The following is a 251,046-nucleotide window of genomic DNA, read 5'->3' as shown; positions in this document are numbered from 1 at the left end:
ACAGTTAAAAGGGCCAGCATCAGCACCTGGCATCACTTGCCCAATTGCTGGCGTTGGCCCGCACAGCCAAGCAATAGATCTGGAAATCTGGACAGTTTCTGAATGCGCATCCGGAGCTCTATAAGGCATCCAAATCTATTTTTCGTCATGGACACCTTTCAGAAACAATCCTGAAGGGTGTCAGTGCCCAACAGAACCCTAAGGGTCAGGAAATATATCCGGATTCTCTGATAAGAAATGCAGATAGATTTTCTAGAGGTGTGAATGGGGTCTAACCCTTTGGGGGTGTTAATGTTTTTTTTAGGGTAATCTTGGTGGGTCCCCTTTAATAAAGGAGGTCTGCTGTAAACAAATTCTGCATTTGCATTTCTACATATAATATATTAGTTTTCTATATTTGGGATGTGATGTTGCTTTACACACTAACCGCCTGAAGGGATCTGATTAATTACTTCTCCTCAATATATTTTGGCATGTGTGTGTAGGAGGGAGCGTAGGAGAACATATTGTAGCGTTCACTAGAAATGTCAAGTAATCACGTCTCATTTGGAAAGACGCTTCATCATTTAAGCAACTTTGGGTATTTTTCTAATATTGTCCAAAAATTTACAGAAATGCTTAAGGACTTTGAACGTGACCTAACAAGGAGGAGGGAGAAAAAATAGATCCCTGCTACACAAAGGGGGAAAAAAAAGAAAAGAAAGCTTCCTTACAGTAACTACAAGAATATAGCTACTATAATACTGCCCCTATAAACAGGAACATAACTACCATAATACTGCTCTTATATACAAGAATATAAATACTATAATACTGCTCCTATATACAAGAATATAACTACCATAATACTGCTCCTACATACAAGAATATAACTACTATAATACTGCTCCTATATACAAGAATATAACTACTATAATACTGCTCCTATATACAGGAATATAAATACTATAATCAGTCCAGTAAAAGTGAGAGCGAGCACCAATGTTCATATATGGCTTCTGAGACTATACGGGCTAGGACTGTAGATAGAGGACGTGTAGGCAAAAAATACAGCTAGGTGGTGCATATAGCTAACAGCAAGATATAGCAATTGCAAAAAGAAAAAAGAGAGAGAAAAAAGAGCTAGCACTTACCATCTGCTGAAAACATAGTCCATTTTATTCAGGGTTCACTTCAGCATGTGTACCTGGGAGGGAGGTGAAGGCAGGTGCGTCTAGGCGACAGGCTGTTTCACGTGCACACAGGCACGCTTCGTCAGGCCCACGGACTATGTTTTCAGCAGATGGTGAGTGCTAGCTCTTTTTTCAATTGGATTGGAATAAATAATATAATACTGCCCCCTATATACAAGAATATAACTACTATAATACTGCCCCCTATATACAAGAATATAACTACTATAATACTGCTCCTATATACAGCAATATAACTGCTATAATACTGCCCCCTATATACAAGAATAAAACTACTATAATACTGCTCCCTATATACAGGAATATAACTACTATAATACTGCTCAGATATACAAGAATATAAGTACTATAATACTGCTCCTATATACAAGAATATAACTACTATAATACTGCCCCTATATACAGGAATATAACTACTATAATACTTCACCTATATACAAGAATATACTATAATACTGCTCCTATATACAGGAATATAACTACTATAATACTGCCCCTATATACAAGAATATAACTACTATAATACTGCTCCCTATATACAAGACTATAACTGCTATAATACTGCTCCTATATACAAGAATATAACTACTATAATACTGCTCCTATATACTGGAATATAACTACTATAATACTGCTCCTATATACAAGAATATAACTACTATAATACTTCTCCTATATACAAGAATATAACTACTATAATGTATAAAATAGAAAATAAGTCCAAACACTCACCAGATGAAGTGATCTCTTTGTGCGTTTATTCAGACATCACAGGGAAGGAGCGGTGGTAGAGGGTGCGGGAGCGTGCTACATGTGCAGCTCTTCTGATACACATGAGTCCCTAACCAAAAAACATCACTGTGCCGGTCAGCGACCACAATCCCCGCAAAATGTGTGCAAGCAGAGAAGGGGGGCCACGGAATGGCCCTGCAACCCCATTGTCACAGGACCAGACCCTAAAGGGCCCCCTGGACCCCGCAGGCACCACCGGCGGAAAAAGTGGACGCCAAGCAACACAATTGTGAACAAGCTCTTACCTCTCTCTCCATTCCTCTGCAGGTAGAATGGGAGAATACTAGGAGATCCTCCCCTTATGTACACAGGTGCTTCCTGCTAATTTGGATCACATTGGTCTTACAAAGCACGAGTGCTAGCCACAATGAAAAAAGGGACAGAATACAAAAAATATGCACAAGCCAAAAAGACATAAATGGCTGCACATCGCACCCATGGCTGACACAAAAGCTTATTCAGCTACATTTAAAACCAACATCAGAAGTTAGTATATAATTTGGCCAAACCATATTGCCTCATGTACCACGTGCAGGTCTTCTGATACACATGAGTCCCTAACCAAAAAACATCACTGTGCCGGTCAGCGACCACAATCCCCGCAAAACGTGTGCAAGCAGAGAAGGGCCCCCCCGGACCCCGCAGGTGCCAAATTAGCAGGAAGCACCTGTGTACATAAGGGGAGGATCTCCTAGTATTCTCCCATTCTATCTGCAGAGGAATGGAGAGAGGTAAAAGCTTGTTCACACTTGCGTTGCTTGGCGTCCACTTTTTCCGCCGGTGGCGCCTGCGGGGTCTGGGGGGGCCCTTCAGGGTCTGGTCCTGTGACAATGGGGTTGCAGGGCCATTCCGTAGCCCCCCTTCGCTGCTTGCGCACGCTTTGCGGGGATTGTGGTCGCTGACAGGCACAGTGATGTTTTTTGGTTAGGGACTCATGTGTATCAGAAGACCTGCACGTGGTACATGAGGCAATATGGTTTGGCCAAATTATATACTAACTTCTGATGTTGGTTTTAAATGTAGCTGGATAAGCTTTCGTGTCAGCCATGGGTGCGATGTGCAGCCATTTCTGTCTTTTTGGCTTGTGCATATTTTATGTATTCTGTCCCTTTTTTCATTGTGGCTAGCACTCGTGCTTTGTAAGACCCATGTGATCCAAATTAGCAGGAAGCACCTGTGTACATAAGGGGAGGATCTCCTAGTATTCTCCCATTCTACCTGCCGAGGAATGGAGAGAGGTAAGAGCTTGTTCACACTTGTGTTGCTTGGCGTCCACTTTTTCCGCCAGTGGCGCCTGCGGGGGCCCTTCAGGGTCTGGTCCTGTGACAATGGGGTTGCAGGGCCATTCCGTGGCCCCCCTTCTCTGCTTGCGCACGCTTTGCGGGGATTGTGGTCGCTGACCGGCACAGTGATGTTTTTTGGTTAGGGACTCATGTGTATCAGAAGACCTGCACGTGGTACATGAGGCAATATGGTTTGGCCAAATTACACTCACCAGCCACTTTATTAGGTACACCTGTCCAACTGCACGTTACCACTTAATTTCTAATCAGCCAATCACATGGCGGCAACTCAGTGCATTTAGGCATGTAGACATGGTCAAGACAATCTCCTGCAGTTCAAACCGAGCATCAGTATGGGGAAGAAAGGTGATGTGAGTGCCTTTGAACGTGGCATGGTTGTTGGTGCCAGAAGGGCTGGTCTGAGTATTTCAGAAACTGCTGATCTACTGGGATTTTCACGCAGAACCATCTCTAGGGTTTACAGTGAATGGTCCGAAAAAGAAAAAACATCCAGTGAGCGGCAGTTCTGTGGGCGGAAATGCCTTGTTGATGCCAGAGGTCAGAGGAGAATGGGCAGACTGGTTCCAGCTGATAGAAAGGCAACAGTGACTCAAATAGCCAACCGTTACAACCAAGGTAGGCAGAAGAGCATCTCTGAACGCACAGTACCTCCAACTTTGAGGCAGATGGGCTACAGCAGCAGAAGACCACCCGTTACTAGCATAGTGTACCTAATAAAGTGGCCGGTGAGTGTATATACTAACTTCTGATGTTGGTTTTAAATGTAGCTGAATAAGCTTTCGTGTCAGCCATAGGTGCGACGTTCAGCCATTTCTGTCTTTTTGGCTTGTGTATAACTACTATAATACTGTTCCTATGTACAAGAATATAACTACTGTAATGATAATCTTTGTTAGGCTACAAACCCACTTGCCGTGAGTCCCTCAGGTAAAGTATCAGCTCCGGCGGCCGGGGGGTTAACGGGGCGGGCTGCAGACAAACTCGCAGCAGGGATGTACATCCCTGCTGCGTATTTGTCTGTCATTGAAGGTATAGGACCGGAATCCGCAGCGAGTCTCGCTGCAAATACGCAGAGAGGGACTCACTGTGGATCCGGCAAGTGGGTTTGTAGCCTTAACGGAGAAAACATAATAATCTTTCTGTGTTTATTTTTAATCTGATTCCCTATGTATGGACCGGCTGTAGGTTTTATAGGGATATCCTCTGTAATAGGGATTGTTGTTGTACATGCATCACCATTAGGGAAGGCTAGAGGGCGCCATTGATGTGGGAGAGGTTCGGAGCTCCTCCCGTCTTCCTGACATGTCTCGCCGTTTGGTTAATTAAATGTGAATGATAATAAGAGACAGAAAAAAAACAGAGATTTCTGAGGGCGTACGGTGGGGCGGCTTTCATGTTACAGAGCGTGGTTTGTTTTTGATGGGTAAATCAATCAATTTACTGTAAATGTGCCTGTCTGTGGAGATAGCTGTGCAGTGGCGTGGGATTCATGAAAGCAAATACAACGCACTATACATGAGGTTCGTTGTACAAAAATAAAAAAAAAATGAACAACAAAGCAGGAGTAACTCAAGGCTACGGCATCAAACTGAATGCAACTGAATATAAGTCAGTAAACCACTTTCTAACTCATACCTCTGCATATGTTACAGAGCATGCCCACTATACGCTCCCATGTAAGTCAGTAAACCACTTTCTAACTCATACCTCTGCATATGTTACAGAGCATGCCCACTATACGCTCCCATGTAAGTCAGTAAACCACTTTCTAACTCATACCTCTGCATATGTTAAAGAGCATGCCCACTATAAGCTCCCATGTAAGTCAGTAAACCACTTTCTTACTTTTACCTCTGCATAAGTTACAGAGCATGAACACTATAAACACCCATGTAAGTCAGGTAATCATTTTGTACATCTACTTATGGTACAGGACATGCCCACTATATGCTGCCATGTAAGGGTCGGTTCACACTACAGAATTAGCATGAAATTTCAAGTGGAGTCAACGCTGCGGACTCTGCTTGAAGTTCTGCCTGTCCTATTGATTCCATAGGATATCTTACGTGCACTCTGCCACTGGATGGCGGAGCACGTGTGAGACATCCCAGTGAATCAATGGGACTGGGGTAACTTCAAGTGGAGTCCATGGTGTGGACTCCACTTGAAATTCTGTGCAAATTCCGGAGTGTGAACGGACCCTTAGTCAGTGAACCATTTTCATACCTCTGCATATGTCACAGAGCATGCCCACTATGTGCTCCCATGTAAATCAGTGAAACATTATCAAACCTCTGCACATGTTGCAGAGCATGCTCACTATAATCCTCTATGTAAGTCAGTGAAACATTTTCACCTCGTGCCTCTGCGTATGTCACAAAGCATGCCTACTACTGGCTCCTATGTAAGTCAGTGAATTATTATCATGCCTCTGCATATGTCACAGAGCATACCCACTATAAACCTTCAGCCTTCGTGAAAGTCAATGAACCATTTTCTTACTCACACTTTTGCAACTGTCACAGAGCATGCCCACTCTAAGATCTCATTCTAATTATTGAATAACCAAAAACATACAATTTTTATAGTCCCGTGTCCCAGATCTTACCCCCCTATAGTAGTCAGGCCGTTCCGATCTTGTAGTTATAAAATATAAATTGTCTTTACCGTAACCATAGTCCGAATCCTTTGATGTGTGTGTGTGTTATTGTCTATGAGATAATTTGTATCCAGCCGCCGTCGGCCGGGGAACGGTTTTACGTACATACCAGGCAAGGTTTATGGTATCATTACTTTTCTTTATTTCAGACTCTTTCTGCTTTTTTTTCTCACACAGCCGTCCGGATCAGGAGATGAGTAAGAGCGTAATGATTTGTACTGGATTTCATGTTTAGAACAAAGTAAGTCGGTGCCTCCATGGTAACATCAATATAGTCTATAGGTAAGAACCTGATCTCATGGCTAAAAAACTCTAGCAGGTATCTCATTTATCATGTGTGATACTGGTTTATACAGAAATTTATGTATACGACTCTCTACTGGCTTCTAAAAGTGTCTGCACTCGCCCTAAATTCACCATATTTGCATCCGGCTAACAGATTATTACTATCCATCACCGTATAAGTTACATTTAAAAAGTTTAACAGACTAAAATGTAGAAAAAAGTACCCTGTTAATTTACATTGTGACTTAAAGGGGAACACTACCCTAAATTATGCCATCCTCGGATCTCGGAATCTGCTTATCTTGACATCTAGCCCATCTTTTAAAATCCCTGGCTTGTGCAACTGAGTGCGGATTATAGAGCAAACTGAGATTTTGAGCTTAGTATTCCTTGTATTTCTGTAGTACCTTGTCCTCGTCATGTTCCTACTTCTTCACTTTGTTCTGAATTCTTCTGTTATCCTGGTATTAGTATTTTGTTTATCTTCCAAGTTTCTCTATTTTGGTTTACTCATCTACCTTCCTTGTCCCTGGGTCCTAGAGCCTTCCTGTTGTTTCTGTTCGGGACTGTTAGACCAGGGTTTTCATAGGGTAACTGCAGGGACAGTTTACGTTTTGCCACTGTAGGTTAGAGTTCAGGAGAAGGTCTAGGAAACAAATTAGGGTCAGTTTTTGTATTTGTTCCTTTTTGCTTCATTCCTGACTACCATCATCATCATTCATGTATATCACAATTCATTCCATCATCAGTTGCTGTAATTGATTGATGAGTTTCTACTCTTGTTCTGGTTATCTGCTTGTTTTTACTAAATTTTGTTCATTATTACATCATTATTACATCTGTCTGATTGTTATACTACTTAGGACTACTGGGGGTATCGGAGTTCTGAAGCACAATTTAGTCCCACAAGAGGTAACTGCTATAGATAACGTCCAGTTCTGCCATCTACTGTCCATCCAGTGTCTTTACAGGTGCTGAGTCCTCTGAAATTGTAGATGCTGTTTGCATCAGTTCTCTCTTCTGGTAAACCCTCTAATTCATAACAATAGGAGGGAGGATATCACAGGTCCAAAGCTTTGGCACAAATCAGTAGGTGAAGCCTTCCTGATTTTACATTCAAAGATTCCCTATACCCATAGTTCTATCTACTTTTTAATAATCTGAATAAGAACCTATAGATTAATGCATAGATGCAATTATAGATCCTACAGGTATCAACCAACACAGATTCCATCAAATCCTATACACCTACCTCCTTCCTGTAACAGACAGTGATTGTGGACCCACTGTGCTTCTCAACCAATTTGGCTTTGGGTCACACCAGGAAGCGGAGCCTAAGTGCCCTCTGGGTCTTCACCCTTTATCCCACTCCAGGATGTGGAAGCTATACTTATAGAGGACCCCAGGTTGCTTTAGAAGTGTGGTCCCGGTGTGAGCAGTGGCTGGTTCCCAAGAACCAGACAAAGTCGGCGACAAGTCAGACAGGCAGTGAGTGTAATCTGAAGAACAGGTATGGGTCAGGACGCACAGGAATACAGAAGAAATATACCTTTGCTCTGAATGCAAGAATCAAACAACGCTCAGGCAGGGAGGGTCTGCTGAACCTGGTTTAAATAGGTGCAGATGGCTCCGGATTGGTAGACAGCGGTAGAAGGTGGAGACAAGCTGCCTCTATAAATCCAGAACAGTTGGCCACCTGCGCACCCTAGTGGCCACAGGTGTCCTTGCAGAAGGAGGAAGATGATGCCGGAAGATATGAGCAGTCCCAGGACAAGGAGTTTTATGCAGCAGAGCTACACGTCCCATTTTTACAGATTTACCAGTGAGTGACTACCCCTGTGGAAGCTGCAAGGTCAGCCACCTTCTTATAAACAGATATAACTAAAAATCAAATGGGCAGATTAAAAACTTGAAACTAGTGATGGCTATTGCCAAGGGGCAAGGGCGGGCACTATTTATGATTAATTTGACGCTTACCTTTTAAGATTAAAGTTGCAGCTGCATCACCTCCTCCCCCCTCACCTCTCCTCTCCTCAATTTCTTCAAATGACTGTGTTACAGTGAGGAAGACAGCACTTTGCTCTAGTAAGATACGTTACAAGTTTATTATATTTTAATGTACTGCTTTTGCAAAAATAATCAAGGCACACTTTAAGAAAACTCCAACTTAGCAGGGAATCCACCGGGCTCGTGTTAGATACCATTACAAAGATTTGAGTGTTATTTGCCAGGTTACATTTGATAAAAGCTCAAAGCCATATCATGTAATGAGACAAGAGCAAAACAAAACCATAAAGATGAATTATCCGACATAAATAAAAAAAGATGACTGTCGCGTGTAAACACTTCCCTCCGGGCTGTCAGGTGGCGGTGTGCTCGCCCTTTTACCGGGATATCGTCACTGCCAGTAACAGCTCCATCTGTCAGTTACTGTCTTCGAAACTGCTGCTCCTGCAGCAAGAATGAAATCGCATTGTGCTCATGGGATCAGACACATAACCTGTTAAATGAACAGAAATAAAGTAAATGCGGTGTCTTTCAGATGGGTCACGTTCCAGACACGTGTTCTCTGTTAGATACCATCGATCCCTCGTGACATCGTGCATTAGGCCCATAGCTGTCACCTACATTAAATATTTACTAACGGGGGAAATGTAATTGTATGTAATCTAACAAATGGGAATGGAAATAGCACTGATTGATCTCCCTCGCCTTCTCTGTCCATTATTGCTTGAATGAAGGGGTGGGACTTAAAAGGATTTTTCTACAAAGCAAAGTTGGTAAGGTTGGATGTCTATCACATACATATACAGTATGTAAAGGGGTACAAATGGACTGTTTTTAAGTAAATAACTCCCATCCCTGTACTGTTCTTCTCCCCCATGAATCTGATCACTTCCTGGTTTCATCGCTAAACGGTGACCACATCCTTGTTACTTACCATCCTTCTTGCTTGCATGTGCAGTGGAGACCAACTGACAATACTAATGGGATAGATCAGGTGACTGCAGTTTCAGGCTTGGTTCACACTACTTTTTTTTCTCATCCGTTTTTGCAAAAAAAAAAAAAAAAACGCATGGAAAAACAGATGCATTTGTGTCCATCCATTTTGATCCGTTTTTCTATTGACTTTCATTTAAAAAAAAAAGCATCTGTTTCTTTAACGTACACAAAAACGTAGTTGACCAACTTTTGTGTACGTTAAAAAAGCTGATTCGTTATGACATATTCTTTTCTTTTTTTTTTTTATAATGTAAGTGCTATGGCGGCTGACTGGCTGAGCGGAGCACACACATCACGACCCAGGTCTGGCTCAGACCAGGAAGTGGAGACCAGGTGGCGGTACAAGGCCACCAGCTCTTAAGTGGGGGAAGTAAAACTGTTACCTCCCCCTCCCGAGTTAAAAAAAAAACTGACTTGCCCAGACTTCTCCTTTAAAAGCTATTTATCATTGTGCCCCCCCCTCCCCCCATTTAAGTTTCTGTTGTCTTTGGGTGGAGAAAGAGGCTAGGCCACTTCTCCGCAGCTAAAGTAGAGCTAGAATGAACCCCACCTTCCCTTTATAGACAGTCAAGTAATCAGTTTGGTGTGGGCACATTGGTTGTTTTCTCTGTGTTTTTTAAGGTTATTTAAAAGGTTTACATGGATTTTTGCCCATCGTATAATACCCTAGTGGGTCATTCTGAGTTCATTTAAAGAACAGAGAGCGTCTCCAAAAGATTTCTTTCTCTGGAGAACTGAGTGTATAGAACTAAATGTGTATTATGTAATGCCTTACTTATCCTGCGGGGGCAGTGCAGGGAAAGTGAACACTTGATGCCAGGTCCCTCCACAAACCCCTTTAAACGTACAGTAACCCCCCCCCCATTACTCACTTTCTATTAATAGTTTTTCATAAAGTCTTAAAAACAAAACTTCCAGATGACTGCTTAAATCTGTTTATTTCAGAGTCCAGGCTTCAGCTAGAAATAACATATTGTACTTGTCTTAAAATAAATGTTCAGCTTTTCAGTCCTTCGCGATGCAGAATAACATGGTAATTATGTTATTACTGTTTCGGGGACATCTGTACTTACCATTCTTGTCTATTGGTGGGTACTGGAAATTTTTCCTCATTTCTTCTAAGGTCAGACCACGTCCGGGGGCGGCGTCTGAGCTAAAAAATACCAAGTAGGAAAAACAGAAAACTAAACTGATATCTTAGAAGCACCAAGACATTTCAGTGACTTCTTAAGAGAGTGTTCACCTTTAAAATCCATAATCTGCCTAAAAAGTTCCCATTTTGTACTGACCAGCAACTACTCCAGAGCTTCACAGGATAAAGGACAAGTGTATGATCACTGGGGGGTCCGACACTGAGACCTCCAGCAGTCTCAAGAATCGGGGGCTTGATCGGAGTAGTGATCAAGCATGTGCACAGCAACTCCATTCACTGTCTATGTCCATCAGTCCCATAGAGAATGAAAGGAGCAGCAGTGCACCTGGTGACCAATACTCCATTCCAATGGGCCCCAAGTTTTTGAAAATTTGTGGACCCTCAGAGATCATGTGCCAGTCCACTATCTTGTGGAGAGGTGATAAATGTTGTTGGTAACCCATCCAAGCCATCCACCATAGCTACAATTTTTTGGTGTGCTAGTGGTACAGTGTCCACCTGGGCCTGCTATCTGTGAACACGGTTTAAAGGGGTTAACAGGATTACTAAAAGATTTTTTTTTTCTGGATCAGTGCCCCCTCCTGTTCATAGGTTGTGTCTGGTATTGCAGCTCAATGTCTGCAAACAATAAGCCAGCACTGGGACTCATTGGTTCCTCTGCAAAGACAATTCTTTGGTGGGACAGCGAAATCCGCCCAAGCATATAATAGAGCCTATGGAGCCAGCGGAGAGGGAAGCGGGAGCACCCGGGGACAAGCGGCAGATTCTGTATTGAGTTTTTAGCGACAATTACTCAGTGTGCATATACCCTATGGGGAAGATTTATCAAACATGGTGTAAAGTGAAACTGGCTCAGTCGCCCCTAGCAACCAGATTCCACCTCTCATTTTCCAAAGAGTCTGTGAGGAATGAAAAGTGGAATCTGATTGGTTGCTAGGGGCGACTGAGCCAGTTTCACTTCACAGCATGTTTGATAAATCTCCCCCTATATGTAAAGTAGAATTGGCCCAGTTGCCCCTAGCAACCAATCAGATTCCACTTTTCTTTTCCCACAGGTTCTTTGGTAAATGAAAAGTGGAATCTGATTGGTTGCTAGGGGCAACTGGGCCAGTTTCACTTTACACCAGTTTGATAAATCTCCCCCTATGTGTTCCCCTTCTTATTATTAGTAGTCCATTTAAAGTATCCATTTTATAAAACAAACTGATGCAAAACGGATAGTGATACATTTTTGTAGCCGTCTTTGGACTCCTATTTTATCTATAGCTTTTTTTAGGTGAGGTCTCCAGAACTGGACACAGTATTCCAGATGTGATGTCACTAGAGCTCTATACAGCGGCATCACCTACTCACTGGTTATACTATACAGCATATGATTAGGTTTCCCCCCCGTCTGGCTGTGCTGGTGACTCATTGTGAGGTGTCAGAAATCACTACCCGGCGGAAAGGCAAAAGATTATGTCATGTATAGTAACTGGCACACCAAGTTAATAGCAGATAATGAATGCTTTATATATGTCTGCCTCCTATTTAAAGTAAGTACCCAGACAAAGCTGTAAATGTATATATATTGTCACCTGCATAAATGCCTATAAAGTTCTAGTGCTGAAATATGTGCAATACCAACTACAGTACAGAGGTGGAACTGCTCAATGGAAAATATGCAAACCAAGCAAACATGGGGGTAAATGGGGGAGAAAATATTGACCGATAAGTAGGAGCTGCGGCAGAAAAATCAGGGTCCACTGAACCCCACTGCGTTCTGTCCCTCTAGGGGGACTTCCTCAAGGGTCTTTTGTCTATCCTTTGTGTGCAATATAGTTTGTATGTCATTTATTGAACACCCTATTTGTAATTACAGTATCTTTTTGCTGTGCAAGGTCCATTTTTTCTGTGTTTAAGAAATCACTACCCCTTAACCATTCTCTTCTGAAGTCTTTGCTAACACAGAACTGCCAATATGATACTTAGATAGAGACTTCCTTCTCCCTAAGTGCATTATTTTACATTTGCAAATATTGAACTGCTGTTTCTAATGCTTTTACCACTTATCTAGTAAAGCTAAATCCTTTTCCATATTGCTGACACCTGATGACTTTAGTGTCATCAGAAAAGAGACAAACCTTACCTACCAAACCTTCTAAGTCACTATCCTTACCTACCAAACCTTCTCCTATGTCACTTACACACATATTAAAAGAACAGAACCCCAAACAGACCCTTGTGGTACATCATATGTAACCAGTCTCTGCTCAGAATATACATAATTAACAACAACTCTCTGATATCTATCCTTCAGCCAACCACCAAACCACTGAACAGGGCTGTCTAAGCAGTATGGGACCCTGGACAGAGCTGTGAATTGGGAACCCCCGGCCTTTCCCCCCAACCCCTCCCCGCTGTCCAAACCCCTCTGAAACTTGCGACCCCCCCCCCCCCCACACACACACACCTTCACAGCCACATCCGAAGCCACGCTACTCCTTCCCCTGGACTGCCCATAGCCAATACAATCACTTAAAATAAAAAAGATGCACATATAGCCCCCTGGTTAGTGCTCTCTTTAGTAGATAGCCCCTAGTATAGTCCACCTATTGTAGATGGCCCCCTCCAGTGTAGTTCTGTAGTCCCCCTTTTGTAGATGGCCCCCTCCTGTGTAGTTCTGTAGCCACCCTATAGTAGCTGGCACCCTCCTGTGTAGTTCTGTAGTCCCCCTATTGTAGCTGGCCCCCTCCTGTGTAGTTCTGTAGTCCCCCTATTGTAGATGGCCCCCTCCTGTGTAGTTCTGTAGTCCCCCTATAGTAGCTGCCCCCCTCCTGTGTAGTTCTGTAGCCACCCTATAGTAGCTGGCACCCTCCTGTGTAGTTCTGTAGTCCCCCTATTGTAGCTGGCCCCCTCCTGTGTACTCCCCATTGTGCATCTGTGCTGTGTCTCCACCAGAAAAACAAAACAAAAAAACATCTCCCCGTCCCCCACTCTCCAGCAGCTCCTCTCCCAGCAGCACACGTTCACCTGTCAGAGTAACGGCTCTGGCACTGAACTATCTAGGGATGTTGGTATTGTAGCTCAGTATTGCAGTACTAACTTGGCCCATGTACTAGAGTGGCAGTGTTTCGGTAAAAAAACAACATACATTTTTCCAATCCTCATCAACCCTATAAAGTAACACTACTTTACTTTTTTTGTACTTTTTCTTCTTTTTTAAAAAAATGAAAATGTCTAATTGGTGCCGCCATCAAAAGGCAGCCGTAATTAGCGTAACCTGCGAGGATCTGTCAGCAGAAGTAGAAATGTTTTTATTATTTGCAAATCAAAGGGAGAGTATATTAACACGAGTGTCTTAAAATATCTTTAGTGATTAATTAATCAGACTCAGGAACCTAAGTCACTTGTAATAATGAGCCTGGGAGCTAATAATACGGGAGACATCATAGACGAGACGCAAGGAGATGTAATTGGTTGCAATCAGGTTACAAACATTAAAAAACACTCACAAATACGAACCTGCGCTTTACGTTTTTACTTTGATCCGACATTCGCTCGAGTTATGTAATGATAAATTCCCCGTCTGTGATACGACTGGTAGTTAATTTATTCAATTTAGCAATGACGGCTAAACCTAGATTTACTGCGGCTCCATTTCAGGTCTATAAAGATGGATTTACAGACAGATAAACTATAATGGAAAGAGTTGCACCTTTTTCTGTGTCATGGACTCACTACTGGTTTAGTATAACTACTGGCCAAAATAGGGATGAAATACAGTGTGTGAACATGGCCCTACTGTCTACCTATATGTGCATGGCACTGATCATTTACATACGGTATATTGTATATGTATGGCTGTTGTCGCTGTTCCACAAAAGTTCTAGGGGAGATTTATCAAACATGGTATAAAGTGAAACGGGCTCAGTTGCCCCTAGCAACCAATCAGATTCCACCTTTCATTTTCCAAAGAGTCTGTGAGGAATGAAAGGTGGAATCTGATTGGTTGCTAGGGGCAACTGAGCCAGTTTCACTTTACACCATGTTTGATAAATCTCCCCCTCTGTTCGTAAATCATGTGTCCAAGGTTACTAATATTGTCCAGGTGGTGAAAAGGCTTTAAAGGGGCACTCTGGAGAATAAAATAGTTTTCAAATCAACTGGTGTCCAAAAGTTACAGATTCGTAAATTACTTCTATTTAAAAAAAAAAAAAATCTCCAGTCTTCCAGTACTTATCAGCTGATATATGTCCTGCAGAAAGTGGTGTATTCTTTGCAGTCTAAGGCTATGTTCACATGTAGTAAGAGACCGGCCGTTCTGTGACCCTGCAGTACCAGCCAGATGATCTTTGCAGCCGCAGTTTTGATGCAGGCGCATCCATGCGCACCCGCATCAGAACTCCCCACTGCACACTATGGAGCATGCGGCCGGAGCCGCTTGCTCCATAGTGTGCACTGACAGGGTTTTCTGCGGCCGCTATTCACTGAATAGCGGCCGCGGAAAACTGACATGTCAGTTTTCTACGGTGCCGCGAGTGATCCTGTCCGGAGCGTATACTATGTGTATATGCTCCATCCGGGATTCCATAGAAGGCAAGGCAACGCATCTTTTCAAAAAACATACGGCCATTGTTGCCGATTGCAACAGCGATCGTACTTTTACGAAAAGATACGTAGTGTGAACATAGCCTAACACAGTGCTCTCTGCTGCCACCGAGTCAGGAATTGTCCAGAGCAGCAGCAAATCCCCACTGAAAATCTCTCCTGCTCTGGACAGTTCATGACATGGACAGAGGTGGCAGTAGAGAGCACTGTGTCAGACTGAAAAGAATACACCACTTCCTGTATGTAGGGCAAACAGCAGCTGATAAGTACCAGAAGACTGTTTTTTTTTTTTTTTATTTGAAGTAATGTACAGATCTGTATAAGATTCTGAAACCAGTTGATTTAAAAAAATAAAATAAAATCTCTGAAGCTCCCCTTCAAATGGTCAACTAGTAGGGGGGAAAGTAAGACTTTTTCTTCTTTTGGGCACTCCACTATCCCCCCAGTCCCATCTCAGAAATGCAACTTCTCAATCATGGTATGCAGTTGAAACCACACCTGTATTTAGTGGCCAATACTCCACATGATGTTGCCATTGGTCACTGCATGTAGGCATGGTAAAGCTATTCTTCCAAGACATGACTGGGGCAGAAGTGGAGAGAAAGTATTATTTTTTTCCCTTTTAATAAAGTATATCAACGGAGGTCTACAGATTAAAAAGTAATTTTCATTATTTGTTACGATTTATTAAACACACAGAAGAGGAGATCCTGCTCCTCTATATCTCTATGTCACACCATCAGAAGCTACAGCAGTATGGAGAACAATATAGAGCAGTACTGAGTAGTGTAAGCTGTGAATCCAGCACTGGGGTAAGATACAACACTTACTACAAGCCGTCTCTCTGCCTCTGTCTCTATCTCCTTCTCCTCTTCATAGACTTTTATGGGCAGCTGTATTTTTTAGACCCCAATGGTAGCTACTATGTGGCAGAGCACTCAGCGGCCAATGGGACACTGCATACTATTGATTCTATATGTTGAATTTCCACATAGGTCCTGATGAAATATGTAGGAGTCGTAGGACACATGTAACCTTTGTCCTTCACGTGTGAATATTTTATGGGCTGCTCTGCTCTCGGGTTTCAGGTAGACTCCTGCGCGGCTGGTGAGCCGGAGACTTCACAGTGCACAAGTGTCTCTCTCGTCTCCTTGAATGTTTATCAGCTTTTTCCAGGTAAGACAAACCTCAATCTTGATCCTTTTTTCCACTCTCAAATAGCAGAACTTCACCCCAGTAATATAAAGAGTAACGGTAGGAGAGCAGCTGCACATTGCATCCTGCAGAGTCCTCCCTCGGCTTCCTCCATACGTATATGCAGATACTCCTTTGGGAGAATAGGAGGTAATTCTCTAGCACATGGCAGGTGAGTTACTCTGCTCACATATTAGAGGTGACCATATTTAAGGGGTGCGGCTATTTCTGTTACTTAGATTTCAATATTTTACAATGTGAATGGGAACAGTCTTTTAAATCTGATATCCAGAAGCTGGAAACCTATAGAGACCTAATACAGTGGTGCCTTGGATTACGAGCATAATCCGTTTCGGGGCCGTGCTTGTAATCAAAAAGCTCTTAAAGCAAAACAAATTTTCCCATAAGAAATTATTGATATGCAGACAATTGGTTCCCCCCCCAAAAAAAATAATGATTTTTTTGTTATTCTGAATAACATGTAAAACAAATGAAACAAATATTTAGAAACAGCAGAATATGTGAATTTATAAGTTACCGGTAATGGAGAGGATGGGAAACACAAGGGCGGACAGAGACTGCAGAGCGCATGAAGAATGAGCATGGCAGATGGTGTTGCAGGAAAAAAAGACTGAATATGTTGGATCTTATCTGCCTGATCCTATGGACAGAACACAGCACCCAAGGTAACTGCTATTAGACGGCACACATCTTTGACTTGCGTGCTGTTACCCTATTAGGGTATATGCACACAGAGTTATTCTCGTGGAAAACTCTGTGTGGAATCCGCCGCTTGTACCTGTGCGCTCCCGCTTTCCACTCCGTCGGCTCCATAGACTCCATTATATCCTCAGCGGATTTCGCTGAGCATATAATGGAGTCTATGTGAGGGGTGGAACTTCAACTGGGAGCGCAGGGAAGCGGGCAGAGTTTTCACCAAGAATTACTCCCAGTGCATATACCCTTTGGGGGACATTTATCAATGCAAAAAGGTGTATTTTGTGGAGTAAAATGGCCGTTTTGCGAATAAATATATTTGCATCTGGCCATTTTACACCAGCTTTGCCAGGAATGCGGGGAGGGGGTGTGGAGGGGGGTGAGGAATGATGATAAGGAAACCTACGCCAGCTCTGAGCTGGCGTAGGTTTCCTGGCGCACAGACTGGTGCGCCGGATTTATGTAGAAGCAGTGCGGCTCTGCGTAAATTTCCGTACTGTCGGCGCTGCGGGGACACCAATATGGTCCAGATGCACTGGCTGCCTGTAGTGCATGTTCTGCATCAGGGATGGGGAACCTGCGGCCCTCCAGCTATTGCAAAACTACAATTCCCATCATGCCTGGACAGCCAAAGCTTTAGCTGTGGCTGTCCAGGCATGATGGGAATTGTAGTTTTGCGACAGCTTCAGGGCCGCGAGTTTCACACTCATATTCTCCATCGTATCCCTCCCCGTCGCCTCCGATTACCGAAGAGCGATGCCATTGTTTGTGTTCAGCTAGGAATTAGCATTTTCCCATTTACAGTTCCGATATGTTAATGTGGATTGCTCATCTGGGGACACTTTGCTTCCGAGCCTCTTGATAATTTTGCAAACACAATGTCAAAAAAAGATTTTAAAAAAAAAGGAAAAAAGGGCAATAAATGAAAAAGTTGATTTGATTAAAGGGGGTGAGTATAAGAAATCTATTCTCTGGCTCCATCCGTCAGACCCTATCCGGCTCTCTTTGTTAGGATAGATACCGAGGGCTATTGACTTTAAATGCTCCATAAAGCTGATGTGAATATTGTGCTCATGAAGCTCCTTCTCACGTCTGCCTTTACCGATAATGCTTACATTAACCTTGCCGAGCTTTAGAATAGAACGGCATTAGTCATGGTTTTACTGTCCTAACACTCATTGCAGATTTTAATAATAAAAAAAAAAGCCGGGATAATCAACATAAGTTTTCAGAAGCGCACAATAGCGAGTCAGCAGCAACGAATACTCCGCCATATTGCAGGGTGGACCGGAGAGTGCTGCAAGACACCATTACCGAGACATTACAGGCTCTCACCCGCAGAGCGTTACCTCCTGAGACAGCAAGATAACGCTACAGTCACAACCCTGTCTGTACAGGGGGAGGGGGGGGGGGGGCACATATTTAATTTATTTATTCTTTCCCTGTTTTTACTAAAATTTTCCATAGGTTTGGTAGAGATTTGGTAGAGTTTTTTGGATCACTATGGGTCCCCTTCTTTTCTATTCTTCACAGCAAAGGCCCAGACATTGCATTGTAGTACAAGGGATTTCAAAAAAATGCATTCATATAGGGAAAGTTATGTAGATTTGCCATTTTCTTCTGTTTAAAAAATCTTGAGTCTTCTAGTACTTATCAGCTACTGCATGTCCTGCACTAAGCTCTCTGCATGTCCGCACTGGACAGTTCCTGACATGGACAGAGGTGGCAGCAGAGAGTATTGTGTCACACTGTCAAAGGTCAGCAGTGGTAAGACAACAGGGATCACAAGACTATGCAGCACTCAGTATACACCTTATAGCTATGTTCACACTACGTAAGAGACTGGTCATTCCGTGACCCAGCTGGGTCACGGAACGGCCGGTCTCTGAAAAGATCATCCCGGCCAGTACTGCAGTACTGGCTGGAGGGTCTTTAGGGCTGCAGAGTTCTGATGCGGGCGCAGAACTCCCTACTGCACACTACGGAGCGTGCAGCCGGAGCCGCTCGCTTCATAGTGTGCACTGACAGGGTTTTCTGCGGCCGCTATTCAATGAATAGCGACCGCAGAAAACTGACATGTCAGTTTTCTACGGCGCCACGAGAGATCCCCGCTGAAGCATATACTATGTGTATACACTCCAGCCGGGATTCCATAGAGGCCAGGTAACGTATATTTTTATATTAATCACGGCTGTTGCAATCGGCAACAACGGCCGTACTTTTACGAAAATATATGTTGTGTGAACATGGCCTATAACCAGGAGAGTAATGAATGAGGCTCAGGCAACACTGCGATTTAGGCCGTGACAGGGGCCTCACTACAAGTGCCAAAGATTTGTAATTTATTTCTATTAAAAAAGTATTTCAGTACTCATCAGCTGCTGTTTGTCCTGCATAAGTTGTGTATTCTTACCAGTCTGACCCAGTACTCTCTGCTGACATCTCTGTCCGAGACAGGAACTGCCCAGAGCAGGAGCAAATCCCCATAGAAAACCTCTCCTGCTCTCCAGACTGGAAAGAATACAGCACTTCCTGTAGGACATACAGCAGCTGATAAGTCCTGGAAGATTTGAGATTGTTAAATAGAAGTAAATCCCAAATTTCTGGCACTTTCTTTGAGGATTTTCTTTGGGGATTTGCTACTTCTCTGGACAGTTCCTGGCATGGACAAAGGTGGCAGCAGAGAGCACTGTGTCATACTGGAAAGAATACACCACTTCCTGCCGGACATGCAGCAGCTGATAAGTCCTGGAAGACTTGAGATTTTTTTAATAGAAGTAAATTACAAATCTCTGGCACTTGTAGTTCATTGAAAGCAAGCGGAGATGCTGTATATAAGGAACTGAAACCCAAAGTATTAGAAGATTGTAGAACTTTTCAGTATACACGCTTTCCCTGGCAGACACGATGACAAGTGGTGCCAACAAGCCACAGGGTCAGGCCAGATTCTCTGGGTGAAGAAGAGCCTGGCTACGACTCTGCTCTAAAAATAACACGACGCATTAATTGTGGCGCTGAACTGTGAATATTGGAGAAGGATTCTGTCGGTCGTCCTGGCACCTTCCAGAAGCAGAGACCATAGTGATAAACAATCATTTGTTTCAATAATCAGTCGGTAAATGTTGATTTATTCAAGTGTCTGCATTAGAAACGTCTCCATCTCTCTTCTGGGCAAGTCTGCCTGGCTGGGGATCATGGAGACGTTATAACAATCTAGAGCGCAATCTGGCTCCGAAATGCGACAGTGCCAGAATCCAAAATGACACATCTGCCAGTTGGGAAATTGCTTGATGTTATAATAAAATTATACAAAGCAACGCGGCGCTCAGCTAGCGAGACGAGACATTAATATTTACAGCAGGATGCAAAGAAATGATCTCCGTGAATAGATGTAATGATGGCGAGATGATAAAACAGGAAGGAAGCAGGGACAAGAGGCTACTAAGAGAGTCTCCCTCCGGAGGACCCAGCGTGTGCATGCATTGCATGGATAGTCTATTGATTTTAATGGACACCATGTAATGCTACATATGCCCTCTGGGGGTGCTGTTGTGAACCTGAACACCCGCTGCCAAGCTCTTCGCTGTCTGGTAGCCGATTAGCTGTGACTGTGGCTCATTTGCATATGGCGCCAGCTCCACTATAATATTAGTTTCTGCAAAATTAGGCCATAAATTGAAATGCAGAAAATCACAAGCATATATAATACATGCAGGGCTGTTATCGGAGACCTTACTGAGGAAAAATAATAATTTCAGATCAACTGGTACCAGAAAGTTATACAGATCCATAAAGTATTCCAGTACGCATCAGCTGCTGTATGTCCTGAAGGAAGTGGTGTATTCTTTCCAGTGTGACACAGTGCTCTCGGCTGCCACCTCTGTTCGTGACAGGAACTGTCCCTACAGAAAACCTCTCCTGCTCTGGACAGTTCCTGACATGGACAGAGGTGGCAGCAGAGAGCACTGTGTCAGACTGGAAAGAATACACCACTTCCTGTAGCACGTACAGCAGCTGATAAGTACTGGAAGACTTGAGAATTTTAAATAGAAATAAATTACGAATCTAAATAACTTTCTGACACCAGTTAATTCTAAACTCATTTTTTTCTGTCTGGTGTGCCCAATTAGTAGCTTTTAGTTGAACAATTGGTTGATCGTTTTTCCTCCCAATTCCCTCGTACAAATGCATGCTCAGCTAAGTAAGCATTTAATCAGAATGGGGAGAAAGCTGATGCCAGATATCTCTGGTGATGGCTTGTCTCACCAACGACAAAGGGAATAAGCGCATTTAAATTAAACATTAGAGATGAGCGAACCTGGAGCATGCTCAAGTCGATCCGAACCTGAACTTTCGGCATTTGATTAGCGGTGGCTGCTGAACTTGGATAAAGCCCTAAGGCTATGTGGAAATCATGGATATAGTCATTGGCCGTATCCATGTTTTCCAGACAACCTTAGAGCTTTATCCAAGTTCAGCAGCCCCTGCTAATCGAATACCGAACGATCGGGTTCGGAACGACTCGAACCCAAACCCGGTTCGCTCATCTCTATTAAACATGCCTTCTCTTTCTGTTCTTCCCCCACCCCTAACATTAGGTGGTCCAGTACACACTAGATGGTTGGTCGATCTCACCTTAATCATAAGATGGAACAACTTTATCCCTGTTTGTTTTGTTATGTGACCTCTTTTCGCTCTGCTGAATGGCTGGAGTTTATATAAGGGATATGTGCCTGACTAGTTCCAGACCCTCTTCAGGATGTTCAGGGGTTGCTCCTTCAACTTGGTCATTATTAGGACATCTTACAGATGTAATAAATGTGAAGTGAGTCTCTTGGTGACACCATTAAATGATGTCACTCAATCCTATAATAATTCACATTTTTGGTACCAAAATTAAAGGGGTAGTTTACCAAAATATTGTTTCTTTCAAATCAACTGGTGCCAGAGATTTTTAATTTACTTCTATAAAAAAATCTTAAGTACTTATCAGCTGCTGTATGTACTACAGGAAGTGGTGTATTCTCTGCAGTCTGACATAGTGCTCTCTGCTGCCACCTCTGTCCATGTCAGGAACTGTCCAGAGCCGGAGGGGATTTCTATGGGGATTTGCGGCTGCTCTGGACAGTACCTGACATGGACAGAGGTGGCAGCAGAGAGCGCTGTATCCGACTGGAAAGAATACAGCACTTCCTGCAGGACATACAGCAGCTGATAAGTACTGGAAAAGTTGAGATTTTTTAGCACCAGTTGATTAAAAAAAAAAAAAAATTGTGGGGGGTGAACAACCCCTTTTACAATACCCACCATCTTGATGTCTTCATACCAACACTTCTCTTGGTAATTCTTAATGTTTTCTTGCCCTAAATACACATCACACCGTCATTGTTTTTGTCTGCTAGAGTAATGGTCTTTGCTGCTTCCGCCCCATAAAATAGAAGAAGCCTAATAGTCTCTGTTTACTAAGTAATCACCCCGGTGGTGTATATTATTAGGCAGCGGAGGTAGACGGGGAAGTTATCTCTCCTTCTCAGGCTGCCACGTAAGTTGGTGTGAAGCCGCTTTCCTCCTGCTCCACAAGATTAAAGATTCATTAATTCCCACTGACTAAATGTAAATCATTCTGACCTGTTGTAGAAGAGCAAAGCGAAGCAGCGCTAAGCAGAGGAGAAATATCCTGTGCTCAGAAACCGGCGGAAGTGTTGTCTCTTTGTGTTCATTACTAATTCTTAAAGGGATTTTCCCATGTGCCATAAATGTGTAATCGGTGGTGGTCCGATCTATAGGGCACACAGGGATTCCTTTAATCCTATTCCAGAGCAGGTAAGATATCCAGATCACTATAACCAGATGGCAAATTAATAAGAATCCCCCCCCATGTGCGTAGTTCTCTCCAACAGAGTCTATTACAGTTACTGTATGGACCCAGTCCAATTGGAATTAGAGAAGCTGCAATACAAAGTGTACGGATCAGTGTCTGGTTGGTGGCGAGCAGGCCTGATCACTCACACAAGCCTCATGGCCTCTTCATTTAATTGATCAGCAGGACCTCTAAAAAACTGATCAAAAAATAGGCCATCAATATTAAAGAGGAAGTTCCGTAAAACTAAAAAATCACCGGCAGGTGGGGGTTGCAAGAATATAATAAAGAATGTATACTTACCCATCCCAGTGACCCTGCAGCACTGCCTTAATGATATCCTCTAGCTGCCGGCCATACCTTGTTGATGGATTGCCCGCTCAGCCAATCAGTGACTGGGGCAGGACACTGATGTAGTCACTGAGCAGCTGAGCAGGCGGTTCATCGGCCGTGCCGTGCCATTGCAGCTGGAGCCGGGTATGTGACCTAACCTGATAACCAGACGAACATTACGGCAAGCCCCCACAGCGCACTATGGGGCCCAGAGACAGGTAAGTATAACATCCCCCGTCTGCCGGGGACTCCTACAAAACTCCTTTAAATTACACCAATATTTTTCACCTAAAAGGGTCTGTCCAGTTAGAAAACCTATCTGGTGAGAAGTTACAAAGAGTGTCTCCTTCTTTGGAGGACCTGTGAATGACCACTGTGTAGTTCTTTATTTCTCCTTACGCCAGCATGCATATTGAAACTGGGCAGAAAGCAGACAGCTCCATACATTGAGTAGTGGCCAAGCTGGGTTACTACACCTTTTGTACCATTGTATTGAACGGACAATGAGCGGCTATAAGCCATAATGGCCACTACACACTCTGTTTCACGGGTTATGGCTGTGTTGAGGCAAAGGATGCTATGGTCCGGATTACACATTACTGTGGGGTTGGGCATGTTAGTAGTAAATATACATACATTTAAATTTTTAGCCATATAAAACTTATATTTCCCATGGAAACTCCCTTTAATAGTTAATTTTTGCTACTGTAATTTTTTTTTTACAAAAAGTGTAATCACACTCGAAACAAAAAGTGAGATCTCGCCGGAAACGGTAATACATTATATGAAATAATATGAGACAAATTTATAGAAATTGTTTATGCCTAATGGGGAGAAGCCCAATTATTCTGCCTAATTTTCTGCCTAATTTTCTGTGTAATGAAAGTTTCATCTCCTTACAAACAGCGGCGATATATCTGTTATTAGGAACCGGAGGAGATTTCATGGAAAGAAAAGAAGAAGGTCGAGAGATTTCTAGTGTTATCTCTCCCATCCTCCCCATACGCTTCTCTACTTACTTTTCCATGCTCCCCCCAATGTTCTTCTTTTCCAGTCCCCCGCAGCCACCTCCAGCCCGCTCAGCCAATCACTGACTGAAACAGGACAGTCTCAGGAGTGACAGCTGTCTAAGTCACTTAGTCAATCCCAAAATGAGAGTGGCAGCCTGCTCAGCTAGTCACTGACCATAGCGCTGTCCCATCTCAGTCAGTGATTGGTTGAGTGGGCTGGAGGCGATTGGACACACCGGTGATTGGAGAAGAAGCAGGGAAGTGGGGGCAGGTGAGTACACCCTTTTTTTAATCTCTAAATGTGAAGACTGAGCCTGCATCCTGGACTCTTCATAAAGTTTCCTTATTCACACTTGTCTGCCAACCAAAAATTGAAGGGTTCCGTGTCCTCTGTAAGATTTTTAAAGACCGACAAACACTATCAATGGACTGTTTACCTTCTTTGTTCATTCTTAGGTTTTATGGACCTTTAAATCCCATAAGCATAAATATCTTTTGCCACCTTCTTATTATACTCTTGAAAGTTTACAAGGTCTCTATGAAGGAGCCTGATGCCAGCTGCATCTACATTGTAGTAGAATTGGCTCAAGATGGTCCTGAATTATTGGCATCACCAGTGGGGGTATTGTGGGTAGGGTGTTGGGTGCAAGACCACCTGGTCCATCTAGACTGGCCTTTTAGTAATTAGTTTACTAATATCTTAGGATAGATATATGTGTATACCAGGCAGGTTTACATTCTGTTATTGTAGATTTACCTACCACATCTTCTTCTCATGTTGCCTCTAACCCCCCCCCCCATTTAGTCCTTTAACATATTCAAAAGTTTCTATCATGTCTCCCCTTCCCCTTTTTTTCCTCCAGATTCCTTGAGTCTTTCCTGATATTTTTAATGTCTAAAACCCTCCACAATTTTTGCAGCCCATCTTTGGACCCGTTCTATTTATTTTGTAGGTGAGGTCTCCAGACACAGTATTTCACCACTATATGCACAGCCCAGCATACCATCATATATACAGCCCAGGATACCATTATATGTACAGCCCAACATACCATTACATATAAAGCCCAGCATACCATTATATACACAGCCCAGCATACCATTATATATACAGCTTAGCATACACACATATATATATATATATATATACACACACAGCCCAGCATACCTTTATATTTATACAGCCCGGCATACCATTATATATACAGCTTAGCATATATATATATAAATATATATATATATATAGCCCAGCATACCATTTTGTGTATATATATATATATATATATATATATATATATATATATACACACACACAGTCCAGCATACCATTATATACAGCCCAGCATACCATTATATATATATATATATATATATATATACATATATACACAGTCCAGCATACCATTATATACACAACCCAGCATACCATTATATACAGCCCAGCATACAATTATATATATATATATAGCCCAGCATACCATTACATATATACAGCCCTGCATACCATTATATATACCATTATATATAGCCCAGTTATATACCATTATATATAGCCCAGAATGCCATTATCTATACAGCTCAGCATACGATTTGCTTTTCCTACCACCTGGTTCCACTGGTGACTCATTGTGAGGTGTCAGAAATCACTGCCCCTAAATCCTTCTCATCTGAAGTCTTTGCCAACACAGAACTGCGGATATGATACTCGGATAGAGGATTCTTCCTCTCTAAGTGCATTATTTTACATTTGGAAACACTGAACTGCAGTTTCCATTGTTTGGACAACATATATAGTAAAGCTAAATAATTTCCGATATGACTTCCAGGAATATCAACCCGATTGCACCTTACCTACCAAACCTTTTCCTATATCCCTTGCAAACATATTAAAAAGAATAGGACTTAGAACAGATCCTGTTGGCAACAGCTGGAGGGCCAAAGGTTCCCCCTCCCTGGTTTAAACCATCCCCTGCCACTCAGAAACTTTTAATTTTGCCCGCAAAACCCCTTTAAGTTTCTGCAGAGTGCTCAGAATTCAGTGATGGTTTCCTCTATCCTCTGTCTTCACTTAACATTTGTTCCCCAACCAATAACATTAAGCAAGGCCCCTGAATAGGCAGCACAATACTTCACATCTACTCCTATTAAATATTTTTTCTTTCACGGTAAAAATACCAAGTATTTCAATAAATTACAGACGGTATTTATAATATGAAAGTCTAAAAGGCGTTGATGAAAGGCACTCTACCATTCCTCCAGGCTATCTCTTCTTCTCTTCTTGACTGCTATTACTATGCAAATGTCTCTTTTCTCAGTCTTTATAAGCCCAGGTAACGTATTGTCGAGTGTGTGCATCATATAATAATACAATTAGGTCTATAGCGCCTCTTATTCTTCTTTATTTTCTATAATGGTCAACCCGTTCCCATTATCTACAAACTGCCGGGCCGATTCTCCAGCCGTAGAAATAAAAGAAATAAAATAAGAAGAAAGAGAGAGTTTGGGGTAATTTAGAAACTTTGTTTAAATTTTAAATTCAGAAAAAAAAAGTTTTGGCTGAATTTTACAAAGTTGTGTTTGTATTTTTAACCTTTGTAGACTATGTAGGATTTGTCTTGGCAATAATGTATAGGAGTGTAATTTCCGCACATGTTCAGACCTCAGTGCGGTCTTCTGCCTGTAAAGCATGGCAAGACTGGACTTTTGGCCATGTTTCAGTGTGCATGTTTTCTACCAGTCTGAACTCTGATTTCAGCACTTGCTGTGTGGTGATTGACAGGTTCCACCACACCCGTCTGGTTTCTTCTGCTGGCCTTAGCCGGGCTGCAGATGGTTCAGATGGCTACTTCTCATTTCCAGTCCTCGGGCCTCACCAACAGGTCATGTTTTTTTGAGGATTTCCTTAGCATTTTACAGGGGATATAATTGCATCAGGTATTATCACAGGTGTTCTTTGTATGGGATATCCTCAAAACTTGACCAGTTGATGGGCCATGAGGACTGGAATTGAGAAGTTTGATGCATAGTTGCTTTCCCCGCTCAATTCAATTCCCTTTCAGTATGTGTTCTGTGTGGTCTGGATGGCAGAGGGCTGGTCCAATCATGCCTTGGACCAGGACACTGACATCTCATGGGTCATCCACTTAAGCTCTAGAACCTTTCTTGCCATAGTCTCTTGTACTTGAACTAGTGTTTTGGATTGCATTGCTTGGTCAAGTTTTTGGGATATCCTCAAAACTTGACCAGTGGGTGGGCCATGAGGACTGGAATTGAGAAGCGTGATGCATAGTTGCTTTTGCTGCTCAATTCAATTCCCTTTCAGTAGGTGTTCTGTGTGGTCTGGAAGGCAGAGGGCTGGTCCAATCACGCCTTGGATAAGGACAATGACATCTCATGGGTCGTCCACTTAAAGCGTAACTGTCATTTCAGGGTCATTTTTCTGAAAACATTAAATATCAACAATACAAGTGATTTTAAGAAACTCTGTAATAGGTTTTATGTACTAAAAGAGTTTCCTTCTGTACTGAAAAAGCAATCTCCCAGCCTCCCCCCTCACATCAAATGAAGCAGAATTTCTGTCTCCATTATGTGGCTATGGAGAGGGGAGGGGGTGTTAGGAGTGAATGAGCACGGAGGATTTCTGCACAGCACAACACCCTGCAATCTTCTCTCAGTAAGTTCATAGATAAGCACTGACCTTTCTGACACCTGAATTTAGCGTTTTAGCTGCCCAGAGAGTCTACAAACAGCTGACCTTCATGTCACCTCTTCCTGCTCCCTCATCTCCCTCAGCCCCTCCCCCCTTCATAGGCTTACAATGGAGAGAGCAGAACCCGTCTTCACTGGCTTCTCTGTAATGAAGACGTGTTTGCCTGATAATGCACAGATAAGAAGTCAGGGGGGGAGGCTGGGAGATTGCTTCTTGAGTACAGAAGGAGGCTTTTTTGGCTGATGAAACCTATTACAGAGTTTCTTAAAATCGCTTATACTACTGATTTCTGCAATAAAAAAAAACATGACAGTTACGCTTTAAGCTCTAGAACCTTGCTTGCCATAGTCTCTTGTACTTGAGCTAGCGTTTTGTTTTGGATTGGACTGCTTGGTATTCTGACCTCTTTGCCTGTCCTTCTTTCCTCTGTTTTGCCTGCTTTCCATGTACCGTTCTGCTACCTCTGGTTTGACCTGTATCTGCCTTACTATTCTTTATTGTGTTTGTCCATCTTGTCTCATTCTGTGTTACATTTACTGAGCATAAAGACCATTGCACCGATGTTGCTTGTAGGATAGAGTCATGCTGGCAAGTAGGCAGGGACAGTCTTGGGGGACCTAGCACAGGGGTTTACACTATCTGTCCCTATCTTACATCCAGGTCCCAGGTTCCCTTATAATGAGAGTTAGGAAAGGCTGAAAAACAGGGGCAGAATAAAGAAAGAGGGGAAACCTGTATGAAGATATATTTTAGTGATATACACACATGCCAAAGGCAATACATTAGGGCAATAGAGGTGTTACTCTAAAAAGAGGGGCCAAAACTCCCTTGGTACATAACACCTAACAACTAGAACATTTTTTTTATAGGACACCGATGTTGAATCTGTAAGACATCGGCCTTGGCTGTTTCCACCAGTGGCATAAATGGGTATTGGTCAATCGCCACCACTCAATCTCCTCTTAGCAATAGTCTTGTGGTTGAGAGAACTGGGGTCTCTTGTTCTGGCAAACAGTCGGGGTCCCCACCTATCTAATAAATAGGTGAAAATACCTGAGACCAGAATACCCCTTTATGGGGTATGTTTGCTCATGAAGTACTTATGGTACCAATGCAATGCTCCTGGCAGGAAATGTGTACAGTGATCCCTCAGCTTACAATGGCCTCAAGATAAAATATTTTCAACAAACAATGGTCGTTTCTGGACCATCGTAACTTGAGACCAGACTCAACATACAATGCTATGGACAGTCAGGATCTGTAGAACATGTAAATAACTAGATGATCAACCAATGAAACTGGCCATTTTACTGGTAAAACCCCCAGTATTAGTGAATTGCCTGCACTGGTTGGCTGTCTAGTAGTGATTCTCTACAGTATAGTGTGATACTACATGTCATGTGCTGCTCATTACCTGGGCCAGTTTTCCATAGAATTTTGGTCTCAACATATAATGGTTTCAACACACAATGGTCGTCCTGGAACCAAATAATATCGTATGTTGAGGGACCACTGTATATTATGGATAGGATACATTATGATGCTTTCTTTTTATAGACTCTACAATAAAAATAAAAATTCTTCTGCACAAAATTGGAAGTACGACCCATAGATTTCAATGGACATTGGCCTTAAAGTTAAGGTATCATTAGGATTATTGAATTTTTTTCCCACCTTGTCGGCGCTGGGGCGATTATCGATGTCTTTTTTTCAAAACTATGCTACTTGGTGCCATTTTTGTCTTGTGCTCCACCTTGTTCTATGCACTGGAGGAGGGCTCAGTGCTCCTTGTAACAATATTCCCTCCTCTCGGTGACACGCCTCCATTAGGATTAAGCACACCACCAAGGGGAGGGGATAGCGTTACATTGGGGGTGCTGGGCCCTCCTCCAGTGCATAGAGTGGCCGGTGCGCAAGAAGGAAATGGTGCCAAGCACGGGAACCCGGCAGAGTTTTGAAAAAAGGACTGTGCAACCAGTATCTCCCTGCTGACAAGGTAGTAATAAAAAGAATTCAATAATCATAATGGTACATTTGCTTTAATACGGTCATGTATATCAATAACTAGTGCTTACAACCTCCCTGCTGTGTGTCTGAGTCACCCAGGCTAAAACAAAAAGCTTCGATATACAGAGAAAATCACAATATCAGAGAACAGGAGCTAAAAGAGACAAAAAAAATTTCAAAAACAAACAAACAAACAACAAAAACCATACGGTAATAAGTATGCAGGAGCACAAAACAAACACAAATGACATACTGATAAACCGTCTAGACATAGAGAAATATAGAGACCGGGTTGGCGAGCACTGGAAATCATTGTTGTGCTGTCATACAAGGGACTGATAAATTAGTACAGCAATAATTTCGGTGTCAGTCGGCTGTGTTCACATATAAAAGATTTTTTTTTTTTTTTTTTGAGAGATCAAAACAGGAAGCGTCTGGGGAATTTCATTTTTAATTATGTGGTGAGAATAAACAGAAGCAACTGAGAGTACAACGTGAATAATTGATATTATATGTATACCAAAACACTGCAGGTAGGAATTATTAACAGGATTATTCATAGAAAACTGAGTGACCCATGAGACATTACCTCTGAATAACCCTGCGCCTTCTCTACACACACCGCATGCTTTCATTTTACTCGGCTTTTTTTGATCTTTCCTCTGGCTGACTGTTGCAAAATGAGCATTAATTAAAAAAATAATGAGATAATGTATTAAATGCACCATACCTATATACATGTGGTACTCAGCCAGCTGCTAGATGTTCTGTAATCTGTCTCTTTACATTGTTTATGTATCCTGATTACCCTATTAGCAATATTTGTTTTGAAAGTATTGATATTTTTTACTTGCAGTACCCCTCCTGACCACAGAGAGTGCTGTTATGTATCATGATTACATTTTTAGTAATGTTTGCTTTGGTACTATTGATATTTTTCTTGCAGTACCTCACCTGACCACAGAAAGTGCTGTTATGTATTGTAATTACCCTTTTAGCAATAGTTCTTTTGGAACTGTTGATATTTTTTTTACTTGCAGTACTACATCTGGTCACATAGTGTGTTGATATGCATTTTTTATTCTCCATCAGCAGTTTTTACTTTGTAACTATTTATATTTTTTTACTTGCAGTACCACACCTGATCACAGAGAGTGCTGTTAAATATCCTGATTACTTTTTAGCAATATGTCTTTTGAAACTGTTGATATTTTTTACTTGCACACCAGACCACATATAGTGCTGTTATATCTTTAATACCCCTTCAGTAACGTTTCCTTTGGTACTATTAATATTTTCCCTTGCAGTACCACACCTAACTATATGGAGTCCTGTATTATCCCTGTATGATTTCTTTTGAAAATGTTAATATTTTTTACATGCAGGACCACATCTGACCACATATAGTGCTGTTATGTGTCCTGTTGTCCCTCTCACTAATGTTTTTTATTTAAATTATCGATAATTTTACTTTAAGTACCACCCCTGACCATATGGAGTGCACTATTGTATCTTATCACCTTTCCAGGAATGTTTCCTTTGGAACTGTTCATATTTTTCACTTGCAGTACCACATGTGACCAAATGGTGTGCTGTAATGTATCTTATCACCTTTCCAGCAATGTTTCCTTTGAAACTGTTGATATTTTTCACTTGCAGTACCGCATGTGACCAAATAGAGTGCTGTAATGTATCTTAATTATCCTATCTCATGCCTAGGATACTCATATCTATCCTAATATAATAAGAAAAGAAACACTAAAAGGGCGGACTAGACAGACCAGGTGGACATTTCTGCTGACAATCTTCAATAAAAAATATTCATAAGCACCACCCAATGGTAGAAATATGTAGAGCCTCAGTCTGCATTTTCAGAATTATTGCCTCTACACTATAGTGAACTCACCTCTGAGGCCAGCCTGAGTAAGCTCTTGAATTTAAGGCATATTCCAGTTCAAAGCGTGTACGAAGAGCCGCAACATGGCTACGACCGGGGCTACCACGAGCGACCAGACAATCTGATGAGGCAGATGGTGAAAGTGAACCACTGCTGTTACTGGATCCTGGAGACATCAACTGCAATAAGAACACAAGTAAATAAATTATTTAAAAAACTCTTAACACTTTGATAGTGAAGGGTTCTACCCAAAGTCATAAAGGGGTATTGTAGTGAGGGAAAAATGTAATAAGGTGGTGTGGCTGTTTAAAAATAAAAAGAAAGCATACTCACCTTCCCTGATCACTACAGCTCCTGGCCCCTGCTGTGTGTCGCTGCTTCTTACTTCCTCGGACGCAGGAAATGCCCACTCAGCTAGTTGACTACCTCAGACTGAGTGGGCACTTCCTATTTGTAGAGATAGAAAACAGGAAGTTCTGAGCAGTGAAACTGGAAGCACTGGAATAGTACCAGCAGGGGATCAGAGGCAGGTGAGTATCTTTTTCTGAGAATTTCTAATGTAACAAAATTTCTCTGGATAACCTCTTTAAAGGAACTTCCTACTTAGCCAATCAGTGGCTTCAGCAGTGTCCTGCCTCAACCACTGATTGGTTGAGCAGGCAGTTTCTGTCAGGTCATGACATCACAAGAGTTGGTAGATAGAGGAGACCAGTGGGAGATGGGGTGCAGTGGCGCAGCAGCTGTGCTGGATCGAGATGAGTGTCACTTGTTTATTATTTTTATAGCACCTGCTGCTGCCCACCTTTTTTTGCTTGGGTAACCCCCTTTAACCCTTTCATGACTGTAAATTTTTCATTTTCTTTTTTTTTTTCTCCTGGGTTTCTAAAAGCTGTTTTATATTTTTCATCAATGGAGCCATATGAGGACTTGTTTTTTGTGGGACCAAATGTACCAAATTATGTTTTGCTTGGCTAACCCCCTTTAACCCTTTCATGACTGTAAATTTTTGATTTTCTTTTTTTCTCCTGAGTTTCTAAAAGTCATTTTATAGATTTCATCAATGGGGCCATATGAGGACTTGTTTTTTTGCGAGACCAAATGTACCAAATTATGTTAGTCAGGAATAAAATGTATAGCGGCACACAGCTCTTCCATAAGGCCAGGGATGTAGCTATTGGGAGTGTGGGCCCCCATGTAGATAAGAAGATTCTACTAATATCATACGGATGGCGGAGAATGTGTTGCCTATTTTGCATTGAGGAAGTTACGTATCGGTATGACGCCTTATGGTGGGATTTCTGATGTCTCTTGCTCCAGCTTTTAATGACAAGTGTGTAAAAATCTTATGAATTCTAAAGCTTTTCCTGTAACAAAAAAAGTTTTGAATAAAAACGAGAAATAGCCGGTGCCTTTAAGGGTATTTATGTGCGTGCCGAGCCCAGATGAGTGTTCCCGGCCTCAGGTAGTACAGCTGATGCTGTCTCAGATAAAATAATGATTATAGCGGCCATAGAGAATCATTATCAACGATCCGCCGCCTGAATAAATAAACTGATGATTCGTCCAAAAAGAAGGGAACTAAAATCTATTCGGGAAGAAGAGGCGGCCGTGAAAAACGAGAAGGGAAATTAAAGAGATTTTTCAGCTCTCCTAATTTGACGCGGAGCCAGTCCTGTGTCCCGTAATTTAACGTCGGCGCTCTCGGTGATGCCACTCTTCATGTGAGAGAGGGCCATTCATTTTTATGGCTGAGCTCCATTCACCTGTTCACGCTAGGGACATTGCACAATGAATGTTATAAATTACAGCCGGCTGCAATAATGTATCTTGATGTTTCTGTCTATCACTTGAATCTTCCTGCCAGGTTCTTTTATGGTTTCCTTCGTAGTTTCTGTAGCTTGTGCTGCCGCTGCAACGGGGGATGAATAATGTATTTTATATAACATTTAGATAGGAGTCTTATAAATGTGTCATTTTAATGGCCGTATATACACTAGACAGGTAAGGGCCCCTGTGCAAGAACTTATATGGGCCCCAGTATAGTACAGAAAGTATCACTGAAGATACAGTATATAAGATACAGAAGATACAGTATATAAAGAACACCCCCAGCACATCTCACTGATCAGTATATACAAAAGGTACAGTATATACAGATCACCCCCAGCACATCTCACTGCTCAGTATATACAGAACTCCCCCAGCATGTCTCACTGATCAGTATATACAGAGGATACAGTATATACAGAACACCCTCAGAATGTCTCACTGATCAGTATATACAGAGGGTACAGTATATACAGATCACCCCCAGCACATCTCACTGCTCAGTATATACAGAACACCCCCCAGCACATCTCGCTGATCAGTATATACAGAGGGTACAGTATATACAGATCACCCCCAGCACATCTCACTGCTCAGTATATACAGAACACCCCCAGCACATCTCACCTCACTGATCAGTATATACAGAAGGTACAGTATATACAGATCACCCCCAGCACATCTCACTGCTCAGTATATACAGAACACCCCCAGCACATCTCACCTCACTGATCAGTATATACAGAAGGTACAGTATATACAGAACACCCCCAGCACATCTCACTGCTCAGTATATACAGAACACCCTAAGCACATCTTACTGATCAGTCTATACAGAAGGCACAGTATATACAGAACACCCCCCAGCACATCTAACTGATCAGTATATACAGAGGGTACAGTATATACAGATCACCCCCAGCACATCTCACTGCTCAGTATATACAGAACACCCCCAGCACATCTCACCTCACTGATCAGTATATACAGAAGGTACAGTATATACAGAACACCCCCAGCACATCTCACTGCTCAGTATATACAGAACACCCCCAGCTCGTCTCACTGATCAGTATATACAGAACACCCCCAGCACATCACACTGATCAGTATAGTCTGAAAAGTAACAAATACTATACTGTATACACAATGCAGTATATATATACCTGTATACACACTGATCCCTCCATAACATCACAACCAATGACAGGTAAAATGAGAAACTCACCTTTCAGAGATAGGAAATATTAGGCAAATGATTAGTCGGTTCAAAGTAAGGCTATGTTCACACTACATAAAATTTTCAATGCGATCCCGGCCGGAGCGTATACACATCGTATTTGCTCCGGCCGGGATCCGTGCGGTGCCGCAAATAACTGACATGTCGTAGGCCGTAGGAAACCCTGTCAGTTCACAGAGTGAAGCGAGCGGCTTTGGCCGCTTGCTTCACTGTGTGCTATGGGAAGCCCTGATGCGGAAGCGCGCCTATGCACCCGCATCAGAGCTCTGCGGCCGGAAAGATCATCCGGCTGGTACTTAAGTACCAGCCGGGATGATCCGGACAGAGACTGGCCGTTCACGTTGTGTGAACATAGCCTAAGGATGTAAGTCATGGTATCGGCTGGTCTCTTACGTTGTGTGAACATAGCCTAAGGATGTAAGTCATGGTATTGGTGTGAATTCTAGGAAACTAGATCAGAGCATCTCCGGAATGGCCGGACTTGTAGGATGTTCCCATTATATATTGTTTGGTACCTACCAAAAATCTTCACAGGAAGGATCTTGGGAGCCAAGGATCATTGATGTGTTGGGGTATGAAGGCTAGTCCTTTGGGTCTGATCGCACAGAAGAGTTACAATTGTACAAATTACTAAAAAGTTTCTGAATAAGTGATAGAAAGGAGTCAGATGACACAGGACATTGCAGCTTGCTGTGTATGAGGCTCTCTAGACTAAGCCGAGAGGCCATGTTAGCCCCGTCCTCCACTGACACAGTCTAAAATGTGCTTGTAAGCATCAGAACAGAAGAAGAAGAAGAAGAAGAAGGCACCTGGTAAATGGGTCTCATTCTCCATCATGGGGACGACTGGGTGCGTATGCATCACTTACCTGGGTATGAGATGGCACCAGGATGCACCAAGGGAAGAAGACAAGATGGCAGGGTTGTGTGAAGGGCAATGTTCTGCTAGAGACCTTGTGTCTTGGCATCATATGGATGTTACTGTGACACCTAGCACCTACCTAACCATTGTATACACCATGGGGGAGATTTATCAAACATGGTGTAAAGTGAAACTGGCTCAGTTGCCCCTAGCAACCAATCACCAATTCCACTTTTTATTCCTCACAGACTCTTTGAAAAATGAAAGGTGTAATCTGATTGGTTGCTAGGGGCAACTGAGCCAGTTTCACTTTACACCATGTTTGATAAATGCCCCCCCCCCAAGTCCCCACTTTATAATGCCCCGGCCACACTGTAGACATTGTGCATGACTAAAAGGTGGTGACTCGGCCAAATCAGTAGATGAAAACCATTTGATTCTTTGGCAATGGAAAAAAATGTTCCCCTGAATATTATGGATGTCAAAAAGCTTGCAGATATGATTCCACCTTCCACCCCACCTACATTTAAATCAGTGATAGGATTGGGGACTACAGGTAGCCATGAGGCCGGGAGGGAGGAGGAATGGCACTGTCTTTCTGATCGAACCAGGGATGGGAAACCTTCGGCCCTCCAGCTGTTGCAAAACTACAGTTCCCATCATGCCTGGACAGCCAAGGTCAAAGCTTTGTCTGTCCAGACACGATGGGAACTGAGAGGCTGAAGGCTCCCCAATCCCACCCCTCTTCCCTCCCTCCCTTGTGACCTCATGGCTACTTGTAGTCCACAAAAGGGTCGTCCTAAACTAGTCCAAATAACTATACGGATATAGGAGAGTTGAGCGGAGAAGCTGACCTCTTTGGTAGAGATGATCGAACAGCGGAAAATCTTAGGTTCTATAGAACTCGAACCTTGTCGAACCTTCCGCATTTGATTCCCGATGCCTTTCCGGTCCGTGGGGAAGGAGGAGACAGCCCGAGTACCGCCTGGAATTCCAGGTGGTACCCGGGAAGTCTCCTCCTTCCCCACGGACAGGGAAGGCATCGGGAATCAAATGTGGAAGGTTCGACAAGGTTCGAGTTCTATAGAACCTAAGATTTTCCGCTGTTCGATCATCTCTACTTTTTGGTCAACAACATTCCCCGAACCTGAACGCTCTGCATTTGACTCCCCGCGGCTGCAGAAGTTGGATGCAGTTCTAGGGAGTCCTGGAAAACATAGATACAGCCATAGGCCATAGGCTGCTTACATGTTTCCTGGGACTCCTTAGGGCTGAATCCAATCTCCACAGAAGCAGGGAGTCAAATGCCGAGCATTCGGGTTCAGAGCACATTGCAGAACCCGAACAGTTCAGCCTCTCCGCTCACAACTATGTGGACACCAACAAATCTTATAGCCACTGAGATGACGTTACCTGATTTGCACAGCCATGTAAGCGTTCTCATACAACTCCTTGTGTAGTGTCAGCAGGTGGCACTGCCAAGAGGACAGCGGCTCCTCCAGTCACTATGTATAATCAATATGTCTAGTATAATGGGAATGGCGGCTTAGTAATAGTCATAGCATTGGTTAATATGCCCTGCATTGCTCCGTCATCCGGATTTGATGTATGCAGCTTGTACAGGGACCTCAGACTATATTCATCACGCCGCGCAGACACTAACAAAATACACAATTTGTTGTAAACAGCGAATATCCATCGGAGATTATTTATCTGCCGTGACACCGTGCCAGCGACTGGATTTTCTTAAGCCTCCTCCGCTGTCGATTTCGCTATGTTTCATACAAACTACCTTCCATAATGCCGGTAATACGAGGAAGAGGGGGTAAGACTTAAGAATATTGTTTATAATGAAACATCTAAAAAAAAAATCTGCTACCGGTAAGAAGCAGGAATTTATTTTGATAAGACGTGGCTGTGTGCTCGGAGGTGACACGGTGAGCTATGATGGGTGGTCGGGGCCCCAAACAAAGCTTATTCTCAGACATAGGAGTCAAACTCAGGCCCTTCAGCTGTTTCACAACTACAATTCCCATCATGCCTGGACAGCCAAAGCTAAAGCTTTGGCTGTCCAGGCATGATGGGAATTGTAGTTCAGCAATAGCTGGAGGGCCGCCAGACACCCCTAATCTAGGACAGTTACCTCAATGTTGCAGAGACAGTCTTCTAACTTGCACACAACTTCTGAGAACTCCGGCCTTCCCTGTGGGGAGACACATTATTAATGTTAATAATAATAGAAATTATAATAGTATAATAATGTTAATAATAAAAAATATTCCACAGTTATACATTAAAGGGAAACTATCAGCAGGCCCATCCATATGAACCTGTTGATATCTCCACGTAGGTGCTTACCTCCCCTTTCGGACACAGATTTTTTTATTTGCATATCTTGGTGCTTTCCCGAAATTCCGTCCTAAAGAAATGTGTTAATTAGCTTCTTTGGTGCACTTGGGGTGTTCCTCCCCGCCCCGGTGCACTGTTCTGCTGCCTGTTATGTTTCTGGCGACTTATGAATATTTAGGTATTTACAGGCAGGCTGGAGATGGGCGCCTGCACAGTAAAGGGACCAACCTGTTTATGTATACCTAAATAGGCCAATATGAACCTGTTGATAGTTTCCCTTTAACACTCCACCAGTGAAAGGCTATGTTCACACGTCGTATGAGACCGGCCGTTCCGTGACCCGGACGGTCTCTGCCCAGATCATCCCGACCTGTACTTAAGTACCGGCTGGGTGATCTTTCCAGGCCGCAGTGTTCTGATGCGGGTGCATCAGTGCGCACCCGCATCAGAACCTCCCGCAGCACACAATGAAGCAAGCGTCCGGAGCCGATTGCTTCATTGTATGAACTGACAGGACATGTCAGTTATTTGCGGCCCCATACAAGATCCCGTCCGGATCCCACAGAAGATAAGGCTATATCCACACCTCACAAAGTACGGCCGTTGTTGCCGATGGCAACAACGGCCGTACTTTTATGTAGTGTGAACATAGCCAAATACTGTATTTAAAGGTTTTTTTTTTAGATATTTATAATGATAGCAGTGATATGCAGCTGTCGCTCGGCACAATATCTATCTGCTATGGGCTGCTCGGACGATCTAGCGATCACCCGGGCAGCCCCCCCCCCCCCCCGGCTCTTCCCCGCTTACAGCCGACACGTGTAATAGGAGCGGCAGCGAGCGGGGAACTAGAAGCAATCCCATGGCCCCCTAGAAGCCGTCCCATGGCCCCCGTTCCCTGACTGTGCACGCCTGCGGGGTTGGTGGCCACTGACTGGCACGGTGTGGACTTAGTGTAGGGACCCATGTGTATCAGATACCGGCACGAGGTACATGGGGCAGTATGGCTTGATCAATTCATACACAAAATTCTGATGTGTTTTTTATTTAGCCTAGCGGCACTAGTATCAGCCATAGGTGTGAGGTGCAGCACTCTGTTTCTTCCCTGAACCGAACTAGAAGCAATATTGCGCTGACCTGACAGGTCTTGTATACCAAACCCTCAGGCCGAAGCCCGGGTTACAAAAACCCCCTTAATGGTGCATTGACACCTACAGGATCTACAGCTGATTTTCTGCAGCAGATTTCATTTAAATAACTGAACACAGCATCAAATCTGCTGCAGATCCTGTAGGTGTGAACGCACCCTAACTGAATAAACCCCCCTACTAAAATATAACTTTTAATGAATTATTCAAATAATAGCGAACTATAAAAACACATCACACCCAGTACTATCGTCACTAGTCACTATCAGGGAGTAATCTGGGATACAGTTATCCTCCTATCTATCTGTAAGCCAAACTGACAGATCAGCGCTCGCTTGCTCTCTCTCGTCGCTCTGTGTAATAGGGGCTTAACATATAGAAGTTGGATGCAGCCCTAAGGAGCCCTAATGGATACAGCCACAGGCCATAGGCTATATCCATGGTTTCCCCTAGGGCCACTGGAAGTCAAATACTGAGCGATTGGACTCGAGCATCCTCTATAGTCTATTTCAGCAGAATTTCGAATACAGAATATATGAAAAGCAACCGTCCCTCATTCGTAGCCAACAATAATTCTATGACGCAGAAACCATCTTGTCCTTCTACTTCTAGTATGGGGACCAGACTACATGATGTACTGTAGTCTCGTCTCCAAAGCCCGGAGATGAGTAATGAGTCCTCGTAGATTCATTTCTAAAGGAGAGAGACGTGACACCGTCCTCCGAGTGTTAATCCATCATTAGCCCTTTCTCTGCTAATAGCTGAAGTGACAAAGGTATTTCTGTCCTAATGTGTGTTCCAGGTGTCATCGTCCTCCTGCTCGGCACATCCTTTTATTTAGTGGGGAGCTGTCCTTCTTCCTGTGTGGTGTGTTCGGCAGAGGCGACCGTCTGTCAAGGACTCCCGTATATAATAGGTAAGAGTCCTGTCAGCCACCCGCATAGATATAGCTGATAGAACAGGAGATGTGTGGGCTCCGGGCCTTTCACGTACAGAAGCCACCGGCGATGAATCTTACTGCAGGAATCATCAAGTGTCACACTTCAGGAGAAAAACGCAAAGCTAGAATAAATACTTCTTCCCCCCCAAGGCCGTGGAGTCAGGAATGGGTTTTCAGCGTACTGTATATTTTGTTTGAATACACAGGATTTTTTTTAAACATTGCCAGATACATTAATGGAATCATTTCCAGTTCACTATAAACCGAATGACCGGCATAAAGTTCTTAAAAAAGATTTTGTTTGAAAATTCCTTTAAATTGGCCTCTAACAATGTAGAAAAAAACAAACAAAAAAACCTGCTTTTATTTCTAGCACGGAACTGCAAAATAAGGAATAATTGTCACCAGTATGGGTCAATTGTATGAACAGGATTGCACATTATATATATATATATATATATATATATATATATATATATAAATTATAGTATATATATATATATGTATATATATATATATATACATATATATATATATATATATATATATATATACTTATGCCGATTCAGCAGAGTCCACCCAGAAGTGAATGTTTTTGGGGGTGTTCTAAGCTATTTTGGGGGCATTTATGGATGGGGCCATGGCTCAAATTGTGGTTTCCTATATGAATTATACTTCCGCTAAAGTCTCTGAATTAAAGGGGAACTCCAATGTTTTCAAATCAACTGGTATGAGAAAGTTATACAAATTTGTGAATCACTTTTATTAAAAATTCTTCAGTCTTCAAATACTTATCAGCTGCTGTATGTCTAGCAGGAAGTGGTGTATCCTTTCCAGTCTGACACAGTGCTCACTGCTGCCACCTCTGTCCGTGAGCGGTAGCAAATCCCCATAGGAAAGCTCTCCTGCTCTGGACAGTTCCTGTCACAGACAGAGGTGGAAGCAAAGAGAGCACTGTGTCATACTAGAAATAATACACCACTTCCTGCAGGACATACAGCAGCTGATAAGTACCTGAAAGATTTAGATTTTTTTAATAGAAGAAATTTACAAATCTATATAACTTTCTGAAACCAATTGATCTGAAAATATTTTTTTTCCATCAGAATACCCCTTAAACTGAATTTAGCAGAAAGAAAGTTGAGCCCAGTAATATTTACTGTAGTTCATTATATTAAAGGGGTATTCCCATATCAGCATGTTATCACCTATACTTAGAATAGGGGGTGAGCTCACTGATCGCTGGGGGTCCAACTACTGCTTAAACCACTGATCATAAGAACAGGGATGCAATCACCCCCGCAATGAATAGAGCACTCACTATGCATTCTGTGCGCTGTTCATGACCTGTGGGGCAACATGGCTGTCCCATGATAACGTCTATAAAATTCAATTGAAAAAAAATTACAATCAGAAAATAGAAACAGCTAAGAAGAAAAGAACATGGTTAAGTATCTGGCTCCAATCAGTTGAAAAAAACCCTAGGTGACACATTCTCTTTAAGCAGTGTGGTGTCCTACCACGGGTGTTGCTAATGGTTACACATTTCAGAAAAGTCTGTACTTTCTTGAATAGAAGTGGTGATGAAAGTAGTGATAAAGTTTCACCACTAGATGTCGCTATTTTAGGTATATGTACTTAGATGCTGCACAGCTGAAGTGTGTAAAGGGTTATTGTTTATTTGTATGCCACAATGATCTGCAAACCTATAGGAATCTGTTCTTCTTCTCTCCTATCACCTCTCTCTTTACCTCTTCTATTGCACTCTTCACCCACTCAGTGTTAAACCCTTTTCAAGAGAGGACAAGTCAGAGACAACCTCAACCCATGCCATGGACTTGGGAGAGTCACAGAGTAGGACAGTATCCACAAATAGCAGTAAACTAGGAACTGATCCGGATAGAGCAAAGTTGTGATAAGCCTAGGAACTCTATCTCGCAGCGCAGTTGTCAGCAGGGAACCCTCAGCATTCCTCTCATCCCAGGTAACAAGGTCTGGGCCTTGTGTCACCCTCTAGGATGGGTCCCCCAAATCTAGTGTGCATAAGGTGGTGTGAAGACCCAAAGGTCAATACATGGGCACAAGTATTTTTCTTCTGTCAATAAACAGCTGTACGTCTTGCTGCACACAAGTACCTGCCAAGTAAAACCAAGCTTATTTATGATAAAGAGCCTCCGTGGTTCTTCATCCCACACCGACACAGTATACACTACAGTCTTGGGACATTTCCCCTTTCTCTGGGTGGCAGTCTGGGAGGGTCACTACACCTTGGCCATCCGTGACTACACTTTCCCAAGGGACCCCGTAGCAGCCTAGCAGGACACAGGGGAAAAGGGTACAATCGGCCTTCTAAAATAATAGCAGGCGTGCCATCACACCTGTGTGCCCCACTGGCACTGGCGCCATCACGAAGGTCCGACTGTATCTCGGCCAACCACCACTGGAGTGGCGTCACACACTTCCATCTAGCAGGTGACCAGCTGATCCTCCGACACAACACCCCGGGGGTACACCACAGTAGCATCTGGGATCTATGTATAGTAGTACTGGTTGCGACTGCTAGTCTTGCATGCTCCAAACCTCCTATCCAAGCTGGGGGCAGTATTGGTCAAATGGTTACACTGAAATATTGAATTGATCCACCAAAGAAGTTAGGCTGCTGCTGTCTCCCGTCTTCCCTGGCCCCCCTCAGCATTGCGTCCTTTATAAAGTTTATGCTACACATTTACGGATCATATTTTGCCGACTGCCTCACATTATTGCCTATTGGTCTGCATGTTGGCTGCAAGCAACACATTCCACCGAGCGATGCCTTGTAACAATTACATATGGACATTTAGTGTTTTCGGGAGAGCGCGGCTTCCGCTTAATGACTTATTTCTATGTCTTTAAAAAACAATCTGTAGCGCCATTAGTACAGTTGGTGCAGCAGCTTCTATGACTGGTGTCTGAGCGCATTATCGCCGAAGCTGTATTTTTAATGCCGGTCTATTTTTTGCCGTTCCCTAAATGAACATACTGAGAAGATGTGATTTCTATCTTATTACAAGTCATTTTCTTCAGTACAAGCCGAAAACCATTAACTGCTTTCATTTGTCCAAAATAAAATACATATGCCAAGAACGAAGGTTGTTTCCTAGTGCTAAAAAACATTTTAGAAGGAAGAGCATTTGCATTAGGGTCTTAAAGGGAAGCGATATGATTAGAGAAACATAAGCTGATTTTCTTCTAGAAACGGCACCACCCTTGTCTTTGGTCTATGTCTGGTATTGCAGCTCAGAGTCACTTGAACTTTAGACCCAACTCATGACTGTATCTTTGTTTTCTAATCCTATTATACTTCTCTTTTTTTTACCCCTCCTTTTTTTGTCTCCTTCTTTCGGTCTCTCAGTGCTCTACACACATTCAAGGTCAGACAAATTTATGGAAAATGGGACCCGGTTCCCGTGTACGGCGCCGTTCTATCCATGGGTACCGGGCCGGGGCTGAAGCACAGCAGGTGGGCCGGCCACCCCCAGTGGGAGGGAATTCACGCCCCTCTATAATACGGCTCCATTAGAATCAATGGAGCCACGTCATACAGGGGCGGAGGATTCCGCCCACTAGGGGCGTGCCGGCCCGCCTCCTGTGCTTCACCCTCGGGCCGGTACCCATGGATAGAACGGCACTGTACACTGGAACCGGGCCGCGGTTTGAAAAACCGTTGCATTTACATGTGATGTATAAATAATTAGGAGTTGGTAGTTGGCAGGATTATGCATTAAAGATATATATATGCTATATATTTAATATACATATAGCCACCACGATCTGGAGTACTGGAGTGTTGTTTCCTTTTTTATGTATTTTAATAATGTTTTCTTCAATAAAATATACGATTTTTGGCTATGATCTGGTAGTTCATTTGGTGTAAATGTTATAGATAGATCACCCTATATGATGTATTTGGTGGACTAAACATATACAATAAGCATTGTCTTATATACTTTGGTAACATTGTTTGAGGTGTCCACCAGAGCTGTGGTATATAATGCTGTATAGTTGCATATCTCTAGAAGTTGGAAAGGAAACCATCATAACAGCCCAGATGTGTTGTCCATAGGCAGGATTGTAGTTAGATGGGCATGCAGGGTATGATTTGACTTAAGAAGGTACTCATCAAGTCCCCTATTACTTTACAGCTCTTCCGAGCAGCACCAAGGTTCTGGTTATCACAGAAGGAGATATATCATTTATCGCAACCAACAACTTTTCTCATCTCTTCAACCTCGACCTACTTAGATTAAGTGGAAACAAAATCAAGAAGATCCAAAATGGAGCCTTCACCAACCTCACCAAACTGCGGACCTTAGTCTTGGACTATAACCAGATATCATCCACCTCCATCACTAATGGAACTTTCTTCCCCCTCCCGAGTCTCGAAACTCTGCAGCTGAACAGAAATGGCTTTGGTAGCATTGACAGAACTTGGTTTGGTAACACAGAACGACTTACCAGATTGGAGATAAACAGGAATCAGATCACAAGCTTGACACATAACAGTTTGGGGTCCAATGCTCTTTATCACTTAGAACACCTGGATCTGTCCAACAATTTTATCAGTTTTATTCAAGAAAGGACTTTTGAAGGTCTTCAACAACTCAAGGAACTGGACCTGTCCAAGAACAGACTGACCAAACTTCCCAACGTCTTCTCTTTCTTGCCCCATCTCACTCTCCTAAACTTAGGTCATAACCATTGGAACTGTAGCTGTGGACTTCATGAATTGGCAGATTTTTTAAGGAATTACACATACTCTACAAGACGCATCCTAAAAAATAGAAGAGGTCTTCTGTGTAGTCATTCCAGTAACCCAACAGTAACATCTCTGCTGCAGCTAACAGACAGGAACTGTGGATCCAGATCTTACAACATCACAGTCGTAACAAGGGAGAAGAACAGAGAGTCTACCAGAGAAGGTCTTCTTATATCAATCTTGGTCATCACAGGTAGGACAGTATCACAGAGATCATTGTAGATGCAATGTTGGCCTTTACTGGACTGAAGAATAGCAACGTTAGCAATTGCCTTAGAAGCTGCTTCCATATTACTACCAGAAGAGAGGCAACTGTCGGGAATTTCATTGTTCTGTCTACTGCTCGTGAGGCTGTCAGACAGCATCATCCCATCTCAGAAAAACTTTCTGGGTGCACTAGAGATGACTAATATCCTCCCTTTTTTATATCTACTAATTTACTGATGATTGGTAAAGCAAGGTTACCAAGTAAATTTTTTATAAAGTGGATTTTACCAAAAAATTCAGATTCGCTAGAATCTTAACCTTTTGTGATTCATTTTTGATGTTTGTTCCTGCTCATGTAGACTGTAGCCATGCTAAATACATTACAGCTTCCATTCACTACCATGTACTGTACAGGAGCAGGGACATCTACTTTTGACAGAAGACCCTGCTCCTGTACATAATTTCAATGAGCAATCGGGGCACTTTAAAATTTGAATCTGAAACAAATTCATACACACTTGATGCACATCTGAAGTCAAGAGTCCACAGAGCCTCAATTAAAAGTCTCAAAATACAAGAAAAGTCAGACATCCCACCAGAGAAGGAAAACCTAGTAAATGGGTGGCTGCAGGAGACCACCAAAACCACCATATTAAGTGGCCATTTAAGTTAATATCCAACTCATTAACGAGTCTAAAGATACGACCAGGGAAAAACCAAAGCCAGGTATCCATCCAGAGACAGCTGTTTAGGGGTGCTACCCCTCATCAGTGTGAAGTAGGATTCTGGCTAGGTGGGAGCAATGCCTAGTAGATAATTTAGGCAAAACGATCACTGATCTCGGGGAGACCAACTAAAGAAAACACTCGTTCACTCATCAAAGCGCTCAAAATAGTGAAAACCTAGGTGTATTGCCGCCAGGGAAATATAACGATGTAAAAGAGTCTGCGAAGCCTCAATTAACTGTCTCAAAACAATGGAATAGCTAGGTATCCTTCCAGGGAAGGACGTAGCAGAGGGGTGGCTTCAGTAAGGTGACCACCAAAATCACCATATTAAGTGGCCCTTTCCATCAATATCCAACTCAATTACGAATCTAAAGATATGACAAGGGATTGCCAAAGCCAGGTATCCATGCTACTTGGTAAGGAGTCAATTGGAAGAAGACTCTCTAGGTTACTGTTTCTCAACTCCAGTCCACAAGACCCACTAACAGGTCATGTATTGAGGATATCCCATACAAAGAACATTGACTATAGTTATATCACCTGTGAAATACTAAGGAGATCCTCAAAACATGACCTGTTGGTGGGTCTTGAGGACTGGAGTTGAGAAACACTGCTCTAGGTGAACTGGTGCAAGAACAAGCAATCGCAAAAGCTTGGTGGAAGAGGTGGTCATAAAATTTTCCACCCATCAGTGCCCTTGGGTTTATTGGAGAGTCTGTCATTGTTCTTCTGTTTTAGTACAGGTTTTTGACATATATTTCTTTGCAGGACTCATTGCCCTCTCTTTCCTCGTCATCCTCATCGCAAAATGTACATCAAAGCCAAACAAGTCAAATGAAGCAGGTCCGACGAGGTGCTCATGCGGAGAAGCCCAAGAGTTTCCAAGACTACGAGGCCCCATCCATAAAATCGATTTGACCCAAGAAGACCACAGTGATGTCATGTCCCCTGTGCATTTACCCAGGACTGGTAAACCTCGCCTTAAGAAACACACCGGCTCACTAACGCTGGGATGTAATGTGCAGGAATCAGGCAAGTCTCTGAGAGGCGGCAGTACAGAAAGCCTGCCAGGAAGGTACTATATCTGTTTCAGCTGTCGGCTGGTGCAGTGGCGCCCCTCCTCCCCTACAGCGATGTTTGACACTAATGAAGTAGGCTGCATTTCAAACAGCATTCAAAGGATTCCCGATAATCCGAAAGACTTTGTGCATGCTGCTCCGTGGGAAGGTGCGAACACAACTGTCTTACAGGAATTGTCAAGATTTAATAAAGGTAAGCTTTCAGAGAGATAACCTGTTAAGATTTTTATATGACTCCCTTTGTACTTAAATCCTATTGTCAAATAAGCCACGATCGAGACGGCTGTTGTACTTCTCCTTAACTGCAAGATGGGGTTAAGAAAACAGAACTTTTGTTGAATTAGTATCAATGGACTAAGGAGAACTGACAAGTTAGTATTTGCAAGGAGTTATGTGAAATTTAAAGGAAAACAACGATTTCTCTGGGATATGACTTGTAGAAATAACATTTTGTCTTCGGCTTTAGTTGGACAGTGAAAGTTGTTAACAATCACTTTTAGACGCGAGGCTCAAGGGAATATTGTGGCCTTTACAAGATCCCGGTTTCATGGCTGACGTGTACCTGAGACAGCACAGTCTTTACCTTGCACTGGTCAAATACAGTAAGAATATCAATACTTTACTATAGCTCCCACATAGTAGCACTAGAATGACACTAGATAGCACCCCTTAAAGGGAAACTATCTAACCTGCTTATATTTCAGTAAAGGGCACGGGGCACCGGGGATGAAGGTATGTTTCTTTCCTTCATTCTCAACACCGTTTCCAATATATTAGTTGAATCCTTATGCAAATAGGTTATTTGGTGCACCGGGGGCGGAGCTATCACCCCAGTGCCCTGATCTGCTTCAGCTGTCCCACCCCCAGCCGGCCTGCTCTGCTGATATTCAATAGCAGGGGCGTGCCAGCTGGGGGCGGATCAGTGCACTGGAAGTAGTTGGCCCTGCCCCCAGTGCACCAAGACAACCTATCCACATAAGGATTAAACTCTGAATATCTCGAAAACACTTTCCGTCATCCTAAGCGCCCTGTGCCCTATAGGGGACCATTAGTAGGTTAGATGCTTCTAACCTACTGATAGTTTCCCTTTAATTTTAGAGAAACAGTTTATTTAATGTTTATTTAACATTAAAAAAAAAAAAAATATATATATATATATATATATATATATATATACATGAATAATAAATTAGATCAGTACAGAGGAATAAAAGGCCTCCGTATCTGAAAAAAGCAAAATGAACAGTTAAATGGTACCTGTCACAAAGTCCGCTGCACCTGGTCGGCATGCCATCCAACAAAGTCATAACAAGTATATTGTGCTTTGATTGGCTGGAGAAATACATGAAGGAAGGACCTGGGTGCATACTACTGGCAAACAGCCCAGCCCCCGCCTCACTGAAGAGAATAAGAAAGAGCTGTGCACCATGGAGGGGGCTCCCAGGGGTTCAGTAACTAAAATCACCTTGTTACTACATGCAGGTTTTCAAAAACCTTTGAAAACAACGGGTAAGCTTCACCGCCACCAAACCCCCAGTACCTTTCAGTGCTTCTTCTCAGTCCATGCATGGGCCTGGGCTTTCCTTCCTTTCTAGTATTATAGTAATAGTATAGTGCTGTGTCAAAGGGGCAGGGCCTAGCGTATCAATTACCTAGGCCTGGAGGGTCTTCTGTCCCCATCCTTGTTCTTTGTCGGCATGCCCCTGGGCTGGATATTTGTTTTCAGAAGACCTTAGGCACAGATGCTCTAGGCCTCGCCCCTTTGACACTGCAACGCTGGAATAAAATATCTTTTTTTACCTAAAGGTTTGGACCAGGTTTGGATTTAGAAGTACTACTAAACGGTACTGGGGGGGTTGGGGGTGGTGTCTCGCGATACAGATTAAATTCAAGGAAAGCCATGGCTAGGTCAAAGTGTTACATCTGGAATACAGTTAAAGGGGAACTATGAGCAGGTTAGACGATGTTGATACACCCCTATAGTGCGGGGGGACACCCCTATAGTGCGGGGGGGGGGATGCCAAGGAGGAAGGTATGTCTCTTACCTTCCTCCTCAGCGCCATTACCATGCTATTGCTTAAATTATGCTGCCACGTAATGCATGAAACATGGTGCCATACAAGGTATAAATAGTAGTCCCTAATAGTAGCTTGGTATTAAAATGTTTCTTATCAGTCCATCCCCTGTGAGGTGTACAATCCCCTTTCTCTAGCCGCCTCTTCTGTGGATTGTGGAAGGGATGGGCATCCTGGCAGAGCAATCATAATACAGTCTATAGTCTGGGTCACGTGTTTTTGTTCAGAAAATGAGCAGCGTTCCTTTCCATATCATGATATTACCAGGCCGGGCACATGAATTAATAAGAAATGAGTGAGAATACTCTTTAATGTACTCGTGCCGTCTCCCAGGTGTTAGGTTAAACTTTGCTAAATGGCTTGTAAAGTGTAACAGCTTTCCTAATGAGGGCAGCGCAGAAGGGCAGGGCTTTACGCCAGAACAATGAATTCATAGCAGGTCACTCCGAAGCCGCTGATTTAGAGCCGCACGACTGGAAATAAATTAAAAATGGTTATTACTATTCACCAGTGGAAGCTGTATCGGAAAGAGCGCCTGTAACCATATGAGTAAAATATGCTGCTGTGACGTCATGGCTTCAGGAGCTACACGCCGCTCTGTTATGTGGCTCCTCTCACTTAGCTCACCCACAGCAAATAAGCGTTCAAAGGTCACGAATCCTAAAACTGCTCTCATATATAATACATCTGTGATTCCTTTCCCCTGCTTTGCTTCCATGCAGATACTTAAAGTAAATTCAGGATATTTTTTATTTTCAAATAAAATGGTGTCAGAAAGCTACTTAGATTTGTAATTTGCTTTGATTTAAAAATCTCAATCTTAGTCGCCAGCAGAGAGCAGAGAACAAAGAATTACAGAGAGCAGAGAACAAAGGTCAGTGCTGACTTCAGAGGAGATAGCCCAGTAATGTAGCTGTAAATTAACTCTTTGTTTTCCTGTTTTGGTGCCTCATCTCCCTCCACCCCTCTCCTCTCCATAGAAAACCATGAAGACAGGGGGGGGGGAGATCCTCAAACTGCTTTTTCATGATCAAAATGCATTTTTCAGCTAATAAACCCAATTACAAAGTTTCTTAAAATCCACTGTACTATTGATTTCTGCAAAAAAATTCAACGTCAGTGACACTTTAAGAGCTTTTCCCCCGAGATCAGTACTCGACTACAGATGGCATCAGGCCATCTAATATGACCATAAGGTACGGTATCTTCCACTCTAAACTCTTAAAAAAAGAGGTGTGAACTTTACCAGTAGGATACACAAGTCATAGTCCCTAGTTTGTAGTAGCTGGTAGTCCTTAGCTATACAGCTGGTATTTGCCTGGATTAAAGACAAAGTCACAAAAAAATAGGTAGGTAGCATTGTCCAGAAATTGAGGCAGAAGGTGAATACATGGATATACAAAAGCCACAGAGTGCCAGGTTAATAGCCAAGAAATGGGATACTGGATTACCCCTTTAAGGTCCAAAAAGGTTTATATGTCGTCCTGTTGTGAGTCTTGATTTTGCTGGAGTCCAATGATTATGAAGTGTTGACATATGACTTTCCAATGTCTAATGTCTATGTTTTAATCCCATAGGCGAGACTGGTATACGACGATCCATTCTCCCTAAAGATGACATGACGAGAATCAAATCTGACAACGTTCCCAAACCGGATCTGTGCTACAACCTGCCAGCGAAATCACAAAGAATTATGGGTCCATACAAGCAAAATGCTGATGTCATGAGTCGTTTAACAACAAAGGGATCGGTGGAAATGAAGATGCATGCCGCTAGACCGCCACTGTGCGCCCATCGATCACAAAGAGGTGGCCCCAACGTTCTCCTGAGTGAGAGAAAAGATATTTCTTCACAGACAGACAATGACCTTATCTGTAAATACATGGAAAGTGATAAATTAGAGGAACCCAGAAGACAAATAACTGAACCGGAGACACAAAATGTAAAATTTGAGGAACAGAAAATTCAAACTCGTGTCACAGAAGAAAATTGTTTTTTGAATAATGACAGCATGCTGCTGTCAGCCAGGATAAGAAAAGTGAATATTCCAAAGAGTGTTGGTTTTTATATACCACACATTCAGCACAAGTCAGACATGGCGGTAAACACACCTCAATCACCGCAAGAACAGCTCTGCCGCCCGTACCTTGGGAGCAAGTATCTACTGACTATAAATAAAAAAGACTATGCAGTTAGACAGACAAGCTACTCTGGCACCCTGGTGGATAACGTGACGGATGTTTACATCAACGGCAACATGATGTACACAAGGAAACTACAAGACTACTTAAGGGTGAAAGTTAACCTGCAGCCCTTTCGGAAAGTCAGGGTCCATCCACAGCAAAATATGGAGGCCACCAAGAGAGGCCAAAGCCCTAAACAACTCCCAGTGCAGTCACCAAGAAAGAAATTAAGATCAAACATTTCCCCCTTGTCTTCTGGTGAGACAAAGGCAAAGAGCCAAAAGGAAACAGTGGAAGATAAACCATCTCATGTTGACCATCCATCGATACTAGACTTTGCCTCAAAAGACTGTCCAAGTTCAAAAGCTAAAGATGCTCAAGATAAAAAATCTATGGGAAAAAGTGATAATGGAAATGATACATCTGGTAAAGAAGCAATGACACCATTTAAAGAAGGGGATGATAAGCTCGAAGGTCTTCCCAGTGGGACAGTAGAAGACTCCTCACCAAATGTTCTTGAAGATCAGGGTTCAAAAACAGACTTCAATTCTGATGAGTCTTTGAAAGCTGAAAGAAACCTTTCGATAGAGCAAAGTCAAACTCATACCGAGCTTAAAGAGTCGGAGATCCAAGCAGAGAGCGAGGAGTTAACAGAGAGTAAGCTGCAGACACAGTTGGAAAGCCGAGATAACGCCAGCACTCTCTGCGGAAATGTGCTTGATCCAACACCATCAAATGTCACCGGTATTTCTGGAGGAACAGACTCTCCGGCATGTGGAAATAACATTAACTGTGAAATAGATATTGCTGGTTCATCATTGCCAGGTAATAAGGTCAATGGCCATTTAGAGGGCTATAGAAAAGATGATATTGCTGATGCGGGTCATTTGCCCGGACCCGATAATTCAATTAAAAACACCACAATCAATGAAGCCACGGATAGAGAGATGAAGGGGGCCCGTGACAGCTCTCTTGCTGACTCCAAGACAGACAAAACAAGGCGTCTTGAAGGAGGTGAAAAGGAACATGTACATTCAGACGGAAACGAGAAGGTTACGGATCATGCGGACCATGGAAAAATATTTTCTGCTTCTAGTTTACAAAGCACCCCCGGAAGGGATGATCCACCAATGAATGCAGTCATTGACCTTCAATGTAGCATTAATCAGCAGGTGGAGAAGACAAGAACCCCGGATCATAAACTTGATGAAATGAATGTCAGTCAACAAGGTGTTGAGATAGAACCAGACCTGCCCCTCATGTCACATCAGTCACGAGAAACTGGGTCTACGATAAAAAATGAGGTTCCTTTAATGCCAAGGCAAAATAATGAGGCTCCTGAGGGGCCGTCGGCTCATACATCAGTATTACCCTCCCAACAAAACAGCCAAAATAATGCAAACAACAATCACTCTAAAGCATCTGCCGAGAGCGGGAGGAAACGTCTCAGCCTGTCAGACACCTCCAAAGTCATCATCGTTGTAGAAAGGCTAAATGAAACAATCAACCTCCAAAAATACCTGAGCGAACGCAGCGCGCGGCGTCACACCTGGCAGACGACAAATCATCCCAGTGCCGAAAATGACAGCGCATCCGGAGACGGCAGCCAGAGGAAGAAAATCTGCCTCATCCTCCCCGAGAAATCTGGAGTCCGAGACCCAAAGTCATCCAGCAAGAAAATCAAATGAAGTCTATGTTATAAATTGTTAAAGAGCGATTCTGTCCAAATTCCAAAAACATCCAATATATGTCGTCCTTCCTTGTCCTGTTGTTAAAAATTATGATTTTTCGATACACGTTAGGGAAATTAATATGGCATCAGTGAAGATTTTAAGAGGGTTTTCAAGATTAGAAAACACACAGCTACTTTCTTGCCAAAACAGCGCCACCCCTGTCCTTAGGCTGTATGCAGTATTACAATTCTGCTCCAATCACTCAAATGGAATCGAGTTGCAAAACCAAACCCAAACTGAGGACAAGAACGGTGCTGTTTCTGTTAGAAAGTGGCCATGGTTTCCAATCCTGAATAACTTTTTTAATGGTTGCCCAGCTTTTAGTTAGTCATGTTGTCAGATATGTAAAAAAAGGTTAAAGTTGGCATCAAGACCCTCTGCAATCCCAAGCTATAGCTGGGTGAAGCATGCTTCTCTCCCCGGCTAGCCAAGAGATCCAAATCTATAGACAATAATGGAGCAAGTAAGTTGGATTTAATTGAAGTGCAGGCCTGAGACCCGATGTGTCCTTTAACATTTGACGACATGTCAAAAGTAATTTTTTTTACACTAGCGCTTTAAATTATCACTGTCAATTCTACAATTGCATAAATGAATGGTGAAAGCATAAACTTTTTAATATATCTTATCAGAAAAAAATGCCTCTTTCACATATGTCTGCCCTTCCAAAACTCATCATTCACTCTGTAAGTGAATGATACTGTAGCTCTCTGAGGGGTTGGTTGCCTGTAAAAGTCTATGAAGACTATGTATCTGTATGTATTTTACACCAGAGCGGAATTCACAGCTTACACTGCTCAGTACTGCCCTGTAATGTCCTCCATGCAGCTGATGGTTTGAGGGTATCTTAGAGACATAAATTAGCAGGATTCCCTCTTCTGTCTGTACAGTGTATGGGGGGGGGGGGCATCATAGCAGCTAGTCTACACCCCCCAGCTCAGGGACAACTTATCATTAAAATTAGGGAAAATTGGTGTAAAATATCATATAGAAGTTATATAGTGGTTAGCTATAGCTCTACTCTTCACAAACACACACAAGGCAGCTTATCCTGAAACAATAGGTACGCCTTACATACATTTGCTATTTTTCTCTGTTATCAGCCACGTAAGGAGCTTAGGGTGCTAACATCCCCATTCCATGATCCCTACTTTTTATCTCATATCTCATTCTATAGACTGCATTCTTAGGTTGAATAGCTCCTTTAAGGATTCTTCCATGAGAACAGTTCATTGATATTAGCAGTGAATTAAATAAGAATGGAATATTAATAAAAGAACACGATCTTATAATGTTTTTAACTATTTTTCTTGCTTCTTATTGTCAAAAATTGTTCATGATCAAAAGTCAATGAAAAAATACAAGTCCCGTTCACTAGGTGGAGACATTTCATCTCTTATTATTATTAATCGTAGAGGGTTATGTTCTTTCCGAAAATCAATTGCTTACTCACATTACACAGAGACAAGAAGGCCGCATATATAGGATTGTATATTGGCGGCGGTGCCTTGCTATTAATAGAAGACATAGGTCCATTGTGATGCATGAATTACAGCACAGGAGACTCTATGCTGACCTGATCTTGTGGCTGAGATCCATAGGGACATCCATGGACTATATATGCTGTAGGTTTATGCTGTATAAATCGATATACATAGACAAAGAGCAAAGCTGAAATATAAGTATACAGTACATGTGAATATATACTATACTCAGCTCCTATCATACGTGTGGTGGTCTGCTATGGGCAGCAGATGCGACCGGTCACTTGCTAGATGGTACCGTGTGACGCCACTACTGTGGTGGTTGGTCGGTGGAGTATAACTCAGCCAGGTGGTAGGTTGTCGTGATGCCAGTGCTAACTCAGCACACAGGTATAAAGGTATACCTGCTTTTAGTTTTTTGTGGCTGGCTATACTTTTCCCCAATGATGAGTGACCTGCCGGGTTGTGATGGGTTCCTTGGGCACTTATCACCGGGGTCCGGAGTTGAGATGTGACCCACCCAGGCTGTCGGTACCGCCACCCACAGAAAGGGGAGATGACCCAAGGACGGTGTAATGTGTGTAGGTGCTGGTACAATGATCACTGAGTCCCAATAGAATAAATAAACTCTTGCTTTACTGTGTAATCTTCGGCAGTACAGATGAACAATATAAGATGTGACTGATACAGACTTGACTTCACTAGATCTGTACTGAAAGCTGTTGAGGTAGAGCGTAGAGTACCAGTGCTGACTTTGTTGCGTGCTGAGAAGAGTACAGTGGATTCAGAGAAGTGGAGAGGAGTGGGTAATGAGAGTCCCAACCCAGTTGAGTAATGTGCTCTGCCAGAACTTTAGAAGAAGTAGAATACTTCAGAAGAATACTTCAGAAGAAGAATACTTGCGCCCATGTTTCCACCTTTGTTGCTATACCACCTTTTACCCTGCAGTGTTGAGGTACTTGTCCCATCAGGTTGACACAAGCCCCAGTCCTAGTTACCTGAGTTGAGCAAGGTAACCTGCGCTGTGAGAGAATACGTAGGCTCTTGGCCGCTTTGCTCTATTCGGATCAGTTTCTCTGCTTTAGGATACCGTCCTGCACTTTTAGAGATGTTTACGGCGTGGGATGCGGTGATCCCTGACTTGTCCTCTCTTTAAGTGTTTAGCACTACATCTTGATAAGTGTTGCTAGAAAGAAGAAAGTCTCTGTGTCTGTACGTGTCTGTCTACTACCGTCTACTACCACATTCCAGACTAGACTACAACTGACTGAATTCTAGGGGTTGTGCTGTGTGTGTACAGAGTGCACAGAAGAAAGTAGAGCAGAGATAGGCAGGGATAGAACAGCAGCTCTCATAGGCTAGTACAGACCAGGTGGTACAAAAACAGTAACCCTTAGATAACTACAGTTGTGCAACATATAACAACACTGGCACCTTGTGGTTAAACTAGGGAATGACACTTCATTACCACTGAAGGGATAACTTTCTGACCAGTGCCTAAACGTGGGACACCACATACGCAGCAGCTATATCATAGTCTGACTCACTGACTGCCATAGAACTATAAGACTGCGCATGCCGAACATTTATGACTCATTGACTGCTATAAGACTGAGCATGTATAAGGCTCGGTGCACATGATGTTGTGTTTTTGTGGGCCCTTGGGCGACAGATCTTCATCAGGTCCATCATCCATCCACTATGCACCAATCATCCACACACTATGCACAGTCACTTGAGACACCACTAGCATACACAAACACACATTACTGACTGACTAAATGACAGTAACTGACTGAGCCTGACACTGACTGGCTGACACTGACACACACAGACACGCAGCACTTCTCCCTCTTCCTCTCTGTCAGGCTGCTCTCCACACTGTAAGGTTGAGGACCTGCAGGTAATGTGATCAGGTCCTTCACCCTTTTCTTTCGCTCTCTCTGTGCAGGTCCTGCTCCTTTCTCCTGTGTCTTCTGATGTTCAGCCCCTCACCCTGCACTACAATGAGCAGGCTGAACATCAGAACACCCGCCCTCTCCTTCTCTGGGCCCCGGCACCTGCCCAAGTAAGCCCTATGCTGATGCCGGCCCTATGTGACAGCAGCCTAAAGGCACTCTGCAGAATTAGCCACGACTAACACAGTCCTGAACTGCAGACAGCAGGGGGACTTATATTACTGGATAGGTACCACAACATTCCTTGCCTTCCGAGATCCAAATATCCTGATGATTGCACGGATGTGATATTATGTGATATTCAATGGCTGCACAATGTGCGGGGGCATATGGCTTCAGCCATCTTCTGCTCTCTGGACAACCCCTTTTAAATGGCAAATCCAGGTGCTGACTGCAAGTAGGGGACACATACGGTTGCCACTAACAGAGTGTCCTAAGGCCATGTTCAGCCCAAAAGTGCAGGTAAACCAGTGATTTCATTGCTTTATCCAGCAACATTGTGCGAATATTGGTGACCGCATAGTACGTGGTTTCAGCCACATGTGGTGACTGCAAATGTGGGAACGTGTCTGAACTGCTTTAGGTTAGAAAGACTACTCTAGTCACTGATTCAGTGCACAGGTCTGTTTATAGTTTGAGGCTGTGTTCACACATCTGCAGTTTTGTCTCCGGCTGCTCGTTGATATAGGTTCTGACCTATTTTCGTCGGGCGCCGACCGCGCACCGCTACGATGTCCTTGCAGCCCTTGTTAAACGATTATCGGGCCGTGTAATAGGCCCAGTGAATGAGTGACGATCTAGCAGATTGCTGCTCGTTTACTGGTATTATCGGACCCCCATCGGCCCGTGTAATACCACCCTTACTCTCTGGCAGTGCAGGAGTTATTCCTTCTAAAGACCTGTCTAGTTGAGCTGGGTGCTGGGATCAGGGCTGATCCAATCAGTTGCTGGACCCAGTCCCTGATTCCAGATAAAAAGCCCTTCATTTCCCTTCTGGCTATTGAGTGTTACTCAGCTAAGCGCTTCATCTCTCCTGGTTCTGTTACTTCTGTTGCCTGACCTTTTGCTTGATCTCCCAATCTGCTTTGTCTGCTGCCTGCCCTTACGTTTTTGTACCTCGCTGACCGCCGTTGCCGACCCGGACCATAGACTCTTCATTATTGTGTTTGTTTCGTCTGTCTTGTTTTGTGTATCACCTGGTGTAGGACAGGGACTGACACCGTGGTTGTCCGCGGCCATTTAGGGCAGTTGAGGCAAGTAGGTAGGGACAGAAGGTGGGTTCTAGTGGTTAGGGCTCACTGTCTTTTCCTGTTCCCTACCTACGTCCGGCGCTTTTGTGACATTGACTGTCTGGGCTTCATCATGGGAACAGCATTACCAGGCTTCATCATGGGATCAGTGTCACCCAGTCTCATCCTTTGATCAGCATTACCAGGTTTCATAATATGATTAGCATTACCAGGCTTCATCATGTGATCAGTATTATGGGGCTTCATTATGTGATCAGTATAACTGGGCTTCATTGTGTGATCAGCATTACCAGGCCTCATCATGTGATCAGCATTACCAGACCTCATCATGTGATCAGTATTCCCAGACCTCATCATGTGCTCAGCATTACCAGGCCTCATCATGTGATCAGTATTCCCAGACCTCATCATGTGATCAGCATTACCAGACCTCATCATGTGATCAGTATTCCCAGACCTCATCATGTGCTCAGCATTACCAGGCCTCATCATGTGATCAGTATTCCCAGACCTCATCATGTGATCAGCATTACCAGACCTCATCATGTGATCAGTATTCCCAGACCTCATCATGTGCTCAGCATTACTAGGCTTCATCATGTGATCAGCATTACCAGGCCTCATCATGTGATCAGCATTACCAGGCTTCATCATGTGATCAGCATTACTAGGCCTCATCATGTGATCAGCATTACCAGGCTTCATCATGTGCTCAGCATTACCAGGCCTCATCATTTGATCAACATTACTGGGCCTCATCATCTGATTAGCATTACCAAGCATCATTATCTGATCAGCATCACTAGGCCTCATCCTGTAATTAGCATTAACAGGCTTCATCATGTGATCAGCATTACCAAGCTTCATTTTAAGTTCATTTAAGTTTATGTCAGCAAAGGAGAGAAAAGTAAATGCCTATTTATTGCTTCTTTCTTACCGAACATGTGTTGCTCGTGAGTGCCCAGTATGAATAATTCATTATGCCCACACCATTCGCCCTAAATGCCTAACTGTACCATGTATTTCGTCCAAAATACACCCAAGCAACAGTAACTGCGTCTTCCATCCCCTCCACTACTAGTCTTAGCAGATGCACGACCATTAAGAATTCTTCAAAGCACCCATGCTACTGTTCAGGTGCAGCTTCATCCCACTTCTCCGGCTGGTATATCCATAGATACTACATATCAGGATAGATAGGGACGCAGGTGCTTTGAAGAGTCCACATTGGGCATCCCTTGACAAAGCGAACCACGCGAAACGTGCGTAGGGTGAGTAGGTGTGTGGGACTTGTTGCAATGTACGGATCCTCCTAGTTTGTATCTGTATTTGTATATATTTGTCGGTGATTTCACCTGAGTGTGTTGCTCATTTAGCAACTGCAGCTTCAAATAGGTTTTTTACCTTGTGTACTTTTATCTTTTGCTGCTAATCACTTGTTTACATTATTTATTACCCAGTGGAGGGTGCCTGCATTGCCACAGTTATTTAAGTCTTTTTCAATCTTCATGCATGTGCAATATATGACTTCATAAAATATTTTTCCATGTCCCCTCACCGATTTATGTATTTGGTTCTGTTTCATTCCCCCAACCCCCTTTTCTTCATTTTTCTTCATTCATTTTTGTATGTATTTTAAATTAAATTTACCAAATAAAGAAATACAATTATTATATATATTTGTGATTGTCCTGCACTTTTTTTGATCCCTTGTGGATTTTTGCTTTGGTGTAATGTGTCTATTAAGACTAGCCGAGCATGACCATTATGCAAATTATTGTTTTCTTCATTTACATTTTATGGCAGCTGCTTTTCATAGTTGGACAACCCCTTTAAGCAATAAAAAAAATCCATAAAAAAAAAACGTGTCTCATCTGCAGTGTAAAAACAGTCACCAACACATACAGGTCGCTTCCCCTTTAATAGAAAAGATGCAAAATTTAACAATGAAAAAAAAAAAAAAGAATTCTCTATTGTAGGTTTAGGTAAGTGTAAAAGTGTAATGCACCGCTCCCATCTATTAATTAAATATAATTCCAGAGTAAAGTTTAAGATTTTGTTACATTATCTTTGGATGTAACTAACCTCAGGGCAGGCGTTCCATCCTCTCATCAACAGCGAGGATATGGGCTTGGGTATGGAGTATCCGATGGGGGGTCTGATATGATGATACGCCATGTCCGCAGCTGCAGCAGCTACAAAAACATTGGACAAAGATTGGTATTAAAGGGGTTATCCAGCGGAAATATTTTTCTAAAGAACTGGTTTCAGAAAGTTAAACAGATTTGTAATTTACTTCTATTAAAAAATGTCAAGTCTTCCCATGCTTATCAGCTGCTGTATGTCCTACAGGAAGTGGTGTTTTCTTTTCAGTGTGACACAGCGCTCTCTGCTGCCACCTCTGTCCATGTCAGGAACTGTCCAGAGCAGGAGAGGTTTTCTATGGGGATTTGCTGCTGCTCTGGACAGTTCCTGACATGGACAGAGGTGGCAGCAGAGAGCACTGTGTCAGACTGGAAAGAATACACCACTTCCTGCAGGACATACAGCGGCTGATAAGTACTGGAAAACTTGAAATAGAACTAGAGATCCTATATCCTATCCTTTCTCCTATCCTCTATCGCTTCTATCATATTATCTCCTATGCTATAGCCTATATCCCTGTAGACAAAGCTCCAGCTCTCTAGTTCTTTGTCTCTGTCCTGTCCCCAGCTGACACATAGGAGCCGACCGTCCAGCGCATCACATTCACATAACAACATGTAAAGGTTGCCGGGCAACTAAGACTTATGAAATCAGAGATATTTTCTAGGTCATTGCAGTCGGTTTGTTTCCTCGGTGTGAACTTGTTGCCGGCGCTGAGGCTTTTTGTTATATTAGTGGATAAATGTAATGTTTTTTCTCTATCCTGTTATTGGGGATCGGGTCGCACCCCATCAGCCATGAGGAGCAGTACAATCCTGCATTAAATTTTATTCCTGCTGTGACGTCAATGGTTCATATTGGAAAGCAAAGATGCAAATGACATCTTCATCTAATTTCCCCAGCAGATAGACACATAAAACTGCTGGGGCTGGATACATAGGAAACAATAGCTCTATGTAAAGAACACACACACGGTATTTTAATATTTTAACCATGTGTATGTGTGTCTGTGGGTTATGGAGACAGGAGTGCTGCACTGCGGTGCTGGTTTCCAGGATGTTTAAATGCAATGTGGTGTTGGTTATACAGGTGGAGCAGTATTTATTGGTGCAGTGTGATTTTGGGTTATACAGGTGGAGCAGTATTTATTGGTGCAGTGTGATTTTGGGTTATATAGGTCGAGAAGTATTTATTCGTACAACAGGGTTTTGCGTTATATTGGCGAAGCAATATGTATTTGTGCAGTGCAGTGTTGGGTTATACGGGTGGAACAGTGTGTATTGGTGCAGTGTTTTGTTGAATTATATAGGTGGAGCATAATGTATTTGTGCAGTATGGTGTTGGGTTATACAAGTGGAGCAGTATATATTTCTGCACTATGGGGCTGTTTTGGGGCTGCTCTGGGATATTATGTGCACTAAATGGTGGTATCTGGTGGATTGCCTGGTGAGGCCTGAGAACCAGTAGCGGATTATAATAGGTCCGTTTCGGGCGGTAGCCCGGGGCCCTGAGCTCCTGGGGGGCCCAACCGAAAATTATACTTTCAGTGGTGTATTATCTCCTGGCTACAGTTCTGCCATGATTTGCATAAAAATCACTGCTTTTTACCGCAATTTTGAACAAATCAGGGCAAAGCTGCAGCCAGAAGACAATGCAGTAATATTAGAGAACATACTGAAGGACCTTATCATGTGACAATGATGTCACCACAGGTCCTTTACAGGCTGCGTTATGGAGGAAAAAGACTATAGCAAGTGCATCCAATGTTTACTGTGGGTTTGGGGGCCCAAGCTTGGTGAACAGCCCGGGGGCCATGGTAAACTTAATCCGCCCCTGCTGAGAACAAAAACTTTGAAGTGCTCTGGTCTATTACACCCTTTGCCTACCTATCCCCCAAGCATGCCATGGTATATATATGAATATCTTACTGACAGAATCCTTACATATGGTGTGAACATCTACCTATTTCTTAGACAGTCCACAGACATTGTGCTATCTACAAATGAATCCAAAACTAAACCAGTCCTGTACTCAGAAATAGGGAGGATTTTCCTTTAAGATGGTGTCATTCTGTTTTAATTAACTTAATCACAACTAAGTTATCCGTCCTCTTCTTTGCACTAAAATTAACTATGCAGAGAAAATTGCTTACGACTCTTCATTTGCATCTATTAGGAGGCGATAAACATGCACTACGTCTGTAACAAGAACAGAGAGCACTTAGTTACAAGGCCCTAGAACCAGCATAGCGGTGGTGTGAACGGTAAAGAAGTCTGAGAAAGCTCGTATCCTGGGATCTGTATGACCATCAGCCAATAAATCCATGTACTGTAGTATCGCATAAAAAAACATATGAGGGGAGATTTATCAAACATGGTGTAAAGTGAAACTGGCTCAGTTGCCCCTAGCAACCAATCAGATTCCACCTTCATTCCTCACAGACTCTTTGAAAAATGAAAAGTGGAATCTGATTGGTTGCTAGGGGCAACTGAGCCAGTTTCACTTTACACCATGTTTGATAAATCTCCCCATTGTGTGTAACATAGTATATGCATATATTTCCCTATAGGGTCATCACAGGGTATTTGTCATTTTAAAAGTATTTTATAAACCTGCTATTTTTGAGCCCCTGAAAGCCCCCTCCATGGTGTAGTCTCATTGCAGTGCCCTGGTACCTGTTTCTTAGCTACTTTATGAATAATAAGAGAAACAGATTGCTGATCTCAGGGAGACCAGCCAAACGATAACACTGCCGGCTGCCAGTTAAAGCGCTCAGTGCAGTGAAATCCTAGGTGCATTGTCCCCTGGGAAACATGAATATGCAAAAGAAGAGCCTGAGGAGCCTCAATGAAGAGTCTCGAAACATGGGACTAGTCAGATATCACTCCGGGAAGGACTCAGCCAAGGGGTGGCTCCTGTAAGGAAACCACCAAAACCACCATATTAAGTGGCCCTATAAGTCAATGTAAGGACAAGAAAACACAACAATCACTGAACTCAGGGAGAACAGCGAAAAATTCCAATGGAGTACTCATTTACGAGTCTCCATTGATTGTCCCATACAAAATTTAAATATGCAAAAAAGGGGTCCGTGGAGCCTCAGTTACGAGTCTCAAAACACGGGAATAGCCAGATATCCCTCTCTCCAGAGAAGGAAGCCCATTGCCAAGGGGTGCCTCCTAGTGGGGAGAGCACCAAACCACCCTGATACGTAGTCCCTCAGGTCCCCACTCTGTTGCGAGCTTTGGGACCTAAATAGGGAAACACCAGGGTGGCCCCTGTAAGTCAAAGTCTAACTCTGTGGCGAGTATAACGACATAAGACAAGGGTTACCAAGGCTAGGCATCCATCCACAGACTGCAGTTTCGGGGTATTTGCCCCTCATCAGTGTGGAGCAGGATTCTGGCTACTGGGGCAATGATAAATAGACCAACAAAACACAACAATCACTGAACTCAGGGAGAACAGCGAAAAATTCCAATGGAGTACTCATTTACGAGTCTCCATTGATTGTCGCATACAAAATTTAAATATGCAAAAAAGGGGTCCGTGGAGCCTCAGTTACGAGTCTCAAAACACGGGAATAGCCAGATATCCCTCTCTCCAGAGAAGGAAGCCCATTGCCAAGGGGTGCCTCCTAGTGGGGAGAGCACCAAACCACCCTGTTCGCTGTTCTCCCTGAGTTCAGTGATTGTTGTGTTTTGTTGGTCTATTTATCATTGCCCCAGTAGCCAGAATCCTGCTCCACACTGACGAGGGGCAAATACCCCGAAACTGCAGTCTGTGGATGGATGCCTAGCCTTGGTAACCCTTGTCTTATGTCGTTATACTCGCCACAGAGTTAGACTTTGACTTACAGGGGCCACCCTGGTGTTTCCCTATTTAGGTCCCAAAGCTCGCAACAGAGTGGGGACCTGAGGGACTACGTATCAGGGTGGTTTGGTGCTCTCCCCACTAGGAGGCACCCCTTGGCAATGGGCTTCCTTCTCTGGAGAGAGGGATATCTGGCTATTCCCGTGTTTTGAGACTCGTAACTGAGGCTCCACGGACCCCTTTTTTGCAAATGTAAGGACAAGGGAAAAACCAAGGCCAGGTATCCATCCACATACAGCTGTTTCGGGGTGTTGCCCCTCATCAGTGTGGAGCAGGATTCTGGCTAAGTGGGAGCAATGCCTAGTAGAGCCATAAGAGAGACCAGCCAAATGATAACACGAGAACGCTCAATGCAGTGAAATCCTAGGTGCATTGCCCCCTGGGAAACATAAACATGCAAAAGAAGAGCCCATGGAGCCTTACTTTATGAGTAAGGTTGTCATGTGGCTGAGGAATACCTTGCTTAGCACTTTTAAAGGAGAAGTCCGGCCAAAATTAATTTTTGATATGTTGTTACTTATGAAAAGTTATACAAATTTCTAATGTACATTAATTATGGGAAATGCACATATAGAGCTATTTCCCTTAATTTAGTAGATCAGGAAGTGTTAGAAATATCTCTGAAGAAGTGACGTCACGACCCAGGGTGTAATTCCTATGGAGTGTCCAGCAGGGGGCGCTCTCTATATAGAAGTCTATGGGACTTTATTGTTTCTATGGGTTTCTATGTAATGTAATGTAATGTAGTGTACAGTGCTTTATTGAATGAATACATCTATGGAATACTTTGGGGAGCAAGTGTCCTTGCTCCCCAAAGTATTGCATAAATGTATTCATTCAATACACAGTAAGCCCGCCGATCCGCCGCATTTCCGCCGATCCGCCACACGCTGATCCGCCGCATTCCCGCCGATCCGGACCATATACATTGAACTACAGCTCCCATCATCTGCTTCTAGTATGAACAGGTGATGGGAGCTGTAGTTGGGTAATGGATATGACATGCCGCCGGGCGCAGGGGGGAGCCGCTCAGTACACAGGAGCGCTCCCCCCTCCTCCTCCTCCTTCCGGGATAACTTCCGCCTATAGCAATGCTGACTCCCTGCCTGGCCGCCGCTCTCCGCTCACATATACCGGCTCCCGGCATCAGCGCGGACACCAGGATGCATCGGGAGCCGGTATGTATGGGGGGGAGAGCGGAGAGCGGCGGCCAGGCAGGGACTCAGCATTGGTATAGGCGGAAGTTATCCCGGAAGGAGGAGGAGGAGGGGGGAGAGCTGCTGTGTACTGAGCGGCTCCCCCCTGCGCCCGGCGGCATGTCATATCCATTACCCAGCTACAGCTCCCATCACCTGTTCATACTAGAAGCAGATGATGGGAGCTGTAGTTCAATGTATATGGTGCGGATCGGCGGGAATGCGGCGGATCAGCGTGTGGCGGATCGGCGGGAATGCGGCGGAAATGCGGCGGATCGGCGGGCTTACTGTGTATTGAATGTATTGAATGAATACATTTATGCAATACTTTGGGGAGCAAGGACACTTGCTCCCCAAAGTATTCCATAGATGTATTCATTCAATAAAGCACTGTACACTACATTACATTACATTACATAGAAACCCATAGAAACAATAAAGTCCCATAGACTTCTATATAGAGAGCGCCCCCTGCTGGACACTCCATAGGAATTACACCCTGGGTCGTGACGTCACTTCTTCAGAGATATTTCTAACACTTCCTGATCTACTAAATTAAGGGAAATAGCTCTATATGTGCATTTCCCATAATTAATGTACATTAGAAATTTGTATAACTTTTCATAAGTAACAACATATCAAAAATTAATTTTGGCCGGACTTCTCCTTTAACCGTGTAGAAATCCCCTGGAGGAGACAGACAAGTTCCCAGATTGCAGTAATATAGCCCAGGGACTCTTTTTCTTGCACATAACACTTGGTAAGTGTGGTGGTTAGTACACACCTATGTCTATGTTACTCTTCAAAGTCCTCCAAGGAAAGACAACCAGTGGACAATCAACATAGTTATGGGCGCTCAAGGTTCACTGATGCATGTGTGGAGAGAAGACTTGCCCCACAGAAGGGGTACTATACAGCAAACTGCTTAAAAAGTTACCACTAGCTTTGATAGGAAGGTGCCTATTGGTAGGCACAAGAGAAGTTATCATCCATTTGACTCCACTACCATCTAAGATGGCGGCTATGTTCATGGATGCAGGCCTGACTTTTACAGAGTACTTGTGTGCTAATGAGGTCATAAAATTATTTTTTCTCTTTCTAGAATAGTTTAAAGAGGATCTGTCGCTGCTCCTGACCTGTCTGTTTTAGTAGCTACATGCAATGCCCATGCAATATCATTTCTGGATCACCTATTCTTATAGCTGTGAGTGGTGCCGTTCCTCTGTTATTCTTACTAGAAATCTATGACTACAAAAACAATTGGGTGTCACTAACTGGAGGCGTGTCCCTACACTATTTGACACTATCCAATCAGAGCGGACAGTGCCAGAGAGTATAGGGACACACCCCCAACTGGTAACACCCAGTTGGTCATTTAGTCATATACTTCTATATACTTCTACAGAGAAATGGTAATTCACAGAGCTGTAGGGGAAGATGTTACTTCATGGGGAATACAAGGATTTACTAAAAGAGAAAAGTTAGTGACAAGTTAATTTTAAAGGGGTTATCCAGCGCTACAAAAACATGGCCACTTTCCCCCTACTTTTGTCTCCAGTTTGGGTGGGGTTTTGAAGCTCAGTTCCATTGAAGTAAATGGAGCTTAATTGCAAACCACACTTGAACTGGAGACAACAGAAGGGGGAAAAGTGGCCATGTTTTTGAAGCAATGGATAACCCCTTTGAAGCGAATGTACCAATTTGCATAGTGACATTTATTTTTTACAGTACTCGGTCAGTGCTGGCACGGAGATTATGGTGGTGCAGTTCATTTTTGGAAGTGCTGCCTAGATCCCACGATTGGCACTGTTTTCTTCATGTGCACTTTGGCCCGCTCTATGCAATGGAGGTGGGCCTGGGTCCCACCGTGTAATTACTGTATATCCCGTCCCCTTGGCGGCACTGTGCCCATAGAGCGGGGCCAAGTGCTTATGAAGAGAACAGACACAATTGCAGGAACCAGGTGGCATTTTGAAAAAAAGTACCGCGCCACCAAAATTTCCCTGCCGTTGCCAACTGGATAATGTAAAAAAAAAAGTTCACTAAGCGGATTGGTACATTCCCTTTAAGGAACATTACATCTTGTATAAGGCAGGTGTTTTACATGTTAAGGCTGAGAGATAGATACAGTAGATAGATAGATAGATAGATAGATAGATAGATAGATGATAGATAGGAGATAGATAGATAGATAGATAGATAGATAATAGATAGATAGGAGATAGATAGATAGATAGATAGATAGATAGATAGATAGATAGATAGATAATTCCAACAAGAATCATGAGATTGTCAGGAAACCATGGAATATCTGAACAAAAGATTCAGGAACAATACACACTGAAGGTTATGCTTAGAAAAGAGAAGAGAAAGGCTTTAAATTAGGGAAAAGACCTTTGATCTTCTTTTGGCTTTTTTTTTGGTACATTTTTATAAATTCCCGTACAAACGGAAAATGTATTAATAATGTTCCATTAAACCACCAAATCCATCGATGCAAAATAAACCTCGCTAAAAGCTTTCAATTACTTCAACTAAATTAGTATCATATAAATATAGCGGCTCCATCGATAGCTGTCATGAGATAGTGATGTTAATTAGAGAGATATAAGATACACCACACATTCCCTCTTAATTGCCCCTCCGCTATTTGTCCATGAGTGATTCCCAGCAAGGGCCCATTACAAGTTCACTGTGACCTCGCCGTGCTGTGTCTGATGGATTGTAAAATGAAACATTTATTAGGGACATAAAATTCACATCAAACGGGAAGTAACATGGTGGATAATGTATATTGCATATGGTATGGATTATACCAATCAGGCCAGGGGAAGACGGGCGTTAGAAACCCAATGTTTATGGACTAAAAAAAACCCCTATGATATAGAGGAACCAAAATGTTATAATACGTGTGCTGATAAAGTCCTTGTGATCTTCAGGGAATAATAATTGTAAATATATTTTCACAAAATGTTTGTTTCCTTAAAGGGGTACTCCGGGCGGAGGTCATTTTGAGTGTACGGCCGGGGAGGGGGTGAATATAGAAGCCATCGGTCACTTCCCAGTTTTAGCGCCAGGTCCTGGATCGCGCTGCCCCTTTCCCCCGTCCGGCTGACGCTTCCTGGTCTGAGCTTCGGCTTGAGACGTGATGTTTCAAGGCAGCTCAGCCATTTAGTGGTTGTAGTGGAGTCCCGCCTCACCCGCTAAATGGCTGACCTGCCTTGAAACGTCACGTCTCAAGCCGCAGCTCAGATCAGGAAGCGGCAGTCGGATGGGAGAACGGGGCGGCGCAATCCAGGACCCAGTGCTGGAACCAGGGATGTAAGTGGCCGGTGGCTTCTATATCCACCCCCTCCCTGTCCCGTACAATAAAAATGACCCCAGCCCAGAGTGCCTCTTTAATGAAAAAGTCATCAAGAAAAAAAAAATTATGACTGTGTATCTACTGGTTAGAGGAATGTAAGAAAAATCGATTCAAAGGTTTTTTTTCACTTTTTCAGTCCAATGGGCCTATTGGAGAGCACGGTATTGGTTTGGCCAATAATTATTATGGGGAATAGAGACTTTAAAGAGAGCAGGAGGGGGAGAAGATTGAGGGAAAAAAAAGGAGATACAAAGAAGTCTCCTGGTTAGTATGGTTATGTCTAAGTGTAAGAAGAAAATGGAGCACCATAGCAAACTGTAGTGGCTGCAGAAGAAAAAAAGCTAAGCAAAAGTGTTAATAAAGATCTATGGGGAAAAAAAACATTGTCATTGCTTTTCAAAAAGGTGTCCATAGTCTATAAAGAGGTATTCTGAGTTAAAATAATATATGCCCAGTACAGGATAGGGAATAAGTGTCACTATGCAGGGGTCTGATTGCTTTAGAGCAGGGATGGGTGAGGTTTACTCAGCCAGTCAGCAGCCACAGCAGAACCCCGATATGGCCACAGGGTTCCAACTCCGATCAGAAAGCAGTTGGTATGAAAAAAAAAAGGTCTGCCCAGACTTCTCCTTTAAGGTGCAGCCATCACTGAACCAACATTTCACAGGCAAGATAGTGAACCATAAATTATGGTAGGAGGATGTAGCCTAGAGATGAATGAACCTTGAGTATGCTTGGGTTGGTCCGAACTCAAATGTGCGGCATTCGATTACCAGTTGGATGTCTATGGCTGAATCCATATTATCCAGGCAGCCTCAGAGCTGCATCAAACTTCTTCAGCCACCGGTAATCAAATGCTGCATGCTTGGGTTCAGATGGTGTTTCGCTCATCGGGTTGATTTTGGCACAAACCTGCACTACCCAACGTTCCACAATTAGTGGTTGAAAAGATTGGAGACGACAAAATATAAAAAGAAACAAAACTCTTTATTATTATAGACTTCGCTTTTCAAGAAGTTTCAAGCCTTTCTTCACGGGGACCTGATCCGGAGAGGGTTGGACCCAGTCAAAAAGCATAGTCCAATATAATAAGAGTTTAGATATTGTTGGTATATTCTCTTCAACATCTAATTATGGGACTTGAGCCAGGGTAGGGTTGTGCCGAAACCAACACTGTTCACTTCCACTTCTCTACTATATATTCCGCAGGGTCAGATATAGCCATTTGCAGTCGTGGTGGTTGAGGGTCCTGTTACATGAAACGTGTGCGTCTTAATATATGAACAGCATACCGCTGTAGTTCTTTAATCACTTTGTAACCACCCCATTATTTATTCTCTTTCTTCCTCTCAGATCGATAGATTTGTAAACCGAGCAACGCCGTCCTGTGATCAGATAATATTGCTCTAGAGCTTACTCTCATATAAGTTCACTTTCTAATTGGTGCCGTCCTTTTATCTGGGAGAAAGTGCTCTGCGTGTCACCGAACACTTTGATCATTAAACCATTTTCCTTCTTTCACGTCCTGAGTTTTTTTTCTTCTGCCACCACCCGCTCCTCCTCCTCACCTCCCAAATCTAGAATTTTTATTTTCCTTCTACAAAAATTAAAAACAACCTCGGCTCCTGTGTCGCCGAACTTCTCATCCTCAGCAATTAAACGGCTGGTTGGATAAAATCAATTGATACGTGCTTTGTGAAGATTTTTTTGTATTTTTCTTGTTTTTGGGTCCTTTTTTTTTATATGCAAATTTGTCCTCAAATTCATTTTGAGATGAAAGTTTGCAAAATCTCCGGTCGTCTCATCCAGCGTCTCTATTTAGCCTTCACTTTGAAGCTTTGACCTTCTTTTTCACATAATAATCGGAGTTCAACAAATATTCTTTAGACACTGTTGAACTCAAATATTTAAAATTGGAGATAGAGAGCAGGCGGGCTGAGGGGGAGCGTGCATGCGTCAGGCATACAAAAATATTCGTTTGTCTCGACCCACGCTGGAAATTTCAAAGGGAATAAAAAAAAAAACCTGATGGAGAAAGCGTCTCTATATTACATAAGGAATCTAATTTATTAGCTGCCGGGGCCGGCCTATATTGAATCAAATATCAATCATCCATTGAATTATGGAAACATTACCTCCTAAATCAAAGTCACCAAATAGGAATAAGATACAAAATTTATTCATGTGACTGCATCATGAAATCTCATCAAAAGGAAATCAAACCTGTGGATTCTGAAGGTTTATCGCTTGTGAGATTGTCAGCAAAGGTCAGAAATGAGAGGAGAGGCATTACCGGCAAATGTGTGAAGGAGAATGTCCGTAAGACTAGTCAACAAGTTCAATGATAAAACCGAATAAGTGATCTGACCATCAAGCTCTGTTGGATCTGGTCTCAGGTTTACGGCCTATAGGCGCAGTGTTTAGCACTAAAGAAGAGCGAATGTCTTAAAATTTGTCTCGAGAGGATGAGCTATGATAAGGCCATCAATTTCATTTTTATTCGGTGGCTGATTTGTAGGGTTAAGGGAGCACTAAAACACTTGAGTGCACGTTACTGGAGTTAAGCATTTTTTAATGCTCAAGTGCTTGAACCCTGTAACGTATCCCATTGAAATCAGTGGGAGACTTGATCATTTATTGAGGGGTGCTCAGTTGAGCTTGATGCTTGATGGAGCACCTCGTGGTGCTCGGGTAAAAGTGGCCATACACCTTCAATAACTGACAGCCGAACGACCAGTTATATCTCCTATAATAACCTATTGCATTTTTTTCATTCAAATTTTTGTATATTTCGTCCTTTAACCCTCTCCCGCCGCTGGGCAGTAAATTAACGTTGCTGCAGCCTATGCCTGATGCTGCAGCAACGTTAACTTACGCCGCAGGATGAGACAGGCGCAGGAGCTGTGCCTGTGTCATCAGCAGCAGGTCCCGCCTATCAGTGATAGCCAGGGACCCGCCGCAACTCTCAGCACCGAAGCCGCGATCCGGTGCTGAGAGTCAACCCTATAGATACTGCGGTCAGCATGACCGCAGCATCTATAGGGCTTATGACAGAGAATTATCCCTCTACAGAGGGAGAATTATCTGTCTGCTGTCCATCGGGGCTCTGCGAAATGATCGCAGACCCACGATAGTAGCCATGGAAACCGGAAGCCTCAGGCCAGCGGGGGGAGGGAAGGCTCGGCGCGCGGGGTGCATGCCCCTGAGCTCTGCCCCCTACCCTCTCTCCCCTGCCGCTGTCACAAGATTGTAACAGGGGACAGAGGAGAGGGGGTAGACACAGGGACATTAGCTTATCATTATGATCCCATAAGCTGATGTCCTAAAACGACCTGTGCATTGATGTATCAATGATCCCAGGTCATAAAAGGGTAAAGGGATGTTTAAACGAAATATACAAAAACTAGAATGAAAAAAATGTAATAGGTTTTTACAAGACACATTAGAACTCCGGTGGTACATCGTCAAATGCCAACATACCGCTGGAGTTCTAATGTGTCTTGCAGAAACCTATTGCATTTTTTAAATTCAATTTTTTTTTATATTTCATTTAAACATCCCTTCAAAGGGAATAAATATACAAAAATTAGAACAAAAAAGAAAATGCAATAGGTCAGTAAGGGAGATATAACTAGTTGTCCGGCTGTCAGTTATTGAAGGTGTATGGCCACCTTTACCCGAGCACCACAAGGTGCTCGGTCAAGCATCAAGCTCAACTGAGCACCATGATGCTTGATTGAGAACTATGCTCCACCGAACATGTTCGCTCAATTCTACCTTAAACCAATTAATGGGCGGGAGACCTAACCCCGTCCTTCTGATGACTCACCCTGTGACATCATGTTTCCTGAAAGCAAAAGAAAGTCAGAGCAAACATGACATCACTGGAAATAAAAAAATAAAAAAATCCCATCCAGAGCAGTCATGTGACCCAGCCTGAGAACATAAGCAGCGCTGGAAATAAAAAATGAAGGTGTACTGTATATAGAACATACAACACCCACAAAAGTCAATTCATCGCTAGTTTATTGAAAAGTCCCCCCCCCCAGCTCCTTTAACTTCCAAACCTCCAATGTTTGTAAAGCGTAAGTGATTTACATTAACAGCGCTTATAGCTGTTCAGCTCTTCCACTTATTAAACTTTAAGAAAGTGCCTTAACATCGTAGGTGATCCATCTTAAAAATAAAGCGCCATATGTAAATAACAGCGTGGGTGTATGTAATTAAGCGCAGAAATTGTAGGTTAAAATGCGATAAGCGTATAATTATGAAGGAGCGCCAATCAGTCCTCCATTGCTTTAAATTCACTGAGAAACAGATATTTTTTTTTCCTTTAGTATAAATATATATGCAAATTTCTATCATACAAAATATTGATACTGTGCTTGTCTGTGAAGCAAGCGGTCGCTCATTTACATCATCTCAAATTATAACTCAGCGCTTATAAGATTGTAGAGTAGAAGCAAAGCTAAAAACAACCAGACCTTGACATATTATTCAGATGATGTGATGACATCATCAGTTGTTTTGGAACTTTGTCTTAAGCCTTTATATTATGGAATGATCAAATAAATCTTCTGACATTTGGGTCCTTGTAAAATAATTCCTGTACTCAGTTGTTCTTGGTTTGTATAGTATATATATTGAAAAGCTGATATCTTAGGTGAACTTTCAACTTGGGACACAAATGGAAAATGGGTTCATTATAAAGAAGACTTTGAAATAGAATAGTTATCAGGGGAGGGAGAAGAGGAATAAAAAATCATGGGGAATAAAAAAAGGAACCAAGGAAAAGTGGAAGAACTTATAAAGAAAAGGAACCAAGTTAAAGAGAAAGATCAAAGAATTATGAAGAAGAGGAACCAAGGTTAACAAAAAGAACCAAGAATTATGAAGTGGAACCAAGGTGAAGACGAAGATCCAAGAATTATGAAGAAGAGGAACCAAGGTGAAGAAAAAGAACCAAGAATTATGAAGAAGAGGAACCAAGGTGAAGAAGAAGAACCAAGAATTACGAAGAAGAGGAACCAAGGCAAAGAAGAAGAACTAAGAATTATGAAGAAGAGGAACCAAGGTGATGAGAAAGATCCAAGAATTATGAAGAAGAGAAACCAAGGTGAAGAAAAAGAACCAAGAATTATGAAGAAGAGGAACCAAGAATTACAAAGAAGAGGAACCAAGACAAAGAAGAAGAACTAAGAATTATGAAGAAGAGGAACCAAGGTGATGAGAAAGATCCAAGAATTATGAAGAAGAGAAACCAAGGTGAAGACGAAGATATAAGACTTATGAAGAAGAGGAACCGAGGTGAAGATGAAACTCCAAGAATTATGAAGAAGAGGAACCAAGGTGAAGAAGAAGAACTAAGAATTATAAAGAAGAGGAACCAAGGTGATGAGAAAGATCCAAGAATTATGAAGAAGAGGAACCAATGTGAGGATGAAGAACCAATAATTATGAAGTAAAGGAATCACGGTTAATGGAAGATCCAAGAAATATGGAAAAAGTCGGAGGAACCAAGGAGAAGTAGAAGAACCCAGAATTGCAGAAGTTAATGTAGATCCAAACAAGAGAGAATATTCTTTAGCATGTCATTAGCCTCCTGTCAAACTGCAGACACATTGGAAATCAAATGATCATTATGGATCTGGCTTAGGCATCTCCAGAAAATCAGCTGTGATAATATCTCTGGGGGGATTCTGTAGACATAAATACAATAAAAAGTGGAACTTCCCAAGTGCCTAAACCATGTATTTAAAGGGAGTTTCCCATCTCGACAAGTTATGTCCTGTCTACAATATTCAGGGAATAGGGCATTACTAAAAGAAAGCAGAGTGTCCAACCACTGGGGCCCCTTCAATCTCAAGAAAAGAGACCCTGAAATCTGAGTGGGGAGCTGCTGCCGCTCCATTCATTCTCTATAAAGCTGAAAGCTGCATTCATCCATCTCTGGCAGTTTCATAAAGGATGAATGGACCTCAGCCAGTGACGGACTGGGGTACCTTGGGCCCACCAGGGAATATTTTACTCTAGGGGCCCACCCTACATACACCAGATATACCCAGCGCCAAACCTTTCACATTACTATAGCGACTTTGCACAGTGCTGTGTATGTGACCGGCAATGCTCACTCACTGTTAGTAACTGGTCAGACACTCTATGCCAGGGATGGGGAACCTTCGGCCTTTCAGCTGTTGGAAAACTACAATGCCCATCATGCCTGGAGTTGTAGTTTTGCAACAGCTGAAAGGCTTAAGGTTCCCCATCCCTGTTCTAGTGTATAGGAGCTGTCCAGGCATGATGGGAGTTGTAGTTTTGCAACTGCTGGAGGGTCGAAGGTTCCCTATCCCTGCTCTATGCAAACAGCACAGCCGTCCACTTAAGTTTCTTGAAAGGTGAAATCCCATGAAACTAACTGGGGGATTATATGTCATCCTGAAGCTGCTAAATAGGGATGCAGACCTCCTGCTCAGGGGCCCACCAATGGGTAGGGCCCATCGGGGGATTCCCCTGCTCCCCTGTAGGCCAGTCCAAGCCTGACCTCAACTTATTGCTTTGTCTTGTGTCTGTAGAGAATGAACAGAGCAGAAGCACATGCGATGCCCTGGCCCCTGGGGGCCACTTCCGCAGTGCTGGTGTTATGAGCGGGCCATGACCGGGGCAGCTGCAGGGTGTATACTTGTCACGGTATAGGCCTGAGGGCAGCACAGCTGCAGGGCCGGTCTGAGGAATCTGCGGGTGATGATGGGCATGCGATTCTTCGCTGCACTTAGTCGGGGCACCAGTTAGTGGACACCAATGCCAGGGTTCAGTAACAGCGGTTTTATTATAGATAAGGTAACTAGTAGCAACAGTTCTGTCCGGATGCAACCGGGTATATAGCAGGCTTTGACAAATAAAGCAGGAGTGGTGCTGCATAGGCTGTGAGAATACGTGCCGGATGATGGGAGTAGGAGTATGAGAGGAATAGCGTTGCTGGGTGGATTAGCTTGAGAATAATACTTGCTGTGAATCCTTGCAGCGATGAGGAGAGATATCGGAATGACACCCAGATGAGAGAGAAGACTCCGGTCACTTGAGCAGGCAGATACAGCCGAAGACTTGAATATAGCAGAGCACCTGATCCACACTTCTAGTGGTGAAGTGGGAGCTGCAGAGAAGAAGCCCAACTCCTCTGAGGCAGGAGAGGGACGACACACATCCTCCTTGCTTGGAAGCAGGGGGAAGACTAACTTGTCAGGAGGAAGTGGGAGGTCACATGGTTGCTCCTGGCCAGAGCTAGTCGGCCATTGGAGGAACCATGGTTACAGGGCACTGGCACGGTCACGTGATCAACAGCCTTGCATACCACTGTACACTGTAATACACAGGAACACATGAGAATACACATGAAAATGCACAATACCAGAGAATACTAGGGGAAAACCAGCAGCAGTTGCAGTGCAAACACTTACCAGAACAGGCATTGACACAGAAATAGAAATGGCCATAATAGGAGTAGTAGTCTGCATGTTCTGGGACACTGCATACCTCCCTAGCAAATTTGAGCCGACCTCGGCGAATCTAGAAGGCAGCAAACATGAATAGACTGGACAATCAAACAACAGGAATGAATGATGAGAGTGAGTGTGATGAGGTGTGTGTTTCCCACGCCCAAGGCACAGGTGAGAAGAGAGAGAATGAGAAACCCTAGTGGCAGGACTTCACCTAGGGGTGCCTAACGTACTCTGGCGACCAGGTAGCTAGTGCGTGAACCATCTGACGTGTAAGCCAGGACAACTTAACTGCTGGCGGGTGACCCTCAATATTCCAGCCAGTTAGACAGTAGGTTTTCTGTTAAATGTGTTACCCTACTGGAAAAGAGAACTGTGAAGACCTGTGTACTACCTTGGCGTGTCTGAGTAGTGTCTTGGATACCTGGAAGAGAAAAGAACAAAATAATAAAAGCAAACATACATGGGGAGCTCCCTTTCATACCACTCAATCACACACACAAGCACTCCACAGGCCAAACACCCGAAAAGGTATCCAAGGTGCGATATGTATGGACAAGTGTGAAGGTTAGGTATGACTATGTGTGATTACTACTGTGTTGGGACAAGACAGAGGTGAACAAATACTGGAAACAAAAGGAAGGGAAACACAAAAGACAACAAATATTGCGAGGTCTTGAGGAGAACTGGCTCATATGAATCTGAATGAAACCTGAGAGAAATCTGAATGAAAATCTGAGAAAAATCTGCATACGAACTGGCTCAACTAAATCTTTCCAGCTATAGATATGATAATAATACACAATAATGAGACTGGATGAGAAAATACACTCCTACATAAACTGGACTTTCTCTGAGGTATATATAAACTGACTTCTCTTACTCAGAGGAGGAGCTATCTGACTGGAAAATATACTGTTTTACAAAAGAGGCGCTCTACTCTGAGGCAATCTATGTAACCTTTTGCTTACTCAGAGGAGGAAATACAAAGACTTCGATAACACTGGAATACAATAGTACAATAAGTGCAATAATGAAATAAGTGCAATAATACCCTGTGTGGAACACACAATCACAGGAAAGTGCATTAGGAAGGAATGGGTTAAGTGTCTCTGTTAGGTAGAGTCTCTTTTAGGCAATTAGACATCGTCCATGTAAAAGGCTCTGGGACAGGCACTAGAGAACTTTTTGTTATGGTAAGTGTCCATCAGCTCATGGCTGGTTAGTACAGGGAACTTGGTCAGGAGGACCAGGCACAAACCTTAAACGTTGCAGGAACTGGAACCTGAAACAAAACAGTTAGACAACAAAACAGTTTAAGGGCTCTGGTCTCTGTAGCGAAGTGGAGGAATTCCTCTGGTAGAGCGCTCAGACCGTCTCAGCGGAGGATCCTCTTCAACAGTGATTGGTGCGGGTACCGGTGGAAGATCACCCCCAGTGTCTGGTTGTAAAGATGGAGTCGTTGGAGGCACAATTGGAAGTGGAGAAACCGCTGAAACGGGTACAGGGAACGCTGGATAGCCTACGGCCATGAGGAACGGTTCAACTTGGAACATTTCTTCCAGAGAGAGAGGTTTAGCTGGAGCTGCTGGGGGAGCCGGAGGCGTGGATGCAGGTACCGGACACGGTGCTGTAAGGCCCTGTAGGTCCTCCTTAGTGCAACGTTTTATCCTATTCCGATGCACCGTCTGTGGGGCTAGCCCAGGCTTTTTGACTTCATACACATCAGTCTCTGGGTAAGGGATAGAGGAGATGACATAGGGCTCAGGCTCCCAAAGGCTTTCAAGTTTGTGAGAGCGATGATATTTCTTTAGCCAAACTTTATCCCCCACTTGTAGTGGTGTGGCATTCGCCCTTAGGTTGTAGGCATCCTCTTGGCGCTGCTGAGCCTCCCCCATCCTCCGGTCAACAATTTCCCGGGCATCCTGGATTCTCCTCTGATGTTCCCGAACCCAGTCAGTTTCAGGTAGGGGGTTGAAGGTGTCAGGAGCTTGGACTCCAAGAGCACGGTCCTGAGGAAGTTGGCCTTGGCGGCCGAACATCAGGTAGAACGGGGAGTAGCCAGTGGAACAATGAGTGGTATTGTTATAGATCTCCACTAGTTCATCCAACAAGTGGGGCCACTCTACTCTCTTGGTCACTGAAGCCGTTCGGAGCATGTTGATAAAGACCTGGTTAACTTTTTCACACAGACCATTCCCTTGAGGGTGATAGGCCGTGGTGCGGAGCTTCTTACATTCATGGTAGGCACACAGCTCCTGGAAAAGTTGCGACTCGAAGGCCGGACCCCGGTCCGTCAGCAGAGACTCTGGGCACCCATAGTGCTTTACATACTCCTTGTAAAAAGTAAGAGCAGTGGTCTTGGCGGTCAAGTCCCTGACAGGTACCACGACTACCCACTTGGAGTAGTGGTCAACCATGGTGAGGGCGTAGGTATACCCGCATCTTGTAGGGGCTAGCTTCACATGGTCCAGGGCGACTAGCTGATTCGGCCGGTGGGAGGTGATTGGATGCAAAGGGGCCCTGACTTCTCTTCCCCCAGCTTTGGAGATATTACAGGCAGGGCACTCAGCACACCAGTTCTCGATGTCAGCCCTCATCCCGATCCAGTAGAACCGCTGTCGGATAGTGGCCTCCGTCTTGTGTACCCCGAAATGACCGGACCGGTCATGGTAGGCATCTAGCACCATCTTAGCGTCTCGTCGGGGAATGAGGATCTGGTGGCACCTCTCCCCAGAGACCGGATCAAGAGAGTTCCGCAGGATCAGTCCCTTCTGTAAGAAGAGCCTCTTTCTTTGCCTCCAGAGTCGCCTTAGCTCGACATCAGGATAGGGCCTCTTTATCCGCATGGGGACCCGACCAGTAGAGAGGTAGTCATAGATCTCCCCCAGGACACGGGACTCTTCCTGGATGGTCTGCCACCTGGCCAAGTCTTGCGGGGCCCTAGGTGGAGGCGAAGGCGTTTCAGGCCCGGCTACATCAATAGCACTCTGGGTAGCGAACCTTTGATAGAAGGGAGGCATTTCTACGTCTTCCCAATCGCTGTCCTCTGGGGCCTCTTCGCCCTTGGATAGTCGGGACAGAAGGTCTGCATTGACGTTAGCCTTGCCACTGCGGTACTTAATTTCAAACTGGAAATTGGCCAGTCGAGAAGCCCACCGCTGCTCCAGGGCGCCCAGCCGAGCAGTGTTGAGATGCGCCAACGGGTTGTTATCCGTATAGATGGTAACAGGGGTGGCAGCCAGGTAGTCCTTGAACTTTTCAGTGACGGCCCACACTAGGGCTAGTAACTCCAACTTGAAGGAACTATAATTGTTATCGTTCTTTTCAGCACCCCGAAGACTCCGGCTGGCATAAGCTACGACTCTCTCTTGGCCATCTTGAACCTGGGACAGCACAGCTCCCAGGCCTTGGAAGCTGGCGTCTGTGTAAAGCCGGAAAGGAAGGTTATAGTCCGGGTAGGCCAGGATAGGAGGCGTGGTCAACAGGCATTTCAGGGTTTGAAAAGCAACCTCCTGCCGTTCGGACCACTCGACGGGGAGTCGTCGGTTGTAGCTTTCTCGAGGGCAACCCCGGAGTAACTCATTGAGGGGCTCGGCCACTTGGGCAAAGTGGGGAATGAAGCGGCGGTAATAGCCGGCAAATCCCAGAAAGCTTCTCACCTCCTTAACGGTCTTAGGGGTATCCCAGTGTTCCACAGCCGAGATCTTCTCTGGATCGGGTCGTATCCCCTCAGCACTCACAACGTGCCCCAGATAGTTCACTTGGGGTTTGAGAAGGTGGCACTTGGAAGGCTTGATTTTCAGGCCGTGATCGATTAGGACCTGGAACACTTCAGCCAGATGATGGACGTGATCTTCGTAGGTACGTGAATAGACAATCACATCATCTAGGTAGAGCAGGACACTCTGAAAGTTGAGATGGCCGAGACACCTTTCCATCAACCGCTGGAAGGTAGCGGGGGCGTTGCACAGACCGAAGGGCATGCTGGTGAATTCGAATAGTCCCATGGGGGTGGTGAAGGCCGTCTTCTCACGGTCTTCGGGTGCCATGGGCACCTGCCAGTACCCACTGGTGAGGTCCAAGGTGGAGAAGTAGGCGGCTGACCCCAAAGCAGCAATAGACTCTTCGATCCGGGGCAAAGGATAGGCATCCTTGTGGGTGATTGTGTTTATCTTCCTATAATCCACGCAGAACCGGATGTTACCGTCTTTCTTCCTCACGAGGACAATAGGGGCAGCCCACGGACTCTGACTTTCTTGGATAACGTTAGAGTCTTTCATCTCCTTGAGCAGTTTCTTGACCTGCTGATAGCTGGCAGGAGGGATTGGCCGATGTTTCTCTTTGATAGGCAAATGGTCCCCAGTGTTGATCCGATGCTGGACCAGGTTGGTCTTCCCGAAATCGAGGGAGTGTTTGCTGAAGGCCTCGTGATACCTTTTGGCCACCTTGAGGATGCCGTGGAGGTATTCAAGTGGGGTATTGGCATCGCCAATATGGAGTTCATCCCACCAAGGGGCGAGAGCCCTGTTTGAGTCCCTTTTAGTGCCACGGATGGAACTCTGATAGGCGATGGTCTCCTCACAGATGATGTCCTCAGGATCGAGTTGGTATAACATGGCCACGGTGGTGAACTTGGGTAGGTCAGCTGAGGAGTCTCCAAGGTTCACCAGACGGACAGGGACCTGACCATTGGAGACGGTCACCAGGCTTCTAGCGGCCCTGACAAGAGGTTGCCCCTCAATTTCAATAGCATCCAGAAGGGCCACATAATCAGCATTGTTGAGGCCTGGACGGACCCTGCACCAGATGAGGAACTCACTGTTAGCTGGGATGGTGATCGGACGAGCATCTCTAGTGCGGACACGGCAGATTTCTCCTCGAGGATTGGCAAATTTCCGCTGAGCGGCGAGCACCTTTATGGTCTTCTGAACGGCTTGCCTGTACTGAGGAGACATAGCACAAGACATAGAGGCATTCAAGGCATCCAACACTTCAGTGAATACATGACGGATAATATTCATGCCTAATACCACGGTCCCACTATCTCCCTGAGCCTCAGTAACAATGATACCCTGACGCGCTAGCTCCCGCTTCCCTATGCAGACAGTGGGTTCCCAGTAACCTAGTTGCACAATAGGACGACCATTACTAGCAATAAGTTTCAGACGGTATTTCTCAACTGGACCTAGGGTTCTCAGATCCCAATGTTCTTCAAACACATGCCTCGGGATAGTGGTAACCTGGGAACCTGTATCTACCAGAGCCTCCAGGGGGACTCCGTCCACCCAGAGAGTCACATGCGGGCATTGTGAGAGGAACCTTGAGAACCACTGTGCTTCCTGCGGGCCTGGATCTCGACCTCCTGGGTGTTGGCCCTCGGACCCAGGGGTAGCCCGTTTAACTGATAGCACTGAGAGCGGTAGTGTCCATGTCGCCTACAGTGGCGGCAATAGGGGCGCTCAGGGGATCTAAGTCTCGGTGGAGGAGGCCGATCGGGAACTGAATACTCAGGGCAGGGGTCCTGTGGTGGTGGAGGTGTTGGATAGGCCCCTTGTAGCCCCCTTAGGGCTTGGCAGAGAGAGTCAACCACTTGCGTAAGGAGAGCAGGGATCGCTGGTGAATTAGCCGGGATAGACTGTTGGGCAGCTTGTATAGCGGAAACTGGTGGAACCATAGTGGGCACTGGAGGTGGGGGTATAGGTCCCACCGGATCCGGGCAATCCGAACCTGGAGTACAGCCGGCACAGGGATTGTCAATGCCAACCACCCTCAGAGCCAGAGTCTTGAAGTCCAGGAAAGGCATTGTAGGGTTTTGGGCAGCTAGCATACGCAGTTGGCTCTGGATGAGTCTAGAGTCCACCCCCTCTATGAAGCGGTCAGTGATCATACTCTCCACAGCCGAGGGGTCTATGGTATCAACCTGTCTCAGGGCCCGGTAGGCAGATTGGAGTGCTAGTGCATAGTCTCTGAGGGTCTCACCTGGCCTTTGTCGTCGGTCATAAAACTTAAGGCGGACCTCCGTGGGTGACTGTACCTCAAATTCTTTACTCAGCCGGGTCAGGATCTGTTGTACATTAGCTTTCTCCGTAGCTGGCCATGACCGCACCTCCTCGGCAGCGGGACCCTCAAGTTGTCCTAGCAGCAACTGCACCTGCTGAGTGGGAGAGAGTGAGACAAGTTCAAGGGTGCGGGAAATTTTTTCCTTGAAATCAGCCAACGTGTGGGGTTCTCCTTTATAACTGGGGAGATTGTTGGGCCCAATGAAGAATGGGACCGCTGCGGTAGCCATAGCAACGGGAGCCGCGGGAAGCCTTCTTCGGGCCGTCGGCGAACTGCCGGACCCGTCAGAGTCACTGTGATGGCCGGTGGACATGACGAGGGGTTCTGGTGTAAGGCGCCTGGAAGAAAGTAGGGGCGAGGAGAGCTTGCGGGAACAGCAGGCACCGATAGGCAGGGTGTCCGGGACCGGAGAGGAATAGGGCGAAAGTCAGCATCAACACTTCCGGCGGTCCGGGCACAATCTCCTTCCCTCCTGCAACAGAGGCTTGGATACTGCAGGGCCGGGGCGGAGCGCGCGCGCGCGCGAAGACAGTGCGTCACCGGCTGACTTGACCCCTTAGCAGGCCGCAGCGCGGCAATAGCAAAGCCTCTGGGGGGATTAGCAGTACAGTTCTGGGGACACTGACAGTTGGCACAACACAGTCTGTATCCTGTTCGTGACGCCAAAAATGCGATGCCCTGGCCCCTGGGGGCCACTTCCGCAGTGCTGGTGTTATGAGCGGGCCATGACCGGGGCAGCTGCAGGGTGTATACTTGTCACGGTATAGGCCTGAGGGCAGCACAGCTGCAGGGCCGGTCTGAGGAATCTGCGGGTGATGATGGGCATGCGATTCTTCGCTGCACTTAGTCGGGGCACCAGTTAGTGGACACCAATGCCAGGGTTCAGTAACAGCGGTTTTATTATAGATAAGGTAACTAGTAGCAACAGTTCTGTCCGGATGCAACCGGGTATATAGCAGGCTTTGACAAATAAAGCAGGAGTGGTGCTGCATAGGCTGTGAGAATACGTGCCGGATGATGGGAGTAGGAGTATGAGAGGAATAGCGTTGCTGGGTGGATTAGCTTGAGAATAATACTTGCTGTGAATCCTTGCAGCGATGAGGAGAGATATCGGAATGACACCCAGATGAGAGAGAAGACTCCGGTCACTTGAGCAGGCAGATACAGCCGAAGACTTGAATATAGCAGAGCACCTGATCCACACTTCTAGTGGTGAAGTGGGAGCTGCAGAGAAGAAGCCCAACTCCTCTGAGGCAGGAGAGGGACGACACACATCCTCCTTGCTTGGAAGCAGGGGGAAGACTAACTTGTCAGGAGGAAGTGGGAGGTCACATGGTTGCTCCTGGCCAGAGCTAGTCGGCCATTGGAGGAACCATGGTTACAGGGCACTGGCACGGTCACGTGATCAACAGCCTTGCATACCACTGTACACTGTAATACACAGGAACACATGAGAATACACATGAAAATGCACAATACCAGAGAATACTAGGGGAAAACCAGCAGCAGTTGCAGTGCAAACACTTACCAGAACAGGCATTGACACAGAAATAGAAATGGCCATAATAGGAGTAGTAGTCTGCATGTTCTGGGACACTGCACACATGTAAAGTCCGCTGCTCAGATCTCCAGGTCCAAGCTGATAAAGTATAATGTAGCACGTTTTAAAAACGGACACTCATAATGGAATCAAGATCAATAAAGTCGAAGCTGTACGGTAGAATTTATGGAAGAGTTAGCCAATACAATTTTTTAACAAAAATTGCAAATTTGACTTCTAAGTTGGTCACTTTGTAAATCAGCAAGGCTCTCTTCTCTTGTTCTCTTCTTCTACATCTACTGTCCATAACTGCCTGATTTCAGCCTTGCTTCCTGTCATGGCTTTTGTTGAAAAATAACATGAGACATCATATAGGTCACAAGCTGTCTAGGGGAATCTAGACTATGGGGCCATCACCCATTTTACCTCCAGCAGAACCCCGGTGAGCTGATTTGTCGATCAAATTTCAAACCTAAATCTAATTTTAATCTTGAAACAAAGTTCCCCTTTAATGTTAGTATAGGAACCACCACCATATGACCTACCTGGTTTTAAATGAGCAAAAGGGATTTCTCCAGTCAGCAGCTCCCAGAGGCACAAAGCATAGCTGAAAACGTCGGCCTTGATGGTATACCGGGTGGACTGACTGAAGACTTCTGGAGCCATCCAGCGTAGGTTCTAGGATATAGATATAGATATATATAATAGCAAATCATTTCAGTTCAAGCTTAGTTTGTAGAGATGAGCGAACCTGGAGCATGCTCGAGTCCATCCGAACCCGAACTTTCGGCATTTGATTAGCGGTGGCTGCTAAAGTTGGATAAAGCCATAAGGCTATGTGGAAAACATGGATATAGTCATTGGCAAACAACGTTAGAGCTTTATCCAAGTTCAGCAGCCACCGCTAATCAAATGTCGAACGTTCGGGTTCGGATGGACTCGAACCCAAACCCGGTTCGCTCATCTCTATTAGTTTGGTCTCCTGCTCTAAAGGTTCACTGGAGTTTAACTCATAGACCTTTTACTACTAACATGATGTGCGGTTTGTGTGGTTGTTGTGACATCTTTAAGGCCTTCTATTAAATATGAGTACATATCTTGAATCCAACCTGTTTGCATGATCCCAATATCTTGTAGGGATCCAGGACATAGGGAAGATGATATGTCTACCTTCCCGCTAAGCGACTCCCTTTCTCCTGCTAAAAAATCAGCCTAAAATTGGTCTAAAACTAGAGATGTGCGAACCGAACTTCATGAACCCAGATTCCTTATGAACTTGCAAAATAAGGTTGGTTTGTTATGGAAGATATTTTATTACGCTGCTACTGTAATATTGAAAACAAAAAAGAGCTTATGCTTAGCTGTCAGCGCTCACCTGGTGTCCTCCTACAGGTTTCTTGTTTCCCCTGCTAATTGCAGCCTACTCCACTTCCGAGACAACCTTGTCTCAGGAATTACAGCCCGCTCAGCCAATCGCTGCCCGTGCCGCTGTCACATCTCAGTCAGTGATTGGCTGACTGGGCTGTCACTCCCGAGACGAGTTCATCTCGGAAGTGGAGGCGGCTGCAATTAGCGGAGAACACTGGAGACCCATAGGAGGATATCGGCAAAGTGCGAATAGGTAAGTATTGATGAGCGAACTTACTGAACTGCACTAAAACAGCTAAACACCTACAAAGGTTCATTTTGAACAAAAGTTCACTCATCTCTATCTAAAACACATAATAAACTGATGTACTACAGGATTTTGGAGCAAAATGCACAAGAAATCTGGACAATTTGCAACAGTTTGTCTTTCCAGCAGTGTTTTTTTGGGCATGACCACCTTGGTCACTTGATGTCACAATAGATGACCAGTGCTCGGTCGGCAGTTTGGCGTGCAGTCCACAAAAAATTATTACGCAAACTGTATTTTTGCAGATCAGCAAAAATGTGGGAGGTGAAAGTTAAATGAGTGGGGTGATTATAATGATTAGTCCTCCATTTTTTTTTTTACAAATTTGCGAACGTTACGGTAAGACAGATTTGCGTAAATAACAGACTCTCCCATAGACTTCGATGGGGCAATCTGCACCGCAATTACAGTTCATACTAGAGATTGTCAGTAACTTTTGCGGATGCAATTTTTGCAAATACAGAAATATACGGACAGTGTGAACAGCCCAAGTAAAATCAATGAGCTCTAAATTAAAACAACGGAACATGTGAATGTAGCCTTAGGATCCTATTACACCGACCGATCATCTTAGTAAATGAGTGCTCATCTGCTAGATCGGCGCTCATTTACTGGATCGATTAGAAGGCCTGATAATCGGGGAGTAAGGGCTGCATGGACATCGTTAGAGATGTCTATGCAGCCCTTGCCAAAACCTGACACCTTACCTCCTCTGCTCCTGGTCTCTCCTCTCTTCCCGGTCCTGGCAGCAGCACCAGCGCCTCAGTGACCTGTCAGCTGACAGGCTGCTCAGCCAATCACAGGAAGGAACCGTGATTGGCCTGTCAGCTGACCGGCCTGACAGCTGCAGCCACCGGGACCGGAAAGGGAGAGGTAAAATATCAATATTTGGGCTATTACACGTAGGGTGACTAAGAAACCCCCAAAACATTTGTCCATTTCTATTCCCCTAATCAAAGGCATCACAGAGCTCCCTTTGAAATCAATGGGCCAACCATGTGAAATTCCGCCAGGGAATATCCAAAGAGGACTTCCCCTTTAATTTGGGAAAGTAGCTCATGGAAACCACGGACAAACCAATGCGGCAGTAGAGGAATTATGCTCTATGGGTGGTGTTTAATGCTGCCCTTCAGCTAGAGCCGCTGCTGCTTGTTCCATATGTACATATTATTACTACATTAAACCACTTTGCAAACACTTATTTACATCTTAAGCCCAGTTTGCATTTTCAGGAGGATGTGAATAGGAGTGAAGGACGTGTTTACTTCTCAGCTGGGAAAGTGCGGCTCTCCACAATGTATGTTCCTACGTAGCTGGCAGTGTTACCTGAAATCTGCGGCTTATTGGGCCAAATAGGGGATTGCATGGCTTAGCATCCCAAAGAAAGGTTCCCATTATTAACAACCTCCCTCCTTATCATTATTCATGTGCTTGTCATTAGGGTCTACCAGTAATTATCATTTTGTATGGTAGCAGCTGCTATGGCAACAGACTACAATGCCGCTTGGCTCTCGGACAGAATGAGATTTGTCTAACAAGCAGGACATGAAACGACACACTGACAAAATCTCCTAACACGCGGCTTAGACTGTGCGCGCTAAGCTGCCCATGGAGTCAGGGAACGTATTGTATCTTAAAGGGGCATTCCGCTTCCATCAAATAGAGATTCCTTTTTCCATAATTGATTTTCCGATATTCTTTGATAATCAAATCTTCAAGATTTCTGATGACTGACACTGACTGTAATATTAGTATCTGATGATAACATTAAATAAGTGATCTTAAAGGGGATGTTCACCATAATTTTTTTTTCTTTCAATTCAACTGGTGGGAAAAAGTGCAAGAGATTTGTAATTTACTTCTATTAAAAATCTCCAGTCTTTCAGTACTTATCAGCTGCTGTATGTCCTGCAGCAAGTGGTATATTCTTTCCAGTCTGACACAGTGCTCTCTTCTGCCACCTCTGTCCATGTCAGGAACTGTCCAGAGCAGCAGCAAATCCCTATAGAGGACCTCTCCTGTTCTCCAGATTGGAAAGAATACACCACTTCCTGCAGGACATACAGCAGCTGATAAGTATGAGAAGAAAAGATTTTTTAATAGAAGTAAATTACAAATCTGGCACCAATTCATTTTTTTTTTTTTGTGGACTACCCCCTTAACAACCTTCTTTATATCTAAAATTACTTATATACTAAGGGTACTATTAGATGGGCCGATAGGGGCCCGATAACAACTGTAAAGGAGCGCTGATCTGCTAGATCGGCGCTCGTTTACTGGGCCTATTAAACGGCCCCATAATCATTTAACAAGGGCTGCAGGGACATCATTACCGATGTCCTTGCAGCCCTTGCTTAAATGGTATACATTACCTATCCACGTTCCAGGGCTGCTCCTGCGGTCCGCCTCTCCCCGGGTCCCGCGCGCTCTAGCTTCAGAGCGGCCTGTCAGCTGACATGCTGCTCAGCCAATCACAAGCCGCGGCGGTCCCGGCCTGTGATTGGCTGAGCTGCCTGTCAGCTCAGACAGGACACTCTGAAGTTGCAGCGCGCAGGACCCGGGGAGAAGCGGACCGCAGGAGCAGCCCTGGAACGTGGATAGGTAATGTAGATCGTCATCTATTTAATCTATTACACGTAGCGATGCGCGGTCGGCGCCCGACAATTACAGGTTCTAACCTATCAACGATCAGCCGATGACAATGATCATTGGCTGATTGTTGTCTTTATCTCATGGAGCGATAATCGGCCGAATCGGGCCGATTCGACCGATTATCGTTCCGTGTAATAGTACCCTAAGAATCACAAACTTTAAAACCCACCTAAAGTTTGTGATTCGGTGTGTGTAATAAACTGTAGATATATAAGATATATAAGAAAGCTTGTTCACTTATACCAATGGGGGTAACATAGGTGATGATCTACAGTCACTTTATAAAACTATATGGGCTTTACAAAGTTAGTTAAAGGGGAATACTCCAGTAAGAAATAAATTGTTTTCAAATCAACTGGTACCAGAAAGTTATATAGATTTGTAATTTACTTATATTTAAAAATCTGGTGTAAGAAAGTGGTGTGTTTTATCTCTATTTAAAAATTTCAAGTCTTCCAGTACTTATCAGCTGTTGTATGTCCTGCAGGAAGTGGTGTAATCTCTCCAGTCTGACACAGTGCTCTCTGCTGACACCTCTGTCCATGTCAGGAACTGTCCAGAGATGTGGCAAATCCCCATAGAAAACATCTCCTGCTCTGGACAGTTCCTGACATGGACAGAGGTGGCAGCAGAGAGCACTGTGTCAGACTGGAGAGAATACACCACTTCCTGCAGGATATACAGCAGCTGATAAGTACTGGAAGACTTGAAATTTTTAAATAGAAATAAAACACACCACTTTCTTACACCAGTTGTCGCAAAAGGGAAAAAGAATTCCGCTGAAGAACACCTATAATTTAATTTGCGCTGAGATGAAGTATAGTTCTAAGCGAGGTGCTAAAAAACAGAACCGTATGACAGTGAAAGGGTTAAAGCAATAAAAGTGACCAACCCCTGGCTGCTTGGTCATGTTGTCTTCATCCATTGACTGAAGAAATCTAGATTCTGTAGGGAAAAAAAAATACAAAGAATAAAAAAAAAAATCTTTTTGTTAGAAAACCTGAGCCTTGGATCAAGAACCGGTTTACAAAAATAAATGAAAAGTCACTGAAGCATGTTAAATGGCGACGTTCCTCGTATTTCATCTATTTCACTGATACCAAAAGAAACGTCTGCTGTTCAGCCCGGGAGCCGAATCTTATTCACGGACATGACATTTTATCATAAGAAAGGTCATGTTTCTATGTCTACCTATAGTCAAGGTTAAGAACAACAAGTTTGGGTTATAGGCTGCCGAGAAATACCAGGGACTGGTCGATGTGATAAACAAACACCGTCCCGGCTCTGCTACTCCATCGCTGCGGAGCGCGCGGATCTAAATGTCACATGTAAGAATAGACTCTGGTAGTAAATACACATGTAGTAGGGTAATAGGACAAGTAATAGACTGTTCATGCCGATACACCTGATATCAGGGAGGGACACCAGCAGGTCATGTGTTCAGCTGGTAAAATGGTGCAATAAGTAAAGGTGCAGTAAAGCATTTTATGGCTTTGTTCACACAACGTCAAAAAAAAAGAAAAGGCCCCCGATTTTGATATTTAAAAAAAAAAAAACGCCAGTTTTTGCCGCAATGCATTGAAGTCAACGGGAAGACGGACGTCCAATGCGCACAATGCGTTGAATAACTGACGTTTTTGCCGCAGATGTCAAAATAATGAACAAGATCAATATTTTCGGACGTCTTTTGCAAACAGCAGACGTTTTTCATTAGTTGTTCACACACAGTTTTTCTTTTGTCACCGTTCTTTCTCCGTTTTTACTATTAAATTCAATGGACTTTTCAATTAAGCCGCATCCAAAGGACAATTAGTATCCAAACACCAGTCATTGCACTAAGGGGGGACCAGACAGCTAAATGACGTCCGTTATTTTAGACTCAAAATAACGGCCGTCATTTTAATCCGTACAATGGAGGTTAACCCTTAGACGACCCAGGGCGTATAGTTACGCCATGGAAGTCTGTCCCCAGACGACCTAGGGCGTAACTGTACGCCCTGGGTGTTTCTCCGGCTATGAAGCGTGCTCCGGAGCGGAGCACGCTTCATAGGAGGTGGGGGCCGGCTGCAATCAGCAGCCGGGACCTCACCGGTAATGACACGCTACAGCGATCGCGCTGTCGCGTGTCATTAACTCCTTAAACGCCGCGGCGTTTAAGTGTAAGTGACAGGGGGAGTCCCCTGTCACTTACCGATCGGGACCCGCAGTGTGACTGCAGGGGTCCCGATCGGTAAAACGGACTGCCGGAGGTCTCTCACCTGCCTCCGTGCGGTCCGATCGGCGATCTGCTGCACTAAGCCTGCACAGGCAGGCTCAATGAGCAGAGCGCTGATAACACTGATCAATGCTATGCCAATGGCATATCAAGGATCAGTGTAGAAATCAAAGTACTGGATGTAAAAGTCCCCCAAAGGGACTTCAAATGTGTAAAAAAAAAAAAGTTAAAAAAGTTGTATAACTTTGTAATGTGTGTTATTTTGTGAATAATTGTTTAGCGCCGCACTACCCCTTTAAATCTCCCTAAGAATTAAGATGTGCACTGAGCATGTGCGACCACCGCTCTATTCATGGTCTATGGGGCTTTGAACTTTGCCAACTGTGTTGCTCAGCAATGTTTAGAAGCCCCATAGACGATCACTGGAACATTTGCCGCACGTCAGTGGATTGCTCTGTTCATTCCTTCTTTGTTGTATGGACTAGTGGCAGTCCCAGTGTTCAGATTCCCACCAATCAGCATTCTCGATGTAGTGAGTACTGCTATGATACAGCCAGGATGGCGTGCTGCATGCGTTGCTGCCCACATACAATGGTCCACGTCCCACCCACCTGCCGCTCCACTGCACCTTGAATCTACATATAATCCAGTAGATCACAGTATAATAGGCAATTGCATTATGTGTCAGTCGTATTTATTGACTACATGGTTCTTACCTCCAAAGTCGGCGACCACGGCGTGACCATCTTCATACAGCAAGATGTTGTGACTGAGGGGACGAAAAGTACATAGGTCACTAAGATATATCAGCACTATAAGGGCGCATTTACACCGAGAAAAACAGGTGGAAATTTTTAACGGAACCTGCGCGGCGGACTCTGCTTGGAATCCCGCCTGAGTCTCTGTCTCAACTCACACATCTCCACTGTTCTCCGCTCAAAATGACATGTCTCTACACTCAATGAGACAGTGAGGCAGCTGGGATTCCAAGCGAAGTCCGCGGCGCAGGTTCTGGTCGGAATTTCCACCTGTTTTGCTCAGTGTGAACAGGCCCTAAGGTATAAAATAGCTTTCCAATAAATTCACAGACTACTAAGGCAGCTATACAAATCCATCTCTAATTTTTATTAAAGAGGTACTGAAAAATAGTTTTTAAATCAACTGGTGTGAGAAAGATTTGTAAATGACTTCCTTTAAAAAATCTCAAGTACTTATCCACTGCTGTATGTCCTGCAGGGAGTGGTGTATTTTTTCCAGTCTGGAGAGCAGGAGTTTCCTAAGAGTATTTGCTACTACTGCTCTGGACAGTTCCTGACATGGACAGAGGTGGCAGCAGAGAGCACTGTGTCAGACTGGAAAGAATACACCACTTCCTGCAGGACGTACAGCAGCTGATAAGTACTGGAAGACTTGAGATTTTTTTTTTAAAATAGAAGTAAATAAGAAATTTGAATAACTTTGATACAGGTTGATTTGTATGTCTTTTTCTTTTCTTTTTTCCGAAGTAGAACCTGGTTTGGGGCCGGGCTGACTATGTATCTTATAGCTGACACTTGGGTTCTTTCTTCTTTAGAGCCTGTCTGTCAGTTTTACAGCTTATAAACAAAAGGAATCTATTACAGTATTACATTACTCATCTTACACAGAAGGTACAGATCGTATTATACTCCAGAGCTGTATTCACAATTCTTCAAGTATTTATTGGAATTAGTCAACTAGTATGTTGTAATATTCAACTTTAATTTAGTCTTTGTAATTTGTGTATGTATGTATGTATGTATGTATGTATGTATGTATGTATAAGTGCGTGCATGTGTCTTGGGGGGTAGGGGGCAATAACTTTCCCTTCATTGGTGTACTGTACAGTGCTATGACTACAGACGACAATTTGCAGAATGGAAATTGCTAGAAGAAGCTTTGGGTCAGATACTGATGGGAGATTTCAGCTCTGAAGCCTTGTCATGATCAGAAGATGATAAATAATCCAATGTATGTACATAGTGATTCAGCATTTCCTCTAGCTTCAGGGGGTTTCCTGGCACCTTAATGCTGCCCATACACACACAGGATTTGGAGAGATTTGGCCAGAACACTATCATTTGCCTATGTATTCATTCACAGCAACATGCCAGACTAACGTTCTCTCTCTTTTGCCTCATACCCATCTTTTATGTTTATGTGAAAGCAGTGGTGAGCCGCTGCCAGTATATATAATAGTAGCTGTCCCTGGTACTACAGCTCATTGTGAATGGCACTGGGCTGCAATACCAGGCATAACCACCACAAAATGTATGGCGCTGTGCCTGGTAAACAATAAAGAGGCCACAGTAAAAGAGGCCCTTTTTAACAATGGGGTGCTAGGGGTTGGACCTCCACTCATTTGATAATAGAGACCCAGCCTATAAATAGGACATTAGAAAACCCCTTTACCTTTATATGTAAAATGTAGTTGAGAGGTGGTGATCTTGGTATCATGTAAGCGGCTTCCTCTACTTTTTTAAGCATTTCAGAGCTAGTTACCAAAAGATCATTAGGAAAGTTCAATAACTATATTAGCAAGGCTTAATGGACCTTACAGGCTGCCCGGGCTTATTATGTAGTTAGGATATGATAGATGATTAGCTCACAGCAATATTACAAATGGTCAGTGGAGTAATGAATTATCTCATAACAGGTTTTATCCTATAATTCTAAAGAAAAAAAATCTAATATTATCAAAAAAGAAGAAAGTCTATGGCCGAATGGTGGGGACTGTGGTATCTCATCGCTGGTGTTTTGTGTTTTATACCTGTCGCAAAAGCTTCTCCTCTAGGTTTAGTGGTGATGAAGGTAGCATTCTGTAGTTTCACCACTAGATGTCAGTGTTTAATATGTATACTCTTATGGATTGCACAGCTGAAGCTGACAAAGGGTTGCTGTTCCTTATGTGTTGTGTACTTTTCTTGTCCAATGGAGATACTCTTTCTTTCTGACCGATCACTTTTCTTCTTTTCACTTTGCACACATTCCTTTCCACCACTCACAGGGTCTGTTACATACCCCTGTAGGAAGTAGTCACTTGGTGGGAGAAAGTGTAGCTTCAGTCTTATCCAGATTCTCGTGGGAAGAGGACACACAAAGCAGACGTCCCTTCTGTAGCCAAGCCAGGGCCTGGCTCTGCCAGGACCCTTGTCCGGGATCAGTCTAGTCTAGACAGTAAGTTAGTGAGGTGGTGAGACACACGTAGAAAATTGGGGATAAACCCAGCCCACGCCGAGAACCACTCTACAAAGTGAAGGGCAGGGCAGTATCCTGATACACAGAGGAACTAGCTTGGATAGAACAAAGATACCAGAAGGTCTACGTATTCTATCTCGCAGTGCAGGTGAAACTGGGACTCTCTTGGACACTTAGCTTCACCCAGGTAACCAGGGCTGGGGCCCTATTAGGACGAGGACGAGAAGCTCAACACTATAGGGCACCACGGGTACAAGTTAACTTCTCACTCTCAAGTCTCAAGTATTTCTCTAAAGTTCCGGCAGAGCACAAGTACTACATTGGGTTGGGACTCCCTTGACAAGCTCCTCTCCTCTACCCTGCTCCTCTCTGCTCTCAACTATACAAGCACCACAAGTACCTCTATGGTATTCCACTCTTTCCAGCATTTCCGCAGCACAGATCAAGTTAAGCATAAAAGTCTGTACAAAGACCTTATATCTATTGCCCAGGCCCGTTTCTAGCGCCAGGCAGGCTGGGCGACTGCATGGGGCGCCGACAGCTAGGGGGCACCCCTCGAGACCTCACTCGGCCCACCCAGGCCACTGCCGCAAGCACCCCCCCATGCCAGACCGCGCTAAGCTGATCGCTACCCACCCCGGGAGTGCAGTCACTGCCAAAGGACCTCATCTCCCTCAACCGGGGCCCTCCAGCAGGTGCAGTGATATGACGTCACTGCACATGCTGGAGGATCCGTCCTGCTCCTCACGGGCTGAGAGAGAAGAGAAGAGAGAAGATATAGAGAGACCAGTTCCATGCCAGGATTAGGTGAGTATAATGATTTTTGTTTTTATTTTTTGTGTTGGGCAATGCAGGGGAACAGTATAGTGGACAAATTCCGGCGGAAAGGCGCCATAGATACCATTTTATGGCCGGACGGATTCCGGATTCCATCGAAAGAAGTGACATGTCAATTCTTTCGGCGGAAAGTGGAATCCGCCCGCCCATAGAATGGTGTCTATCCGCGCAGATTCCGTAGTGTGAACCCACCCTTACTATAGGGATTATTGCTATGGGGAGAGAGCACAGGGGGCATTATTATTATTGGGGCAGAGCACAGCGGACATTATTACTATGGGGACACAGGCAGACAGAGGGCAGTTACTGTGGGAGCACAGCACAGGGGGGATTATTACTATGGGGAGAGAGCACAGGGGGCATTAGTACTATGGGGAGAGAGCACGTGGCGATTATTACTATGGGGAGAGAGCACAGGGGGGATTATTACTAAGGGGAGAGAGCACAGGGGGCGATATTACTATGAGGGCAGAGCACAGCGGGCATTATTACTATGGGGACACAGGCAGACAGAGGGCAGTATATGGGGGAGCACAGCAGAGAAGGGGGCATTATTACTATATGGAGGGACACCGGAGGGGAAATTATTGCTATATAGGAGTACCGCAGAGAAGGGGAAATTATTACTACATAGGAGTAAAGCAGAGCAAGAGAAATTATTACTATATGTGGCACAGCAGAGCAGGGGCATTATTACTATATGGGGGCACAGCAGGGGATCCTACATACAGAGGGCAACTCACAAACCTACTGACTTGCACATGACACAAAAAAGTGGAAGAAAGTTGTTGTAAGTGCAGAGCCTAAGATGTTTGTCTGGCAGGTTCAGAAGAGAAGAATTGTAACTGCAAGAAACCATTCAAATGATCATGGTGGTCGGGGCTCGATGGGGAGGAAAAGGAAAGTGAGTCACTGAATGATGTTTTTTGCATTTTGAAATAATGCTGGATAACACTGCTCTATGCCACACACACTGCTTCTTCCTAACAACAACCCAACATGTTGCTTGTGGTATTACAGCTCTGTCCCATTCACTTCAATGGAACTGAACTCCAGTCTGATGTACCAATGTAAAAGCAGCCATAATGCTGTGGTCCTGGACAAAACCTTAAAGCCATGCACCAGCAAGCAAATGAAAGCATAAATAGCCAATAAATAACATACATAATACCCATAACTTATCATCAAAACACAAGCGTCATCATCATCATCACCAACACCACCACCACAGAGGAGTAGCATAAACCGTCTATCTGCCATTGTATTCAGCCATTGGGGGAAACAATATTGCAGGGGGGTTAAATTATTTAAACAAACAGGGTGTAAAATGTGAATTCTGACACAATATAAGAACACTCTGGGTATAAACAGTACGGCCTTATCTGAAATCAGATTATGCAAATGACTTTCAAATCAATGTGCGCGGCGGCGGCGCCAGTATTTCCAGCGCTGTGATATGTAAAATGATTCATTTTATTACAAGCTTTTGAAGTCATGGTAACAGAAATCTTAATAAACCGAAAAAGATTTTAGGCATCAACCTCATCAAACCGTACACAGTGGCAGCGCCGCCAGGAGATTTAAAGGGAGCCGGCTTTGTACGCGGCTTTGTTTTTCAGCACCCAGACAATGCAGATGTTGGTTATTAGACCGTATTTGCATATACAAAGTATTCGATGAGCGCAAAAGGCAAAATCAACAGCATTAAGTCACATGACTCTATTACTGCGCTATACGAGTCATTAAACAGAGGTAACCTCCATACCGCCATGGCACCTTGTATTTTATACAGAGATGACACAAGCAAATCAATTAGAAAGGAATAAAGTTTGGGCTGAATTTCCAAAAAAACTTGAATTTTGCTCAAAATTTGGGGGATTTAGGTGAGTCACTACAAATCATGGCTGCCATTTTAACAATCAGAAGAAGGACTATGGGTTAGGTTAGGGGTAGGGGTAGGGACCCAACCCTTAGAATTATACTGTCATGGTATTAAAAGGGTATTCCACTCAAACATAACTTTTAATATGTTGCTGCCCATGGTGAGACTAACAATTCCTTCCTTACTTGTTATTATCTATTCAGTCTCCTTCTCCTAGTTCTGAGCTTCTGCTTTCTGCTGAAGACACAAAAATCAGTGTGTAAACTTTTCTCTGTCTCCCCCTCCTCCTCCCCCCCCCCCCCCTTCTGAGACAGCTGATGTAAACAATTCCCTGGCAGGCTTTATCTGCAACATTGTATCTTCTTTGTAATGCTGGGAGGATTTATCACAGTGAGTTCATCAGCAACTTGGCCTCAGATTAACCCTCCCAGCCTTACAAAGAAGCTAAAAAGTTGCAGCTGAAGCCAGCCAGGGACCTGTTAACATCAGAAGTCCGAAGGAAAGAGGAAGGGGGAGGAGACAGAGAGAAAAGCTCACACACATATATTTATTAATATTATTATTATTACTATTATTATTATTATTTATTATTATTATTATTTATTATTTTATTAAGAGCTTGGATACGGTTGGATACAGTCCTAGATGACCTCAGTGTTAAACATGATTTTTCAGGGCAATTCCGAAGCACCATGATAAAGAACAATATTCCATAATGACACATATTGTAGTTGTATACAAATTTTACAACAAATCACATCTATACAAACAAAACTATGTAAAAACTTCATATTAGTATCAGGTTTCTCCCCTAAGCTGCCCCTACAGATTTTCTCCACTAAACATTAGCTTTTAAACCAAAAATACATTGTGGATTATACTTTACTACTCTTTTATGACCATTAGGCGGTAATCTGAATTCACTTCTGTATGGCCCCCCTTGACCAGAATTACAGCCACAAACAGTACTGGCAACCAGAAAGGCAGAGATTTAAGTATGTGTGTGGGAGTAACAGAGGAACAGTGCTCTGTACTAAAGAGCCTTAGAAAACATAAGAAAAAGATCCAATTTATTCCTGCTGCTGGTGGAGTGTATTTTAAAAGGCTTTCTCTGCTTCTTATAATCCAATTTTCTTAGAATATAATACTGAAAAAAGCTGATCACAGTGATCGTCTGTAATCTGTGGATGGACCTGGAAAGTGTTTCATTATGCAGCAGTGCCACCACAGGTGAAATAAGGAATTACATGTTACTAATTACAATAAATGGACTGTCTAGATTAGTGATGGCCAACTTTGGCACTTCATCTATTGCAAAACTACAATTCCCATCATGCTTTGGCAGCCAAAGTCATATCTTTTGTTGTTAACCCCTTCCTGTCAGTAACATGTATATAAACGTTCCTACTGCACATACCCCGTGCAGTAGGAATGTATATATACGTTCGTGTACTGACAGGGTTACTGATGTGAGAGGGAGTGCTGCAGTGAGAGCGATCCCGCTCACATCAGTGTCCGGGGCTGGAGGTAATGAGAGTCAGCTTCAATCCCGCAGCTGTGGCCCATTAACCCCTTAAACGCTGCGATCTACAGCGATCGCGGAGTTTAAGGTGCTCAGTAACAGATCAAGCATCTGTCACTGAGTGACACGGCAGCGGGGGTCCCGATCGCATGTGCTGACAGGCGGGGGTAAGCTCCTTACCTCCTTCCTGTCGAATTGGCGATCTATGTGTAGAGTCTGCTCTCAGGCAGGCTCTATATATAGATTGCCAATAACACTGATCTATGCTATGGCATAGCATAGACCAGTATATGCAATCTAATGATTGCATCTTTTACAGTAAATAAAACTGGGGGGAAAAAAGTGTAATAAAAAAAGTTTTATAAAAGTATTAAAAAACCCCTTATAACTCCCCTCCCCCCAATAAAAGTTTAAAAGACCCCCTTGCCCATTACAAAAATAAATAAATAAAAAACATATTACATATCGTAGCGGGCGGAATTGTCCGATCTACTAAAATATAACATTATTGTTCCCGCACGGTGAACGGCGTAAACGGAAACAAAAAAAAAACGCACCAGGATTGCTGATTTTATTAAATTATATATCAAAAAAGAAATTAATAAAAAGCAAATCAAAATTTTTCTGTTACACCAGTATGATATAAATAAAAAAATGGCGCAAAAAATGACACCCCAACCATCCCTGTAGGTGGAAAAATAAAAGCGCTATGGCTCCTAGAAGGCGGGGAGGAACATTGCGTTAATTTGACCCGGACTTTTGTGCATCAAAGGGCTCTGTCTTGAAAGGGTTAATGGCACAGTGGGATTGTAGTTTTTGCCTTTACTGTTAAAGGGGTTTTCCAGCGCTACAAAAACATGGCCACTTTCTTCCAGAGACAGCCCCACTCCTGTCTCCAGCTTGGGCAGGGTTTTGCTGCTCAGTTCCATTGAAGTGAATAGAGCTTAATTGCAAACCGCACCTGACCTGGAGACAAGAGTCATGTTGTCTCTGAAAGAAAGTGGCCATGTTTTTGTAGCACTGGATAACCTCTTGCCTGAAGTTCTGCAATATACAAAGGGGATGTGAATGCTGGGCTCAGGGGCTCTGGTTAGGAGGCGGACATGAATCATGGACCCCTAGCGGAGCCGCAAACAACTGATATGTCAGTTTTCTGCCGCCGCTATTTAGTGAATAGAGGCCGTAGAGAACCATGTCAGTGCACACTATGAAGCGAGCGGCTCCGGCCTTAAGCTTTATAGAGTGCAGTGGGGAGTTCTGATGCGGCCACATCAGAACTGTGCAGGCTGAAAGATCATCCGGCCGGTGCTGCAGTATCGGCCGAGATGATCTTTTCAGAGACCGGTCGCTCCGTGACCCGACCGGGTCACGGAACGGCCGGTCTCTTACGCCATGTGAACATGGCCTAACCAAGTAATAGACCTACAGGGAAAAAATACATAGAGAAATTATGCTCATTAGTGATTAAGATACAGACTACGAGCAGACAATCTGGTTGTTATGAGACCCTTGAGAATAGGTGGATCAGCCCTAGTTAGTCAGGCCCCCCTCTCATGGGTGGGAAAACTCTGCGGAATAATAGGAGGCCCATTTTAATAATTTCTACAAGCCCCCTCTCTTCTATGTATGGCACTGAGCCCAGGTAGTCATAAAGCCAAAGCAATAAAATGTCTTAAAAAAAAAATAGCCTTTAATCCATTTAATGTCTTCTATTGCTGCCTACTGCAAATGTAATTCCTCCCTCCCATTACAAATGAAGAAATATCACTGTGCTAGCCCAGTATTGTCTTACCAGTAACACGCTTTTTATGCTGCAAAGCCTTATGGGGACATAAAGCGATTCACACGTGGAGGCTTATTACTTGAGAAGCGTCCCATTGCGAGTGCTACTGCTTAGCCAGTACATATTCTAAAGCAGACTATAAAACAAATGTGCTTTCTAAGCTCGAGAAACAATAAAGCCTATAAAATACTAAATGATACAGCAAATAAAGCAGGAGAAGGAAAGAAAGAAAAAAAAAACCTAATTGTTCATACAAGCGGAATTGATCCGTATAGGATCAGAAGGTTAGAAACATTCAAGGAGGGAAAAAAAAAGTATTTAGGCTATGGACGCATGGCAAATGGAATCTGTAAATTGTGCTAGTATCATAGATTTGTGAATTGTTATTAAGGAAAACAGTGGGGTGAGGAGAATGCATTCTGTAGAAAGGGTGTTTTTGTATTAAAAGGAATTTGGAGAATGATTCTAGTGACAATGTATATTACCATCAATGGTACAGTAAGTCATATAGTAAAGGTTCTAAAAAAAATACCCCATACAGAGCAATACATTTTCTGTAAGATTCCATTAAGAGTAGGAAGTTTCAAATAATCCTCTAAGTAGTATAATAATATTGCACCAACCATTATTACCACTCATAGGGAGACTGTAACTACTATATTACTGCCTCATATGTACAAGAATATAACTACTATAATACTGTTACGACATACAAGAATATAACTACTATAATACTGCTCCTATATACAAAAATATAACTACTATAATACTGCTCCTATATACAGGAATATAACTACTATAATACTGCCCCCTATATACAAAAATATGACTACTATAATACTGCTCCTATATACAGGAATATAACTACTATAATACTGCTCCTATATACAGGAATATAACTACTATAATACTGCTCCTATATACAAAAATATAACTACTATAATACTGCTCCTATATACAGGAATATAACTACTGTAATACTGCCCCCTATATACAAAAATATAACTACTATAATACTGCTCCTATATACAGGAATATAACTACTATAATATTGTTCCTATATACAAGAATATAACTACTATAATACTGCTCCTATATACAAGAATATAACCACTATAATACTGCTCCTATATACAAGAATATAACTACTATAATACTGCTCCTATATACAAGAATACAACTACTATAATACTACTCCTATATACAAGAATATAACCACTATAATACTGCCCCTATATACAGGAATATAACTACTATAATACTGCTCCTATGTACAGGAATATAACTACTATAATACTGCTCCTATATACAGGAATATAACTACTATAATACTGCTCCTATATACAAGAATATAACTACTATAATACTGCTCCTATATACAAGAATATAACTACTATAATACTGCTCCTATATACAGGAATATAACTACTATAATACTGCTCCTATATACAAGAATATAACTACTATAATACTGCTCCTATATACAGGAATATAACTACTATAATACTGCTCCTATATACAAGAATATAACTACTATAATACTGCTCCTATATACAGGAATATAACTACTATAATGCTGCTCCTATATACAAGAATATAACTACTATAATACTGCTCATATATACAAGAATATAACTACTATAATACTGCTCCTATATACAAGAATATAACTACTATAATTGCGAAGAGGAGAAACAGCTGACCCGCACCACCAAACAATACTCCAGTGTCTATGGACCCACGGACGTGAGTATGCAGGATACACCGCGATGTACACGGCTGGGCGCCGGGGGTGCAAGACGATGAAGGAGGAATACGCTGTGTGTAAAGTAGATGAAGACAGCACTCACCCGGTATCAGACAGCTCACTTTATTCCATAAATCGCTGGTGGCAGGGAGGGAGAGGTGAGGACGCGCACTGGGACGGCCGTTTCGGGGACACGCCCCCTTTGTCGACCAGGTAATGACGCCATGTGGTGGGAGGTGTGCTATATACACAGGTAGCGTGCACGTGATCAAGAAAAAATGTGTGTTAAACAATAAACAAAGACATTTACACAAAAACACTGAAATCGTTCCGCTCGTTGAGGCCCGCTCGGCCTCAACGAGCGGAACGATTTCAGTGTTTTTGTGTAAATGTCTTTGTTTATTGTTTAACACACATTTTTTCTTGATCACGTGCACGCTACCTGTGTATATAGCACACCTCCCACCACATGGCGTCATTACCTGGTCGACAAAGGGGGCGTGTCCCCGAAACGGCCGTCCCAGTGCGCGTCCTCACCTCTCCCTCCCTGCCACCAGCGATTTATGGAATAAAGTGAGCTGTCTGATACCGGGTGAGTGCTGTCTTCATCTACTTTACACATAACTACTATAATACTGCTCCTATATACAAGAATATAACAACTATAATACTGCTCCTATGTACAAGAATATAACTACCTATATGAGTAGAATTGCTCTTTAATATCCATCATCCACGACCTTCCAAAAATCAAAAGCCCCTATGATTATTGGGATCAAACACTGTGTAGCTTAAAGAGTAGACAGAAAATATAATAGACTTGTAGAAAGTTCGGCAAATCCCCCATGAAAAGACAGTCACACGGCTGCTTTGTGTTCCAGGACTGAGGTATCAAACGCGGCGGTCTGTATCTGGCAGGTGCATTTATCATTAAATCATTCATTAGAGGCAAAGAACGGCTTGACAGCAAACTTTGTATACCCTGGTGATTATCCCAAAGTTTAGAAAGCGAGTTTAAAGGAGCGCTGTCACTGTGAAGTAACGTTCACTGATCCAATAGAGGATCAAACGCCACCTCATGGCCGCCATTAGACGAGCAAGAGAAAGATCCCAGCTGTGGCCCATTTGCAAATAATGACCGTAGGATGTGAAATTATATCAGCAAACATCCCCCGATCCTCAGAAGTGTCTGCAACAGATTCCCTTACTTCTGCACATAGAATGGAATTACTTGGATTTCAATGGGTGAAAGTTTTAAATTTAACAGGGTCCCAGTTAACTAGGACAGGACCCCCAAGAACAACCATACTGCTCAGTAATAAAACCATGGATTAAAGGGGTACTCCAGTAAAATGTTTTTTTTTTTTATTTCAAATTAACTGGTTTCAGAAAAATTTGTAAATTACTTGTATTTAAAAATCTCAAGTCTTGTGCAGAACATTTCTCTATACAGCTGATTATTTCTTCAGACAGCAAGACAGGAAAAAGCTGCTGTATTCATTGTCTGCTCCTCTGCTTGCGGCATTGTGCAGCACAAGGAAATGGTGATGTAGGCTGGAGGGGCTGGACAGAGATGGTGACATCACTCAGAGGGGTGTGGCTTGAGCTCAGAAACAAAATCCAGCTAAGCATTCTAAAAAAGGAGAGGACGATGCCTTGTTTTAGGAGAGGGAGGAGCAAGATTGTGTTGCCATTGGTCATTACATCACAGTACTCATATATTCTTACCGTACAGGGCTTACATAATGATACCATACAGTGCACACATATGATTACCGTACAGTGCTCATATAATGATACCATACAGTGCACACATAATGATACCATACACTGCTCACATAATGATACCATACACTGCTCACATAATGATACCATACACTGCTCACATAATGATACCATACAGTGCACACATAATGATACCATACACTGCTCACATAATGATACCATACACTGCTCACATAATGATACCATACACTGCTCACATAATGATACCATACAGTGCACACATAATGATACCATACACTGCTCACATAATGATACCATACAGTGCACACATAATGATACCATACACTGCTCACATAATGATACCATACACTGCTCACATAATGATACCATACAGTGCACACATAATGATACCATACACTGCTCACATAATGATACCATACAGTGCACACATAATGATACCATACAGGGCTCACATAATGCTACCATACAGTGCACACATAATGATACCATACACTGCTCACATAATGATACCATACAGTGCACACATAACATTCCCATACAGTGCACACATAATGCTACCATACACTGCTCACATAATGATACCATACACTGCCCACATAATGATACCATACAGTGCACACATAACATTCCCATACAGTGCACACATAATGCTACCATACACTGCCCACAAAATGAGGGAGGAGCAAGATTTTGTTGCCAATGGTCATCACATCACAGTACTCATATTCTTACCATACAGAGCTCACATAATAATACCATATGTCTATAAGTCTCCTAGCGTCTATCTAGCAGGGCTTTCCTCTTTATAATGCGTTCTTGCTACCATCACTATATTGGTATTACCAAAGCACCATATTAATGACAACAATAGCGCCACCTGCAGTCCGTAGAACACTGTAACATGACACATGTAAGGCTTCACATAACCTTCAGTGAATGATGTCAGCTATGATTTCAATAGCCAATAATTCTGCTATACATGTAAATGCTGGAGGCCACTTCATATAACGAGTCAATGTACATACTCAGTGTGAATACAGATGCCATTAATGTCATGTTCCAGGGCGTTCTCCGGTGTTCTAGGAACTCATTCATTATATATGTTCTACCCCAGACGCAGGGCTGATTGGAATGCACAACACTCCTGCAACTTTGCATTGTGCGATAGCGAACTGGATTGGAATCGGATACAGTGACATAATTAGACATTAACTTTTAATTACGGGGATGTTTAACCCCCGCCGCCACTTGAGCTTTCAGTTTGGGGAAAAAAAAAAATTAATTACCTATATCATGTATATGAGAGAAGCTGATTCTACCGCTACAAGGCAATTAACCTACGTGAAGCAATATGGAGCCTTGTAATTATAGCGGGGAAGGTGCCGGATTTGTTTCACTTGTATTATAAACTACATATGCTGATGAAGAATATGTCTCTGTCATGTTAGGATTCATGTGACCGACCTGTCCCTTGGCTAGGAGAGTCCACTGCTCAGAAACTGGGCGCCATTTTGTTTTCTAATCCTCAGAATGGCTAACAGGGAGGACACTTGGTATTACTTTCTGTGATGTTCCACAGTAATATACACTGGATGGACACCTTGTCTCAAATATGTCTACAGCATTAGGATCTGGGGACTATGTTGGGAAGGCCAGGAAATCATGCTGTCGTGTTACTGGAACCAACCATAACTATGTGACCCTTGTGGATGGTGCAGTGTCCTGCTGACAGTCTCCTTCTGCCATAGGATGAACAGCTGCTGTGAAGGGGTGAACTTAACCGGACACAATAAATTGATAACCCTACTGACCAAACCACCATCCACAGGATTTCAGAGCCAGGGTGTGCTAAGAAAACTTTCCTCCCAACCTATACCTCTTTAACCAGCCTGAACTGTTCACACCTGACAGGAAGAGTTTAGAGATATATGCTGCTTGTACCAAATTGAGCCATCCCCCCCCCCCCACCATCCATCAGCATGGTGCCAGAAAGATCTGTGTCCATCTGATGGTGTCATGTTTCTCCTTAAACAAAGCGATGATCATCTATAAAGATCTGGATTCATCTGACCAAGCCATGTTCCTCATCAAAGATCTGTATCCATCTGACCCATCCATGTCAAAAATTTGGATCTGACTGGGTCATGTTCCTCCATAAATATCTAGATTCACCTGGTCTGGCTATGTTTCTCCACAGAGATCTGAATCCATCTGACAGAATCATGTTCATCCATAAAGATCTGGATCCATCTGACCTGGCCATGTTTCTCCATAGAGATCTGGATCCATGTGACTACTCCCTCTTTCTCCACAAAGATCTGGATTCACCTGACCAGAGATCCACAGAGATCTGGATCCACCTGGCCAAGCCATGTTTCTTCAAAGAGATCTTGATTCATTTGACCAGTCCATGTTTCTCCACAGAGATCTGGATCCATCTAACCAGTCAATGTTTTTTTCACAGAGATCTAGATCCATCTGACACAGCCATGTTCCTCCACAGAGGTCTGGATCCATCTGACCTGCTTATGTTTCTTCACAGAGATTAAGATCCATCTGACACAGCCATGTTTCTCTGCAAAGTTCTGGATCCATCTGACTCGGCCATGTTCATCCATAAAGATCTGGATCCATCTGACTGGGCCATGTTTCTTCACAAAGATCTGGATTCATCTAAACGGGCCATGGTATCTGGATCCACCCGACCAGTTCATGTTCTCCACAAAGATCAGGATCCACCTGACCAGGCCATGTTTCTTCACAGAGATCTAGATCCATATGACTGCATAATGTTTCTCCACTGCTCAGTGATACAATTTTTGCCCTTTTCCCCCACTGGAGTCTCTCCTATCTATTTCCCTTAGACACAAAGGCCCTGGAGAAGGTTGTGTGCGTTTTTGTCTCAATTCTTCACAGCTTTTAAGATCTCTAATCTCTGTCAGTGAATGGAAACATTCTTGTTTACATTCAAAGGCTGAAAACTCATCCCAAACTAGCTTAATCACAGAGGTGCACCACTCTTTCACATATACACTGTAATGAGCGATGGATGTAAACAAGTGTTTCTTTTCACTAACAGACAGTAGACATCTTAAAAATTGGGGGGAATTGAAAAGCAAAATAGATAGATCCAAGGATGGGGAACCTTTGGCCCACCAGCTTTAGCAAAACTACTATTTCCATAATGGCTTGACAGCCTAAACTTTAAATTTGGCTATCCAAGCATAATGGGAACTGTGGTCTTGGAACAGCTAGAGGGCCAAAAGTTATCTAGATCTATCCATATTATAGGGGTACAACTGCTGGGACCTCTACCAATTACAAGAATGGTGGATCTCTTATCCTTCTGTGTAAATAGTTGTTGATTCTTTCTCCGTGTAATAAAGACAACGATCAGCCAATAAAACGATCATCGGCTGATCTGTTGGTTTAGGTTTTGCTCTAAGATCACCGTGCGACGACCACACACTGCTACTTGTAATAGCGATGCTCAGCCGACCGCTAAAGATTGCCCAAACACCTGATACCTTACCTCTCCCGGTCTTCTCTCCTGTGCTGCAGCTTACCGGTCACAGCGGCAGCAATGTCTGAGCTTCTCAGTTGCGTCTCAGACACTGCTGCCGCCGGGATCGGGAAGCTGCAGAGCACAGGAGAGAAGACCAGGAGCGGGGAGAGGTAAGGTATCAGTGTTTGGGCAAAGGCTGCATGGACATTGCTAACGATGCCCGTGCAGCCCTTACTGTCCAATTATCGGTCCGTCTAATACGTAGGTCCAGTAAACGAGCAGATCGGCACTTGTAATAGGACCGCAAGACTGATGGGGATAGAAGAATACAGTGCTCAGCTATCTTCATCATGTGAATGGAGGGGCAGCACACACATTTGACCGTTTAAAGAGGGGGCAGCATTGACATGATCAGTCAGGGGGTCAGCAAGTAGTTACATACGTTACAAATTCAATGGCTTTTCTATAGGGCTTTAGGTAAAGCTATCAGGTTATCACAGTGCACTAACAACCCATTCAGCCCTGCTACATCAGTATTTCTACAATTGCTCCAGAGTTACAAGCACAGCATAGCCCGACACCATGAACCCAATGACTCCATCAGTCACGTCTGTAGGGACTTTTATTATCAACTATAATTATCAACCATAAAAGCTCACCTGTCGGGGGAGGGTGCGGGGGGAATCACACATATAGTTTCATGCAGTCTATTTTATATTTATGACGCTCCGTTTTATCAAGGTTCATTGATTATATACAATAATGGGAAAACATTGCCCCCGGCTACCTGTTCAGATCCCGGTGGATGATGGGGTAGGTCAGGTTGTGAAGATACTCCATGCCTTTGGCAACATCCACAGCAATAATCAACTTTGATTGCAAGTCAAGATTCCTGCAGTAAAAAAAATAGTGGAAACACTTACGCTCCATACAGAAGAGCTCCGGGTTCACAGCTTGTGTTCTGCTTTGATAAAGTAGGTATTAGCATAGCGTATATGCAAAAGCAGCGCATTAAAAAGTATCTGCCTCTTAGTAGATGCTTTTTTCTAGTGTATACTTGTGACACCAAATAGGATTTAGCACCACGTATATACAGTATATCTTTTATGTGGTGGTCAGACCCCTTACACTCTCGGAGGAATGGGTCTCTGATTGGATCGGCAGTGCAAAGACCTCGCCGATGCTGTATTCATCATTGTCTATGGGAGAACGAAACAAGGGTCGGCTATCTTTGGTGCTCCCATAGTCAGTGAATGATCTGACACTCACCCCTATCCTGTTGATCAGTATCTATGGTGTCATGGAGTGATGGCATATCACTTTGTGATTGGTGGGGGCAAAACTGGCAAAAACAGGGTATCAGGATTTGGAGCTGGAGTAATCAACAGATCGTGTAGAACAGATTGCTGCATCCTGACCAGACAATCATTTTCATAATGCTGATCACCTTAGATCCCAACCCAAAATAGTTGTGTATAGAGATGAGCGCAACTGGAGTATGCTCCAGTCAATCGTTCAGCATTTGAATATCGGTGGCAAGTTGGCTGCAGCCCTAGGGGGTCTTGGAAAACATGGATACTGCCATTGGCCATAGCTTGTATCCACTAGGACTCCCTAGGACGGCATCAAACTTCTTCAGCCACCGGTATACAAATGCTGAACGATCGACTAGAGCATACTTGAGTTGAGCTTATCTCTAGTTGTGTAGCAAGTATGCTATAGAAGAGAGCGTCTACTAGAGGGCAAATACTCCAAACAAAGAGCTGTTTTTGCTAGGAGAAGCCACAACCAACTAGACAGTTCTACTACAGAGCCAACTACAGGGGGCATATGAGATTTTCTCTGTGTCAGCTATAGTCTGAGCTTTGGCCATATATACTGAGCATAATACTACGTGTGAACACATGTATAGATTACAGTGAAGAAATTCTGCCTTCCTGTAGTCACCGGTAAGAGGAGCTTGATAAATAGAGATTATACAGAACAGAATGATCATCTTTTTTAATGAAGTATCCTAATAGAAAAAAATGTCATACTTACCTAGCCCCGGAACTCCGCTGATCAACCACAGCTGCCATTAACCTCTTTCTGGTCTATGGCTCTTTAGAGATGAAAAGCAGGACCCGTAATCTTAGCCAATCACTGTATGAAACTGGATACTGCTGCTCTCTCCGCAGCTCCCGTTTACCCCCTGTGGTCCCCCAATCTTCTCTCTCTTTCCTGCTACCAAAAGGAGCTCTTGGCCTCAGCCAATGGCCAAAAAGGACACTACGATAGTTCTCTAGAACATTTGTCTGGGAAACAGGAAGAAGACAGAAGAACAGAGGACCAGAAGGACGCTGAAGGGGAGGAGCGAGGGGCTGGTTCACGGATTGGCCCTTGGCTGTCCAGGCACAATGGGAATTGTTGTTTTGCAGCAGCTGGTGAGCCAAAGGTTCCCCATCACTGGACTAGGGCTAGGTTACCTTGTGGGGTATTTTTCTATTGCAGTAACCCAACCCCACTAACACACAGCGGCAACATATAAATATTAACGCCAAAGCTGGAATAGTCCTATCATCACCTATCATCTTCTATACAAATTACCTTTTTTGCTCATGAAGAAGAGAAAAGAGAGATCCTCCTGAGACGTACTGAGTCACAATAGCGAACTGACTGGGATCGTCCAAACAAGCACCAACGAACTGGATGACACACGGGTGATTGAGGCGACACAGGATGGAGACCTCCCGGCAGAACATGTCCACATCTGACTTGGAGCAGTAAGTGTTGGCTCTGTATCTAAGAGGAACAAAATCAGAATAAGAAAATAGCACCTGTTCTTTTAGCGTTATTGCCAATGTACATTGAGAAACTCATGTGTACCAGTAACGTAGCCCACAAACAAAATGTGAACAGGGCCTTGGGAAGGAGAAACACTTAGGGTCTTTAAAGTGTATCAGTCATAAAGGTCCGCTGCCAGATCAAGGGAGATTTCCACTATTAATCCGGAATTTTGGGTCTCCATGAATACGAAAGCACAATGAGGCCATGGAGACCTGAAATTCCAGATTAAGGCTATGTTCACACTACGTAAAACAACGGCCGTAGTCCTCGCTGCAATACTACGGCCGTTTTTTTTGAGTTTCCCTATTATGAATGCAATGCAATGTAACTACGGCCGTTGAATGCACACTACGTATCAGATACCGGCCCTTGTTTATACGTCCCCGTGAAAAATGAACATGTCAATTATTTCTGGCTGGCAATACTGTAACAACGGCCGTGGAACGTAAAACTTACATCTGCCGAATTAAACTTGATTTTGAAAAAATTTCTGAGTGGTCTCTCAGGCTGGGCGCAGTATTTAAAGTAAATGACCCATTTCAGCCCGCTTAAAAACATGCTAGGAAGCAAAATTAAACAACGGCCATAGTTTTACGACTAGCCCGTACGCTCGTAATTCCACGGCCGTAGTTTCGGTCGCAAAAGTCCAGCCGGTGAAAACACCGGCCGTTATTTTACGTAGCGTGAACATAGCCTAAGAGAAAAAAACCCCTCCGATCCAGCAGCGGGCTGTCATCATAGGCACAGTTTATGTAACTAACACATGCCCTGTTTATGACCTAGTAGAGGTTTTGAAGAATTGCTAAATATAAGGCCTCCCCCGAAAGTAAGACCTAGCAAAGTTTTTGTTTGGAAGCATGCACACTGAACAGAATACTAGGGCATGCAGCTGGGATTCTTTTTATCCCGCCGCCATTGTCCCCTACCTTCACCGTCTGTTGAAGTTTAGCTGCATGCAGGACATGAAAAACGTCCCCTGCCGCCATCTCCGATGTTCCCTTCCATGGCCACCATTTGTAAATGTACAGGCAAGGCGTCAAAAGGGCCGCCGTTAGCCCCTACTGCCAGACGTAGAGCAGCAGACAGTCTGCCGTTATTCCATCGCCTGCTGCCATACTGTACGCTGTCCCTGCTGTGCTGTACGAGTGTGCTGTGGTGAGCTCCCTCTGGTGGCCAGAAGCCACCATACCATACTCTCTGTCCCTGCTGTGCTGTATTAGTGTGCTGTGGTGAGCTCCCTCTGGTTGCCGGAAGCCACCATACTGTACACTGCCCCTACTGTGCTGTACGAATGTGCTGTGATGAGCTCCCTCTGGTGGCCAGAAGCAGCAATGCCGTATGCTCTGTCCCTGTTTTGCATGTGACATGTGAATTCTTCTTCATGGAAAAATAAGACATCTCCTGGAAATAAGACCTTGCGCATCTTTGTGAGCAAAAATTAATATAAGACACTGTCTTATTTTGGGGAAACACTGTATTAGCCCCTTATTTAGTAACCCAGTAATCCGGGAGGCATCACATATTACTACAGATGTAGGTGTATGTCACCACGGCAGTGAGATTGCTGTTATACCATAATATAGCAATAGAAATATATAAAATCTAAAAAAAAAATCTGTATATTAGACTAAGAAACCCTATAATGAGGAAATATAATTTTCTCCTCCATTTCATTCATTAGCCATAAAGTGAAATTGATATAAACTTCTCCGACGTTACCTTTTAATGGCGACAATTTTATTTCTGCATCTTCCTTTGTATACTTTTCCGAATGACCCTACAAAATATCAAAGAATGGGTAACTTGTTCAGGCTGAATAATTATCGGCACTTCTGAGGCAGCGGCCGGCGACGCATTTCACACCTGATCCAATTATTTCATGAAATTCAATTTCTGACATCTGAAGGTGAAAGTGCGAGGGCAGGCCGGCACGCAGGAGCAGCACATCAGCTTTTTCTGCAAAAGAAATAACAAAGAGTAAAATAATAGAACAAAACAATTGTGCATAAAAATGAACCGATTGTGGTAGTGAACTGTACATAGATGAGAAAGGGAAGGCTTTAAAGGGGGCAAACCTTGTTCGGACTGTTCTGATTTCAAAGGGACTGGCCAACCATCTAAGGGTACGTGCACTAGTGTTGTCACGATACCAGAATTTTGAGTTCGATACCAATACCAACTTTTTTTTTTCAATGCTCGATACCAATTCGATACTGAATAAATTACATAAAAAACCCTCACAAGAATAGAAATTGAAGTCATGTAACACTAGCTATCTGGGGATGATGGGAGTTGTAGTCATGTAACACACACCAGCTATCAAGGGGATGGTGGGGGCTGTAGTCATGTAACACACTTCAGCTTCCAGGAGGATGATGGGGGCTGTAGTCATGTAACACAGTTCAGCTACCAGGAGGATGGTGGGGGTTGTAGTCATGTAACACACTTCAGCTACCAGGAGGATGGTGGGGGCTGTAGTCATGTAACACACTTCAGCTACCAGGAGGATGGTGGGGGCTGTAGTCATGTAACACACACTTCAGCTACCAGGAGGATGGTGGGGGCTGTAGTCATGTAACACACACTTCAGCTACCAGAGGGATAGTGGGGGCTGTAGTCATGTAACACACTTCAGCTACCAGGAGGATGGTGGGGGCTGTAGTCATGTAACACACTTCAGCTAGCAAGAGGATGGTGGGGGCTGTAGTCATGTAACACACACTTCAGCTAGCAGGAGGATGGTGGGGGCTGTAGTCATGTAACACACACTTCAGCTAGCAAGAGGATGGTGGGGGCTGTAGTCATGTAACACACACACTTCAGCTACCAGGGGGATGGTGGGGGCTGTAGTCATGTGGCACACACACTTCAGCTACCAGGAGGATGGTGGGGGCTGTAGTCATGTAACACACACTTCAGCTATTTGGGGATGGTGGGGGCTGTAGTCATGTAACACACTTCAGCTACCAGGGGGATGGTGGGGGCTGTAGTCATGTAACACACACCAGCTATCAAGGGGATGGTGGGGGCTGTAGTCATGTAACACACACCAGCTTTCAAGGGGATGGTGGGGGCTGTAGTCATGTAAAACACAGTTCAGCTACCAGGAGGATGGTGGGGGTTGTAGTCATGTAACACACTTCAGCTACCAGAGGGATAGTGGGGGCTGTAGTCATGTAACACACTTCAGCTACCAGGAGGATGGTGGGGGCTGTAGTCATGTAACACACACTTCAGCTACCAGGGGGATGGTGGGGGTTGTAGTCATGTAACACACACTTCAGCTAGCAGGAGGATGGTGGGGGCTGTAGTCATGTAACACACACTTCAGCTAGCAGGAGGATGGTGGGGGCTGTAGTCATGTAACACACACTTCAGCTAGCAGGAGGATGGTGGGGGCTGTAGTCATGTAACACACACTTCAGCTAGCAGGAGGATGGTGGGGGCTGTAGTCATGTAAAACACACTTCAGCTAGCAGGAGGATGGTGGGGGCTGTAGTCATGTAACACACACACTTCAGCTACCAGGGGGATGGTGGGGGCTGTAGTCATGTAGCACACACTTCAGCTATTTGGGGATGGTGGGGGCTGTAGTCATGTAACACACTTCAGCTACCAGGAGGATGGTGGGGGCTGTAGTCATGTAACACACACCAGCTTTCAAGGGGATGGTGGGGGCTGTAGTCATGTAAAACACACTTCAGCTACCAGGAGGATGGTGGGGGCTGTAGTCATGTAACACAAACTTCAGCTATTGGGATGATGGGGGCTGTAGTCATGTAACACACACAGTTCAGCTATTGGGATGATGAGGGTTGTAGTTGCACATTTCGTGCTTCCAGGGCTTGGTGACCAGGATCTGGGCGGCAGGGTAATCTGCAGGTTACAGCCCCCCTCCCCCATCAGAGCACGGCCGACCTCCTGGTCATCCCCCACTGATGTCTGCCCGGGAGTTATCTGAGGGCCCTGGCCGCTCCTCCTCACAGTCCTGCGGCCCCCACCTCACAGTGCAGCCAGATGGAGTGGCCGCATCTCCTCCGTCCTCCTCTCCCCGACACCCGTTCTCAATCTTCAGCCTCCTCACCTCCTCTCCCTTCTCCTCCGTCCTCCTCTCTTCCGGACCGCCCGCTCTCCCTCCTCAGCCTCCTCACCTACAGCCTTCTCCTCCGTCCTCCTCTCCCCGACCCCCGCTCTCCGTCTTCAGCTTCTTCACCTCCAGCCTTCTCCTCCGTCCTCCTCTCCCCGACCCCGCTCTCCGTCTTCAGCTTCCTCACCTCCAGCCTTCTCTGTCCTCCTCTCCCGGACGTCCCGCTCTCCTCCGTGCAGCTCCACATGCCACATAAATCATCTCTCTGATAACAGAGTTTGGCAGCCGACCCCTGCAGCATACGGAGCGGCTCAGGAGGGGTTAATGCCGCTGTCAGTGTGACAGCGGCATCTACACAGTTACACAGCCGGCACTAGCAATTTCTATGTGTCGGCTATTTGAAATTGGCGCCGCCGGGAACGGAGGGAGAGAGAGCGCGGAGGAGGTGACAGGTGGAAGCAGGGGGCGGCACACAGAGAACACGGCCGGCGCTCAGATAGCCGCCGGCCGTGTTCTCTGCTCTATACTTTGTTAAACTGCGCTATAATGCTAATTAACATAAAGTTTCGATACCAGGAAATCCTGGTATCGAACAGTTTTTTTGCCCGAAATATCGATAGTAGTATCGATATTTCGGTGCATCGTGCATCCCTAACGTGCACACTACGGAATCCTGCCGGAACAGACAACGGAATCCTGCTGAGCTTCATTTCCTCATCCTTTTGTTCTTAGGGAGATAAGATGCCACTAGAGGAGTCGGCAGCTTCTTAGCGAAGGGTTGGGGAATCATATGATCTGATCGGGTTCGGATAACGTTGCTGAACCCAAACATTTTGACAAATCCGCTCAACACTAGTCAAGAGGTCGCCATATACATTACGGCAAACAGATCACTGATCTCAGGAAGACCAGCCAAAGAAGACACTGTCGGCTGCTTGTTAAATTACTCAACTCAGTGAAATCCTAGGTGCATTGCCCCCGGCTGCCATATACATTAAAGGGGTTATCGAGCGAAAAACTTTTTCTTTTAAATCAACTGGTTTCAGAAAGTTATACAGATTTGTAATTTACTTCTATTTAAAAATCTCAAGTCTTCTAGTACTTATCAGCTGCTGTATGTCCTGCAGGAAATGTCTTCTTTCCAGTCTGACACAGTGCTCTCTGCTGTCACCTCTGACCCAATAGAACCTCATCTTTTATTACAAGGGCCCATTCACACTACTATCTCTTTCAATAGAAGGTCTTGCGCACCTCCACTCTCCATGCCTTTCCACTCAAAGAATTGACATGTCAATTCTTTAAGCGGAGAGGGGAGGAGAACGGAGGCTTGCAAGACCTCCCATTGAAAGAGATAGCAGGCGGGCTTGGGTTCCGAGCGGAATCTCCTTGCCGATTCCATAGTGTGAACCGGCCCTTAGGGAAAGTTGCTATAGGCCCCTGCATCCTTAGATAACATTGAGCTGCCATGGAAATTGAACGCCTGCTTCCAGGTTCCACCACAGATTACAGCTGATCATTGGAGGTAACATAAGCAGGAGATCCTAGGATCCAGGGGCGGATTAACTTTACCATGGGCCCCGTGCTGTTCACCAAGCTCGGGCCCCTCCAACCCACTGTAACTATGGCGGCACTAGCTTTAGTCTTTTTCCTCCATAATGCAGCCTGTTAAGGACCTGTGGTGACATCTATGTCACATGATAAGGTTCTTCAGGATGTTCTCTAATGTTACTGCATTGACTGCTGGTTGCAGTTTTGCCCTGATTTGTGCAGAATTGTGGTAAAAAGCTGTGATTTTTATGCAAATAATGGCAGAACTGTAGCCTGGAGATAATAAACCACTGAAAGCATAAGTCTGTTTGGGGGGCCATGGGCCCCCCAGGAGCTCAGGGCCCCGGGCTACCGCCCGAAACTGACCTATTATAATCTGCCACTGCTAGGATCAGCCTATTATGGAAATCTCTTCTTATGAAATATGGATTGTGCACAGTGGACAATCTCTACAAGAGGATTACATGTCTATTTTTTCCAAAAACCGTGCCATACCTATCCACAAAGACCATTGAGCCTCATAATAAACTGACACTTATAGATTAGTTCTCAGCATTCCCCTCCTATTGTTTATTGGTTGACTCGCCTAACATCGCGCCCTGTGAAATAGGACCAGAAATCGGCTGGCAAACACTTATTTGTTGGTGCAACGTTTCATTCTGGGATATTATCTTTTATTGACTGAACATGTCCCTGTGTAATAAGGGATGTGCAGGCAATGAATGACAGAAGCTAGGCCCGGACTGACAATCTGCAGTAGTGGGCAGATTCCGCGTGGACCGTGGCTTAGAAAGTGAGAAGTAAAGCAAATTTTTACAGCAACACAATATGACACCACTTTTTTTTGCAGCTGCTGTAAAGCATATATCTGAAGGCTGTTAACAGCAGCTGTAGTAAGATGGACGCCCCCTTAATCACATGCAAAATATAGAATAAAAAGCTATAATAAGAAAACATATATATATTAGGGAAGGAGAATATGCCTCAGTATCTGGTTTCAATTAGTGAAATAGGCGATGCAGATGAAGTATGTTGCCAAAGTCCTGCGCTGCATCTGGTGAGGCCTATTGGAGTATACATCTAGCTGATGCACTCACTCTAGTTACAGTATATCGCTGCCCTTCTATATAACCTCAGGGGGAGGGGGGCTCTATTACTTCCAGAGCTGAGCTCTTTAATAAGGCATCTTTCCCTTTAAGCGTGGTCATCTGTGCGCCTTCCAGACTGGAATTCTGCCCAACTTCTATCTATCACCGTGTAGCTTAGGCTATTTATTTTTTAAGTGCATCTGTTGCTGTAGCAGAGAACATTTAATGACAATCTGTTTGGAAGGGGCTGATATAATATTTATGCCGCAGAGGATTAAAAGCATTTGTTGATGAAGAGTCGTTCTTGGAAGATTAATCCGGAGAAGGCTTCTCTTCACCTGAACGCTGCGCCCTGACACGGCTCAAACTGCAGAGGATTAACCATTGCCTTCCACACACAGAAACTAAGGCTCTGTTCACACACTCAACAAAATGAACACTAAATTTCAGCCTATTTTATGTATTTGGGCCTTTTTTTTTTTACCCTTTTTTTAAAACTTTACCCTTTTTAAAAACTTTTTTTGGCAATTTTTCATTTTTTTTTTTTTTTTTTGCTAAAGCAAATCAGTGTCAGAAAGTACATGATGAAATAGGTGCCAAAATATGAATGTGCTTTGGCATAAAAAGAAGTCCCTGGAACTTAAAGGGGCTGGCTACTCTCTGACAGTATGTTTTTTAATCATATAAACGAATACAGATACAGAAGTTGACATATACTTATAGTGCTATAAGTGGGTGTCAAACTCTTAGCCGCTCCCTTGATTGTTGGCCCATTGGTGCCATCCATGCAGTGATCCTGTCCATAATATGGCAGCACCTGGTGTGTTAACTTTACATCTATTTGCCCCCTGGGAAACATGAATATGCCGAAGGGCCAATGGGGGCAATGCACCTAGGATTTTACTGCATTGAGCGCCTTCACTAGCAGTCGGCAGTGTTTTCTTTGGCTGGTCTCCCTGAGATTAGCAATCTGCTTCTCTTTTGGCTCTACTAGGCATTGGTCCCACCTAGCCAGAATCCTTCTCCACACTGATGAAGGGCAACACTCTTAAACAGCTGTATGTGGATGGATACCTGGCCTTGCTTTTTTCCTTGTCATTACATTGACTTATAGAGCCACTTAATATGGTGGTATTGGTGGTTTCCTTACAGAAGCCCCCCCTGGGAAGCAGGCAGAAGACAAGAGCAGCGAGAACCAGAAGGAGCTGAAGAGCAGCTGGAGCAGGGTTTGGTAAGTATAAGTTGTTTTTGTTTCATATTCTCATACAGTCCCAGCAATATGATGTTTTTAATGCCATAATACCCTTAAAATCAAATTGTGAGAACTCAATGTATTTCTTTTTAAATACATTTCTTGGTAAGTTGTTTGAAATGCACAACAACTCTTTTTGGGCCCTTTCACATTTCAAAAAATTGGTCAGAAAACCTTGCGTTTATGTAATCAAAAGGTGAATTCACACACGACAGATTTGGTAAACAAATTTCTGCAGCTGTTCTATTCACCTGAAACGTCCCCATTAAGATGAATGGAACTGATTTTTAGTAGCAGAAATTTCTGCCACAAAATCTGCTGTGTGTGCACATTTACACATAAATGGGCGCTGTCACACACAAAAAATTGTAGCTTGCATCGCTCCTTGATCATTCTGTTGATTGGTCAGGGTCTAAATACTGAAGACAGTAAATGATACAAACTCAGTGCTGTACCGCCCCAATTCACATGGGGGCTTGGGCCTTCCTAACTTATACAACTATTACGTCGCTAGACATCTCTCCAGTGTTAAACTGGCATCGTCCTGCCTTCACAAAACTATGGATTGGCTTGGAGATGTCCCTCTCCCCTCTCTCCTTACTTGTAGCCTCGTGGATGCTTGCATCGCCAAGGCTTGTTGGTTCCCACCCCACCATTGTTCTGTCTTTGAAACTCTGTCATAAACACTTCTCCTCTGCTTCCCTTGCTCCCCTTGCTCCATACCCTTCTCCTTTATTCCCTGTCCTAGGCAACCCGTCTTTTCCGTCTGGCTCTACAGACCCGGTTTTTCATGCCTGGTTCCGTGTGGATAATTTCCGGGCAAAAAGTTTCCTCCGGGGCTCATTGTGGCTCAAAGATCTCCATGATCTTTTCCCTTTTGGGTACAGCTTCCTCACTTTCTCCTTTCTCTCCCTGCCCCTTTCTCCTTCTCTCGCACGCTCACTCAGTTTGAAACTCTTTGTCTCGGCTCTGGCACTTTACGTCATTCTCTTTCTCTCATCTATGCCACGTTGAGCCTCCCTCCGGAGCAACCACCCCATTCCTCCCTGACTGCTTGGGAACAGGATCTGGATATCGCTTTCTTTGCTGTTCAGGTGGAACGGGTGTATTTCTGCACCGACTCTTCCTCTCTCTCTCTTCTCGTCTCCATGAGGCGGGATACAAAAATTCTCTCTCGTTGGTACCGGGTTCCTACCTGGCTCCATAGGATATTCCCGGATGTGTCCCCATGGGCTGGAGAAATTGTGGTGAAGAAGGCTCCCTTCTATACACGTTTCGGAGTTGTCCTAAATTGGTTCCCTTCTGGAAGGAGGTGTGGCGTATCGCTTCGACCTTCACAGACTTCAAACTTTCCTTTTCTCCAGCCCTTTTTCTCCTGCACGTATCAGACATCCCCCTTAGCAGTTACTGCCATTCTGTTCTCCATCATCTGATCAATGCTGCTAGAGCCTGTATTCCCGCTCTTTGGTGACGTCTTAACCCTCCAACTGTTTCCATGTGGATTCGGAAAGTCGAGGACATTAAACATATGGAGGATCTCACAGCACAATTGCAGGACCGCACCGCGCATTTCTTTCGGACCTGGTTTTATTGGGATCAATTTGTCGAAACGGATGAATACAAATTTCTCCCCTTGCTTCCCTTCTGCTCCTCTCTTTTTTTGAAGTTCATTTCTATTATCTTCTTCTTTCTTCTTGTCACCTTTGACACCCTGGTCTCAGTGTTCTTTGAGCGTCAGCTCATTCCTTGAAGTTGTTGGTGCCTTAATTATCATGGCTCATGGATGCTGTCGTTTTTATAAGATTGAGCTATGAATACTACACCATATGTGCTCTTCAACATTAACTTGTATCAGGCAACCTGTGTTCTGCACCCAAAGGTGCTTGTTGTACCAAATGTTTTTATATTTTTGTTATATTTATTTCAAAATTGAAAAGTGAACATTTAGAATAAAAAAAATTTAAATGTGCCCCAGGCAGATTTGCCCCTTTTCCATGGTGTTCACCAGCTGTATCCCCCGCATGCCTAATGAGCGGGGGGAGGGTGGGGGTGGGGTGGGGGCTGACAAGGCTGTGAAGAGGTGTGGCCTCCTCCTGTGCTTGACTTACCATGATTTACATTTGGTTTCAGGTAAAAATTATGGCGCAAATCTAGACCTGCTCCCAAACAGGTGCAGATGTATCGTACAATGCCTGTGCCAAGCGCAGGGCCAGCTGGATTTACACAGTGATCTGAAAAGTGGAGGCGGGGCTTTATTTAAGACTGGTATTCTTGTATGCCAGTCTTGACAAATGTCCCCCAAAAAGATGATGATCTGATTATTTAATTAGTGGTGGGGAAACTCCGGCCCTTCAGCTATTGCACAATTACAATCCAATCATGCCTGGACAGCCAGGCATGGAGAAAATGTAGTTTTAGGTCCAAGATTGTAATTTTAGGATACACCTTTATAAGGCTATGTTCACACTACGTAAAACTAAGGAGGGTAGTTCTCGCCACAGAACTACGGCCGTAGTTTTGCGGTGTGTAACATAGCCTAATTTTTAATGGGATCCCGTCCGGAGCGTACACACATCGTATACGCTCCGCCGGGATCCTATGCGGCGCCAGAAAAAATTCAGTGAATTCCGGCCACAGAAAGACCTGTCAGTTCACACAGTGAAGCGAGCGGCTCCAGCCGCTTGCTTCACTGTGTGCTATGGGAAGCTCTGATGCGGGCGCGTACTGATGCGCCCGTATCAGAGCTCCGCGTCCGGAAAGATCATTTGGCCGGTACTTAAGTACTGGCCGAGATGATCCGGCCGTTCCGTGACCCGGCTGGGGTCACGAAACGGCCAGTCTCATATCACGTGTGCACATAGCCTAAGGGTTTTGGCTCCGTCTGTCCAAACTATCTGCTTAGAGGGAAAAGATAAAATTCTAGCGGCCTACTGACACCACTAGAGGGAGCTCACCGAATATGGCTATTTCATTCAGCTCATATGCATTAATGGGGATATCCAGAAAACAGGAATGGTCCTACCTCTCCTGCTCTCCCTTCCCTCCATCTGCCTGTCCATGCTGATATTTCCGCAGATGACAGGGGAATGGGAGCATGTTGCGGGCAGTGATCCAGTGTCCAATGTTATTGATGTCCTAGCGACATCGGGTAGCTATTGGACATTGCCCACAGCGCCCACAACATGCTCCAGTCTCATCATTGAAAGTATCAGCACGGACAAACAGACGGAGGAAATGGAGCACTGAAGAGCAGGAGAGGTAGGACCTTTCCTATTCTCCGGATATCCCCTTTAAGGGTGCCTTCACACCTACCGTATCGCAGCAGATCCGCAGCAGATTTAACTAAATGAATGAACAAAACGCACTTACAAATCTGCTGCGGATCCGCAGCGGATTTGACAGTGCGTATTTAATGCTGTGTTCATTCACTTAGTTAAATCTGCTGCGGATCTGCTGCGGATGCGCAGCGGATTTTCTGCTGCGATACGGTAGGTGTGAAGGCACCCTAAAGGTGTTTTTTTCCATAAATAAGAGTCAATATCTACCCTCAGGATAGTGGGGTTTGGACTCCTGAGACCTCAACCTATTATGAGAATGGGGGTCCCTCGTATTCCTGGTTGAATGGAGCAAACATCAGCATTAGCAAACATGTCCGATTACTACTTCATTCAAGCAGGGAGGCAAAGGACCCCTGTTATTATAACTGGGGAGGGGGGGTCCTAGTGGTTGAACCACCACCGATAAGCCATAACCTATCTTGCAGATACCTGATGATTGTTGTTCATTGGAAACTATGGTAAATCTGCAGTGTCCCCCATTTATCTTCTATAGGCAGTCATAACTGAATCACTTAGTATTATAGCTGGGTGAAGGGATGTTGAGATTGGTGACAATATAATGGAGTTATATTATGCAGCTGAATTTTAGGCCTACATACAAAATAATATTCACAGCTGGAAATTCTCCAGTCCCGACATAAATCTGACTATTATGGCAGCAGGAGGGAGAAAAGTGCGAGTACTGAAAGCTTTCTATGATCAATATAAGGTCACTGCCGTGTATTGTCTTACTGTACCTTTCGTCATGCTTTTAATCTTCCCGAGAGGAGATGGGACAGATACATAGGAGCCATCTAAGACACACAAAGAATAATGTTACCACCCAGCTCTAATAGTAGGCGAGGAAGACGGCAAAACGGGATAGTTAATGGATTTTTAAAGATTACATCATTTTACATTTCTTCCATATAAAACCCACCGTGTATAAGAAGCTGACCATAGACATAAGTGTAATATACAATAAAGTATAAAAAGAGGCTATCTTAAAGGGGTATTCCACAGGGAAACATTGAGGGAGATTTATCAAACATGGTGTAAAGTAAAACTGTCTCAGTTGCCCCTAGCAACCAATCAGATTCCACCTTTCATTCCACAGATTCTTTGAAAAAGTAAAGGTGGAATCTGATTGGTTGCTAGGGGTAACTAAGGGCCCTATTCCACCGGACGATTATCGTTCAGATTATCGTTAAATCGTTCGAATCTAAACGATAATCGTTCGGTTGAAATGCAGTTAACGATTAACGACCGAACGAAAAATCGTTGATCGTTTTATAAGACCTGGACCTATTTTTATTGTTGCTCGTTCGCAAATCGTTCGCATCGAATAAGACGTCGTTCGGTCGTTTGCAGTAGATACGAACGCAATAGCGAAGAAATAGCGAAGAAAGAACGATCGCAAATACGATCATAAGTAACGATTATCGTTCCATGGAAATAAGTGAACATTTTCAGGTCTTTCGCAATAGCGGTAGCTTGAGATCGTTAATCGTTAACGATTATGCGAACGATAATCGTCCGGTGGAATAGGGCCCTAAGACAATTCTACTCTACACCAGTTCGATAAATGTCCCCTATTGTTTTTAAAGGAGAGGACCGCAAGAATTTTTCAAAAGACCATAATATTCTATCATTACTCACCTGTCCCTGTGCCTGTCCAGCGCCAGATCGCCGACCCGGGACCCCCGCGGGCTCCGGACTTACTTCTGAGCTGACGTCACAACGTGGCTGAAGGAACTCACCTCCAGTCACTGATTGGCTGAGCGCACAATCCATCAGCCGAGCGACGTCAGCTTCTGTTGGGGCTCCTGGAGCCGGCACATGGAGAGGTAAGTAAGGACTGCTTATTACATTCCCCCCTGCCCATGCAGGCTGTCTGTTTTTGAAAATGGCCAGACTTCTCCTTTAAAAAATTTTTGTCAGAAAGTTATATAGATTTGTTAATTACTTCTATTTAAAAATCACCAGTCTTTCAGTACTTATCAGCTGCTGTATGTCCTGCAGGAAGTGGTGTATTCTTTCCAGTCTGACACAGTACTCTCTACTGCCACCCCTGTCCATGTCAGGAACTGTCCAAAGCAGGAGAGGTTCTCCTCAGAGTGGCAGGAGCAAGAGAGGTTCTCCAGCAGAGTGGCATTTAGACTTGCACCACTTCCTGCAGGACATACAGCAGCTGATAAGTACTGGAAGATAAGTACTGGACTTATTTTTTTTCAATAGAAGTAAATGACAAATCTATATAACTTTCTGATACCAGTTCATCTGAAAGAAGTACCAGAGTACCCGGCAAGTATTTTAAAAATAATATTAAATTTAAAATACATTTTTGCTGGAGTACCCCTTTAAGAAACCAATTTAGACCAAATTTAGACTTAAACCCAGAAGACCTTTTTAAATAATGTAATTTCTATTGTAAAACCTTAAATCCCTCATAATCGTGTATGATTTAACTTCCCCACCAGCCTGCAGCCAATTCTGCACACGCGGAGTTTACACTCCTTACTATGGGTGTGCTGTTCTTTAATAGAACCTTTCGATGTTACGTACCTCCACCGGGCTGTGAGTATTCATTACATGGAGACTCTTCCTGAGGCCGCTTGTAATGCTTCAGCAGGGTAACAATGCCGTCATGACCTGCAGAACGAGTGCAAAGGATTCCCAGTTGCAGAGCTAGACATACTGGCTGAGTGAGGCTAGGGCTACGTGATAGGAAAAACTTAATGTTGTGTTTCAGCGCCACGTCTCATGACTGGCATTGTGTTTGTGTGTTAACTGATTCGGAACAAATTAGACTTAATCTGAATTTTTGGTAAAATTTGGACCAAGTTGGATCCAAATCTTTTTGTAATTTGCTTCAGGTTTCGACGAATTATTAGGCACTCACTGTATGCCTGGACGCTCAGCTCTGGCGATGAGGAGTAAAAATCCTCATCTGGATAGCAATCTTGTGACCAATAAAATGGTCACTGGAGGCCACAGAGGAACACTCACTGCTACTCTCAAAGGAAAGTAAAAGGGTTATTTAGGGAACTTATTTTCCCCGAGTTCTGATGTTGCCATGGAGAAAATGCCCGACCCAGTGGATGGATTGGCCAACCAGTGGCTGCAGCGGTGTCCATCAGTCGTGTTGTAACGTCGCCGGAGCTGGGGATCAGGGAGCGGGGTGGGTGACGTGGAGCCATGAGACAGTGTTTCGTAGGCATGAGGAAAGGTAAGTTAATGGAGTTATTCGGTTTAGGTAAAATATATGTTGAATCATCCCCCTCTCCTGGAGGATTTTTTTATTTCACACATGTCTTTACCTTATCTGTCTCCTTCCCTCAGTTCTGAGCTGCTGCTTTCTGCTAAAGACACAAAAAAACTGCGGGAGAGCTGCTGAGTCTTCTTTGCTCTCGACCCCCTCCTCCTCCTCCCTTCGGAGATGGCTGATGTAAACAAGTCCCTATTTGCAACTCAATAGGGAGTAAGCTTTTCTCTGTCTCCCCCTCCTCCCCCCTCCCTTCTGAGACAGCTGATGTAAACAAGTCCCTGACAGGCTTTATCTGCAACATTGTATCTTCTTTGTAATGCTGGGAGGATTTATCACAGTGAGTTCATCAGCAACTTAACCTCAGATTAACCTTCCCAGCATTACAAAGAATCTACAAAGTTGCAGAAAAAGTCTGCCAGGGACTTGTTTACATCAAGTCTGGAAAGGAAAGGAAAGGAAAGGAGGAAGAGGGGGTTGAGAGACGAGACGGACTCAGCAGCTCACACACTGTTTTCTATGTCTTTAGCAGAAAGCAGCAGCTCAAAATGGAGGGAAGGTGACTGAAAAGGTAATGACATGTATGGAAGCAATTGTTAGTCTCCAGGAGGGGGGAGGATTCAACATATATTTTTACTTACTCGGATAACCCCTTTAAGCTTGTTTATTATGTTTCTCACTGACTTTTCCTTTAAGATAAATATCTATCTGGAGAAAAATAAAACTGAAAATGTCACAAAATGTGACCAAATGGTTATTTGTTTCACAAAAAAATGCAGAAAAAGTTGCCCTTTTAAAAAAAATTAATCTGTGTACTACAGAACAGCATTGTTGGCCCAGAATGTTTTTTTTGTGATACAGAAGCCTGGCAGGTAGGCCTCTTCCACAAGAGCTTGCTCTCTAGTGCCACCTATTGGAGTTAGGAACCTACTACCAATTGGTGGCACTTTTTTTTTTTCTGGAGGAGACCTACTTTGCACACTTTTCCCCCAGGGTGCATTGCAGCTTACACCTGCTTGGTGGTCTCCTTAATAAGAAACATAACCTTTTAGTACACAATTACATTTTATAAGGCAGAATAATATAGTTTAGTCTCTGTGGATTGTATTGTGGTATGATGCTATTCCATGTAATTTCCCTATGCCGTGCTCTTTAGCATGATAACAGTAATAACAGCGTTGGGGGCGCGAAATGTCGTCTGCTATGGGATACTACACAAGCGTGCTGAACTCCGATACCTTTCTCATAAGCCCACATAAGACACGTCTGTTCATCTTTCTCTCCGCTTGACCTACTGGGATCACTGGCGACGAGATTCATGTCGGCTCCGTTGTCGAGCAAGAACTGCACCAGCCGTATGTGGCCATGGTAGCAGGCGCAGTGTAATCCTGCAAGATGGGGACATGAAGTTACTAGCATTACATGAACATAATAGAAGTACACTCAATAGTCATAAAGCCAGGAGTGATATTCTTCCTGGGGAAATATGTTATGCCGAAAATTACCGAGTGTTGAAAGGACAAGATGATTTTATTTTATTACAACCAACAAGCTGGTACTTATTCTGCCAAGCGAGAAGAATGATAACCTCCAAACAAAAATGAATACATAAGAAAGAGGGGGAAGAATAATCGGAAGCGCGGGGAGTGTGGAAAGGACAGAGACGTAGATCACTTCCAGACATTAACGTTTCTTAATCTGAATTAATTGCTACCCCGTGCCAGACGTTTAACCCTTAAAGTGCCTCTCCGCCCCAAATCCGGCAGAATTATGTCCTCCAGAGCTGCTCTTCTTACCGTAACTACTCTCAGGATGTTACAACTATTGCAGCCATTTTGTCAATTTTTGTCCGTCTTCTTTCTTACCTGTGTGTCCGTCTCTTCCCTGATGATTGATGTTCAAGACGTTTTGGTCAAGAAGGAGTTTAATGAGCTCCAGATTTTTGCCGTAGGTACAAGCACTGTGGATGAATCCATAACAGTATTATTGTAACAAGGATGTGGTAGTTGTTTAAAGTGTTACTGTCATAGAGTCATGTCAAAAGTTTTGTTCGGTCTGAGTCTGAGTGTTCAGACCTGTACCGATTGGGAGAGGAACGTACTGCAGCGCGTCCTCACCTGTCTCTGTGTCATGTGATCAGATATGTCCGACTGATCACGTGACTAAGAGCCGGGAGAGGATGAGCTGCAGCGCGTCTTTTCCTGGCTCTATCTCCCAATCAGTATGGGTCTGAACACTCAGACCCAGATGGATTAAAACCTTTGACATGACTCTATGACATGTCAAAAGTTCTGTGAAGTGACAGTGACACTTTAATGCTGTAAGAATAAGGTTTAATGGTGTAGGTGAAACCGTACCCAATTTTGTCGAAAAACTGCTTTATTATTGGCAAAACTGTACCCCTTGGCCACTGCATGCAGGCTGGATTTTAACGGCTCAGGCTGGGTTCACACTACGTTTTTGCAAAAAAAATGGATGCATTTGTGTGTATCCATTTTGATCTGTTTTTCTATTGACTTCCATTATAAAAAAAAAAAAGGATCAATGCATCCGTTTTTTTTTAGCATACACAAAAACAAGGACAGCTACATTTTTGTGTGCATTAAAAAAGGATGTATTTTGATCTGTGTTTTTTTTTTTTTATAATGAAAGTCAATGGAAAAACTGATCAAAACGGATGCACACAAATGCATCCATTTTTCCATTCATTTTTAGTCAGAACCCAACACTACATTTTTGTAATCCATTTTTTTTAAATCCGTTTTAATCCCTCTTCTTTTACTTGAATAGTGTCAAATCTCAAGGAACTACCAAAAGAATAGTGTGAACATAGCCAAAAAACAAGGCAGAGTGGCCACTCAAGACCCCAGGAAAAGTCCAATCTTGTAGAAGGTATAATGCAATCCTATTGGCCGTCATCTAACATTTTTTCCAAAAAAACCTGCATGACCAAATAATAGCTGAGGCCGTACTCCAATGCTTTTGCTGGAATCGGCTTCAATATTTCATCAAAGATGTTGCCTTTGCAGTAGTCGTATGCTTACCACGGGTCTGGCTCATATTTGGTAAGCAACTGAATTGCCAGGGAAAGCCTTGTCTGATCGGACATTTCCTGCAGTAGAAGAGAGCACTACATGGCGGTCATACATATGTTTGCCAGAATGCTGTGGCGGTTTATAGTAGACGGTTCGGAATAGGGGTCCACCCTCTATGATGTCCACATGCCCCACATGCCCGCTTCAGCATTTTAGATTTTTCTTTAAACTTTTTAACTTCTAGATTTACTAGATGAACATCAAAGTGACTCATCTCAGAAGTCTCTACATAACGTACATTATACATTAAATTCCGTCAAGTATTCATTTCAATGGGAGACAACATGTGCAAATATTTACCTATGAAAAGCTGTTTCGCTGAAAATATTTTCCTTCGTCAGACTCTCCGATCCTGACAACTGAATCAATTCCTTCACTACTTCGAATTTTCCATTGTAACAGGCACTGTGGGGAAGATAGAGAGACATCAGCAAGGGCGGGAATATCAGAGGGGAAGCTCATGGCCATGCTATGGGGCCTGTGGAGAGAGGGATACGGGCTCAGGGCGGCCTCATCACCCTGGACTCCTCTGCCATCACCCGGGATTGGACACTAGGAAAGGGAACGTTCTGCTTTGAAGTAAGGTTGAAGTGGCCCACCACGTGTTCCGGAGGGCCCAGGGTCTGACATGAGGATCCAGTAGAACACAAGTTTGGAGGCAATAACTTACCCCTGTGGTTGATGCCATATTTGCCTATTGTATTCTAGGAGACTCCAGAAAAAGGGAAAAAAAACTCAAATAACTCGCATTCCTGAGTGAATACTCACATCTTCCTGTTTCTGCACTTCTTTATCCCCAGTTGTATCACAGACAACAATGTGACACCAGGGCCTGACTATGGACGTTATCTGTGGTGACACCTGCGAGTGAAGAGGACTGCAAACTGCAGAAATAAGTCTGGTCTGAGGTCTGTATTCAGAAGGTCTGAGGTCTGTATTTACTCAGGAGGTCTGGGGTCTGTATTTATTCAGGAGGTCTGGGGTCTGTATTTATTCAGGAGGTCTGGGGAATATTTATTCTGGAGGTCTGGGGTCTGTATTTATTCAGGAGGTCTGGGGTCTGTATTCAGGAGGTCTGGGGTCTGTATTTATTCAGGAGGTCTGGGGTCTGTATTTATTCAGGAGGTCTGGGGTCTTTATTTACTTGGGAGGTCTGGGGTCTGTATTTATTCAGGAGGTCTGGGGTCTGTATTTATTCAGGAGGTCTGGAGTCTGTATTTACTCAGGAGGTCTGGGGTCTGTATTTACTCAGGAGGTCTGGGGTCTGTATTTACTCAGGAGGTCTGGAGTCTGTATTTACTCAGGAGGTCTGGGGTCTGTATTTATTCAGGAGGTCTGGGGTCTTTATTTATTCAGGAGGTCTGGGGTCTTTATTTATTCAGGAGGTCTGGGGTCTGTATTTATTTGGGAGGTCTGGGGAATATTTATTCTGGAGGTCTGGGGTCTGTATTTATTTGGGAGGTCTGGGGAATATTTATTCTGGAGGTCTGGGGTCTGTATTTACTTGGAAGGTCTGGAGTCTGTATTTATTCAGGAGGTCTGGGGAATATTTATTCTGGAGGTCTGGGGTCTGTATTTATTTGGGAGGTCTGGGGTCTGTATTCATTTGGGAGGTCTGGGGTCTGTATTTATTCAGGAGGTCTGGGGAATATTTATTCTGGAGGTCTGAGGTCTGTATTTATTTGGGAGGTCTGGGGTCTGTATTCATTATTAGGTATCTGGTCCGGGGTCCTTATGCTCTAAGGAGCTCTAAAGCGAGTCAGGGTATGAAGAGAGCCCACATGATAAAATAGGCAACGCCCCCTGAGGAAGCAAATAGGTCGCTTTACGATCACGAAACGTGCGTTGGGGAATTGTCCAGACTTGTGAGATCAATGGGTAAGATGCTATGTTTTTATATGGGACCTGTGCAATAATTATAAGTTTGTTTTCATAGACTAGATATGCTCAGGCTCAGCGATATTGCCGCTAAATAGGAGATACTAATGAGACACAGCAGATAATTATCATGTTGGTTTAGAGTAAAGACTGCTTTAGAGTGTTGTGATCCTTATATATAGCTTCATATTCGCACTTTTGAATGATATTTATTGCGTACAGCCCCATTTAATTTATTCCCAGTCACATTGTCTGGAACATCTCATGTTTTGCATTGCCTCTTGGTTTTATATTGTATGTTTAGTGTTATTAAATAAAGATATACATTTTTATACGGGTGTCGATCCAATTTTTGTGGATATGTATATTGTAGGGGATCTCCGTAGTTACTCAATTGGATGGTGGTTAATTGTAAGACATTATCACTAGGTAGTGTTTTTGTATCATCCACTGGAGTATCTGTATATATGGAGCTTAAAAAGTGTAGTCTCCTGTTGAGATTTATAGGCTATACAATAAAGCTGAATTTGGGCTACATCAGTCTATGCTGGATTTTTCTCTTTTACTGGTCTTGGGTCTGTATTGGTTTAGGGGTTCTGATCTGGGGTATATTTATGATGGGGTTTGCTCTAGGGTCTGCATTTATTCAGGGACTCTGGTCTGTGGTCTGTATTAGATGTGGGGTCTATATTTATTTAAATGGTTTTGTCTGTATTAGTCTGTATTAGTTTAGAGTGTGTATTCTGGAGGCTGTCTTTATTAAGTGGGCCGGGTCTTTGGTCTGTACTTATTTTGGTGGTCTGTATTTAATTATTTAGTAAGTTCAGTCAGGGGACTTTATTAGTTTAAAGTTTTGTCAGTGGTTCCTAAATATTTTGTTAATTTGGGGTCTGTATTGATTAAGGGGTAGGGTATCTAGAGTCTTTTATTTTAGGAAATCCAGTTGGGGGTCTGTATTTGTTTAGGAGGTTTGGGGGAGGTGTAAATGTCCTGGACACAGGGTACTCACAGGTGTAAGGCCGTGTCTCCGTATATGTTGACCACATGGGGCTGCACATCTGAGTTATTCTGCAGAAGATATCTGACAATTTCATGGTGCCCGAACCGTGAGCAGAAATGCAGCGGAACGTGATCTTCATTGTCTTGAGCATTGACTGAGGAAAGATGGGCAGTGAGCAGTATATAGTAATAGGAAGCTCTTGAGCTATTCCCCAATTCTAAGAGAGCTGTGTAACAGTGCCTGAGCCCCTGAATGGTAACCAGTTATATGGGGGTAAGTCATGTATCACTGTACAACTCAGGGCAGATACAACTCTTCTATGCATTTGAGTGTAATGTATGAATATATATGCACACAATAAATAAGTTGCTGTTGACTGAGCTATTATTTTAGGGCCGGCTGCTGGGGCCTTCTCTTATCTGTGACAGCCAACAGCTGCCATGCCACACCAACTCCAGCTGACTGATGCCATAGGTGAACCTCTAATATATATTACAATGCACCATGTCTGGCAACTGGGAGGAACTGGAAAAGCTGAAAGGGTCTCCTTGGGGGAAGACACTAAGTGGAGGATAAATCTAGGCAATTGCCCCTTCTTTTTTTTTAATTATAGTCATATCGCTAGTGTAAAAATAAACCGTAAGAAGATCTGTTAGAAGTAGCTCGCCTGCTGGTGATGTTTTATTTTTTGAAAATAATACAAACTGCAATAAAAAGGGCTCACCGTCTGCCTTGGTTCCTTCTTCTAGCAATAATTGGGTGATTGTGAGATATCCCTTGGCTGAGGCGAGGTGCAGGGGTCTATCACCGACCTCTCCGCTCATGTTTACATCTGCACCAAATTTCAAGAGGAGACGCGTGACCTGCCAAGTATCAAGAAAAAGAAGGAACAAAATTTAGGACACAACAAAAGAGAGACTTATTCATGAACATGGACCTGTCAGCAGGAAAAAAAGGGTCTTAAATAATCCCATATACCTAGGTATACCTTTTCTTTATCTCTATAGTCTTTTCCTGTGTGGAGATATAAGCCTTTTTGTAATATGTAAATGAGGCTCAAAAGCCAAGGGGGCGTTCCCCAGCAGGGCAAGAGTCCAGTCGATGTCCTCTGTATCTAATGATAGGTGATCAGGCAGATGCAAGTAGGTAGAAAGACGGTGAATAAGAGGACATGGGCTAAACTTACCTGGGCCCTTGCCTTGCTGGGGAACACCTCTTTGACACTTGAAGGGGGAGAATGGCAGCAGACTTCCTTGAACATGGCATGAATATGGTTCACCCCCAGAAAGTGATCTGTACTACCTGACAACATTCTTAGTTATACAGATAATATAGATGTAGCAGAGCTGAGCTTGTCATTTGCATCTCTCAATGTGGATTTATACAGAACCTTAGGTAAGGGCTGGACTAGCTCAGCATACGAGCACCGACCACTAGAGATGAGCACAACTTAAGTACACTCGAGTCCGTCCAAACCCGGAAGTCTCTGCATTTGATTACCGGTGGCTGAACAAGTTGGATGCAGCCCTAGGGAGTCCTGGAAAATATGGATACAACCTATGGCCTATGGCTGTATCCATGTTTTCCAGGCAGCCAAAGGTTTGCATCCAACTTCTTCAGCCACCGGTAATCAAATGGCGAGACTTCCAGGCTCGGACAGAGTTGCGCTCATCTCTACTGGCCACTGACATCGGCCGTCATTCCCAGAACCTTTACAAGGCTGAATCGTGCAGTCAGGCCTCACAAATGATTGCTGGATCCTTCTTAAAAATTCCCCCTTTAAAAAATATTTCGCCCCGGTTCTGTAGAATAAAATGACAAATTCAGCTCTGCTACATCTCTGTTCCCATCTCTGCAACAGTTCATGTTCCGTCAGCAATCCAAGTCAATATATCTCACCTGCTCGTGGCCGTTGTACGCAGCAATGTGTAATGGGGTAAAGAATACGGCGTCCTGAACGTTGACATATGCCCCGTGTTGTAATAAAATGTCGACAGCCTGAGCGTGAAAGAATAAAGATTTCACATACGAGGAGAACTGGAGGAATGACAGAAGCATGATGAAATGGAAACATCAGTGGACGTGCTATTGACGGAGCCCGCTGACGCCTGATTTATACAACTCCATTACTGGCAAATCGTTCAATCGTTGGAGCGTGAACCTGAGAATAAAATTATGTGACCAAATCAGCCACCGGCATGGAGGAAGACAGGAAATGGGGACTGGTGCGGGCACATCAAGCACAACGCACAACTCAGGCCGCCATATTGGGCTGCAAGGAAACCCCATTCATGACCTCATTCATCTTGTATGGTGACTGGACATCAAATGGGATTCAGTCCTGGGTCCTGCACGGGTAAACGATACTTCTTGATAGAAAGCACAAGCTGCACTGGTAGAAATGAAAGAAACTCAAATAATAAAGTCACTCAACATCATGGAGAGAGTATTTCTCCTGGTTTCTATAAGGGCCTGTTCACACTGAGGAAAAGAGGTGGAAATTCCGGGTGGAATCCCTGCCACGGACTCTGCTCAGAATCCCGTCTGCCTCCCTGTCTCAATGTTATGTAAAGGGCGCCTGTTTTTTGCGGCTCTCCATTTTTTGAACTGCAGCCTGGTTACCGTGTACGGCGCCGTTCTATCCACGGGTATCAGGCCAGGGCTGAAGCACTGGGGGCCGGACGGCCCGCCCCCAGTGGGAGGGAATTCCCTCTCCTCTATGACGCGGCTCCCTTACAATCAATGGAGCCGCGTCATAGAGGGCCGGGGGATTCCGCCCTCTGGGGGCGGGCCGGACCGCCTCCTGTGCTCCAGCCCCAGCCCGGTAACCGTGGATAGAACGGCGCCGTACACGGGAACCAGGCTGCGGTTCAAAAAATGGACCACGGCACCTGCTTCCCCGTGACGGCGCTGTTCTATCCGTGGGTCAAATTAAAGAGGATGCACCTGATGATACGTCCTCTTTAAAGGGGTACTCCGGTGGAAAAGAAATCTTTTAAATTGTAACGTCTATTCTTGTAATTTCTATTTAAAATCTTGAGTCTTCCAAGACTTATCAGCTGCTGTTTGTCCTGCAGGAAGTGGTGTATTCTCTCCAGTCTGGCACTCTGATGCCACCTCTGTCCATGTCAGGAAGTGTCCAGAGCAGGAGAGGTTTTTTATGGGGATTTGCTGCTGCTCTGGACAGTTCCTGACATGGACAGAGGTGGCAGCAGAGAGCACTGTGTCAGACTGGAGAGAATACACCACTTTCTGCAGGACATACAGCAGGAAGGATCCCATTGAGAACCACTTACAGTATATTATGGAATATTTCATAATATTTCATTGCGTTACATTAATTTCCAGCTCCCTTATTCAAAGCTGACATTTGTCCTGAAAAACTGAAAACAATAGAGCGCGGCCCCCTGGTAGGAATCCTGGAGGGATTTATGATGAGTCCACAAGACATCCGCCAAACAATTGAGATGCTGAAATGTATTGAAGTTTAGTGAAGCCTTTTAGAGCAGAATGGAAAAGCGATGACCTCTGCATTTGCTTTTAAATAGAAGTCTATATCAATTTCTATGGGTGGCAAAACAGCCCGGGTCCGGGTCACACTTGGGGTCTTGTTTACTTCCGCCTGATTTAATAGCTGGACGTGAGACGGAGGGTATCTCAGGAGAACGGCCGGATACTGACAGACCAGACGCTTCTCTTTCTGCTTCTTTACCTTCTTTACGGAAAATGAGATGACCTTTGACCTTTCCGCTGCTCCTTCATTTTCAGAACAAAATACCTGCAATTATTATTGCTGTGGGCCAATTAAGCTTCATCATTCAGTTTACTCACGGTTACCTGCTGGTCACTGTTCACATTGATTTTTCAGCAATATACTATGGGGACAATGAGAAGATCTGCAGACTATTGCACACTTGCACAGTCCTAGAACATCATGTCTGCTTTCTTTTCAAAACAGCGCCGCTAGATCGACGTTCACTTACTGGACCTAATACACGGCCCGATAATCAGGCAGCAAGGGCTGCATGGACATCGTTAGCAATGTCCATGCAGCCTATGCCCAAACACCTGACACCTTACCTCTCCATTCTCATTCTTCTCTCCTGTGATCTGCAGCTTCCTGGTCCCAGCAGCAGCAGCGTTTTAGACCACCGCAACCTGTGATTGGACGAGCCACTCAGACGCTGCAGCTGCCGGAATCGGGAAGCTGTTCAGCACAGGAGAGAAGACCGGGAGTGGGGTGAGGTAAGGTATCAGGTGTTTGGGCAATAATCTGCCATCGACCCTTAATCGCTATTACACGTAGCAATGCGCGGTCGGCGCTTGACAATATAAGCCGATGATTATTGTCATTGGCTGATCGTTGTCTCTAATACAAGGAGCGATAATCGGCTGGTTCGGCTGAATGCTATCTATCTGGAGGCTAACCACTGGGGAGGGGGGGGGTACATACTACCTAATGGTGGTTATGACTACCTGAGAGGACGGCATACATGGGGCATACTACCTACTGGAAGGCCTACCTGAACAGAGAGGTCTAACTGCTACATGGGGGCATAAAGAGACCTTATACTATATGGGAGCTGCACAGTGGTGCCTAAGTACTGTTTGGGTGCAAAGAGGGGGCTTTATATTGCTATATAGGGGCTTTATACTTTATAGTGTCAAAGAAAAGCCTTAAGTACTATATGGGGTCTTTACTATTTGGTGGCCCAAAAGAGTCTGAATACTATATATGGGCTGAGGAGGCCTAGTACCATATATGGGCACAGAGGACGCCTAATACTTTATATGGGCACAGAGGAGGCCTAATACTTTATATGGGCACAGAGGAGGCCTAATACTATATATGGGCACAGAGGAGGCCTAATACTATATATAGGCACAGAGGAGGCGTAATACTATATATGGGCACAGAGGAGGCCTAATACTATACATGGGCACAGGGGAGGCCTAATACTATATATGGGCACAGAGGAGGCCTAATACTTTATATGGGCACAGAGGAGGCCTAATACTATATATGGGCACAGAGGAGGCCTAATACTATATATGGGCACAGAGGAGGCCTAATACTTTATATGGGCACAGAGGAGGCCTAATACTATATATGGGCACAGAGGAGGCCTAATACTATATATAGGCACAGAGGAGGCCTAATACTATATATGGGCACAGAGGAGGCCTAATACTATATATGGGCACAGGGGAGGCCTAATACTATATATGGGCACAGAGGAGGCCTAGTACTATATATGGGCACAGGGGAGGCCTAATACTATATATGGGCACAGAGGAGGCCTAATACTATAGCAGAGAAGATGTTGAACTTGATGGACATGTGTCTTTTTTAAACTGTATTAACTATTAACTATGTCACCAGTGAGTCACTGGATGTAAGTCACTGGCAACTCTCTGCAGAGAGTGTGTGGCACTGGTAGGTATTTGAACACCTACACACCCGCACACACATGTATGGGAGGGGGAGGAGGGAACACAGAAACTTCAATAGATTATAACACAGAATGTGAAATAATAAAATAACAAATCACCTCATGGTTTCCTGCGATTGTTGCAATATGTAGAGCGGTAAGTGCCCCGTAGCCAACCTGCTGAATGTCTGCTCCGCCATGCAACAATGCTGTAAGAAGCTCCGAATTGTCCTTAAATATGAAAACATCATTAAGTATTACATTCTTGTACATAGGGGCAGTATTATAGTAGTTATAGTCTTGGATATAGGAGCAGTATTATAGTAGTAATATTCCTGTATATAGGAGCAGTATTATAGTAGTTATATTCTTGTATATAGGAGCAGTATTATAGTAGTTATATTCTTGTATATAGGAGCAGTATTATAGTAGTCATATGCTTGTATATAGGGAGCAGTATTATAGTAGTTATATTCCTGTATATAGGAGCAGTATTATAGTAGTTATATTCCTGTATATAGGAGCAGTATTATAGTAGTTATATTCTTGTATATAGGAGCAGTATTATAGTAGTTATATTCCTGTATATAGGAGCAGTATTATAGTAGTTATATCCCTGTATATAGGAGCAGTATTATAGTAGTTATGGTGTATAAAAAAGAAAATAAGTCCAAGCACTCACCGGATGAAGGGATCTCTTTGTGCGTTTATTCAGACATCACAGGGAGGGAGCGGTGACAAGGGTGCGGGAGCGTGTAGCAGACAACTGTTTCGCACCTCAGCGCTTTGTCGGACTTGACAAAGCGCTGAGGCGCGAAACAGTTGTCTGCTACACGCTCCCGCACCCTTGTCACCGCTCCCTCCCTGTGATGTCTGAATAAACGCACAAAGAGATCCCTTCATCCGGTGAGTGCTTGGACTTATTTTCTATTTTATACACCGTACTGCCCTTGTCTCTGTTCGAGCACCGCGGCTACTTACCAGTGCAGTTTATTAGCCCTTAATCCGACTCCAGCGCACAGCTACTGATTGAGCAGTATTCAGACAGTGCCGGCACCTGTATCTTCCTGAAGCATTATAGTAGTTATATTCTTGTATATAGGGAGCAGTATTATAGTAGTTATATTCTTGTATATAGGAGCAGTATTATAGTAGTTATACACGCAGGATATGTCTGTGCTCACATGTCTGGACCCTATGTCTTCCCCATTCTGTGAGAGCAGCAATGGTAAGTGTAATACCATATCCATACTTGTGTCGTTTGGGGGCAGCCTTCCCCGCCGGTGGTGCTGGCTGGGTTTTGGTGGGGCTTTTTGGGTCTGGTCCTGTGACATTGGGGTTGCAGGGCCGTTCCATGGCCTCCCTTCCCTGCATGTGCACGCTTTGCGGGGTTGGCGGTCGCTGACCGACACAGTGTGGAGTTAGCATAGGGACCCGTGTGGACCAGAGGACCTGCGCGGTGGTACACGGGGCAATATGGCTTGATCAATTCATATACAGACACTCTGGTGTTGAATTTTAATATAGGCCTAGCGGCATTAGTGTCAGCCATAGATGGGATGTGCAGCCGTTCCACTCTCTCCAGTTCGTATTATAGTAGTTATATTCTTGTATATAGAGGCAGTATTATAGTAGTTATATTCTTGTATATAGGAGCAGTATTATAGTAGTTATATTCCTGTATATAGGAGGCAGTATTATAGTAGTTATATTCCTGTATATAGGAGGCAGTATTATAGTAGTTATATTCTTGTATATAGGGGCAGTATTATAGTAGTTATATTCTTGTATATAGTAGGCAGTATTATAGTAGTTATATTCTTGTATATAGGGAGCAGTATTATAAGAGTTATATTCTTGTATATAGGGAGCAGTGTTATAGTAGTTATATTCCTGTATATAGGGGGCAGTATTATAGTAGTTATGTTCCTGTATATAGGGGGCAGTATTATAGTAGTTATATTCTTGTATATATAGGAGCAGTATTATATTAGTTATATTCTTGTAAATAGGAGCAGTATTATAGTAGTTATATTATTGTACATAGGAGAAGTATTATAGTAGTTATATTCTTTTAAATAGGAGGCAGTTATATTCTTGTATATAGGAGCAGTATTATAGTAGGTATATTCTTGTATATAGGAGCAGTATTATAGTAGTTATATTCCTGTATATAGGAGCAGTATTATAGTAGTTATATACTTGTACATAGGAGCAGTATTATAGTAGATAAATTCCTGTATATAGGAGCAGTATTATAGTAGTTATATTCTTGTACATAGGAGCAGTATTATAGTAGTTATATCAGCACAAGCCATTGAGGAAGTAAAGACCAGCGGCACTCACCGGGTTAATGCAGTGGTGATGATTTATTGGTACGATGTCATCTTGCAGATAAGCTCAGGGCAGGGGGAGACAGGTCCAGAGGTGCTGTGCACCGTGGCGACGGCCGTTTCGCGGGCTGACTTTCCCGCTTCGTCTAGCCTGAGGCTAGACGAAGCGGGAAAGTCAGCCCGCGAAACGGCCGTCGCCACGGTGCACAGCACCTCTGGACCTGTCTCCCCCTGCCCTGAGCTTATCTGCAAGATGACATCGTACCAATAAATCATCACCACTGCATTAACCCGGTGAGTGCCGCTGGTCTTTACTTCCTCAATGGCTTGTGCTGATTAAATGAACTGCTTTCTCATTTACGCTGAGCACCACTGTAATGCATGAATGTCACTGAGATTACTCAGTCAACAAAGACTACAACGCTCCTCATCTCACAAAGACACTTAACCTGAAAACATATACAGCCCCACACAAATTACGGGTTACTGATAGTGCCAACACATCTATTTGCTTGTGCTTATAGTAGTTATATTCTTGTACATAGGAGCACTATTAAATAAATATACTCTTGTATATTGGGGGCAGTATTAGGGTAGTTAAATTATTGTCCATATACATAAAGTCCAGTTTTATAGTTTAAGGCTATGTTCACACTAAGTATGTTTCCGGCCGTAGTGCGAACCGCGAATATACGCACGTAGTTTTGAGGTTGATGCGTTCGCTTGAAAGTAAACGATATACGCCCGCAGAATGCACACTACGTACAGTATGAGCTTACGGCCGGATCGTATACGGCGCCGTGAAAAATTAACACGACCATTGTTTGAGGACGGAAATGTTGAAACTCACGGCCATGGATTTCCATGCAGTCCTGTACGAAGTCCTTATTTCAGCCAAATTGAACTTAATTTTTTGATCCAAAAGGTTCTGTGAGTTTTATTGGGCTGGGCGAAGATTTCCAAGTAAATGACCTGCCTCAGATCGCTTCGAAACAAGCTAGGGAAGCATAACTGTACTACGGGCGTATGTTCGCGGTTCGTATGCATCCGGCCGCATGTCTGTTTTTCCCACGCCCGTAGTTTCAGCTGCACATGTAAGGCGGCGTATGAAATGCGGCCGGACTCATACGCAGTGTGAACATGGCCTTATTATATAAAATATTTTCTATTTTAGTTTCTTAGCCCGTTCTTTGTCTGACAGAGAATAAGAACAACTTTTTTGAGCCACAAATGTTCTCAAGCAGTTATCCTTTTCCATTCCACATTCTCTTGGGAGCTTAAACAAAATGCTGAAAAGGAAGAGTCCAGAGACAAGAACACAAAGGAAAGCTTCTAGAGCTGAGGAACATTTAGAATGGGGGAAAAAAAAGAAAAAAAAAGAAAAATCTTTGGAAGGGATGTAACCGACTAATGTCATCTGCAGCCCTGATTTGTCATAGATCCGTCCTTATTACACATTCACCACTAGGTGGCAATGTCCTTAGCCATTTCTCCACACATCCATTCTGCTACTTGGTATGAAGTAACATTTTTCAGCAATCACTTTGCTTCTGCTTTATCCTATCACAATCCTCTTGTTTGCTGCAAGTTGTAAACATAATGCACTGGATTAGCCGGATTTTGATTAAATATCAAAACTAGTGAGTGGAACCTCATTTAATAAGACAGGATGCAGTTTTGTTAAACTTTTCTTTGTTGATGCATTGACCTGCCATTTACTTAATTGCGGGAGAATTAGACTGTCTAAGAAACATTTAAACTGCCATGGAAATGCGGCGGCAGCGGTGGCGGTGGCTGTGTAGTCAGATGTGATAGTGATAAGGGAGATGGTGCTGTAATTGGTTTATAGGCTCAGTGATGCATGCTATGTCAGTGAGTCAGTGGAGGTCCCCCGGGAGATGAGCTGTCGGAATGTGCCCGGAATCTTATTTAAACAAAAAGATCAGACAAAAAAAAAATAAAAATCAAGATCAGAAATACTAGACACATTTAAAGGGGAAGGCCTAAAACCGGCACCTGACATGTCATAGACCTTGAATGGGGATGGGGTCTTGAGCCAGGTTGGCCACATTTACAATGAAACAGATCTCAAACCAGGCCAAGGGTATAATAATAATAATAATAATAATTATTATTATTATTATTATTATTATTATTTATAGAGCGCCCTTAATTCCAAAGCGCTACAATATATAATATTCATGAAAGGGTAATAGGGTAATTATTTTATGGCTGGATATGCCTTCACTTTATGATGTTGATGGTCCAATCTCTGAGACCCCCACCAATCCTGAGAATGAAAGAGAATGTAGGGCTTCTTGCCTAATGCCCCTATTCCACGAGTCGTTTGGAGGAGCAAACGAGCGCTATTAGCGCTCGTTTGCTCCTCGTTCCCCGCTCGCTGCCGCCGCTATTCAACGCGGCTGCAGCGAGCAGGTGAGTGCGGGAGGGGCTGCTCGAAGGATCGCTGATCGTCCGGGCAGCCCATAGGATATAGCAGCATCTGCTGCCGACGCTCCTATTCAACGGAGCGACGGCAGAAGATCGCTGCTATATCAGTCGCTTGTTTTTCAACAGGTTGAAAAACTAGCGACTGCAACGATCGGCTGTATCGACTGTAACGATGAACGATGTCGGCTGATCGTTGCACTCTATTCCACGGGACGAATATCGTTCGTAGCGGCCGATATCGGCCGAATACGAACGATATTGCTCCTTTAAACGACCCGTGGAATAGGGGCTTAAGTCACAGTACCGATAACCTTCCTGATGTAATGTATTGGTGAGATCAATGCTAATTTTTGGTGGTCTAGAGTATATATGGGGTAAATGTGAACATTTCTTGTGGTCTAAGCTAGGAGTATATATATATATATATATATATATATATATATATATATATATATATATATATAAAAACCTTGTAGTCTATAGTAGAGATAAATATAAACATCCCTGGTGGTCTAGGGTAGGGGTAAATGTGAACATCCCTGATGGTCTAGAACAGGGGTAAATGTGAACATCCCTGGTGGTCTAGGGTAGGAGTAACTGTGAACATCCCTGGTGGTCCAGGATAGTGGTAAATGTGAATATCCCTAGAGGTCTAGGGTAAGGGTAAATGTGAACATCCCTGATGGTCTAGGGCTAGGTTAAATGTGAACATCCCGGGTGGTCTAGGGTAGGGGTAAATGTAAACATCCCTAGTGGTCTAGGGTAGGGGTGAATGTGAACATCCCTGGTGGTCTAGGGTAGGGGTAAATGTGAACATCCCTGGTGGTCTAGGGTAGGAGTAACTGTGAACATCCCTGGTGGTCTAGGATAGTGGTAAATGTGAATATCCCTAGTGGTCTAGGGTAAGGGTAAATGTGAACATCCCTGATGGTCTAGGGCTAGGTTAAATGTGAACATCCCGGGTGGTCTAGGGTAGGGGTAAATGTAAACATCCCTAGTGGTCTAGGGTAGGGGTGAATGTGAACATCCCTGGTGGTCTAGGGTAGGGGTAAATGTGAACATACCTGGTGCTTTAGGGTAGGGGTAAATGTGAACATCCCTGGGGGTCTAGGGTAGGGGTAAATGTGAACATCCCTGGTGCTCTAGGGTAGGGGTAAATGTGAACATCCCTGGTGCTTTAGGGTAGGGGTAAATGTGAACATCCCTGGGGGTCTAGGGTAGGGGTAAATGTGAACATCCCTGGTGCTCTAGGGTAGGGGTAAATGTGAACATCCCCGGTGGTCTAGGGTAGGGGTAAATGTGAACATCTCTGGTGGTCTAGGGTAGGAGTACATGTAAACATCCCTGGTTGTTTATGGTAGAGGTAAATAGGGGTAAGTGAAAATTTCCGTGGTGGCCTAGAATAACAGTAAATGTTTACATCCCTCGTGGTCTAAGGTAGGCATAACCATAAATACCCCTGCTGGTCTAGAAAAGGAGTTCATGTAAATATCCATGATGGTCTAGGGTAGGGGCAACTGTGAACATCCCTGGTGGCCTAGAGTAGAGGTGAATGTTGACTTTTTGTGGTCTAGAGAAGGGGATTCATATAAACATTTCTTGTGGTCTCCAGGAATGGAGAGACAGGTAGCCTGCACTGCATACACGTAAATCCAGTCTATATTGAGCGGAGGCTAATAGTATGACCAATGTGAGGACTGCTGGGGTGCTATGGTGAATAGGTAGAGACATATAACAAGCAATAGGAGAAAATCCAGCACTCACCAGTTGAAGTCTTCATAGATTTATTGCGTGGAAAACATAAGCAGGGAAGGGGAGATGGAACAGTGAAGGTGCCTGGCTAGACGAAGGGAGGAGTCCCGAAATAGCTATCCCAGGTGATGCGCCTGCACCTTCACTGTTCCATCTCCCCTTCCCTGCTTATGTTTTCCACGCAATAAATCTATGAAGACTTCAACTGGTGAGTGCTGGATTTTCTCCTATTGCTTGTTATATTTCTTGTGGTCTACTGTGGCAAAGGGGATAATGTCAGCATCCAAGTATGGGGTTACTTTAAGCCTCCCTAGATGTATAGTGTGTGGAAGGGTTAAAGTGAATCTGTCAGCTGTAATTCACGTTCCAAACTGCTGACACTGTTAGATGCTGTTAGGACAAGGAGACACATGGTACCTTTTATATATTTGTCTGTGACTCCATAGAAAAATAATTTTATTCTCTAGATAAAAGTGTCATGGCGGCCGATTGAAGAGCTGTATGTTACCTTGTACGCAGCCATATGGAGAGCAGTGAAGCCATTTTTAGTCAGCCTGGACGGACGTAAGCCTTTCAGCATCAGAGTTCTTATATGTGACTTATTACCTGCAAATGAAACACAGTTGTGTAAGAGAGTCTGAGATTTTGGGTCGGTGTTTTGGAGCCAGTCTAATAGGCCGATACTGATAGTGGGGCCTGGGGGTCTGTGTTAGGCCTCTGGCAGCCATGCAGACTCCTCATCCTGACAGAGGAAGCCCCGTTCATGCCCTTGTTGCTGGTTAATGCAGGGTTAAGCAGCCAGGATCAGAGAATTTTTTCAGATCCCAGCTGTTGCAATGAAAGCTTGACTCTGGATCCCTGCCAGACTCCCATGGTGACCGCCCGGGCACAAATCCTCTACATATAGCATTAGACAGAAACATTGAGTTAAAGGGGATGTACACTTCTGCAGCAATCTTTTCCCCCAAGGAAATATAACAAATTATGTTATGAAATGTAAAAAAAAATCTCTCATTGTTTTATGTATATGGCTCCTATGTAGGCCTATGTGTCTCCATGGTTACAGACTACAAACAAACCCTGTGCGGTCTGATTCTGCAGTCACTGGTAGCTCTACTCCCTCCCTCTGCCCCTTCTTCTTTCTGATCCATAGTATTATACTATTATACTACCTGGCATATCTGCCTTGTTATGCATCTACACGCAAATCCCTGGTCAGTACCTGAAACTAAGGCTGCATTCACACATTCCATGTTCCGCACGGACGTGGAATGCCTGTAATGGACGAGAAAAGAGGCAACCACAGAAGATTGTGTTAAAGGGATTATTCAGGCTTGGAAGAACATAACTGCTTTCTTCCGGAAACAGACCGTCTCTTGTCCTCAGTTTGGGTGTGGGTTTTGCAGGTCAATGGAGCTGAGTTGTAATACCACACATAGCCTGAGGACAGGGGTGGCACTGTTTTGGTAAAAATTAATAAAGTAGCTGTTTTTCCTAACCCCTTTGAGCTCTTTAAAAGCTCATAGCGACCAGTCATGCCAAAGACTTTGCTTTTTAATAAAAGTTTAAGAGTATGTTTACATAGTAGTTACCATATACTGTAACTGCGGATTTCACACTGAGTTTCGAAGTGAAATCTGCTGCGATACTCGGTACTCTTCTGGCCTAAAGCTCTGCAATCTCACAGCGGATTTTTATTCTGCTGTGAGAATGTAGCCATTAGCTTCTGGGGGCGTTAAACAAGATAATACTTACCTGCCCCTGCTCCCACCTGCTTCACTGGCTTCCCGGTTACTGATGACCTACTCAGCCAATCAGTGGCTGTGGTGGGACAGTGCACTGATTGGCTGAGCGTGGCATCAGTAATCCACGATTGGTGAAGCAGGTGGGAGTGCAGCCAGGTAAGTATTATCTTTACGCTAGGTAACGCCCAGCAACTAATTAGTTAAAGCGTAACTGTCACATTTTTTTTTATTGCAGAAATCAGTAGTATAAGCGATTTTAAGAAACTCTGTAATAGGTTTCATCAGCCAAAAAAGCCTCCTTCTGTACTCAAGAAGCAATCTCCCAGCCTCCCCCCCTGACTTCTTATCTGTGCATTATCAGGCAAACTCGTCTTCATTACAGAGAAGCCAGTGAAGACGGGTTCTGCTCTCTCCATTGTAAGCCTATGAAGGGGGGAGGGGCTGAGGGAGATGAGGGAGCAGGAAGAGGTGACATGAAGGTCAGCTGTTTGTAGACTCTCTGGGCACCTAAACCGCAGGATTCTGGGGTCAGAAAGGTCAGTGCTTATCTATGAACTTACTGAGAGAAGATTGCAGGGTGTTGTGCTGTGCAGAAATCCTCCGTGCTCAGTCACTCCTAACAGCCCCTCCCCTCTCCATAGACACATAATGGAGACAGAAATCCTGCTTCATTTGATGTGAGGGGGGAGGCTGGGAGATTGCTTTTTCAGTACAGAAGGAAACTCTTTTAGTACATAAAACCTATTACAGAGTTTCTTAAAATCGCTTGTACTGTTGATATTTAATGTTTTCAGAAAAATGACCCTGAAATGACAGTTACGCTTTAAGTGGGCAGGGGCTACATTCTCACAGCAGAATGAAAATCCACTGTGAGAATGCAGAGCCATAGGCCAGAAGAGTACAGAGTATTGCAGCAAATTTAGCTTTGAAACTCGCAACGTGAAATCTGCTGCAAATTCGGTACGCGTGAACCCTTAAAAAACTAAAGCTGCCCTGTGATTGGTTGCTATGGACAAAACTGTATGGGGGAGATTTATCAAACTGGTGTAAAGTGAAACTGGCTCAGTTGCCCCTAGCAACCAATCAGATTCCACCTTTCATTTTCCAAAGAGTCTGTGAGGAATGAAAGGAGGAATCTGATTGGTTGCTAGGGGCAACTGAGACAGTTTCACTTTAAACCATGTTTGATAAATCTCCCCCTATATCCATAAAACTGCTCTTGTTGCCCGTAGTAATCGATCACGGCGCAGGTTTAATTTCTTATACTGCTGTGGAAATAAAGGTGCTATGGGAAACAAGGCCTGATTTTCGTTTCGATAAGTCCACGTACCTCACTCTGGCCTGGCTGGTGACCTTTGACCACAACTAGGCCACAAGGGGTCGAGGGCCCCAAATCTCCAAATAGGTGAAACCACTTTAACATATTCTTCTATGGCCGCCTGTTTTCTCCGATTATTTGATCCATCTGTATATATATGTGTATATATATATATATATATATATATATATTGATGGTCCCTACTTTAGTACGTACATCTTCCATCTACTTTTGCCGTCGCTCCGCTGAGACGCTATCGCTTATACTTTCTTACAGCTGCCATCTTTCTACAAATGTCACCGCATAACACTGTGCAAAATGTTAGTGCATTAGAAATTCTGTATAAAATAATATACTACAACACCCGGGGGAAATTAGAAGGCAAACACTGAAAAGCCTATTTTAAAGCATAACCATATCCCATATCCATGAGGTACAGTATGTTACTGCGCAAAAAAGTTGTATTCATATTTCCTTTTAATCAATGGCTCTGGCGGCCCTGGGCAGCTATACTTTAACATGACAACTTTCCTTTATCAAATTAGAGCAAGTTCACTTTATTTATTCTTAGTGTCCCTTAACCTGTTGCTTTCCAGCTGTTGCAAAACTACAACATTGGCTGTGAGTGCATGATGGGAGTTGTCGTTTTGCAACAACCATTAGAGGGGTTTTCCGGCAAAAATCTTTTTCTTTCAAATCAACTGGCTTCAGATTTGTAATTTACTTCTATTTTAAAATCTCTTCCAGTACTTATCAGCTGCTGTATGTCCTGCAGGAAGTGATGTATTCGTTTCAGTCTGACAGTGCTCTCTGCTGACATCTCTGTCCATGTCAGGAACTGGACAGAGCAGGAGAGATCTTCTAGGGGTTTTTTTCTACTGCTCTGGACAGTTCCTGACATGGACAGAGGTAGCAGCAGAGAGCACTGTGTCAGACTGGAAAGAATACACCACTTCCTGCAGGACATACAGTAGCTGATAAGTATGGGAAGACTTGAGATTTTTAAATAGAAGTAAATTACAAATCTATATAACTTAATGACACCAATTGATTTGAAAGAAAAAGATTTTCGTTGGAGTACCTCTTTCATACAGATCTGGAAATAGGTTATGTAGTCAGGCCAAAAGAGATGTTATGAAGACTAGGAAGACCATATTCACAGAAAGGTAGGTGGAGCGAGTCAGATATGGCACCATAAACTCTAGTGTAGGGTGCATGTATGACGGCTCCGGTCTCCATCTGGAGACTGGCGAAACAAACTGAGGCTACATAAAGTGTGGGCAACCCATTAAGGCCATGTTCACATGGCGTACTGTACCGGCCGTTCCGTGGTCGGTCTCTGCAAAGATCATTCCGGATGATCTTCATGGCCGTAGAGTTCTGATCGGAGCGCGCCCGTATCAGAACTTCCCATAGCACACTGTGAAGCACCACAGTGTGCACTGACATGGTTTCCTATGGCCGCTATTCAATAAATAATGGCCGCACAAAACTGGCATGTCAGTTCTTTGCAGACCCGCTTGGGATCCCGGCCAGAGCGTATACTATGTGCAACAACAGCCGTACTTTTACGCTGTGTGAACATAGCCTATATCTGGATGTGCAACAGAGTAGAAGTGTCACTTAGAAGGGTCGCAACGTAAATCAGATCAGGATTCCTCTGGAGCCCAGCAATTTACAACTATACCCCTCATGGGGTCACTTATTCCCGATCAGGGATGTTGCTATTAGAGATGAGATGCCCTTGAGTCCGTTTATTCGACATTTGATTACTGTTGGATTCAGCCCTTGGGAGTCTGGGAAAACATGGATACAGCCTATGGCCTATATCAATGTTTTTTAGGACTCCCTAGGGCTCCATCCTAGGTAGTCCACTTGTATTCAAATGTCAAATGATGAGCACACGCTAGTTGCATTCGTCTATATATGCAAGTATCAGTTATACAGTATATGGACTAATATATGTGAGGGGGGGCCCCACTTAAGAAGACACTGGCATTATAAATGGTACCCATGGGGGGGGGGACCTGATACAAATGTTGCACCAGGACCCAGGGGCTTCACATTTCCACCTCTGTACCCAAGTTTTAGCACATACTGTTGGATAAATCTGGTGTGTGGCGGAGCGGGAACATTTCAGCGCAGCTCATCTGAATGAGGAGATTGTTCTGCTCATTCTACCATTTAATGTGTTTATTTCGCATTCATTTCTTACATGAAAGTTGTATATTTTTTATTCTGAAGTGGCATACTTACCGCCGCAGATGCAGCACAAGTGAAGGAGAGATAGGCCATTCTCTGTTCGATAGTTTAAATTGACTTTGCCAAAGGCTTCGTCTGAGCTGCAAAATAGATTTTACAGCTGATCACACAGGCTTTATCGGTTGTGCTATTTTATTTAGTTATGTGAATTTTAATCAGACACGTACAAAAAAGTGAAGCGCTGATGGATTGAAAGTGATGTAAAATGATTGACGGCATAATGTTAACACAGGAGAGAAACTAACAAAGAAAACTTCTTATTTTAAACTTCCATATGTGTTGCTTCAAGTCATAACAATTCAGATACAGCAGGACTGAGTTTGTTTTTTTGGCATAGCTCATCACATTATGAACCAAATAACACAAAGGTTTTATAGGGAGAGACTAAGATCCCCACCGACCCCTAAAACAGGGGTGTGTGGCTGAATCATGGTTTAAAGTGACCCACAATCTGACCCCCAAACCACGTATACCTTCGGATAGCTGCTTTTAATCTAAGATCTGTCCTGGGGTCTGTTTGGCAGGTGATGCAGTTATTGTCCTAAAAAACAACTTGCAGCCCTATGTCAAACTATGTCCTATTCCTCACTTGTGTAAGCACGGCACATGGGCTGGATCGTTAAGGCACCTGTGCAGTGTTCACTGCAGAGGAATAGGAAAAATCCTGCCAGTGGCATTCCTAATGATGAAGAGGGTGGGGAGGAGAGACGGAGAGGTCGTGCAAGGTTAGGGCACAGACACTCCAGGCCACGGCAGTTTGGCACAGGGCTGCAAGTTTAAAAGTTGTTATTTAGGACAATAACTGCATCACCTGCCGAACGGACCCCAGGAAAAATCTTGGATTAAAATCAGCTATCCGAAGGTACAAGTGTTTTGGGGGGGGGACAGATTGTTGGTATTGAGTAGTTTTAAATAATATTTTACTACTACTAGTATAATACTGCTCCTATGTACAAGAATAAAACTACTATAATGGAGAGAAGGAAGCTACTGCACATCACACCTGTGACATTGGGGTTGCAGGGCCGTTCCATGGCCTCCCTTCCCTGTTTGTGCACGCTTTGCGGGGTTGGCGGTCGCTGACCGACACAGTGTGGAGTTAGTGTAGGGACCCATGTGAACCAGGAGACCGGCACGTGGTACACGGGGCAATATGGTTTGATCAAATTCTATACCAACATCCTGGCGTTGGTCTTTAAATGTAGCTGAGTGGCATTAGTGTCAGCCATAGGTGTGATGTGCATCAGCTCCTTTCTCTCCTTGTCGAATAACTACTATAATACTGCCCCCTATATACAAGATTATAACTACTATAATACTGCCTCCTATATACAGTACAAGAATATAACTACTATAATTTCTCCGTGTTTTGCACTCCTCCTGGTGAGACCCACATGACCGCAATTAGCAGGAGACACCTGAGTGCTCATGGTTTTAATCCCTCCTGTCTGTCCCATTCTATCTTTGATAGCTATGGTGAGCGCAATACCTTATCCAGACTTGTGCTGTTTGGGGGCAGCTTCCTCCGCCGGTGGTGCTGGCTGGGTTTTGGCGTGGCATTTTTGGGTCTGGTCCTGTGGCATGGGGGTTGCAGGGCCGTTCCATGGCCTCCCTTCCCTGACTGTGCACGCCTGCGGGGGTGGTGGTCGCTGACCGGCACAGTGTGGACTTAGTGTAGGGACCCATGTGTATCAGATACCTGCACGCGGTACATGGGGCAGTATGGCTTGATCAATTCACATACAGAATTCTGATGTTGTTAATGCAGCCGAGAGGTACAAGTATCAGCCATAGGTGTGAGGTGCAGCACTCTTTTTCTTCCCTGAACCATAACTACTATAATACTGCTCATATATACAGGAATATAACTACTATAATACTGCCTCTATATACAAGAATATAACTACTATAATACTGCTCCTATATACAAGAATATAACTACTATAATACTGCTCATATATACAGGAATATAACTACTATAATACTGCCTCTATATACAAGAATATAACTACTATAATACTGCCCCTATGTACAAGAATATAACTACTATAATACTGCCCCTATATACAAGAATATAACTACTATAATACTGCTACTATATACAAGAATATAACTACTATTATGGTCCTGTGACATTGGGGTTGCAGGGCCATTCTATGGCCTCCCTTCACTGCATGTGCACGCTTTGCGAGGTTGGAGGTCGCTGACCGACACAGTGTGGAGTTAGCGTAGGGACCAGTGTGAACCAGGGGACCTGCATGTGGTACACGGGGCAATATGGTTTGATCAAATTATATACAGACACCCTGGCGTTGGTTTTTAACCCCTTAAGGACGGGGCCAATTTTCGTTTTTGCATTTTCGTTTTTTCCTCTTGTGTTTAAAAAGGCCATAGCACTTGCATTTTTCCACCTAGAGACCCACATGAGCCCTTATTTTTTGCGTCACTAATTGTACTTCACAATGACAGGCTAAATTTTTGCATACAGTACACTGCGAAACCAGGAAAGAATTCAAAGTGGGGTGAAATTGAACAAAAAAAAAAAATTTTTTTTTTATTTAGGGGGTAATTCAGACTTTTATTAGGGGAGGGTTTTTTTTTAATTTTTTTTACTAATAACACATAATAGAAGCCCCCCTGGGGTTAGGGTTATTCCCCCTGGGGGACTTCTAGTATAAACACACTGATCTCTCATTGAGATCTTTGCTGTATAGTTATACAGCAAAGATCAATGAGATCGGCACTCGGATGCTTTTGGCTGCTGCAGCCAAAAGCATCCGAGTGCTGAGCCGGCATCAGCGCCATTTTGGAGCTGACACCCGGCCAGTACAGATATGTGGATCGCTCCTCCGGGACAACGTCCCGGAGGAGCGATCCACCCCATTAGACACCAGGGAAGTGGTGGATCTGGTAATCGGATGCAGCTGTCATCTTTGACAGCTGCATCTGATTACTGTATTAGCGGGCACGGCTATCGGACCATGCCCGCTAATACCCGCGTCCCTGGGCTACTCGCGGCACCAGGGACCGCGGCGGCTCAAAGCTGAACACCTTTTGGGGACATATGATGTACGGGTCCGTCATATGTCCCTAAAAGGTTAAAATAGGCCTAGCGGCATTAGTATCAGCCATAGGTGGGATGTGCAGCTGCTCCTTTCTTTCCATGTCGTATAACTACTATAATACTGCCTCCTATAGTCAAGAATATAACTACTATAATACTGTTCCTATACACAAGAATATAACTACTATAATACTGCTCCTATGTACAAGAATATAACTACTATAATACTGCCTCCTATATACAAGAATATAACTGCTATAATACTGCTCCCTATATACAAGAATATAACTACTATAATACTGCTCCTATATACAAGAATATAACTACTATAATACTGCCTCTTATATACAAGAATATAACTACTATAATACTGCTCCCTATATACAAGAATATAACTACTATAATACTGCTCCTATATACAAGAATATAACTACTATAATACTGCCTCTTATATACAAGAATATAACTACTATAATACTGCTCCTATATACAAGAATATAACTACTATAATACTTCTCCTATATACAAGAATATAACTACTATAATACTGCTCCTATATACAAGAATATAACTACTATAATACTGTTCCTATACACAAGAATATAACTACTATAATACTGCTCCTATATACAAGAATATAACTACTATAATACTGCTCCCTATATACAGTATAAGAATATAACTACTATAATACTGCCTCCTATATACAAGAATATAACTACTATAATACTGCCTCCTATATACAAGAATATAACTACTATAATACTGCCTCCTATATACAAGAATATAACTACTATAATACTGCCTACTATATACAAGAATATAACTACTATAATACTACTCCTATATACAAGAATATAACTACTATAATACTGCCTCTTATATACAAGAGTATAACTACTATCATCCTGCTCGTATATACAGGAATATAACTACTATAATACGAACTGGAGAGAGTGGAACGGCTGCACATCCCATCTATGGCTGATACTAATGCCGCCAGGCCTATATTAAAAATCAACACCAGAGTGTCTGTATATGAATTGATCAAACCATATTGCCCCGTGTACCACCGCGCAGGTCCTCTGGTCCACACGGGTCCCTACGCTAACTCCACACCGTGTCGGTCAGCGACCGCCAACCCCGCAAAGCGTGCACGTGCAGGGAAGGGAGGCCATGGAACGGCCCTGCAACCCCAATGTCACAGGACCAAACCCAAAAAGCCCCACCAAAACCCAGCCAGCACCACCGGCGGGGAAGGCTGCCCCCAAACGACACAAGTATGGATATGGTATTACACTTACCATTGCTGCTCTCACAGAATGGGGAAGACATAGGGTCCAGACATGTGAGCACAGACATATCCTGCTAATTTTGGTCATGTGGGTCTTATAAAGGAGTGCTAGCTGTTCAGAGAGGGAGAATTGCAAAACACGAACTGGAGAGAGTGGAACGGCTGCACATCCCATCTATGGCTGATACTAATGCCGCCAGGCCTATATTAAAAATCAACACCAGAGTGTCTGTATATGAATTGATCAAACCATATTGCCCCGTGTACCACCGCGCAGGTCCTCCGGTCCACACGGGTCCCTACGCTAACTCCACACCGTGTCGGTCAGCGACCGCCAACCCCGCAAAGCGTGCACGTGCAGGGAAGGGAGGCCATGGAACGGCCCTGCAACCCCAATGTCACAGGACCAAACCCAAAAAGCCCCACCAAAACCCAGCCAGCACCACCGGCGGGGAAGGCTGCCCCCAAACGACACAAGTATGGATATGGTATTACACTTACCATTGCTGCTCTCACAGAATGGGGAAGACATAGGGTCCAGACATGTGAGCACAGACATATCCTGCTAATTTTGGTCATGTGGGTCTTATAAAGGAGTGCTAGCTGTTCAGAGAGGGAGAATTGCAAAACACGAACTGGAGAGAGTGGAACGGCTGCACATCCCATCTATGGCTGATACTAATGCCGCCAGGCCTATATTAAAAATCAACACCAGAGTGTCTGTATATGAATTGATCAAACCATATTGCCCCGTGTACCACCGCGCAGGTCCTCTGGTCCACACGGGTCCCTACGCTAACTCCACACCGTGTCGGTCAGCGACCGCCAACCCCGCAAAGCGTGCACGTGCAGGGAAGGGAGGCCATGGAACGGCCCTGCAACCCCAATGTCACAGGACCAAACCCAAAAAGCCCCACCAAAACCCAGCCAGCACCACCGGCGGGGAAGGCTGCCCCCAAACGACACAAGTATGGATATGGTATTACACTTACCATTGCTGCTCTCACAGAATGGGGAAGACATAGGGTCCAGACATGTGGGCACAGACATATCCTGCTAATTTTGGTCATGTGGGTCTTATAAAGGAGTGCTAGCTGTTCAGAGAGGGAGAATTGCAAAACACGAACTGGAGAGAGTGGAACGGCTGCACATCCCATCTATGGCTGATACTAATGCCGCCAGGCCTATATTAAAAATCAACACCAGAGTGTCTGTATATGAATTGATCAAACCATATTGCCCCGTGTATTCCCCCTGGGGGACTTCTAGTATAAACACACTGATCTCTCATTGAGATCTTTGCTGTATAGTTATACAGCAAAGATCAATGAGATCGGCACTCGGATGCTTTTGGCTGCTGCAGCCAAAAGCATCCGAGTGCCGAGCCGGCATCAGCGCCATTTTGGAGCTGACACCCGGCCAGTACAGATATGTGGATCGCTCCTCCGGGACAACGTCCCGGAGGAGCGATCCACCCCATTAGACACCAGGGAAGTGGTGGATCTGGTAATCGGATGCAGCTGTCATCTTTGACAGCTGCATCTGATTACTGTATTAGCGGGCACGGCTATCGGACCATGCCCGCTAATACCCGCGTCCCTGGGCTACTCGCGGCACCAGGGACCGCGGCGGCTCAAAGCTGAACACCTTTTGGGGACATATGATGTACGGGTCCGTCATATGTCCCTAAAAGGTTAAAATAGGCCTAGCGGCATTAGTATCAGCCATAGGTGGGATGTGCAGCTGCTCCTTTCTTTCCATGTCGTATAACTACTATAATACTGCCTCCTATAGTCAAGAATATAACTACTATAATACTGTTCCTATACACAAGAATATAACTACTATAATACTGCTCCTATGTACAAGAATATAACTACTATAATACTGCCTCCTATATACAAGAATATAACTGCTATAATACTGCTCCCTATATACAAGAATATAACTACTATAATACTGCTCCTATATACAAGAATATAACTACTATAATACTGCCTCTTATATACAAGAATATAACTACTATAATACTGCTCCCTATATACAAGAATATAACTACTATAATACTGCTCCTATATACAAGAATATAACTACTATAATACTGCCTCTTATATACAAGAATATAACTACTATAATACTGCTCCTATATACAAGAATATAACTACTATAATACTTCTCCTATATACAAGAATATAACTACTATAATACTGCTCCTATATACAAGAATATAACTACTATAATACTGTTCCTATACACAAGAATATAACTACTATAATACTGCTCCTATATACAAGAATATAACTACTATAATACTGCTCCCTATATACAGTATAAGAATATAACTACTATAATACTGCCTCCTATATACAAGAATATAACTACTATAATACTGCCTCCTATATACAAGAATATAACTACTATAATACTGCCTCCTATATACAAGAATATAACTACTATAATACTGCCTACTATATACAAGAATATAACTACTATAATACTACTCCTATATACAAGAATATAACTACTATAATACTGCCTCTTATATACAAGAGTATAACTACTATCATCCTGCTCGTATATACAGGAATATAACTACTATAATACTGCTCCTATATACAAGAATATAACTACTATAATACTGCTCCTATATACAAGAATATAAATACTATAACACTGCTCCTACATACAAGAATATAACTACTATAATACTGCTCCTATAGAGATGAATATAACTACTATAATACTGCTCCTATATACAAGAATATAACTACTATAATACTGCTCCTATATCCAAGACTATAACTACTATAACACTGCTCCTATATATAAGAATATAACTACTATAATACTGCTCCTATATACAGGGATATAAATACTATAATACTGCCCCCTATATATAAGAATATAAATACTATAATACTACTCCTATAGAGAAGAATATGTTGCATTGTATCAGTGTAGTATTTGGCGGGTATAACTCATCTATTCCATCTATCACTGTGTTATTACATTTGTCCAGAGTTATTAGTTTTCTGCCTAGAGAGTCTCAGGCGTTGCGGTGACTCGGCTCGCCGTATTTAGACAATGACTTCATCATATACAATAGCACGGCCGAGCCTTCATTTAGTAGAAGATGCAACTTCCAGAAAAAAGAAATGTAGCAGATAAAGACTCGTGGGACATGACATTATCAGAACACAGAACGAGCGGCTGCGGAATCCAGCAACCTTTTCAGTATGCATCTGTATTCACCTGTTTCCATTCATCTTAAGAATCACGGAGCTACTACATAGTCACTACCTTGACCGGCCGCCAGCCTGACTTCTGATGGTCTCCATGTTCTGCAATAGCTAACAGCAATAAAGCTGCTCTAAAAGTTGATGGGTTAACCGTTTGCTTATAACCATAACGTTCTGAAGTTATGACATTAGTTGCATGAACCAGGAGGCTCAGGATGAACAGCATCTTATACAGTAGGTGTCTGAGTTACTTTGGTCCTATATGGTGGTCTTAAACCTGTGATGTTATGGAGTTCAAGGTTTTCGACCTCTGGTCTAACCCATCTAAAAGTGACCACATTATAGTACCCTAAGCGTTTGTTTCACCCAGCTTTCTGACAACACTGCATGGCGTATATTATATATCTACATTATTTCTCAATACTGTTCTATTTGGGTTATAGATTGCGGCTGTGTCATTCCCGTTTGTATGAAAATATGTATATGAAACAGGAGGCTCAGGATGAACATCATTATACCTATTTCTGATTTATTTTGGTCCAACACAGTGGTCCCCAGTTGCTGGGATTCTTCGAGGGACCACTGGTCTAATATATGCTGGGGGTTATATGTATATATATATATATATATATATATATATATATACACGTGGTGGCCAGTATGTGTAATAGGTTTATGAAGCGGGGGAGATTTATTAAACACGGTGTAACATAAAACTGGCTCAGTTGCCCCTAGCAACCAATCAGATTCCACCTTTCATTTTCCAAAGAGTCTGTGAGGAATGAAGGTGGAATCTGATTGGTTGCTAGGGGCAACTGAGCCAGTTTCACTTTACACCATGTTGTTTGATAAATTTCCCCCGCTTCATAACCCTTATACATATGGGGGGAGATTTATGAAGACCAGTTGGTCTTATATTAACCCCTCCCCCCCCCCCTCCTTTTCCAGGCAGGATTCGCTAAAAGGCGTATGCCTCTTAGTTAATTCGGCCGGCCAGGCGCCCGAATCTGCGCCCGGCGTACCAAATCTACAGCTGCTTTCAGCAGGTGTAGATTTGCGGCAGGCGTAAATCATGATAAATGAGGTGTGGGAGGAGGCCACGCCTCCTGCCCGCCTTATTGCGCCTCCGCGAGCTCCGCCAGCCCGCCCATCAGCCGAGCAGGGCATATCCTTTGTAAATCCCCCCCATACTGTCCACCTACTTCTGGACCACCCTGTATATATATTTTTTTTTCCTTGAGGTGTCACAGTAGCATGTGGATGGGGGTTCCGGACTAATGGTGTTACCAGGCGGCACAGGATCAACAGCGCTATCCTTGCACAGAGGCTGAGTCTGGTATTGCAGCATTCATTTCAATGGTGTTGCCTACAATACAACACCCTGTCTCTGTACAAGATTGTTTTCTCTAATTTCATGCAACCCCTTTAAAGGGTTTATCCAGGATAAGAAAACACATAGCTGGTTTGTCACAAAACAGCGTCACCCCTGTCCTCAGGTTGTGTGTGGTATTACAATTCAGCTCCATCCACTTTAATGAAATGGAGCTGCAAATGCAAATCCAAATCCAAACAGTGCTTCTGTTTCTAAAAAGAAAGCGGCCATGTTTTCCTAAGCCTGGATTACCCCTTTAAATCCACCCTGTCTATAAGAATAAACTAGCATGCAATTGCTTGACATTCAGATTCGACCGTTTTCATGAGTTTAAAATTTTTCATATAAATGGATTAAACCTAATTTAATTTTTCAACAATAAAAGTTGCAGAATCCGTAAGACATCCTGAAGAGAATTCATAGTGAATCTTTAATAAATTCCTTGCGATATTTATTTGCTTGCCAAGAAGGATTGTTTAGATAATGTTAAGCCACAATCTGCATCAGCGCTAATGGAAATAATATCTCACTGACATAATTACAATGTAATTAACCATGACATTCTGCAAATCACTCCCTGCATATTGCCCCCTTCTTGTAAATTTTGTGCAGAGAAGAGGAATACAAGCAATAAATAATCAATTTGCCAACTTTCTCCAGCCGCATCTCCATTTGTGTTCTTTCTGAGTAGTTTTACTTCTGTCATTTAAAGGGAGATGTATGCAACATCATTATTTATAGCTGAAATCAAAGGTTCAACTTTATGGACTACATCAATTGTGGAGTCACTTTGTAAATTCATTACAATATTTATCCTGCCTTGATCCTGAGTTACATCCTGTATTATACTCCAGAGCTGCACTCACTATTCTGCTGGTGGGGTCACTGTGTACATACATTACATTACTGATCCTGAGTTACATCATGTGTTATACTCCAGAGCTGCACTCACTATTCTGCTGGTGGGGTCACTGTGTACATACATTACATTACTGATCCTGAGTTACATCATGTGTTATACTCCAGAGCTGCACTCAGTATTCTGCTGGTGAGGTCACTAAGTACATATATTACATTACTTATCCTGTACTGATCCTGAGTTACATCCTGTATTACTCTCCAGAGCTGCACTCACTATGCTGCTGCACTCAGTGTATATGCATTAAAGTTACATCCTGTTATGTACTCCAGAGCTGCACTCACTATTCTGCTGGTGGGGTCACTGTTTACATACATTACATTACTTATTCAGGAAGGGCACGGAGGGGGGCGCAGACCTAGCGGAAGCCCAGCATGACTAGGTTAGCTGGGAGTGTAGTTTAAGGGGTTAAGTGTGAGCCAGTTGGGAGGGGGTGAGGGGTTTGAGGAGAAAAGTGCGGGAGTTGCTAGGTGAGTCACTTACCAACGGCCGCGGTGTTATAAGAAGAGGAGGAAGAGGTGGAGCTACAGTTCTTGCCGGACCCGATTCAGCCCGCCCGCCCTATTACAGGCTTTTGGTGTTCGGGTGTGGGCTTTGGGTGCTTTCTTTGTCATGACAGCCTGCGGTAGGGAGGTCTTGCAGGGCACGTTAATGTAGTAATTCGGATGGGGACCCATAAGAGGGATGATACTCCCCGCTTGTTGTGGTGGATTGTGGAAAGAAAGTGGTGCAGTGCCAGGTGACAGATTTGTCAGCCCCTGAGTCGGCGCGGTGCAGCTGGGGGATAGCCAGTAATACTGGTGCTGCTGCAGGGTGCTCTGCCAGACCTCCCTAGACATAATGGGTTAACTGAATGTTATTGTTATTATTGTAATTTATTTAAATGTTTGTTAATTTTTGGAAACACTTTTAATAAACAGGGTGTTATGGCCAATTTTTCCAACGTTAAAAGAGGTGTCCTCAGTTTCATGGGTTAAAGGGGGGAGGGGGTGTGTGGAGTAAGGGTGAAGTGGGGGGTAGTGTTCGATAGGGGATAGACGAAGGGACTCAGCAATACCTTGAGTCATGTACTGATCCCGAGTTACATCCTGAATTATACTCCAAAGCTGCACTCACTATTCTGCTGGTGGGGTCACTGTGTACATACATTACATTACTGAGCCTGAGTTACATCATGTGTTATACTCCAGAGCTGCACTCACTGTTCTGCTGGTGGGGTCACTGTGTACATACATTACATTACTGATGCTGTACTGATCCTGAGTTACATCATGTATTATACTCCAGAGCTGCACTCACTATTCTGCTGGTGGGGTCACTGTGTACATACATTACATTACTGATCCTGAGTTACATCATGTGTTATACTCCAGAGCTGCACTCACTATTCTGCTGGTGGGGTCACTGTGTACATACATTACATTACTGATGCTGTACTGATCCTGAGTTACATCATGTATTATACTCCAGAGCTGCACTCACTATTCTGCTGGTGGGGTCACTGTGTACATGCATTACATTACTTATCCTGTACTGATCCTGAGTTACCTCCTGTATTATACTCCAGAGCTGCACTCACTATTCTGCTGGTGGAGTGAGCAGAATTACACTTTTTTTTCACAAAGTAACCTTTGGATAGCAGGTAAATAATCTTTTGTCAAGGAGAAAACCAAGGGGGTAACTGTAATTTGTGTTTAACTTCAAAATAACCCTAAATGGGGCATGAACTTCAGTGCAGGAAATCTCCGGGCCATAATTCTAGACTAGTGTCAAATAGCAATGGTTAGTAATGTGCAGTTGCAAAGTACAAAATGATAGGGTCGTGGTATGGTTGTTCATTTCAAGGTCAGAACAGGCAGAGGATAATCAATAATGTAAGAAAAGCACAGGTCATGGCAGGCAGCGATCAGCAAGTGAAGACAATAATCAGTCTAGTCAACCATAGCATTATCCGGCTGCACATTAACCATTTGCACTGTCTCTTTAAGAGAGAGGACACAGCGCTCCCAAATTCATAAACTGTAATACAGCCATGGAAAGGAGTAGGAGCAAAAGCATTGCCTGCATCCCCGTACAACCCAACAATACGAATGACCACAGCAAGCTCTATGTAGATACAGCAGGGAATTCTGGGAGATTTCAGCTCTTAAAGCCTACAGAACAGTGAATGCAGCTCTGGAAAAACTCGGCATTAACAATTTACTGTGGTTTTGTCAGGGTGTTGCTTGTTAAATTATTATTTTTTTGAATATTCTTTGTATGTTGTCCGCGCTATATGGACTAGAGATCGGCACAATTCGAGAATGCTGGAGTCAAGTTGTTCCGGATTTAAATACCGGTGGCTGAAAGAAGTTGGATTCAGCCCCAGCTTATGAAGGCTATACGCCGAAACGCGTCCTCCTTGTACACTATGATGTTTTGCACAGAATAAATAAGCAATACTCTATTTGGTGAGTGCCGGGATTTTATTCTACAAGATTCAAATTCAGGCCCTGAACCAGGTTAATAAATTCAGACACCAGAACAGGCCCCTAAAAAATTAGGATCACAGACTAGTAGCCAAAATAAGGACACCAGAACAGATCCCTGCATAAATCCAGACCACAGACCAGACCTGTAAAAAGGTCTAGAGCCTAGTCCAGATCATCCCCCCCCCCAAAAAAAAAAGTTCACACCATAGATAAGATCCAAATTCAGAACCCAGACTAGATGTCTAAATAAAATTAGACCCCAGACCTCTAAACAAATTTAGACCCCAGATAAGATCCAAATTCAGGCAAACCAGACAGATTCCTAAATAAATTCAAACCCAGACTAGATCCCTAAATAAATTCACACCCTAAACAAAATCCACATTCAGACCCCAAACTAGATTCCTAAATAAAATCAGACCCCAGACCAGATTCCAATTCAGGTCCCAAAGCAGATTAATAAATTCAGAACCTCAAAATAAAGAGGATACAAGATGATCCCCCCCAATAAATAAATAAATAAGACCACAGACTAGACCCCTAAATAAAGACACCAGATCAGGTCCCTACATAAATTCACACCACAGACTAGACCCGTATATGAGTTTAGATCCCAGTCCAGATCCAAATCCATCCCCCTTAAAAAAAAGTCCACATTAAGAACCCAGACTAGATCTCTAAATAAAATCAGATAAAATCAGACCCCAGACCAGATCCCTAAATAAATTCACTCTACATAAACATTTAGATCCCAGACCAGATTACTAAATAAATTCAGACCCAGATTAGATCAGATTAGAAAACTACTAGCTAGCTCCACCCAGAGACAAAGGCCTGGGACTCGTACTACCAAACAGGATGGAAACCTGACACCGAGAGGCAGAAGGCGGTCAGATAAGATAACTAGGACTTATCTATACATGTATGAGGAGTCCTTCAATTCGGTTCATACACTTCACCACATCCCGGCAGAGTACCCACTACATTAGGCAAACGGCCCTGACACCTGCTACTGTTCCTGTACCTAAGCACTATTACTCATGTTGCATTGAAGATATTTTTCTAAGTAACACCTGCACCACCTCACATCTGATCTACCTAAGGTCAAGTTGCCATGTGTCCAGGGGTGGGTGTTCACACTCCTGGCTACCATGACAAGTATCCCCCAAAATACCAGAGCCCACCAGCAGGTTCAATACCAGTCCCAGCAACCCAGGACAAGGCAGTGGGAATCTATAAAATACTGCGGTGGACTATCCTGGACTATCCAGGACGTCACATATGGACGAGGAGATGAGTATAGATTAATATTCTACGCTACCTATTGGATTAATTAGGTTGAAAAATGACAGTGTGCAGGACAAATACTTGCTGGGATGGTCCTTTAAAAATGGGGACAGTAGTCCCTAGACAGGAGTAGTAGCCTAGAGTGTCCTAAAGTTCCCATTTGCAACATAACACATCTATATATCTACAATTTCAGTACAATTTCCCCTTCAGAAGCTGAGAGTCCCTGTAACACCCGCTCGGTCCCCGGAATTTGCCGTGTCAAGGTTTGTATGTAGACGGCGCATTAACCTTCCTGCTCCTCAATAGCCTTGAGATGAGGAAAGGAATTGTTTTCTATGTTCCCCGGCCAATTATTCTGTTCCTGCTGCATGTCCGTGATATACTGTGAAACATTAAAATCTGCATGCGCCTATCCCACGGGAGGACGAGTCAGCTACATCCAGCGTAAGAGGGCTGCCAGGCGAAAAACAGCAATTTAGCTCCAGCATAGCTGTAGTTGTAGCAGAGCTGAAGGTGTCGTTTGCTGCAGACCAATGATTTTATGGGGCCCTGTTGGGTCACGGTGCGTTACTAAAGGAGGCCGCTGCTCATCAGGCCTCAACCTATACTCAGCAACAGGCTTAAATATTGCGGGTCCATACTGTGCACAAAAGGGCAGGATCTGCATTGAGATGGGTTAATGTAGACATGTGGACACTGGGACAGGGTTTTTGGCCCCTTGAGCACATCCATAATTGCAGACAGTATAGGACCAATTCAAGTCTATGGCCCAATGCACATGACCATGGACTCCATGCTCTGTGCATCTGCCTGGGGCTTGGACTACAAAGAGATAGGACAGGCACCTATACAGATTGTACTTATTTTCTGGGCTTCATAGACTTTTACCACCCATATGGTCCGTGATGACAATCCACGGGCTGGCCAAATATTTCGCAGACCCCAAAACCACACAGATGTATACAGGGGTTCAATAAAATTTGTTAATGGTCATCATGGTCCTGGAGCTATACCAAACAATAAAGAGGATTACTGGCAGTCCAATGTAAAACCATTGTCTCGGAGTTGTGCCAAAAAGGTAAACTCAGCTCTGCTGTGTCTGTGAATGGAAACATTACAGATAGTCTTTACCTAAACACCAGCTGGAGTTCGGTCTGCTCCACATCCTTGATATGAAGATCATCCTCCAGACGCTCCACAATCACCTGATAGGACTCGCTCACTTTTTTCTTCCACTCATCTAGAATAAAGTGGACGTTAATAGAGGGATGCTGTGGATAAGAAGCCTCCATGTATGGGGATGAGAGTCACTGTCATGTTATGGTGCGCAGGGACCCCCCTCAAAAAAAAAAAAAGTTAGGGGGATTCATGGAAACTAGGTGCAACCAATTAGATTTACAGCTAGATACAATGGAGTCCTGTACACTTATACAGTTATGCCTCAGTATATGTACATGAGTATCACCCGGGTATGTGTTATATAAAAATTCTGAGTATTGCGGAAAATGATTTTGGATATAATACATTGCTAATAATAATAACGACTGGGGTCTTATATGTAGGGCCCAGCCCTCTGCCCCTCATGGTACAGTTACAGGGTAGCTGCGATAAGAAGACCCTGTGCCGGTGTCTATAGGTAGCACATATGCTCTAAGGTCTCTATAGGTATTATACCAATCATGTAGGCTTACGGGACTCTATAGGCCTTACATAGCCTCCCAAATTTATATAGGTATCACATAGGCTGGTTGGTCTCTACAGACATTACATACTGTATTTTCTAAAATTTCTATAGGCATCAATGGAGACAGTAAATATCCTTACATGTCTCTACAGGTGTCATATGGCTTACATGTCTTCATCACCATCACCTACATTATTATCATATAAGCCTACAGGTCTTCATCGTTAACATCACAGGCCTCTATAGACCTCATACAGGTCCACAGGCCTCTATAGGCCTCATACAGGTCCACAGGTCTCTATAGGCCTCATACAGGTCCACAGGTCTCTACAGGCCTCATACAGGTCTCTATAGGCCTCATACAGGTCCACAGGTCTCTATAGGCCTCATACAGGTCCACAGGTCTCTACAGGCCTCATACAGGTACACAGGTCTCTATAGGCCTCATACAGGTCCACAGGTCTCTACAGGCCTCATACAGGTCCACTGGTCTCTATAGGCTTCATATAGGTCCACAGGTCTCTATAGGCCTCAAACAGATCCATAGGGTCTATAGGCCTCATACAGGTCCACAGGCCTCTATAGGCCTCATACAGGTCCATAGATCTCTATAAGCAACACATAGGTCCACAGGTCTCTATAGGCATCAATTAGGTCCACGGGTCTCTATACGCCTCACATAGGTCTACAGGTCTCTACAGGCATTACAAAGGTCTATAGACATCTATAGGCATCACATACGTTCACAGGTGTCTACAATAATCTATAAAGTCACTACAAAGAAAACACAAACACCTAATGGTCTCTATGGGCATCACACAGGCAGGGTTCACCTACACCAGTGGGACTTTTCTATAAGCTCCTATTACCATTTATCTGGACGTTCACCTGGCAGGTCAAAGACTCAATCTGTAGAAGCACATAGGCAGCCATAGACCTCACTGCGGCCATGTAACATCCACATAAGACAATCCTATAATAAAACCAGTCCCGCCACTATAAAGACACGGAGATATAAAATCTAATACATTACCGGTGCAGGTCTGGGTGGGCCTAGACTTATAGTTCCCCATATGTTTCTCGTACGTCTTCTTTCTTGCAGCCGTGCGCTCCCTGTAATATGATTCATGCTACAAGAACAGACATACGAACTGCTAAATTACTGATAGTCCCCCGGCTAAAAATAAACCTATCAGTACAGGAATGCCAGACAACAATGAAAGCGCCACCGGGCATCAAGATGGCAAATCAGTCCACAGATGTAGCAGAGCTGAAGGTGGTAACTTTCCGAAACTGTAATATTTGTGCACAGGTAGAGGGTGAGGTACACTTATAGTGAATATATATATGCTGATTATGTTCATTATATAATTAAACCGTCTTGCTTTTAAATGTAAGACCTCTGTTTGCTGTCAGTGAATTTATGAGGCAGGGCCTATGGGCCCTTTCAGGCCTCAGATGTCCCTGTTCCTTTGCAGCTCCCTTATATCTACTCAGTCATGACATGACCTGATTCAGACATGAAGATTGAAAAGTCGCATCTTATGACTGTCAACTTGATCACATTGAGACATTCGGCATAATGCGACCACTATATGACGGTCACCCATTTGGATGGGGATCTTAAAGGGGTACTTCAGAGAAATAAAAATTTAAATTAACCGTCAGAAAGTTATACAGATTTGTAATTTACTTCTATTTAAAAATCACAAGTCTTCCAGTACTTATCAGCTGCTGTATGTCCTGCAGGAAGTGGTGTATTTTTTCCAGTCTGACACAGTGCTCTCTGCTGCCACCTCTGTCCATGTCAGGAACTGTTTTCTATAGGGATTTGCTACTGCTCTGGACAGTTCCTGACCTGCAGGGTTTAGACCCCTCTCACCACTAGAGTAGGTGCTCTGTGGTCAACAGTTTCTTCAACCGTATACAGTAGCAAAGTAGTAAGGCCACGGCACTCTGAAATAATACAGATGAGAAAGTTTATTTTACAGTGTATAGATACAGGTTTTCTCCAACCAATATAACAAATATAAAGAAATGTGAGACCAAATGACGTAGCAATGTTTCGGTCCTGCCAGGACCCTCTTCAGGTTTGCGGTCTCTGTATAAGGAATGGACATGGTATAAGTATAATGCAAAACAGGCAGAACATGCAGGAGTAAAGTGCAAAAATTGCAAGGGTATAAATCTAATGAGTAATAAACCACAAAGGAATAAGATATATACATATATACAGATGCAGAAAAAGTGGGGGACATGGACATGGAGTTCTTGACTTGGACAGAGGTGGCAGCAGAGAGCACTATGTCAGAGTGAAAAAAATACACCACTTCCTACATGACATACAGCAGCTGATATGTACTGGGCTTTTATCAGATTTTTAAATAGAAGTAATTTACTAATCTGTATAACTTTCAACTGTATAACCAGTTGCCTTAACAAACATTTTTTTCTCTGGAGGACCCCTTTAATCTACAACAATTTGCATAGCAAAAAAGTCCCCTTTATTATGTGATAATATATTTGCAGTTATATGTAAACCTCAAATATTAAATTAAGGAATCACCATGAATTTAGCCAAATGACAGACTCGGCTCTGCTACATGTACATAAACTCTGGAATGACTCAGAAAATCACTCAATTCCCTGATACTTGCTTCTCCAATAGCGGATTTTATTTAGGGTGATAAATATCTGTTCAATGTCACTTTAGATGCTGAACAACCAGATTTTTCATCAGCCGCAGCAATTAATCTATACATCATTCAGGTTAATAACTGACCTACTTTACATTCGTTTAATGACAAGAAGTGAAATACGGCCGAGCAAAGTGTCAGATTTTTAATCAGGAGATGGGGCTGTTTATATATGAGAGTGTACGATAAATCACACAGCTGGAGATACGTTATTGTATCATTACGGTATTAATAATGGTTATTTGCCGGCTGGATTCAGGTACAATAAATGCCTGGTGTCTGCCATAAGAAATGCATTTTATTCCAGGCTGAGTATATTTTAATGCCTGTCCAACATTATATTTACATATGTTTAGAAGATGGAGAGAGATAATGTTCTGCTCAATAAATTAGAGACGACAGACAGGGTCACTGAGAAAACCCAGCACAGCGGAAAAGCAGCAGCACTGAATGTAACTGCTATTATACTGCCCCTATATACAGGAATATAACTACTATAATACTGCTCCTATATACAAGAATATAACTACTATAATACTGCTCCTATATACAAGAATATAACTACTATAATACTGCTCCTATATACAAGAATATAACTACTATAATACTGCTCCCCTATATACAAGAATATAACTACTATAATACTGCTCCTATATACAAGAATATAACTACTATAATACTGCTCCTATATACAAGAATATAACTACTATAATACTGTTCCTATATACAAGAATATAACTACTATAATACTGCTCCTATATACAAGAATATAACTACTATTATTGCGAGGAGGAGAAACAGCTGACCCGCACCACCAAACAGTAATCCAGTGTCTATGGATCTGCGGACATGAATATGCAGGATACACCGCGATATGAACGGCTGGGCGCCGGGGGTGCAGGACGATGAGGGAGTAATACGCTGTGTATAAGGTAGATGAAGACAGCACTCACCCGGTATAAGACAGCTCAGTTTATTCCATGTATCGCTGGTGGCAGGGAGGGAGAGGTGAGGACGCGCACTGGGACGGCCGTTTCGGGGACACGCCCCCTTTGTCGACCAGGTAATGACGTCATGTGAAAGGAGGTGTGCTATATACACAGGTAACGTGCACGTGATCAATTAGGGGAAAAAAGTTATGTGTTAAACATATAACAAATAACGAAGACATTTACACAAAAACACTGAAATCGTTCCGCTCATTAAGGCCGAGCGGGCCCGTAGCGTTAAGTCGGGAGATCCAGAGGGACTCTTTTCTCAAAAGTGTCTGATGCTTATCAGCTCCCTCTGGTACAGAATTTACTCTTTCTAGTCCGAGAAACTTTAGGTTCTTGGTATCACCGTGATGGACTGTCCGTACATGCTCTATAAGGCGTGGGACGCCTTTGCCCGTCCTCACAGAGTAGGCATGTTCCTTAAACCTTACCCATAGGGGTCTCTTAGTCTTCCCTATATAGTATGACCCACAGCTGCAGATTATCGCGTATACTACGAAGGAAGATTTACAGGTAATAAAGTCTCTAATCAAGCATTCATAGCCTCCCAAGCAAATGAAGGATACATTTAGTAATTGAGTGCAATACTTACACTGGCCACATTTTCTGTTGCCTTGAGGCAGTGTCTTAGACAGCCAGTCAGTATTCTTTATTTTTAAATTGGAGTTACTTAGATGGTCAGCTATTGTTTTATTCCTTCTATAGGAGACACATGGCTTCCTCTCCGCGATTTCTCTGAGGTCAGGATCTGACTCCAGAAGGTGCCAGTGTTTTTTAATGGCCTCCTGTATAGCGAAATTATTCGGGGAGTTCTGAAAAATGAAATTAAATCTCCTATCTAGAGAATTGTGCTTAGCTGTATGTGACAGAAGGTTGTCCCTATTCTGTATACTGGCCCTATGTCGTGCTTCTTTTACTATGGTATCAGGATATCCTCGTTCAGCAAACCTCTTCTCCATCTCCGCAGCCTGTTTATTAAATGAATCATTTGTAGAATTCACCCTGCGCAAGCGCAGCATCTGGCCATAGGGGATTGCTTTCTTGACATGCGCAGGGTGTGAGCTGCCGAAATGGAGAAGAGAGTTGCAAGAGGTAGGTTTCCTGTACACCGAGGTGTGGATCTCTTTATTGCGGATATTAACTTGAACATCCAGGAATTCAAGAGAGTTGCCACCGAATTTGGATGTAAAAAACATGTTAACGTGGTTATGTGTATTAAGAAACTCAATAAACTCAGAAAATTGTGCCTCTGTGCCCTGCCAAACAATAAAAATGTCATCGACAAAGCGATGATAAGATTTAATAAACTTAATATAAGGGTTGGTGGTGGAGAAAACAACATCGTGTTCCAGCTTGGCGAGAAACAAGTTGGCATACGTACAGGAGACCGGCGTGCCCATGGCAGTACCGATCTCCTGTCGATACCAACTGTCCTCGTAGCGGAACACGTTGTTGGTGAGAATAAAACGTAAAGCTTCACCAATAAAATTGACCATGACAGTAGGGTTGTTGCCCCGAGCGACGTACCACTTGACAGCCTCCACACCCGCATCATGAGGGATGCGGGTGTAGAGGCTCTCCACGTCAATCGAGGCCAAAGCACATTCATCCGTCCATGTAGTGTCATCAAGAATTTTGAGAAAGTCACTGGAGTCTTTTAAAAAAGTTGGAGTATTTTTAAGGATCGGGTTAAGGAGCCAGTCTAGGAATTGGGACAGGCTTTCAGTCACGGAGTTAATGGCTGACACTATAGGACGCCCAGGTGGCACTTCCAGGGACTTGTGTACCTTGGGTAAGAAGTACCACCTGGGCGGTCTAGGGGCATCTGGGAGGAGTTTTTCTGCTAATTTCCTATCCACTGCACCCTCTCTCGTATGCTTGGCAAGCAACTTTCTGAGTCCTTCCTGTATGCCTATCATAGGGTCCTTGTTTAAAACAATGTATGTGTTTCTATCCCCTAATTGGCGTTGGGCTTCAGTGTTGTAGTACGCTTTTGACATTATAACAGCTGCCCCTCCCTTATCGGCCCTACGTATAACCAGGTCTTGACGTGACTTCAACCAGCGGATAGCTCTATTTTCCCTATCCGTGACATTCATGGAAACGGGTGGATATTTAAGTGCTTTGACATCCCTGAGTACGGATTTATGAAAAAGGTCAAGTGGCCCTCCAGGTGTCACCTGTGGGGTAAAGGTAGATTTTTTCCCCCCGGTGAAGCTAGAAACTGCAGTATTGGAGGAGGTATCAGGGGGAGAAGGGACGTCTGCTAGGAAACGCAGACATTCAATCTCCTCAGCATTGAAGCCTATGGGTGCTTGGAACCCTAAGGGCCCTATGGAGCATCTAGACACTTGGTTCTGCTGTTGGGATGTAAATTTATTGGTAGCGAAATACTTAACTAAGTTGACCTTTCTAATGGCTTTAAAAAGGTCAACTTCAAACCCTATGGGGTCAAAATTCTCCACAAGACCAAAATTAAGTCCCTTAGATAAGACTTGGAGGCAGTCCGGAGGGATATCAGTTCCTGAAATGTTAATCACATTATTGGGTGGTTCTAACGTTTCCACGAGACGTTCTTTCTCTTCTTGTCTCCTCTTCCTCGCTGACCTCCACTTCTGGCCCCCCCTTCTGGTCTTCCTCCTAAAGGGGCGGCACGGGATGGATTCGAGGAGGATGCGGGGTTCATCTCTATATTGCTGGTATAGTCGTCTGATCCGCTGGATTCCGACTCCGTGGTGCATATATCACTCGTGTATTTGCGTCTAGGAGGACCTCTTCTTTGTTTCTGGCTCCAATCAAACACATGCTGGGTGTCATAATCAAGTTTGTCCCTCATAAACTTGTCTTTCTTTCTATCTTTTGTCTCATTTTGGAGGGCAATAAGCTTGGTCTCAAGTCTGGCGAAGAAAGTGTTGGCCTGCTCATCCGAGACCCTATTGCGTAGTTCATGCTTAGCCTTGCATAGATCTGTGGTGATAATCTCATACTCTTTGCAGTGTCGCTGGAGTGTGATAGACATTAGGTGCATGGCATGTTTCTGATGTGCCATCTGCCAGGCGTGGATAAATTCCGGGTCATCTTGATATAAGGATGGCATCTTATATGACCGCAGGCCTCTCGGAACTCTATTATTTTCTTCGTAAGCTCTTAGGGAGTTAATGGTCCAGAATAGTCTGGTCTCCCGGTCCGCTAGATGGGATATGCGGTATTCAAGTGCTCTTGTGCTGATGACTTGCACTGATTCCTTTGCGTTACATGACGCAAAAAACGCATCCGCTCCCTCCCTCCCTGCTTGTAGAGCCTGCACTGGAGGAGTAGACTCTGCCGTTTGGATCTCCATGCTGGATGAATGGTGTGCTGAGTAGAGAAACAGGTATGCAATTGCGAGGAGGAGAAACAGCTGACCCGCACCACCAAACAGTAATCCAGTGTCTATGGATCTGCGGACATGAATATGCAGGATACACCGCGATATGAACGGCTGGGCGCCGGGGGTGCAGGACGATGAGGGAGTAATACGCTGTGTATAAGGTAGATGAAGACAGCACTCACCCGGTATAAGACAGCTCAGTTTATTCCATGTATCGCTGGTGGCAGGGAGGGAGAGGTGAGGACGCGCACTGGGACGGCCGTTTCGGGGACACGCCCCCTTTGTCGACCAGGTAATGACGTCATGTGAAAGGAGGTGTGCTATATACACAGGTAACGTGCACGTGATCAATTAGGGGAAAAAAGTTATGTGTTAAACATATAACAAATAACAAAGACATTTACACAAAAACACTGAAATCGTTCCGCTCATTAAGGCCGAGCGGGCCCGTAGCGTTAAGTCGGGAGATCCAGAGGGACTCTTTTCTCAAAAGTGTCTGATGCTTATCAGCTCCCTCTGGTACAGAATTTACTCTTTCTAGTCCGAGAAACTTTAGGTTCTTGGTATCACCGTGATGGACTGTCCGTACATGCTCTATAAGGCGTGGGACGCCTTTGCCCGTCCCTTTAGGAGGAAGACCAGAAGGGGGGGCCAGAAGTGGAGGTCAGCGAGGAAGAGGAGACAAGAAGAGAAAGAACGTCTCGTGGAAACGTTAGAACCACCCAATAATGTGATTAACATTTCAGGAACTGATATCCCTCCGGACTGCCTCCAAGTCTTATCTAAGGGACTTAATTTTGGTCTTGTGGAGAATTTTGACCCCATAGGGTTTGAAGTTGACCTTTTTAAAGCCATTAGAAAGGTCAACTTAGTTAAGTATTTCGCTACCAATAAATTTACATCCCAACAGCAGAACCAAGTGTCTAGATGCTCCATAGGGCCCTTAGGGTTCCAAGCACCCATAGGCTTCAATGCTGAGGAGATTGAATGTCTGCGTTTCCTAGCAGACGTCCCTTCTCCCCCTGATACCTCCTCCAATACTGCAGTTTCTAGCTTCACCGGGGGGAAAAAATCTACCTTTACCCCACAGGTGACACCTGGAGGGCCACTTGACCTTTTTCATAAATCCGTACTCAGGGATGTCAAAGCACTTAAATATCCACCCGTTTCCATGAATGTCACGGATAGGGAAAATAGAGCTATCCGCTGGTTGAAGTCACGTCAAGACCTGGTTATACGTAGGGCCGATAAGGGAGGGGCAGCTGTTATAATGTCAAAAGCGTACTACAACACTGAAGCCCAACGCCAATTAGGGGATAGAAACACATACATTGTTTTAAACAAGGACCCTATGATAGGCATACAGGAAGGACTCAGAAAGTTGCTTGCCAAGCATACGAGAGAGGGTGCAGTGGATAGGAAATTAGCAGAAAAACTCCTCCCAGATGCCCCTAGACCGCCCAGGTGGTACTTCTTACCCAAGGTACACAAGTCCCTGGAAGTGCCACCTGGGCGTCCTATAGTGTCAGCCATTAACTCCGTGACTGAAAGCCTGTCCCAATTCCTAGACTGGCTCCTTAACCCGATCCTTAAAAATACTCCAACTTTTTTAAAAGACTCCAGTGACTTTCTCAAAATTCTTGATGACACTACATGGACGGATGAATGTGCTTTGGCCTCGATTGACGTGGAGAGCCTCTACACCCGCATCCCTCATGATGCGGGTGTGGAGGCTGTCAAGTGGTACGTCGCTCGGGGCAACAACCCTACTGTCATGGTCAATTTTATTGGTGAAGCTTTACGTTTTATTCTCACCAACAACGTGTTCCGCTACGAGGACAGTTGGTATCGACAGGAGATCGGTACTGCCATGGGCACGCCGGTCTCCTGTACGTATGCCAACTTGTTTCTCGCCAAGCTGGAACACGATGTTGTTTTCTCCACCACCAACCCTTATATTAAGTTTATTAAATCTTATCATCGCTTTGTCGATGACATTTTTATTGTTTGGCAGGGCACAGAGGCACAATTTTCTGAGTTTATTGAGTTTCTTAATACACATAACCACGTTAACATGTTTTTTACATCCAAATTCGGTGGCAACTCTCTTGAATTCCTGGATGTTCAAGTTAATATCCGCAATAACGAGATCCACACCTCGGTGTACAGGAAACCTACCTCTTGCAACTCTCTTCTCCATTTCGGCAGCTCACACCCTGCGCATGTCAAGAAAGCAATCCCCTATGTGCACCGTGGCAACAGCCGTTTTGCGGGTTAACTTTCCCGCTTCATCTGGCCAGATGAAGCGGGAAAGTTAACCCGCGAAACGGCTGTTGCCACGGTGCACAGCACCCCTTGGACCTGTCTCCCTCTGCCCTGAAGTTACCTGCTTGATGACATCGTATCAATAAATCACCATTTATGCATCTATCCGGTGAGTGCCGCTGGTTTGTTCTTTCTCAATGGCTTGTGCTGTATAACTACTATAATACAGCTCCTATATGCAAGAATATAACTACTATAATACAGCTCCTATATACAAGAATATAACTACTATAATACTGCTCCTATATACAAGAATATAACTACTATAATACTGATATAACCTGATAGAGCTGTAATACAATAATCTATGATTCCTACACTGAAGCTTTGGTCTGGATATAATTTCTCCAGTTGCTGTATGCATTTCTCCAGCGATTAGCTGAGAGATCTAAGCTCGGCCCATGGGGGAATTGTGTTGTCTGGAGTGATAATGTTCCTAAGTCGGCCATGATACTTTATCTACCGTCTGCAGCCTGGACGGAGTTGTCGTATTAGAATCTAATGAATGAGAATGATCATTACTTTTTATGAGATTTAATAATTAGCCGATTTTACGACCGTTTCCGCTCGACATTTCTGTTCGTTTTATGTTTATATTAACACAAAAGCTTTAAAAGCGGAATGTTCCTGGATGAAACATTACAGTAAAGCGTCTCTGCGCTGGGCGGAATTAGTTTCCCACCTTAAATGGGCATAATAGACCCCCAAGTGCCCATCGTGGAGGGATAAGTGCTGCTTTTTATTACTGAGAGGAGCGTCTCCAGACGAGGGGGTAGCACCCGCGGGACAGGGATCAAATGAAGTTCATGAATCAGGACTGCCTCATCTGTTGTCAGCGGGTTGGAGGACTCCAGTGTACACTACCCCGGGATGTAAAACCATCGGCCTGTAGACTATAGAAGATCTTTATGTAACTGTACCTAGGGGACTGTGCGACAATGGCTTGAAATGAAATGATAGAAGTTACAAAATCAGCCTGCAAAAACTATTAGGAAACTTCAACTTTTTTGTATGTAAAGGGGTACTCCGGAGATGTTGGGGGGGGGGGGGGTCAACTCAACTGCTGCTAGAGAGTTATAAAGATTTCTAAATAATTTCTATTTAAAATCTAGAATCTTTCAGTACTTATCAGCTGCTGTATGTCCTGCAGGAAGTGGTGTCTGACAGGATGTTCTCTGCTGCCCATGTTAGGGACTGTCCAATGCAGTTCCTGACATGGACAAAGGTGGCAGCAGAGAGTACTGTGTGAAAGAATATACAACTTCATGCAGGACATACAGCAGCTGATAAGTGACAAGATTTTTTTTTTTAATAGAAGTAATTTTAACTGTCCATTGCCATTAAAGAGGTTCTCTGGGCCTAGTGTAAAAATAGTATATGCCCCTATTTTATAATAATATAATAAATACTATATGCTGCTGGGGTGGGAAAATAAAGAAAAAAAACATACAAGCTCACGTAATCCAGTACCCCACCCTCTCCTTTTCATCTTCCTGCTTTTGAGATGGGTGCAGTAACTGGCTAAGAGGGCAGGTCCTGCTCCTTAACCCTTTGAGGACCAGGCCCAAAATGACCTAGTGGACCGTGCAAATTTTGATCATTGCGCTTTCGTTTTTTCCTCCCCCCCTTCTAAGAGCTCTAGCACTCTCAGTTTTTTATCTACAAGCCATGTAAGTGCTTGTTTTTTACAGGAATAGTTGTACTGTGTAATGGCGTCATTCATTTTACCATAACATGTATGACGGAATCCCAAATATATTATTTATGAAGATATAAATAGGTGAAATCGTAAAAAAGAATGCAATATGGTAACGTTTGGGGGGTTCCTGTGTCTACGTAATGCACTATATGGTAACAGCGACATGATACCATTACTCTATAGGTCAGTCCGAACACAACCATATGCAGGTTACACAGATTCTCTAATGTTATATATATTTTTTTTATGAAATCCTTTTTTTTTGGCAATTAGTTAATAATATAATGGGCCTATTGTGATGCTTATAACGGTTTTATTTTTTCACCTACGGGGCTGTATGGGGCGTCATTTTTTCCGCCATGATCTCTAGTTTTTATTAATACCATATTTGTGAAGATCGGACGTTTTGATCACTTTTTATGAATTTTTTTATATATATAATGTAACAAAATGGGTAATCCGCGCACTTTTTTCCCTCTTTTCGTGTACGCCGTTCACCGTTCTCAATGACGCTTGTTATACTTTAAAAGATCGGACAATTACGCACGCTACAGTATATTATATGTTTATTTATTTATTTTTATGTTTTATTTATATAATGGAAAAGGGGGGTGATTTCAACTTTTATTGGGGGAGGGGCTTTGGGGTAGTGTATTGGTGTTTTTAACTTTTTTTTTTTTTTTTTACACATTTGAAGTCCCTTTGGGGGACTTTTACATTCAGTACTTTGATTTCTACACTGTTGATTGCTATGCCATAGGCATAGCATTGATCAGTGTTATCGGCGATCTGCTCATTGAGCCTGCCTGTGCAGGCTTAGTGCAGCAGATCGCCGTTCGGACCACATGGAGGAAGGTGGGAGACCTCCGGCGGTCCGTTTTAACGATCGGGACCCCCGCAGTCACACTGCGGGGGTCCCGATTGGTAAGTGACAGGGGACTCCCCCTGTCACTTACACTTAAATGCCGCGGTCGTGCCACGATCGCGGCGTTTAAGGGGTTAATGACACGCGGCAGCGCGATCGCTTCAGCGTGTCATTACCGGTGAGGTCCCGGCTGCTGATTGCAGCCGGCCCCCACCTGCTGTGAAGCGTGCTCAGCTCCGGAGCGCGCTTCATAGCCGGAGAAACACCCAGGACGTAGAGTTACGTCCAGGGTCGTCTGGTGACAGACTTCCATGACGTAACTCTACGTCCTGGGTCGTCTAGGGGTTAAAGGGGTACTCCAGCGAAAATGTTTTTCTTTTAAATCAAGTTTTCTTGGGCACACAGGTATGGGGGAAGACCTGCTTTTATTTTAGGAAGGCCAGCTATATCCTTTCCCCTGTGGTCGGTGACCTGCCGGGCTGTGAGAAGTCCCTTGGGTTCTTATCACGGTGGTCTGGAGTGAAGTTGTGACCCACCCGGACTATTGGTACCGCCACCCACAGAATGTGACAACTTCCTACAGGGTGTGTAATACCTCCTGTGAGTGGGGGAGAAGAAAATGCAGAGAAAATAAAGGAGAATAGAGAAAGGTGGAGAACAGAAAAGAGCTCTATTTGGTGCGCAGATTACAAACAAACAATAATAACCCCTTGTTCACTACAACTGTGCAATATACACTCACCGGCCACTTTATTAGGTACACCATGCTAGTAACAGGTTGGACCCCCTTTTGCCTTCAGAACTGCCTCAATTCTTTGTGGCATAGATACAACAAGGTGCTGGAAGCGTTCCTCAGAGATTTTGGTCCATATTGACATGATGGCATCACACAGTTGCCGCAGATTTGTCGGCTGCACATCCATGATGCAAATCTCCCGTTCCACCACATCCCAAAGATGCTCTATTGGATTGAGATCTGGTGACTGTGGAGGCCATTGGAGTACAGTGAACTCATTGTCATGTTCAAGCACAAATCGAGACTCATCAGACCAGGCAACGTTTTTCCAATCTTCTACTGTCCAATTTCGATGAGCTTGTGCAAATTGTAGCCTCAGTTTCCTGTTCTTAGCTGAAAGGAGTGGCACCCGGTGTGGTCTTCTGCTGCTGTAGCCCATCTGCCTCAAAGTTGGAGGTACTGTGCGTTCAGAGATGCTCTTCTGCCTACCTTGGTTGTAACGGTTGGCTATTAAAGTCACTGTTGCCTTTCTATCAGCTCGAACCAGTCTGCCCATTCTCCTCTGACCTCTGGCATCAACAAGGCATTTCCGCCCACAGAACTGCCGCTCACTGGATGTTTTTTCTTTTTCGGACCATTCTCTGTAAACCCTAGAGATGGTTGTGCGTGAAAATCCGGTAGATCAGCAGTTTCTGAAATACTCAGACCAGCCCTTCTGGCACCAACAACCATGCCACGTTCAAAGGCACTCAAATCACCTTTCTTCCCCATACTGATGCTCGGTTTGAACTGCAGGAGATTGTCTTGACCATGTCTACATGCCTAAATGCACTGAGTTGCCGCCATGTGATTGGCTGATTAGAAATTAAGTGGTAACGTGCAGTTGGACAGGTGTACCTAATAAAGTGGCCGGTGAGTGTACAAGTGCATAGACAAATAATAGCAACATCTAGTGGTAAAACTTAGGCATAACTTCATTACCACTTTACTTAAAGTACAGGCTTTTGCGAGGGGCACATAGACTAGCAACACCCGTTGTAGGACACCACATATGTCATGCAGGAAATGTTTTATTTTCAGTCTAACACAGCGCTCTCTGCTGACATCTAGACATAAGCTATTACCAAACAAAGAAACATCACTTTTTCGGGACAGCAGGGAAGCATATTACGTGACAATCCCTTTGGTTCCGGAGGCCTGCTGGAGATACAGAAGGGCTAGGGGCACAATGACGCATGTGATGGGAATGTTCAGTTATCAGGAACATTTGGCGTCTACTATTACTGGCTCAAAACTTCAAGATGACCCACCTCCAATACTGCTATTATGGGTTCAACCAAAAACACAAAAAGAGCCCCCTACACGTTCATTTGACAGCAGCCCATGCGGTTATTCAGAGGAAGTGAAATTCCCTCCGTGGTCTCTCAGAGGTTCTCCATATCTATAGAATGGAGGAGCTCAGCGCAGAATTTAAAGGGGTGTTCCAGGAAAAATGTACTTTTCCTGGGGTCTGACTGCTGAACCCTCTGGTGATCTCCGAATCAGACCTCGACGGCTCTGTTATGAATACAGCCCTGGGTCAACACGTGAGCCACAGCTCTATTTATTCCCATGGAGCGACGGAAAGAGATAAAAACATAGCTTTTCCAACATTCTTGGCCCTTTCCGTCGCTCCATAGGAATGAAAAGAGCCGCAGGTCACATGCCGACCCAGGCTGGCGGGGCCTGATCTGGGGTCAGACCCCCCGCGATCTTCTACTTTTCCCCTATCTTGTGGATAGGGGAAAAGTAAATTTTTCCGGGAATACCCCTTTAATGGCAATCAAGTTGCTTCCTTGGAAAGGTTTTGTTCGTTCTTTAATAGAGATGAGCGAACCTGGAGCATGCTCGAGTCCATCCGAACCCGAACTTTCGGCATTTGATTAGCAGTGGCTGCTGAAGTTGGATAAAGCCCTAAGGCTATGTGGAAATCATGGATATAGTCATTGGCTGTATCCATGTTTTCCAGACAACCTTAGAGCTTTATCCAAGTTCAGCAGCCACCGCTAATCAAATGCAGATCGTTCGGGTTTGGATGGACTCGAACCCGAACCCGGTTCGCTCACCTCTATTCTTCAACCTTTCCATCCCTCTATTTTTCTTTTGTGGACCACACTGGTAGCCTTCTCTCTTTCCCATTATGCTGTATAGATTAGAGAAGAGCGAACCTCGAGCATGCTCGAGTCGATCCGAACCCGAACTTTCGGCATTTGATTAGCGGCGGCTGCTGAACCTTAGAGCTTTATCCAAGTTCAGCAGCCCCAGCTAATCAAATACCGAACGTTCGGGTTCGGATCGACTCGAACCCGGTTCGCTCATCTCTAGTTTAGATGTTTTCCTGTATTGTGCAGACTTAGGGTCCAATTCCACGGGCCGATGGGGGGGCCCGATCACTAATGTAAACGATCACTGATCACTGATCATTTACTGGGCCTATTACATGGCCCAATACCGATGTCCTTGCAGCCCTTGTTTAAACACCATGCTTTGCCTAAACATGATGTAGGTCTTCTCCTGCGCTTTTTCTTCCTCCCGATCCCGCGTGCTCCAGGTTCGGTGCAGCCTGTCTGAGCTGACAGACCGCTCAGCCAATCACTGGCTGCGGCAGTCCTGGCCAGTGATTGGCTGAGCGGTCTGTCAGCTAAGACAGGCCGCACCGAAGCTGCTTCTGCGCAGGATTGGGAGGAAGAAGGAGCGCAGGAGAAGACCTACAACATGCTTAGGTAAAGCATGGTGCCTGTGAAATTGTTGGTCGCCCGCTGCACATTGCTATTCCCCGCAGCGATCCACGGTCGGTGCCCGGTAATTTTAGGTTTGAACCTAAATAAATGATGGGCCGATGACACGATCATCGGCTGATCGTTGTCTCTATTCCATGGAATAGAACCCTTAGGCCTTTTTGGCCCCTTCTTACCAATTAGAGATTCGACATACAGTACAGCAATTAGTGTCCTTTGTACCTGTTACACATAAATATGCCAAGATTTCAATGCACATATTTCTGTACAGCTAATAATGGTGTTATTTTTTTTACAGTTCGGATTTAAACAAATATTGCTGAGCATGCACGGAGCAGTAAAAGTCTTCACTGCTGCTGTCCACGTTCAGTAGCAGAGAATCCTGGGGGTGCTTGCATTGTATAGTCAGCTCTCCTGTCACACAGCACCAAAACCTCTGTAACCACACAGTGACATTATACTGACTGAATTGTTGCGTAACAAGGTGCATTGCCTTCTGGTAAGCTGTATAGTTGCTAATTAGTAAACATTAATAACATACCGGTAACTAAAAAGTTAATTGCCCTCAGTTGATACACAACCTTCAGGACGAACAGGTGTCTTTCCTTGTATGAGCACACAAAGAACTGTCACTCCCTGTGTCTGGTCTTTTTTTTTTAACAGAGAAAAGATCTGAACCAGCCTCAATCTGTATTACTAATTTGAAAATTCTTGCAATTTTTTTTGTAAACATATCCAAGAAAAATTTTAATATTTTTATTTCCGGTAAAAGTCACAATCTTATTTATCGGTCTAATGTTCCAGATGGTTTTATCCCCATTAAACACTGTACACGAGAAATCAATGCTGTTTTTTTTTTTTTTTACAGACCGTATAGATGTTAGAAAGACTGAAGCTTCTTGGCCCTTTCCTTACTCTCCTGCCATTAACTTGATTAAAAAAAAATTAATTACCTGCCGTCTGGCTATTAGAATTATCGGTGCTGTACTTCCACAGACCACTAATCTGCACAAACACCTTTCTAATGAAAGCCTGGATGCCAGTCTCCTGGTAATCCATCACACAATATTAGAGTGACATGACAGCGCAGACAATTCTACACCAATTACAACTTTTTTTCTCTGCAAAATCCATTACAGAAGTAGGTTCAGCCCGGCACAATCGCTCCGAGAAGCGAGATTAATTTCTACTATACTTACACTTTCTACAGATCTCGCCTTTCAAGCAAATGCACCAGTCTGCATATTTATAGACCTTATCCAATAACTAGGTGAGCGCAGAAAATGTGCAGAATAGGACTGCAGGAAAATCTGATTTACTTTATTTTATATATTTTTTTTAATCGATAGATTATAAGGTGGAGCAGAAGTGCATTTTGTGTTCAATTAAAGGACTTTTTTTTAAAAAAATCCAGATGCTACAAAATTAATAATAAAAATAAACATACTCACCTGCCCTGCTCTCCCGCCACCATCCCCACTGCTCTATAATCCAATCACATACTGTGCATGCACCACTGGCTGAGGTGGGTTAGTTTTGAGGATACTGTATTTGGTTTGAATGAGGTAGCTGAAATGGAACGGGGGTAGGGAATACATGGAAACTAGTTTCTTTCCAACTGAATAAGAGATAAGAATGTAGTATCAGTTATGATTAGTGGTCTATAGTGATGAGCGAATACTGTTCGATCGAATAGTAAGGTATTCGATCTATCGAATATTATCAAACAGTTTGCCGAATATTCGAAAAATATTCAATAAGCGTTCAAATCCCCCAGCTTCCGTTTTTTACCTCCAAGTGGTCGAAAACATGTTATTCAATAATCGAATACTTGTTCCATAGACTTTAATGGGATAGAATATTCGATAGAATATCGAATATTTCACTATTCTCTCATCACTAGTGGTCTATGCCAGACCCACGAGTATAGCATGGCTAGACTACACACAGCTTAAATGCCTGTTAGTGACCCAGGCCTTGGTGGTCCAGTTGAGGTGCATAAATCCCTGGGGTTTTGAACTCACACCGAGTGAGGGCACTTTGCCTGTACTTCACTTTCACACTTATTGAGTGCACTCATTTGTTCTTCCTGCTTAGGATCATGAGTAGGGATGAGCGAACCAGGTACGGGTTTGAGTCGATCCGAACCCGAACGATCGGCATTTGATTAGTGGCGGCTGCTGAACTTGGATAAAGCTCTAAGGTTGTCTGGAAAACATGGATACAGCCAATGACTATATCCATGTTTTCCACATAGCCTTAGGGCTTTATCCAACTTCAGCAGCCACTGCTAATCAAATGCCGAAAGTTCGGGTTCGGATGGACTTGAGCATGCTCGAGGTTCGCTCATCTCTAGTCATGAGGTATTTGTATAGATCTGGCCTGATGTCTGGCTGTCTTCACAGTGTACTTCTATACTTCTTCAGGGTGCGGTGCCCTTTTGGGAAGTCTGTACTGGAGGTGTAGAGGAGGTATGTGTGTTCAGGTTCCTTAATCTTTGCTCAGTTCATGGTGGGTGGGCGGCGTCTGGTGTTTTCTGTTTCTTAGCAGACACAGGAGCGAGATGGGCTTTACATAAGCTTCGACGAAGGAAGGACATGAATCCATGGCATTTGCATGGAGCCTTTTGGCTCAAGGGGAAACCCAAATCCTTTAAGAGTTGGCTTATGATTCTCCAGGTTTTAAGAGGAATTTATGAAAAAAAAAAAGTTGACCATAAGCCTCCATACTCCACATGGTTCTGGGAGAAACAGTATGAACCCTTTGAGGATTTGATGCACTGATTAAATTCATCCTGAGTTGCCCTGAAAAGTCACGTATGAGATTCTAAGGTCTCCTAGGACCATACCCAGGCCATAACCAATACAGCGTAACCTTAATCGTAAACTAGGGTCACTACTCCTCAGATTTGCCAAAATCCAACTTTTGGGGCAAATTCAGAATGCATTTGATTTGTTCCGATTCCCTCATCTATATATACAGTATTAGCGCTGTAAACGCACGTATTCACCTACATCGCTGTTTATTCTACAACTAGTTTTCCAAAATGGTCTTTTTGCTCCATGGCTGAGCATCCCCCCTCCGAGGCATGAAGACAAAATGTGTGTATAATAGGTGGCGAGGTGTCCCCTCTAATCCCTGCGTCTTTATTGATTAGATTATAATTGTGTGCAGAGAGAGCGGCAGACACGGACACTGATTCTGAGGTTGATTTATTGTCGGAGGCACATCAGAGCTGAACGTATAAAAACAGCTTAAGTAACCCAGCACCATGAAACACATTTAATGTGATCGAATACCCTGCTGTTGATTTAATAATCTCATCAAACAAATGATACAGAAATGAAAAATAAAAAAAAAATCAACACATTGTATAGTGCAAATTTGCTTTACAAATGAAGAAACAGCTGCAAACCGAAAAAATACAGATACCCATGATATATTATTATTTGTTTTGACTAGAAAACAGTTGCAAATAAGTGTACTCTGGTTTTGTAGTCTAGACCGCCCATTTACAGCTGAAAGAAAGCAAAAAGGGGGCGGTCCAGACTACACAGCCTGATAGTTCTGCTCTCTCCTGTATCTTCTTCAAATTAAAGCTGAAAAACTAATAAAACTATATTATAAAATATCTTTCATTAAGTGGCATGATATACTTGTGCCTTTAATATACTAACAACATTAATATTATATACTTTGCACATATCCATAATTACCTTTAAAGAAATAGAAAAACACTTTGGAAAATTTGTCCATAACAATTAGACATATATAGAAGGTCCATTGGATGTACAAGTGACTTCCCCCCCACTGCCTCTCTACAAGATGGCTGTCTCATTGTACTGTAGATGACAGTAGAGGAGATATCAGGATACCTATGGTAACTATCTCTCTTAAGTCTTCACTTTTCCCTACTGTCTACCTACAAGATACTTCAACAGCTATAATGGTCCAAGCAGTAGCTAAAAGGAGAATGTCAAACTCCCTACGGCTCCACAAGATGGGGTTGCAATCATGCCACATAATGTCAACCTGCTTTTTCATCATGTTAAATCATCAAGGCTGCACTCATACCTAGTGCCTAGAAAGCAGGTTCTTCACTCTTTTCACCTTTATATGCTCCATCATTGGAACCGAACAAAAAAATGGAGGGCGCACAGTGCCTAAAGAATCCCATTGACATTAATGGAATCAGTCGAAATCCAAAAAATTGACAGCAGGGTGGGCTTCTTTTGTCTGGAATTTTGGACAGAATCTGCAACAACGGAAAAAGTGTCCACGGCTCCTCCTCTCGCTTATGATTGACAGCTCTAACAATCTCTGTATGAGGGCTGTCAGCAGTTTTGATGGATCTAAAGAGCTGAAAGATTTCGTTATATTTTTCTGCAAAGCTTTCCAGCTGTTGCAAAATATTGATGGGAATTATAGGTTTAGGTTAGGGAATAGGTTTGCAGCAGCTGGAGAGCCACAAAAGTTGGGGAACATAGTCTTGAGCAATTGATTCTTGAGTACAGCCATAAATCCCTGGCATCACTTGATACCAATAATTACATTTACAATTTTAGTTATTAATTTTTTAAATTACAAAAAAAAAAAAATCTTAATCTCTAAAGCGTCACTTTAATTTTAACTTTCAAAATCTAAATCAACAGTAGATATAAAGAAAGCAAGTTTGCAATTTATACTCATTTTATATTTTTTTTTATAGTTATCATGAAGAACACGGCACTTCCTGTTTTCTGACTTTTTCTCAAAAAACAGGAAACCGAAAACAGGAAGTCCTGTGTATCCCAGGCCATCGGTGCGCTCACAGAGAGAAGGCAGTCATGTGATTGATGGACACATTGAGCCATGCTTTATATCACATGTACTGTTGATTTAGATCTAAAGCACAAGGAGGTTGATCCCCTGGATTACCGAGAAGTGCAAGGGGCAGAGTCTAAAGAGCTCCCGATTTCTATTAGCGCCTGCCGCAAGGCCGGTTGGACTTCGCCAAGGGAAACTTTTAGGTCGCGATCTCAGTGACCAATTGGAGAACTGGAGGAGTGCTGCAGTCCAAGACTAGGTGCTCTTCCTCTGTGTTAGTAGTGCAGGATGCAGTGTTAGGACGTAGTTCAGACTGGAGCTGAGCTAGAACTAGGAATGGATGGAGAACCAAATATAAAGAAGACCGATAGGAAGTGGCAGATAGTCAGGGAGCACAGACGTGGTTGCTGACTGAGAAACAACTGAGCAAAGTAGCGATGAGGTAGAGACTATATATACTTTCAGAAGAACATGCCAGAAGACTCCAGAGCCTGTGGGCTGTGCTTATAAATACAGGTGGACAGGCACATTTCTACCTCTAGAGGGAGCCCAATCCTCCAGGAGTGCAGCTTAGTGCAAGAGAAGCTGAGAGGACTTAGAGGCTGAGAGAAAGGGAGATGATCACAATGCAGTGTGACCCAGAGCAGATAGGGGGTGCCGTTACAGGCTGGCACTTATAATTCTAAAGCAGTTCATAAGCCACAGGTTGATAATGGATATCCTCTGTCTTTGATGCGGGGTATCGTTATACAATGATTGATGGTTACATTCCATGTTATGCGGTAAACACTCCCAGGGAGTCGCGGGTTCGTTGCAGCTACAGTCACATTAAGTAATCCAATTCATTTTCACAGCCGGAAGTGCCCGTCTACGTTTCTTAGTCAGAGACATAATAACAATTAATGTGTATTGTCATGAAATCCTTTACCTACAGCTCCCTTCAAGGGCTCCTTTCTAGAAAATGCTATATTTACAAGCATGTCTACTATCGTAAGACGCCACGTTGGGCTCTGTTGTTGTTGTTGTGCAGAAATCCACTCAAGGCTACGAGCAGGCTATTGTGTACACTGTGGTTCAAAGTCATGCAAACATTTTTTTTTATAGTGTTAACCCCAAAGTGCCATTGGTTCTCCATGGATTTAAATCTTTATAGTCTGGAGGAAAGAAAGGAAAAAGGGGGGGGGGGGCATGATTCAAACCTTAAAATATGTTATAGGACTAAACAAGGTTTAAGTGGGAAGTTTTTATTTTTTTTTAATAAAAAAAAAATTTGATCACAAGTACTGTACAAGAGGACACAGTGAGAGGTTAGTTGAGGGAAAGATCAGAAAATATTACTTTACTGAAAGAGTAGTAGATGCTTGGAACAAACTTCCAGCAATAAATTGTAGTTATTGTAAATCTACAATAACAGAATGTAAACCTACCTGGGATACACATATATCCATCCTAAGACATTAGGAAAGTAAATACTAATGGGACGGAATAGATGGACCAGGTGGTCTTTTTTTGCCAACAAATTTCTATGTTTTTATATATGATGGGAACTGTAGTTTTGCAACAGCTGGGGGGCGAGAGGTTCTTGCATTGTGAAGAGACCTGTGATAGATATCTAGGACGGCTGGCGGAAAGAACCCTATAGAAGTCTATATATAGAGAACAGATACTGCTTTGAGTTAATAAGCGTCTCCTTTTTTCTGCTGACTCTGGATTTCATCATAAAGGCCTTGTCTGAATCTCAGCATTTCATTAATGTTTTTATGTGACAACATTTCCTCTATGGAAACCCTCCTGGCGTCTCCAAGCTTCACCGCCGACTTGCTGTTCATCGCCTTCAGCATCTCCGCGGTGGCCCAAACAGATTCTTCTAAGGTGGAAAAACACGGGAAAATACGGGCGTTCCATAGACTCAAAGACTGGCGGTCGCCGGAGAAAAGCTCTTCACTAACTCGTATGCCCCAGAGCTCCAGACGCTGAACGAGGCCACCTCCAAATATCTGAAGGGAGTTCAGCTCCGACAAGGAGCCCACGTTTTTCTTTAAGTTATCCTCAATCCCAAACAAGATTGTTGCATACATTACTCGGCCATCAATCATCAGACTTAACGAACTCACAAAAGATTTGTCTGGGATGGCACATCTAATACTTATGCATGAGCCGCTGATAACACAGGATTCCCCCACGGACACATCAGGGCCCAGCTTGGAATATTCAATGACGGTGCGAGGTGAAACTTTGCATTTTGCATCTAATAGGCTTTGAATGACACAGGCCTTTCGACTAAAATTTTCATCTTGATCCGGAACGACGCTAAAAACTTTTGACTGTAATCCAAGTTCTGCCCGGAGGGAAGTATCAGAAGTGAAATGATATAAGTATTCCTGTAAAGTCCCGATGTGATAGAACTTGGAGTCATTTAAGACTATGACGCTGAATTCCGTTCCTCTAAGGAGAGAGTAGATCTTTCGTCTCACCTCCCTCAGCTGGGACTCTACTTTGGAGACGTTGGCTGTGTTTTCTGTGTAGTCTAAAGTCGCGTCAGGTCCCAGGGCTTGCAAAAAGTCGCCGTACGCATCTATTTCACAGCTAATACCCCCTAAATGTTCAAAGAATCCTAGTAACACTTTCACAGTATCATGATCCATGTAAAATAGACTGTCTGTATAAACCACTTCAGATGTGGAGACAACCAGCTGGGTGCCTGGAAGTCTGGGCTTCTTCGGGTTAAGGGTTACAGCCCCCGTCTTGTACATCTTGTCAATGCTGGGCTTGTGAAGGTAAGATCTGCAAGTTCTATATTGTAAATCTTTATATTCAGACTCTGAATTCTCCAACACAAACACCCCGTGCGTGGTTCCTATTTCCAGCGTAGATGGGTGAGCCAATGCCGTAATGCCCGGCCTATCGAATGTGACTGCCGGACCACCAGTGCTGTAAAGCTCTATGTCATCTGCGCACGTTACCAGTACGCCGGGATTCATATTGGAGGGGAAATCGATGTAAATGGCCAATTTCAGGTCCAACATTTGATAAACAGGATTGCCGAAGGGTAATGCTGTAAAAATCTTTCCCAGAGCGCTCGCATTCGGCAGTCGTTGACTGTAGCCGCCTATAGTGAGAATAGAGAAGAGGAGGAAAGAAATGATATGTAAATAAATTGGACGTATATTGTCAACTATAGTGAGTACTGTACATAGCTGCTATCCACAGAACTACAGAGATACTGGCTATAGACACATATGCCAAAATGGCTTAGCATGTATTTAAAAACATTTTTCAAAAACAGCTCCTTTCTTACAAAAAACGCACCACCCCTGTCCTCAGGTTGTGTGTGGCGATACAATTTTGCTTCAGTTACTTCAATAGAACTGAGCGGCAAAACTACACCCAGGCGAGAGGACAATTGGTAGGGTTGGGCAATATAGCGTTAAAAAAACGAAACCGACTCTGGACTCAGTTAACCGACCTGAGCTTTAGTAGCTCTGTTTTTTCGTGCCCCTCACCCGGTACTAGCACCATATCAAAAAAGCTGGCACTCCCGACTCTCCCCAGAACAGAGAGTGCAGGAGGTTGCGGCCAGACCATGTCCAATGTGCAGGGTGACCTATGACTCCGAGCAGCTTCTTGTAACTGGAGTAACGTTACAGCAGTGTGACAGTGAAGGCAGTAGTACATGAGAAACTTCAGATATTAACGCCTCATAAGGAGGTGAAAACTTGACCAAACCCCATGTGTCACACAGCTGAAGTCTGTTACAATGTATCAGTGCAGGTCATCATTATCACAGGACAGGAATAAGATTATATATTGTGCTGGGGGAGGATTGCCTTCACTGATACACTGTTACAAGCTGCAGCTCTGTATCTCAGACCTAGGGATTTCCAACCAGTTCCCATTTATTGACAGGAAGCAGAGGTTCTGCATACTACGACTGTGAATGGAAACCAGTGTGTCCCCTCTGTGTTATCAATAGTACAGATAGCGGTAAGTGACCTGCTAACAGCTCCCCATACCTCAGCTTCCGGGATCATGTAAAGTGGTAAGGGGGCAGGGGGGTAAGTATTAACAGACCAGATGACTACCATCTACTACAGTGCTCCTTAGTCTGCATGCTGGGAGTTGTAGTTCTGCAATAACTGGTGAGCCACAGGGCTGTACATTGTCACAGTATATACAAAGTCTATATATACTGTGGCAGTGCAGTGTGGCAGTCTCCACTATGTATATATGCCGACACTGCATTGCCCCAGTATATACAGGAACTGGCAGCTCCCCTTGCCTACAAGGGATGATTCTTATTAGATGAAGCATCCCAGCTTTAGGGCAACTTACCAAAAATTCTGCAGTTTGGCTCAACAAAATGGGTGTGACTTGTAAAAAGGGACGTGTCATAATTATCATTCACGAATCGTTATGGAGGTCACATGGTCAATTAACCGTTGCTGTATCTGTAAGAGTTGTTGTATCTGACCAAGTTTTTCTAAATTAAGCAGTAGCAGATCTAATTACAGATGTTAAATACTCCACTGAAAATAATGGGAAACATCTGCAATATATCTGAATTCAGCAAAACAGGTCAATGCCAATGGCGGCCCTTTGGTTGTTCTGGTTCTGTGGTTAGATAAGTGCGGTTCAGTGAAGCCTATGTTAGTTCTGCTGCAGGCACAGATCATATAACGATTCCTGGTAACCGGCGAGGTGTTTTCTAACCCTGAATGAGCGGCACTTAGCAGACGGTGACCCCGGCGGAGTCCATCAGACAAACTCCACTTGACACAGGGAAGGATGTCTGGTTAATTGAAAATCACTACGAGGCCCATTCAGGGTAAGTGCATTGATTATAATTCATTAGTTAAAACAAGATCACTGGAGATTATCTATCGTCTACAGAGAAAACACCGCCTATCCCGGGCCGGCAAATTATTCCTGGTATAATGAGAAAATTATCACAGAATTGCTGAGATTCAGAGACATATAAACATACCGGCATGGATCAGGATCACCTTATAGGAATCCAACACACCGGGATACAGCTGCCGCAGGCGGTGCAGGGCGTACAGCGTCGACCCTCCATTTCCTTCAGTTATAAAAACAAAAATTTATATGAGAAACTTTCTGGAGCAGAAGACAAACCCAGATGACTGCATCAATGTGTAAGAAGAAGGATGGCCATCTACGTATTGTCAGACAGCTACAAATAATTCTCATTATGGGGGAGATTTACCAAACATGGTGTAAAATGAAACAGGCTCAGTTGCCCCTAGCAACCAATCAGATTCCACCTTTCATTCCTCACAGACTCTTTGGAAAATGAAAGGTGGAATCTGATTGGTTGCTAGGGGCAACTGAGCCAGTTTCACTTTACACCATGTTTGATAAATCTCCCCAATTGTGTCTAATAGCTAGAACTAGCAGTATGGTCCAATTCAGGGGATGGGAACAGAGTTGACCTCTTTACCAGTAGTGCACACACAGGGACTTCCTTTCAGTTCCTTCTCTGGCCAATCACAGCACATACTCCTCTCTGCTATGCCAAGACAAACTGCTGCTGAAAGTGGCACTGAGCTTATGAGTTACACAGTACTATAGATGGCATGCAGAGGGAGAAGGGGTTACTGATGTACTGGCTTTGCAAGGTGCTATGTGAGCAGGAAAAAAAAGAATCAACAGCAATGCTAAACACTAAGATGCGGCTGAGATGAGACAGAAGCTTTAAATCATTACTCATATGATAGACACTGGAGGAGGAGGATGGACTCATAGGTGGGAGATACATAGCCCAGGTTAGCAGAAGCTAAGCCACGCCGCCACGTCTTGTGTTCTAGTTTGATCTGCCTGTTGCTAGAGACAGAATTCCCCTAACAACAGGCAGTGAACAGCAAGTTGCAGGGAAGGGAGACACCTAGTGGCCAAGACTTTAGAGCAGACATTTTTGGTAAACAAAGCAATTTATAAATATGTTAGGAATCACACGGGCTATAAAATTGACGCAAAGTGTTGAAAACAACAGCGACCATTTTGGCTTTACAAAGATTCCAACACAGCTTTACCAGGATCCTGAATAGTAAGTCTAATGATATGAGAGTTAGGAATTTATTAATGCGTAACTGAGCAGACCTATAATTCTGGGAAACCTTTACAGTATTGGTTACATAAAACACACACAAGTAACTTTTACATAGTATCTGGGCAATATAGTCTGTAATCACCAGTGTGATCCCTGATTTCCAGGGATCCTGGAAAAGATGGGTGATTGATTGTTCTAGCTTTATGTTTGATAACTAGGAATGAGTGTACTTCTGCTAATACCGGATTAAAGGAAGCTCACTGTATCCGGACACACGCACGCAGCACACTCAGAGACGGGAGGCGCTGTTTCCCTGCGGCATACTGCGGTATACGCAGTACCTGACGTGTCTGTACAGTGGGAGATGTGGTGACAGATCATTAAGTGACGGCCCCCGGTGGGCGCGCGCAGAAGTTATTTGGAAAGTCAAGTGTTATAGAGAGAAGATTAGAGGGGACGCCGGGGTTTGTTTCTCTAACAATGAGGCCCAGGAATGGCCGGATATTTATAGGCTCGGATCAGACGTTAATTGGCAACCTGCGTGCTCAGCGGCAGACACAAAGCCACAGATGGCGTCTCTGCTCCGGGCCGGAGGCGACCAATTACACAGATAGCTGAAGAGCTCACCTATTTTGGGTCCAGGGGGATCAGAGAAAACGTGATAACCAACTCGGAGAGGAAGCTCGCTCCGCGCCACTTTATCAGCTATCTGCCGGTGATAAGCCTGCTCCTGTTCTTCGTCGGCCGCTGTAATGACAACCACGTCCCAGAATTCCCCAGCCAGCACTTCTTTACCTGTACAGAGGTGTGAGAGACGCAGAGAGTGAGACAGAACACGAGTCTGGGTTATTGCCAATGAACTTAATAAACTAGAATCCCGACTACAACAAGAGGGAATCAGTCCCCGAACGCTCAATGTAGAACACGATGCTACGCCGCGCCTCAGCCGGGACGCCCCGTATTCCTACTAAACCTAAATAAAGGGAATTTGTGCTATTAAAGGGATAGTCCTAAAACACTTATTTATGATTCCTAGCCTGTTCTTAGGGAGTAAAAGTCCTATTACATGGAGCGATTTTTAACGATTAACGACTAACGATCGCAAACGAGATTGTTTATCGTTAAAATGAAATCGTTCACCATATTACACAGAACGATAATCGCTAGTTACTATGATTGTTTATTCCTTCTGATCCCAGCAAAACAATGTGCAATTTACACTGAACGATTAGTGAACAAATGCGGAACTTGAGCGAACGAATGTGGATTTACAGCGAACGATGAACGATGATTTTAGGTTCAGATCTAAATCAACGATCAACGACATACGAACGATTTTTTGATCATTGCCTGCAATTGCACAGAACGATTATAGTTTAATTTCGAACGATCTAACTATTTTTTGCACGATAATCGTCCCGTGTAATAGGGCCCTTAGTGTCAGATAGCAAAAGGTCTGACTGCTTACTCTACAAGCTACACTCTATGCATTGTCTACAGCACAGATGTCAAACTCAAGGCTGTCCAGGCATCATGGGAGTTGTAGTTTCATAAGAGCTGGAGGGCCTGAGTTTGACACCTGTGGTCTACAGAATCTCCCATAGACAATGAATGGAGTGACACAAACACGACCTGCTGTTCCATTCTCCCCAGGATAGGGGGTAACAATTGGACCCCGGTCTCAGGATCAGTGGGGGGTCCCAGCAGTCGGACATCCCGCTATGATCAGTTTGTAATTTCTTACCTCTTCTAGGCTGTAAGGTAACTGGCTGCTGCAGGAGCTCTCCCCCATCTGGCAGGTACCGTGTTTCCCAGAAAATACGACAGTGTCTTATATTAATTTTTGTTCCCAAAGAGGAGCAGAATTGATGATTATTAGTGGGAAAACTGGCATTTTTTTCTCTCTCACCAGTAGTATATAGTTCCCTTGTGCGCTCACCCAGTAGTAAATACCCCCCCCAGTAGTATATAGCCCCCTGTGAGCTCCCCCCAGTAGTATATAGCCCCCCTGTGAGTTCCCCACCAGTAGTATATAGCCCCCCTGTGAGCTCCCCCAAGTAGTATATAGCCCCCCCCAATGCGCTCCCCCCGGTAGTATATAGCCCCTCTTTGCGCTCCCCCCAGTAGTATATAGCCCCCCCCAGGAGAATATAGCCACTCTGTGTGCTCCCCCCAGTAGTATATAGCCCCCTTGAGCTCCCCCCATTAGTATATAGCCTTCCCAGTAGTATATAGCCCTTCCTGTTCACTACCCCCAGTAGTATATAGCCCCCCTCTGAGCTCCCCCAAGTAGTATATATCCCCCCTGTGCGCTCCCCCTCCCATATAGTATAACATAAAAAAAAAATAAAAAATACTTATACTCACCTGGGTCCAGCGTTTCCTCTTCTCTTTCCTCTTGTGGCTGCACTGCAGCAGTCACTAGAGGCCCCTCTCCCCTTGTCCTGGCATCAGCGCTCCAGTGACGTCACTCGAGCGCCGAAACCAGAGGCAGAGAGCGGCGTCTTGTGACCGCTGCGGCCAGTGAGGGGTGACTGACAGGGAAGGAGCCAATAGCTCCCTCTCTGTCAGTGCTACCGCACGGTAACTATGAGCACTCATACTGTGCAGAGTGCACCTCAGTATACAGGTATACTAAGCTGCAGCAGGGATCCAGACAGCTGGCCTCCGTGGTCCGCCAGTTGAGGACCCCTGGTGTAAAGTGAAACAGGCTCAGTTGCCCCTAGCAACCAATCAGATTCCACCTTTCATTCCTCATAAACACTTTGAAAAATGAAAGGTGGAATCTGATTGGTTGCTAGGGGCAACTGAGCCCGTTTCACTTTACACCATGTTTGATAAATTTCCCCCATAGTATGTCTTATTTTCGGGGGACATCCTATTTCCGCCCCTGGCCTCCCCCCTTGCGGCTCTCACTCACATTTACCTGTCCCGATCCCCCATACACATGCACACTTGGCTCAACTGAGCTTACATAGGTTATGAATTGGAGCAGCTTATCTCCCTGAGAACAAAAGGATTGGGCAGTTGAAATCCAACTTCTCTCTTTGACATTGGGGAGCAGATCACTGGGTCAGCTGGTCTCGCCGTTGTGACTACTTCTGCTGTGATAGATCTCATATCATCATATAGCAGGGCAGCTTGGCTTGTATAAAAGCTGGGTGGGGGTTATACTCCAACCATTCTCAGTGAGTGTGGAATCTATCACAGCCGTCAGGTCTCCTCCTGTTTGATTCTCCATCAGACAACACTCGCCGCTCCCTTTGCTGACAAGGATGAATTCCGACACAGAAGCCCCAATTCCCAGGGGACCTGCGGGAGGCGCCGCAACTCCAAGAAGGTGGAAGGAAACACATTCATTAAAACTTGGGCCGAGCCTGTTGGTGCGGAGGTGCCTGTGCCGGGGTCTGAGCTCGTCGTCAAATCCCCACAATCTGAACCGTTCCTTTTAATTGACGGAAGTGGCGGTCACCGAATATTTAAATCTATGCAAATGAGGCTTAATGACTGACAGTGAGGAAAGGCGGGGGGCGCGGGATTGCTATGCAGAGCGCAATGCTATTACCCTGAAACGTGCCTGTCAGCTGGCAGCTAGTGTTAACCCCTTCCTGACCAGACCAGAACACTGTCATTGTGATTTTACATCACTGTAACGGAAGTCTGTATGCCAGCGGCTTCCCTCCCCCAATATCTGCTGTTGGGGCCCTTGCACACATTAGATTGTAGTCTATCCAGTGTTTATCTCATGTGTATAGAGGGCTTAAAGTGATACTGCCACCCCCTTACTCTATGTATGATTCTCCGCACCGTACACAAGCTTAGATGCTGCACATGTGATATATACCTGTATATGTGTCACCTGGGCGGGGCTTCACGGCAGTCGGGCTCTCCTTCCTATTCCAATAGCTTCGGAGGGGGTGGGGCTGAGAAAATGATGTCACAGACGGGACGGGGCCTATGGCACAGATGTGGGCGGATATATGGGGCACCACGCCCTTTAAGCCCCACCCCCCAAGGGGATTACAAGATCATCTTTATAGGAGTATTCCAGCAACTAATGCTGCGTTTACACAAAACGATAATTCGCCCGATCGTACAAAGTAACGTTTTTTTTTTCCATAACGGTCAGCGTTTAGACGGTACGATATATCGTACGGAAATTCGTTTTGCGATCGCTTAAGCCTATCTGACACATTGGTTAAATCGGAGGAGAGGCTGTGTATATACTCCATACAATACAATGTATATACAGTATGACAACACTTCCTGGTACGGTCCAGGAAGAGCTATACATGGGGGCACCCGCCCTCCTCACTGTTAGGGGTAGTGAAGTAGTTGACCATTTTCAGTGCATGTGATGTATAATAGTTGCACATTTTTGCACAAACCTTATTTTAAAAACTACAGACTATTTGCATCCCTCTAAGTGTTCTGCATGCCCTGACTACCAAACTCTCCAGCTTCTGCAGAACTACAACTCCCAGCATGCCCTGGCACGCTGGGAGATGTAGTTCTGCAGCAGCTGCAGAGCCAGAGGTTGGAGATGAGTGCCCCATAGGATGAGAGTTCCCATGACACACGTATCCTCACCATGGTGACATTACATCACTCACAGGCACAGTAAGTCCCGCACTACTACCCCCAGCATGTATTACGCAGGCAGTACCTCTGAGGGCGCTGTACCGGGCCAGCCTACGGCGGGTCTCCCCCTGCAGACTGTCAGCCCCCGGATCACACATCCCGGCAGCGCACAGACAGGTGACTAGCAAGTTACCGGCTCCACAACCTCTGACCCCGTACGTCATACTGACCACGTCTGCTTCTCAGCGGCCATGTTTGTTAAGGGAAACAACGGAAAACATTTTCATCCAGGTAGCGCAGCGAACGTGTGACGTCACTCAGTGGGCGGAGTGTTGTAGTTTGCCTCAGCCTCCTATGCCCTTATTATATAATGTGTCTCACCTCTGTATAACACTGTCACCCCTGTATGTCCCTATATAACACTGTCACCCCTGTATGCCCCTATATAACACTGTCACCCCTGTATACTCCTACATAACACTGTCACCCCTGTATGCCCCTATATAACACTGTCACCCCTGTATGCCCCTATATAACACTGTCACCCCTGTATGCCTCTATATAACACTGTCACCCCTGTATGCCCCTATGTAACACTGTCACCCCTGTATACTCCTACATAACACTGTCACCCCTGTATGCCCCTATATAACACTGTCACCCCTGTATGCCCCTATATAACACTGTCACCCCTGTATGCCTCTATATAACACTATCACCCCTGTATGCCCCTATATAACACTGTCACCCCTGTATGCCTCTATATAACACTGTCACCCCTGTATGCCCCTATGTAACACTGTCACCCCTGTATACTCCTACATAACACTGTCACCCCTGTATGCCTCTATATAACACCGTCACCCCTGTATACTCCTACATAACACTGTCACCCCTGTATGCCTCTATATAACACCGTCACCCCTGTATGCCCCTACATAACACTGTCACCCCTGTATACTCCTATATAACACTGTCACCCCTGTATGCCCCTACATAACACTGTCACCCCTGTATGCCCCTATATAACACTGTCACCCCTGTATGCCTCTATATAACACTGTCACCCCTGTATGCCTCTATATAACACTGTCACCCCTGTATGCACCTATATAACACTGTCACCCCTGTATGCCCCTATATAACACTGTCACCCCTGTATGTCCCTATATAACACTGTCACCCCTGTATGCCTCTATATAACACTGTCACCCCTGTATGCACCTATATAACACTGTCACCCCTGTATGCCCCTATATAACACTGTCACCCCTGTATGTCCCTATATAACACTGTCACCCCTGTATGCTCTTATATATAACACTGTCACCCCTGTATGCCCCTATATAACACTGTCACCCCTGTATGTCCCAATATAACACTGTCACCCCTGTATACTCCTACATAACACTGTCACCCCTGTATGCCCCTATATAACACTGTCACCCCTGTATGCTCTTATATGTAACACTGTCACCCCTGTATGCCCCTATATAACACTGTCACCCCCTGTATACTCCTACATAACACTGTCACCCCTGTATGTCCCTACATAACACTGTCACCCCTGTATGTCCCTATATAACACTGTCACCCCTGTATGTCCCAATATAACACTGTCACCCCTGTATGCCTCTATATAACACTGTCACCCCTGTATGCCCCTATATAACATTGTCACCCCTGTATGCTCTTATATATAACACTGTCACCCCTGTATGCCCCTATATAACACTGTCACCCCTGTATGTCCCAATATAACACTGTCACCCCTGTATGCCCCTATATAACACTGTCACCCCTGTATGTCCCAATATAACACTGTCACCCCTGTATGCCCCTATATAACACTGTCACCCCTGTATGCTCTTATATGCAACACTGTCACCCCTGTATACTCCTACATAACACTGTCACCCCAGTATGCCCCTATATAACACTGTCACCCCTGTATGCCCCTATATAACACTGTCACCCCCTGTATACTCCTACATAACACTGTCACCCCTGTATGTCCCTACATAACACTGTCACCCCTGTATGTCCCTATATAACACTGTCACCCCTGTATGTCCCAATATAACACTGTCACCCCTGTATGCCTCTATATAACACTGTCACCCCTGTATGCCCCTATATAACACTGTCACCCCTGTATGCTCTTATATATAACACTGTCACCCCTGTATGCCCCTATATAACACTGTCACCCCTGTATGTCCCAATATAACACTGTCACCCCTGTATGCCCCTATATAACACTGTCACCCCTGTATGCTCTTATATGTAACACTGTCACCCCTGTATGCCCCTATATAACACTGTCACCCCCTGTATACTCCTACATAACACTGTCACCCCTGTATGCCCCTATATAACACTGTCACCCCTGTATGTCCCAATATAACACTGTCACCCCTGTATGCCTCTATATAACACTGTCACCCCTGTATGCCCCTATATAACTTTGTCACCCCTGTATACTCCTACATAACACTGTCACCCCTGTATGCCCCTATATAACACTGTCACCCCTGTATGCCCCTATATAACACTGTCACCCCTGTATGCCTCTATATAACACTGTCACCCCTGTATGCTCTTATATATAACACTGTCACCCCTGTATGCCCCTATATAACACTGTCACCCCTGTATGTCCCTATATAACACTGTCACCCCTGTATGCCCCTATATAACTTTGTCACCCCTGTATACTCCTACATAACACTGTCACCCCTGTATGCCCCTATATAACACTGTCACCCCTGTATGCCCCTATATAACACTGTCACCCCTGTATGCCCCTATATAACACTGTCACCCCTGTATGCCCCTATATAACACTGTCACCCCTGTATGCCTCTATATAACACTGTCACCCCTGTATGCCTCCATATAACACTGTCACCCCTGTATGCTCTTATATATAACACTGTCACCCCTGTATGCCCCTATATAACACTGTCACCCCTGTATGTCCCTATATAACACTGTCACCCCTGTATGCCCCTATATAACTTTGTCACCCCTTTATACTCCTACATAACACTGTCACCCCTGTATGCCCCTATATAACACGGTCACCCCTGTATACCCCTATGTAATACTGTCACCCCTGTATGCCCCTATATAACACTGTCACCCCTGTATGCCCCTATATAACACTGTCACCCCTGTATGCCCCTATATAACACTGTCACCCCTGTATGCCTCTATATAACACTGTCACCCCTGTATGCCCCTATGTAATACTGTCACCCCTGTATGCCCCTATATAACACTGTCACCCCTGTATGCCCCTATATAACACTGTCACCCCTGTATGCCCCTATATAACACTGTCACCCCTGTATGCCTCTATGTAACACTGTCACCCCTGTATGCCCCTATGTAATACTGTCACCCCTGTATGCCCCTATATAACACTGTCACCCCTGTATGCCCCTATATAACACTGTCACCCCTGTATGCCCCTATATAACACTGTCACCCCTGTATGCCTCTATATAACACTGTCACCCCTGTATACTCCTACATAACACTGTCACCCCTGTATGCCCGTATATAACACTGTCACCCCTGTATGCTCTTATATATAACACTGTCACCCCTGTATGCCTCTACATAACACTGTCACCCCTGTATGTCCCAATATAACACTGTCACCCCTGTATGCCTCTACATAACACTGTCACCCCTGTATGCCCCTATATAACACTGTCACCCCTGTATGCCTCTATATAACACTGTCACCCCTGTATGCCCCTATATAACACTGTCACCCCTGTATGCTCTTATATATAACACTGTCACCCCTGTATGCCCCTATATAACACTGTCACCCCTGTATGTCCCTATATAACACTGTCACCCCTGTATGCCCCTATATAACACTGTCACCCCTGTATGTCCCTATATAACACTGTCACCCCTGTATGTCCCTATATAACACTGTCACCCCTGTATGCCTCTACATAACACTGTCACCCCTGTATGCCCCTATATAACACTGTCACCCCTGTATGCCTCTATATAACACTATCACCCCTGTATGCCTCTATATAACACTATCACCCCTGTATGCCCCTATATAACACTGTCACCCCTGTATGCCTCTATATAACACTGTCACCCCTGTATGCCTCTATATAACACTGTCACCCCTGTATGCCCCTATATAACACTGTCACCCCTGTATGCCTCTATATAACACTGTCACCCCTGTATGCCTCCATATAACACTGTGCCAGCTTGTATAGTAGTAGTCACAGTATATTATGTATAGTAGTAGTCACAGTATATTATGTATAGTAGTAATCACAGTATATTATGTATAGTAGTCACAGTATATTATGTATAGTAGTCACAGTGTAGTATATATATATATATATATATATATATATATATATATATATATATATACATATATATATATACAGTATATATAGTATATTATGTCACCTATCACTACAATTTGATTTATTACTCCATTACTGCCATTTTTTTATTCTCTACATCCAGTAACAATCTCATATATAAATGAATAAATTGTAAGACAGACGGAGACTCCTGTACATCTCAGTGATCTCCTCCTCCAGAGGCCGACCATTAACCCTTGGTGTCCCGAGCCCTGCCGCCTGACAATGGGGGAGGGTGTGTCGCTGCTGCTGGTTGTGTCCCTTTAAGCCTTGTGGTTACCATAGCAGCAGCCTATAACACATCATGTATCTGAGCTTCCCCGTGCGAGACAAGCGGCTGATCACAGGTAATTGTAGCCGACTCTTAGGAAGCTGCCACCTGGGAAAAGGCCAATATATAATGTATATACACCGGCCCGTACTGTAATAGGCGCTGACGACAGGCGTTCACACTGATTTCCCTGCAGTCGCTGCGTCCTGTAGTCGTGTAACACACCAGGACGGCAAACTCGCCAATAATATTTAACTCCTTGTCTCCCTGCAGAGAAGGTTATTCTAGAGAACAGATTTATTAAAACTGTATATTGCGCTTCATATATTCATAGAAATAACGCGAAACATGCGAATCGCCATTGTAGAATAATGAAAAAAATTCAGTTGTAGAAGTGGAGATGTAGCAGAGCTGAGTTTGTCATCTGTGTTTTTTGCAACACGTTATATCACGCACTGCAAACAGTTATAGGGGTCTTGTTAAAACATATAGACCAGGTTCATACTTACGGTTTTACGTGTTTTTTGGGTTTATTATGTGCCATAAAAATGGGCTTTTTGCCTCAGCTTCTATTTCCTTTGGCACTAATTTCATATATACAGTATTAGGCTATGTTCACACTACGTATATTTTCGCAACAACAGGCATGATAAATATGAAAATATACGTAACATAGCCTTCTATGGAATCCCGACCGGAGTGTATACACACTCCCTAGCGGCGCCGTGACAAACTGACATGTCATGCTCCATTGTGTGCAATGGGTAGTTTTGATACTGGCGCGCACGGATGCGCCCGCATCAAAACTCTGCGGTACCAGTACCAGCTTGGATGATCTTTTCTGAAACTGGCCATTCGGTGACTCTGCCAGGTCACGGAACGGCCGGTCTCATACAGTGTATGAACATGGCTTTAGTCCAAAACTGGATTATGGCATAATACATGTGCGAGGCAGGTCTCTTTGTTTTCAATGGGTTGTCCAGCGAAAATCATTTTCTTTCAAATCATCTGGTTTCAGAAAGTTATTTAGATTTGTAATTTACTTCTATTTAAAAATCTCAAGTCTTCCTATACTTATCAGCTGCTGTATGTCCTACAGGAAGTGGAATATTCTTTCCAGTCTTACACAGTGCTCTCTGCTGCCACCTCAGTCCATGTCAGGAACTGTCCAGAGCAGGAGAGGTTTTCTATGGGGATTTGCTGCTGCTCTGGACAGTTCCTGACATGGACAGAGGTGGCAGCAGAGAGCAATGTGTCAGACTGGAAATAATACACCACTTCCTGCAGGACATACAGCAGCTGATAAGTATGGGAAGACTTGAGATTTTTAAATAGAAGTAAATTACAAATCTATATAACTTTTTGAAACCAGTTGATTTGAAAGAAAAAAGATTTTCACTGGACAACCTCTTTAAAACAATGTATCCCTTATCTACAGAACAGGAGATGGGAGTCAGATTGCAGGGGTCTGGATGCAAGTGATCTCCACAACAGGGACCCAACTTATTATGAACGGATCGGTTTCTCCCTTATGGACACCATGGCTCCATAAGTTGTCTATGGAGCGGCCAAACATAGCTCAGTACAGCAGCTCCACAGACAAAGGATGGGGGTCCCAGCAGATAGACCCTCATGTGCCGTGGATAGGGCATATTTTAATAACCCCCTTTAAGCCTTCATAATACCAACATGCAACTATATACTGCCCATATAATCCTGTACTAGATTGTTTACATCAGGGATGGGGAACCATCGTCACTGTTGGCTGTTCAGGCATGATGGGAATTGTAGTTTTGCAACAGCTAGAAGGCCGAAGGTTCCCCATCCCTGGTTTATATAATCCTGCCATAAAGTGCTAATATAATACTACCATACACAGCATACCCCTTCCAATGAATATTGGGGCAGCGCTGTGTCATGTAGTGCTATTACCTTTCTTACCAGCATCCATGGTGTCCGGGATGGGGGGAACCTTCGGCCCTCCAGCTGCTGCAAAACTACAATTCCCATCATGCCTGGACAGCCAAAAATCGCTCTGTGTAATAGGACCCTTATGGTGCATTTACACAGAGAGCTTTATCTGGCAGATTTTTTAAGCCAAAGCCAGGAATGGATTTAGAAAGAGGATAGATCCCAGTCTTTCCTTTATGACCTGTTCCCTGCTCATAGTCTGTTCCTGGCTTTGGCTTCAAAGATCTGTCAGATAAATCTCTCTGTGTAAACACACCATTAGACTGTCCCTGACTGTGACTTGCAGACCTGTCTACTTGTCATTTCTGAACATATACAGGTTCCCGGTCGATGATCTGACAACATGGAGGAGACTTTTCTTGTCTTGGCCTCGGAGAACATTCTGCTTGAACACGGCCGCTCCCTGGATAACTGCCGGGCCGCGGAGCTGGAGCAGATTGTGGTTTTATATCTGAGAAAGCAGCTCTTAAAAGAAGTGTCCGTCCTGGAGTCCTGCACCGCTCTAAGGTCCTGCACGCTGGCCAATAACTACATTACAGACATCTCACCGCTCAGAAACTGCGTACAGGTCATCAAGCTGGACTTACATGGGAACCAGGTACATAGCCGTCTAGTAGATGCAATTTTCATATATTTAGCCAATACATACTGAAACAGCGCCACTCTTGGATATAGGCTGTGTCTGGTATTGCGACTCAGTTCCTATCACCTAATACAAATTCTTGTCCATCCATTAAGGGGAAATTCATCTTAAGGGGGATATAAAAACATGTCTGCTGTCTTGCAGAAAAGGCGCCACCCTTGTTCATAGGCTGGGTCTGGTAATGCAGCTTAGCTACATTTCTTTTTTTTCTTTTTTTTTTTAGGGAAAACGCAGGTTAAAGGCATTAAATACACAGCCAAAAGTTGCAGTGTTCCTGGTAAAAAGCCACCATCTGTATTAAGTGACTACAGAGAAGTTAAAGGGGTACTCCTATCTGAGCTTGTTATAAAAAATCCAGGGGATAACAAGGATCTGACCACCAGGACCCCCACTAACCTCCCACGCTGTCGCTGCTTTCATTTTCTATAGAGATAAAAAGCTCAGGTAGGAATAGCCCTTTAAAGGGGTTATCCAGCGTTAGGGTACGTGCACATGGAATTTCCGCAGACACTTCCCCCGGGTGGCCTCCACTTGAAGTTAGTACCGTTTCTAAGGGCCCTATTACACCAACAGATTATCTGACAGATTTTTTGTGCCAAAGCCAGGAATGGATTATAAACGGAGAACAAGTCGTAAAGGAAGAGATTTCTCCTTTTCAAATCCATTCCTGGCTTTGGCTTTAAAAAATCTGTCAGATAATCTTTTAGTGTAATAGGGCCCTAATGGTGCATTTACACAGGCAGATTTATCTGTCAGATTTTTGAAGCCAAAGCCAGGAACAGACCATAAGCAGGGAACGGGTAATAAAGGAAAGGCTGAAATTTCTCCCTTTTTCAAATCCATTCCAGGGTTTGGCTTCCAAAATCTGTCAGATAAATCTGTCTGTGTAAACGCTCCATTATGCTACGTTTACACGGAGCGATTATCGGGCGAATTCGAACGATAATCGTACGTGTAAACGCGACGAACGATCAAAAAATCGTTCATTTTGATCTTTTAACATGTTCATAAATCATCGTTCGCAAAAAATTCGCCTATCGTTCCGTTCCGTTCGTCGTTCCGTTCATCGTTCGCAAAAAATTCGCCTATCGTTCCGTGTAAACAGTCGTTCACTGATTTTACCTATGTGTGAGATAGGCTTAACCGATCGCAAAACGATCGCAAAACGAATTTTCTGTACGATATATCGTTCCATCTAAACGCTGATCGTTATAAAAAAAAAATCGTTACTTCGAAATCGTTAATCGTACGATCGGGCGAATTATCGCTCCGTGTAAACTTAGCATTAGTCTCAATGATATTTGCTGGCAAATTCTGCCGTCTGCCCAAAGAATTGATATGTGGGTGGAATCTGCTTGAAGTCTCTGCGGAAATTCCATAGTGTGCCCATACCCTTAGAAAAACATGACCACTTTCTTCCAGAGACAGCACCACTCTTGTCTCCAGTTCAGGTGTGGTTTGCAATTAAACTCCATTCAATTCAATGGAACTGAGTTACAAAACCTACACCCAAACTGGAGACAAGAATCATGGTGTCTCAACAAAGCGGCCATGCTTGTCTAACGCAGGATAGCCCCTTTAATGTGTCAAACATTTTCATTGATGACTTTGATGATGATAAGATCTTTCTAGAAAGATGTATTCCCAGCAATTACCAATTCTTCTGCAAACGATTTATGGTACCGTACATATATACAGACTCGGCATGCAAGACAAAGACATGTTTCAGCTCCTCAGCTCGGATCTTTTTAGTCTTTGGGCGGGGAGGTGGGATTATGTATTTCTCATGACAGTATTGATATCATAGGATTAGGTTGGTATTCCCTAACCTGTGACTCTCCAGCCATTACAAAACTACAACTCCCAGCATGCCCTGACAGATGGGACTTGTAGTTTTGCAACAGCGTCAGAGCCACAGGTTGGGAAGCGCCGGCTTTGGATATGTTCACACATGTTGGATTTGCATATTGCAGATCTGACACATATCCGTGGCAGAAATCCGGCAGATATGCTGCGGGTGCAGAGGAGGATTAGCTCCGTTATGATTCATTGCGGCTAATCCTTGACGTCTCTGTGCAGAATAAGCAGTCTTTTCTGCAGTGCAAACAACTCTTCATGGAAATTTCTCTACATGTTACGGGGTTGTGGAGCCCGTGTTCTCCTACCATGGGATGCAGATTGTGTCCTGTGAATTGATCACATTTTTATGGATCATCAATAAACTAACAAGTGGTTTTATGTCCTCTTCATGTGCTGGTTGAACTTTTGCATTTGCTTCAAGTATTGTTACAGCAAAAGGAGGAGCGTGCAGGGGTGGAGGTGAGCGTACTGTATATTATAGGGATGCAGATTGTCCTCGGATCTGGTGAGGATTTCAGCACAGAATCTATGTCACATAGTGAATTTACCTCTACATACCTCCACCATATGGGGTCGTGCAAGGACGATCAGCAGGATCAGCGCTTGTTTGGGGTTCCTTTAGATGGCACGATCAATCAGACGGCTGAACTATCACTGTATTGTCCGTGCGGCCGTTTACATATACTGCTTTTAGCCGCAAACCCCGGTTTGCAGAGGGAGATGTGCGGCTGTTAACAATCGATTTTGAAGCTATGCAAAAGATGTGATCAGCCGAGGATCTGGTATTTTCCCGCTCCTCAGCTGATCTCTGACACTTTTTGGGTACTATTACATGGAAAGATAATTAGCCGAATCAGCCCTATCTGGCCGATTATTGTGTCTAGTAATAAACACAACAATCAGCCGATGACACCGATCGTTGATATAGGTTTGGACTTATAATTGTCGGGAACTGACCGTGCATCGATACGTGTAATAGCAGTGCGCGGCCGGCGGCTGAAGATTTGAAAAGTGCATACATTACCTATCCATGGTCCAGGGCTCCTCTTGTGGTCCGCTTCTCCCCAGGTCTGGCACAATGCAGCTTTAGAGCGGCTTGTCTTAGCTGACAGGCCGCTCAGTCAATCACTGGCCGGGACCGCCGCGGCCAGTGATTGGTTGAGCGGCCTATCAGCTCAGACAGGCCGCTCTAAAGAGGCATCACGCGAGACCCAGGGAGGAGCGGACCGCAAGGGGAGCCCTGGACCATGATTAGGTAATGTATGCAATTAAAGCCAGGGCTGCAAGGACATCGGTAACGATGTCCATGCAGCCCTTGTTAAACGATTAATTCTACGAGATTAAACGAGAATTCTTTATAAAAATCTGCATGTAAATCCGCATCAAAGTGGTCATTGAAATGCACAGATTTCTTACGTCTATACTGTGCAGATTTTGGGGCTGAATTTTCAGCCTCTTCACTGTGCAGTGTAAGGGTACGTGCACACTAAGGATTCCAAGCTGCACGCCGCCACCAGGCTCCATTCTATGCTCAGGCAGATTCCGCCACCCACCCAAAGAATTGACATCCCACTATGGCTTCCTCAGGGGGTATTGGATGAAGTAGTACCTTCTTTCTCAGGTTTGCTGTTGGTCCAAGGCATTGGTCCTGCATGATAGTAAAGGGATCAGATATCCTACCAATATGCCATCAGTTCATTACACCAAATGATTATCGGCCAGAATGGCCTTTAATCAGCCAAGTACGGCCGTTAGGGCCCTTAGGGTACGCAACTGGATGGCCCAAATGGGAAAAAAAGGGCTAGTATAAAATACAGTGGAAACTATTACTGACACCTCTATATACTAACACCTAGTCTTCCTCATATAAACTCATTTCAGCATCCTAAATGGTGTAAAAGTTGAATAAAACAAAAAATGTGTACAAACTAACCAAAGACTGACAACCTCAATACGTGTTTCACACTGTGGCTTCCTCAGGGGTTATGGGATTAAGTAGTTCCTTTATTCTCAGGATAGCTGGAGGTCCAAGGTTTCAGTCCCCCACTATTGTATAGGGATCATATATCCGAGTTATATGGCCCTTATATGACCCTTAGAGTAAGCAAATGGATGGCTCAAATAAATAAATAAAAAAATATTCCAAGCTTTCTGTAATTGCAACGAATAACTTAAAGTATAAAAGTATAAAGAATAAAACAAAGAAACTAACACACGACTGGAACTTTTAGGTATAAAACTCACTTAAAGAACAGATGATGAAAAGAGTTCCCAGCATCTCATTTATTTTTAGTGAACCGGCCCAGGAAGCTTCCTGTTGAAGTACAATAAGAACAATTTAATTGCAAGAGCATAATTTATCTCTTCTCCTCTCCTCCGGCTGACAGTACTTTTAATCAGGTCCATAAGTGCGATCAGGTGACCGCGCTGTCCATTGTTGCATGAACAAATGAATGTTAAAAATAAAAGTCATTTAAATATACATTTTCATGAACGTCTGAAGAAAATTGTCCTGTTCCGGCTTCAAGATGAACATTTCCAAAAATATCTATTTTAAAATGTATAAAATTAAATGTAATTAACTCCAACATTATATTTCAGTGTCAGGGATGCTTGAGAAGGAGCGGGGCAAGGAAAATGGCTTCTATAGCACAACGAATGTGGGTCCCTTTAACTCACATGGTCAGTAGCATCCCCTATCTGTCAGTCCTCAACTATAAACTCTGGAATCAGCAGCTCCTCGGGGGCGGAGCTTCCCTTATTGTATCACAGGACGGAACACATGGAACACATTGGCATTTCACTTTACTCATAATATGGACATAGTGCTAATGGCAGGTTCACCATTGGGAATGGGAATTTTGTAATAAGGGATGTTGAAGTGAATCATAGAGACCAATTCTGCTGCTTTATGGATGATTATAGATCCATAACTACTGCCCAGCCACTGATACATCTGCCTAAAATGTTTGGTAGGTAGCATAGCAAGATGTGACAGATGAGTGAGAGATGAGTGAACTTTTAAAAACACAGTCGGACAGGTTTGCTGAACTTTGAAGAAAAGTTCGGGTTCGTCCAAGCCTTAAAGTCGTTTAATTTTTTTTTTTTGTTTCCAGAAATCAATAGTACAGGCGATTTTAAGAAACTTTGTAATTGGGTTTATTAGCAGAAAAATGCATTTTTATCATGAAAAAGCAATTTGAAGCTCTCCCCCTGTCTTCATGGTTCTCTTATGGAGAGGGGAGGGGAGGTGTTGAGGGAGATGAGGCACCAAAACAGGACAACAAAGAGTTAATTTACATTTACATCAGTGGACTATCTCCTCTGAAGTCAGCACTGAATTCTCTGACCTCTGAATACCGGCTTTCACACAGGTCCTTTGTTCTCTGCTGGCGACTAATCTCCCTCCTCCCCCCCTCCCCTCTCCATAAAACAGACAGGGCTCGACTGATGTAAAAGAGTCGAGATTTCCTGATAATGAGCAGTTAATGAGAGAGGAAGGAGGGGGGACCTGGGGAAAGGCTTTTTGAATGCAGATAATGGCATATTTGCCTAATAAACCCAATTACAAAGTTTCTTAAAATCGTCTGTACTATTGATTTCTGGGAAAAAAAATAAAAAAATGACAGTGACACTTTAAACAAATCACACTGAAACAGCTTAATGATGGCAGACGTTTAGCTGTTTTAGTGCGGTTCATCAAGTTCGCTCATCAATACTTACCTGCACGTGCTCCATTGTTGTCCCCTGCTAAGCGCAGCCACCGTCACTTTCTGACTGAGACGGGAGTGACAGCCTGCTCAGCCAATCACTGGCCATGACGCTGTCCTGTCTCAGTCAGTAATTGGCTGAGAGGCTTGATTGTGCAATAACAGAGGGTATAGAAGTAGTTATCACACCGGGGTCTTGGTAGGTGGTGGTGGGGTGGGGGGCTCCCGACTTACTACAGATTTTGCATTGGAACAGTGTTACGGCTCTGCACCTTTATAAGTAATGGCCACTGTATTTGTTTCTTTCAGATTCAGAATCTTCCAGGTCAAGAATTCTGGAGACAATTGACTAACTTGAAGCTGCTTTATCTGCACAACAACAGGATCAGAAGTGTGGATAATGTCCAATCGCTGTCCTCCTGCTCAAATCTCACTGGACTTACTCTTTATGACACCCCGCTCAGCCTACAGAAGAGTTACAGACATATAGCCGTCAATAGTATATGGTCATTAAAGGCCTTGGATCACTTTGTTGTTTCCGATGAAGAAATCATTGAAGACTGGAACCTCCGGGGAAAATTTAAGGCTCTTGGTCCTGATTTATACATCAACCTGTTACCTGCATCCAGTAAGGTAATGGAAACTTGAGCTTTTAGTGGAGTTTCATGCAGAGGATATTCAACATCTAGTAGACGTAATGGCTCAAATTAGCAAAAATTAAAATGTATACAACATTCCATTTAAAAAAAAATGATGCATTGCAGATGGAAGCATAGAGCTATTGAAATTGTCTTTGACTGCCTATTTTGGACTAGAGCTCCTTGGGTCCAGCATAGAAAGCCTTTTTGATGGCCAACCCCTGAAATGTACAAGTTGTAAAAGTCTGGTTTTCAATGCATTGTACACTACTACTACCGTGTCACATTCTCATCAAAGCATACAGTCCAGGCAGGTAATAGGATTGTCTATAGCTCAACCTTATGATCTCTGACCTGTCCAAATATTATGGTAGGACCTTGGCTTATCAATGGAAAAAACATTTGAGTAAACGCGTAAAGAATTTTCCCCACCAACAGAACCCATCACCCATTTGCATGTTAGGGAATGACTGTCTGTACTCAATGGACATTTTCCATGTCTCTTTTTAGCCTTACAAACTAAGTAACTATGGTTGTTGGTGGTGTGGTGGGAGATCACTATGGTGAGGTGGTAAGATTTGTATTCTATAGCTCCTTGTAACTCTGCTGGTCAATATTTGAGCACTGTACTTTGTCCGGCCCATAGAGTTGGCAGTGCACATGTTACATTGCCGATCCATTTAAAGAGGGTTATAGGTCACCCATTCTTGTAATCTGTAGATATCCAACTGGTTGGACCATTACTGATCGTCTATCATACATCTTTTTGGTCTTCAAGACATTCCATAAAATAGCAACATGGCAATCTGTGAGCCAAGGCTCCCAATAATACCACTTTATTTTACCTCTGAACTGTATCAGTTGGTTTGTAGTTGTAACCAATGAGAATATGTACATATGTATGGAACCAGTGGAAGTCCACGAGTACTGTACTTAACTATGTATGTAAGGCTCGTAGAGTTCCATGAAGCAGCAGTGCACAAGTCTGACCACAACTCTAAATATGCATGCGGACATCTATTCGTGTGATCAGTGAGGTTCCTGGTGGTCAGACCATCGTGATCAAACACGCCTGTAAATAGGTGATAAATATTGTTGGTTTCATCGCCTCTAACATCTTGTCATTGTGACATTCCATCAGACACCAACATGGTGGTCTATGAGTCAAGGCTCCCACTAATGCCACTTTATCATATCTCTGAGTTGAGTTGATCTGTCTGTAGTTGTAACCAATGAATGTATAATCCAAGGCTTTGACATCGTATCTCTGGCATAGTCCATCGGGTCAACAGAATGAAGGGTTCGTGGTCGCCTCCTGTGAGGGCAACATCTCCTTTATCTGCATTATTTGCACACAGTGCATCTCTGCCACATACTATAACTCAATCCAACACGGTATGAATAAACATGTCTGCTTCATTCTGATGAGTCGAACCCCTATTGTGAAATATTGATAGTGAATCAATAGTAAAGTGCTGGATTTCACTCTTATTGGTTTCAATGGAAGACCGATCAATGCAGCCGGGGAAATGGAAGGCATAATGGAGAGGCAAGACGTTCGGAGGTCTTTTAACCACCAGAAGTCATAGATCCCAGTGGCATGCAGTCTACACTAATGGTAGTCAGAGCCAATTATAATGGCAGAACATGGGCCCACCAGGGGATCCTTGGTTCCTCTGACTCGGTCCAACTTTGAACATTAGGCTAAACCTTGCTTTCCAGTTCCCATTCAAAAATATCACGATTCTTCTTCCCCATTCTCCATCCTGTCCTTTAGGATGCCAGAAGGAGCTTATTATACCAATAAGACGCCATGAAGTGAGACATTAGTCTACGGGTAGCGTCTTAGGTGGAAAGGTTAGAAAATCCCCAATAGACAGTTTCAGTAAATGAGATTGTCCTTTCGGTAATCCTGTCTGGCCTCCCTTTATTACGCACATACTATATAATGAGACAACGCTCTGTTTATCTGTAGAACCTGAAGGCTCCCTCCTCTCCGTGGCCGATCTTCAATATTTCATGCCTAAGCCAGAGCCGAGCGTCTGTGCGCAGCGCCTCTCTGTTAAGTCGTCACGTGACGCATTGATTATGCTCTTGTTATGTTGCAGGATATCAGCCTAGAGAACGAAATGAAAGCGGTGAATGAAATCATTAGAAAAATCAATCGCGTTCTGGCAACTTGTTCCCCGGTGCTAATTGTCCAGAAATGGATACGAGGATATTTAGTTCGCCGACGGATGGGGTACGTGCCATACGTTTGCCTAGTTTTACGTTTGTTTTGAGCAAAATGGGCAGAAAAAACCCGGAAAAAAAAATCATGTTTCAGAAAGTGGTTTATGTTCCCATAAAGTATTTGGACCCCAGCGAGCTATGAAGACGCTGCTATATAACAATAATAGGCCTCCATAAAGAGCCCGTGCCTCCCTGAGCCCTGTTCTTTTGGGGGAAATAAACTCTTAAGTAGCAAAGTCTGGAGGGCACAAGCGCTGTGAAAATATTCATTCTCACATGTACGTTGGACTCTAAGTGACTGAAAGAGAAGAAGATGCAGCCGTGGAGTTCAGACGCCTCTCCGCAGCATTTCGGGCAATAAATAAAGGTTATTGGGGTTACCTACAGCACAGAGAGCCCGCTCTATCAGCTACAGCTCTGAGCCGCCCCAATGTATTATAGTCTATGTCCCCTCATGAAATAAAACAGATTTCCCTGGTCACGTGACAACCAGCTTAATGGAATTTTCCTAAAATAGTCATTCGTAGCATGCGAGTAGGGTGTTGTGCTGCGGCCACTGGGATCCCAAGTCTGTCTTGTTCATCTACGGAGATATCAGAGCAATTCTGTAATACCCATGTGTTCTGATGGAGAGAGACTGAAATATATATCATCTTAGAATCCAGTTTTCCTATAAATGGGGGAGATTTATTATTCCTGGTACAGAGGAGAAGTGGTGCAGTCACCCAATACAACCAATCGGATTGCTTCTTTGGTTTAATGAGGCCTCATACAAAATCCCTTTTTGCCCTCATATAGTAGTTAGGCAACCCTCTGTGGCCCCATATCTTAGGTTCCCCCTGCATTCAGTTTAGTCTTTATGTCACCTCTCTGACCCCATATAGTAGTGAGGCCACTTTGTGCCCCGATATAGTAGTAAGCCCCCCTTTGTGCATCCGTAGTTTAGTTAGGTCCTCCCTATGCCCCAATGTAGCATTAAAGTGCCTTCTGTGCATAGTAGTTAGGCCCCTCTGTGTCTTCATATAGTATATGGCCCCTCAGTGCTCTCACATGGGAGTTAGGTCCCCTGTGCAGCCTTACAGTACTTAGGCCCCCTCTGTGCCCCCATATAGCAGTTAGGTCTTTCTTTGTCTTCATATACTATATTCCCCTGTAGGTAGCTCCTTCAGTATTAAGCACCCCCCAGTAAATGGTATCCCCCTGTAGGTAAGGCCCCCATAAAATAGCATCTTCCATGTCGGTGATCCTTCCACCTTGTTAGTTAGCCCACCTCCACCCCAATATCTAAAAAAACGCAGTCCTGCAGCGCCTCTATCTCCTCGCTCAGCAAATGTGAACACTGGAACTCAGGGGCCCTGGCAATGCTGGCCCTGAGTGTATGTTTACCCTGAGTGAGAGAGAAAGGGATACATAGAGAGATAGCTATAATAAAGATAGATAGATAGATAGATAGATAGATAGATAATACATAGGAGATAGATAGATAGGAGACATATAGATAGATAGATAGATAGATAGATAGAAGATAGAAAGATAATAGATGAGGTTATGCTAGTTGTTATGAACCTTATCCAACAGTGTAATAATGTATATGCTCAGCTCTTCTTGCTCTATAAGATGACACCTGTAGCATATTAAACATCGCAGATTCACTTGGGGGAAAAAAAATATAAAATTTTTGATTAAAAAAATTCCAATTTAATTGTTTTATTACTTAGACCCGAACACATCACCTAAGACATCATTGTTTCCAGTCTTCTCTCTGGTTGTCTTTTAATATTAGGTCTTTTGCCGATTTTCCCCGCCATGTCCTGTCCACTCAGCCCCTGATCTGGATAATGCTGCAGAGTTTTCCTCCGAGAGATATACCTGTCTGAGTGAAGAGTTAGCAACTGAGGGGAGCTGAGAGCGAGCAGGTAGCTGAGAGATAGCTCACAGCTAAAGAGAGCACTGGGACTTAGGGAGAAGTGATGGCGACATAAAAAAGAAAAATGAAGTATCCATATAGAAAATAAAATAAGATACAGAAAATCCAATCTTCACTATGGCTGCAATACCAATCTCCATTATTAATGTGCAGGGTCACAATGCGACTTTTCATCCTTCATATATTACCCCGGGCTTAGAATATTTGCAAAGTATACTAAAAATAATATGTTGCGTGTATATCTGCAGCCTTATTCCTCAGCCGGGGATGCAGAGGAAGAAATTACATTACCGGCATAGAGGCAGCCGGGAGAGCGGAGAGAGCCCTGGTGTTAAAGCCGCAGCCATGCATAACTTCTGGGACCTACCCCAGAACCGCAGAAGACTCCCAGCGATTAGACAGGTAGGACATGGAAATAAGGAGTCTATATAAAGCACTGCCTTAAAGGGGAAATGGTAATTTATAATCTGTTACTTATATAGAACAAAAATATTCTGCAGAGCATTACACCCCGTGGTTCTCAAAACCCATATTTGATAGTCTATTAGGTTGTTTAGGGTAAATTATTTTGCCCCCAATCCAGAAATCCTCTTTGTAATTCACATAGGAAAGTTTCTACAAAAAGTGTTAATTGTTGGCACTGTGTAATGCTTAAAGGGGTCCTCCAGAGTAAGAAAAAATTAAATTACCAGTTTTTAGGAAGTTATAGATAGATAGATATAAAGTTATAGAAAGTTACAGATTTGTCTTCTGGTACTTATCAGCTGCTGTATGTCCTGCAGGAAGGGGTGTATTTTCCAGTCTGACACAGTGTTCTCTGCTGCCACCTCTGTCCAGAGCAGGAGAGGTTTTTTTATGGGGATTGCGGAATCTGTTGGCGCTATACATGTAAATATATTATTATTATTATTATTATTATTATTATTATTATTTACTACTACTCTGGACAGTTCCTGTCTTGGACAGAGGTGGCAGCAGGGAGGAGTGTGTCAGACTAGAAAGAAAGAAAAGACCACTTCCTGCAGAACATACAGCAGCTGATAAGTACTGAAACACTTGACTTTTTTTTTAATAGAAGTAATTTACAAATCGGTATTCTGACACCAGTTTATTTGACAGCATATTTCCCTCTGGAGTACCCCTTTAATGAAAAATGAATGTTTGCGCCCACAAAATAAAGCTGTGCCCTGGTGATCTCCATAGTAAGACTAATCTGCTTTCAATCCCTAGTGCAGCTTCCATATGATTGGCTGCCCAATCTGACAGATAGTAGGAGTTATAATAGAGCCCAATTACTGCCATCAATTGGATCAGGCTGCCGGCTGGGGAGTGAAGCACATGGTTAGGCGCTTCCTGCAGCTATCAGCGGTGGGAGCACTTGTGCAATTGTCTCCTTTCCCTTTGTTTATATCTGGGTTCTTAGGAGTGCACATCTTATGCATGTACACCCTAACATTAGATTATTGCAGCTCAGTGTCATTGAACTAAATGGAGCTGAATTGTAATACTGCACACAGCCTGAGGGCAGGGGTGGCACTGCTTTTTTTTTTTTTTTTTTTTACAAGAAAGTAGCTGTACTTTTTCTTATCCTGGATATATCCTTTATATGTAAAAGTAAAAAAAAATTAAAAAAAAGTTGTGGGTGATGACAGGTCTGCTTTATTGAGGTTATTTTCAAACAACAAAAGTTAAGTACAACATAATTTAATCCATAAAGTATACGGTGTGACCTTGGTAAGACAGGACCATAACGCAGTGACATTGCTGTATAGAAGGACGCTGTTTCATGAGGCTATCTTTCTATTACTCACATTTAACAGCCCATGAGAAGAGTAAACAGCACGGCGGAGCTGCAGCCGGTGATGCACATTACGGTGGATCTGTGGAAGTTACAGCAGGACGTTCTGCAGGTGAGGAGCTAAAGACCAAGGTGCTCACCCTGGATCATGGACTAGACATGGAAGGGGTTACACATTCAGGTTATCTGTATCCGGGATTGTGTGTTATGTATAATTCCCTATGTAGTGTCACTAACAGACTATCAGTCCTGCTGTGGACCTAGGGATATTGTTGTATCTTTATTGTTTCTTCACTCCTACTATGACTCTAAGGCCACGTTCACACTTTGTATGATACCGGCCGTTCCGTGACCGAGCGGGTCACGGAACGGCCGATCTCAGAAAAGATCATCCCAGATGATCTTTAGCGCCACTAAACTTGGATGCAGGCGCATCCATGCGCACCCGCATACAAATTCCCCACTGCTCACAATGGAGCATGCGGCCGGAGCCACACGCTCCATTGTGTTAACTGACAGGTTTTTTCATTGAATAGCGGACGCAGAAAACTGACATGTCAGTTTCTTGCGGCACCGCTAGGGATCTCGGCCGGAGCGCATACTGTGTGTATACACTTTGTCCGGGATTCCTCAGAAGGCAGCATTACGTAAGTACCGTAGAAATCACAACCGTGGTTACAAGAGCCGTGATTACTACGGACCTTACGTAGTGTGAACATAGCCTAAGGCTGGTAAAATACAGAGCATTAAAGGGGTTGTTCCAAGCCCTTAGGGTGTCTTTACACTGAGAGATTTATCTGACAGATTTTTGAAGCCAAAGCCAGGAACAGACTACAAACAGGGAACAGGTCATAAAGGAAAGACTGAGATTTGGAGATGCTTTGGCTTCGTAAATGCACCATCATAGACATATGCACACTCAGCTAGGTAGAGCGTGCAGGTGCATATTAGAGTGGGAATAGGGAAGTAAGAGGGCATTCATACAATACAAGTGCCTAGCGCCAGTAACAATATACTAATGATATGAATTACCTGTCCAAAGTGTTCAATCTTCTGAGCAGTTTGGACAGGTAATTCATATTTATTTGACAGTGGTAGTATACAGAGTGGGAACTTTGTATAATTTTATATGAGAGCCATTATTTTTGTCTTTAGTACAATGTCACATGTTTACTTGCCCTAGGCACTTTATTTTACTTGTCTAGTATACTTTTTCTCGGGAGAGAAGCCGGTCACTCCCAGCCTTTAGCTGCAGTAGTATCATAGCGCTGGGGTTAGAAGCTCCTGTTGGGTTGATCCTATACAGTTGTTTCTGTGTTACAAGGGGGTATTTATACTTTCCCCAATTAAGGTCCAGGCACGGGCGATGTGGTACAGATCGGAATTTACAACTCTCTGCATTGAGCTCCGAAACATTTTAAATCTTTCCGCTACTGTACTGACAACACAGGGAAGTCCGGCTCCCAGCATGTAGTAAAATCTGGTTTCTTTATTGTCCAAATAGCAACAATGCCGAGAACAAAAACACAACTGATTGCTTGGCTCACAACCTCCCTCCAACTGTGTCAGTACAGAAGCGCAAAGGTCATTATAATAAATCATGATGCTGGGAGCTCCGAATTCTGTTGTATAGCACGCTGTCCATATTTATGGTGTGTTTCAGACCCCGAATGATCAGGTGGACTGTTTGGTTAATGGTTAAGGGGTACTCCGGCAAATATTACTTCTTTCCAATGAACTGATGTCAGAAAGTTAGATAGACTTGTAATTTACATCAATTTAAAATTCTCAAGTTTTCCTGTACTTATTAGCTACTGTATGTCCTGCAGGAAGTGGTGTATTCTTCCCAGTGTGACACAGTGCTCTCTGCTGCCACCTCTGTCCATGTCAGGAACTGTCCAGAGCAGGAGAGGGTTTTCTATGGCGATTTGCTGCTGCTGTGGACAGTTCCTGATTAGTGATGAGCGAATACTGTTAGATCGAATAGATATTCGATCAAATAGTAAGGTATTCGATAGTATCGAATATTATCGGATAGTATGCCAAATATTCAATAAGCGTTCAAATACCCCTTCCCTTTTCCTGAGGTGTCATTGTGGACTTGGTGAACCTTCAAGTGGTCGAATAGATGTTTCTCAATAATCGAATACTTGTTCCTATAGACTTTAATGGGATTGAATATTTGATCGAACGTTCGAATATCTGTGAGATATTCCTACAAATATCGAATATTCGAATATTTCACTATTCGCTCATCACTATTCCTGATATGTTCCTGACACTTTGTCAGACTGGAAAGAATACACCACTTCCTGCAGGACAAACAGCAGCTGATAAGTACAGGAAGACTTTAGAATTTTAAAGGGAACCTGTCACCCCCCGTGCTGGGGTGACAGGCTCCCGACCCCCCGCTACAGCCACCTATACTCACCTGATCCCGCCGGGTCCCGCTTCTGGATCCGGTCGGGTCACGGAGATCTCAGCCGCTGAAGCCCGGCGTGCTGAGAGTCCAACGCTCATAGAGAATGACAGGCGAGTCCAGCGCTCCGTCATTCTCTATGAGTGTTGAGCCGCGCCGGGCTGCAGTGGCTGAGATCTCCGTGACCTGACCGGATCCAGAAGCGGGACCCGGCGGGATCAGGTGAGTATAGGGGGCTCTAACGGGGGGTCTGGAGCCTGTCACCCCGGCACGGGGGGGGGGGGGGGGGGGTGACAGGTTCCCTTTAAATAGAAGTAAATTACAAATCTGTATAACTTTCTGACGGTTGACTTAAAAGAACTTTTTTTTTTTAAGAGAACCCCTTGAACTAAGAATATAGGCTATCCCCACAAAGACCACGACAGCGTCATGTGCAGTGTCACACAGCCTTTGATATGTATCCAGAGAGTTATCGAAAATATACCTGTCAAGCTGTCACACTGTGGATACAAGGAACAGAAACACTTAATAAGCCGCAGAGGGGCGGACTGCCTTCTGATTGACTTTATCACTCTCTGTCAGATTTCACACAGAATAGAGCTCCCAGAATTTCCTATCAAGGAAAAAAAAAAAAAAAAAGTCTACCGTGGTAAGAAGCTCCAATGACTCACCGACAGGGAGAAGCCAAATATATTGTTATTACCATTATAAGTGGGAATGCAGAAGCGCCATCTCCATGGGATTCGGCATCTTGTTCACTTTCTTGATTGCTTTCCCCTCGGAGATAACACTAGGCAAGAGTTAACAGCGAGCGAGTGAATCTCTCCCAGCAGTGGCGGCTGCAAGCGTCTTTCTAGCCTGTATCCTATCTCCAGCAAAACATCTCAGGCTGAGACTTCCGTCATGTACAGGACTTAAAAATAGCCCAAAAAATATGTCATCCAGTCGCCTCCGACTCACACGTTGTTAAAAATTCAGTAAGGTTCCTCTCTGGAGGACGCGGCCTGTCCGTTCATTAGATGGACGGTGTATCTCTTTCAATGAGGATTGTGTAATACTTTATGTAACCTGTGGTGGCGCTGTAGGGGAACGGGACACTTACTGCTGGGTTCTCTTGGCCAAGATTCATGGAGTGGGATAACCTGTGGTCAACTTTTTTCAAGGATTGTTGTAACCTAAAGGAACATTCACATCCTCTAGGGCAGGGGTGTCAACCTTGTGGTCCTCCAGCTGTTGCACAACTACACTTCCCATCATGCCTGGACAGCCAAAGCTAAAGCTTTGGCTGTCCAGGCATGATGGAAACTGTAGTTTTGCAACAGCTGAAGAGTTTGACACCTGGGCTCTAGGGGCCTTTAAGGGGTTGACCAACAAAACACAGTAATCACTGAACTCAAGGAGATCAGTGAAAAAACTCCAATAAAGTACTCAATCAAGAGTCTCCACTGATGTCCCCTAACATTTAAATATGCAAAACAAGAGTCCGTGGAACCTCGGTAGCGAGTCTCAAAACACAAGATAGCCAGATATCTCTAGCCTGTTGCACCGGGGTGCCTCCATGATAGGGAGAGCACCACACCACCCTGATAGCTAGCCCCTTAAGTCCCACTCAGTTGCGAGTATTGGAACATAAATAGGGAAACAACAGGGTGGCCCCCTTTTTGTCGACGTGTAACTCAAGGTGCAAGTATTGCGACATGACAAGGGCTTGCCAAGGCAGGCATCCATCCACAGACAGCCGTTTCGGGGTATTTGCCCCTCGTCAGTGTCAGAATCCTGCTCCACACTGACGAGGGGCAAATACCCCGAAACGGCTGTCTGTGGATGGATGCCTGCCTTGGCAAGCCCTTGTCATGTCGCAATACTTGCACCTTGAGTTAGACAGACCACCCTGTTGATTCCCTATTTATGTTCCAATACTCGCAACCGAGTGGGACTTAAGGGGCTATCTTTCAGGGTGGTGTGGTGCTCTCCCCATCATGGAGGCACCCCGTGGCAACAGGATAGAGATATCTGGCTATCCCGTAGTCTTAAAGGGGTTGTCCAGCAAAAATCTTTTTTCTTTCAAATCAACTGGTTTTAGAAAGTTAAATAGATTTGTAATTTACTTCTATTTAAAAATTTCAAGTCTTCCTGTACTTATCAGCTGCTGTATGTCCTGCAGGAAGTGGTGTTTTCTTTCCAGTCTGACACAGTGCTCTCTGCTGCCACCTCTGTCCATGTCAGCAACTGTCCAGAGAAGGAGAGGTTTTCTATGGGGATTTGCTACTGCTCTGCAGACTGGAGAAAATACACCACTTCCTGCAGGACATACAGCAGTTGATAAGTACTGGAAGACTTGAGATTTTTAAATAGAACTAATTTACAAATCTGTATAACTTTCTGCCACCATTTGATTTGAATATATATATTTTTTCTCTGGAGTACCCTTTAAAAGATAGCAAAGAGCTGACACAACAGAGCGTAGTTGCAGAAAGTTGCCTACGTTTCCATTATGTGATGATTAAGCTTTATTTACCTGAGGAAGCCCCATCTTGTCACCCGGAAGGTTCCGCTTTGGCGATTCCGTCCATCAGGGCTTGTCGCGCGGCGGATTAATCGCCATTATTCTGTGTGTATTTCATTACCAGATACTGATTCACCACTAATATATTTGCCGGAGTTTTTACGCTCGCAGCCGGCTGACAATTTATACAGCGCTGAACGGCTTAAGAGCAGGCAGAATTCCTTCTAAGAAAGCTATTTAAGCTTCTTGGATTTATCAGCTTAAGTTTAAATACTCATTCTGCTTGGTGAAGCGGAACCGGCTCTCAATCTATAAACAATAAAATTATGATGAGAGTAAGAATCATAAATTCTGCATTGTACAGTAAAAACCAGAAACTAATGGCGGCTTCTGCATATCTGGAGATGATCTCCCGTAACTGCTCCCCCCTCCTTGGGCGCACGCCATCTGTCTAAATATTGACATGGAAGATGATAGATGTCCCATACATTAAGATGATTTCTCTTTCCAGAGGATGGGAGGAAATGGGCCCTGCCAGAGCGACGTATACAGAGCTGGGATGGCATCATGGAGCGGGCATATCCAGTGTCCATCACAGCTAGAACATACCACCGTATAATACAGCAGAATAGTGAGTGCAGCTCTGGAGTATAATACAGGATATAGCTCAGGATCAGCACAGGATCAGTAATATAATGAATATACACAGTGACCCCACCAGCAGGATACTGAGTGCAGCTCCAATTAGTTTTGGGTGTGGTCCTGCTGTGAGAGGCTGTGTGAGTCTGCTGCTCCTGAGCTCCAGGCAAGGAAGATCTGCCCCTGAGCCTGCTCTCTCCTCCCCAGGGAGGGAGCGGGTTTTCAGGCATGAGCGAGCCAAGGAGAGTCCCAACTCCTGCTCCCCGAACCAGGTCCGTGGGGGGCAAAGGAATCCAGCGACCAACAGAGGGAACACCATCAGAGGTCCAAGGGCTGAGGCGGTCTACTAGGAGGTGCAGCGATGCTTCTCCAGCCGCCCCTGAACCAGATGTAACAAAGGGTAGCCGCAAGGCTACAGCAAGTTGTGGAACTACAAGTGCCAGAAGTTCTGGAACGACTATGGAAACCAGCCAGGAAAATCTGTGCAGTGACACTCCTCCTGGAGCAAGGCTGTCTGCCCATGAAGGTGTGGAGGAAGATTGGGGGGTGCAGCGGGACCAGGAGAGTGGTCAGACCTATGGCCTACGGATTGCTGCAAGCCTCTGTGGGTATGAGGAAGCCAGGAACCAGCTGTACAAGCTCCAGGAGGAGGTATGTGCTGTAAAAGCATTGATGGACACTGCTGCTAAGCAGCAAAAGGCTGAGTTATCAGCGAAAATGAAATCTCTGAAAGCCGACATCAAAAAGCTGATGAAAAAAAGAACTTTTATTCTGGAAAACAGTGGGCCATTTAAAGAGAAACTACAGAATGACGATCGTTTTGCTGAAATGGAGAGAGAAAAGCGGAGAGGGCTGAGAGGGCTCCAGCCAGAGAGCCGGGTGGAGGAGGAAGGAGACGCTGCGGAGGTACATGAGGTTGAGCCGTATCCACCCGGGGGTCCGCAACAACAGACCCCATACAGTGGGCTCCCTGCAGGGCAAGCGGCATTGTCATCTAGCCACGGTTCGGGGGATGAAAGCAACACCAGTTACCAGGGAGGGGCGCTGATGGCCCAGATCCAGCTCCTGGAGTCACCAGGGCGCCTCCAGGACTTCGTATTCGGAGATGAGTTACCAGAGGAGGCGCCTGGGAGAAAGACTAAGGTAAAGACCACCAAGCTTCAGGAGCAGGTAACATTTGTATATTCCCCCCTCCCTGTGCCCCCCGGACTGGCCTCAGGGTCAGCTCACTGTGTGAACCCCATATCTCAGCCCGGCCTGAGTTCTGTTGTGGACTCAGTGCAGGAGAATGGGGAGAGTATGGAGTCTAGTATGGCGGTAAGCTCCATCTCTGTTTGCAGTAGCAGAGGTGGAGCAGGTGAGGAACCGGCCGTAAGGTCGGACAGCGATATTGGCCCAGCGGCGGGCAGTGGTAAGAAAGGTGGCCCAGCGGTGGGCAGTAATGTTAAAGGCACTGGTGCATCAGCTTGCTCCCTGATGGGAGGGGGGAGCGGCTGTGTGTCGGTGTCAGCTGCGGGAGCTCCGGTGGCGCTTGGCGCTGGCACTGCTGTTCCTTTGGAGCAGCGGTGTCGTCGTCGGGATGCTGCCGGGCTAGGATGCCTTCGCCTCCCAAAAGAAAGACTGGACTAAAGCCATTGTTTTGTATTGGAGTTGCTGGACCAGATCGTACGGAGGAGTCTAGTACTGATGAGGCAGAGGGTACCAGCAGAAATAGGGCAGGGGCTGCCTCTAAACAGTCCAGGCAGGCTGTTCGGTCCTTTCTAAAGGGACCAGTGGCCTGTCCTGTGGAGGTGGCTCCGGTCCTGGTACCCAATGACGCTGATGGTACAAAATCTGTTTCTGTTCCAGAACACACCGGTCCACCCAGTGTGAATGGGGGAATTAATGTTGGGGGGAAGGCAGGAGTGAATGTGGGGAGGAATCTGTCTGGGGCTTTGGAGGGTGGTCAGGGCAGTGTGACATGTGGTATTGGTGTGGGTATGGATTATGTGGAGGAGGGTGGTGAAGGGGCACAGATTAGTGGTGGGAGCATAGGGCCTGGTCCAGTTGCACCCCCAGCGGCTGCAGCAGCGGTACGCAGCTATGCAAATGTCGCTGCTGGGGGAAGTGGGGGGCCTTCCTCGTCCTCGGGCCCTGGGGACGGTGATTTGCATCGACGTGTTCTGCAGGCCTTAAAGAGAGGGGAGAGAACAATCAATGTAGAGGGTAGGGAGGTTGATCTGTCTTTCTTGATAGAAAGGCATGGCCTTGCAGCCTTCCGAGAGGAAAGGGGTAGGGAAACTGTGTGGTCTCTCCCAACAGCCGGGACGGGCGGTGTCCGAAGGAATGTGGTCCGTCTGAGGTGGAGAGGCAGTGATACATGTCCCCCAAGATCTAAAGTTGTTGAGCTCCTGCTGAGGATGAGCTTCAAGGCAACCGACATCTTTGCCTTGATACATCCCTTTGGTACCCCTGAATTCGATATCAGCTTTGTTCGGCCGGAGGGGCTTGAGCTTTTTTGGTCGAACTACGAGCTGGTAAGGGATGAGCCCGGCTGGCGAGACTTTGCCATTCAGGCGGTGTCTCGGCAAAATAACGTCAAGAGAGTGACCGTTTTAACCCGTAACGAATCACTCTCTTGTATTGACATCATGACGTGGCTTGGCCGGTATGGAGAGGTGGTGGAAGTCCCAAAAAAGAACAGGGACGAATATGGCATCTGGTCAGGGGCTTGGACCTTTATGGTCAAACTTAGGTATTCAGGAAACACCGTTACCCACATACCATCTGCCACCTTCCTAGGAAGGGATCGAATCCAGGTCTTCTACCAGGGTCAGCCGAAGCTCTGTCACAGGTGCGGTGACCCCACACATTTCAGTGCTAGGTGCACGGTATTGAAGTGCTCGTTGTGTGGGGAAATAGGTCATCACGCTGCATCCTGTGCGGAGATTAGGTGTCACCTGTGTGGTGACTTAGGTCACCCATTCAGTCGCTGCCCTCGTTCCTTTGCCAACGCAGTTGTTACCCCGGTGGAGAAAGGTCGTGAGGAGGAATCTACTGGGGGGGGCAGCTGGCGGAGGTGAAGGAGTAAAAGAGCCAAGGAAGAAAAGTAAGCAAAAGACGCCAGCCCAACTGAGGCGTCTGGATAAGCGCCAAAGGGAGAGGGAGATGGGGGAGTCTCAGGAGCCTTGCGCAACTGTGATGACCTCTGACCTCATCCCTAAGGCCAATCTTACTGCTGAGGCTCTGAGGGACAGTGATCTGGATGAGGAGATCTGGAGGATTCGGAAAGAAGAAGGGGCCATCTCCGCACTGTCCTCCCATGGTGAGAGCGCGGATGAGGATAGTGGGAGATGGGTGGAGCACAAGCGGGGTACTAAAAAGAATAAGAAAAGGGGGGATGTAAGATCTTCTCCCACCCCCCAGATGCCAAAGGAGGGTACAACCATCCTCCCTCTGATTGGTCTCTCAAACCGGTTCCAAACCCTCCAGGATATTTCCTCCTCAGAGGTGCAGGAGGCACAGGGTGAGGTTCTGGTTGGTGCGATGACGGAGGGGCCTGCAGGGGACGTCGAATCCTCTCTCCCTGGGGAACGTATTTCCTTTGGGGGGAGGATCTACCCAGAGTCCGGGGACGAGGAAATTGTAAATAAAGGGGATATGGATACATCCGTTTCACTAAAGAGAGGTAAACCATCGTCAGATGAGGAAGGTGGCGGGCAGGATGGAAAGGATAGTGGGAAAAAGAAAGCTGTCTAACTCAATCACCCATGATGGCGGCACCCTCTCCGTTGACGCTGGCTTCCATTAATGTAGCCAGCATTAAGTCAGATACGGCTAGATTTGCGGCCTATGATTATTTTGCCCACATTAATGCTGATATTTTCTTTTTGCAGGAGACCAGGCTAACAGACATGTCATCTATATTTAAAGCCAGAAGGGAATGGAGGAATGGGCCCTCCTACTGGTCTCTTGCGGCCGAGCCGTATAGCGGGGTGGCGGTACTTTTTGCCGCACCGGTAGAATGCCGATGGGTTATTGAGTTAGAAATGGGGAGGTGCCTGATTCTAGATGTCCTCATGAAGGGACAAGAACTTCGCCTTATTAACATCTATGGTCCACAGTCCAAGTGGGATCGGAAGTGTCTCTTTATGAGGATCAAGCCCTATCTTTTTACAAGTCGGCAGGTGGTCTTTGGAGGGGACTTTAATGCTGTCACGAGGCCCCAGGATAGGGGAGGTTCCAGAGACAAGCTGACTTATGATGGCGTCGCTCTGAATAGTATAGCTAGTGAGGCTCGCCTGGTGGATGTTCACATCCGGCATACACCAGGCCACGCGGGATTCACCTATCATAGGGGTAGTTGTAGGTCCAGGATAGACAGGTTTTATTTAAAGGAGGAAGCCGTCTCTTCAGCGGTGTCCATTGTTGAGGTGGAGTTCTCCGACCACTGTTTAATTTTGTTTTCTCTGAATGTTACAGAGACCCCCCGGATGGGTAGAGGCTACTGGAAGCTCAATTCGTCTCTCTTGGAAGAAGCGGAAATAAGACAGTCCTTTGAGGATTTTCTTCAGAGCCAGGTACCATTGCTGGGCCTTTGTAGCAGTAAGTCAGAGTGGTGGGAGATGTTCAAAAAAAGGGTTGCGGGATTCTTCCGCCAGCTCTCGAGCCTCAGGAGTCTGGACAGGTATCGCCTGTACCAGGGCCTGAGGAAGAAACTTGAACGTCTTGTCTCGACTGGAGGTAGTCGTGATGATATCTCCAGAGTGAAAGCCTTGCTACTGAGGTGCCAGTATGATAGACACGCATCTTTGGTTTTTGAGAGGGATTACGGGAAGTACCGCTCGCCCGACCCTTACAGAAACTGCAAGATGTCAGTGAATAGTAAAATCGTCTCAGGACTGATTGATAGTACAGGATCCCTGAAAAGGTCCAGATCGGGGATCCTGGAGGTCGTCAGATCCTTTTACTCGCACCTCTTGGGGAGGAAAGATCTAGATCGGGATAAGGCCTCAGCTTTCTTGACTGAAACTGTCCCTGAACCAGGGGTAGACCCCTCTCTTGACGTTTTGACAGAGATGATCCAAGAAGAGGAAGTCAGGGTGGCTATTGATGGTCTTGCCCTCAAGAAGTCACCCGGTCCAGATGGCTTAACATCTGAGTTCTATAAGACCTTTAAGGACACTTTGGTTCCCCTCTTGACTGAGGTATTCAATGAGTGTCTCTCCTCGGGCACTCTGCCGAGGTCAATGAGGAGGTCAGCCTTGATCATCTTGTCAAAGGGTAAAGACCTGTCCCGCATTGAGAATTGGCGTCCCATAGCGCTTCTCAATGCGGACAGAAAGATTCTGGCAAAAGTGCTGTTTAATCGGCTGGTGAAGTTTGCACCCCAGCTCCTTTCGAGGGCCCAGCATTGCTCTGTTCCAGGCCGCAGTACCTTTAGTGCTGTGCTCGGTGTCCGGGAGGCTGTGGAGCAGGGTAGGGCGGGTCATTGGAAGGGGTACTTGCTGTCCTTGGATCAGGCAAAAGCGTTTGATCGGGTTAACCATGAGTACCTCTGGTCTGTTCTTCTGAGATATGGCCTGCCGGGGGTTTTTGTTGATTGGCTTAAGACCTTGTATACAGGGGCAGAGAGTTTCCCGCTTGTGAATGGTTGGATTGGCCGCTCTTTTGAGGTTGGGTCTGGTGTCCGTCAGGGTTGCCCTTTGAGCCCACTGTTGTACGTGTTTGCAATTGATCCTTTCCTTAGGAGGATTGATTGTGGACCGTTGGCAGGGGTGAGAATGGACCCTGCGGTGCCGGATTCCACTCTGAGGGTGGTAGCGTACGCCGATGATGTCACCATATTCGTCTCCTCGCAAGAGGAGGTGCGGTGTGTGATGTCAGAGGTGGAGCGCTACTCAGAGGCATCTGGGTCCAAGATCAACCAGGATAAGTGTGAGAGTCTCTGGCTGGGAGGTGGAGATCCTGGATTTGATCTCCCGGACACCCTTCCAGAGCCCCAGGAGTTTGCAAAAGTTCTCGGCATCGAATTCGGCCAAGGGGATTACCCCAAACAAAACTGGGACAGCAGGCTTAAGATCGCCGCTCAGAGGGTGGATCAGTGGAAGGGTTGGTCTTTGACCCTCAGGGAAAGGGTTAACCTGATCAAAACTTTCCTGCTCCCTTTGCTGATATATCTGGGCAGTGTTTGCATTTTGCCAGAACCTCTCTGGACTCGGGTCTACAGTGTGTTCTTCCAACTGTTATGGGGGAATAGACTGAACCTAGTCAAGAGGGAGGTTACTTACCGTACGAGGAGACAAGGGGGGTTGTGTATGGTCAACCCCGTGGTGTTCCTGGTGAATACCTTTCTTAAGACCAACATTGCAAACCTCTGGAAAGAGAGGGCTCCTCCGTGGGTATTCTCCTGTAGGGGATGGTTTCGGCCTTTCTTCCAGGAATGGGAGACAGGAGGGCAAGTGAAGGATCTCCGCACACCACACGGGCATCTTCCGGCTTATGCTACCCTGGTTCTGAAGGTCATTCGTCGGTGGGGTTTGGGGATGTGGGAGATTAGGACTCTGTCGAGGAAATTCCTTGACAATGGGGTCCTGTCGTCCCATTTCCAAAAACCGCTGGCGCTCAAGGATTGCCCAAGTCGGGATCTGGAGGTTGGTTTGGGCCTATTGAATTCCATCAGGATCCCCTTGAAGTTTTGGGACTTGGCTTGGCGCTGCTTCCATGGGAAACTGTATGTGAGGGACAATCTGAAGTGCAGGAGCTCTGAGGATCGGGGATGTCCCCGGGAGGAGTGTGGAGGCATGCTGGAAAGCATGGAGCATTTTCTGCTTCATTGTCCCTTTAATACAGAGGTTTACAACAGGGTGGGCGCTTCCATCGGGTGGCCCAGGTTGGCCCGTCTCTCCTATGCGGAATGGGCCTATGGAGCATTCAGAAACCTTGGTGGCTGGGACCGGAGCACTTTATTCCTAGTCAGCATAGTGGTCAGGTACCACACGTGGAGTGCACGGTGTTTAGTGTCGACGCAACGTAAAATCCTCCCTGTGGATGAGGTGGTTAGGGGCACAGAGCCCCCTGTGGATGAGGTGGTTAGGGGCACACTCGGTGACCTGGTGAAGGTGCGCTCTCTGGAGTACGAGAGGCTGGGGGCTGGTAGGGCCTCTTGTCTTTGGAGGGGCTTTGCCTATAAGGTTCCTTAGCCTGCGTCTCCTCTCCTGGTGGTGGGCTGATGCTGGCACCTTAGTCTTTTGTTTTGTGCTGTAGAGATACTGGAGTATAGGGCTTGCAAGCGCTGAACTTGGGCTTTCGGGCTGTGTGTGGGGCTGAGAAGTCTCATTATTGTTGGGTTTAGTATGTTATATATTTTTTCAAAAGTTTGTGTATTGTGATTGTCTTTGTGATTATCTTTGTATGTTTGTATAAATTGTATATACTGTATATATTATATATGTTTTGTTTGCACTTGGGGTTCGGGTTTAGTGATAGGTTGGGTGGTGGGTAAAAGGGGGGAGGGGGCTTCTGTGGGACTTTGTTGGGACTTTTATATATATATATAAAATCCTGGGCTGGTTCATGGACGTCCGTGATCATGTACTGGGGGCATGGGATGCGGGACCAGCTCAGGGCCAAAAAAAAAAAAAAAAAAAAAAAAAAAAATTAAAAAATATTTAAAAATATCATATGTATTGTTTAGTTGTAGGTTATTATTTTGCATTGTGTCTTGTTTAGTTTTAGTTTATTTGTGTAGTGATGTCTTGTTTAGTTGGTGTTGGGTTGAGTAGAGTTATGTCTGTGGTATTAGGTTGTGCACAATGCAACTGGGCCAGGGGATTCACAATTAGTTAGTTATATAGGTGTATATATAGTGGTGTATATAGGTGTGTTTATAGGTGTATAGTATATAGTAGTGTATATATAGGTTTGTATATAGTAGTGTATATAGTTTATTAATATGTTTAGCTAAATAGTTTATATTGTGTATATATTGTATATGGGTGTATATATTGTATATAGGTATATGGGTCGTCTGTGTGGAGGAATGAGTGTGGGGATGGACCGGTGCTTTATGTTATGGTTTCATTTTTCTATTTATTGTCTTGTTCTGGTCAGATATGGTATATGGGGTGTTATTTCTGTATTTATTTATTGTTATGTTTAAAATTTTAATAAAAGAAATACAGGATGTAACTCAGGATCAGTAATGTATGTACACAGTGATACAACCAGCAGAATAGTGAGTGCAGCTCTGGAGTATAATACAGGATTTAACTCAGGATCAGTACAGGATCAGTAATGTAATGTATGTACACAGTGACCTCACCAGCAGGATAGTGAGTGCAGCTCCAGAGTGTAATACAGGATGTAACTCAGGATCAGTGCAGGATAAGCAGGGGCGTAGGTAGGATTCACGGGGCCCCATAGCAAAAAATTTTAGGGGGCCCCCCCTCCCCTACGCACAACACAAAGCCCTGCGCATAAAAACCATTAGGAGCCCTTATGGTTAAATACATAGGTGCAGGAGCAGACTACCTTCTGCTTAACCCCTTATGTACTGCAGTGAGTAAGTGACCAAAAGCTCAGAAGACAATGAGATATCTGCTTTATTGCTGCTGCACTGATAACCCCTGACCTCTGCATGGAGACATTTTCCTTTCCAATTGATTGCGCAGCTGAAGAACAGAGGTCAGAGGTTATCAGTGCAATGAAGCAGAGATCTCTGTCCTCTGCTTGTTAACCCTTTTTTTGTGTTGCAGCATGTAAGTAAACATTGGGTCACTTACATACTGCAGTACATACGTGGTTAAGCAGAAGGACACATGTACGGGCCCCATAGCAACTGCCTACCCTGCCTCTATGGTAGCTATGCCACTGAGGATAAGTATTGTAATGTATGTACACAGTGAACCCACCAACAGAATAGTGACTGCAGCTCTGGAGTATAATACAGGATGTAACGGGTTAGTACTTCAGCATTTATACAAAGTGGCTAAGCAATTTCTGTAGATTAATGCTATACGTCAGTGTTAAAATGAAGCTGGAGGTTCCCGTTAACCGTATCCCTGAATGTTTTAGCGATGCAGTGAGAATGTCTGTGATGAATTAGAATGTATAGCTGGATTTCCTTTTTTTTTGGCTCATCAATATTTTCCTCTCTGCCTATGTTAATGCCAGTGGCTAGCTGTGCGGCATTAATTTCGCTGTGGGCACTGGACTCCTGTCCCTGTAACCAAACACACTGCAAGTCACAATGGGTTTAAAGCCATATGACATTAACAAAGCCGAACATGTATTGTATCCGATACGACTGTTTAGCATGATGCTTCCACAATTGAAACCGATCATCACTTTTATGAGCAGGTTTTGCCCGAAGCAGAAATTGTATATGATCTGGGGAACCAAAATCAGCAATTGTCGCCTCTTCCTATAACAGAGGGTTTACGCGGAGAAAAAAGAGCCGTCATATTAACAGCCTCCAGACATGGAGACCACGGTTAGTGCCTCTCTGCTTTTATTTTACTGACTCCTTAGCCGGTTTTATAAGGTCACTCGCTATATGCTGTTTGAAAATAAGGAGAGAAAAAAAAAAAGTTGCAATTGCATTTATGACCAGTAGGCGGGATCATATCCATATCCTTATTGTATTTGTATGGTTTTTACACTATTTTAGGATATTTTTTTTTTTGTAGCTATAATGTGAATATGAGTAAACAATTGTATCTGAAGCGGTTGTCCCATCAACACTTGTTACCTACCCACAGGATAGGGAATAAGTGGATGATTATGGGGAGTGATCTGACCACTGGGACCCTCCTTAATCTTGAGAACAGGACTCTCCTGTCTGAATTTAGTGACAGTCCTATGTGCTTAGTCAACACAATGGGGGAGATTTATCAAAGTGTGTAAAATTTAGACTGATGCAAACTGGCCACAGCAACCAATTACAGCTCAGCTTTCAGCTCTGGTGAAAGGAAAGGGGAGCTGTGATTGGTTGCTGTGGGCAGTTTGCACCAGTCTAAATTTTACACCTTTTGATAAATTTCCCCCAATGAATGTAAAGATGATGCGGCACTCATCCAGTACTGCATATAGGTGTTTATTAGGGATGAGCGAACCTGGAGCACGCTCGAGTCCATCCGAACCCGATCGTTTGGCATTTGATTAGCGGTGGCTGCTGAAGTTGGATAAAGCCCTAAGGCTATGTAGAAAACATGGATATAGTCATTGGCTGTATCCATGTTTTCCAGACAACCTTAGAGCTTTATCCAACTTCAGCAGCCCCAGCTAATCAAATGCTGAACGATCGGGTTCGGATGGACTCGAGCATGCTCGAGGTTCGCTCATCTCTAGTGTTTATTCTTCACATGCTCGTGGATACAAACAAGTCACAGTAGGCTGTGATCGTTTTGCGCTCTCACCGCACTTCCTCTCGGCCGAGAGGAAGCGCGGTGAGAGCGTGAAACGATCAAAGTCTACTGTGACTTGTTTGTATCCATGAGCATGTGAAGAATAAACACCTATTTGCAGTACTGGATGAGTGCTGCATCATCTTTACACTCATTGTGTTGATATCCAGAAACTGTTCATTTTGCTGAGCACCATCCAGGTGTGTCCAGTGGAAGGATATACTTTCTCTGTGAATTGGCTAGTCCAGTGACCCCTAGTGGAGATTGAGCTGATTCCGGGCAGGTGCAGAGGTACGTCTTGTTGGACCTACAGTATGTGCTTAGTACAGTGCTGAATCCGCAGTGCACATGCATGGTCACCACACCATTCTGATGGAAAACTGATGGGGTCCCCAACAATGACACACTTACATCCTTCAATGATGGGACCCCCTATAAATCAGTTTTTCACTGTCCTGATGCTTGGTTTGGGATCATTGGTGGAACCTTTAGAATTCAGATCGGTTAGTAGAATTTCACTTTAGTGGATACTCACCAATATATTTACACCATCAAACTTTTTCTGTCCCTTTAGACCACCCAGAGCCAAATCTAAAAAGTGACACCGAACTTGGTCTTTTCGGAACAAAAGCCGCGGTCTACACGTCAGACTCATCAAAAGACGTCACGATTTCCCTGGAAAAATCAGCGGAGGACATCCGCTGCTCCATCCGACAGATCCACTCCGCCATGCAGGCGGCGAGGAGAGAAGCGGCAAATCTCATAAAGGATCAACCACGTATGAGACGTGCACCAGACAGCAAACATTTAATTAAGCTGTTACCCTTGTGCGCCGTAGACAAAGCTTATGAAAATCGCGAAAAATATGACAGTCGAATGAAGAAAAGGAATCTGGTGATGAAGATACAAGCCGACAGAAAACAAGCAAAGTATAATGTCGAAGAGTTCCTGGGAGGCAGAATTAATGAGGCCGTAGACCAAGGTGCTAAGGACTTGGAGACTCTACAGTATAGAGCGCAAAGCAACTTCTTGGACAACTCTAACTTTATCGACAAGGTCAAACATAGACACAGACTGTTCTGTGAGCAAAAGGAGGCGAAGCGATCGGAACATCTTCTAGCCAAAGAGTTTAATATGCACCACGTGTCTGTCGCGAAAACTTTGCTGAGACATGATCGAATGATCCGAAGCCAGGAGGAGATGCAGGAGAAGATGAGATATGTGCAGACATTGAAAGACGACCATGAAAGGCAGAAGGAATTTACCAAGTGTCTACAGGACCACAGGTATATAAATGTTTCGTGCCCTACTACTATTTGACCCAAAGTCCAAGCTGTGGGGTAAATGCAACCATGGATGATGATAGGGCTGTGCTGTAACTGAGCGAGAATAGAGTCATTACAATCTAGGGTGTAAGTTATCTAACTAGTGAATAAGGGAGTTGTTGTCAAGTCAGGCCCTTGGTATTGAGGTTGCCAACACAACTCTCTATGATGAAGTAGTGGTTGAGTCAGGCCCTTGGTGTTGAGGTTGCCTAAAAACCCAACTCAACTATCTATGATGAAGTGGTAGTTGAGTCAGGTCCTTGGTGCTGAGGTTGCTCAAGGACCCAACTCAACCATCTATGATAAAGTAGTAGTTAATTCAGGCCCTTGGTGTTGAGGTTGCCAACGCAACGGTCTATGATAAAGTAGTAGTTGAGTCAGGCCCTTTGTGTTGAGGTTGCCTAAAGACCCAACACAACTATCTATGATGAAGTGGTAGTTGAGTCAGGCCCTTGGTGTTGAGGTTGCCTCAAGACCCAACTCAGCTATCTATGATGAAGCATTAAGTGAGTCAGGCCCTTGGTGTTGAGGTTTCCTAAACCCAACACAACTATTTATGGGACTGGGACTATGTAGTGTGGCTATGAACCGTTTACAGATTTTGCACTGGAGTTCAGCACTTTAGTTCGGTGCATTGACTCAACCTCTGCTACATCAATATACGTCAGATGTTTTCAGGAACTTTTACCACCCATCGAACCCCAATCACTGTTCTCTTGCCATGTTGTCTCCGGCATAAGATCCTGGGATGTGAACACATATATTGGGCTGGTTAGTAACATTGACAAGACAATTATAATCCTGTTTGTTTGTATTGATTTCTTTTTTAAGCAGTTGGACATCTTGTACTCTCCGTCCTCGTAATAATGGGAACATGTATCATTTTGAACTCAATGTCATTGTTTTGTCTCCATCAGCGTTCACTTCTTTACTCGCGTGTATTTTGGTCCCCAAGGACAAAACCGGCAAACACAATCTCGGAATTTGTAGAAATGTAAGGTTTTTAGATCAACTTTAATTTTATGGTCATGGAGGATATTTTAAATAGCTTGCATGGATGGTATGCCAGCCTTACCGCATCCTGGCTTTTTTTTTGGCTAAAGCAGGATATTGTTCACAAATAAAGATTTAACCATCCTAGTCCATGTCGGTCTCATGTCAACATGTGGTGGAAATGGCAAATCGAGTAACCACTTGCCATCACATGTTGGTGTAGTTTTCAACTACCTGTGGCCACCACTATGTGGGGCTGTACCCTAATAATATAGTCTTGTAAAAAAAACTTGTTTGCATGGATCCTAATTTTAACCTTTTCCCACAACCTTTGACAGAAAACAGAAATGGTACAGGTCACAGTGAAAAAGAGTTCAGCATATAGGCAGCCCTCAAGGTAGACTTGATATCCATGTACCACTGTTAATACCACTAGGGATGGTCCGAACCTGCCGAGGTTCGGGTTCTTATAAACCCGAACGCTCGGCAGCAGATTCCCGCTGTCTGCCCGCTCTGTGGAGCAGGCGGATACAGCCGGAGGAACGCCTGGAAAACTGGCATACAGCCTATGGCTATGGTTGTATCCCAGTTTTCCAGGCGGTCCTCCCGCTGAATCCGCCCGCTGCTCGGAGCGGGCAGACAGCGGGAATCATTACCGAAGGTTCGGGTTCGTACGAACTCGGTTCGGACCATCCCTAAATACAACCTATACTTTGGTACAATAGTATCAATAAAAATCTATTGTGCCTTAAGGGGGTACTCCGGGCTATGTGTATTTTCAGTGTACGGCCGGGGAGGGGTGGATATAGAAGCCACCGGTCACCCACCTCTCCGGTTCCAGAGCCACGTCCCGGATCGCACCGCCCCGTTCTCCCGTCCGGCTGCCGCTTTCTCGTCTGAGCTGCGGCTTGAGACATGAAGCGGCAGCTGGATGGGAGAACAGGGTGGCACAATTCGGGACCCGACGCTGGAATCGGGGAGGTAAGTGACCAGCGGCTTCTATATCCACCCCCTCCCCGGCTGTACACTGAAAATACACATAGCCCAGAATACCTCTTTAATGATAGATGAGTGAACCAAACTTCAGGAGCCAAGATTCATTACAAACGTTGCAAAAACTCATTGCAAAGTTGGTAAAGAGTTGTAAAGATGGTGACTACACTATTTAATACACATGGAAAAGAAACAAAAAAAGGGTATGTATGCTCACCTGTCCGCGCTTCCCTAGTGTCCACCTACAGGTCTTTGGTGTCCCCTGCTGATCGCAGCCACCCCCAGTCAGCTTAGTCAGCTTAGTCAACTAGCACTGCAGCTAGTCATTGGCTGAGCGGGCTGTCACTCTTGTGTCAGACAGGAAGTGGGGAAGGCTGCAAACAGTGGGGAACCCCGGGGAGCGCGGACAGGTAAGTACAGTTAAGTATTAATGTGCGAACTTGCTGGACTGCACTAAAAAAGCTAAACAACTGGAATTGTTTAGCTGTTTTAGTGCGGTTCATTTAAGGTTTGGTTTAGCAACCCTGCCGAACCGAACTTTTGAAATGTTTACTCATGCCTAGTTGTAATATTTTAATATGCTGCACAGGTAATACAGCCTGCTCCAGTCTGATTTAGCTGTTCAATGCAATGGCGTGGTGATGACAGCCATTCCAACTTTTTTGGAATCGGATTTGGAAAGAATTTCTAAAATAGTTTCTAACAACTGAAAGGGCTTCTAACCTCTAAATGGAGGCGTTAGTGAGCTGCTTTGCATACTCTTCTTCCCAGTGGTTACCGTGTAATGCTTCATTTGCCCTCAGGTAGCGCTGTAGAGATTACTTGCCCTGCGGATTATAGCAGATTGATTTGGATTTCTGCAATAGAACAATGAGATCGGCCTATTGGGAATTATTCTAACAAGTAATTGTAAAACTGATTTTTTTTTTTTTTACTTAAAAGGGGTACTCTGGAGAAATAAAAAAAAAAAATCAAAATCTCAAGTCTTCCAGTACTTATCAGCGGCTGTATGCCCTTAAGGAAGTGATGTATTCTTCCCAGTCTTACACGTTGCTCTCTGCTGCCACCTCTGTCTATGTCAGGAACTGTCCAAAGCAAGAGCTTTTAGATTTTCTGCTGCTCTGGACAGTTCCTGACATGGACAGAGGTGGCAGCAGAGAGCACTGTGTCAGACTGGAAAGAATACACCACTTCCTGCAGAAAATACAGCAGCTGATAAGTATGGGAAGACATGAGCTTTTTAAATAAAAGTCATTTACAAATCTATATAACTTTCTGACACCAGTTGATTTGAAAATAAATAAATAAACAATTCTCCCGAATTCCCCTTTAAGGAAAAATGTTGTATTTTTTATCCACACAGGAGGCGTTGTATACGTCTGCATTATACCGGGTCTGGAATAAAGGCCCTCAGTGAAATGAAAAGCAAATGTAATTTAACAATAATTGCAAAGTACTATTCAATGTTACATAACCTGGACCACTCCGAGCGCTACAAGTACAGGGGGCAAATATAAATCGATTATCGTGAATGAACGCAGCGGCAAAGGTTTTCTAATTCCCGTCCTCTTTCTTCTATTTGCAGACAGCTGGTGCTCCAGATTGAGAACGCTTCGGAGAAGGTTGCAGTCGGGTCTCTTGTTCTGCAGAAAGCTAATGACAGGTTACATGAAGCCCGGGCTCATGTCACCACTGTGAAGGGTCACCGCGTCACCGCAGAGCCCATGTACAAAGTGCCCGTGGAGCAGCCCGTTTCCAAGGAAACCCAACTAAAACATGGCTGCACTTAACATAATTACAGGAAGGGATCCAACATGACAATAGCCGCAATACAAGAGATGTAAGGGCTCAATTGGAGGCGGGGGGGGGGGGGGGGAGTGTTTTTTTTTATTTGTTTTTGAATTTTTTCTTAATTGCTAAACAGAATAAGGTCATTCCGGGTCACCATAAACCGAACGTGTTACATGCATTTCCGCTGGTCTTTATGGCTATTGTTTATATTCATAGGCAGCTATAGGGAGTGCAGAGAGCAGCAGTGCCCCCGGCCTGGGGGGTAAGAGGGTCACCGGCTGCTCTGACACATGAAATGATACCACATACAGCAAACTGTATGCAGCGAGCCCTGTGGAGAAGTAGATAGAGTTGTTATCAGTCTGGACAATGCTCTGTGAGCTCTACAGCCTGGACTCCAGACTGATACATTGTACATAGCTAGTCCTGCCTCAGCTTGGAAGTGATACAGTTGTATCCATTGTAGACAATGCTCTGTGAGCAGGGGCGTAACTTGAAAGGGCTGGGCCCCATAGCAAACTTTTGATAGGGCCCCCCTCCTCACTCCCATCCCACTGTAGATAATCTTGTTTGTTAGCCCTCTGCCCAGTAGATAGGCATCTACCCTATTACTCCCCCCAGTAGATGGTGCCCCCCCATGGTAGACATCTCCCCTAGTGTCCCCCATAGTAGGCATCTCCCTAAGAGTCCCCCATGGTAGGCATCTTCTCTAACATCCCCCATGGTAGGCCTCTCCCCTAGCATCCCCCATGTTAGGCATCTCCCTAGTGTCCCCCATGGTAGACATCTCCTCTAGTGTCCTCCATGATAGGCATCTCCTCTAGTGTCCTCCATGGTAGGCATCCCCCATGGTAGGCATCTCCCTTAGCGTCTCCCAGGGTAAGCATCTCCTCTAGCATCCCCCATGGTAGGCATCTTCCCTAGCACCCCCCATGGTAGGCACCTCCCCTAGTGTTCCCCATGGTAGGCATCTCCTCTAGCATCCCCCATGGTAGGCATCTTCCCTAGCACCCCCCATGGTAGGCACCTCCCCTAGTGTTCCCTATGGTAGACATCTCCCCTAGTGTCCCCCATGGTAGGCATCTCCCCTAGTGTCCCCCATGGTAGGTATCTCCCTAAGAGTCCCCCATGGTAGGCATCTTCTCTAGCATCCCCCATGGTAGGCCTCTCCCCTAGCATCCCCCATGATAGGCATCTCCTCTAGTGTCCTCCATGATAGGCATTTCCTCTAGTGTCCTCCATGGTAGGCATCTCCTCTAGCATCCCCCATGGTAAGCATCTCCCTTAGCGTCTCCCAGGGTAAGCATCTCCTCTAGCATCCCCCATGGTAGGCATCTTCCCTAGCATCCCCCATGGTAGGCATCTTCCCTAGTGTCCCCCATGGTAGGCATCTTCCCTAGTGTCCCCCATGGTAGGCACCTCCCCTAGTGTTTCCCATGGTAGACATCTCCCCTAGGGTCCCCCATGGTAGGCATCTCCCCTAGGGTCCCCCATGGTAGGTATCTTCCCTGGCGTCCCCCATGGTAGGCATCTTCCCTGGCGTCCCCCATGGTAGGCATCTTCCCCGGCGTCCCCCATGGTAGGCATCTTCCCTGGCGTCCCCCATGGTAGGCATCTTCCCTTGCGTCCCCCATGATAGGCATTTCCCCAGCATCTCCCATTATAAGTATCTCCCCTGGCATCCCCCCTTTATATAGTGTCATCCAAAATAGGCCTCTGTCCTGGTATCCTACCCCCCCAGTACATAGTGTCCTCCATTGTTGGCATCTCCCCTAGCATCCCCCGAGACAAAGTGTCCTCCATGGTAGGCATCTCCCTTGGTAGTATGATGACAGCTCAGGAGGCCTGGTGTATTGCAGGGATGGGCCCCCTGAGGTGGCGGGCCCCATAGCAGCCGCTTTGGGTGCTACTGTGGTAGTTACGACCCTGTCTGTGAGCTACACAGCATGGACTCCTGAACATAGTAAGTCCTGCCCTCAGCTGAGAAGTAATACAATTGTATCCAATATAGACAATGCAACCACTGCTGTGGGGTTTAGTTCACAGAGCACTGCCTAGACTAGTGAGCTAGCAATCATTGATTGGCTGAATAGAAATTTCCAGCATCCTGGAAGCAGTGAGCAGAGGGGACCCAGGCACTGCCGGATCTGTAGCAGTAGGGATCAGGCAGGGTCATTGGGGCTAATAAAAATAATAATGCCTCAGTCCCAGACACCCCCTGAATGCCAACCACAGAACTTACCAGCCAAAGGTGCCTCACTGTATGCCCACAATGAGCACTGTATTCAGTATTGAACACCCTGCCGCACATCACACATACTTGCCAACTCTGCAAATGCCATAACCTCTACCCTTGTGTCTCTCCCTGACCCAAAAAGGCACCCAAAACACCCATGTTTTTGCATCATTTGCATAAGCCACACCCCCTTAAACCAAAATCAGGACTGCTGGCGGCATTTGATGCATCATCATCTTGTTGGGAATTGACAGGTGCCAAATTATGAAGCATCGTGGATTATAGTGAGAGCATTAGGGACTATATAAAACCTACAGGATGACAGCCCCAATGCAAATCCCGCATAAAGTAACCCGCTAACACTGTAAACCGAGCGACACAAAAACAATGAAGAATCCAAGGTAAGAGTAGCTGCCCCTGTGAGACGTAAGGATCTTGTTATCTGTCTGTGTCAATTGTGGAGGTCTATGATAATGTGTGATCTCCGTGTCGCTGCTGTCTGTGGATATCAGCACAGAGGCGGTTTTCCTGAGCCAGCGCGGTATTTGAGAACACACGATTAATTCAGTGACAGCGAGCGGCAACATATTCATCAGGGTCTCCTGGGAATGATACGTGCACAATTATACACATGAGCATACAGATATCCTGCCGGGGGGGAGAAGAGATGGAGATGAGGCCTCCTATGTATTCAGTCTACACATCTACATATCTGAGAGGGGAATCTGGATAACAGGAGCTGGAGGATGCTTCACCGTCATTGTAGTATGCACTGGGGTTGTATCTGTGTAGGTATTGATGACATTTGCTCAATATGCAAAGGAAGGTCAGCTGACAGCAGAATAAAGTGACAGCGGGCCTTGTTGTTACCATTCAGTAACTGATGCCTTATTTCCAATTCACTTACAATATATAGAAAGCTTAAAGTGTTACTGTCGTTTATTTTTTTGTTATTGTTGTTGCAGAAATCAATAGTACAGGCGATTTTAAGAAACTTTGTAATTGGGTCTATTAGCCGAAAAATGCATTTTTATCATGAAAGAGCAGTTTGAAGCTCTCCCCCCTGTCTTCATGATTGTCTATCGAGAGGGGAGGGGTGAAGGCAGATGAGGCACCAAACAGGACAACAAAGAGTTAATTTATAGCTACATCACGGGGCTATCTCCTCTGAAGTCAGCACTGACCTCTCTGACCTTTGAATACTGGCTTTCACACAGGTCCCGCTGTGTAATCCTTTGTTCTCTGCTGCCAACTAATCTCCCTCCTCCCCTCTCCATAGGTTACACAGGGCATGTCTGATCATGAGCAGTTAATGAGAGAGATGCACAAGCAAAAAAGACAGAAATGGCTGCACATCGCACCCATGGCTGACACGAAAGCTTATTCAGCTACATTTAAAACCAACATCAGAAGTTAGTATATAATTTGGCCAAACCATTTTGCCTCATGTACCACGTGCAGGTCTTCTGATACACATGAGTCCCTAACCAAAAAACATCACTGTGCCGGTCAGCGACCACAATCCCCGCAAAACGAGCGCAAGCAGAGAAGGGGGGCCACGGAATGGCCCTGCAACCCCATTGTCACAGGACCAGACCCCAAAAGGCCCCCCCAGACCCCACAGGCGGAAAAATTGGATGCCAGGCAACACAAGTGTGAACAAGCTCTTACCTCTCTCCATTGCTCTGCAGGTAGAATGGGAGAATACTAGGAGATCCTCCCCTTATGTACACAGGTGCTTCCTGCTAATTTGGATCACATGGGTCTTACAAAGCACGAGTGCTAGCCACAATGAAAAAAGGGGGCAGTTAATGAGAGAGAGGAGGGAGGGGGGGACCTGGGGAAAGTCTTTTTGAATGTAGATAATGGCATATTTGCCTAATAAACCCAATTACAAAACTTCTTAAAATCGCCTGGACTATTGATTTCTGCAAAAAAATAAATAAAATGACAGTGCCACTTTAACTTTTATTTTAACTTAACCAACTCATTATTAACCCAGCATAGTATTTTTTCAGAATTCTTCTTCCAGTTAGGAGTAGGACTAGTATAGAACAGCCATTTGACTTCCCCCCCCCCCCTGATAAAGCTACAGTGTTTGTGGTAAAACATGTTGGGGAATATTGTTAATTTTTTTTTTTAATTTGCTCAGTGTTCAGTGTATCTGCATTGTACATACTGGAGGCACATGAGACTACAAGTTCAATCAACAAATTTGATTTTTCCTACAGCTAACTGGCAGAGATCCTGTGATTGGCTATGGTTAAAATGGTTAAAAATCTACCGTTTGGGATGGTATACCTTAGTGGTTACCTTTTGTTTCTTCTATGCTGCACAATTAATAAAGATATATTATAAAGATATTTATGAAGTTGTACTTTATCTTTATGTAGCGTTTTGGCTGTGTACAGGCTCCATGTTGTACAGCCACCATGTCGTACAGGCTAGATGTTGTACAGCCTCCATGTTGTACAGCTTCCATGTTGTACAGGCTAGATGTCGTACAGCCTCCATGTCGTACAGCTTCCATGTTGTACAGGCTCCATGTCATACAGGCTAGATGTCGTACAGCCTCCATGTTGCACAGGCTAGATGTCGTACAGCCTCCATGTTGTACAGGCTCCATGTTGTACAGGCTCCATGTTGTAGAGCTTCCATGTTGTACAGCCTCCATGTTGTACTAATCTGTAATACAGAACATATAGAAGCATGTGGGAGCCTTTCTACACTTCTCCATTTCTCAGATTTCACTAATAGGGGGAATCATTTCATAATTTGATGTCCTATAAGATGACATGTGGCATAGTATGACCGTAGGGACATGAGAGCCTTGCAGGGGGGTTGTTGGTGCTGTTATCACCTATGGGCTTGTCATGACTGGACTCATTGACAGCTTTACTCGCCAGTGGTACTGATGGTTGGTGGTTATGGGAACATATAAAAGGCAATGACACCTGGCGGTTCTCATGGGGTAGCGCAAAACTTGGTTGCGTAGTATTGTGACGATCCCAGCGTGGATGACAGTAGGCTTAGGACTGCTGCAGAGACTCGAAATATACAACAGTCTCTAATACTCTAGGGAGAAAAAACAGACATGGTCGCACATCCATATACTTATAACTGATCTCTCTAATTCTCAGCACTATATACTACTAACATCAGGAGTTAGTTACACTTTGATCCAAATGTATAAGTCCACACACCTCGTCAAGGTTCCTGAATGGTGCATTTTTAGTTAGGCACCCACACGTATCAGGAACCTTGGCGTGTGTGTGGGCTTATGCACTTTGATCAAAGTGCAACTAACTCCTGATGTTAGTAGTATATAGTGCTGAGAAGCAGAGAGATCAGTCATAAGTATATGTGCAACGCCCTGGCCCCTGGGGGCCACTTCCGCAGTGCAGATGTTGTGAGGGTGCAGGAACCGGGGCAGCTGTAGGATGTAGTGTGGTCACGGTGTAGGCACGAGGGTGATACAGCTGGAAGCCGGGCTCCTGACCATGCAGGAATAATGGGCGTGCGATTCTTCGTTGTCCTTAGTCAGGGCACCAATGAACACACCAATGCCAAGGTTCAGAAACAACGGTAGTTGTATATTTATTGTAACGGTGGTAACTAGTAGCAACAGTCTCTCCGGATGCAACCGGGAATAAGGCAATCTTGGATAAAGCAGAGTAATGGGTGATGCTGCAATAGGCTGTGAGAGTAGCGTGCTGAATAATGGGAGTAGTAGTGATACTGAAGATAAGATGCTGGGTGGAATGAGACTTGAATTGAATACTTGCTGTTGATGATTTGAGGAGATGATGATGAGAGGAATTGAAGAATGACTGAAGAATCGACACCCAGATGAGAATCTTGAGACTTGAGACAGGAACACAGCCAGTGGACTGGAGCAGCAGAGCACACAGAGGCCTATCTCTCAGCAGGGAGAGAGAGGACAAAAGCACAACTTGTCTCCTGATGGTGGAGGACAAGACTCGACTCACAACCTACCCCCTCTGTGGCAGGGAATAGACTGAGGTAGCACAGGAAGTCACATGGTAACCCCAGCCAAAAGCTTGATGACCATTGGTGTTACCATGGAAGCAGGGCACAGTCACGTGACATCCAGCCATTGCATCATCACACCATTAGGCATATACAGAGGAATATACATGAGGAGTACCATCCTTGAACACTAGGAGGCGACATAATACCTTTAGACACTGATACCTGAATGCACATGCAATAAATGACTGAAATGGCAGACCTGATGACTGAGAAGGGGGAAACAATACACACAGTTTGCAGTGGACCATAGCTTTCCAGAACAGAACTAGTTATAATAAAAATATGAGCATAAGAAGGGCTGTTCTGGGACACTGCATATGGATGTGCTACCATGTCTGTTTTTTCTCCCTAGAGTATAATACAACAATCTCTAGTCTTCACCACTGTCACCAGGGCCCATGATCAGGGCCGTATTTACCACTAGGCACCCGTGGTCCGATGCCTAGGGCAGCACCTTGCAGGGGGGCAGCAGCAGGGAGCAGGGGGACAGAAAAAACTAATTTTTTTGTTTTTATTTTTTTAGTTTCCCTCCTCCCGTTCAGACTTGCCAGTAAATCTGGTGTCTTTTCCAGGGGGGTGGGGGGTATGGTGGTATTGGTCAGGTCTGGTATCGCCAATAGGTGCATGAAGATGGGGCGTCTACAGGTTTAGTGCTTAGGGCAGCAGCAGCTGTTAATACAGCCCTACCCATGATATAAACAGCAATGGCCTTACTATTATAGTTCACATCTGCTCCTGGAGTTCTTTCCTTACCTTATCTATGGCAGTCTCTATTACATTTGCTCACTCTTACCTCCAGGATACGCACACTACTCTATTGCCATACAGTCACGGAAACCTTCTCACCAGGAGCTTAGGGCCCTATTCCACCAGACGATTATCGTCCGCATTATCGTTAACGATCTCAAACGACCGCTATTGCGAAACACCTGAAAACATTCACTCATTTCCATGGAACGTTACTTATGATCGTAATTGCGATTGTTTTTTCTTCGCTATTTCTTCGCTATTGCGTTCTTATCTACTGCGAACGACCGAACGACGTCTTATTCAATGCGAACGATTTGCGAACATTTTGCGAACGAGCAATGATAAAAATAGGTCCAGGTCTTATAAAGCGATCAACAATTTCTCGTTCGGTCGTTAATCGTTAACTGCATTTCAACCGAACGATTATCGTTTAGATTCGAACGATTTAACGATAATCTGAACGATAATCGTCCGGTGGAATAGGGCCCTTAGTCTGTAGGAATCACATGGTGTCTTCCTAATCTGCTGCTTCTTGAGGGTAAAGTCCAGTTGTTGGGCGGAGGCCGGCCACAGCTTTTATTATTTTGTATATAAATAATTTCCTTATTATAAGTAGTGATGAGAGAACGTGTTCGTAAATGTTCGTATGTTTGTACCGACATGACGCTAATTGTTCGTGTTCGCTGATCAAACAATTTGTTTGATGATCGGAATTATTATAACGAACATATCTGAACTTGCGATCTGCGTAATTTACGCTTTGCACCTGATAATCTATACGCATGTAGGTAGACCGACACGTACGCTTCTACTGTACGTTCGTTATTTGTTAATGAGAATGTTTGGCGAAGAACCGAACCAATCACAATAATTTTTTTTTTTATGTTCGTGTTCAGGATCTGAATCGAACATTGCGATGTTTGCTCATCACTAATTGTAAGAAGAAACATATGCATAACCAAACAGGAGGTGTTCCAGCAAGGGGTATGCCGGCCACCGACCTCCGGGAGGCAGGGGCGTAGCTAATGTCCCTTGGGCCCTGGTGCAAGAGTTCAACTTGGGCCCCCCCCCCCTTCCTTGACCAAACTATGCGATAGATAGATAGATAGATAGATAGATAGATAGATAGATAGATAGATAGATAGATAGATAAAGACTGATATTACCAATAATACCAGTATATAGGATGGAAATATAATCACCATACATATTACCGCCATGCTGTTACTGACCAAATCCTGTATACTGAGACCAATATTACCAAGGCGCAAATATTACCGCCACACCACAACCACTACCATCACCACCATATTGTTACTGACCAAATCCAGTATACCGAGACCAATACTGACTAATACCACCACCACTGCTGCTACTGACTAACACCACCACATACTGACTAATACCACCGCTGGTACTGAATAACATCCACTGTACACAGATCACTATCACCTCATCCAGAAGAGGCAGACCCAGCTCTACACAGGTTCTGTACACCATATACATTACAGTGCACTTACATCAGGTGACTCACAGGGGACGTCTTCTTTGATCGGAGTTCTTCCCTTTTCATCATCTTCTCCATCTGGGCCATTATGAGAACTTCTTCGAGCCACGAATCCACAGAATCTGCCAGACAGAGATATTAGGCTCCTCACTCTGTCACCATCCTCATCTCTATACAAACTGCACATCTGTATTGGCCCCTTTACACCCTCAGTTAGTGGGTAGGCTGACTCTGTTACCCCCCCCCCCCTTATAGTATATGCCCCCCTCTGTGTAGAGATGGCCCCTTGTTCAGTCTTCCATATATATGGCCCCATGTGCATCTCCTTGACAGCCCCTCTCAGTGTAGTCCCCCCTTTTAGATGGTCCCCTCTGTGTTGTCCCCCTTATCTTTTCCCCCATATAGATGCCTTCCTTATGTTTCCCCCCCTTGTAGATGCCCCCACTGTGTTGTCTTCCTGTACTTTCCCCCTCATGTATATGCCCCCACTGTGTTGTCTTCTTATACATTCCCCCCTATGTTACCCCCCATGTATATGCCCCCACTGTGTTGTCTTCTTATACATACCCCCCTATGTTGTCTTCTTATACATCCCCCCATGTATATGCCCCCACTGTGTTGTCTTCTTATACATACCCCCCATGTATATGCCCCCACTGTGTTGTCTTCTTATACATCCCCCCATGTATATGCCCCCACTGTGTTGTCTTCTTATACATACCCCCCATGTATATGCCCCCACTGTGTTGTCTTCTTATACATCCCCCCATGTATATGCCCCCACTGTGTTGTCTTCTTATAAATACCCCCCCTATGTTACCCCCCATGTATATGCCCCCACTGTGTTGTCTTCTTATAAATACCCCCCCTATGTTACCCCCCATGTATATGCCCCCACTGTGTTGTCTTCTTATACATTCCCCCCATGTATATGCCCCCACTGTGTTGTCTTCTTATAAATACCCCCCCTATGTTACCCCCCATGTATATGCCCCCACTGTGTTGCCTTCGTATACATCCCCCCCTATGTTACCCCCCCATGTATATGCCCCCACTATGTTGCCCCCCATGCATATGCCCCCACTGTGTTGTCTTCGTATACATCCCCCCCATGCTACCCCCCATGTAGATACTCCCACCATGTTGCCCCACTGTATATGCCCCCTTGTCAAGTAGATAAAAACAAAAGGGGGGGGGGGGGAACAACAACAACAACTCACCTTTAACCTCGTTCCCCCGTCGCAGCTCCCTTCTCATCTGCGGTGTTGGACGGCCCGCAGCTGATGCTGGCTCCCTCCTTTCATCCCCTGTGCCCGCTGCTCCGCACTCCTGAACTCCCGGCCGATGCTCTACTACCTGGCGGTCCCCTGCAGCACATGCACCAGGAAGGTCAGTGTGCGCGGGGGCTTTTACTTCCGGGTCAGGGAGCGCTCCCTGACCCGGAAGTAACAGCCCCGGCGTACACAGCTCCCTGATGCGTGTGCTGCAGGGGAATCCCGGGGACACCGCCAGGTAGTAGAGCATCGGCCGAGAGTTCAGGAGTGCGGAGCGGCGGGCACAGGGGATGAAAGGAGGGAGCCAGCATCAGCTGCGGGCCTGTCCTGGAGAGCGGAGCGGCGGGCGCAGAGGATACAGGGAGAGGGGCAGCGGGCCCCTCTCCGTGGCGGGCCGGGTCGCAGCAGCGACCGCTGCGACCACGGTCGCTACGCCACTGCCGGGAGGCATGGCTGACTTAATTTCCTCCACTTAACAACCACCAGCTGTGACTAGATCTGTAGAATCTACAACAAGACTAATGTCAGATAATGCACTTCTATTTTAAAATCTCCAGTCTTCCAGTACTTATCAGATGCTGTATGCCCTGCAGGATGTGGTGTATTCTCTTCAATCTGAAACAGTGCTCTCTGCTGGAACTGTCCAGACCATGAGGGGTTTTCTATGGGGATTTGCTACTGCTATGGACAGTTTCTGACATGGAGCCTTGTGTCATACTGGAGAGAATACACCACTTCCTGCAGGACATACATCAGCTGATAAGTATTGGAAGACTGGAGATTTTTACATAGAAGTAAATTACAAATCTGTATAACTTTCTCACACCAGTTGATTTGAAAAAAATAAATAAATAAATAAAATGGAGTGCTCCTTTAACTGCACAAAAACTACAGCCAAATAGAAAGGCAATAAAAAATATACCATTTCCATGTATGAAAAGCATCAGCAAAGAGAATAACATTTGGGGAGAAGATATATATTATTTGCAACACTGCGCTGTCAGGCAAGCTCTGCTGTGTGAACGAGGCCGTAATCAAAGGGGTAGCAATCTGTTATTCTGTGCACAGGTTTGGTTATAGGGAGGGAGGAAGGAAAGATCGGGTAAAGCGCTCGCTGTGATCCTGATGGCGACGTTTCAAAAACAAATCAGCTTGTTTGTGTAATAAATCAGAGTCGCGGCGTCTAATGCCGGCTGTAGATCCAGCTGACAGGCTCGCAGATTATCTCATTTCAGGTTCTCCCGGCTCTGGTAGTGAAGCAATCCAATTAATGAAGAAAGCAGCCGTATTGACTGGGCGACTTCTGAATGCGGCATCATCAGCGCTCATGCTTTATTCCCCCCCTTACTGCGTATTTTATACGGATACATAGCTGTCTGTGAAACGCTCATTTGGAGGGATTTCTTTGCTATAATTGTGTTATTTTTAAGTGAAATCCTCCATCGTTCACCTGTTACCGGTGACAACTGCTGCACTAGTCGTTTTTAGTCTTGGAATGGTAATAAGATCTTAGAGGGAGTGAATACTTTTGAAACCTTTAAGAGACTGTCAGTAGGTTTGTGCCGTCCTATCTCAGGGTAGCATAAGCTAATGACAGAGAAGCTGAACAGAACGATGTATCACTTACATTGTTCTGTGCAGCTGATTCAGAGATCTCCTCCTGAATAACATGGACAATAAGTAGTCCTCTCCATTATGTGCATGAGCCCAGTAGTCCTGGATATTCATGAGAAGGAGCAAACTCCCCCCACCAGCTGCTGATTGGCAGTTAGCTATCCATGCTGTGTATAAGCAGTCAGCTGTCAATCAGCAGCTGGAGGCTGGGGGGCATGGTGCAGCACAAATGTCATTCTCCTGCATATTAGGAGAACGGCTGAACAGAATGATTCAAGTAATACGACGATCTGTTCAGTATTTCTGTCAGTTTATGCTGCTCTTATTTAAGGCCACATAAACCTAGTGACAGATCCCCTTAAAAAGATTTACATTAAAAAATTGAAGTGTCACTGTTGTTGTTTTTTTTGCAGAAATCAATAGTACAGGCGGTTTTAAGAAACTTTTAGGTTTATTAGGCAAATATGCCATTATCTGTATTCAAAAAGACTTTCCCCAGGTCCCCTCCAGAGGGAGGACTGAGAAGGGGACAATTAGTCACGGGCAGAGAGCAGAGAACAAAGGATTACACAGTGGGAGCTGTGTGAAAGCCGGTATTCAGAGGTCAGATAGGTCAGTGATGAGTTTAGAGGAGATAGCCCGTTGATGTAGCTGTAAATTAACTCTTTGTTGTCCTGTTTTGGTGCCTCATCTCCCTCCACCCCTCCCCTCTCCATAGATAACCATGAAGACAAAGGGGAGAGTTTCAAACTGCTTTTACATGATAAAAATGCAATTTTCGGCTAATAAACCCAATTACAAATTAATTTCTGCAATTTTTTTTTTTTTTTAAATTTTACAAACAGGCCTGTTTAAAAGTACTCATTTGTTTTATGTACACAGCACTTCTGCAGACCTATGTGTCTTTTTTAGTTAAAAGAAATAAACGTTTGACATTATCAAAGAGACTCCTAAAAGTTGGTGTCTGGGTGCTGGGATCCCCACTGATCGCTAGAATGGGAGTTGGGAGGAGCGCTCAGCTAAGCTCTTCTGCAGGAGACAGATTCTATACAAGTCTATGGAGCCCAATTCCTGCAACAAGGAGAGAGACTCTTACCTTAGTGCTTTTTCCCACTTTTTCTAGACCACAGATGTCAAGCTCAGGCACTCCAGCTATTACAAAACTACAATTCCCATAATGCCTACCAGTCTTAAATTAGGCCCTGCTCCTATTTTTCCTGTCAGATTAACTAAGTGGTGCACGCCTCTAAGTGAATCTGGCCTGATCTGCACCTGCCGCACAGCGGGCACAGAAATCTACACCTGCTCCTGAGCGGGGGATACAGCAGACGTATGCCAGGGAGAAGGAGCGAATCTGTACACCCCGACCGCAGCCATAATGGTTGTCCCCCATAGTGTATTTAAAGGGGTTGTCCAGCGAAAATCTTTTTCTTTCAAATCAACTGATATCAGAAAGTTATATAGATTTGTAATTTACTTCTATTAAAAAATCTCAAGTCTTCCCATACTCATTAGCTCCTGTATGTCATCCAGGAAATGTTTCATTTTCAGTCTGACACAGTGCTCTCTGCTGCCACTCTCTCTCGGTTTTCTATGAATCCCCATAGAAAACCTCTCCTGCTCATGACAGTTCCTGTCTCGGCCAGAGAGGTCAGCAGAGAGCGCTGTCTCAGACTGAAAAAAACAACAACACTTCCTGCAGGACATACAGCAGCTAATAAGTATGGGAAGACTGGAGATTTTTTAATAGAAGTAAATTACAAATCTATATAACTTTCTCACACCAGTTGATCTGAAAAAAAAAAAAAAAGATTTTCGCTGGACAACCCCTTTAAAATGTACAATATATATAACTATGTATAGGACAGCGATATATACACCAGCCAGATCACTGCTTTTAGAGCAGAGTGGTGGTTGCTAACCTACACAAAGAACTGTCAACAATGGGAGGGAAAGAGCAGCATATCAGGAGAAGGAGGCAAGTATGGTAAATGAATGTATATGCAGAAATATTTATCTTTATAAAATGGGAATATCCCTTTAAGACTGAGTATGAGTATAGATATAATAGACTGCAACACCTGCAGAGGTCAACTTGGAAGTTCCTTGGCCCCAATACTAAATTTAGTAGGGGCCCCTATTGTACTATTTATACCACTGGTGTCTTTGTACAGTATATAGCAGAAGGCGCCCCTGGGTCCCTCCAGGCAAGTGACACCATGTGTAAGTTTCCTTGCCGAGGATACAGAAAATGAAATGGATTCTTCAATTTGTCTTCTAGTAATTTAAGCCACAGGAAACGTCTACGGAAGGCTTCTCTTATTCTCCCGCACCTTCATTTGACCAATTTCCCCAGATTAAAGATGTCACCCTCTTCACAAGGTGACTGGCCCGTTATAAATACCGCTTGAAGAAGACCCCTAGGCGATTGAACGGAAACGAGAAGGAAACCGTCCAAATATTGGAGGAATTAAAGAGTGAGAATATACGAAGGATAAGGCGGTGAGAGCCCCTTCTTATCATTGTGACCTAGATCTGAAAATATACCGCCATCCTCCCCGTATGCTAATATGGATACGTCTGTGGAAGTACGGAGCATAACACCATCCAATCTAAAGTCTTTGGATGAGTTATGAAAGAATAAGGAATGAGCTATGAAACTAGCAATGTCATGCTGATGGATCAATGCGATTTCATTTCTATGATCACAGAATGTTGGACCATATAGATCAGAGGTAGGGAACCAAGGCTCTCCAGCTGTTGCAAAACTACAACTCCCATCATGCTTGGACAGACTTCTGATATAGATGAATCCATATAATAGTAAAAACTTATAACAAAGTCCGCTATCCTTCTACCACCTTAGGCGTGTGTTCTCAGGAATATGATAGTCCAAATCATAAACCCTAACCCTTGCTATAGAGATCAGTGAACATGTCAAATTTTGAAGGAAAGTTCAGGTTTGCCCGAACCGAAACTTAAAAAAAAAAAACGTGATATGCTGGTGTTTAGCTTTTTTTAGTGCGTTTCAGCAAGTTTGCTCTTCTATACTTACCTGTCTGCGCTCCCCCAGTGTCCTCTGCTGATCCCAGCCACTTACACCTCCTGACGAAACGAAAGCGAGAGCCGCTCAGCCAATAACTGGTCGTGGTGCTGACCCGCCTCAGTCTGTCATTGGCTGAGATGGGCTGGAGGGGGTTACAATCAGCAGGGGACACCGAAGACCTATATGAAGACATTGTGGGAGCAGGGACAGGTGAGTATGCCCATTTTGTTGTGTATGCTGTATATGTGTATTAATGGCGGTCACCATTGTTACAAACTTGTTACAAAAACTTTGGCATCGAACCAAACTTTTTGCAAAGTTCATTACAAAGATTCAGTTCAGTCATGTCTATATCCTTATGATCTTAAAGATGTCCAGAGAAGATCTCCATGTATCTGCATATGAATGTACTTCCTCTTGGTCGATCTCATGATGCCACCCTGGTGTGGTTCCCGTTCTGGTATGTAGGGTGTGCACACACACTATTTCTTCAATTCAGAGTTCAATGGACCTAGTGTTCACAATCCAAATCTGTCCTTCACCTATCCTGGTCCTACATTATTTAGGACTATTTCATCCGCTCTCCTGCACCTGAGCAACACTGTGCTTTACCATAGCTAAGGAGTTCTGAGAAGGTGTTGGATCCTTATTTTTGTTTTTTAACAATGCCAGATCTCCTGATTCTGCCTCTGCTTTACCGCTTTGTACTGCACCATCATTTCTGTGCTTGATGCGGATTGTTGACCCCGATCCCACGTAGCGTGCCACAACCCTGCTACCTGCTCCTGAATACACTGCCCGCTGCCTGCACGTAACCTACACTCCTACCGTTAATACTTCCCAGCCGCACACAATTGTCTACCAGTCCACACACCAAGACATTTCTCGGGAAGTCACCTGGTACCCTCTAGCACCAGGATAAAGGATGAAGACCTAGAGAGTGCCTGTCCCTGGCAGGTCAATGGTTGTTTCTGTGAATGACAACCCTACCCAAGGTAACAGAGATTGGGTAATCAAACTTGTTAAGAATTTTGCTGATTCGTACACATTAGAATTTTAGGACTTTTACTTTTGGCAAATAAGTCCGGATAGGCATAGTGGTGCACTGAGATATAAAGTCATGCTTCAGTGCACCTAACAGCTCATTTGCATATTGAATAAAGTTGAATTTTACAGACAACAAAGTGGCTGATTAAGATATTTAGGGTGGCATTTTTTACACACTTACTAGAGAGGAGCAGTGGCTGAAGAAGTTGGATGAAGCCCTAGGGAGTCTCGGATACAGCCTATGGCCTATGACTATCCATGTTTTCCCAGACTCCCTAGGGCTTCACCCAACTTCTTCAGCCATCGGTAATCAAACGCTTAACGATTGGACTCCAGCATGCTCCGGTTGTGCTTATCTAATAGGGCCTTAAGGTTAATTGTGCTAACCTAAGGCCCTATTACATGAAGCTATTATTGGCCATATCTGGTCATAAGTGATAATCACTTCTTGTAATAAAAGGCAACAATCAGCCAACATGAACGATGACGGCTGATCATTGCCTGTCATGTCTTTCAACATGTAATAAGACAAACACAGTGGAGAGCAACGATCTGCTCCCGTCACTCTGTGTAACAGGAGGGGTGGCTGCAGATGGCTGCTATCTCCTATGGGCTGCCCCTGAACAATCTAAAGATCGTCCGGGGAGCTCCCTTGCAGCTCCCTCCGCTTTTACTCACTTATTATTGGTGCATGTAACAGCGCCGTCAGCGAGCGGGGAACAAGGAGCAAGCGAGGGCTGCCCTGACAGGTCACGCTCTCCTGGAGATTAACCCGTTTAATAGGGGCCTAACCTATTCCGCAATCCAATCATAATCATTTGACAGACCTGGTGGTAGACTTTCTGAATGATCTAGGTACCATCAGAAATGGTGATTGGTGTGATGGCTTTTGGCCATGATGTCAAATTACTATTACCCTGTAAGCCTTGAAGATGCCGGTTTTATAGCAAAACATGTCGAGGATTTTTTTTTTTTTGGTGCACTGAACATACAATACCAGGTCAATGCCTGAAGAGGACAGACCAAGCTCTTTTTCCATCTCCCTGTTCTAAAAATCCATTTAATATATGGTCCCCAGATAGGCGACGTATCAGATATTAAACTGATAAGAACAGATACTACACTTGACCTCAGCCGAAGGCCGAGAAGTGATAAAAACATGTCAAGTTTTTGACTCAATTGCAATTGGTGTAAAAATAAGCCAAAAGTTTATGTCCCACCCCCACCTACGAGGGTCATGCTTTTTGTAATTTAGGGCCAGGGTGTATTTCTACCTCTACACCCCCTATAGCTACAGTCCTTCATATTTATTGTATGAAACCAGAGAACATAATGCATGCTGTATGATAAAGTGATTTATTCATAATTTTTTATGTTCTACCAAAAATTAATAAATAAAACAGGTTGAATAGAATTTCCGCTGCTGTTATTTTTGTTGTTCTTCCTTTTACAAATTGTATTTCTACATATTTTCTAGCAGTAAACGCGCGGTAGCAGGAAGTGTTGTCCTACATAGACGCCAAATGGAATGCAATTATTCCAAGCAAACACTTTGAAGTTTCGGCTTCTCTCTTTTTTTTTTCCAGCTCTGAATTCATAGCAATATAATTGATTCCAAAACTAATATGTTTGTAGTTATTTTTATAGTTCTCCTTGGTATTCTTCTCTTCCACTTTATATCATTTGTGGAGAACTCCGTTAATTAAATACTACAGAAAAGTGTAAAGTCTCTGTAGATTAGTTCTAACTTCATTTATGGAACCTTGTTTAAATGAGTTTAACGTTCAATAATGTTAATGACGTCTTTTACATTTGTATTTTTATTGATTTTGTTACTTTTTTTTAAACCTTAAATTCAAAAAGAAAAAAAAAGAAGAAGTTTTTGGGGTGATGAATTGACTGTTGTAACCTTCGACAAAAAGATCGACTCATTGACTAGAATAGGACTGAACTGAGTCAAGGTATGTGCACACTACGGAATCCTGGTGGTTCCCCCGCCGCAGATTTTGCTGCTCACCCGCACTCGCGGCCCGCTGGTCCCATAGGCTTCATGGTTTGCCAGATGTCCGCTGGTCCCATAG

General features: G+C 44.2%; 4 protein-coding genes and 1 pseudogene across 11 annotated transcripts; 2 read left to right on the top strand and 3 right to left on the bottom strand.

Annotated features, from left to right (window-relative positions):
* Positions 1 to 8,336: 8,336 nt before the first annotated feature.
* Positions 8,337 to 163,113, bottom strand: TNNI3K (TNNI3 interacting kinase). 4 transcript variants are annotated; one of them, XM_069981434.1, is made up of 25 exons: positions 163,033 to 163,113; positions 161,447 to 161,555; positions 146,661 to 146,746; positions 141,850 to 141,947; positions 134,926 to 135,036; positions 131,273 to 131,371; positions 130,098 to 130,236; positions 129,383 to 129,527; positions 126,796 to 126,900; positions 125,266 to 125,360; positions 124,639 to 124,788; positions 122,701 to 122,787; positions 120,894 to 120,950; positions 110,707 to 110,799; positions 110,563 to 110,620; positions 108,604 to 108,798; positions 106,805 to 106,909; positions 90,496 to 90,548; positions 88,457 to 88,509; positions 83,783 to 83,915; positions 59,649 to 59,758; positions 37,778 to 37,837; positions 31,716 to 31,885; positions 10,310 to 10,389; positions 8,337 to 8,733 (listed from the first exon to the last, which is right to left on the bottom strand). In XM_069981434.1, exons 1-25 carry the CDS (start codon positions 163,070 to 163,072, stop codon positions 8,657 to 8,659), a joined length of 2,508 nt encoding a protein of 835 aa, XP_069837535.1. In that variant the 5' UTR covers positions 163,073 to 163,113; the 3' UTR covers positions 8,337 to 8,656. The 4 variants fall into 4 exon arrangements, with proteins under 4 accessions (XP_069837535.1, XP_069837536.1, XP_069837538.1 ...); XM_069981435.1 differs by lacking the exon at positions 122,701 to 122,787; XM_069981437.1 differs by lacking the exons at positions 161,447 to 161,555; positions 163,033 to 163,113 and adding an exon at positions 154,782 to 154,840.
* Positions 39,796 to 54,176, top strand: LRRC53 (leucine rich repeat containing 53). Its single transcript, XM_069979538.1, has 5 exons — positions 39,796 to 39,799; positions 39,934 to 40,047; positions 44,253 to 45,059; positions 46,570 to 47,073; positions 50,533 to 54,176. The coding sequence occupies exons 1-5, from the start codon at positions 39,796 to 39,798 to the stop codon at positions 52,824 to 52,826; spliced, it is 3,723 nt and encodes a 1,240-aa protein (XP_069835639.1). The 3' UTR covers positions 52,827 to 54,176.
* A 17,544-nt stretch (positions 163,114 to 180,657) lies between the features above and the next one.
* On the bottom strand, positions 180,658 to 193,129 carry FPGT (fucose-1-phosphate guanylyltransferase). 2 transcript variants are annotated; one of them, XM_069981443.1, is made up of 4 exons: positions 193,002 to 193,129; positions 188,963 to 189,130; positions 187,253 to 187,345; positions 180,658 to 185,377 (listed from the first exon to the last, which is right to left on the bottom strand). In XM_069981443.1, exons 1-4 carry the CDS (start codon positions 193,072 to 193,074, stop codon positions 183,945 to 183,947), a joined length of 1,767 nt encoding a protein of 588 aa, XP_069837544.1. In that variant the 5' UTR covers positions 193,075 to 193,129; the 3' UTR covers positions 180,658 to 183,944. The 2 variants fall into 2 exon arrangements, with proteins under 2 accessions (XP_069837544.1, XP_069837545.1); XM_069981444.1 differs by lacking the exons at positions 187,253 to 187,345; positions 188,963 to 189,130; positions 193,002 to 193,129 and adding an exon at positions 185,772 to 185,831.
* Positions 192,871 to 233,502, top strand: LRRIQ3 (leucine rich repeats and IQ motif containing 3). Of its 4 annotated transcripts, none has more exons than XM_069981439.1 (10): positions 192,871 to 192,955; positions 199,899 to 200,177; positions 204,684 to 204,764; positions 206,102 to 206,425; positions 208,539 to 208,672; positions 210,838 to 210,991; positions 212,410 to 212,499; positions 227,291 to 227,423; positions 228,911 to 229,622; positions 233,233 to 233,502. In XM_069981439.1, exons 2-10 carry the CDS (start codon positions 199,923 to 199,925, stop codon positions 233,435 to 233,437), a joined length of 2,088 nt encoding a protein of 695 aa, XP_069837540.1. In that variant the 5' UTR covers positions 192,871 to 192,955; positions 199,899 to 199,922; the 3' UTR covers positions 233,438 to 233,502. The 4 variants fall into 4 exon arrangements, with proteins under 4 accessions (XP_069837540.1, XP_069837539.1, XP_069837542.1 ...); XM_069981438.1 differs by lacking the exon at positions 192,871 to 192,955 and adding an exon at positions 197,589 to 197,684; XM_069981441.1 differs by lacking the exons at positions 192,871 to 192,955; positions 204,684 to 204,764 and adding exons at positions 197,589 to 197,684; positions 200,446 to 200,499.
* Positions 233,503 to 249,937: 16,435 nt separating this feature from the next.
* Positions 249,938 to 250,118, bottom strand: LOC138800228 (U2 spliceosomal RNA; annotated as a pseudogene).
* Between the last annotated feature and the right edge of the window lie 928 nt (positions 250,119 to 251,046).

This window comes from Dendropsophus ebraccatus, chromosome 8, assembly GCF_027789765.1.
Source record: "Dendropsophus ebraccatus isolate aDenEbr1 chromosome 8, aDenEbr1.pat, whole genome shotgun sequence".
NCBI lineage: Eukaryota > Metazoa > Chordata > Amphibia > Anura > Hylidae > Dendropsophus > Dendropsophus ebraccatus.
This window is presented reverse-complemented; position numbering and strand designations above follow the sequence as displayed.

What these genes read in the sequence shown, in the direction of transcription:
- LRRC53 (XM_069979538.1), top strand. An exon ending in AGGACTCCCGTATATAATAG is followed by an intron (nt 40,048 to 44,252) that starts GTAAGAGTCCTG and finishes ATTACTTTACAG; the next exon opens with CTCTTCCGAGCAGCACCAAG. An exon ending in ATTGTCAAGATTTAATAAAG is followed by an intron (nt 47,074 to 50,532) that starts GTAAGCTTTCAG and finishes TTAATCCCATAG; the next exon opens with GCGAGACTGGTATACGACGA.
- TNNI3K (XM_069981434.1), bottom strand. Translation starts at nt 163,072, where the DNA reads ATGGGGAACTATAAGTCTAGGCCCACCCAGACCTGCACCG. An exon ending in GAACTCCAGCTGGTGTTTAG is followed by an intron (nt 146,747 to 161,446) that starts GTAAAGACTATC and finishes TCTATTTTGCAG; the next exon opens with CTCAGACGAAGCCTTTGGCA. An exon ending in TCCATATGGCTGCGTACAAG is followed by an intron (nt 135,037 to 141,849) that starts GTAACATACAGC and finishes TTCATATTTAAG; the next exon opens with GACAATTCGGAGCTTCTTAC.
- FPGT (XM_069981443.1), bottom strand. Translation starts at nt 193,074, where the DNA reads ATGTGTGATCCGGGGGCTGACAGTCTGCAGGGGGAGACCCGCCGTAGG. An exon ending in CCGGTACAGCGCCCTCAGAG is followed by an intron (nt 189,131 to 193,001) that starts GTACTGCCTGCG and finishes ACCTCTGTACAG; the next exon opens with GTAAAGAAGTGCTGGCTGGG. An exon ending in GGTGATCCTGATCCATGCCG is followed by an intron (nt 185,378 to 187,252) that starts GTATGTTTATAT and finishes TTCTCACTATAG; the next exon opens with GCGGCTACAGTCAACGACTG.
- LRRIQ3 (XM_069981439.1), top strand. Translation starts at nt 199,923, where the DNA reads ATGGAGGAGACTTTTCTTGTCTTGGCCTCGGAGAACATTCTGCTTGAA. An exon ending in TGTTACCTGCATCCAGTAAG is followed by an intron (nt 206,426 to 208,538) that starts GTAATGGAAACT and finishes GTTATGTTGCAG; the next exon opens with GATATCAGCCTAGAGAACGA. An exon ending in AAGTGTCTACAGGACCACAG is followed by an intron (nt 229,623 to 233,232) that starts GTATATAAATGT and finishes TTCTATTTGCAG; the next exon opens with ACAGCTGGTGCTCCAGATTG.